The 288,358-nt window shown below is 38.9% G+C and overlaps 2 protein-coding genes across 2 annotated transcripts; both read right to left on the bottom strand.

The window, feature by feature from the left end:
- Positions 1-95,736: 95,736 nt before the first annotated feature.
- LOC149237649 (uncharacterized) lies at positions 95,737-271,289 on the bottom strand. Its single transcript, XM_089372735.1, has 15 exons — positions 270,281-271,289; positions 240,164-240,242; positions 239,961-240,050; positions 239,680-239,724; positions 239,168-239,203; positions 238,873-238,917; positions 238,536-238,580; positions 238,193-238,364; positions 237,994-238,061; positions 209,358-209,468; positions 209,056-209,207; positions 208,855-208,894; positions 141,393-141,455; positions 140,993-141,195; positions 95,737-96,578 (listed from the first exon to the last, which is right to left on the bottom strand). The coding sequence occupies exons 1-15, from the start codon at positions 270,985-270,987 to the stop codon at positions 95,948-95,950; spliced, it is 2,487 nt and encodes an 828-aa protein (XP_089228861.1). The 5' UTR covers positions 270,988-271,289; the 3' UTR covers positions 95,737-95,947.
- LOC149237650 (uncharacterized) lies at positions 176,090-199,691 on the bottom strand. Its single transcript, XM_089461001.1, has 3 exons — positions 199,449-199,691; positions 176,742-176,869; positions 176,090-176,626 (listed from the first exon to the last, which is right to left on the bottom strand). The coding sequence occupies exons 1-3, from the start codon at positions 199,689-199,691 to the stop codon at positions 176,176-176,178; spliced, it is 822 nt and encodes a 273-aa protein (XP_089317127.1). The 3' UTR covers positions 176,090-176,175.
- Positions 271,290-288,358: the final 17,069 nt, after the last annotated feature.

Here is a 288,358-nt window from a genome sequence, read left to right as displayed (position 1 = left end):
TAAAATCGAACTGCATAAACAAACTGGTGAAATGGTGTATGCCTCCTTGGCAGATGAAACATTGGAAAATTACAAATTGAAAAGCAGCCTTGATAATACAGCCTCTCAGCTGGAATTGGAGAGAGCATCATCACAAGCCAAGGACAACAGAATCAAGTCCTTGGAAGATGTAATCATAGAAATGGGACATGATCCTAAAGATGTTAAAGGTATCCAAGAACTGTTGAAGCTAAGGGATGCAGACATGGCGGCCTTAAGAAAGAAAATCAAGCTCCCAGCTACCATCCATCCGCAAACAGATGAGGTTGCCCAGCAAAGGCTGGAAAAGGATGCCACAGATCTAATGATATCTCTGTACAAGGAGCTGGTTCGGACTCAAGACAAACTAGGAGAATCAGAAGCTGCAAAGGCAGCACTACAGACAGCATTAAAGCAAAAAGAAGAGGGCCAAACCTCCCAGCCTCCTCCTGAAATACTCAATCTTGAGGAAGCCCCTCCAACAACTACTCCTCCTCCTCAACAGACAGGGCCTACAACACCAACTACAGCAACAGCTACACCAACAACAGAGCAAACTCCTAGTCTGGATATGCAGAAGCTGCAAGCCGAAATCCAAGTTCTTGAGGCTCAAATGAAAGAGCTTGATGAAGTCAAAAAATCTTTGACTAAAGTAAATGAAAGATTGGATAAGAGCAAGCAGAGTGAGGCTGCAAAGGAACGAGAAGTAAAAGCTCTAAAGAAGAGGATAACTGAACTTGAAAAGGAGCTCACACTAGAAAAGGTAACAGCAGAGTTAAAAGCAGTCCTCTGGGGTAACATTGGTCGGTCCATCACCAATCAGTGGCAGTATATTGAGACTATGGATGAGCAAATAGTACTCATTACAAAGGCAAACAGGGAAATACATAGAGCTAGAGCAAGCCTTGGCCACATGCCAGATGCTGCCAGCAGAATGATCAATATTTTAAATAACAAAACCAGCTCTCAACTAGCTACCATGGGAATTGCTAACAGGACTGAGACAATCTCAGTAGTTAAAAGAGTCCTGACACTACGAAGCCTAGTTGGGACGCTGGAGAGGAGAACATAGGATATGCAGACCGAAATCAAGAAATTCCTGGACAGATTCCTGGCATTACAGAACAGAGGCCTCCCCACCATATTAAGCAGTGTAGGAAGACTGCTTACCCTGGAAAACTACATCAAAAGGGTTGATGCCCATGCTGCAGCACAAATTGCAAAACAACCCAGTACCTCAGCAGAAACAGGGCCAGCATCAGGGCAGAATTTGTATGATAGGGTGGACAACCTGTTTTTTATTATGAATGAAATTGATCACCTGTTTGATGCACCACCAAATTTCTTTAAGTATACAGAAGCAGATGAAACTATGGAGGCAATCATGAAGCACCAATTGCCCACACAGGAAGTCTGGAGGAATTTGACACAGATAATCTTATCAAGCCAGAACCTGTAGCGTTAATTTTCTCCAGTTTATGAGCAGTCATGCACAGGCAGAATTTTGGTGGATAAATCTACAAGGAAAAGACAGATGCTGAGCCAACTCAGCAGGGCTATTTAGTCACCACAGCAGCAATCACAATCACAGGTGGCAGACCCAAAAATACAGCGCACGAGCTATAAAGTCGAGTTCTCCAGCATCTGATCAAAATATCCCAACCGACTCAGCAGCTCCCAAAGGCCAAAATATCTTCTGACAGAACAGCAAGACGCCTTTATTTTGTATTCAATGCTGTAATAAATTTATCATAATAATATCTCAAAAGTTGGTGAGAATATTAAGTCTGAGATAACTTAGAACTCAGATATTTTTGTAAAAATCGTAAGTATATATTCGCCCCGCACATAAGCTTAAGGGGTTGTTGTTATTTTCATTTTGGGGATCTCACTTGCTGTAAAATTCTCAGAGAAATAATACAAAGGGTGAATGGAATTTCCGAAGCTTGGCGTACCTTGATGCATTGTGATGAATGGTGAATGTTGCAGGATTCCAGAGTGTTTCATAAAACAATAAGTCTTTCTTAAATCTCTGTATTGCATGTTTTTCGAGTCTTTTGTTCTCTTTTATTGTTTAAATGTTTTACACTTAATAGCAAAGTAGAAGAATAGTTCCAGGATTTAATCACTGATTACCCTGAACTCAATCTAAGCTATTATCCATGTTTTCTTCAGATACAGTGAATGAAGTGTAATTCTTAATTGATGCATTTTAAAACTATATCTTTTGCAGTGATAGACATTCCCAGGGATTCAAGTTTGCTCCTGAGACATCTATCCGTTTCTCATACCTAGTTTGGTGGAAATACTTAAATACTTTAGTGAAAATTCTTAAATGCTTTCACTGGTTTTTTCACCTGTTCATGTTATAAATCAAAAATTTTGTTGTATGAAGTATCCAAATGGCCCTGTAAGTTTCACCAATTCACCTCAAGGTTTCTAGACACCTGCAGCCATAGACTCCATTGCCCAATGATATTTGACTCTTTGAACACTACATCACAAGACCTGAAAGAAACTCTTCAACCAAAACATAAACAAAACCTGCGCATAATACCTAGCCTAAAACACTATCATAACAGATACAAATCATAAAGAGAGAGCCCTCTCTGATCACAGTTTGGCTAGAAACAGTGATCCAAAGATTGGTTAGTGGTTACCCCGGCCGTATTCCCTTGGTAGTCATAGGGAACAACCTGGGTGTTAACAAGAGGATCGTGAAAAACATGAAGTTTTGTCATTGCCACCTCGTGCTGAAAGATCAAGGTGTCCTTTGCTTCAAATTCTGATCTGCCTTCATCATGTGCTTCGGTAAAAGTATGCTCATGGGCTTCAAAAAACTCTGAACAAATGGATGGGCAAATCTCTTCTTGGAAAAACATTTCAGCACATGAAACATATGAAGAATCTGAAAGGTAATCCTTGATGCTATGATCTTCTGTAGTCTGACAATATGGTAGGTCATCTTCAAATGATATGATAGCTGGATTATCATCTTTGTGAAGGAAAACATTATCTATTTGCTGATCTACAAGACAGTCATCTTTTTCAACAGAGGAAGAAGCTTCCCCAACACTTTCCTGACTATGTGTGCATTGCAAATATGCTATAGCTTGACCTTTCAAAAGCTGATCTATCTCCTCTTCAGACAAAGGAGATAAGACTTTCTGTTTCCCTTTGCTCAAACAAGTCTTGTCTTCTTGAAATAACATGAAAAACATGAAAAATCTGAATGACAGTCCTGATCTTCTGAAACTTGGAAACATTTCTGATCATATTCATATGACATGGCAATCAAACTATCCAAATTATGATTGAAAGAAGAGTTTTCACTTACTTGAACAAAGATCTCATCTTGCTGTTCATGAGCTGGCTGAATTACCTCCTCATGCAGGCTCTGTTCTGATGGCATAAGGACATTTGGATCAAGAACTTTGTCTATGATCTCAACAACAAAACTCTCCTTTTCAGGATTCGGCACAAGGTATGCTTGGTTATCACAATCTGAATGTAGTTCTGAAGTAGCTGACTGGACATTATCACACTCCACAATTAGCACTGGACTTACTTGCATGCTGCTGTCTTCTGTGGGCAAATCTGAAACAACATTTTCTCTTTCCTCATTTTCAGCCATATGGAAATCTTCAGCCTGCTGATCTTGACAAATATCCTCTAAGATTTCTGTGTGCTGCTGAAATGGATTCTCATACAAAGCCTCCATGATCTCAACATCCATAAAATTATCATCTTCATAATATTTTTCAAGGCTTTCAATAAAACTATAGGCATGCTTGCAACAGTCTTGAACTAAATTCAATGATGGATAAGAGTCCTTATATCTTTCAATAAACATAGCATGAAAATCCTTTAAACAGTAAATACAAGCAGGCGGCAAACTTTCATACCATGATTGAGCTGTACCTTCCAGAGTGGCCAAGAATATCTTCATCAAGCAATCTTCAGGAAAATCGACCTTGAATTTAAGAATATGCATGTGAAATCTAACCAGATGTAGAGCAGCATCCTTCCTACCATCATCGTTAAATATAGGCAGATTCCTTGACCAATCTACCTTCGGAATTTTATTCGGAAAACCGGGGATGTGATCTCGGCTCAAGGGAGCATATCTTCTTGCGATCCGATCTATCTTGAAAATCTCAAAGCTACTGATCTCTCTGCAGTGAAGTCACCATGAAGCATTGATCTCTGGATTTTTCAGTGAAGGAGTCGCCAGTGAATGATTTCAGCCTTTCAAGTGTCTGATCGTTGTCCACTATCAACAATCAGATCTGAACTTGATACATGTACTGGGGTAAAATGCAATCAAAGTGTTGTTTTCACAAGCTCACGGAGATTGACTGAAGCAGCGTTTATCTACTAACGCTGATGTAAAACAAGAGCGTTTTCGAAGGCTACCTGGCGTATCTTCAGGCTCCGTCTAAGACTTATGAAACAAACACATCAATCCACAAACAAGTTTGTTCTTCCCCAGTATGGTCGCCAGTATGTTAGCGCTTGAAATTTCACTTCAGGCTGAGAAAGGTAAACCTCAAGGCTACATCAAACCATTCAGCCTCGTAGCTAGCCCTACGGGGCAGGAGAAGGCTCTCTCCAGTCAATCTCGGTAGATCTTCAATGGGATGAGATGACCAACAAGGTAACACTGATATTAGGCTAGTAAACTGATTATAAAGGTTGATTTGGGGGTTTTTGGGGTTTTTGGTGGCAAATTGAGGAGCTGCAATTTAGGGTGCGGGGATTTGACATAGTTTCTGCAGGGAGGTCTTTGGGGCGAGGTAGGAGCCTGTATTGATGCCTTTAACTGAAATGAATGGTCAGGAATGAAAGATGAGGAGCTAAAGAGATCAAACAATCACTTTGAATTCTCTTTAGACAGAAGAAAACATTGAAATTAAACAAATTTAAAAGCAGAGCATGGCTAGCATGAATTCATACTTTATCACTTCATTTGTTTAATGTGCAGCAGTAAAGAAAGGAAATGAATCACATAAAAAAGCTTACAAGAACATGAAGAGACACACCATCAACACATGAGTCCATAAGAATCCCAAAGATGACTGCAAAACCCTGGTCTTCCTTAGCCAAAAATTGCAGAGATACAAGTGATAATACAATAATAGCTTCTCCCTCTAGAGTCCAACCATGAAAATGAGCAAGAAAGTACATAATATAGATGATCTAACCTCTTTCCCTGCCTCCATGGGTCGAGATCACTATTCTAGGAGCTGTTTGAACCACTTCTAAACTAAGCACTAGAAAATAGGCAGTCAAAACAACTTGCCTCTATAAACTTGGAAACCAGTTCATACATTCAATTTTTACCCTTTACATGAAAGAAACTTCTAGAAGAGTTAAACAAGAGTGAAAGTATCCAAAAAGTGTCATAATTACATCCAAGAGGACCACCATCCTCCTCAAAAAGTCAAACTGGAGCCAAACTGCGTTTTCTGGGCTGAACTGGTCAAATCTGGCACAATTTCCTCAACGGGTCGCGCACATTTCCTCAACAGGTCGCGCACTTTGGAGCTCTGTTTGGAGGCCTTCCCGGTGTCAGAATGAGGTGTAGAATAGCTCGTTGGAAAGTTCTCTGAGTCTACTTTCCAACCCAACTAGAAATTTTGGATTTGAAGGTCATTTGCCCAGTCAAAAGTCAATTCTCCCAAGACTGCTTCTGCAACTCAAAAAAGGGGCAGAAAGTCAAATTTTGCCTGTATTTTGACCTTTTGGAGGCCCAAAACTCCATAAAAACTCAAGTCCATCCATAGGCATGTGTAACTTTGCATGAAAAATCTAGAAATGTTGAGTTTTTGCAAAACGGAGCTACGATGACAAAGGGTCTCACCGGGGGTGAGACCCGTTGAGAAGTCAAAACCTGTAAATTTCCAAAAAATTCCAAAATTACCCAAAATTCTCAAAAAAATTTGGGATTTGTGCTGTAGCTGATGCTAGTGAGTGCCATGATCTCTGAGGGATGCCTCAGCCAAGATACGGAGTGGATTGGTCTTCTTCCTCCTTTTTTGTGCCTTGGCCAACCGCCTTGGATCCGGCGATTGTAATTTTGACATTTCTATAAAACCATGACACCTGTAGAAAAAGTGAAGGAGGTTTTTCTTCTTTGGCATGTTTTGGGCAAAAACCTCTCTCAGTTTTCCAAAATTCATCTTTTATTGCTCTGGAACATCATTTGAGTGCGACTTGTCCTGATGTGTGAAACAAGGAATTTTGTCGAAATGGAACGAAATGAAGGGGATAGGGGGCTTCTAAATTCTTGGGGAAATTTTTGGGAGTGGGGAGGGATGTTAGGAAGCAGGGGAAAGTGGAATCTCAGAGATTGAGTGAGGGGAAGGGGTCCAAAAGGGCAAAACACAGGCCCAACCTAGAAAATTGCCAGGTTGTAGCTAGAAACTAGGGTTTGTGCAAAAATGAGGAATTTGGCGGATCTAAGGGATAGGAAGAATTTGATAAGGTAATTTAAGGATATGGGAAGGTGTATGAACATCTGGAAACAAGTTTTGCTGATGATTTGACCGTCCAAGAGAAATTGCCTTCAAAACCCTAGGAGAAGGAAATGATCTTGCCTGGGTGCAACTGAAGCATGAACAAGGTGTAAAATGACTCATTAGACACTGATATGATAATGAAAACCCTATGAATGATGATAGACTCAGCGGAATAGTGACATAGATTGGAATTTTGGCAACTTTGCAAAGAGTGAAAGCAAACCCTAGACCTAATGCCTAGTGACCAAATTTTGCTTGAAAACTCTTTGAAATGACAAAATTTGACCTTGACACTCTGAGACCACTTTGTAAGAGCATATTTGATCACTGGAGGAAGGCTGGAAAGACTGACACTAACAGAACCTACAACATGGTTTAGATGAGGAGATATTCTAGTCCACGCAAGTCAATCTTTACTTCTACAGTTGCAGCTTCAGTTTCAACAGCTTCCGGCTTCACATGTGTGAGGGAGAGACCCTTTTTTGCGCAGTGGAGAAGAGACTCTTTTCTGCTCAATAGAGAGAGAGAGATGTGATGAGATGAGTGAGTCTAAATGAGGAAAAGTCCTCCTGTATTTATACACAATGTTGGTGTTTGAATAGATGCGACTATTGGGCTTCTGAGCCTGCACGAGTTGTAGGTCAGCTTGATAATAATTCCATAATCAAAATAAATTCATATCTCCATGAATACTTATCAGAATCGGATGATATTTATATCAATCCTACACCTCTCAATGAGAGGAATCTAATAAAAATATTATCAGCCATGAATAAGTTGACCCACATGAAGTTTTTCCCTAGTTTCCAATTTTAACACCTTTAGATGTGGCTACCTATTCTTGTAGCATCTCCTGTTTCTCTTGTAGCAACCCATGTTTCTCCTGTAGCAGTCCTTGTTCCTCCTGTAGCAGTCATTGTTCCTCCTATATCAGTCCCTCTTCCTCCTGTAGCTCCTTTTTGTCTCCTGTAATAGGGAGGCTTGTCCTTTGAGCCTCTTAGATGTGACTTCTATAGTGGTGGGCCTCCCTATGGGTGGCACAGGTTGTCTACTTTTGGCTTTGGGAGAGGTAACTTCTTCAATCTTCCCTTCAGTAGGTCCCACTTCTTCCCTTTTACTTATTGATTCCTCAATGGTGATAGGGACCCTTGAAGGAGGTTTTCCCTTGCCTTATCCTGGTGCTCTTCCCTATTTTAAAGTATAAGGGGCCTTGTCTTGGCTACTTCCTTTTGGGCTTGAATGGTTTGCCCAATGTGGCGAATATGGCAGCCACCTCTTGCTTTGTGTTTCCTGGTGAGAAGCTCATTTGTTCCCTATGTCTCTCTATCCCTTGAGGATTGGAGGGCTCCTCAAGGTTCGCTTCCTCTACTTTTTGTTCATCTTCCTCTTTTTCCTTTGTTTTTGATTACTCCTTCTATTCTTCCTTTTATTCTTCTTTCTCTTCCCTACCCCCAGCACTAGAGGCTAGTGTTTCTTCTTATTGTGTGGAGGTAAGGGCTTTTGTTTCAATGAAAATATCTTGTCCATGTCTATGAAGTCAGTCCACAGCACAGGGTTCCTTAGTTGGCTCAAGGCATCCATGACAATTAGCTTGATGAGGCCATGATGGGCATTGTGTTGGTACTTCCCTTCCCTCACTTTTTGGCTCATTTCAATGATGAACTGTAAGAGAAAATGTGGGATACCGATTCTACCTGGAATGGGTAGCCATGTCTGGAACTTTAGCTCATAGAGTAGCCTAAATTGATAGGCATACACAATGCTCAACCTCCCCTCACATAATATGTATTTGAGGATGTGATAGGCCACGTCATCCCAAGGGTAAGGAAGGATCTCTCTTCTTACTCCATTTTTGTCTTTCATAGGCTTCTCTTTATGGAGGAAGAAGTTTTTCCTAGCTGTAACAAGTATTTCCTTATCTTCCTTGTTCCATTGAACTCCTAAGGGTATGGTGGTTACTCTACTTATAATTTTTGTGCTCAAATGGATTGCAAGTCCTCTAAAAATAGTAGTGAAACTATTTTCTCCCTAAGATTTGAGGGCCATGCGAAATTCTTGAGTTATTTCATCATCATATCCCTTTAATTTCTCAAAGGATCCCATCCAATAATGTTGATGGATTCTTTTTTTTTGTGGGTTCTCTTCTGTTGAAACCTACTCCCATTGCTCCTACTGCTCTTTCTCTAGGTTATCTTAGGTGTATTTTTAATATTTTCCTTAGATCAGTCTCGAGTGTAGATGATCTGAAAATGGTGCTCTTAGGCTTCTTTTCTAACTTACAAGAACCTCTCCCACTTCCAAAGCTTTAAATTTTCCCAAGTCTTATTGATTAACCAATGCGGAAATAAGAAAAGCTTGAAAATATAGGTGTATGCTTGTATTTGTTTTAAACTGATTATGTGTTGTAAATTAATGTGCTGAAACTGATATATAAATGCATATAACAGTAAATAAAGCAGCAGAGACAAACACACACATAAGACAGCAATTTAACTAGGATTTCACCCAAAACTCTTGGGCTACGTCTCTGTGAGCTCTAGTCAACTCGACTAGGCTCTTTGGGATTATGGCTGAATTCTTTTACAAGTCTGTGACTCAACTCCATATGGTTTACAAATGAACCAATGGGCTCAGAATACCATCTTACCCCTGGCTGTCCTTTAGCTGCAGACAAATCTAGGCTTCTCTGGACTAATTCCTTCAGTCAATGCTCTGAGCTTCTTGAGCTTCCGGCTTCTCTGACTCCCTCAGAATTGTTTACTGTCTCTGGACTCCTTCTTCTGTCTTCAACTCAAACAACACCAGCAACAGCTAGATCATTTTGGTCTCTCTGTTGTTCTGCAACTTCCTCATAGCTTCATGGCTTGTAGAAGTCAGTTTAGAGCTCTCTGGCTCTGCGGCTCTGCCTTTACCAAGCCTCCAACCTCTGGTGGCTCCTCTTTGTCAAGCACTCTGGCTCTTTGGCTCTGTCTGGCTTTTCGGCTCTCTACGCTCTGCTTCTGAGTCCTCCCGAGTGCTTCACTTACTCTGCAGATAGCCTTCCTTGCTCTGTCAACTGCCCTCCTGGCATAAATCGAGCATTCAAACAGATTCCTCAGCCTTCACAGCCTCTGAGCTTCCTCTACGCATTCTTTGTTTCTTTGTTTTACTCTCGGCATCTGCGCGAATCCCCTGTCAATTCTGCTCTTTGTGTATTTAATACACAACAGTTATAGTTCTCTTGAAGCGTGGGATCGATTGTTTCCTCTCAAGAATCAGTTCACAATTGAAATGAACCGGTGGCACAGGAAACCCGGTCGTTTTGCCTCCTCTCTGCAGAAATCCTAAAAATAGCCATATAATGGCAATACACAAGCAAATGCATGAAAAACACATCATGAGCCATTTAACTGGACTTCAAAATACATTCAATCGCACCTATAAACTTATCGAGTCCACCTTTGATCACATATCACAATCGCAACACGCAGGAGCCCCAGTCCATGGTCTTAACGCAAATAGCGATGCGATATTCCCCGTTAAATCTCCACCGTTCGATCAAACTCGCAATCCAACGGTCCAAATGCAATCGCATTATCTCTCATCGCATGTCACATATGTAAACAGCCCGGGGTCCATGCAACGTTCAATGGAACGTTACAATGCAATCTCGCAACGATCGCATATCGCTTGTGCTTTAGGCTTGCTATCCGCCCTTTATATTATTGCACTGCGATATATATATTTATATATATATAACAAACCCCTATTCTGCATCGTCGATTGGTCTGCTACCTTATTAAGGTTTTCTTGTAAAAGCGTTTATCTCCATGATCCTCCCTTTGGCTTTTTGTGATGCAATAAAGCGGTAATTGCATATCACAATGCTTTAAGGCCTATGGTTAAGTCCTTCCCTTTGGCACATTTGCGATGTGATATTTCCTCTTTGACCAATCAAACAGGGCCACGTGGCCCAATCTCGGCCTGCCATGTGTCAGCTGTGGATTGGCCGATGAGCCTATACTAAACATCAAAAATTTCAATATAGTTCAAAATTCAATGAAATTGCCTCCTTTTCTAAGGACATTGGGCAATTTTCATTTTACAATAACTCCTTCATCCAGAGTCCATTTTGGTCCGTTCAAATTACGTTGGATTCAAAATGAAGAGATCTCTGCAATGAGACTATTTCCAAGAGTAGTCTGCGATTTTCATTTTCCTCTTATTTATAAAGGATTTGTGTCGTTTGGCACCTTTAACCTCTTGCATGAAGTCTTTTAGACTTAGAGGTTTATCCAAGATCCATTTTTGGATCACGTCTTCCCACTAAAAGAAATTTTGGTCTCCAAAAGACTGATATATTGATCTGAACAGTAAATGGGAGTGACTCACCCTCTTCTTTCAGCCTCCCTACACTTGCCTTTGCATGGTGCCTCTAAACCAAAGTTTCTGACCACTTCCCTTCTTTGATGGGCTGGTCTTCCTGAGAAGAACTGTCTTCCTCCTTGCCTTCCTACAGAACTTCTACTGAAATGTTCATAGAAGTTAGTTTGAGCTTCTTTTCCTTGATCATTGATCCAAGGTGGCTCAACAATTGTGAAGTATATCTGCTCCACAAAACTCTCATTTGCACCTGTTTGACAAGCTACCAACAACCACTGTTAACAACAATAGACATACAGACAACAACTAGATGGACTAAACTCTTACTTCAACAAAAGAAACAGATTTCACATCTTGTGAACACCTCCATGTCTTACATCTGCATACAAATGATGGACTAGATAACAAGCCCACAAAACATGTCTTTAAACAGATGACCCTTAAGTCAAGCATGTAGAAAAAGACCATTAAGATTCTTTTCAAAAGATGAAACAATTTCATCACTATCTCCACCAAACCAACTTTACATGCATGTTTACAACAAAGCAATCAACCCTTCAAGTCAATCACACACACATGTTCCCAAAAACAAGGAAAACATCAACATCCCTGTGTTCATGCACATCATCTCATGCATGCATTTCATCCTTCAACTTTCGCTTAAGCACACTGTACTTTTGAAGCTGAAATGAAATATAATGTTGCAGTAACAAAGTGAGTCTCCTACCCAACCTTTTCCCATTCACCTTCTTGGTAGAAACCTGCAACTTGCATTCAATTACCACAGAAATGCAAATAGATGCATCATATCCATAGGCATGCAACTTTTAATTGGATAAGAATTCTAACCATTTCTTACCAATCCATTTCAAAGGTCCTTCCTTTGTCTGTACATCAGCATCAATATGTGAATCATCTTGAGACACATCATTCATGGAATCTTCCTTTCCATTTCTACCATCTTCTCTTTCCACCTTCTCCTTCAGCTTTTGTGGAAGCATTGCTGGATTCAAAGTCCAACACCTTTCAGCAAGATGCCCTTGCTTATGGTAGTAAGTGCACTGCATGTGCATCCTCTTGATAGCATGATTTGCCTTGTCCAATGGACCTTTGGCTGCTTGCTTTCTTTCCTTCAAAAGTTTCCTATATGTGGCCATTCTCTTCCAACATCTAGAAACATGATGGTTATCCAAACCACAAAAGGAACATGCAATTCTTTTCCCATATCTATGTGGAAATTTATCATGCTTTGAAAAATTAAAAGGACTATGGTTGTAACCAGATTTACACCTGCCTCTTTCACCTTTATTGTCTTCATAAGGAGGTGAAGCAAATGAAGAAGTGGCTCCCTTTGGAATCCCATCAATCTCTTCAAGGCTGTTAGAGTTTCCACAACTCTCTGGTTCAAGGGTGTGCTTCTGAACACCTACACCCTGCCGATGTTGTTTCAAGCCATTACATTCCTCCAGAACATAATCTTCACGCTCTTGAGATAGAGGACCTACAATGAAACTCCTTCTTGGAACATTTTCAATGGCCTTCATGGCAGCTTTGGAACTCTCTCCATAAAATTGTCCATAGCCAAGACCCAAATACTTAGGCCTTTCCACAATCATTATTGGTTCAATGATACCTTATGCATGCTTTCCTAAGCCCTTTCCTTCATAGCCATCTTGGGCATTAGCTTGGAACCTATGCCTTTAGTATGATTTTCAAAAGAACCAATACAAGCATTCTCAGAAGAATTTTAAGACAAACTGGAATGGCTTACTTATTCTTCAAGCTGGTACTTGACTAAGGCTTCTTGGGCAACAAAGAGTTGTGACTCCAACTCATGCATCCTTTTCAGGTTCATATTTGCAATATGAAGTTGCCTCTCCATTTCCTACAATTTGTCAGCAAGAAACTGCTTGTCTTCCTTCATGGAATTCAAATGCTTTCTAAGCATGTTGCTCTTCCTTCCATCCTCATACATTTCTCTCACCATATCCATCATGGTGGAAAAAAATTTCTTCATGTCTTCATCAAAGAGTCTTCTGAAGAGAGCAGAATTTGAGGACCCACTTGTAGAAGTTGTCATTATTCCAATGAACAAAAAAACTTCAACAGGATAATTAAAGATCTTATTTAGCAACCTTTTGCAACAAACCTCTTGTGCTCCAAAGATTGCCTTGAGGTCCTAGGATAGAAGAATGCCTTCAGCCCTTATCCTTCTTGTCCTTCTTGGATTGAGCTATCAACAGCTTCCCCTTTACTTCTGCAAACTCAGCAAATAGTCAGTCTGCAAACAAGCATATAATCAGACTCTTGTTGTTCAAACACCTTTCAGACAAGCAATCTTTGCTTTGTCAATCAAGCATTATGATATAACCTTCTTAAAGGTGTGGCTAATCAATCTTAAGCTCTGATACCACCTGATCTGAAAATGGAGCTCTTAGGCTTCTTGTCGAACTTACAAGAACCTCTCCCACTTCCAAAGCTTTAAATTTTCCCATGTATTATTGATTAACCAATGCAGAAATAAGAAAATCTTGAAAATATAGCTGTATGCTTGTATTTGTTTTAAACTAATTATGTGCTGTAAATTAATGTGTTGTGTTATCACTCGGGTTGTTCCCAAAAGTTGCAAGAAATGGAATACGGCCGAGGTAACCATGGACCAATATTTTAGATACATATTCTAGCCAATATGCATCCAGAGAGGGCTCTCTCTTTATGATTTAGCTTTGTTTTTGAAGGTGTTAGGCTAGTTATGAAGTACAAGAGTTTTGTTTGAGTTTGGGTAGTGGGATTCAATAGAACAGTGAGGTAAAACGGAATAGTTCAATCCATTGGGCATGATGGACTCAAAAGAGATGGTTTTCTAGATTTGGTTCCTCAACAGAGGATGGCATCACAGAGCAAGGTAGTCAAACATGGAACAATTAAAGAGCTAAAAACAGATGGAATGGGTTCAAATGGGTGAAGGGCAGTTAAGAATCCTTCAACATATTGAAAGAGGGAAAGTGAATGATTACTGATAAGGAGCAGTTAAGAATTCCTTAGCAAATACTCAATATGAGAGAATCAAGAAATAGGAGCAATTAAGAATTCACTGTTTATTCTAATTCTGAAGAAAACACAGAGAATAATAAAGACTGAAAACAGAGTGCAGTTAAGCAAATTCTGAATTAATCATTTTCTTTACCATTCAGATCATGAAACACAGATGATATAGTAAACATGAAAACTGTAAAACACAAGTTATAAGGGACTTATTGATCTGGAGTTTGATTCAAGAATTATGTGACAAGTCCTCTGCATCAATTCTTCATCTAGTAGGCCAGACAACAGTTTGTTTCCAACAGCTTTTTATTCCAAAGGTTCAATATTACAGCAAAGTCTAAGGAAATCTACACATACCCAACCTCCTCAAAACTCTCATGAAGAGGGGATTTATACAACAAAATATGTACAACAGACATCTCATAAAGATTGTGAGATAATATCTAGATTTTAACCTAATGTAATTTACAAGCAACATAGAAGCAGCTAACTTATGTTGTGCTAGAGGCTGGTTCTTAGGGTTCGGCTTGCAGCTATCCTGTGGTAGCTCTGTGCCAACTATTTGTATTAACTAAGGCATTAATGCTGATGTGATACTCTTTTACTCTTATCTGTTGCCTTTAATTCTGATATGATACACTTCAATGCTCATCTGATACTCTTTGACTTGTTGTGTACCATGTTTTCTTTATTCATATGTGTCTGGCGCTTAGCTCAAAATGTCCATGTATATTTCTGTTTCCTTCTCCCGCAAGCTCGGAAATCCCTCTGTGCTTTCAACTGTGTTTAAAAGGAAGAAAATTGTAAACTGGCAAGCTGGTTGAGGCCGTGAGCTCATTGTTGGAGTTTTCTGGTCGGAGGCGGTTGAAACAGCTGAAAATGCGATCTTGGTCCTGTTTACACCTGGAGCGCACGGGGGCGCTAAATGAAAAAACATAACAAAATGACCTTTTCACCCCTTTACTTGACAAAAATGATTTTTGGCGGGAAATTTTAATTCAAAGGACAGATGACATCAGCATGACATCAACAGTGGGACGAGACAAATGATGTGGCAGGTGACATGGTAGTACGGATGGTGACATGGCGGGTGACATCAGCGAGGGGTGATGTGGCAAGATGATGTCAGCGAAGGATGATGTGGCAGGATGACGTCAGCGAGGGTCAGCAGGGGGGTGGTAAGTTGCTTTGCCCGCATCGCTTTTTGGCTTGGGCGGTTTCGGGCAGAGGGGCAGCGAACACAGCGGGAGCGCGACACTTGGCACCTGTACGGGAGAAATACCACCATTTCCCTACGGCTTAACGTTCGGCGGCAAAGGGGGTCGCAAAATGGTTTTTGACCGTTGGATGTGGAGCGGCTAATCTGACGGTGGACGCACTACGGAGATGGCGGGAGGTTTACTCGCGGGGCCGGTCAAATTAACGTTAATTAATGATATCAGGTGCGTTTTCATTGGCTGCGGGGTGAGTTTAGTTATTAATTATCTAGGGGTTAATTAATCCAATGGTTGCGCGAGGGGAAAGCTATGGTTCTTAACAGGTTTCAAATAGACCTGCCAATCCATATTTAAACAGCAATTTAACAGTTTTATGGTTATAACTAACTGGGGCGGGGGATATTAACAATGCGGGGTTTTTAACATATATACATAATACAGGAAGGGGAACAATTATAAGGGATTTACATAATAAAAGTTAATTGTTAATATGAAAAATGAATGAAAGTGCCAAGTTTAATGTTAGGAAACTTAGGCTTAAAGGGGAAAAAAGGGGTTTTTTGTGATATTTGTACAATTTCCTAAGTAAACGGGGGTTTTACTTAGGCTTTTTATGAAATGATATGGAGTGATTTGGTGATATTAGGCAGATCTCAATATCATTGGGGGAAATTAGTAAGTGATTGGGGAGAAGTGTGAAGGGGAGTTAGTCATGCCTCGCTTGGGTTGCTCCAAAAAATATCTGCCATGGCACTTGTGATAGAGATAAGATTAACACATTTTTAGAGACAAAACCTATCACAAGTCTCATTCTGCAACAGCAATCTACCTACCCAGCCTACTTTGCCTAACATTTTTTTCTTCCTTGCTTTGGGTGCACTTAGACTGGCAAACCCTTTTCAACTTTTCTTTTCTTTACATGGTAAGCCTACCTAAGTCTGCACTTATTTCTTCCAAGGGCTCAGATTAAACTGTTAAGTCCTTTGCTTCTCTACCTATCTACTTATCTGCCAAGATTAAACAGTTTGGACAGATTTTTATTCTCTATCTCTAAAACATGAAATTCAAACATGAACTGGCCAAGATTAAGCTGTTTGGCCATTCATCAATTGTGGCAAAATTTCAACAAGTTGTACATGATGCTTTATTTACAGAAAATGAAATAGTAGTGGCATTTGGACTTGCACACTTTCCTAGTCTTTTTTATTTGGGGTTCATTTCTTTTCATTTTTTCTTTTGACCATTTATTTTTTTCACCCTTTGATTTTTCTTTAGGGTATACCCTCTTTACATTTTTTAATTTTTTGATTTTTTGATAATATGGAAAACCTTTGCAAAAGGGATGAACATATTACAGAGCTCAACCAGTCAATCATGAAATATGACACCTATAACTATAGGAGTATAACACTGGCTCCACTTGGGGATGGCTTTCCCTGGTGGAAAGTCAAGAACAACAGGTCAGATGGCCTTCTGCATAACTTTTGCTCTGCTCTGAAATTTTCCCTTTGCTGGTTGCTTTATTGTATATATGACAGCACACTTTCTGAAGCTTAGGGCATTCTCTTCAGGCTTCAACTGCAGCAAGTTACTATCCAATCCACATTTAAATATACATTTTTTCATTTTTTCTTCCTCCTTGAATCCTACTTGAGCACCTTGTTACTTGGGTAGGAACTTGTAGCCTTGGTCTTTTCATCAAAATCCTCTCAACCTTCTCCTGCACAACTTTGAGATCTGACCTGAAACCAAAAAAGGTGCTGCAACTTTCAAACCAAATTAGTAAATCATCAAAATCTTTAGGGCCTTTTGATTGGATTCAAACATTTAAGGATTTATTTTCTAACTTATTGAAAACTGAATTAAAACAAACTGAAATCCTACCTACTTTACTCTAATCAGCTTTCTGACTGCTGGTTAGGTAAAATGAAACAACCAATGCAACCACTTAAGCATTATATACATTAGTGACCTTTGTTGCTTGTGTTTGATGGTGTTTAAAATTGAGATCTTGCAATCAAATATAGATGTGTTAACCTGTAAGAAGATAAGGAAATTCCTGATCTCCTTTGCTGAATCTAGAAACTGTACAAAAGGGTCTTGTAAAATATATACACTAATCTTGAGCTGATTCAAACAACAACTGTACAAATGTCCTGGATAGCCTACCTACCATGGAATTGAGAAATCACTTTTGTCTTTATCACCATGTATGTTTTCAACTATTCTTTGTGATGATATTTTTACTGACTGTAATGTCTATCTGTTAAAACCATTATCATCTTGTTTTTTACTCTCACAGTCTACTAATGGAGAAGAATTATGGTTACTTTCATCATCCAACCTGTCAGCTAATGGATCATAAAGAACTTGGAAGGATTCTTGCAACTCATTACATATAGGTTGAAATGGAATTTCATGGGTTTCTACAAGCTGCTCCTCCCTTTCTTTAAAAGTTTCACATGATTCAAAACAGAGGGGCAAGGAATCAACTTGGATTTTTTGATCATATGTTGTTGCTTCCAAGTCTTCTTCTGCAACCTGACATTCAATGGCATTTTGGGGCTGCAAATCTAGATATGATAAGTTTTGAACAAAGATTTGATTGCCCTCTAGATGGTTAATATCAAGACTTGTTGACATTTGATTTCTTATTGCCTGATAGTTATCTCTGATAAACTGAAATGAATCAAAACAAAATGGTAAAGTTCCTTCACTGATTTCAAAATTTTCTGCACTTTCCTCCTCATCCACTTTGCTGAAATGAACAAGCTGATCACTTCTTTTAAGCTGTTGAACCTAAGTTTCCTTGTTCCCCAAATTAGCTTTTGATTCCTCTGCAAGGTTAATTTGGATTTGAGAAACATAATCATCATCATTTTGATCATACTTGGGTGAATCATTAAAAGAAGCAATGTTATCAAATGCACACATCAGATCAGGAGATTGCTCCTTCACATATTGCTCTATGAATCTATCATCTGATCTATGGTAGATTGAATTGGTAGAAATTTGTTCATGAATATCAATATTTTCTTTTGGTGAAACAAATGTGTCATGATGATTTTGAACAAAACATTCAACTTTCATTGTGATCTTCTGCATCATTTCCTCTGCTTTCTTTATCAAAATGTCAAGTTTTTCCTCTTTCTCTGTTTTCAACTTCTCTTTTCTAATTTTCAGATTAACCTCTACATCCACTGCCATGTTCTGCATCTATACCATATTGGAGGGGTTTCTTTCTCTCAGATGAAATTCTATCTCTAAATCAAATGCTCTTGGGTAATGCAGTAGAGCTGAATCAGGGGGAGGTTTTACATTTAATGGTATCAAATGATAGATTTGATTGAATCTGTCTGAAAATTGTTGTACTGTTTCATCTGGATGTCTTTTTAACTGATTATATTCTTCTATGATCATGAGGAGATTGACTTTGATTATCCATCTATCAAGGAAGAGTTTGAGAAACTGCTCAAGATTTGAGATGCTTGCCTCAGGCAGGGTTTTGAACCAACTCCTGACTTTTCCTTGCAAAGAAAGAGCAAAAAGCCTAATACTAACATCCTCTTCATCCACTTCAAATAAGTTAAGATAATCTTCAAAAACTTGGATATGTTTTTGGGCAGTGACACCATTCTCTCCATCAAATCTAGGGAGATACTTGGGATAATCGTTAGGGAAAGCAACGAGTGTAGGAGGCAAAATGAGTGGTTTATACCTATCAGGAAATTTATGAGGTACCATAATATGTTCAGGGATTGGATGATTGGTCTTGATTTTTGGATTCTCCTCAATTGAAAAATGATCTTCATAAGAATTAGAAGACTGTTGTTCAAATGTGTAAGGAGAATTTGCATCTACATTTCTCAAAGGAAAATAATAAAAATTTAATCTAAAATCATCTCTAAAATACAATATACATTGAAAAATCTTATCAATGAGAAAGAACATAATGTCTTGGATAAGAATCCAAGTCAAAAGCCTGATCTTTTCATACAGTTCTTTTAGGTTCATTTCTCCAGTGGAGTCTTGATTGTGAAATTGATATGGAGTTGCCAGGTGGATGATTTTAACCTTTGTGTGTCTGATCCTTGTCCACCATCACAGATCAGATCTAAACCTGTAAAATAATTCTGAAGAAAAGGTTCAGTTTCTCCAGGAAACAAAAAATTTTGAGATTTTTATGATTATTTCGATTTTTTTGTGATTTTTCAAACAACTTCTATGATTTCTTTAAGAGGTTTTAGATATGAGATTTAAACTTTCTTAAAGATTTTTTTTGACAAGAGGAACTGATCAAGTATTTTAAACCAACTGTTTCAACACATAAACTAGACCGGAGATAGACTGAAGCAGCATTTATTTACTTCTGCAATTGCAAAGCAAAAGCAATTTCAAAGGCTACCTGGCTAACTTCAAGCTCCATCTGTAGCTTATACAGAAAACAGTAGCAACAAACAGTTATTCAGGTCCCCAGTGGAGTCGCCAATGATGTTATCACTCAGGTTGTTCCCAAAAGTTGTAAGAAATGGAATACGGCCGAGGTAACCACAGACCAATCTTTTAGATACAGATTCTAGCCAATCTGCATCCAGAGAGGGCTCTCTCTTTATGATTTAGCTTTGTTTTTAAAGGTGTTAGGCTAGTTATGAAGTACAAGAGTTTTGTTTGAGTTTGGGTGGTGGGATTCAACAGAACAGTGAGGTAAAACGGAATAGTTTAGTCCATTGGGCATGATGGAGTCAAAAGAGATGGTTTTCTGGATTTGGTTTCTCAACAGAGGATGGCATCATAGAGCAAGGTAGTCAAACATGGAACAATTAAAGAGCTGAAAACAGATGGAATGGGCTCAAATGGGTGAAGGGCAGTTAAGAATCCTTCAACATATTGAAAGAGGGAAAGTGAATGATTACTGATAAGGAGCAGTTAAGAATTCCTTAGCAAATACTCAATATGAGAGAATCAGGAAACAGGAGCAATTAAGAATTCACTGTTTATACTAATTCTGAAGAAAACACAGAGAATAATAAAGACTGAAAACAAAGTGCAGTTAAGCAAATTCTGAATTAATAATTTTCTTTACCATTCAAATCATGAAACACAGATGATATAGTAAACATGAAAACTGTAAAACACAAGTTATAAGGGACTTATTGATCCGGAGTTTGATTCAAGAATTCTGTGACAAGTCCTCTGCATCAATTCTTCATCCAGTAGGCCAGACAATAGTTTGTTTCCAACAACTTTTCATACCAAAGGTTCAATATTACAGCAAAGTCTAAGGAAATCTACACATACCCAACCTCCTAAAAACTCTGATGAAGAGGGGATTTATACAACAAAATATGTACAATAGACATCTCATAAAGACTGTGAGATAATATCTAGATTTTAACCTAACGTAATTTACAAGCAACATAGAAGCGCCTAACCTATGTTGACTTTGGCAGGAAATTTTAATTTAAAGGATGGATGACGTCAGCATGACGTCAGCAGGGGTACGGGACAAATGACGTGGCAGTTGACATGGCAGTACGGATGGTGACGTGGTAGGTGACGTCAGCGAGGGGTGATGTGGTAGGATGACGTCAGCGAAGGATGATGTGGTAGGATGATGTCAGCGATGGTCAGCGGGAGGGTGGTAAGCTGTTTTGCCCGCACCGATTTTGGGCTTGGGCAGTTTCGGGCGGAGGGGCAGCGAACACGGCGAGAGCGCAATGCGTGGCACCTGTACCGGAGAAATACCAACGTTTCCCCGTGGCTTAACGTTCAGCGGCAAAGGGGGTCGCGAAATGGTCGTCGACCATTGGATGTGGAGCGACTGATCTGACGATGGACGCACTGCGGAGATGGCGAGAGGTTAATTCGCGGGGCCGATCAAATTAACGTTAATTAATGATATCAGGCACGTTTTCATTGGTTGCGGGGTGAGTTTAGTTATTAATTAACCAGGGGTTAATTAATCCTATGGTTGCGTGCGGGGAAAGCTATGGTTCTTAACAGGTTTCAAATAAACCTGCTAATCCATATTTAAACAGCGATTTAACACTTTTATGGTTATAACTAAACGAGGCAGGGGATATTAACAATGCGGGGTTTTTAACATATATACATAATACGGGAAGAGGAACAATTATAAGGGATTTACATAATAAAATTTAATAGTTAATATGAAAAATGAATGAAAGCGCCAAGTTTAATGTTAGGAAACTTAGGCTTAAAGGGGAAAAAAGGGGTTTTTTGTGATATTTGAACAATTTCCTAAGTAAACAAGGGTTCTACTTAGGCTTTTTATGAAATGAGATGGAGTGATTTGGTGATATTAAGTAGATCTCAATATCATTGGGGGGAATTAGTAAGTGGTTGGGGAGAAGTGTGGAGGGGAGTTTGTCAAGCCTCTCTTGGGCTGCTCCAAAAAATATATGCCATGGCACTTGTGATAGAGATAAGATTAACATATTTTTAGAGACAAACCTATCACAAGTCTCATTCTGCAACAGCAATCTACTACCCAGCCTACTTTGCCTAACATTTTTTTTCTTCCTTGCTTTGGGTGAGCTTAGACTGGCAAACCCTTTTCAACTTTTCTTTTCTTTACATGGTAAGCCTACCTAAGTCTGCACTTATTTCTTCCAAGGGCTCAGATTAAACTGTTGAGCTCCTTTGCTTCTCTACCTATCTACTTATCTGCCAAGATTAAATAGTTTGGACAAATTTTTATTCTCTATCTCTAAAACATGAAATTCAAACATGAACTGGCCAAGATTAAGCTGTTTGGCCATTCATCAATTGTGGCAAAAGTTCAACAAGTTGTACATGATGCTTTATTTACAGAAAATGAAATAGTAGTGGCATTTGGACTTGCACACTTTCCTGGTCATTTTTATTTGGGGTTCATTTCTTTTCATTTTTTCTTTTGACCATTTATTTTTTTCACCCTTTGATTTTTCTTTTAGGGTATACCCTCTTTATTTTTTTTAATTTTTTGATATTTTGATAATATGGAAAAAAAAAAAAGATGAACATATTACAGAGCTCAACCAGTTAATCATGAAATATGACACCTATAACTATAGTAGTATAACATGTTGAAACTGATATATAAATGCATATAACAATAAATAAAGCAGCAGAGACAAACACCCACATAAGACAACAATTTAACTAGGAGTTCACCCAAAACTCTTGGGCTACGTCTCCATGAGCTCTAGTCAACTCGACTAGTCTCTTTGGGATTATGGTTGAATTCTTTTACAAGTCCGTGACTCAACTCCATATGGTTTACAAATGAACCAATGGGCTCATAATACCATCTTACCCCTAGCTGTCCTTTAGCTGCAGACAAATCTAGGATTATCTGGACTAATTCCTTCAGTCAATGCTCTGAGCTTCTTGAGCTTCCGGCTTCTCTGACTCCCTCAGAATTGTTTACTGTCTCTGGACTCCTTCTGTATTCAACTCAAACAACACTAGCAACAGCTAGATCATTTTGGTCTCTATGTTGTTCTGCAACTTCCTCGTAGCTTCATGGCTTGTAGAAGTCAGTTTAGAGCTCTCTGGCTCTGTGGCTCTGCCTTTACCAAGCCTCCAACCTCTGGTGGCTCCTCTCTGTCAAGTGCTCTGGCTCTTTGGCTCTGTTTGGCTTTTCAACTCTCTACGCTCTGCTTCTGAGTCCTCCCGAGCGCTTGACTTACTCTGCAAACATCCTTCCTTGCTCTGTTGACTACCCTCTTGGCATAAATAGAGCATTCAAACAGATTCCTCAACCTTCACAGCCTCTGAGCTTCCTCTATGCATTCTTTGTTTCTCTGTTTTACTATCAGCATCTGCACGAATCCCCTTTCAATTCTGCTCTTTGTGTATTTAATACACAGCAGTTATAGTTCTCCTGAAGCGTGGGATCGACTGTTTCCTCTCAAGAATAAGTTCACAATTGAAATGAACCGGCAGCACAGGAAACCTGGTCATTTGGCCTCCTCTCTGCAGAAATCTCGAAAAAAGCCATATAACAGCAATACACAGGCAAACGCACGAAAAACACATCATGAGCCGTTTAATTGGACTTCAAAATACATTCAATCACACCTATAAACTTATCAAGTCTGCCTTTGATCGCATATCGTAATCGCAACAGGCAAGAGCCCCGGTCCATGGTCTTAACACAAATAGCGATGCGATATTCCTTGTTAAATCTCCACCGTCCGATCAAACTCGCGATCCAACGGTCCAGATGTGATCGCATTATCGCTCATCGCATGTCACATATGTAAACAGCCCGGGGTCCATTCAACGTTCAATGGAACGTTGCGATGCGATATCGCGGCGATTGCATATTGCAATCACTTGAGGCCTATAGGTCCCCTACACTCCGCTGGCTTTTCTTCGATGTGATAGAGCAGAGATCGCAATCGCATATCACTTGTGCTTCAGGCTTGTTGTCTGCCCTTTATATTATTCCGTTGCAATATATCTATATATATATATATAGATAACGAGCCCCTGTTCCGCACTGTCCATTGGTCCGCTGCCTTATTAAGGTTTGCTTGTAAAAGTGTTTATTTCCATGATCCTCCCTTTGGCTTTTCGCGATGTGATAAAGCAGTAATCGCATATCGCAATGCTTTAAGGCCTATGGTTAAGTCCTTCCCTTTGGCACATTTGCGATGTGATATCTCCTCTTTGACCAATCAAACAATACCATGTGGCCCAATCCCGGCCTGCCATGTGTCAGTTGTGGATTGTCCTGTGAGCCTATACTAAAAATCAAAATTTTCAATATAGTTCAAAATTCAATGAAATTTCCTCCTTTTCTAAGGACATTGGGAAATTTTCATTTTACAATAACTCCTTCATCCGGAGTTAGTTTTGGTTCGTCCAAATTGCATTGGATTCAGAATGAAGAGATCTCTGTAATGAGACTATTTCCAGGAGCATCTTGCGATTTTAATTTTCCTCTGATTTACAAAGGATTTGTGCCATTTGGCACCTTTTACCTCTTGCATGAAGTCTTTTAGACTTAGAGGTTTATCCCGGATCCATTTTTGGATCAACAAAGATAGTGGTTGGTTTTCTTTTTTATAGGGGAGGAGAAGGATGATAATTTTTATTATGAAAAAAATACTTTTCTTTGTCCCTATCTTTCCTTCTTATATGATAAATTTTTGAAGGAAATTATTGCACAATGGTTGCTACAGGGTACCCAATTTAAGCATAATTATTCATGCAGATGTATGGAAATTAGAGAGGGAGAAGGCCACTTACCCTTTTCAAGATGATTATTTCATGTGCATGAGGGTTTGAGGAAAACTTCTGGTGATTTTGGCTCCCTTTCCCCACTTAATTTATCCTTGTAACTTCTTTTATGTGCTCCTATTGAAATTTAGATCCTCATGTAGCCCTTCCTGTAGCACCTGCAACTCGGCCTGTAGCAGCTCGGTGGAACCCTAGGAAGACTCTGGCAGCATCTAGCTCGTCCTTCAGTACCATGGTGGATCGCTCCAACTATTTTCTAGAAATGATCAATTATGCAAATGGAGTCGAGCCTCGTACTTTTATTCTCTTTTTTGGCGTTGGTTCGGAGTGCGTTTGCGTTGGTGACTTGGCTCTTGCATGAATTTCCCTTTTTTAATCATTGTCCCCACTCCTCATAATCATCACCCCACTTTATTTGGTTTTTCCACGTGCATGGGTGGTTGAGTGAACTATAGTTTACTAATCGAAGGTGGTCGGGTTTATTGGCCACCTCCAGCCCATAAAATCTCCATTCTTGGTCATTTAACATATTTTTTTAGCATTATGTGCATAGGAAAGAGGTGAGTGGTGTCATACTTGAGCCTATCTTTGATGTTTAAGTGTTGTAGATGCATGCAGGTTGCTTCTAAGCTGATGATTGATTAACTGACCCCTAGAGGTGTTGTCTTTATTTGTTTGTTTATGCATGGGTCTTCACACATACTAATGTAGTCGACTAATGACATTTGTCTTCCATTCAGGCCTCTTTCGAGTGTTTAATTTGTTGTTGTTGGAGTGGATATATGACCTTATATCCTCCCTTTAGGGATGTTGTGACCTTTATAAGCTTCAAGAATGGCCTATTGATGCCTTAGGGTGGTTGGATCTTCTACTCTAGAGCTGTAAAAAAATTTGGTTCAAGGTCTTGCTGGAACTGTGCAATTTGCTATAGTATTGATCTCCTTGCTATAGAAGACACTTAGTCCCCCCTCAAGATCCCATATTGTATTCAAGGAATAGGATAAATCATAGTGGGTCTAGGGATAGGATTAGAATCATCAGATGGTGGTGAAGGTGGTGAAGGTAGAGTCCTTTTCCCGTGTTATTTTTATGGAAGAAGTGGAATTTTGAGAATAAATGTGGATGAATGGGGTGATGAGTGATGAAGGGACTTTAGTGGGCCCATCCCTACATTTTCCAAGGGAAAACATGACCTTATTGGCTCCTTTTTCAATTGGATCTCCATCCTATAGCATTTGAGGTTGCTCCTGTAGGTTTAGATGTCTGCTAGATGGTGGAGAAAGGTAGGGAGGTGCATGGATGAGGATGAGGATGAGAACGCAGTGGATGGTAGGAAAAAATGGAGGAATGGTCTATGAACTCTGTCCTGTAGCCATTTTCCCTTTGACTGTCTGGAGTCTTGCAGAAAATAAATGTTAGCAGAATTGACGTAAGGACTCCTCCTTGTGTTTTTTCTCTTTTTCTTCTTCTTCTTCTTCTGTTTTTTTTTTTAGACATGCAAACTTCCTCTGGAGAGTTTTTCAACCAGCATGTCTACCATAGGTGCCTCAGAGGAGGTTTTTACTTCCGGATGTTTTTATTTTATATTTTTTTTGTTATATTATTTTTTTTCTCTTGGGCTACCTCATAGAGGTTTTCAACCCAAGAGTTTTCCTCAGATGCCTCATGGAGGTTTTCATCTAGGCCTCTTTATTTTTTCTTTTTTATTTTCAGAATCTTGGTGGATTGAGGGTTGTGAGCCTCCCAATCACATTCAACTCTTTATTGATGGAACTAAAGAACTCTTCATAAGACAGAGGCATTTTGTACAACTTCACCTTGTAACCATTAACCAACAGTGGAATATCTTCTTCATCAATTGTTCTGATTTGGGCAGACCCATTCTCGTGAAATATTTCCACCAGATAATGACCCAACAATTTTATCATTAATTTTCCTTTAAAATCCTTATATCTAGAATCATACAGTAGGGCCAATCACATTCTTGAAAATCCCTATCCCCAATGTGTTTTACATGCCAAATATTTCTCTATAGCTAGATTACCTAAGTGTGTAGGAGAGCTTGCAATCTGAATTCATCTAAACCATTGAGTTGGAGTAGCCTCTCTTGTTGTGTTGCAGTGAGGTCCAAGTATAATTGAGCTTCCATCCTTAAGTTATTGTATTCAAATTCAATGGACAGCAGGCCCTTCTTCCATAGACTAGTTCAAATGGGGTAAATCCAGTGGTGGCCTTCAAAGTGGTGTTGTAGGCCCAAGTGGCTTTTACAAGTCTATTCTCCCAATCCTTTTTGTTGTTGCTAATAACCTTGGTCATAATTTTCTCCAATGCCATGTTTGTGACCTCCACTTGCCCATTTTCCTTAGGGTCATAGGCAGTGGATGTCCTATTCTTGATGTGGTGCTACTTCATGATATCTTCGATAAAATTTGATGTGAAATATATTCCTTAACTAGTGACCAACTCTCTTGGAAAACCAAACTTGTAGAAGATGTTCTCCCTTATAAAATCAGGTACATTCTGCTCAATTGTTGTCTTAACTGCCTTTTTTCAGCCCATTTAATCAAGTAATCAATGCACACAATGATAGACTTCTTCTCTCCTGATGAGGGATCAATGGGCCCAATGAACTCCATGCCCCATTTCTCAAATGGCTCTAGAGTCACCTGAGGTTGTAAAGGTATTTCATCCTTAGGTATAGGTTTACCCATTCTTTGGCACGAATCACACCTGGTGGTGTATCTTCTTGCATCTAGATGTAGAGTGGGCCAATAGTATCCTGCTTGTAGAACCTTGAAGGTTGTTCTTTTAGTAGAAAATTGGCCTCAACAAGGTCCATCGTGTCATGTTGAGAGGATGTCAAATACCTCCTCTTCCCTCACACCTCTCCTCAATATTTGATCTAGCCCTAGATTGAAGAGATTTCCCCCAATTCAAGTGAATGGAGCACTTTTCCTAACAATCTTGCTTTTCTCCTTGGAGGATATATTAGGAGGGAACCTTCCAGTAACCAAGTAGTTGTCTATATCAACAAACCAAGGAGAGAACATTTCTTTCTTTTTTGTAGGCAAGGTTAGTCTTGACAAGAAATATGCAACCACATTCTCTTTTCCTGGTTTGTCAATAATAGTCAAATCAAATTGTTGCAATAACAACAACCATCTAATTATCCTAGCATTGACATCAAGTTTATTCCCTAAAGGCTTAATGGTTGCATGTTCAGTGTGAACAAAAGTCTGATAACTAGTGATGTAATGCCTAAACTTATCCAAAGAATGTACCACATCCAAGAGTTCCTTTTTAGTGACTTTATAATTTAACTCAGCTTTAGAAAGGTTCTTACTAATGAAATAGATAGCATAAGGCAATTTGTCTTCCACTTGTCCTAAGACATCCCCTACAACTTTATCTGAGGCATCTGCATGTATATGGAAAGTTAATGCCCAATTGGGACCCTAAGGATCTTTTAGCCAGTAGTCCAATCAAAGGTGGAGCTAGTTTACTAAAGTCTTTAGTGAACATTCTATAATACCCATCTAATCCAAGGAAGCTCTAGAAATCTCTTTGTTTTTTAGGGGCAGGGACCCTTTTAATGATGGAAATTTTGTTTGGGTCAACCTGTATCCCTTCCTTCGATATGGAATGGCTAAGGACAGTGCTTGCATTCATCAAAAATTCACATTTCTCAGGACTCAATGAAAGATTCATTTCAATGCATTTCTTTAAGACTTTGCATAGGTTAGAAAGACCTTCCTAGAAGTCACATCCATAAGGAGTGAGGTCATCCATGTATATCTCAACAGTGTCATGAACAAGTTCAGCAAAGATACTTAGAACTTCCCTCTGGAAGGTGACAGGGGCATTAAAAAGACTGAATGGAAGGACTCTATAGGAAAAGGTACCCCAAGTCCATGTAAATGTGGTCTTATCTTAGTCTTCAAGGTTGATCTATATTTGGTTTTACCCACTAAATCCATCCAAGAAGGAGAAGAATTTCTTCCCTACAATGCCATCTAAGACTTGGTCAATGAAGGGCAAATGAAAATGGTCCTTCTTTGTAGCCTTGTTAAGTTCTCAGTAGTCAACACAGATCCTCCACTTCCCATTTTTCTTGGGGACTAAAACAAGAGGGGACACCCACTCACTATCTGAAATGGGATATATGAACCTTGCATCTAGTATCCTTTGTAATTCCTCTTTCACAATGTCCTTAAGAGTTGGGATCATCCTTCTCTGGGGTTGGTGCATGGACTTGCGTCCCTCTTTTATGTAGATATGAAGAGTACAAACTAAGAGATGCACACCCTTCATGTCCTTATAATCCCAAGAAAAAGCATCTAGGTGTTGCCTCATCACACTGCATAATTGCTCCTCTTGTTTGACTAAGAGAGATGGGTTGATCTTTAGAGTTCTAGATGGGCTAATTTCCAAACCTTTGGCATGTTCTGGGCCACAGTCAGAAGAGAAAAAATTAATCCAAGGACTACTTTTGGGTTCCTTTATTAGTTCATCAACTATCATGGTAGTGGGAGGTTGATTCTATGAGATATATAAGGTCATCTTCATCAAGTTTCCCTCCCCCTATCACAGTGTCCAATGTGCAGACTGGGTGGAGGGTTGTCTAATAAATTTTTTCCTCTTCCTCATTCTTTAACCACAAGGGAGGGTCATGCTCGACAAAATTTTAAGCAAGAGGATATGACACAAGTTGTTTTGATTGATGCCCATTTCTTATGGTCATGTTTCAGCCCTGAAACTTATGTAAGCATCAACAGTGCCCAAACAAGGTCTTCCTAGGATGAGAGGATATCCATTAAACTTGGGTTTGGGCTGGAGGACAAGGAAATCAGTGGGAAACTCCCAATATTCAATGGAGACCATTACATCCTCAATAACTCCCTCAGGAGCTACTATGGACCTATCTGCAAGTTACAATATTGTAGTGGTCTTCCTTAAGGCCCCTTGGAGGTTGAGTTTGAACATGGTTTTCTTGGCCATCACATTGATTGCAGCCCCAAGGTCAATCAAGGTATTAGGGACCATAGTGTCATCGATGTTCACATCCATTGTTGGGCTACCTGGATCCAAGTACTTTGGCAAGATCACCCTCCCAAGCATCAAATCAGATAGTTGTCCAACAACATTGATAGTGGGGGTATCTCTTCTTCTTCTCCCATGCCTTTTGAAACATTCTTCCTTGATAAGCTTGTTGTAAATGGGAACATCCTTGATGACCTAGATAAGGGATATTTTGACACACAATTTCTTCAATTCTCCTAGAAGTTCAACCTCTTTTGGAGTGTGATGTTTAGGGTGAACCAACCTTTCAGGGTAAGGGGGTGCATTGGCTTGAGGGGAAGTCTCTTCCTTATCCTATTCAATCTCTCAAGGTGGAGAATGTGGGTTATTATCTGGGAGCTCCTTCCCAGACTAAAAGTTGATCCCTTGGATTTCCATAGCTTAAGCAGGATAGGATGTTTCCCCACTATAAACCTATTGTGCCTTCTTATTGTTTGGGTTCGGATTGGGTTGAGCAGGAATTTGAGGTTGCTTAGGTGGAATATGCTGAGGAGGTTGTGGTTAAGGTTGAGGTAGCATTGGATGTGCTCTAGCCATGAAATTTGGTGTTGAGGTTAGGGCACATCATGTCTCTAATACCCAGAAAGGGTTTGGGCATATTCTAAATAGTTAGGGAGATATTAAAATAATTAGTATTTTTAATGGAGTCCCTAAGTCTAAACTTAGGGAAATTAAAATATTAATGTGAATTAATATAAAACTTTGTTAGAATGGTCCAAAAGACATGGATCAAGCCAAATCTAATCTTAGCTGTCGATTAGGGACTTAACCTCGTCCATTGATTGTTCAACAAGAAAAGTATAAGAGGAGGCTTGAGGGTCACTTGGAGAACACACCAGAGTGGTCAGTCATTCTATTCTCTAGAGAGGGATTTGCTAAGAGAGATAGAATCAATGATCAGTTTTAGCGAGGGGCAATGATTGTGAGGCAGAGAGGCAGGGACAGTGCCGAGAGACCAGCGCAGAAGAAAAGAGAGGTATACGTAGAGCCAAAGGGAGCCACGCAGAGGCAACAGAGACTACACAGAGCCAAAAGGGGCCTGTAACATCCATGCAGAGGCTGCAGGAGTGACGTAGAGAGCCAAAGAGGCTGCGTAAAGGCTCAGTAGGCTAACATAGAGGGTTTCAGGTTGACGCAGAGGCCAGCAGGGCTGACGCTGGGCTTCAGATTGTTCTGGAGGGTGATTTCGTGGAGCGGGACTTCAGAATACCTATTTCCGAAGAGAGGTATTATTGCCAGATTTTTTATCTTTGTCAGGTTAGCCAGTTTGGCACCTAGTGTGCTTAGAAAAGAGTTGCTTAATAATAAAACCCTCAGATAACTGCAGTGGTTTTCCCACATTGGGTTTTTCCGGGGACATTAGTCCAAAATTAACGGTGTCATTTGTGTGCTTGTTTTTGTTTCCTTTAGTTGATGATTTGTAATGTGTTGAGCATGCGCTTGTATTTATTTTCAGTATTTTCATGGTAGATAACTTGTTAATTAATAGAACAAGTAGGTAGGAATAAATCAGTAAAGTGCATGGAGGGTTTCTAATTGTTAGACTTAGAAACTTCAACATGGTATCGGAGTGTGGTTGCATATCATAGGAGAATTGAGGACATCAGTAGAGCAGAGCAGCAGCAACAAAAAATAGATGTCATGAGTGACAAAATTTGTTCCTAGCAGCAAAGCAGCAAGGAAGGGGTGATGCAATGCCTGTGTCATCAAGTTTGAGCCAAGAAGAGGTTGCGCAAAGGCTAAAGGAGGCAAGGACAGGCTCACGCAGAGGCCAGGAGAGCTGACGCAATTGGCTGAGAGAGCTAGTTTGTCGGTGTCGGGACTACGCAGAGCCTATGAACTCTCACCTTCAAGTTTCTAGGGTTTAGGAGGTTTTGGGTAAGTTGCAGAGTGGAGTTGGTGGGGTATTGTAGTCAGAACAGTACCTAATAGGGCAAGGCCAAGGAGGAGGGAGTTGCTATCGAGGATTTCTAGCCGAGAAATCTGGATCAGTGGTGCAGTTTCACAAATGATCAGAGTAGGGGCATCTTGACATCGGCAGAAGGGTTTCCAGGAGGGAAATCAAGGCTTAGAGGGAGTCACATCGAGAACTTCCAAGAGGGAAGTAGAAGAGCAGCATGGCACTACATGGAGAAAGAGACCAGGACAGACTAGACGGAGCCTCAAACTTCGTAGTTTGGAAGGCCAGAACCTTATCTGTACTTGACAGAAATCGTGTCAAGCACTTCGCCTTGAGGACGATAGTGATCCCAGTTGACCTAGCTGATAATGAAAAGTATGAGGAGGCAATGGCGAGGGCCAAGAGCATCATCCTTGACAGGGTTAAGGACCATGTAGTACCACACATTACTGAGAAGGAAACAACAAATGAGATGTGGGAGACCCTAAAGAAACTATACCAGCATACTTCTGTGTAGAGAAGGATGTTACTAGAAAATCAGTTGCGGTCATACCAGATGAAGAAGGGAGAACCGATCAACACCTTCCTCGGTCGACGGAATGAGATTCGAGATCATTTGACTTCCATAGGGGCCACGCCGGATCAGGAAAGCAAGAGAAACTGAAGAAGAAGGACCTCTCCAAGATCAAATTCTTCCACTGTGGGGAGCTAGGTCATTATGCGACCTAGTGTCCAAGGAAGAAGAACAAGGGAGAGGCCTCCAAGACTAAGGCAGCACCAACAAGGGCAGAGAAGGAAGTGGAGACAGACGATGATTGTTCCATGAGTGCACACACGCCACTTGAGCGGAAGTAGGGAGACATCGATTTGTAATTAGACGGACTACTGGAAATGAGGGGCAGAACCCTTGAGGTACCCAATCTCTTGGATTATACCTTCCTATGAGAGCCCCAAAGAAGAGTAGCAAGACTACAAGATGTGGGTAGAGATGGATGTGGATGAAGCGACAGAGAGAGCTATAGTGCAGAATTCCCAAGACAACGTGAGGCTAGCAGGTTGCAACAGTGCAAGAGGCACAGAAGTGTTGCACCAATGCAGGATGACATAGAGAGGTGTGCAATGGTGCGAGTTGTATGAAGCTGTTGCAATGGCGCAGAGGTCAGAGAGGGAGCACTTGTCAGCGGCAGAGGGAGCTTCAGCATCAGAAGTACTCTAGCCTGACAGAGAGGTCAAAGTTGGGGAGATCATTTACCTACTTCTCAGTAACTAAGTTGCAGTGCAGCAGTTAGTAGTTGTAGTGTTATGGGTAGCATGATGCAGCATGATGAGAGGAGATGTAGTGCAGATGTAGCAGTGGTAGTGGCAGGGCCATGGGTAGCAACACAAATGTAGACGGAGTTGTCGTACAGATGCAGCAATGACAGTGGCAGAGCTATGGGCAGTAATACAAGATGCAGCAGTGTAAAGGATGTTGGGCAGCAGGCCTAGCATTAGCACATGGACCAATGTCGGATGATTAGGGTAATACTCAGTGAGGAGTATTGCTAGAGCACAGTCCTCACTAAGAGGGAGTGTTGACTTGGGGTAGAATTAGATGTGCTCTAGCCACAAAATTTGGTGGAGAGGTTAGAGCACATTAGATCTCCAATACGCAGAAAGGGTTTGGGTAGATTCTAAACAGTTAGGGAGATATTAAAATAATTAATATTTTTAATGGAGTCCCTAAGTCTAAACTTAGGGAAATTAAAATATTAATGTGAATTAATATAAAACGGTGTTAGAATGGTCCAAAAGACATGGATCAAGCCAGATCTAATCTTAGCCATCGATTAGGGACTTAATCTCGGTCATTGATTTGTCAACGACAAAAGTATAAGAGGAGGCTTGAGGGTCACTTCTAGAACACACCAGAGTGATTAGTCATTCTATTATCTAGAGCGAAGTTTGCAAAGAGAGATAGAATCTGTGATCAATTGCAGTGAGGGACAGTGAGTACAAGGCAGAGAGGTGGGGACAATGCCGACGGACTAGCATAGAAGCAAAGAAAGGCAGACACAGAGCCATAGGGAGCCACACAGAGGTAGCAGAGACTATGCAGAGCTAGAAGGGGTCTACATCATCTACGTAGAGGCTGCAGGAGTGATGCAGAGAGCCAGAGAGGCTGCGCAGAGCCTCAATAGGCTGACGCAGAGGCCAGCAGGGCTGACACTGGGCTTCAGATTGTGCTAGAGAGGGATTTTGTGGAGCAGGCTTTCTGAATATCTGTTTCTGAAGAGAGGTATTATTGCCAAATTTTTTATCTTTGTCGGGTTAGCCAGTTTGGCACCCAGTGTACTCAAAAACAAGTTGCTTAATAATAAAACCCTTAGATAGATGCACTGGTTTTCCGGCATTGGGTTCTTCCGGGGACATTAGTCCAAATTAACGGTGTCATTTGTGTGCTTATTTATGTTTCCTTCAGTTGATGATTTGTAATGTGTTGAGCATGCACTTGTATTTATTTTTAGTATTTACATGGTACAAAACTTGTTAATTAACAGAACAAGTAGGTAGGAATAAATCAGTAAAGTGGATGGAGGGTTTCTAGCTGTTAGAAACTTCAACAAAACCTATTGTGCATGCTTATTGTTTGGGTTCGGATTAGGTTGAGCAGGAATTTGAGGTTGCTTAGGTGGAGTATGGTGAGGAAGTTGTGGTTGAGGTTGAGGTGGAGGAAATAAAGCAGGAGGTTGGGTTGTTTGAGGCCTCCACCCTGGTGAGGGGTTGCCCCATTGGGAAGATTGGGGTGGATATGGCTGAAAAGGAGGGTTGATAGGCTGAGGAGGATATTGAGGAGAATAAGGCCAAGGAGGAGGTGTGGACCATGATGGATGAGTGGAAGGGTACCAAGGATGAAAATGTGCATGTTGATTTGGATTGTAATGAGGATAGTGCACATCTTGCATGTTGGTCGAGGGCCTTGAGGCCTCCTTTTGTTAATGAAGCAGAGTTTCTTTGAACCACTTTCTACGCCTTGGTATACAGCCTTCAATCCTGGCAAAGAGGGACATTTGTTTTTTGCATGGTTTTCTTCACAGACAGTAGATTTCTATGACATTCAGTGGTTGCTCATTCCTTGGGTGTCTCTTACTGCATCTAGGGAAAAATATGGCTAGTGCCCTTTCTCCTTCCTCTTGCTTCCTTTTAATTTGCATAGTATCCATCTGTAGGGAAAACGTATGCAACATTTCACTCTTAAAATCCTCCAACATACTTCCTATCTCATGTTTGAGAGCTGATGTAGAGGGAGATGAACTAACCAAACCTTGGCTATACCTACCTTTTTTCCTAGTAGCCCTAGAGTGATTCTTGAATACTATTTTGATGGCATCATAAGGAAATTCAGAGATGTCTCCTCCAAACAGCATGTTGAGGGTTTCCATTACATCCTCCTTGATCCCTTGGAGAAGAACTGGCTTGAGTGATTCAGGATCAAGGGTACAGTTATCCCTTCCATAATTGAGTTGGAATCTATCCTCAGAGTCCTCTAAGGATTCATCTAGTCCTAAGGTCATTCTAAAGATTTCTTCATTTGTTTCTTTGGACCTACATCAATCTGTGTACTTGTCATTGAAGGCTTGTAACATTTGGGCCAAGGTAGTGATGGTGCCTCCAAGTAAACTCATAAACTAGTGCAAGGTTGCATCTTTGAGGGTTGATGGAAAAAACTTCAGCTTTTGTTCATCAAAGGCATATTCATATGTCCTACAAACAATAGCAAATTCAAACATAAAGGTGTCAAGATCCCCACAGGTTAGGCCATGGAAATTTCAAAGGGCAGCAGATCTTATATTCTTCATTTTGGCCTCCCAATTGGTTTCTTTGATAGGGAAAATCTCATTTTGTCTGTTTTCAACCACGGTTTGGATAGGTGAGATCGGTTATTCCTCCCCTGTGGGTTCCTCAGAAATTTCAAGTTGCTTTCCTAGAGGGTCTTCTAACTCCCCTGTAGTGAGAGAGGGAAGTTCACAGTCACCAAATAATAATGAATGTTGATTTCTTGAAGGGGTGGGGGTTTTTTCATAACAATTTCCCTTGACTATCCCTACTCCTTCGAGGCGTGAAAAAACTAGTTCTGTTTTTTTTCATATTCTTTTTCTCTCTCTTTTATTTTTTTGAAGCTTTCAAATCAATAAGAATGATGCAAAAAAAAAGAAAGTAACTCCTAAGTAGAAACAACACCTACTTGAAAACCTCCCCAGAAATGATGCCAAAAAGTAATGAGCCCTGGTATTGCACCCAGGATGTTGCAATGCCCAAGGTTTGTCAACTTAAATAATCAACCCGGGGTTCGTACAAGCTTAGAGGTCACAGTGCTATGCGCAGCAAGTTAGGTTCTACTCATGTCACCCTTAAATATTTGATCAGATCACGATACTCAGATACCACTCCTTCAAATAACTACAAAAATAATTTCTTATGAAAGCATATCATGACTGCAAGAAGATGAACATGATTCTAACTACAAAAATGAAAATATCATTCATTAAATGTAAATTCTAATTGAAATTGCATGAAAGGAAGAGGCTAGCCTAATTGCAGAAGTAAACCATGCTACTCTATTTGCATACCCAATCAAATCAATAGCCTACTTGCATGAATCATTTATCTAGTGGTAACTTGCTCAAAAATGAGGAACTCAGCCTTCAACACAACTATATAAAAATTGTTAAGTCTAATTCTACGTGTTGTCTTATGTTTGTAGTGACAAGAGGACGAGGTTGGCGTGGTATTGGAGTATTCCATAATCATGAAATCAAATCTTGGGTGCATTATTCAATTTCAAAGTGCAAAGGTCAAAGTCTGGAGCGAATATGGTTGAAGAAAGCAATGCTACAAGATTGCTCAAGAAGTGCTACAAGAGGCCATATTTTGCTACAAGAGGGGGTTTGAACGCTCTTTGAAGACAATAATGGTATCTTGAAGGTGAAGGAGGGTAGATAAAGGTGAATGAATGGTGTGGGATCCCCTTAGCCAAGCTTAGTACCCCTCAGAGGCCTATATGCACCAAATTTTATGCTCACGATGTCCTTCATTTGCCCTGGAAGAGGATCTCAGTGGCAGAGTTGGGAGGCAATGTAAAATGTCCATGAGAGATATGGAATGGTCTAGATGGATGTGGAAAAGTGTGCCCACCCCTGCAAGTCAGTAACAGTCCCTATAGACTAGTCAAACACATGCATCAAATGATCAACATCATAGAAAAATAAATCAACATGGAAAGGATGAGTTGAATTTTATTAAAATCTACTCTACCCTACAATCACAACTCCAATTTCCAATTCAATGCTACTAACTTGTTGCAGAACCCAAGCATGTAGAAGGATTACAATCCAACACTTAACAATTTCCAAGAAATCATAAAAAAAATAAAAAAAATAAAAAAATAAAATAAAAATAAAAAATAAAAAATAAAAATAAAAATTGGGTTGTTGTTGTAGATTCTTCCAACCACTCTTCCCACAAGAGAGGTGATAGGAAAACTTGCAACTACAATTTTGCAATATAATCCTACTTAAGAAGTAAAATAACTTGCATAAGAGAAGAACAAGAATAAAATACAAGAGAGGGACTAAATCCTCTGGGTTGGGCCCAAACCCAAGGGTTTCAGCCCTCCAAAACTAACTCAGATGGAGGCCAACAGTAAACTTTCCATTAACAGAAAATAAGAGTCACATACATGGCATGAAAGATGAAAATAACAAGGTCAAGCACTAGGCTCTCAATAAATATCCTATCTCCCACAAAATTTAGAATCCTGATGAACCCTTAGACTTCTTTATTTATACAAGAAGTAACTGAGGGAAAATCCCTTGAAAAGAGGAGTGATTCCCTCCAAAATATCGAGATTGGTGGATATAATTTCCCTAGATCTTCACATGAAATTGAGTTCCTCTATTTCTACTGAATTCGAGTTCCTCTATTTCTACTGAATTCGAGTTGTTGGTGAGGAATCTTTGATCTAAAGTTGAGTTGGGGAGTTAATGCAGCGAACAAGCGTTAATTTTTAATTAACAATGGTATGTTCTATGCTTAGCACAATTTACTTCAATGTTCCTTAGTAGCCCAATAACAATTTTTCATTTTCCAAAAGCAATCACAATAATCACGTTGATAGTAAAAGCAGACAGAACATGAAACAAAATGCAAAAGACAAGTCAAGGAAAGAGGACACCAGATTTGACAGATGTTAGGGAAAAACCCCAATATGGGAAAACCCTTGGATCAATTCTTCTTATTATTAAATCAAAATTTCAACAGAGGGAGAGAGAGAGTACAAAAATCAAATTGATTTGCCCAATACAAAGTCAAAACAACCCTGTAAATTTTTGTAGTTAACTGTAGTCAAACTTCAGCCCTAACCAAAAAGTCAACACTGGTCGAAATAGTAGCAAATTGTCCTCAAAGCAACTCGATATTCCTTAGTCAAACTTGGCCTTATCAAGAATACAGATTCATTCCAAAATAGCTTGGTCAAACTCAGTCAAAGGAGAGAGTGATATGTTGTAATTTTTTCTACGGTCAAATAGCAGTCAACCCTAAAGTCAATGCAGGTCATGTTACCCACCATTTTGAGGGTGATATCGCCATGAGAATTTTTTCTCCATAATGGACCTCAGTCGGCAGCCAACAACCCCTTTCAACCTTCTTCTAGCTCGTTTTTTCATTTCTCTACCACCTGAGCTAGCCATGTGGCCCCTCACCCACCTATATTGATCGTATGTTTGAAGGTGGGCCTCCCGAATCTAAAGGTATGTCCTGTCATTTGGTAATTAAGTATTGGGTTTACTTCTCATGGATACTTTCGGGTATGGATTTATGGGGGGGTTTGGCGGAAAGGGTGGGCTTAGTTTGTGTTCTTTCCCCCTTGATCTCTTTTGGATGTTACCCTTGGATCTTAGTCCCGTGGGATCTCCTTTATCGACCATTTGGTTCTAGAGTGGTACTACTTAGGAAAACCGAATTTTGGGTGTGTGGTCCTACTCCTTTATCTACATATATTACTCCCTTTCCACTCACTATACCCCCATTCATCATTACTCCCACCTAGGTCCACATAAGGCCAGCCTCCCTATCCTCTTGCCCCCACCTTGGTTCAGCCCTAGAATGATGCCCCAAAGGTTGAAGCAGCTAAAAGAAAAAGTAAAAAGCATAATTGGCCACATTTAACAAGAAATTGTACCACAAAATGCAAAAGATAATCGGGGGAAAATTAATTAGCACGTGGGCAAAAGCCAATACATGAGCTCTACCCCAATCCATGGTCATCACCCTAGTTCCATATGCCCTAGATGAGCCTCCTTTATCATTCAGGAACCCATGATTGTCCCAACCCCTGGAGGGAAATGAACCGCCCTACCTAAAAGGGGGTAGTTATTGTTATATCTTACACATCATGCTCTTGTCCTTTGAGCTCCAAATAGTTAATGAAATAAAAATCATAAAAGGAAAAAATCATATAAATAAGGGTGGAAAAATGAAGGTCGGGGAACCTCATGTACCACGATTTCTCCCTCCTAAACATTACTACCCCTATGCCCCAATATGTGGCCCTGGGTTTTCCCCCTCATTTCCTATTCCATTCCACTTATTTACCACTTGCCACCCCCATTAGAGGGATGCATCTTGGACATACTATCCCCTTTAAGGGTTGAAACCACCTAATAAGGTACTTGATTAAGCCCCTTTCAAGCTTGGAGACACTAGGACATGCCAAATCCCACTACGGAAGGGCATGCCATTATGAAGTGCCCACTTTGTTATCCATGATTTGCAAACTCTTTTACCCAATTATCTTAATGATTGGTTGTACTGGAAGACTAGGGGACGGATTGGATCTTATACAATATTACTGGTGGTTTCCATTTGGGTTTGGTCTCCCTATACAGGATCCTAACCCCGAGAGGTCTACATTAGCACATATATGGTGTGCAGAGAGATCCATTGGCGTCGACAGTATGAGACAAAACTCTAAGGATCTTCATGAATTCTCAGAGACTAATAGAGATCCACTTTTTGGATGACGGTGATATGGTTGGTACATTATGCCCAGTAGGGACCCACAGGAGCCCCACACTTTTCCCAGGTGTCCCAGGACTTGTACGATTTCATGGTAGCATTCATTACACCACTTAGACCCTTGCAAAGGATATACAGGCATCTCTGATTCATATGGATACCTATGGGGTCATTTATGTGCCCTGACACCCACTAGGAGCACCATAGGTCTACTACTTGGAGAACAAGGGGCCAACCCCTTGTCCAGCATATTACGAGGAATTTATTACTCAGTATGGCACTTCAAGAGATTATTAGGCCTTTGGAGGGCCCCACGACATGTACACATTATTATTTGGCCTCTTGTGAGGCTTATTTTTACACTTGTGAGCTATTTTAGTGGGCTCGTCACCAATAGGGGTTTTATTTGCACATTATTTTATCATCAGGGGATAATGTAGGCACATAGGCTAATTCTAACTCCTCAGGAGGCTATATATTGATGTTAGATACATTCATTTGGATCATCACTTGACTTGGGATCTCTCTAATCATAGAGAGCTTCACATTTTTTCCTTGGAGGATATTTTTTGGAGATGGATGACTTTTGATGTAAGGATTTGGGTTATTTTTCTTGTCTTGGAGCTTTGTCTTACAAACGAAATGTTGGTTGGATATATTCTGTAATGTTGTAAGTAAATTTTGATGTTGTTATTCTTGTTGTTGCATACTGCTAAAATTAGGGCTAGTTGTTGCATAATTGAAATGTGGGATTAAGCATGTTTTAACTAGTTTAATGTATGGGCCAATGTTATATGAATGAAATTTCCTAGAGATTATTTGTCTCAATAAGCTTGCATCATTTTCCTTGAAGTATAAATGCTTTAAGGTCACTTTTCTTCTTTTTCTCTCAACATTGGATGAATTTGACTTTCCGAGTCTCGTTGATCAAGAAACTAAGTTCTTACTCATCATCACCCTTGAATACATATCCACAAGTGAATTAGGCACTAATCCCTCAAAAAGGGTAATCATTTTAAACCTCTTTTAACCCTTTTCCCCTTTTTCCCTAGGTCTAGCCCCATTAGGTCACCTAGGGCATCAATTTCTCAGGAATTGACCCAAGGAAAAATTTCGATCTCCTACAAGCTACTGCACTGGTGGGCCCCCCCCTCCTCCAAATTTGAGGCAATTCTAATGGTGGAGTCTTTGGGAATTCCAAGCCCTAGCTCTATGATCAGATTTTTCCTAGGCATCCCCAATGCTAGACCTCAACAAGATAAATTCAACCTTTTGAAGTAAATATTATTGTTTGGTCCTTTCCTTTCACCTTGTCCAGGATAGGAACATCATTGGTTGCTACAATCCATCCATGAACCTGGACTAGGTCCACTTGGCCCCATGTGGTCTCACTTCTCAATAAAGATTATTTGTCAAGGACCATTTAGGAATCCAATTTTCCCAAGGATCATAGGGATTGAGACTAATCCTATTCCTTCTCCCTCAACCCTCCAATTCTCACCCCTTACCCGTTGAGGACCAAGTCTCTTGCTTAAAGAACAAGCAAGTTTCATTCTTCACTCCATCCTTGGGAAATGGTTTCCAAGGTCACTTTCCACCTATCCATTGACATATTCTTTACAAGTGATCCCTACACTACTAGGACTCCTCCCATTGGTGAAAGTCCGTAAAGAGAAAGGAGACTTAGTTGTGGTGACAGTGGGCTAAACCTCCACCGTTTCCCTTAACCTAGCAGTTTCCCACTCAGGAACACCTTTTAGGTCCCCTATTGGTTTGAGTTGTAACATTTCTGGTGCCGTTGTCGAGGACAAGAGACGTGTGTTTTGTTCCCCATATGACATATTGACATATCATTATTGGCGACTCCACTGGAAGATCAAAGCCCTATTTCTTCATTGAGCTTTGAAATTAATGCTTGTAGGGTGAAGCAAGCATCTTTCAAGGCACCTCAATTCACCCTGGTGACTCCATTATAATCTTAATAGGCAAAATCATAGAGGATGGATATTTCTCTTCGCCCTATATTTAAAAAACTCAATAACCAAGAGATTCAAGAGCTATAAATGAAAGTTTTCGAACATGCACAAACTTTTCAAAATATGTTGGAGAGCATGGATGTGGAATTCATGCTCAAGTTTTATAGGTCGCAAGAAGTACAACTCAACATAGTAAGGTGTGCCTATGAAGAGGATCCTACTCAATTCTTGACCTTGCTCCCTTAACTTTTGATGTGAATATTTTGGATAATCTCATTAATATGAAAAGGAATACCCCCTCTGGGGATGACGAAGAGATGGATCCATAGATCCTCCAACGCAAGAAAGAATGGATGAATATGGTGAGTCATGCAGGGAGGTAGTAAGGGAATATAATTCTAATGAAGTTTTCTCTTGCTTATATGATGAATAAGTAAAGCTTCATAAGATGAAATGTGAATATAAGGAGAACCCTTCTAACACTCTCCTCTTGTAAGCATACTACCAAAATCATGTAACAAATGCCTTGGCCATTGTTCTTCAAGAGAAGAGAGAAGAAGAAAGGTCCCGCTTATTGACCAACCAAGATGAAGATGGCCTTGAGGATCTCAGTGATGAGCAGGAAGATGATTCCTCATTGAGGTTGCAAGATGGACAGGATGATTTTGAGAGTACATCTATTGAGGAGAATGAAGTTACGGAAAGTAGGGCCAAGATTGACTTTACCTTTCCCAAGGTTATCACTCCTGATGAATCCCATTTTGAAAACCTTGAGGAAGGTGATCCCTTAAGCTCCTTGGAAAATTACATTGGAGATTATTTCCTCATTAAAAAGGGGAAGTGGGAAATTGTTGGACCACAATTTGATTGTGCTCTAATTTATGATATTGATAGCAAAGATGAGATTGAGATTGGTTCTTCCTTTATCTCGAACATTACTTGCGATGATATATCCATTGATACCTTTGGAAAAGATTATTATTATTTTCCCTTGCATGAAGAAGGACAATTGGAAATGATTAATTCTCCTTTTAATGAAAGCCCAATCTTTGATGCTTATAATGAGGAAAGAAATCAGGCTCCCACTTACCCACCTCATGGCTATGTATTCAAATCACTTGAGCCTGTAAATTGTGGAGAAGGAAATCCCATCAAATATGACACTTTTCTTGTTCATCACCTTGAGTCTCCCTCAAGTAATTTCTTCGTCTATTTTGATATGACCTTCAATGACAATCCCCCATTTCCCCTTTCTAAATATGGTGTCAAGGAGGAACCCTTCATTGAATATATTTTATCCCCTTTGGCCCATCATCAGATTATGATCACTCCGCGACCTCCCCTCTCCGTTGTGACCATCACACTGAGATACCTATTTGTTTCACTCCTTTCTCTCACCCTTCATTCCCCTCTCATCACAACCATGTCACATGCTTGAAGCATGATATTACAAGCAGTGATTGTGATGAGGAGTTCTCGAGAGTAACAATTCATTCCTCCATTTTGTACCTAAAATTGGAACCCTAAACCTCTAGAATGACTAGTATTCTTTCTCCTATGACCTCCTTCAACCTCGAATGGAGATCATATTTTCTCGCCTCCCACCCGCCTCATCCGCCATGTGACTATGACCCCATTTGATTTGGGGGTTTCTACTTGAGTAATCATAGTGGCATGCATATGTATATTGATGTGATGATATGTTGGTTGCACTGCCTTTATGATAACACTTAGTGTTAACATTATTATATACATGTTACAGTAGGATGCTTTCCATGCTGATTTTCCTCATTAAAACTAACCGCATATGATGTTTCTCATGATAGATTAGATTTGGTTATAAAAATAAAGGAATATTTTAGTTCTTGTTGGTTTATGGGCTAAAAATAAGCATGGGTGATCATAAGACACCATGAAAAACATGTTGCCATGTGGCTTTGATCTTTGACATGTGCAGATAACAAGTCTATGGTGACCAAGAGATTTTTGGAGTTCTCATGACCTCTCGTTCAAGCAACCTTGTCTACTTCTTCAAAAGATCACATCCCAATTGGAGCCAGATGTTACCAACCATTTTGTGGGTGATATCCCTAGGAGAATGTTTTCTCCATGATGGACCTTAGCCGATAGCCAACAGCCTCCTGCTAGCTCGTTGTACCATTTCTCTGCCACCTGAGCCAGCCATGTGGTCCCTCACCCACCTGTATTGATCGTATGTATGAAATTGGGCCTCCCGAATCTAAAGGTATGTCACGTCATTTGGTAATTAAACATTGGGTTTACTTCTCATGAATACTTTTGGGTATGGATTGACGGGGGGATTTGGTGGAAATGGTGGGCTTATTTTGTGCTCTTGTCCCCTTGATCTCTTTTGGATGCTACCCTTGGATATTAGTCTCATGGTATCTCCTTTATCGACCATTTGGCTCTAGGGTGGTACTACTTAGGAAAACCTGACTTTGGGTGTGTGGTCCCGCTCCTTTATCCACATATATTACTATGGTTCCACTCGCTATACCCTCATTCATCATTTCTCCCACCTGGGTCCACATTTCCACTCTGGGTCCACATAGGGCCAGCCTCCCTATCCCCTTGCCCCCACCTTGGGTCAGGCCTAGAATGATGCCCCAAAGGTTGAAGTAGCTAAAAGAAAATGAAAAAAACATAATTGGCCACATTTAACAGGAAATTATACCACAAAATGCAAAAGATGGTTGGGGCAAAAATAATTAGCACGTGGGAAAAAGCCAATACATGAGCTCTACCCCAATCCATGGTCATCACCCTAGTTCTATAGGCCCTAGATGATCTAGGTGGTTGTTGGTGGCCACTTACCTATCCCACTTGGACCCCCACAACTGTCTCTGTCAGTTTTTTAGTTTCCTTACTTATAGCACAATTTATTATTTTTAGCAATTTTTCAGGTCTTGAACTTCTGGAGCCGTTTTGAGGCCCTAAACGACGTTTTTTGGGAAAACCCAGAGCAACATGGGCCATCGACCAACATTTCTTTCCCCAAAGTTGTAGTCCTCGGATAGATATTTCCATCGATCTATTGTGCATGTCAAAAGGAGATCGTATGCCCAAGTTACAACCCCGGGAAGTTGATATACCAATTTACCCAAAACGGGGCCCACAGTTTGGAGTTTCATCTTCTAGGGTTAGGTTTTTGGATGTTTAGGCTTTTTCATTGTTTCTCAACAATAAATAGGCCTTTAATCCTCATTGTAACACAGTTTAGAGGCATGTAGCCGCCACATCTCTTCTCAGAGATAAGATACCATCTCCCTAGCTGGTTTATTTCCATTTTTGTTTGTAAGCATATTTCAGTATTTTACATTAATGAAATGAAGTATTATTTCCATTGCATCTTTGTATTTATGGTTATCTTTGTGTTGCATTCCTGCTTAAAATCGGATTAGTGGTAGCAAAGTGGTCTGCTTTTTCTCTGTTTTTCTTTGCATGTCCCCAATGGGGTCAGTATATAAGGAGTTATGGCTTGAACTGGTCGAACCTTTGCAAGACCATCCCCGCAAATCTCGATAGCCTCCCATGGCGAATGAGAAGAAATATGAGGGGGTAGGAGATCCTATCAAAATCTTGCTCGAAGAGGCCCTCAAGCGACAAAGGAACGCAATGCTGGACATTTTTGCCCAAATCCTTCAGCGGCTACCCAGAGGCGATGCATAGACTTCCAACAGCTACTCTGGAAATGCCACAACGTTTAAGGGAAAAGTTAATTTTGAGCTCCCCATATTCGAGGGTCAGATAGACGCAGATGCCGGAGATAAATGGTTAAATATGCTAGAGGGTTATTTTTCTGTTCATGATTTTTCCAGTTGGGAAAAGATTATTTTCGCTCTTCTCAAAGCATCCCTCCACGTCAAGGACTGGTGGGAAACCTACTGAGAACAGAAGGATGAAAGTACGGGCTCACTATTCTCAGCTGCACCCACTTGGAATTCATTCTGGGATGTCGTCAAGGAGCAGTACTACCCTGTCAAAAGCTTTGAGGACAAATACATAAAGTGGACCACGCTGCAGCAGGGAAGGAACCAAGATGTGTTGGAGTTCACCAACATTTTTCATACCCTTCGCACATAGTTGGGTATCAAAATATTCTGAGCTACATCTGGTAATCAAATATTGTGACTTCCTACACAGGTACTCCAGGAATAGATGGAGTTCTTGAACATCTCCTCGCTCGGCACGACGTACCGATACGCTATCAAAATCGAGCAAAATTTTAAACAGAAGAAGCGGACTTTGGATCTGCGAATCCGAAGACCAAAGGATAAATCCAAGGAGGGGTGACCCAAGACAACTCGTCAAAGCCACCAGAAAAGAACAACACCACGAATTAGAAGAAGGACAAAGGAAAGTGGTGTGAGTTCCACAAGAGCCCCACTCACAACACAACTGAGTGTAGGACCAAGCAGTCGCTGGTGGCCGAGTTGAAGGCTTCAGAATCAGATGCATGTTCTGACCCTGAGTTAGAACCCGACAAAGGGAATTGCAAAGGGAAGCAGATCATTGCAGAGCCCAGTGTCATTGTTGCCACCACCAAGATCCAAAAGAATGAGCCCAAAGATCTAGAAGAGGGGGAGCATCTTTTCCACTCACAGATGTGGGTGAAGGATTCGCCGCTACAATTCATTGTCGATAGTGGTAGCCAAAAGAACCTCATTTCAGCAGAGGTTGTGAAGCGGTTGGGCCTACCGACTACACCACACCCGCAGTCATACAGTATCGGGTGGCTTCACCAAGGACGAGATCTCTAAGTTCGCCAATAGTGTTGCCTTCCCTACAGCATCAAACCCTTCACAAACAAGGTATTGTGTGATGTTGCACCTCTGGATGTTTGTGATGTATTATTAGGCCAGCCATACTGGTGGAGGCAACATGTTGTGTATGAGTCAAGGGCTCGCGCTGTCATGATTTCTTTTTGTAATTCATTATACAAGATACCGAAGGTAGCCCCACCTACTACCATATCTCTGCCAAGAAAGGCGGCAAGCTCATCTCCCAAAATAAGAAATATATTTCATGTCTGGTTCGCTCCCAAAGTAAGGGGAAGATTGTCGCCACATCCATGGCTCCCATGAAGGGTTCCTCCACACAGCAGCATTAGCAGCAAAGGGATACGGTCATGAAAAAACACAGGAACAACTTCTCCTCACCCACAGGGGTACCACACAAGTTTCAGGTGGGCAACAAAGTCTGGTTGCCCCACGACATGTACATATTATTATTTGGCCCCTTATGAGGCTTATTTTTACACTTGTGACCTAGTTTGGTGGGCTTGTCACCAATAGGGGTTTTATTTACACATTATTTTAGCATTAGGGGCTAATGTAGGCCCATAGGATAATTCTAACTCCTTAGGAGGCTATATATTGATGTTAGATAAATTTATTTGGATCATCACTTGACATTAGATCTCTCTAATCATAGAGAACTTCACATTTTTTCCTTGGAAGATATTTTTTGGAGATGGATGAATTTTGACGTATGGATTTGGACTATATTTCTTGTCTTGGAGCTTTTTCATGCAAACGAAATGTTGGTTGGATATATTCTATAACATTGTAAGTAAATTTTCCATTGTTATTCTTGTTGTTGCATACTGCTAAAATTAGGGCTAGTTGTTGCATAATTGAAATGTGGAATTAAGCATGTTTTAGCTTTTTTTCCGAAAATTAAGCATGTTTTAGCTAATTTAATGTATGGACCAATTTTATATGAATGAAATTTCCTAGAGATTATTTGTTTTTGATAAGCTTGCATCATTTGCATTGAAGTATAAATGCTTGAAGGTCACTTTTCTTTTCTTTCTCTCAACATTGGATGAAGCTGACTTTTCAAGCCTCCTTGATCAAGAAACCAAGTTCTTACTCATCATCATCCTTGACTCCATATCCCCAAGTGAATTAGGCACTAATCCCTCAAAAAGGTTGATCATTTTAAGCCTCCTTTTACCCTTTTCCCCTTTTTCCTTAGGTCTAGCCCCATTAGGTCACCTAGGGCATCAATTTCTCGAGAATTGACCCAAGGAAAAATTTCAATCTCCTACAGGCTACTGTGCTAGTGGGTCCCCCCTCTCCTCCAAATTTGAGGCAATTTTAACAGTGGAATCTTCGAGAATCCCAAGCCCTAGCTCTAGGATCGAATTTTTCCTGGGCATCCCCAAGGCTAGACCTCAACAAGATCAATTCAACCTTTTGAAGTAAATATTCTTGTTTGGTCCTTTTCTTTCACCTTGTCCAGGATAGTAACATCATTGGTTGCTACATTCCATCCCTGAACCTAGACTGGGTCCATTTGGCCCCGTGTGGTCCCACTTCTCAATTTAGATTATTTGTCAAGGAAAATTGGGAATCCAAGGATTATAGGGATTGAGAACCTTGTCTATAAGCCTATTCCTTCTCCCTCAACCCTCCAATCCTCACCCCTTACCCCTAGAGGACCATGTCCCTTGCTTAAAGAGAAAGAAAGTTCCATTTTTAACTCCATCCTTAGGAAAGGGATTTCACGGTCACTTTCCACCTATCCATTAACATATACTTTACAAGTGATCCCTACACTACCTAGACTCCTCCCATCGGTGAAAGTTTGTAAAGAGCAAGGAGACTTAGCTGTGGTGATAGTGAGCTAAGTCTCCACCATTTCCCTTAACCTAGCAGTTGCCCTCTTCGGAACCCCTTTTAGGTCCCCTGCTAGTTTGAGTGGTAACAGGTCAAATAGCCTAGAATTTCTCGTTTTTTGTGCCCAGAGATGTGGCCCAGAAAAATCAAGCTTTTGACCCCAAATATGCAATTAAACTTGGTCAATAAACCCTTAGTAAGCACTAGTCAAACCTGTCCAAAAAGTCTGGAATTTTGGTCTGCAATTCTACCCAGAAAACTTGTCCTCCTTGCCACACGTGTGAGAGAGAAGTTTCCCAATGTTGTACGAACCAATCAGATGAAGAGACAGAAGTATATGTGAGTGATGAATGTGCCAAATGAGGTGTGAGGTGTCTTGTCTTTATATAATTTGGTATGGGTGAATAGACACATCCATTGGGCTTCTTGAGCCTACACGATGATGAGGTTGGCCTGAACAATTTGTAGATGTGTGGGTGTAAATTCAAAATCACACTTCTTCTTGACTGAATGGGATGATCTTTATATCAATCTTGGACCTCTCGAGAAAAGGAATCCAATGCAATCATCATCTCCATCAAATGAGTTGTCCCAAGGTGGAATTTGGCCCTAGATGCCAATTTTAACAAGCCCCCCTATATTCTCTCTAAATGTCTCCAATAAGCCCCTACATAGTAAATATCTCCAAAAATGCTTCTTTTTCCTGCATATTAATCACATTAGGCCATGAAATACGAAAAGCAACCTTTACCCTTCCTACTAAGCATATTATGATTAAAAATGCAAATTAATTTGAGAAAGGGAGAGTTTTAAGGGTTGGAGGATAAATATACCTATTTATGGGACCCATCAGTACTATATATAGCTTCTTCCACATAATTCCAAGTGATGATACTTGTTTCATAGTTAGGAGGATTTTTTTTGGATGTCTGCCTTAAATTTGTCACAGAGATGACAAGATTCTGAACTTTGCATATAAACTCTTTCTTTTGCATATGTCACATAGTAATGTTCCTTAGAGCTCACATATGATTACAGAGGATGGTGCCATGCATAAGAACAAGAATTATTTTATGGAGAAATTCATCATCAGAAAAATATTGGATGTTTTGTATAGTTCAAATCTAGGCGTCATCTTTGGATTATCGAGGCATGATGCTACAGTAAGTTTGGATGTCACATTGAGCTTGGATGCCTTAGAAAAAAAGTGTGTTTATGTGCTCCAATTATAGTCTTCTTAACAAGTGAATAGGTTCTTCTCTACATGGCTCTTGCAAGGAGAAATTTATCTTCTTACCATACCATAAGAAACAAGATTCAACACACCTTTTCTTGAGCTCAGACTCCAAACAAAGAATAGATCTTGGACTAATATAAAAATAATAACTTAGATCACAAAATATGAGTTTCAAGCCTCCTAAAATGGATGCTACAAATTTTGGATTAATATCACAGACTTAGAACAAGATCAAAGATTTGGAACAATGCTACAGACTTGATCAAGTGTCACAAACTTCGGTCAAGGCTCCACTAAACTCGTATGTATAACCTAGACCTTGTACAAGATGAATTAGACCTCATTAAGAGAGAGATAAAAAGACCCCTTGCTTGAATGGACTTGATGTTTCTCCATGGATATGCTTTCTTCCTTCACCTTAGCTCAGATACCACATTTTAATTCCAATGCAAGGGGGGATTTCTTAACATGATAATTACTTGTGAAGTTGTTTTCTTGTGTTCTTCTTTAGTTTTGTCTTTATTATTCATCAAGAAATTACCATTCAAATACAAGAAAATAGACATCATAGTGCATAAAAGGCAAGAGACACAAGATATTAGGCTCCAGGCCAAGGCAAAATCCACAAGAGGAAAACCCATCAAATCCTCTCCTTATAGTTTTTCATCAACAAGAGAAATCCAAGTCAAAACAAACCAGTGATCCAAGTGCCAAGTCACCCTCCACTAGATGTCGTGATTTTGTCCATTGGAGAGTCCACAAAATTTTCCATATAAAGCCAAATATTTGTCCACAATAGAAGCCTAAATTTCGTCCATTATTTCGACCTAATAACCACATAGATAATTCCATAGTATTCACATGAACATGACCTAGAAATCTCATTCATATGCCACAGAAATCTCATCCATGTGCCTCGAGAATATTGGATGTATATGCCTCAAAACTTCGGATATGTGTCCCTTAGAGTTTCGAATATAATGCCTCAGAACTCGAGTATGTGTGCCTCAGAACTCAAATTGCTATGCCACAAGAGATCATCGAGTTGTTGCCAAAATGATGGAGGATAGGTGCCAATATACAGTTGTTTCCATATGTGAAAAGACACGACTCTTAAGAAAGTTGACTTTTCATCCTAGAGTGCCAACTAGGAAACTTGGAGGAACATATGGCATTTACAAGATTCAATTTTTTCTTCTTTTTATAGGGTCGCAAAGAGCATTCCCTTGATTTTTCCTTTTGACCAAAAAAAAAGGCATGAATGTTTGATATTAAAAATAATAAAAACGATAATAATAAATTGTATTTTTGTTTTTACATGAAATACATATTAATCCAAGTACAATAACTATGAAGATTGAACCTAGTTACAGTTTCAACACTCCCTCTTAACTAGGGAGGTATTCATAATGACTTATCATGATATTCTCAAGTTGAGAACTTCTATAAGAAAGGATCTGGATTGATAAGCATCAAATATGATTCACATCATCATAGCCAACATTGTCAAAATAGCAAGTCCTTGACTAACAAACTTTATTACTCCACTAGATTAGAGCACAATTCTAGGAGGAATAAATTTGGACACCATAGCGTCTCTAGGTACATACCCCACCCTAGTGTTTACAAGGTATGTCCTCACAAGACCATTTCCTAATGCACTGTCACAATATTTGACACCAATAAATGTCGGTCCTCAAGACTATTCTTATTTTGGATTAATGTACTTGACTTACGGCAGTTAGTCCTAGTCAAAGTACAAATCCTCAGAGAATATCAATCTTAGATGCTTATCCAATCCACCATTCTCCATACCAATACCTTTACTAGTCTTATGGTTGTTAGTCCTAGCCATAGTAAATTACATGTGGAGAATATGATGTCCACCCTCACTCCCTCTCAACAAGGGAGGAGATCCACACTCCCTCTCAAACAAGGAAGAAATAACCACAAGCCTAAGCGTGTCTCAAAAATACTCATTCTTGAAAAGGAAGTTCATCAATGCATCAGATATTTGTTCTGTTAAAATTATGCAACTACAGTTAAATTCCACTTTGGACAGCTCATATGATGAAGATAATAATTGTGATAGATTCCTCTTTTCGAGAGTACCAAACTCGACCTAAAGATCACCCCATTTGGACAAGCAGAAGTTGATTTTTGAATTTATTTTATCCACTCATGTATATTGGAATAGGTCGGCCCTATGCACATGTACAATTGGATAGGTCGACCTCAACATCAAGTGGACCCTCGTGGAAGCCTATAAATAGAAGAGACCTCAACCTTATTTAGACACGTTGATCAAGCCATATTCTCTTCCCTTGTATTGTCTTGTTTCGCACAGGTTTGATGGAGAAAGTTCGTACAAGGGTCTGAAACTAGAGGGTTGAAGCTCACATGGATCTAGGGTTTCTGTTTCTCGGATGCACGCACGTAACTGAGTATTTTCGACCCCAGATGCTCGAACAAAGTGGTCAAGGCTGTGACTGGGAAGTCTCAGACGCTCGCGATTAAGCCTGAAGGGAGTGTCTATGGTTTCTGAAGCAGGTCAAGAATTTTCATCCTCATACGCTCGCATAGAGTGGTCAAGGGTGCGACTGGGTAGCCTCAGTCGCTCACATAGTAGCGTAAGCAGGTCAAGAATTTTCATCCTCATACGCTCGCATAGAGTGGTCAAGGGTGCGACTGGGTAGCCTCAGTCACTCACATAGTAGCGTAAAGGGTATGTCTAGGGGTTTGAGGCAGATCTGAGCGTATTTTTCCCTAGACACACGCATACGTTCACCAGGGAGTGTCCAGGATTGTCATAGTCACTTGAACAACTCCTCCTCCATCCGTCCGGGACTAAAAGATAAAATTTCAGTATTCTAAAGATTATTCTCAACGACAGTAGTGTTCAATAGTTGACTATAGATAGTGACAGAACATTACAATCCTCAGAATCAGGGTTTTAAGTATAAGCATGATTAGGTTCATTTCATGGATATCATAATTGTTTTACTAGTTAGTTGCATAGATGAACTCATTGATCATTGTACTCTTTTTTTCTAAATCATTTGATGACGATATAAGAAGAAGAAGAATTTTCAAGGGTTTTCCCCATAGTGGGTTTTGCACTAGTCTCGAACCAATCTTTGTGTCTCTATGTGTTTATGATTTTCTTCTATTGTTCCTTTATGTTCCGTTGCACTGATGATAATGATGTTGTTCTTTCTACATAGTTGCATGTGCTGATGAATAATGATGTAAATATGAATAACGTAATGATGATATGGGGTGTAGTTAATGTGTTAATGAAGAAATGCAATTATCTAAGCAAAGAACAATATATCCCTATGAAAAATTAACGTGGTATCAGGGTTGGGCTGAAGAAAATCCATAGATATCACCCCAATGATGACACCATTGATGGAAGCGTTAAGAGGATGGTAGAGACCTGAAATAATTCTAGGGTTTGAAGAAAACCTTAGACAATTTTTGCATTAGGGTTTGATGGATATTATGAGGATAGGGTTTGAGATAAACCCTAGATTATGGAAAAATATGAGATATGAAATCTAACATGTTCAATGTAAATATGCTCAAGCACTTGTGAAAGATTTTATGAAGCCCTAGATGGGATAATCTATAGTAGGCCTGGTTGGCTGATTAAAGGTAACATTTTTATGTGGACTATGGATGGTGATGGTTGGTTCAAGAGGGAGAGGATCACCTCTCATTGAAGACAAGTATTTCTTGACTTATGATGCCTCTTACTTTTGTTTAGCCTTATGGATCTGATTATTATGGTTATTGTGTATACTTCATGCATATGTTGCATACGTATTTGATTATATGGATGTTTCTAACCTCCTTGATGAGATGTGATGAGTGGATCATTCTTGAGGATCATTTGAAATGCAGGAAAGATGGCTACAGCTGGAAAAGGTAAAGAGGCAATATATGAACAGGTGACACAAGCTTCCTATGTCTAATGAGAAGGTGCACAGGTATTTGAATACCACAAGGTATGATGAGAATGTCTATTTCTTTAATGGCTCATACATGCATGTGAAAGTTCTTTGGATTCATGGTTCTTATGATGAAATGGTTCACTTGATATTGAACATGTATCTTACATTTTAGACATGATGAACTTCTTGGTTCTATGAAGCCACTTAATATTGGTTTGTGATATATTGGTATACTTGATGTTTGGCTAACATCTACGTTTGGATCTCTTGATGCCATAAAGAAGGTTGGCACCTTCACTCTAGTAGATGATGTTGGAAATAATACTGAGAGGGGGGGTGAATCAGTATTATCAGATCAATAATTTAATTTTCAAAACTGATTTGTATACGCTACTTCAACTCAGTGAACTAGCGTGTATACGCAACTATACTTAGTGAAACAAGCGTATATGCAGAGATCTTTTTTATTTACCCAAATTATCATGTAGTGAACTTTAATCAGTATATCAGCAATTCATTAGACAGTGCAGTAAAAGCAAAATAAAGCAACACAAATAAGCAACACACATAAACACCAAGGGGCTTAGCCAGCAAGCCCAAGAAACTGGCTTGGAATTGCAGGGGCTTAGCCAGCAAGCCCAAGAAACTGGCTTTAAGGGAATGGCTTCAAACCTCAAAATCAGACATCCTTTTCCTACAAGAAACCTTGGGGAAAGGTCAAGAGGTGGAAACGGTGCTGAAATCATTGCTGCCAGGTTGGTCCTTCTCTGCTATTGATTCCTCTGGCCACTCGGGGGGCCTAGCCATAGGCTATAGAGAAGGAAAAATAAAGTGTTTAAACATGTGGGGATTGAAGAATGTTATGGGTATGGAAGTAGTTTGCCCAGATTTTCCTACTTCCTTTCAGGTTGTTAATATTTATGGCCCATGTCAAGGGAGGGAACATTTCTGGACAGATTTGTTGTCAAAATCTTTGATGAACGATCCCTTGATGGTTGTGGGTGGGGACCTCAATTTTTCATTGGGCAGAGCAGAGGCATGGGGTCCCTCAGCCAGGGAGGATCCCCTGTCGGACTTCTTCTTTCAAGCCCTTACAGATAATAAACTCATCGATCCATCCCCGATAAATTTAAAGCCTACTTGGAGAAACAGACGAGCCGGGGAGGATAGGATTGCAAAAAGGTTGGATCGGTTTCTGATTTCTGAAGGCCTTATTTCAAGAGTGCCTCTTTTTCGGCAATGGGTTGACGAGATCGGGAACTCTGATCATTTCCCGATTTTTTTGGATCTCTCTTTCCCCCCCCCAAAGCCTCCTGCACCTTTCAAATTTAATTCCTCCTGGCTGCAAGAATCATCTTTCATCAATCTTTTTAAATCCACTTGGATCCATCCTGACAGAAATACCAATGATTGTAAGAGTTTTTTATTTATGGAAAATCTGAAGAGATTAAAGAAAGCAACCATCTCCTGGGCAAAAGAAAGACAGAAAAAGCAAAATGAAGATCTGTTAAAAATCAGGGAGGAATTGAAGTCATTGGAAAGCATTGATGCAGATGGATACTCCACTCAGGCCTCTAAGGACCGAATCCTCTCTCTGGAAAAAGCCCAAAATCAGATTCTCCTAGCAAAGGAAGAGGAATGGAGACTGAAGAGCAGAGCAATATGGCTAAAATCAGGAGATGAAAATACAAGTTTTTTCCATAACTATGCAAAAGGGAGGAAATCTGCTAATACAATTTGGAGCCTAAAAGATGAGGAAGGTAGGGTGGTAAAAACTTTCTCAGAACTTTCGGGATTGGGTCAGAGGCACTTCCAAAGAATCTTTTCTGATTCAGGAGAGGCTACAATAGCTGAGGTTATGAGGACAGCTCAATGTTTTCCTAGTTTCCTGGAGGAGGATGAAGCAGCTGAGCTATCAAGCCCTGTCACCAAGGAGGAGGTTGAGGCGGCAATGAAAAGCATGGGAAAGGACAAAAGTCCTGGTCCGGATGGTTGGACTATTGAACTTTTCCTTCATTTTTTTGATCAGATAGGGTCTGATATCACTGAAGTAGTGGAGGAATCGAGGTTGAAAGGGGAAATATACAAACCTTTTAATTCAACTTTCATCGCTCTGATTCCTAAAAAAGACGAGCCGGAGACCTTTGAAGACTTTAGACCCATATCTCTTTGTAACTGCATCTACAAAATCATCGCCAAAGTGATAGCAACCAGACTTGTTCCAATTCTGTCCAGGAATATCTCAATGGAACAATTTGGCTTCTTGGACGGCAGGCAAATACATGAGGCGATCGGTGTCGCCCAAGAGGTCCTTCATAGCATCAAACAGAAGAAGAAGAAAGGGGTGGTCCTTAAAATAGACCTTTCAAAGGCATATGACCGTATCAACTGGCTATATATCAGATTGCTGCTCACACATTTGGGCTTTAACTACTCTTTCATCAGCTGGATCATGGGATGTATTACAAATGTTAGTTTTGCTGTGCTGATCAACGGAGCGGCATCCCCTTTTTTCAAAAGCCAAAGGGGTCTCAGACAAGGTTGCCCCTTATCCCCTCTCCTATTCCTGCTTGTGGCAGAAGGGCTTAGTAGACTGATCCACAAAGTCAGAAGGACAAACAAGATAAAAGGTATTGAGGTGGCTATAAACCTCTATATCACCCACCTGCTCTTTGTTGATGATATTCTGATTTTCTCTAATGGATCTTATGACGAACTTAAGGAATATAAAATTATTATTGATCTATTTATGAAAGCTACAGGAATGCAGATAAACTATGGAAAATCACAAGTGTGTGTTGCAGGATATAACAGGAGAGAATGCAATACAATGTCCAATCTTTTCCCTTTCCATTTACAGCCCTTGGCCTCTCCTTTTAAATACCTGGGCTTCTGGTTAAAACCGGATGCATACAAAAAAGAGGACTGGAATTGGCTCATAGCAAAGATTGAAGCAAGAATATCCCATTGGAGCTTTAGATGGCTATCGAGAGCAGGAAGAACGACCCTTCTAAAATCTGTCTTATTGGCCATTCCTGTTTATTGGGCTGCTCTTACTTGGATCCCCAAGGGCATAATGGAGAAGATCAGAAGGCTCTGTTGCAGATTTTTATGGGCCGGCTCAAATGAAAAATCAGTTCTCCCTTGGGTGGCATGGGACAAGATTGCTAGACCAAAGGAGTGGGGCGGATGGGGTATCAAGAGACTACCAGAATTCAGCCTTTCATTGGCTGCAAAATCCGGATGGAGACTTATCTCAATGGAAAACCTTTGGACCCGGGTGATCAAAAGAAAATACATTGATCCAACCCCCCTGGAAGATTGGATCAGAAGTCAGGAGAAGAAGTCGAAACAGTCCTCAGTCATATGGAAGGCTACAATTGAAGCTTTCTCAGTGATAGAACAGGGTTTGGCTTGGAAAGTGGGCGATGGGAAAAATGTAAAAATTGGTAGGGATCCTTGGGTTGGATGTAACGAATCTTTTGCCCTCTCCCCTGGCCTCTTGAGACATTTGGGTAGTAGAGGTATTTTCACTCTAAATCAAGTGGAGAAAGTGGGTCAGTCAAACATCTGGGGACAGGCATGGAAAAGTGCAGAGGACCTTGGATTAAATATTAGATGGCACCCTGAATGGTCCTCGTATGTCGACGAACTCCATCGCTCCCATGTTAGAATAAATAATGAACATGACAATCTGATGTGGGCACATGGAAAAACAGGAGTTTATTCTCCAAAAGAGGGTTACTCATTCCTGATGGAGAAGAAAGGATGGTCTGCCCCGGAGTGGTGGTCGAAAAATTTATGGAAACTCAAATGTCCTATGAAATCCAGGATCTTTCTATGGTGTATGCTAAAGAGGAAAATCCCAACATGGGACATTCTTCAGTCCAGATTCTTCATAGGGCCTGGGAGATGTCCTCTTTGCAAGGCGAATGAGGAAACTATTAACCATCTTTTCACATCCTGCGCTGTTTCCTTAAAAATCTGGGGAGAGATAACAGATCTGTTAAAATTAAAAGTCCAATGGGGATCCGCTCCATTAGAAGATGCGTGGAAAAATTGGTGGAATAATCACCCCGATGGAAACCTCAGAAACCTTCCCCCAATTTTTTTCTGGGGTTTATGGCTTGCAAGGAATAACAGCATATTTCAAGACCAGGCCATATCCACATCATCAATTGCGTCAAACTGTGTGGCTATATACTCATCTATCCCTCCTCCTGAACCAAAAAGTGCTCAAAACCGAAACAGTCCTCCAGCTATAAAGGAAGGTTTTCCTTGGGCTTTCTTCGACGGGGCATCCCAAGAAAACAGGGCAGGTGCTGGAATATGTATTCATTTAAACCACGATCAGTCTTTTAAAGCTTCTGTGGGTCTGGGACAAGGATCAAATAACTATGCCGAAATGTCTGCATTACGTCTCCTCATGTGCTGGGCTTTAAAAAAGAATATCTTGTCAATACAAATCTTTGGAGACTCCATGAACGTTGTCAAATGGGTTAATGGCAAATCCATGTGTCAAAACCAGATCTTGAAGACTATCCTAGATGATATAGTTTCTCTAAAATCTCATTTTAACAATTGTTCTATTTGCCATATTTACAGAGAACACAATGCATCAGCAGACCAGCTTTCTAAAACTGGCCTTCAGCAAGCTATGGGGAGTTGGTCTATAGAAGAAACATGTCAGGGGCAGATTTCCACATCACAGCTGCCTCCTTTTGCTCCGCCTCTTTGATGGTTTTTCCAACTACATTTTTCAGCTGCAGCTCGTTTTTGTTTTATGGTCATCCTCTCCCATGGTTTCGTTATCAGGAGGGCCGCGTAAAACTAGCTCTCACACAGGATGCTGAAGCTGACTGTTTTCCTTATTTTCCTGTATCTTTTTCATCCGTAAAATGTTTATATATATTCATGGCTGTTTTCCTTCTCCGAAGGAGGCCACATAGACTTTTTAAATGGATCATGATGATGTTTTATTGTGGTTCCAGAGAACCAGAACAGATAAATTATGCTTCTAGCGGCAGTTCAGATCCTCTGAATGCGCTTTCTTTTGTGTTTGTTATGTGGAGGTCGACAATGGGTCCCTCTTCTCTCTGCTCCCAGTTCTTGAATTGGGAATAGTCCTATCAGTTTGGATACCAATTCCTGGTGGTTCGATGATGATTAACTGAAAAATGTAACTTTTTATACTCTTAATAAAAAGTTTTGATTTTTTTCTCCGGAAAAAACACACATAAACACCAACATATAAGGTGGAAACCCAATGCAGGTGAAAACCACCTGCTGCAATCATCTCTGTCTTCTTTTAATAATAAGAAATTTATGTTTACAATTTTTGTACTGGTGCAGTCTTTTACTAGTACGCAGGCTTCTACCTACAGAAGACTGCAACCTTCTCTCGTTCTCCAGCTTCTACTGGAAGGGAGCTACAACCCCCTAGCTCTTGTACTAGCTTATATGTTTACTAGTACGTAGGTGCCACCCTACAGAAGGCTACAACCTTCTCCTTTCTTCCAGGGACCACGTTTCATAAATTTTCAGACTGGATCCATCAACAACATCATTGAATCATAAAATATAACTACATCAACCAATCTCCTATTGAACCAACCACAACCAAGTCAATCAACCACTTTGACAACCCATCAATCTGATCTCTCAGAATGTTGTCACCAGAATACAGTAACCAGAACCCAAGCCAGAACCCAGAATACTGCAACAACAAACAATAGCAACTAAAACATAGATTATAAGGTATACGCTACTTTCTTGTGCCAAACCTGCATGTATACGCGATTTCCTCAAAGCCAACCAGCATATACATCTGTAAATATTAATTCATAATTCTGCAACTATACCAGACTTCAGTTATACCCAAATCATGTCATTTACAGAATAATATATGCGTCAGTATTCAGATCTAGAATATTCATGAGAAAAAACACATAATGATAGTTCACTTTACGCCTTAAGATCCTGATCCATCATTAGATCTTATCCTCCATAAATTGCTAAGGTTCCTCCTTGGTTCAGATCCAGTAATGCACCATAACTCAATAACCCGCATACTAGATCTCACTCTTCATCAGATATTCAATGCTTGAGTGCCTTGGCCTAATGATCTTCTCCTCCTTTTATATTTTTAAGCCTTTCTCAATACCATGGACCAAAACCACTTAGGACCAATACCTTGGATCAAATACCTAGGATCAATACCCCGGATCAAATACCATGGACCAAATACTTTGGACGAAAACTTAGTTTTCCAAGGTATACGTGCTTTCCTTTCTGTGAAAGTGTGTGTATACGTTATACACTCATTTTGTTTTGTTAACCTGTGTGTATACGTGGCTTGGTCAATGGTGAACCTGCGTATACCTCTCTTTCTTCATTTTGTGAAGACTGGTCTGTCATTCTTTGTTGTTTTCCTGGTATACTGTGATCTTTCATCTGAGTGAGTTGCCTTCTGAACTGATTCCTTGAAGCTACCCTACATTTCATCACATGGGTTGCCATCAAGTACAACACATACATCATAACGCCAACAAATGACAATCTTGATGCTTATCATGCATATGTCATGATGTATTTCACATAGACGGTTAGCTCATTAATTCTTATACATGATATTATTGATAATGCTTGTGATAAGCATGATGAAAGCATATGGAAAGAGATATTGACACTCTTATTGTTTTGGTAAAGTTTTATTGAATGACCTAACTTGATCCTATTGATAATGATAAGCATGGTAACCATGATGATAGAGGTATAACTATGAGATTGATATTCTAGATCTCTTACTAACTATGGTCATGTCTTGATGGCATATGGTAAAACTAAATTCCCTAACTTATGGGATTGACTTCATTGAAAGTATTATTATGTTCATGATCTTTGAAATAAGATGTTACATTTGTATACTTCCTTGAGTATAACCCTTGATGAAATATTGATGTCATGATGTTGATGACCATGATGGATATATGTTTGATTTTATGGTCTAATAGATTAATTGTTGCATGACATTAGTATAGACAGGTTGATGACATGAATGAAGAGGAATGAAATGGATTCCCATTCAAAGGGAGAATCTCTCCTCGAGATTCTTACTCATATTACCATTTCCATTATATAAATTTTATACTATTGAAGTATGGTTGATATGCATCTGACATTGTTGAGCTAAAAATAAAGTTATGATCTAAGATAAGATGAGTTTTCTATGACCAAAGCCTCAGTGGCGCAGAAGAAAGGCTACAGATGTGACTATAGCCTCACAATCGCACGAATACAAGTCAAGGGTGCATCTAGGGCCCTGAGATAAGTTTTGGGCTTATTCGACCATAGTCTCTCGCATAACATCTTGAATAGTGTGATTTTGGGTCCCAATCGCACAGAGGAAGGCCTATGGGTGCGACTATGCCTATAGAGCACATAAAAATGAATTCTTGTGCATGAAATCAGATGTTCACCTAGAGGATGCTAGTACTACAGATGTGTTACAAATAACTGAAAGATCTGAAAGCGGGAAAAGCTTGAATGTTTGCTATAATATGAATATGTAGACAGAACTTATGTTTGCAAATGACCGAGATACAAATATGTCATTATTTTTATAGTTTGTGTTACAAGAGTTTGACTAAATTTGGTTGACTGATATAGATTAGCAATGTTTGGAGTTTTGACTAATGTTTTAAAACTCCGACTAAAACACCGACTCAGTCGAGGGTTGACTCTGACTCAGTATCGACTCAGCCGGCTCGATTTCAATGACTCGGTCGTTGTAAAAAATACACTAAATATTTATTTTTTTTATAAAAAAACATAATTTTAAAGATTTTCATTCATGTTTCCAAACACAGCATTAGAATATAGATGGAAGACAACATATGATCAAAGTAGGCTCATGAATATATCCATTATATCAAAATGGCACCCAGTGCATTGTCCAATACATACATGATCATGAATCATGATATAGAGATCGAAACAAAAACACATAACCAAGGAGGCTAGAAATGGCCTCTACAACAAAAGTAAACTGTGACCAGTACTACTGGCTAGTAGGTACTGCCAGAGGAGCCAAGATCATGTGGATCAATCTTTGGATCATCATCAGAGTCAAACAGGGGGCCCCATGGCTCCTCCTCATCATCCTCTCCAACTGCAACTGTAGAAGTGGTAGCACTAGCAGGTTATGCAGCAGATGCAAGCTGAGATAGAAAAGATATGTGCTTTTGTCGTGGATGAGCAGAGGAAGCACCTGCAACTGGAGGATTTGCTGGCTATGAGGCTAAGACTAGTACAAGTGGATCGGGATCTGCATTCAACTAAACATTATGTTCGAGTGTTGCTATCGTTTGTAATTCAAAATCCATATCCTCATTAGAAGCAAACTCTGTTGGATGACTCTCCACTACCCAGTTTGATGTTGGATCAATGTCTTCCAACACAATGGGATCTAAATCAGGTCTTTTGTTCAACAATTGGTTGCGTGGAGGTTGTATTGGACATAGACTAGATCATTTAACCATTTTCGATCCAAATGGTTTCTCTTCTTTGTGTGAATCCTCTCAAAGACGGACCAATTGCGCTCAAACCCAGTAGCACTGCAAGTTTGACTCAAAATACGAATTGCAAACTCCTGCAATTCAGGACAACGGCTACCAAAAGCCTCCCACCATTGTGCTACAAAAGACATAGGAGTGTAATGAGTTAGCTCAACAAAATTACAAATTATATCCAACTTTCAAATTATAAATGATTTAACAAAAAAACTATTAGGAATTTGAAAATTGAAATTTTTGTTTACCTGGCTCATCTACTTCTCTTGCAATCTTTGCTAGGTTCTTCCCAAAGGTACCCAAGGCATTGGTGAAGGTCATGACTTGTCGATGTATCTCCAGCTGATCACACTCCAATGGGATAATGCTATCAATGCAATCAATCAGTCCATCTCTAACCTCCCCCCTTAAAGCTCCTATCTCCTTAGCTTTTTAATGATACCATGGGTTCAAAAAATACCCAGCTGCATGTATAGGGCGAGGGATTTGATTGTTCCATCTTTCATCAATGATTTCCCAAATGGGCCCATACTTAGCCACTTTATCCTTGTATGCCCTCTTTATTTGCTCCATTGCTTGATCCATAGCCTCATAAATGAAGCCCATGGCCAATCTTTCCCCATCCACCAACCGCAACACCTTAACCAGTAGCTCAGCAAGCTTCACAATCTCTGCTGCCTTTCTCCAAAATATTTCTTCATTAACTTTCTTTTTCAATTCTTTGCCTTGCAGTTTGTGAAACCACTGGCTTAGATTCCATTCTTCACTGGAAAACATCTTTTGCAAGTTTCTATGCTGTGAAAGCATAGATTGCAATGTCAAAAAATGAGTAGCAAATCTAGTAATGGCAGACCTAATAATATCCTTGCCCCTTGTGTGTTTCCTCATGAGGCTCAAAATCCATGAATGATTGTAGATAAATTTTGTTATGCTTTTGGCATGATCTACAGTGTTTTTGACCCAATCTAATTTTCCAATATCCTCAAGCATGAGGTCTATGCAATGTGCAGCACATGGGATCCAAAAGATGGTGTTGTGTTTTTCCTCTAACAGTTTACCAGCAAGAACATAGTTAGAGGCATTATCTGTGATGACTTGAACAACATTAGCCACCCCCACCTCCTCAACAACCTGATGCAATCGTTGAAACAACAATTGCCCATCTTTTACCTTATCAAATGCATCAACTGATTTTAAAAACATGGTTCCCTGTGGGCACAAGATAAGAAAGTTTATGATGGTACGGTTTCTTTGATCAGTCCATCCATCTAACATGATGGTACATCTTGTTCTTGCCCATTAGTCCTTGAAATCTTTCAAATAGTCATTAATGGATAAAATTTCTTTCTGTAAACGATACCCCCTTAGCTCATGCATAGTAGGGCCTTTGAAGCCTTTTCCAGCAGCATGTATGGCATCAAACATAGGCTCATAATATGGTGAACGGGAAGCATTGAAGGGGACATCAACATCATGCCACCATCTAGCTATGTAATCACAAGCAGTCTCCCACAATTATTTCTTCAAATGGTCATCTAAAGTGGGCTGCATTTGACTTCTACTAGCTTGAGGACCATGTGCATCTGATGGAGAGGAGGGAGTGAAATAACTTTTGATATTCATATCACCCTTTTTCATTCTACCCTTTCCCTTTTCTTGAATAGACTCAAAAGAGGGAGGAACATATCGGAAGGGGTTGGATGCATCAATACAAGGGATAGAGGAAGAACCCTCAAAATCAAAATGGGGGTTGGTAGACATCATTTTTTTTATATTCCTCTACCTCCCAATTTCAGCCTCTAACTCTTTTTGCCTAGCCTTATCTTCTTTAAACTTCTCAAAGCTGGCTAACAATTCCTTCCTAATCTCCCCAATTTCTAGTGAGGTAAATGGAGTAATTTTCCCTATAAACCCTGCCAAGTGTTGTTTCAGCCTATTAATGCCCCCAGGACCTTCCTTAATTTTCCTATGGAAAAATTTGCAATGCATTTGACTTTCAACCATTTCAACATATGCCCAGGTAGCATCTTTCACTCTAGGTGCCATTTTTTGAATTGGAAATGAAAGCAAACAATCTGAAAATGAAAAAAAAAAAAAAAACATTGATTCAATGTTCATTTCTTTCACAAAAAACACTCTTCAAGATTTCTAGATTTGCACATAAAATTTAATAAGAAAAAACAGATTTGTACAAGTGAAAAAAAATACATCCAAGCACAAACTGTGTCCTTAAGCTTGCTCCAAGAAACCAACTCCTCAATGCTGCTCCAAATGGCTGCCCAAGAAGCTCCTCACTCCAGCTACAATGCTTGCCCAAGACTCCTCACTGCTGCCCCAAAAACAAACTCAACAACTCCTCACAAACTCTCACTGAAATTCTCACTCAAATGCATGAGATTGTTGTGAGAGAATGAGAGGGGTTGAGTGGGTTAAATAGGGTTTGGGAGAGGGGAATGGACCCCAAAGACCAACTAAACAAAAACTAAAGTGCTTTGGAGTCCCCCACACTAAGCAATTAATTAAAAAAAAAAAAAAAAAATTAAAAACGTTGTTTTTTATGTGCCTGGGCCGTCATATGTAACCCGGCCGGGTTAAGACGGACTCGGCCGAGCCGACCGGGTTAATACCGAGTCGGCCGAGTTGTTAGACAACTCGACCGGCTCGGTATTAACCCGGCCGGCCGAACTGAAAACTTCGTCGGGTTGATATTTTGAGGCCTGGCTCGGACCAACTCGACCGAGTTGGTTCCGAGCCGGCCGTTTTTTAAAACACTAGTTCTGACATGATGCTTGACAATGAATTAGAAATCGGACTTGATGATTAGGATGTGTTTTGGACTACAAATCTCTCTACGATAACAAATTTGCTTTTGATCTGATGATTAATGATTTGATTTGAAGATTGATGATTCTCCTTGATGACAATGATACATGAGCATAATGACTTCCAATGACTTATATGGGTATTTGAAAATGGTTTGGTATTTACCTCCTTGTTCCTTGCACAATTGACAGTATGAAGATGTAACTTGCATATGCCTTTGTATCTAGCGACATAAATGACTTTGTATTATGATTATGAGAATGACTTGGTGAATTTTGGAATGGTATTGCATGATAGATGACAAACTTGTTGGCATGATAATAAATGAATTCAAGACTTGATATGAGCTCTACCTGTCACCTGGTTGAAAGAATTGATACTGTGATATTGATAACTTTGATAACAGTTTTGATCTAGCTTCTAAACTTTCTTGATGTGACAGTACAACATTGATTTATGTAAAGTTGATTATGTTGGCTTAGTAAGGCATTATGTTTGCAGAGAGCATTACATGCAGCAAGTTCCCTGATCCAAATATGTTTATGTTTGACAGTTATCTGATAAAGTCAGGATGATGAGTTCCAAGGTATGGCTTTGGTTTTACATACTTATGGCCTACTCTTGACAAGTGATGAGCCTCTGATGATCTAAGTAAGAGGGAGATGGCTTCTGAAGCTTGAAATGATGTATCATGGCATGATGAATCGATTTCTGGAATTTGGGAAAGAAATTCTATATTGCAAAGCTATTGAAAAATGTTTTTGAATAATGGAAATGCAAATCCTTAGATACCTTGATTGAATTATAATATGTTGTGAAGAGATATTGTTAAACTTGACTTGGCAACCGACAGTTGATTGAAGCATTGATGTTCCTTTTCTTAACATTCGTCCATATATATGATGTGCATAGAAATCGGAGTGTTCAAGGGTGTGACTGGGAAGTCTCAGACGCTCGCACTTAAGCCTGAAGGGAGCGTCTATGGTTTCTGAAGCAGGTCAAGAATTTTCATCCTCATACGCTCGCATAGAGTGGTCAAGGGTGTGACTGGGTAGCCTCAATCGCTCACATAGTAGCCTAAAGGGTACGTCTAGGGGTTTGAGGCAGATCTGAGCGTATCTTTTCCTAGACGCACGAATACATTTCACCAAGGAGTGTCCAGGACTGTCATAGTCGCTTGAACAACTCCTCCTCCATGCGTCCGGACTAAAAGATAAAATTTCAGTATTCTAAAGATTATGCTCAGTGATAGCAGTGTTCAATAGTTGACTATAGATAGTGACAGAACATTACAGTCCTTAGAATCAGGGTTTTCAGTATAAGCATGATTAGGTTCATTTCATGGATGTCATAATTATTTTACTGGTTAGTTGCATAGACAAACTCATTGATCATTGTACTCTTTTTTTCTAAATCATTTGATGACGATATAAGAAGAAGAATTTTGAAGGGTTCTCCCTATAGTGGGTTACTAGTCTCGAACCAATCCTGTTGTCTCTATGTGTTTATGATTTTCTTCTATTGTTCCTTTATGTTATGTTGCCTTGATGATAATGATGTTGTTCTTTCTACATAGTTGCATATGCTGATGAATAATGATGTAAATCTGAATAATGTAATGATGATATGGGGTGAAGTTAAGGTGTTAATGAAGAAATGCAATTATCTAAGCAAAGAACAATATATCCCTATGAAAAATTAACATGGTATCAGGGTTGGGTTGAAGAAAATCCATAGAGATCACCCCAATGATGACACCATTGATGGAAGCAACAAGAGGATGGTGGGGGTTTGAAGAAAACCTTAGACAATTTTTGTATTAAGGTTTGATGGATATTATGAGGATAGGGTTTGAGATAAACCCTGTATTATGGAAAAATATGAGATATGAAATCTAGCATGGTCAATGTCAATATGATCAAGCACTTGTGAAAGATTTGATGAAGCCCTAGATGGGATAATCTGTAGTAGGCCTGGTTGGCTGATTAAAGGTAACATTGTTATGTGGACTATGTATGGTGATGGTTGGTTTAAGAGGGAGAGGATCACCTCTCATTGAAGACAAGTATTTCTTGACTTATGATGCCTCTTACTTTTGTTTAGCCTTATGTTTATTGTGTATACTTCCTACATATGTTGCATATGTATTTGAGTATATGGATGTTTCTAACCTCCTTGATGAGATGTGATGAGTGGATCATTATTGAGGATCATTTGAAATGCAGGAAAGTTGGCTACAGCTGGAAAGGGTAAAGAGGCAATATATGAACAGGTGACACAAGCTTTCTATGTCTAATAATACCACAAGGTATGATGAGAATGTCTATTTCTTTAATGGCTCATACATGCATGTGAAAGTGCTTTGGATTCATGGTTCTTATGATGAAATGGTTCACTTGATATTGAACATGTATCTTACATTTTAGACATGATGAACTTCTTGGTTCTATGAAGCCACTTAATATTGGTTTGTGATATATTAGTATACTTGATGTTTGGTTAACATCTATCTTTTGGATATCTTGATGCCATAAAGAAGGTTGGCACCTTGACTCCAGTAGATGATAATCTTGATGCTTGTCATGCATAAGTCATGATGAATTTCACATAGTTGGTTAGCTCATTAATTCTTATACATGAAACTATTGATAGTGCTTATGATAAGCATGATGAAAGCATATGGAAAGAGAGATTGACGCTCTTATTGTTTTGGTAAAATTTTATTGAATGACCTAACTTGATCCTATTGATAATGATAAGCATGGTAACCATGATGATAGAGGTATAAATATGAGATTGATATTCTAGATCTCTTACTCACTATGGTCATGTCTTGATGGCATATGGTAAAACTGAATTCGCTAACTTATGGGATTGACTTCATAAAAAGTGTTATTATGTTCATGATCTTTAAAATAAGATGTTACATTTGTATATTGCCTTGAGTTTAATCCTTGATGAAAGATTGATGTCATGATGTTGATGACCATGATGGATGTATGTTTGATTTTATGATCTAATAGATTTGTTGTTGCATGACATTAGTATAGACAGGTTGATGACATGAATGAAGAGGAATGAAATGGATTCCCATTCAAAGGGAGAATCTCTCCTCAATATTCTTACTCATATTACCATTTCCATTATATAAATTTTGTACTATTGAAGTATGGTTGATATACATCTGACATTGTTGAGCTAAAATAAAGTTATGATCTGAGATAAGATGAGTTTTCTATGACTCAAAGCCTCGGTCGCACGGAATAAAGGCTACAGGTGTGACTATAGCCTCACAATCGCACGAGTACAAGTTCAAGGGTGCGTCCAGGGCCCTGAGATAAGTATGGGGCTTATTCGACCACAGTCTCTTGCATAACATCATGAACAGTGTGATTGTGGGTCCTAGTTGCACAGAGGAAGGCCTATGGTTGCAAATATGCCTACAGAGCACATAAAAATGAAGTTTTGTGCATGAAATCAGATGTTCACCTAGAGGATGCCAGTGCTAGAGATGTGTTACAAATAACTGAAAGCTCTGAAAGCAGGAAAATCTTGAATGTTTGCTATAATATGAATATGTAGACTGAACTTGTGTTTGCAAGTGACCGAGATACAAATATGTCATTATTTTTATAGTTTGTGTTACAAGAGTTTGACTAGATTTGGTTGACTGATATAGATTAGCAATGTTTGGAGTTCTGACATGATGCTTGACAATGACTTAGAACTTGGACTTGATGATTAAGATATGTTTTGGACTACAAATCTCTCTACGATAACAAATTTGGTTTTGATCTGATGATTAATGATTCGATTTGAAGATTGATGATTCTCCTTGATGACAATGATATATGAGCATAATGACTTCCAATGACTTATATGGGTATTTGCCTCCTTGTTCCTTGCACAATTGACAGTATGAAGATGTAACTTGCATATGCCTTTGTATCTAGTGACATAAATGACTTGTATTATGATTATGAGAATGACTTGATGAAGTTTGGATTGGTATTGCATGATAGATGACAAACTTGTTGGCATGATAATAAATGAAGTCAAGACTTGATATGAGCTCTACCTATCACCTGGTTGAAAGAATTGATACTGTGATATTAATAACTTTGATAACAGTTTTAATTTGGCTTCTAAACTTTCTTGATGTGATAGTACAACATTGATTTATGTAAAGTTGATTATGTTGGCTTAGTAAGGCATTATGTTTGCAGAGAGCATTGCATGCAGCAAGTTCCCCGATCCAAATATGTCTATATTTGACAGTTATCTGATGAAGTCAGGATGATGAGTTCCAAGGTATGGCTTTGATTTTGATTATGGTTTTGGTTTTACATACTTATGGCCTACTCTTGACAAGTGATGAGCCTCTTTTGATCTAAGTAAGAGGGAGATGGCTTCTGAAGCTCGAAATGATGTATCATGGCATGATGAATCGATTTCTAGAATTTGGGAAAGAAATTCTATATTGCAAAGCTATTGAAAAATGTTTTTGAATAATGGAAATGCAAATCCTTGATACTTTGATTGAATTATAATATGTTGTGAAGAGATATTGTTAAATTTGACTTGGAAACTGACAGTTGATTGAAGCATTGATGTTCCTTTTTTTAACATTCATCCATATATATGATGTGCATAGAACCTGAATAAATTCAAGATTGAGTTGCTTCATACACAGAGTTTCCACTGAGCATCCTTTGAAATATTTGCATAAAATGTTCTATTTTTTAGTCTGATATATTTCTCGTATGATATGTGACTGCATGGATGCATTTTTCTTGAGAGAGATTATTTTTTATGAGCACATATGAGTGTTGCCTTAATATGAGATCTTCAATAATATTATTGATGAAAGGTCCATAGCTTTAACACTCGACCGAGGTTGAGTATGATATTGCTAGCATGGCTCGCTGTGAGGATGGATGAGGAAGCTCCTTAGAGATCTGCCTGATCAGGATCCGAATATGACATGGATACATTGCGATGATAGATAATTCCATATATATAGTTGGGACTGAGGGACTTTCATATAATGGGACAGTGCAGCTGTTCGAGACAAGCATAGGCTTGTGATTGACATCTCCTTATGAGGGGGGATTATTATGGTATCCTTTTGTGATTTATATGATTATTTATGATCTAACATGATTTTTGATTTGATTTCCTATATGAACAGGAAACAGTTGCTATTGAGACAAGCAGATACGATATTTGAGTATGATGAGAGCAGCGTTGATCGAGGAAACTGAGCAAACTCTTCCTCCCTTTCTGAGCACCTAGGGTGAGGAATTGAGATAGAGGGCTCCTGGGATTGAGGGAACCCTAGACAATAGGGTATGACCCTATATGTTATCCATAGAGTTGGAGATGTTGCTTCCCTATCCTTGTAGGGTTGGAGAATGTTGCTCCCATGTCTGGTCTTTGCATAGTATACCCCAATTAGCATCATACCCATAAGCAGGACTTGTCGTGAATATTGCTCCCTATTTTGCCAATGGGTTGAGAGTGTACTTAGGGTGTATAACGCAAGTATATTATGATGCAGGTGTTCTACCACATGACTATTCAGGGCCATTTGTGGGAAGATCAGTAGGTAATAGGATGAGTTGAGATAACTCTATGCAGTTCCGAGTTGATATTGAGCTCCCCAATGTGATCCCACAGTTGAGATGTGCTCCCCTGTGTGTTTGGATATCCTACTGCTCGACATGGGGTGAGAGTGTCCTGTAGGGCCTTCCCCACTGTCGTGGACATGAGGTAAGAGTGTCCATTATGACCTTCGTCATTGTCATTGGTTTTCAAGTGGAGACGTGTGCCCTGATGATATGCTCTCTGATGATGATTGATGATGAGCTTCTGGGTAGTAACCCGCAGACAGAGATTTCGGACCAGAGTCCGATGACAAATTATTCTTCTTTTAGATTCAAGAATGTTCAGCATATGAGCAGGAACAATCAAGAGATAAGCATGAATAAGCAAGTGATAGATCAAGATGTACATTGATGATTTGTGATGATGAGATGGTCATGGCATGAAAACTACATGACAGAGATGATCAGTGACGATACGTGATGACACTTGAATGGCATATTAATTGATGAACAAATATCGGCAGGTAGAATTCTCCCTAGTTGAGAGGGAGTGTTAAAATTATGCAACTGTGGTCAAATTCCACTTTGGAAAGATCATATGATGAAGATAATAATTTCAATAGATTCATCTTTTCGAGAGGACCAAAATCGACCTAAAGGTCACCTAATTTGGACAAGCAGAAGTTGGTTTTTGAATTTATTTTATCTACTCATGCATATTGGAATAGGTCGGTCCTATGCACATGTACAATTGGACAGGTCGGCCTCAACATCAAGTGGACCCTCATGGAAGCCTATAAATATAAGAGACCTCACGCTCATTGGACACATTGATCAAGCCATCTTCCCTTCTCTTCTATTGTCTTGTTTCGCACGGGTTCGACGGAGAAAGTTCGCACAAGGGTCTGAAACTACAGGGTTAAAGCTCGCACGGTTCTAGGGTTTCTATTTCTCGGATGCACGAACTGAGTATTTTCGACCCTAGATGCTCACACAAAGTGGTCAAGGGTGCGACTGGAAAGTCTCAGAGACTCGCAAATAAGCCTAAAGGGAGAATCTAGTGTTTCTAAAGCCGATCGTGCATTTTGGTCCCCAGACGCTCGCAAATAAGCCTGAAGGGAGCGTCTAGCATTTCTGAAGCCGATCGAGCATTATGGTCCCCAGACGCTCACACAGAGTGGTCAAGGGTGTGACTGGGAAGCCTCAGTCATTCGCACAGTAGCCTGAAGGGTGCATATGGGAGTGTGAGGCTGATCTAAGCATAGTTTTCCCCCGACAAACGCATACAGTTCACCAGGGAGAATCCAAGACTGTCATAGTCATTTGCACAACTCCTCCTCCATGCGTCTGGGACTAAAAGATGAAATTTTAGTATTCTGAAGACTCCGCTCAGTGACAGCAGTTTTCAACAGTTGACTACAAATAGTGATAGTACATTACAGTGCTTAGAATCAGGGTTTTGAGTATAAGCATGATTAGGTTCATTTCATGGATGTCATAGTTGTTTTACTAGTTAGTTGCATAGACAAAGTCATGGATCATTTTACTCTCTTTTGTTGAATCATTTGATGACGATCTAAGAAGAAGAAGAATTTGCAAGGGTTTTCCCTATAGTGGGTTTTTCCCTGGCCTCATACCAATCCTGGTGTCTCTATGTGTGCATGCTTTTCTTCTATTGTTCCTTTATGTTCGTTGCATTGATGATAATGATGTTCTTTCTACATAGTTGCTTATGTTGATGAATAATGATGTAAATGTGAATAATGTAATGATGATATGGGGTGAAGTTAATGTGTTAATGAAAAAATGCAATTATCTAAGCAAATAACAATATAGCCCTACGAAAAATTAGCATGGTATTAGATTTGGGCTAAAGAAAAGCCATGGAGATCACCTCGATGATGACGCCATTGATCTCGACTCGGGGTCACATCGGGGAGCTCAACATCAACCCAAAATTGCATAGAGTTATCTCAACTCATCCTATTACCTACTGATATTCCCATCGATGACCCTAAAGAGTCATGTGGTTGAACACATGCATCATAATCGACTTAGGTTGTACATCCCAAGAACACTCTCAACCCGTTGGCCAAACGAGGAGTGGTATTCCCAACAAGTGTTTCTTATGGGTATGATGCCAACTGGGGTATACTTTGCAAAGCCCAGATAGGGGAGCAGCATTCTCTGGCCCTATGAAGATAGAGGAGAAACATCTCCAACCCTATGGGTAATAGATATGGGTCATACCTTATTGTCTAGAGTTTCGTCAACCCTAGGAGCCCTCTATCTCAATTCCTCACCCTGGGAGCTCAGACAGGGAGGAAGAGTTGGCTCAGTGTCCTCGATCAACGCTGCTCTCATCATACTCAAATATGGTATAAGCTTGTCTCAATAGCAATTGTTTCTTGTTCATATAGGACATCAAATCAAATATCATGTTAGATCATAAATAATCATATAAATCACAAAAGGATACCATAATCATCCTCCCTCTCAAGGAGTTGTCAATCACAAGCCTAAGCTTGTCTCGAACAGTTGCATTGTCCCAATATATGAAAGTCTCTCAGTCCCAACTATAGAAATTTTCAAGAGAAAGATTACATCAACAAAAGTACTTACAAGATAATCATGCAATATATCCATCCATATTCAAGAAGTAGCTCTAAGACAAGATTAAAAATCACCTCCAACTATCATAGTGCATCCAAGATACTCCTATAGCTTCCAAAGAAAAAGTGAGTTCTTTTACAAGAGAAGAGTCCAAGTGATGATGATGAGTTCTCACAATTGAAACTCACTTCTATATATATCAATCTCTCTAAATCGAATCAAACCAAATGATCCCCCAAAATTATAAAATAATGTGCTAAAAACAAGTCTTGGTCACAAGCCGACCCAGTAGCTATCACAAGTTATGAATTAGTCATCCACATGCAAGTCGCATTGATGAGTCATGATGATGTATGGTTGTTGGAGGACCACGTTGAGTCCTTTAAGTGCCATGATGAGAGAGAGGGTTCTAATAAAGATGAATTAGGGGATGGCCCATAATTTTCCATGTGAGTCATCATGTGGGGCCCAAAAGTGGGTTTGGGTCACAATGGTTGATCTCATGGGTCTCTGAAAGAAAGAAAAGCTTGTACAATGCTCCAAATGATGGCTTTGATGATGGCGCCTTCCCTCCCATGTCTCAACGGTGAGATAAACCTCATTTGGGCCTCGAATCAACTGCCATGATCATGCTAAGTTGGTCGAGACACACAGGTCCAAGTGCATCATCTTGCGAATAATGTTGGGCAATGAAGAAACTGATGAAGGTGTTGAGGGTGCCCATGGCATGAAATGATGCTCAACACATGATGGAGTCCCATGGATCTCAACACATCCCCTAGGAGTGTCAATATGATCCTCTGCTAGGTTTGGGCCCCAGTTAAATTGTCCAACCCAAGATGAAACCACCTTTCGTTACATATAAGATCCAATGTGCTTCCTCGCCATCAAGTACAAGAATTCATTATTGCATCTAAGTGAACCAAGCTTGTTAATCAAGGACACATTGAGCTTCATAATGGGATTCCTTTCCAAATTTGGGGCTTTAAGCTTGTAATAGTGTTACCTCCCTAGGCAGGAGTGGCTAATAAACAACCCCATTAAGTGTTCCCAACCTGTAAGGGGTGAGATGGGTCCAAGGTACATCTGGCAATTAATAGGGGTCATGTGAATAATGATGAGACGGATAGGGACACAGGGGTCTCAAAGCCAAATTCCATGGGTTCAAGGATGGTAATGATGATATATGTCCAAATATTTAGGTATATAGATGTAGGAGGGGGAAATTGTGGAGAAATGAGTTACCCTAGCCCTTGTTTTTCCACCCTTCTTCATTTGTCTTTTATCTTTTCTTGATTTTTATTTGTATTACTACTCAGGGCTCCAAGAGATGAGAGCATGGTGTGTATGATATAAGCAGTTATTGCCCCCTTAAGGTGTGGCAGTTCATCGCCCAACAGGGGTTGGGATGTGCACGGGTTCCTTAATGATGTGTGGGGCACTCAAGTGCCCTAGGAACCAAGGTGATGGCCATGATGTAGGGGTAGAGCTCATGTTTAGATTTTTCCCACGTGCTATATTAAATGTATCGGCCATCTTTTGCATTTCTATAACATTATTTTGTTTTGTTTATTGCTTATGGCCATGATATGTTTTTAACATTCTTTTAGCTACATTGTTGGGTCCCTATAATACTAGTGATTACCCCATTACTATTGTAGTTATACCCCTTATTTATATTGTTGTGCCCCTATTACCCCCATATTGTTATTTCTGTGCCCCATAGAATCCCTCTATTGTTATTTTTGTGGCTTTATATTATTATTGTTAGGTCGGCTGGATTATATTGTGACTCCCAGACTCCTATATATAGAAAGGAGGTTTTGTCATTTGTATCATCCAAGAATTGTTCATTTATGTAATGTAAAGGAGGTTGCCCCCTCGAAGAGGCTGAATTCTAAGGCGTGGATCTCTCTTTTCTATCTTTGTGTGAGCTGGTTTCATAACATTTGGTATCAGAGCTTTGGATTCTAGGGTTTCGCTGCTCCAAACAGGTCATCGTGGCATTTTCGCTATAACTTTTTTTCTGTGACATTTCAGAAGTCGCAAAAAAAAACCCATTTGAGAAGAATTGGCGCTGAACCTTGGGTCCGAATTTCAGAGCTTTTCTCGCGATATTTTCGGAGATATGATCTGAGGAAGTTGGTCTTTTTGCAGACTCCTGAATTACATTCAAAACAGGTGACCTGGGGAAAATCGTCATAACTCTCTCTCTGAGGATCGGATTGAAATTTCGTAAAAAGGTACAGAAAGAGGACGGACTGTAGTTTTTTGTGCGTGTGTTTCAGATTCAAAGGTTGAAACAGTGACTCGTGGCACGTCGTACAAGTTCGCTCTACTGAACCAGTCTAAAAGAAAGTCACTGTGGGAGATTTCACATAACTCTTCCTTGGAGAATCCAATTTGGCTCAGACTTGTGGCATTGGAAAGAGGACGCAGAAGGCTACTACAGGTAGCAATTTCAGAATTGGATGATCCGAAATTACAGAGATACATCAGATTCAATATCAGGCTTCTATAAAGTGAAAAAAGGTGTGTAGTTTTTTTTTAATTTTTGTGTAAGCTTGGTTTAACGGAATTCAAAGGGCATAGTAAAACTTTATTATCGGTAACTGATGCCCCGAGGAAAGAAAATGCAAACACCTAGTAAGGAACCTGAAAGCTCTAGCATGACTCATGAAGAAGAGGAAGAAATGCTACATGATATATCAAAATTACAAGAACAAGTGCAACAAATGTCACGCTCACAAAAGCTAACAGAAGCTAAGATAAGTGGCGTGGAATCTAAGATAAATGGCGTGGAATCTAAGATGGATGGCATGGAAGCTAAGATTGACGCTAAATTTGATGGCATGGATGATAAGATGGATGAATTGAAGAAGTTGCTACAAGAAAGGGTCACTAATGGTGAAAAGGTAGTAAAGGAAACTCATGATGAGAACAAAAGAAATGTTAATCATGATTCCATAGACTCTAATGTTGGATCGAAGACTCACCATGTTCCAAAAATCGATATGAGGAAGTTTGATGGCAAGGATCCCGCCACATGGATATTACAGATGGAGCAATTCTTCGATCTCAATAATGTGCAAAACACACAAAAGGTACGTATGGCAACTTTATATTTGGAACCAAATCAGTTTGTATGGTATCAATGGCTTTGTTCTCGTAAACAATTTATCACTTGGGCAATTTTTACGGAAGAATTGATAGCACATTATGAGGATACAAAAAGCAACACTTTTTTTAGCCAATTGATAAGTCTCAAACAAAAGGGTTCAATAATGGAGCACATTGAGGAGTTCCAAAAATTGAACATAAGGGTAAAAGATATTCCAGAGGAGCATAGGATTGATGTGTTCATAGGGTCTTTAAAGGATAATATCCAACATGATGTGCGCCTTTGGGAACCTGATTCATTAGAGAAGGCATTCAGGTTAGCAAGAAAAATGGAAAGCAAAATTATGGCAACTAGGAAGCATACCATTCACAACTATAAAGACGGAAGTGTTGTTGCCCATAGTCTTCCACAACCTACAAGGTTGACACCACAACAATTGGAAGAAAAAAGAGCAAAAGGGCTTTGTTACAATTGTGATAGCAAATACACAAAAGGTCATAAGTGTGCTGAGAAGAAATTATTCTACATAGATTGTGAAGAGGAAGAAGAAAAGGAGCAAGAAAGGTCAAAAGAAGAGGATATATTCCAGGAACAAAGCCTAGATGAAGAACAAATAAATCCGACCATATCTTGTAATGCATTGGCGGGAATTACCACTCCTCAAACCATCAAGATAGAAGGACAAATCAAGAAGAAAAAGGTAATAGTGTTGATTGATTCAGGAAGCACCCACAATTTTATTCATTGTAGGGTAGCAAAAGAATTGAATTGCTTCCTATATCCAGCACCAGAGTGTCAAGTGATGATTGCAAATGGAGGAACAATAAATTGTTCTGGAAAGTGCCATAATATCAAGCTATCCATGGGAGAATATGTATTGACTAGCCCAATGCTTTCCATTCCAATGGGAGGTGCTGATGTTGTACTAGGAGTCCAATGGCTACAATCCTTGGGTACAATAGCTTTTAATTTTCAAGAACTTTTCATGAAATTTTCTGTGGAAGGAAAGGAAGTTGAATTAAGGGGTATTGCAGGGAAACCAGGAAAGATAATCAGCTCTAATGGCATGACAAAGCTTCTAAAAAAGGAGCAAAGAGGTGTAATTGCACAATTATGTTCGCTAGATGTTTCCACATTGGAATCATCTATTTCTCCAGATCTCCAAAAAGTCCTGGACAATCATTCCAAGGTATTTGAGACTCCCAAAGGTCTCCCACCTATGCGTGATCATGATCATGCTATTCATCTGATTCCAGGAAGTGTTCCTCCAAACATCAGGCCGTACAGATATCCCTATGTCCAAAAAAGTGAAATTGAACGTATGGTTGCAGAAATGCTAGAGGCTGGTATAATTCAACCGAGTCAAAGTTCTTTCTCAGCTCCAGTAGTATTGGTGCACAAGAAGGATGGATCATGGCGCATGTGTCCGGATTATAGGGAGCTCAACAAGCTCACTATTAAAGATAAGTTCCCCATTCCTGTTATTGATGAATTACTGGATGAATTGCATGGATCAATTTACTTCACCAAGTTGGATCTTCGTTCAGGATATCATCAAATCAGAATGAAGATTGAAGACATTCCGAAAACGGCATTTAGAACTCATGAGGGTCATTATGAATTTTTGGTCATGCCTTTTGGCCTTACCAATGCACCTTCAACATTTCAAGGTTTGATGAATTCAATTTTCAAACCATTCCTTAGAAAATTTGTGTTAGTATTTTTTGATGATATACTAATCTACAGCAAGTCTTGGAAGGATCATGTTGAACATGTTGACAGGGTGCTACAACTATTGGAGGAGAAACAATTATATGCAAAAAGATCCAAATGTTTCTTTGGAGTCCAGGAGGTGGAATATTTGGGTCATATTGTATCTCATGAAGGAGTTAAGGTAGACCCTAGCAAAATTAAAGCCATTAAGGAATGGAAAATCCCCACATCCATAAAGCATCTGCGAGGATTTCTTGGGTTGACAGGGTATTATCGCAAGTTTGTTAAGAATTATGGGAGAATAGCAGCACCTCTAACAACATTATTGAAGAAAGATTCATTTTCATGGACTCCGGAAGCAACAAAGGCCTTTGAACATCTTAAAGAGGCAATGTGCCAAGCACCGGTCTTAGCTACACCGGACTTCACAAAAACCTTTATTGTGGAATGTGATGCTTCAGGAAATGGAATTGGTGCTGTTCTAATGCAAGATGAAAGACCCATTGCTTTTGAAAGTCGTCCAATCAAGGGAAAGTTTTTAAGCAAAGCTATTTATGAGAAGGAAATGTTGGCAATACTCCATGCACTTAAGAAATGGCGACCCTACCTAATGGGAAGACACTTCAAGGTAAAAACGGATCATGATAGCCTTAAATACTTTTTAGAACAAAGATTATCCTCTGAAGAGCAACAAAAGTGGGTCACAAAGATGTTGGGTTATGACTTTGAAATCATCTACAAAAAAGGGAAGCAAAATGTGGTGGCAGATGCACTCTCAAGAAAGGATGAGGATGTGGAAGCATTGTTGTGTGCCATTTCTATTATCCAACCAGATTGGATAAACGAAGCAAGGGAGGAATGGAAGAATGACGAAGAAGTGTGGGCACTTATTCGAAAGCTACAACAAGATTCCAGTACTTCTGATACATTTAGCTGGCAAAATGATTCGTTATGGTACAAAGATCGCTTATACCTCTGTAAGAATTCCCAGCTAAAACAAAAGATTCTTATGGAATTGCACACTTCTCCCTTAGGAGGGCACTCAGGATTTTTAAAAACTTACCACAGGGTTAAGAAGGAATTTTTTTGGGATGGCCTTAAATCAGATATTCAAAAGTTTGTGGCGGAATGTTTGGTTTGCCAGCAAAATAAAGTTGAAACAATTAAGACACCGGGTCTATTACAACCTTTATCCATTCCAAGCCAACGTTGGGAGGAGGTTTCAATGGATTTTATCACAGGTTTACCCAAGTCTGAGGGAAAGAGTGTCATCATGGTGGTAGTTGACAGACTTACCAAGTATGCACACTTTTGTGCATTATCACATCCATTTAAAGCCAGTACAGTTTCTACTGCATTTATGGAAACAGTTCAAAAGCTACATGGAAACCCAAAGATTATTGTAAGTGACAGAGATCCCATTTTCACTGGAAATTTTTGGACAGAATTATTTTCTTGTCTTGGTACTCAGTTAGCTCATAGCTCATCTTATCATCCTCAATCTGATGGGCAAACTGAGATAGTAAACAAATGTTTGGAAGGATATCTTCGTTGCTTTGTATCTGATAAACAGACACAATGGGTCAAATGGTTGCCTCTGGCTGAATGGTGGTATAACACTTCCTTCCATACAGCAACAAAAATGACCCCATTTATGGCACTTTATGGGTATCAACCACCATCCATCACATCATATTTAAGAGAAAATTCTAAGGTTCAGGCAGTGGAACATCACATCGAACATCAACAACAAGTCCTCCAACTCTTAAAGGATAACCTCGTGTTGGCACAAAATAGAATGAAACAACAGGCAGATCAACATCGCAGTGAAAGAAGTTTTGATGTAGGTGATTGGGTATTCCTACGGCTACAACCATATAAGCAAATGTCCCTAAAGCAAGCTAAGAAGGATAATAAATTATCACCAAAGTATTATGGTCCGTACAAGGTGTTGCAAAAGATTGGTACTATGGCATACAAATTGGAGCTTCCTGCAGCTTCTCGATTGCACCCAGTTTTCCATGTTTCATGTTTAAAGAAGGTTATAGGTGACAAGCTCCCAATTCAAACAATATTGCCAGAACTTGACGAGGAAGGAAAAATTATATTGGAACCGGAAGCAGTCACAGAAACAAGAACTCGACAGCTACGAAATCGATCAATTTCAGAGTATCTTATCAAGTGGAAGAACTTATCCGCTGAAGATTCCACATGGGAGGATGAGAATTTTATGCAGAAGTATCCAGAACTACTCAAGCGTTGAGGACAACACTTTTTTGAAGGAGAGGGGCATGTTGGGTCCCTATAATACTAGTGATTACCCCATTACTATTGTAGTTATACCCCTTATTTATATTGTTGTGCCCCTATTACCCCCATATTGTTATTTATGTGCCCCATAGAATCCCTCTATTGTTATTTTTGTGGCTTTATATTATTATTGTTAGGTCGGCTGGATTATATTGTGACTCCCTAGACTCCTATATATAGAAAGGAGGTTTTGTCATTTGTATCATCCAAGAATTGTTCATTTATGTAATGTAAAGGAGGTTGCCCCCTCGAAGAGGCTGAATTCTAAGGCGTGGATCTCTCTTTTCTATCTTTGTGTGAGCTGGTTTCATAACATACATTAACCCCCAAGGCAACAGTTCCAGGCCCGACCTAAACATGTGGACAAGGGGAGGGAGTGTACCAATGCCTTTTGGACCCATGGAAGCAAGATGATGAAATAGGATTTGTAATGTGTAGAGGGGAGTGAAAAATGGGAAATGGGAAAATGGGAACACGCTACCAAAATCGGGGCTTCTCAAGTAGTGCCCTTTCTGAAGCCATAAGCCAATAGGGGAGATCCCATGGGACTAGGATTGAGGATTAACCCCCCATTTAAGGTGAAGGAACAAAACTACAGTCAAAACCCTTCATTCTTCCAAGTCACCCAATAATACATGCCCAATATGCCCAAAGAAAGATAAGCATAAGCGCCCGATTGCACAATGAAAAACATACCTTTAGGATTGGATTTCCCACCTTCAAACAGATGCTCTTGAAAAATGGGTGAGGGGACATATGATTAGTTCAGGGAGCATAGATCAAATGGCACAATACAACAACTACATTGGTGGTTGTCAGGGGTTGCCGATTGAAAAGATGTCTAGGAGAAAAATTCTCCTATGGAGTCACCCACTTTTGGTGGGTAACACATCCCATTTTTCATGTCTTCTATTTAGAGAAAGTGGTTCGATCTAATTATTGTGTTCAAACTAGCCTTCCTGGATTGGATGAAGACAACATTTGTTTGCAACTTGATGTTGTCCTTGCCAAACAAATGTCGCCTACAACAATGCACTAACTAGGAAGTCCTAATACAAAGTAAGGATACAAACTAAATGATGCCAAATTGGAACCAACAAGGATTCTTTAACACTTTCCCTGTTTCCAAACTTTTAGACAATGTTTCTTTTTATGGAAGGAGGGCATCTTAGGGTCCTAACCTCTATAACACCCTAAGTAGATAAAAAGGCTACCATGTATTGCTATGTATGGAGCTCATCACTAGTAAATACAACCCATATAATAGTGTGAACACAATAATTGTAAGAAAGCTTATTGGAAAGTACATCCCACCATAAAGTTCATTCTCTAAAATGTTCCTAGGGGGTAGAAAATACCATATAAATATGAAAAGCATTGTAAAAGATGTCTTGCAGAAATCACTTGTAATCTAAGCTCTACTACATTGGAAGAAGAGAAAAGTGAGCATCACTTCTATATAAAGGTATAGTATTATGCTTCATATTGTCGATTATGCCTACAAATCTATTTATTTTTGCAATAGATATGAATATTATTTGTTAACTTTTGCTTTGAATATTTTTAATTAGCACACCATAACCATCAACTTAGATTTCCAAGAAAAACCTTGAAATAGACACTTGAATCAAAATGCAATGTTCTTAGAACCACCTATTTTATGGGGGAAATTAAAATTACAACTTGTTTGTAAATGTGACGTTGACAACCAATACCATTTCAAACAAAAACTTTAAAATTGGCCCTCAAAATAGACATTAATGCTAGTAGTAGCACCCACATTTTTTCGATGATAACTTTACAACTCATTTTAAAATGTGTGCTTAACTAGTATCTTTGTGAACCAAAACCTCAAAATAACCTTCTAAATCAAAACAAGTTGTTACAAGTAGCACATTCATTTTTTGTTTCAAGATTAAAATTATAGCATTTTTCAAATCATGGCCTACAACACGAACACTATTGAAAACAAAGTCATACGAAGCTTAAATTATAACATTTTTCATGTTCATGTGACTAGGTTTAGTCTTCATATTGTCATTATACATGTCAAAGTATACTTATTGTAAATTGTAAAAAGAAGAAAAAAGAAAATTATTTTCAAGCATGGGTTGCATGCTCCTTCTATATGGTCATTTAAGTCAACAATCCATTTTATGCTCTTGGGGTTTGTCAAAGTCAAGAAAATATTTCTAAGTCAAGAAGCTCCAACTAATATGTAAAAGACCCTTCCAGGCAATTTGTAGCCAAAAATAGATTATTATTATTTTTTTTAAAGTGTCTATAGGCCTCCAAGAACAAGTCAGCCCAACTAATCAAAGTCAGCCTAGTTGTGGCCATTCAAACCCCAAAAATGTGTATAAATAGAAGAGCATTTAACCACATTTGAGGAGAGACACACATAAGTTCGATTTGCAATAAGGAGAGAAAAGAAAGCTAGTGAAGGACAAGGAAGGAAATTAAAAAAGGAAGGACGAAATGTCATCTATTGGTGATCTATCTCACCCACACGTGTGAAAAATATGTTTTTTGCTCAAGTTGGAAAGTCGAAATTCTAGAACAAACTCGCAGGACCAAATTACAAAATTGCAGGGCCAAAATATTGAGTTGCAGAAGACCGAAATCCTATTGAAGAAAGGATTTAACCCTCGTTGACTTTGATCTTTTGGAAGGGCTTTGTTGGAAGGTTGGCTTGGTGCTTGGAGGTCTTGGGTCTTGGTCAAGGATCTTGGATGTCTCATTTGATCTGATTTTATAAAAAGAGAAGAATTATTTTTGGGTTTTCCCCCTTGGTGGGGTTTTGCCCTACTATCTATGGTTTATGGTTTGAAACTTGTTTAATGAATGGAACACAATAGGAAGAATAATAATAATAATAATCACAAGCAGTGATCAAAGTAAAGAGAAATAACCCTTATATGTTGCACTAATATATTTCTCAACATGGTATCAGAGCTAAGGTCAAGGTAATAGGCAGTTGGAAGATCACTGTTAAGGATTTCCAAGACAAGAAGGGATTGTTTATGTTCTCCTTGAGGGATGAAGAAGGGTCGAGTTAGAATAGAACAATTTTGGGTCACTAGTATACCTACTACAATAAGTATAAGCCCTTAAGACTAGTATGAATTCCTATATAAGAAATCTTTGGGTTCTAAAACAAAGAAGATCATCATAAGGAGACCATCTCAAGGCTGCGATACAAAGCATGAAGGTTGTGGCTTTTGAAATATTGAAAGAGGTTAAACAATCCAAGAAGAGGCTTAACTGCCTTGTCAAGAAAAGTGAGTTATACAAACTTAAGGTTGGGAGACCAAAAAAAGCATAGAAGTAGCCCTTCAGTCTAGCAAAGTGAAACAACTTGAAGAAGATGCTAGACCACAAATTGGAGAGGCATTTTAAGCCTAGTCTCAAGGTTTTACAATGACTGTGATAAGCCTTAACCAGAGGGTCGAAGTTGCAGAATGATAGCACAAGTATCATTTACATATCTATCATCAAGGATAGCGAAGTAAGGAAGGATTGATAAAGTTCGTTTGAAGCAAGGAGCAGTAGTAGGAGTCTAGTTTGAGGATCTATGGTAACATCTACAGCATACCCTAACCAGAATTCAAGAGAAGCAGCAATTAAGAAGAGCATCTTGTTTCGGCATCTTTGGAAACCTCTCTTGAAGGCGGTTATGAAGGAAGTACAACTTTAACTATGAAATCAAGACAATATCCTTGAAAAGCAGCCTCTTTCTATTAAAGTCAACTAGAGACCAGTCCTTTGCAAGAAAGGATAAGGTAAGGTTGCAGGAAGGTATGTATGATCTCTACATATTATATGTTCATTTATAAGGCTTTACAAAAGGGTCTACATAATGTAATGAAATGCATTACGTACTTGCTAGGGTTTGTAAATTTCTCTTTATTGAAGGCTTTTGGTATCTAGGGATAGTAAACCCTAGATGGGTCTTGAAATAGAAATCCCTAGTTAAGTGAAAAATCATAGTCATATATTCTTTGTTCCCTCATAAAACCCTTAGTTCTTGATATCTAAGGTTTTCACAAAGATTCTATGGTACATGTTAAACCCTAGAATGGGTTCAATTGGACAAACCCTAGGATATGACATCAAAACCCCTAGGGTTGATGTTTCCAAGGGAAATATCATGGAATTTAGGATTTGTATTTAAGAACTCCAGGAGTATACCCTGTGAGAAATCCATGGAAACCCTAGATCATCATAAATGACATCATGATCTTGCATTTGTGCATTTTGCTTGGTTGTACCTGTTTATGAAAATTGCAGGTACATAAAGGAAACAAGATTAGGAGGGGACTTTAATGACCCTAAAGGAAAATGATGCTAACAAGTTCATTGATGATTGTATGAAAAGCAAAGTCTCTAGATGAAAGAAAGGAAGTTAACAATGACAACTCCAAGGAAGATACTATAGCTTGGTAATCAAGCTCGATCCATGGGCATTCTAATTAAAATGAATGGATAAAGAAATACTTCAATTAAGTCTAGATCAATACAAGATCTAAAGGTTGCCATTGTTGTTCACAAAAGATAAGTATTATGTTTCTTTTCTTTTATTGCATTACTTCCTCAGTAAATCTAGCTTTATTATCACTTGACTCTAACCTTTTTCTTCTATGATCTCCCTAAAAAGGATTGCACATAAATGAAGTCAAAAGATTATGGTTAGATACTAAGGGAGCAGTGCAACTCTCAAATCTTAAAGTTAGCAGTTAGAATTGCACATACAGTTGCATCGATAAAAGAAGTTTTTGGCATTTTGTTAGACGCAATCATCCAACAAAGCATGGAATTGCATAAGAAAACTATTTGAGGATTGCAAATAAATGAAGTCAAAAGATTATGGATAAATTCAGAGAGAGTAGTTCTGTTGGACACCTAATCCTCAATGGGTTAGTGTGGAAGTCGAATGTACAACAAAAGCAGTCCAAGAGACCTTGGGATCTGAAACCCAAGAGTCACATAATGTACTATAAATGTATATCTACTGTTAATAAAAAATGTACTCACTGATTTATCTTTCCTATTCTATGTTTTCCATGTGTGTTTAACATGGTATCAGAGCGGGCGATCTCCTGCCCTGCTCCATTGTGAGCCACCTATTTCTGTGAGCCACCTGTTTCAGCGCTGCCATTTCTCTGTTGTGAGCAGTCCTGGCCCTCTGCCATATTCTTTTCAAGCGCTGCCTTATAACGCCTCTGCCCTGAGCACTGCGCTGCTCTGTCCTGCGCTGCTCTGGCTCTGCCTGGGATATGCTAGTAATTGAATATCGCTGCTCTATCCTGCGCTGCTCTGCCTCTGAAATGGTCTGACATTCTCTGCACATCCGTTTTGAACCCTCAACCAACCGTAACCAATGCCTTTGGTATAATCTGTGTGTTACATTTACCTTAGATCGAATCTTGTCGGCTATATTTTAGGTATCTTTTTTGCCCAGTTCTGTAGTACGAATTGCAGCCATTTTATTGTTCTTGACAGAATATTTGAATGTAACCTCCAATTCTGAATACGTTACATCCACCACTCAAGCCATAGGCTATCAATCCAAAGCACAACAGCGCTGCTCTCTCCACGCTGGTCATATGCTCCAAACCGCAACGCATCATTATTCTCCTGCCCTGACGCTTCCACTGGCCTGAAGCCTACTCCATGCAGATGGTGTCAGTATACGTTTTATTCTCTGAATAGGCCGCCCTCCAACCATTATGCTCAGTGAATATCGTTGGTCCGACTTGCCAAATGGTGGTTACTTGCAATGGACAGCCAGCCATGGATGATGGCCTTTCGAGTTTGATTTTGAAGAATTGATTGTTGAAGGTTCTGATAGTGTCGTCGCTGGTTGTGAAAGCAGACTTGTGAAGTCAAATCCCAAGCTCTCTCGGTGAAATTCTGTGCTGGTAGTCCCTGCTTGTTAAACCATTCATTTAGTAGAGACCATGGAATCCGAGTCATAATCCCAGCACCATCCCTTGAATCATTGTCTGCACCACATCCTCCACGATGCTCCATGCAACTCAGCGCTGTGAGAGCATCCTGTATAATGCTATGAGATGGATTATTCCGTAGACTTGCAACAAATCCTACACCACAGGCACCTCTCTCAGCCAATATGTCTTCCAGGTTCACTCTCTCGGATCCCTGGGGCCGGCGGTTCGAATCCGGCGATTTGTTGGTCTGCTGAAGCTCGAGAACAGAGCAAACTTTCGTCCACCTGCAATAAAATCTTCTACCGTGGAAAGGCCTTCCCTCCTGAATTCGAGGAATGCATTTGAATATGAGAAGGCTGCAAACAATGAACAAATCCATCAAATGCAGGCAATGAAAAGAACTTGCTTCCTATCATAAGAGAAGTACAGAAACTATGTGCTCAGTTTGCAATTGCTGACAAAAGAATTCATGGTAATTGTTCCATTTGGAAATGCTATGTTCATGAAGATCATAATATCAAATGATATTGTAGTTTGCACAAATGTATTATTGTTCTAGCTTGAAGCGGTTTCATGGTTATAATAACTACTTCCAGCACTTCAAAGATCGTGCGTGGGAACTTGTGGATTCTATGTGAGCCTGAACTCATTCCGATCGAATCGCGTCCAATTTCAGTAGCTTTTGACCTAGAACCAGCAAAAGATTCGGTTTAAGGTGCGGGCGAATACCCATTTTAAGATTTCCGAGGAGTGTTTCTGTCTTCAGGCTGTGAGGTCCGTTTTCCAAGAGTTTGTTTCGTCATTTTCACAGGTCTATTATCTCTTATTCTATCCTTCTTTGCATGCAAGTAAATAAATCAGATGGAAAGCTAGGCGGATATCGAAAAGCAGGGTAAGATTGCTTCTTTTATTGAAATAGTTGGGGATTCCACAGACAAAGCACGACAGTTTTTGCAGGCAATCCGGGTAATCGGAGTCACATACCCACGCATATATCTAAATTAATAATAAGGACCTCTGGGTGGTTGGTTGCTCATACGGACACTCAACTCTCGCGGACCCTTTAATCTATAAAGGGATTTGTCGCGTCCAAGTGTTTTTTCGAATGTTATAATACAATTTCTGCATCATTCGGATGGGTACAGTATGCTATCTAATTCTTTGATGGTTGTATAGATTGACCCTGATTTTCCACCTGCTCACTTGTAGTTATTTGCAGTTCCCATTTTTTTCATCCACTGAAAATACTGATATCCAGTTGCCGCATCACTGCTGGGTGCTCCATCAACATATATTCTGAGATGTATCTGTCATATATTATGTTATCTTATTTGAGTAAATATACGGTGCTGCTCGATACATGATATGTGACTTCGTAAAAATATAAAATAATTTGTTGAAGTTGGATTGTGGGCACATTTTTAAAGGGTTTTATTTGAAAGTCCGGACGCGTTGTCTTGAATTTTAGTCCCACACCCAGTAAAATTGGTGGTCTGCGTTGAAAACTGAAGATATGCCAATGGTTTGATCGTACGCCAAATGCTTTACTTTGAAGAAGTGGCTTCAATGCATGTCAGAAAAATGAAAACTTTGGATTACCTGCTTGCTTAGACCGAGCCATATTTTCAAATTCAGGCTCCTATATTTACAGTTGTCTAGACAAAGAGGAGCCTATTTCAAGAGGAAAAGTTGGTTTCAAAGCATCTTCAAATCAAGTTCTATCAGTTTGTGTTCAAGTTGGCCTTTGTGGGCAGATTTTATCATTGTCACAGAGTCAAATCTCCTTAATAATTGGCTGCATATACCTCTGAAGCAAGTATTCTCTAATCTCCATCCTCATCCATTCCATCAAAGAACTGAGACATTTTTATTAAAGCTGCCTGAATACGTTTGAGGCTTGAATGGTATGGTGATTTGTTTCAAATACACTTTGAATAGTTTGAATTCCATTTGCAACCAAGATTCTGTGCTTCTGTCCCTATAGTTGGATCTGATTTGATTGCTGGTGCCATTCATATTTTTAAATGCTTTGCCGAGGTTGATCGCTGTAAATTACAGTTCAAAGAATGCCCATGACATGGTGTTATAATTATTGAAGTTTTGATAACCATCATTTCTGAAGAAGTACTTGAAGGATCCAAGCAGTTGCTACTACCCCAGTTGTGGAACTATATTTAAAACTCATTATAGTTTCTATTCCTTGATTCATTTGCTGAACATTTACAAAGGATTTTTCTGTGTCTTTGTACTGTGAGTGGGTGTTACTTTTACTCATTGGGTCATAGTTGTAATCAGTGTTTTAAAGGGGTGTAATTTTGACAATGAAGAATATGCCTCGAATTACTGAAATATTAGAGTTCTTAAAAACTCTGATATATTCCTCTAATCATGAAACATTCCAAATCAGCAAAGGATCTCTCTCAGAAATTCAGACATGTTTACAAAATGCACAAGAAAAGATCGATTTTTTGCAGCTTGAATCACAGCTACAGCAAGAAGAACTACATCAAAATAGACACCACTCTGAACCTGTTTCTGTTTAAAACATTGAGACAACCACCCATCAGCAGCATGTTAATAATGGTACAGTTCATTCATATCCAGCAGCAGTTGTACATGCAGATGCAGAAACTCAGTCTGCACTTCCCAAGCCCATCATTAGACCTTGGGAACAGCTTGTCCACAACAAGCACAAAACTAGTCTTGGATATGACAAGGACTTGTCCTTTCATATTCCAGACTATGCCAAGCCCATTCAGTTTCAGAGTGCTGGATTTATTCATGACAGTTCACCTGCTCCTCATGACAGTGCGCCTACTTCTCATGACAGTTCAGCTTCAGCTGTTCCAGATTCTGCCCCTCTTCTACAGCAACAACAACAACAAAAACAACAGATCGTGAAATGCCAACACTGTGACCGAGTTGGCCATTTGAAAGATCACTGTTTTGATCTTCATCCATGTAAGCACTGTCATAAAACCAGTCATTCTTCACACAGATGCTTCAAAAACAAACGTCCTGCAAGAACAAAGATTCATCTTGGATGGATCGCTTCTTGGCAATGGGCATCCACAGCCAAGAAGATATTCCAAACGCATGTCAGAACTTGTTCCGGAATATTGAACAGTCTTACAGTTGAGTTTTCTCCATCATCTCACCTTGTATTTGACAGGGAGGAAATGATGGTCATCTACAAGCTTCAAAGTCACATCAAGCGAGCCTGAGCCACAACCTGCCACACCAGTTTCAGAGTTGTAGCCAGCGACAAAGATGCCCCTGAACATGCCTTCAGTTGGCAATCTGGGACACTTCCTCTAGCAGAAGATTCCAGCTTCTTGCCAGTTTTGGAAGAGTTCCAGGAATCGCAGAGTTGTTGGTCATCCTTAAACCATCACAGATTAAGAACACTTCCTCTAGCAGAAGACTCCAGCTTCTTGCCAGTTTTGGAAGAGTTTCAGGAATTGCATTAAGCATTCCAGAGTTGTTGGTCATCCTTAAACCATCACAGGTTGAGACTTCCCTTTTCAGGTTGAAGTTTTACCTTTTATGCGGGGTGAGACCTCCCTTTTATGGTTGAAGGTTTCCCTCTTTAAAACAATAGGATCACTTCCTCTAGCAGAAAACTTCAGTTTCTTGCCAGTTTTGGAAGAGTTCCAGGAACTGCACTAAGCGTTCCAGTGTTGGTGGTCATCCTTAAACCACCGCCCTTTATACCAACATTTCATAGAGCACATTCAGCCTAGTGCTGCCATGCATTTTTTGCACATTTTGTATTACAGCGCTCTTCTTGGACTCATACATAACCCTTCGGATTAAGGGGGGGAATGTTGGACACCTAATCCTCAATGGGTTAGTGTGGAAGTCGAATGGACAAAAGCAGTCCAAGAGACCTTGGGATTTGAAACCCAAGAGTCACATAATGTACTATAAATGTATATCTACTGTTAATAAAAAAATGTACTCACTGATTTATCTTTCCTATTCTATGTTTTCCATGTGTGTTTAACAAGTTCAACTCTCATATCTAAAAGTTAACAGTTAGAATTGCACATACGGTTACATCGATAAAATGAGTTTTTGGCATCTTTGTTAGAAGTAATCATCCAACAAAGCATGGAATTGCATAAGAAAATTATTTGAGGTATTTTTTCTAAATTATGTCTTTATGATTATTTGAAAATATGAGGTTTGTGAAGCTATTTTATAGATCTTGAGAATATAGGGTTTGTTGTTATTTAGAGTTTATGGACCCTAGATAGAAGTAAACCCTAGAAAGAAAATCCATAAACCTAATTGTTTGTTACCTTTATGAATCCCTAGTTCTTGATATGACATCTAGGGTTTGCTAGCTGAATGTTTCTTTGATAAGTATCTCAAAACCCTAATAAAGTTGTGTAGGTTTCTAGGGTATGTACTAAACCCTACCTAAGGTTAAGATGAAGATGGATCTTAGGACCCTAGGACCAAATGTTTCCGTTGTAAGCAGAAACCCTAGACTAACAAAATTGACATCATGCTTGGTTGTGCTGAGAATTGAGGTACATAATAAAGGGCTCATGCCTACTGATAACTCTTTGAAAGATGATAAGCATGATAGAAACAGGGAGTTGTAGAATTAGCTTATTCTGTTATAGATTCTTGAAGAATGACAGAAAATACCACTTCCATAGAAAATATACGTATTCCCTCTTGCATCAAGGTACCTTATGCTTGTTGACTAGTTCGTTCCAAGAACATGATGATTGATACATGCGTGATCAAGATCTATAGATAAATGTGAAGTTGAACTCTATAGGAATCTTTGACCTTTGAAGAGGCAAACAACAATAAAGGTGTTAAAATTGGAAACTAGGGCCAAATTCCACTATTGGACAGCTCATTTAATGTAAATGATCATTGCATTGAATTCCTCTTTTCGAGAAGACCAAAATCGACCTAAATATTATCAAATTTGAGCAAGCATAAATGTATTTTTGAATTTATGCCCACACATGTGCAAATTGTCAAGGTCAGCCACATCTTCATGTAGGCTCATGAAGCCCAAGAGACATGTCACTTCACCCTCAACGATTTGTATAAATAAAAGAGACCTCCAACCTCATTTGGCACCTCACTCACTCACACATCCTTCTCTCTCCTCCTCTGATTGGTTCATACAACTTATTGGGCATCTCTTTTCCTCACACATGTGGCAACAGAAAGACGAATTACAGGCCAAAATTTCAAACACTGTTGGAGGTTTGACCAGCGTTGACCAGGGGTGGTTTGACCTCTTTTGACTACAGTTTTTGTACTAGAATTTTGTTTTTGGCAAGTCGCATCTATTGGCTCAGGAACCGAGGATTTTGTTGACTTTGACCGCAAACCAATCGCAAGGTTGACAACAGACCTGACCGCAAAGTTTCACCAAGATTCACTATTGTTTTCATCACTGTTATGGGCTAACTTTGACCACTTCAAAAGATCAAGTTTGATTTTCTTTGATCGAGCTCCATAAAGGACTATTTGTTGTGTTAACCATCAACATAGTTACCGATCAAATGGGAACTATTACCTTAAAATGGGTATGTTAGCCCAAAAAACCAACAAAAAAAAACATGAAAAAACAAGCTGAAAACGAAAAGTGTTGATGCTAGAATAACATTTTTTTCAGGGTACATTTTCAACATTTTTTAAAAATCGCAGTAAAAACCAAATTTTTTCGTGCAAAAGACACCTGAAAACAAAAAGTGTTGATTTTGAAATGACTTTTTTCAAGGTAAATTTTCAACATTTTTTTAATAATGACGTTAAAAATAAAATATCAAGACTCTGAAAAACTTTAAATTTCCAATTATTTTCAAGCATGACATTAAAGATAAAATATCACGTCTTTGAAAAGGCTTAAAATTTTAAGATTTTTAGGCATGACATTAAATTTAAAATATCACGTCTTTGAAAAACTTTAAAATTCCAACAATTTTTAGACATGGTGCTAAACAAAAAATAAGCATAACTATTTTCAACCATATCATTAAATATAAAATATCATGACTTAGTAAAAATTAATATCTCGACAATTTTTCAACCACAAAAATTATGACTACAAAAAAACCTTAAGTTTTCAAAATATTTCAAGCATGACATTATGGAAAAAAAAAATTATGACTAAAAAAACTTTAAAAATGAACACCTAAATGAAAAAGTTATTATACCAAGAGTAATTTATTTTTTAAATGTTAAATGTATAGCGATTTTAAAATCTTAGCCTAAGACAACTTGATACATTGCAACAAAAATTTAAAAATCAACCATCAAATTGACACGCAATGTAGGTGAACTCAACCCATTGTAATGAAAATTTAAAGACCAACCATGAAATAAATACATTGTGGAGGCAGACTCATTCATTATAACGAAAATTTTAAAATCAATTATCAAATTACACATAATGGGATTGAGTAGCTAGACGAATATCGATACGGACACTGTCGAGGCAGACTCGATTCATTATAACAAAAAAATTTAAATCAACTATCAAATTACACATAATGGGATTGGATAACTAGACAAGACACAGACCATGAAAAAAAAAAATAAACAATAAATAAATACAAAAGAAAACAAAAATTCAAATATTGAAAAAAAAAAATAAAAGCAATTAAAAAAAACACAAAAAATAATAAATAAATCAAATAGTGAAAAAAAATAAAAACACAAAAAATAATACAAAAAAAAACATGAGAGAAAAAAAATTTAATAAGATAGAGAAAAAAACTATAAAATGTAAAAAAAATCAAAATTAACACGTAAATTTTTTCAGTTAAAAAAATAAAATTAAATTAAAACCAAATAATTAAGAAAAATACAAAATACAAAAAAAAAATAATAATAATAATAACAAAATAATATATATATATATATATAATAAAAATAATAATAATAACAATTTAAAATAAAAATAAATAAATAGTTAAAAAAAAAATATGAATTTCAAAATCGGGGGATTTTTTGCTAACTCAAAAAACAAGTACTAGATAATTTTCCTATTTGATCAGTAATTGTGTTCATCATTGACTTTCTAGTTAGGGCAAAATTTGACTCTTGTTGACTACAGAATTTTCATGTTTGATTGGTAACTGTGTTCATCATTGACTTTCTAGTTAGGGCAAAATTTGACTCTTGTTGACTACAAATTTGACAGAGTTGTTTTGACTCTGATTTGGTAAGTCAATTTTTACTTTTGTACTACAGATTTGACAGGGTTGTTTTGACTCTGATTTGGCAAGTCAATTTTTACTTTTGTACTCTCTCTGCTGAACATTTGATATAATAATAAGAAGAATTGATCAAAGGGTTTTCCCCATCTTGGGGTTTTTCCCTAGCATCCACCAAATCTGGTGTCCTCTTGTCTTGTCTTGTCTTGTCTTGTCTTCTGATCAGTAACTGTGTTCATCATTGATTTTCTAGTTAGGGCAGAATTTGACTCTTATTGACTGCAGATTTGACAGGGTTGTTTTGACTCTGATTTGGCAAGTCAATTTTGACTTTTGTACTCTCTCTCTCTGTTGAACATTTGATATAATAATAAGAAGAATTGATCAAAGGGTTTTCCCCATCTTGGGGTTTTTCCCTAGCATCCACCAAATCTAGTGTCCTCTTGTCTTGGCTTGTCTTCTGCATTTATGTTTGATGTTCTTTAATTAGTTACTATCATATGATAATGGTTAATGTGGTTGCTAATAGATTAATGGAATTAATAATGGAATAATGGATTAATGAAATAGTTGACCTAAGAAAAGAACATGTTAACTCAAAAATTAACAAGAGACCATCATATTGACATGGCATTGTTGAACAGATGTTGATGGGACATGGTTTTGCTACTTGAAAGGTAATATTTTAGGAATATAAATGACAAAATAATCTCTGAATTGAGTGAATGTGACAGTAGCATGTGGCACAAGAGATAGTTGGACTCAATAAGCTAATGAAGAAGTCCATTCTCCCAGATGAATGGAGAAAGCTTTGGCTAAGTTCTATAATGGTACCTTCGCAGATGGCCTAGATGGCACTAAGATCTGTTAAGGTTAGTATCTTGGCAAGTAGCATAGATGATACCTAAATACCTGTTAGGGATAGTACCTTGGTAGATATCCTAGATGGTACCTAGATCCATATTGGTATCTTAGCAGATAGCCTAGATGATACCTAGATATTTGTTGGGTTAGTACCTTGGCAAGTGGCCTAGATGGTACCTAGATCCTTGTTGGTGCCTTGGCAGGTAGCCTAGATGACACTTGGATCCTTGTTGTATTGTTGTCTTGGCAAGTAGCCCAGATGACACCTAGATCCCTTATGAGTTGGTGTCTTGGCAGATAGCCTATATGACACCTGGATCCTTGTTGAGTTGGTGCCTTGGCAGGAAACCTAGATGACACCTGGATCCCTGTTGAGTTGGTAACTTGGCAGGTAGCCTAGATAGTACCTAGATCTCCTGATGGGTTGATACCTTGGCAGTTAGCCTAGATGGGATCAAGATCTCAAGCAATGTATATGTTGATACTCTTCTTAGCACATTTCAATTTGAGAATATCCTTGTACCAATTGTATGAATATCTCCCTAGTCAAGAAGTGTTGAAGTATGTGACTAGGTTTGGTCTTCATATTGTCATTATACATATGTCATTGTATACTTATTGTAAATTGTAAAAGGAACAAAAAGAAATTTATTTTTAAGCGTGGGTTTTATGCTCCTTTTATATGGTCATCTAGGTCAAGCATCTATTTGATGCTCCTAGGGTTTGTCAAAGTCAAGAAAATATTTCTGAGTCAAGAAGGTCCTAGTCATATGTAAAAGACCCTTCCAAGCAAAATTTGTAACCAAAAGAAATTATTGTTTTTATGTCTTCAAGTGTCTAGAGGCCTCCAAGAACTAGTCCGCCCAACTAGTCAAAGTTGGCCTAATTGCGGCCATTCAAAACCCGAAAATGTGTATAAATAGAAGAGTATTTGACCACATTTGAGAAGAGATACACAGATAAGTTTGATCTGCAATGAGAGAAAAGAAGGGTTAGTGAAGGACAAAGAAAGTAAAAAAAGTAGAATGAAATGTTGCCTCTTGGTGATCTCTCTCACCCACCCGTGCAAAAATTAGGTTTTCTGGGAAAGTTGCAAAGCACAGAGTTGCACAACCGAATTACAAAATTTCAGGGCTGAAATACAGAGTTACAGAAAACCAAAATCCTGCTGAAGAAAGGATTTGACCCTCATTGACTTTGATCTTTTGGAAGGCCTTTGTTGGAAGGCTGGCTTGGTGCTTGGAGAAGGTCTTGGGTCTTGGTCAAGGGTCTTGGATGTCTCATTTGATCTGATTCTATAAGAAGAGAAAAATTATTTCTGGGTTTTCCCACTTGGTGGGGTTTTTCCCTGGCATGGAGCCTGTATCTTGTGTCTATTTGTTCTCTTGTGATCTTCATTATTTATAGTTTGATAATTGTTTGATGAACAGAACATAATAGGAAAAATAATAATAATAATAATCACAAGCAGTTATCAAAGCAAAGAGAAATCGCCCCTATATGTTGCCCTAATAGATTTCTCAACATTTCAAACCAATGTTGGCATCTGTTTGGAACTACATTGAACAAAGAATATTACGAGGATGACAATATCGATGTCTGCTAACCAACTGGCCAGGTTCTACAATGACCAATAACAGCTATTTAGAATAAGAATAGAAACTAATGTAAACAAATTGCAACAAAGCATAACATAAAATAGCATAGATACAATGGGAGCTTTTAAATTAAAAAATGGTAAATGAAAACATCATATTACATTTTAAGAAAACAGCAAGCATGTCAATCACCCACATGACATCAAACTGATCCCAAGCGCACATATAATAGGCAAGATATCTGAAAAATCCATTCTCAAATGGAGTAGAGATATGGTAGAACAAGTGGAATTTTAAAGATGAGAGTACTTACTCTCTTATTTTGAGTAGGCATAAATCTGTAAGGTTTTCTCACTCACACAACCAAGTATATCTTGCCCTTCAATCCGAACATGTTTCACATCTAGAATTGATGTTTCATGTGGCTCAAGACGCTCAGTCACACATGAAGTCTCTGTATCCCAAACTGTCACTGCTCTATTAAGTTCATCCCCACATGCAAATAATGAGTGCTTACAATCCAAACCTCTTCCAGGTACACCTAATGTCAAAACGGCAGATTTTGTTGTTCCCGCTGCACTAACATGTCCAAACATAACCTTCTCAGGATTACAGTTCCAATCAATACCAAGGCTGTTATAACTATCTGCAGTAGAAATCTCACGATGTATCATTCTGTCTCCTGAAGATGAACTTCTGTCACTCTTTCTGAGGATGTAATGAGAACCCTTTCTTGGAGATATTGAAAAGGAGGACGTATCTAGAAATCCTTCAGGAGATACAGACTGGGAACCAAGGAAACCCTCCTGAGAAGGTGAAATGCATGAAGAACCCCCTACCTGTGAAGCTATCTTTGGACGATATGAAGCTACACCAATATCACCAAGACCACAATAAGCAAGTGATATACAAACACCTTGGCTTTCCAAACCAGGAACATAGTATGGTCTGTAACAGAAACATGAACAAATTTTAGAATCAAAATCAAACAATGCATCCATGAAAGCATCATCTACATTATATAAAACGGAAACCAAAGTATGTATTACCAGTCAAAATACATTAGAAAAGCATCTCCCTAGTATGGCAAAATTAGAGTGTTCAAAAAACATATAGGATGTATGCAAAAAATGCGTTGTCTAACTATTATACGTTTTGGAGTTTTTGCTGGAATCTGGCAAAGACGTTTTTGGTCAAATCATGATCTTTGTTTTTTAAAATGGGTTTTTGACTGCATATATATATTCAGTGCCCTGCAAAACCCCTGGGGCACTCAGATTGTGAAGTGTTCACAACTCAAACTTTTGTTTCTAACAAATCCCTGCTAAATTCTGGCCAAATTGAACCAGAAAATATGCCAGAAAACGCTCCAAAACATATAACAGATTAGACTATGGCTGCAAAAAATATATAATGTGCATGATGCACATCAACCATAAAAATGTAAATATGAAATAATCCCATAAATATGACTAACAAATGGAAGGAAATTTGATGTTAGGTATTAATATGATGATATAAAAACCTTATTAAAATTCTAATTTCTAAATAACAGATGTTCGTTTGCCTCATTGTGGTCATAGACTTGGATTTATTAATTCAGGGCAGACAAGAATGTGGAAAAGAGTGAACCTCTTTGGGAAACTGGGAGCATTTTGGCATTAAATGAGAACTGGTGCATCCCAGCCTTTAAACAATGTCAAAACACAGCATGCAAATACATCACTTTATGCTTCAACAATGATCACTGCAATAAAACCATGAACAAATTTTATGACAAACCACCCAACTTTCTCCTTTTACTCCCATCAAAGAGCCAATGGGAGACAACAGAGTCAAAGATGATGTAACAAAGATATGGTACTAAGGGCTAGTTAATTGTTATTACTACATGAAAATTGAACCCTATCCTTAGTTGCACAATACTTGGTTCAGCTGTCTCAAACATTGTGAGCTGCATTATATTTCTACCATTTCCATTACATATGTGAATATCAATCTTATCATTAGAATCAGGATGGACATCTGATAACATGATCCTTTAGGAAATAGTCCACTGATGCGGGAAGCAATCCCACCACCGCCCACTCCTAAAGTGTGCTAGGGATGGAACTTGGAAGCATATCCAAAGTATGCTCCTGAAATGGTTCTGTTTTGGGACCAATTTTGGAATCATGCTTCAACAAAAAATGCTCCATGTATTGTGAAGTTGTTATGTAAAAATTAGTTAGTATTTAATTTTAGGTTAATTAGACGAAAGGGCACCATCATAAGATCATGCCCTTTCCCCAAAGGGTGCCCATGGCGGTATATAAGCCAGGAAACCCCATTGTAAACAGCATCATCTGTCAATTCATTATCAATAAATATATATATATATATATATATATATATATATATATTTCTATTTATCGAGAAGTTTTCACTTCATTGGTATCAGAGCAGTCGAATCCTCTCGCCTGTGTTGGTTTCACGCATCCATCCACTACTATCACTGTACGTATCACTATTATGTCCACTGCCATCACTGTACTTACCTTCCGCTGCCATACTCACTACTGACCACACTCTCGTTGTTCTCCACCTCCGCTTCCCCGCTGCGTCTGTCCTCTGCACACCCTATCCCGTCCATACCTGTCTCCACGAACATCTTTGCTCCCAATCCGCTGCCACTGCAACCCATAGTTACGCCGCTGTCACGATTCCGTTCCCTGTTCTGTCGTCCGCTGTCCGCCGCATTTGCACACTATCTGACCGCTGTTTTCCGTCCACTTCATTACTGTCGTCCTACTACTATTCCCTGTCCCCGCTATCCGCTATCAGCTTCGTTCCAAATCTGTGTCTTTTCCATTGGGTGACCTGTGTCGTTCTTCATCTAGGGTGACCGAGTAAATCCATTGTTTTTTTTATCTGCTGATACACCGAACTCCGAGTCTTTTCCATTGCGGTGCGCTGCGGTGAAGGTTTTTTTTTGTGAACGGTCAAACAACGTGACGGATCAGTCAGACGTAACTGTCCGTACAATATATATAATATATACTATAATTTAATTATAAGTTATATAATATATAACTTTAATTTAGTTATAAGTTATATATATATATATATAAGTTAATTTAATTAATTAAATTTATTTTAATTAATTTAACAAAAAAAAATCTTATGTCATATAATTAATTTAATTTAAAACAATATAAAAAATAAAATAAATAAATAAAATTAAGTTGGCAGATAAATACACGCCCCCACAAACTCGCTCAATGTCGACAATGACAATGGCGGATTTCCAAAAAAAATTGGTGGACGCAGAGCATAAGATAAATAACAACCATGACGAGGTCAATAAAAGATTAGATGATTTCGAGATCAAGCTTAAGGGGCAAGCTGACAATATCAAAAAACTTCAAGATACGACAGATCGAATAGAAATAAAGATGGAAAATAACCGTGTCCAAACAGAAGTAGATCTCAAAGAGTCCTTAACATTGCTGAAACTTCTGTGTAAAAAGATGAATTGTACACCCGCACAACTACTACAAGAAAATGAAGAGAATCAAGAGCACAACTCATCAGATTCAACAAAGTCAACAGACTCTCATGAAAAAGCTGAATCCCCAAAAAAATCAGCGACACCCCACCAAGAAGTGAGTAACGCGACTCTTACAAACAAGCAACTCTGGGATACCTTTACCAATCAACACCTCTTTTTCGCTCAACCATTAGCGACATACCAGCGAAGGGCAAAAGTCGAGATGCCTAAATTCGACGGAAATGAAAAAAACAATGTTGCATGGATAAATAAAGCAGAAGAATACTTTGAGATATATGACATCAATGATGATGACGAAAAGCTCAGGCATGCATCCATGAAAATGGAAGGGGAAGCATATAATTGGTATATGTGGTGGAAACAGACAACACACATCATTAGCTGGAGAAAATTTAAGGATGCATTCTTTAAAAAATTCCAAGGTGTAAAGGAAGAAGAGTTCTTTTCAAAACTCATCAAATTATGACAAAAAGGAAGTGTGGACGAATACACTCAAGAATGGGAGACCTTAGTAACACAAGTACCTGGGTTATCAGAATCTCGTCTAATTCAGTCATACGTCTCCGGACTCAAAACCCATTTACAAGTAGAACTTGAGATGCATGACATTACATCAATAGAAGTAGCAAGACAAAAAGCAAAAACAGCCGAAAAGAAATTCGAACCAATATTTTGGTCAAAAGCGGAAAAAACATATTCAAGACGAAGAATACCCCAGTATGTGGACTCAAATAAATATGTTCCACCACATCGTCGTGAAGATGAAAAATCTAATGTGGAAATGCAAAGGATAAAAGAGGGTAAATGTAAACGTTGTGGTGAGAAGTGGGACCCCAAACATAGATGTGCTAAAGGAAAAGAACCAAAGAACCTATATAATTGTGAAGCAACCAATGATTCAAACAGTGAAGATTATGACATAGAAGAAACAGAAGATGCCCCAAAATTCTCACCAGAATTAGATGACAGAAGTATTCCGCAAGTGTCATTATCAGCTATGACAGGTATATCACAACCTCAGACCTTAAAGTTAAAAGGACACATAAAGAAGAACAATGTAGTGGTTCTCATCAACTCAAGTAGCACACACAATTTTTTACATGCAACCATGGCAAAGAGACTCAATATTTTTTCATTTCCCTTACCAAACATGAAAGTGCTGGTAGCTAACGGTAAGAAGATTGAAAAGGTGGGGAAATGCCATAAGGTCAGTTTGCAGATTCAAGACTTTAATTTAGAGTCTCCGTTCTTCACGGTACCGTTAGGAGGAGTAGATGTAGTCTTAGGTATCCAATGGCTACGAACTTTAGGTACTTATGCCATCAACCATCAAGTACAATTTATAAAATTCAAATGGGGAGGTCAGAAGTACAAACTACACAGATTCCAAGCACCAGATAATCAAGTTGTATCATCATCTCAAATGATGAAGCTAAGTCGAAAAGGAGCACCCGCTTATGTAGTACAATGTCACCAATTAGAAATGTTATCTGCAAATATGACCAGAGAAGAGTCACCAGAGATACAAGATCTGATTCGGAAGCATGAAAAAGTATTTCAAGACCTACCTATGAAGATGCCGCCTAATAGGGAAATTGAGCATACAATAGAATTCAACGCAGGGTCAGACCCTATCAACATCAAGCCATACCGATATCCACATCACCAAAAGACGGAAATTGAGAGATTAATCCAGGACCTTTTAAAGTGTTGGACCTTGATCATCTTGGAATATCTGATCAAGTGGAAGGACTTACCCGAAGAAAACGCTTCTTGGGAGAATGAAGCATTTTGTCAACAACATCCGTCGTCATGTATGCTTTGAAGACAAAGCATTCTTTCGAGAGGAAGGCAATGTTATGTAAAAAATTAGTTAGTATCTAAGTTGCACGAAACGGGGAAACGGAAATGAGTTTCCGAAACAGGAAGCGAAACGAAACGCGACCTCCCCAAATTTTGGAAACGGGGAAACGCGAATATATATAATAATATATATATATATATATTAAAAATATTTAAAAATTATTATTATATATATGTGCAATCATAAAGCATGAATGATACATTTACATTATATGATTATAATTTATTACATTTAAACATTAAGATTAAATTTACATCACATTTACTCATGAGTCATGAATGATCACATAATGAAAATAAAAATATAGGAAAATCCAAAATCAACCTTTATTTATATTAGTATATGAGGCTGCAAGTACAATAAAGACTATAAGGCTGCAAGAACTATAGAGACAAGTCACAAAAGACTAATCCTCATCAAAAATAGAAGCAGCACAATGCTCAACAGTGGATGGTAGTGCTGAAGAAGATGATGCACCAATTCCACTATCAGATTCGGCCTCAATATTCAGGGCAGCAAGAGAGAGATCCAAATCATGATTTTTTGCATCCACATCCCATTCTTTAGAAGGACCACTGTTGTATTCTGGACCCCTACGAGATGCAAGGCGAAGGTTGGAGTGCACATAAACAAGATCCTCTGCTTTCTGTGAGCCCAACCTTTTGCGCTTCACAGAATGAATAAAACCATAAGTGCTTCATGAGACAAACTGCTCTTTTATAACTTTAGAATAGGTTTCTAGAACATCCCGGAAACCTAAAAAAAAATTAAAAACAAATTAAAAAAAAAAAAAAATTTAAAAACAACACATAAATTTGGGGAAACGTGGCTTGTACGGCCTGGAAACGCGTTTCCGGCCGTACTGCCACGTTTCTGTTTCGGGAAACGTGGCAGTACGGCCGGAAACGCGTTTCCAGGCCGTACGGTACGCGTTTCCGGGTTTCATTTTGTTTCCCGGGAGGAAACGACCCCTAGGGCCACATTTCCTGCAACTTAGGTTAGTATTTAATTTTAGGTCTATTATTTAATTTTAGGTTAATTAGAGGAAAGGGCACGATCATAAGATCATGCCCTTTCCCCAAAGGGTGCCCATGGCGGTATCTAAGCCAGGAAACCCCATTGTAAACAGCGTCATCTGTCAATTCATTATTAATATATATATATATATATATATATATATATATATATTTCTGTTTATCAAGAAGTTTTCACTTCAGAAGTACTAAGGGAAATCTACATCCGAGCCACTCCATCTACTCCCAACCACCACCCAAACACCATCCTGTAGTCATAATTTTGTTCTTTTTTCTGCTCATGCGAGACCGAAAGCCCCAATTGGCACCATAAGTTATGGTTAGGGTTTATCGATAAATACAACAACTCCATTTGACATCATTTATCTCATTCTATTAGTGATTTCACTCATTTTAGCTAGTATTTGGACTATGCTTCTTGATAGCATTTCACGAGTATTTTTTGTGACAGTTTAAAGTGGAGAAGAAACGCTACCATAGTCACATTCAACTATTGTTCGAGCATACAAATGGTAACCTCTAGGCCCAGTCTCTTCTTTTTCTCACTTCGTGATGTTTGCCTTAAAAGAGACAATGGTATTTTTCATTAATGTGAACTTGTTATGTTATTACAAACCATGTGTGCATTATTTGCAAACTGCACACGTTATTTTTGAATTCTTGAAATTCAATTGCAAGGTTGAATTTCTAATCATGATAATTACTTGTGACTGATATTTATGTTCACTTTTAGCATTTTCTTCATTCAATTATATAATGAAACAATTATACATTTAATTATGCAAGAAAGTAGAGATCACAGTGCACAAGAGACAAAAGACACCAGAAATTAGGCCAGAGGCCAAGGCAAATCCCACAAGGGGAAAACCCAGCAATCCTTTCCTTATAGAATCAATTCAACGAGAGAGACATCAAAGTCAAGATCATAGGCAAACTGACCAGTAAGATAACAACCTTGTCAATCCTTCAAGAAGCCAAGTCAACCCTCCATAAACTTCAGTCAAAGGTCTGCAGCAAAGTCTGCACTAGGGGCCGAATTTCGGCCTGGCTCTCCCACAGAAATCACATACTTCACCACAGAGAAATTCAGGTCTGACCTCAGGAAGCAATTACAGAAATTTTGGCCGTGTCAAAACACACGTGTGAGCAGCAAAGAGTAGACTTCACATGTTCAAGTTCTTATTCTTTTCTTCCAGCTTTGTCCTCCATTTTCTTGTCCTTCTTTGCATAAGAGAGAGCAGAAAGACCTCGTGGCACCTTCTGCAAGGTTGAATTTTTAAAGTTCTTTCAACTTTCAAGCCAAGCTGGTCATTTTCTCGTCTCGGGTACAAGGAATCTTGGAGATTCAACAGATTCATGTGGTTCATCTGACCCTTCAAGAGGATCTTGTTCCATAGGTTCAGGCTCTTTAGGTTTTGATTCTACATTCTTAGGAGCCACCTGCATCTCATCATCAGAGTCCAAGTTTGATCCTTTGGACTTCCAAAAAGCAGCATCTGTTGATTTTTCCAAGGCAATCAAGAATCTGGTTTGGGTCTTATAATCTCTGACACAGACTCACTCGAACGCCACAACAAACTACTTTGCACATCAAAATAAACAGACATCGAATCAACTAGTGCACATGACCATTTTTAACTTTTCAAACCCTTCTTCGTTATATTATAAACTATAATACAACAGTCTTAGGGCTCCCATACCTTGATCATGGCCTTTACATACAGCCCTGATACAAGGATACAACTAGGGCTTCGTATTCGTCACTTTGATAACCAATCTACCATGAATAAAACAACACTTGACCTACTTGCTGATGGTGGCCATGCTCAACCCTTTCAGTCCACGTGCCCTGAACACATCTGGCGGGTCCTCTTGCCTCCCAATCAGCAGCACCTCAATCTGTCTCTATCAGCGTACGCAGTTCCTTTAGGTCACCGATCTTAGGCTCAACACTATCTGCCATCTAGTTGCTCCTTAGTCCATCAAAGATGCCAACTCATAGGGTCTCCAACCTGCCCACTACTGTCATTATTGTTGCTTCAATAATGATCAGACTTAGGGCTTGGAGGCTGCCCTCTTACCACTAAAGTTGCCCTCCTGCAACTCACTGATCTAGGGCATAGAATCTAGCCCACTTGGTTGCCCTACTTCCTTCAAGGATTAACCCTCAGGGCTTCAAGATATCTGCCCTCTAACAATCTTGTTGTCCTTCTCCAGGGACTGTCCTTAGGGCTTGAAGCAAGCCACTGCAGTCCTCCAACTTTCTGCACTTTGGCTGCTCCACAAATCCGCCTTCTTGCACTGCTTCCTGCATTGCATCCTGCATCTGAGATCCTTTGTTCACAACTTTGTTTGTGAACAGATCTCATCCTTCCAGATTTGCCCACTTGTCATTCTTCTTGTCACTTCAGAAGGCTGATCCTAGGGCCTCCAAAACTGCCCTTCCTCAGTGACATATTAGTTGCTTTTGTCACCCTTCTTAGGGCTTTTAGATCTGCCCACTTACAGTCACTCCTTGACTGATCCAGGGCTCCAAATGCTTTGTTGTTTAACTCATACATTTACCTGTCCCATCACCACATAATCATCTACATGAAAGACAAGTCACCTTACCTTGTACCAATGTCACATGGTTCGAGTTCAAAAGTTCGGGTTCGGCAATGATTAGGTTCTGTTTGAGTTCGAATTTTCGGATGAGGTTCGCCATTGGGTTCGTGTGTGTGTGTGTGTATATATATATATATATATATATCTATATATATATATATATATATATAATGAATTGTAGGATAAAAAAGTAAGAAATCAATATCTATTATCAATAAACATCAAAAATGCTATGACGAACATGGAAACTGCAAGGATAAATTACAAGCTTCAGTTGTGACATGAAGTTATGAGTTTTGATCTATGGACTTGGTCAATGGCTATGAGGTTCGATGAGGTTTGCTGAATCTCAAAAAGAAATTAAGGTTCACCAAAATTCGAACCTCAAGGTTAAAGTTCGCCAAACCTTGTGACATAGCCTTGTACTGAAGTCTGTCCTAGCCTCACAAGATGTCAGCTCTATGAAAATAGATCTGAGTTTTTCGGTCCTCTTTAGGGCATCAGAAACAGCTCCATGTGTGCCCTAATCATAGCCTCAAAACTCCTCCAAATCTGTGCAAACCTCAACTTAAGACTTCACTCTTCTACGATGAATCTTGATCCCTTTACACAGTTGCCAAAGTTGGAGTAACAACCCTCTATCCAGCAACCAACAAGGGATTTGGCTGTTCCTCAAGTTATAGAACATGGCTCTGCCTTATCTCAGATTTCTGCTGATTTTTACGCCCATAACCCTTTACAAACTCGGTAAGCAACCCACCAACTTAGCCTTATTCAAATCATAGGAACTCGACCTTCTCATTCTTTTAATTCGACTCCTTTGGCACTAAATTAACTCAGACTTGACTTTACCTAAGATGATATTCTCCTAGATGAATCTCACTCTCAAACCTCGGCATTCCACTCTTCAGATCTAAGCCTCCTTGCAGCATAATACCATACCTGAACACCCTTGTAATGCTTGGTGTACACCTACAAGTTTGCGGCCTACTTATCTCCACATGTACATGCCTATTTACTTGGCTGAATAGACCATGCTCCCATTTGTTGTGCTCTGAGGATATGTAGACCCCTCTTCTTTGCATTCAAACTGGCCTAAAGGCCTTCTTCCTTTTGCAGACTAGGGTCTCGGCCCTTCCTACTACATCAGAAACTTCGGGGGCATGTCTAGGTCTCTATTCCCCCAAACTTAGGCTACCCACTTCAGATATAAGCCTCCTCCTATCCTCAGCTGCCTAAACAAAGGAAACCTCCTTGAAACGTTAGCAAACTTGGACCTTGCAAACCTCCCTTCTTTTGCAGTAACTCCCTTGAGGTTTCTTCAAACTTGGCCAGATGTATCCTGTAGAGTGACTTGCCATGTTGTGTGTTCCTAGACCTCCTCCTAGGCCAATTGGGGTTTTGTTCACTTAGACCTTAGGAAATTTTAATTTCCTTTTTAGATTTTAAACCCCAACTTGGGTCTAAAACCCCTCTACTTGGGTTCTTTTCCCAAAAACCCTTTTGTGACCAAACTTCACAAACCCAAATCCTGGCTTGTGGAATACATCCCAAGCTACACGATTCAACAGCATCCTCATCAAAACTGACATCCCTGCTAGTTTCAATTGATCATTGTCCTGGTATATAGACTCTGAAAGCTTTTGAATTTTCATTGTAGCCAACAAAATTTCCCGTCTTCCCAGAAGGCTCCAACTTTGTCCTTTTCTTCTTGGGCACATGAATATAAACAAGACAACCAAAAATTCTTAAATGTTCAACATTGGGCTTCTCACCTGTGAAGACTTCTTCAGGAATCTTATATTCCAAGATGTTGAAGGAAATGTAACTCGGTTCGGTCTTCATAAATGTACTTTTGATATTTGTATTTATTCAAGAAAAAGAAATATTATTTTATAATATATGTCAATGAGTTTCATGCTCATTGAAATAGGTCTAGCACTATTTAAAGTGCTATAGGTGAGTCAAATAGTCAAAATAAAAAGGTTGAAGACCTAAGGGCATGTTACACCTTGTATAAATATGTACTAAGTCAAAGAGAGAACCTCCAAGAAAAGTCAAGTCTCCTCCTATGCTAAAGAAGCTCCTTCAAGCATGCAACTCCACCAAAGAACCATCTGAAGTCTACTCTTCAAGTCGGCCTACAAGCAGTCAATCAAGTCGGCCTACAAACAGTCAATCAAGTCAGCCTACAAACAGTCAATCAAGTCTGCCTACAGGTCAACCTACAAGCAGTCAATCAAGTCAGCCTAAGAGGAGGGGCAGTCCTCTATTTATAGAGGTTGTCCACTCCAATACAACGCACTCACTTCACTCTGAAATCAGCGCAGAAAAGAGGCTAACAAAAAGGACGAAAAGAAGTCTTCTAGGGCAGCGAAGGAAGGGAGAAAGAAGTCGAGGTAGAAGGGACTGTTTTTCCAAAGTCAACACAACCACACGTGCAAGAAAGGAAGGGTCTTCCTGCAGTCATTACAGCAGGAAAGCATAGTGACATATCTCTTTGTTTTTGGGCTAGTAAACAAGGCCTATAAGGCCTCCCAATCAAGCGAAGAGGAAGGGCACTCAAGCAAAGAAGGAAAGAGGCTAAAACAGCTGGTAAACCATCACACATGCGAGAATTTGGGGCTGCTGGACAGCCACATCCAGTCTGCACCTGGCTTGTCCTCTAGAGCAAGTATAACAAGACTTACCAACAATTGGAAGAAGAACGAAGAGCCAGAAGGAGGAAGACGAAGTGCTGGAAGAAGTACCGGAAGAAGTGTCGGGGAATAAGGCGCAGAAAGAAGGAAGGACTTGACTTGTGCTTGGAGGATACTCTTGTCAGGGGTCTACGGTTTGGCATTGATCAATAGAAACTTCAATAAGAGAAAATGGCAGAGAGCCAATAACTTGTGTTCTTGTTCTTATGTTTTGGTAGCAGTTTAATGAAGTGCACACACATGCATTAATAAGAAGAAGAAGAAGAAGATTAAGCTAAGAAGAAAAGTGAAAAAAACTCCACAAATTGTTATCAAGTAACGAAGAATCACACTACACCTAATTTGCCCTAGATTCTTAAACATGGTATCAGAGCTAAGGTGACACATCAAGGATAGGGCAACTCAAGAACACTCATCGAGGAGAAGCATCTACAAGGTTGAAGCATCAAGCCTAGAAGTCTCAATCACTTCAAGGTCAAGAAGGGTCTACAATCCATCATTCATCAAGGAGGTCTACATAGCAAGAAGAAGAGCGTTACATAAAGGCACCTACAAAGAAGAGCAGATTGAAGCAGGACCTACAACAAGCTCCAAGTCATCAAGCAAGTCCACCTGAAGAAGGCAACTTGAAGTACATCAATATCCTAGAAAGGCAAGCCATCAAGTCTTCAAGGAGGAAGCAAATCCATCACATCTCAAAAATCTATCAGGTAAGTACATGTCCCCTTCTAAATATACATCAATGTCTTTTTGCAAGGAAAGCAATAAATTGGTAGGAACCAATAACTTTCTTGCATGGAAGAAGAGGACTGATCTATTACTCAAGGAGAATGAGCTCCAAGAGCATGTCAAAGGGAATATCACTATCCCTGCTAAGGAACAAACTCAAGCCTTAGACAAGTACAATAAGGATGAGACAAGAGCTCAAAGAATTCTGATAGAATCAATCAAAGACTTTCTCATTCCTTATGTCTCCAAGTTTGAGACATCGAAAGAAATTTATGATAAGCTAGTAGAGCTATTCTCGATATCTACAACCGGAGAAGTAATATCTCTAACAAATGAATTATACAAGATGAAGATAACAGAGGAAGGAATAGCTCCCTACTTGAAAATCTCTGAAATGAGAGATCAACTTCAAGAGCTTGGGGAAGTCATGTCTGACAGAGAGATGAAAACTGTAGTACTCAATGCTCTACCTGAGGATTGGGGCAACTTCACATCAAGCATATATGCCAAGAAGGAAGCAACCACTCTCAGTGAAATGTGGTCTCTATGCAAAACAGAGGAAACCAGACTTAAGGCAAAGGAAGATGTGGGATCAAAGGAGCAAGAATTTGCTACCATGGCCAAGAGAAAGGGTAAATTTGGCAAGTTTGGTCCACGAAGAACAAACAACAAAGACATGTCCAAAATCCAATGTTTTGGATGCCAAGAATATGGACACTACAAAACGAATTGTCCTAAGCTTAACAAGGACAACAACAACAAAAGGAAGAGAGAAGAAGCTCACATAACTCAAGAGATGAAAGAAGAAGGAAAGAAGCAAAAGAAGGAAGATTATTTGGATCTCTACTATGACTAGGTCAAGCTCTTTACTTCTAGACTTCTTTCAAAGTTTTGAGTAGGATAGGAGCATGTAGGAATAAATTAAAATTGCATGGCTAGAAACATCCTCTAGAATCTAGCAGCATGATGTACATAGAGTTCTAGATACTCATGAAGATGTAGCATTTACGATAAGAACAAAAATGCATGAGTAGAAATATCTTCTAGAATATAGGAGCATGGCAGATATAGCTCAAGACATTCATGTAGAAGAAGCATACCTAGTATAAGACCTCATCCACGATGAAAGAAAAATTGATCATGATTAAGAATCTTAGAAGACCTCCATCATCAAAAGAAAGGAAACATTTGCAAGGCAAGGATCTTTAAGATCCTATGATGGAATCTTCAAAAGAAGGTTCATGGACCAAAGCAAATGTCTCATTGGAATCCCATTCATGGGATTCAAGAAAAGGATGATATGCAGGCAAGCTAAGATGAAGCAAGAAGGGCCACACCAAAGGATGATCAAAGGAGAATCAAGATGAGGTATGTATGCATCAAAGTTTAGTCATGTTATCATTTGTATATTATTGAGTCATGGGAATAGTTCTATAACATGATCAAGTATGAAAGAATCTCTTTCACCAAGGACATGCTCAAAGGCATGTACTACAATGCTATGAAGGTCAACAAAAGAATATGCTCACATAAGGAGTGTAAGATTGCTGACTAAGAAGCAAGAAGAAATGTTGACCAGTCCAGAAAGCAAGCAATGAAGGAATGCTCTCACAAGAAGCATTAGATGGTTGACCTATCTATTTGATAAGAAGCAAATGAAGAAAGAGATCAAGCATGTGGAAGAACACCATGATCACCGAGAATCACTGTCTGACAAGATACTTTGAAGATATCTCCCGAAAGAAGGTAAGACAACTCTGATAAAGGAAGAAAGGACCCTTGACACCTATGAAGGCCTTGGAGATATAAAAGGTGCAAATAACTGATTCTACTCTATAGAGATGTCGTGATGAAGAAGCCATCCAACAAAAGAAAAAGCAATGTTGAAGCAATATCAGGATGAATTCATGATGGGCTACTAGGTCAAAGCATGTAAACATGCAAGTTCAACGAAGCATCCATGTGAAGAATATTCCGAAGCATGGACAAGATGACAAAGGAGTAGCCAAGATGACAAGAAAACCTGATAAATGACAAGAAAGCCACTTTCCACAAAGGAAGCATGACATGACAAACCAAGGACGAAAGTGATCAATGGATAGTGCCCTACCTAGAAGAAGTTCGAACAAAGACTTCATGACATCAAAGAAAGGAAGAAGATCAAGCAGTTGAAGGACACCCAAAAAATAAGTTGTTGATGAATGAAAGAGTCCCTAGTTAAGAGGGAGCTCTGACAGGTCCCTGATCAAGAGGGAGTTTTGGATCGCCCCTGATTACAAAGGAGTGACAATTGTGTTTTCCATTTCATGGGTCATGCACTAGACCAAGACTAGCAGCCATAAGTCTAGATGAAGGCCATGAATGGAAATGTAGACACAAGATAGACACAACATTCTTGTCTTCACTTGGGAAGAAAGAATGGGAGGATTAGGTAATCATCTGGCATCTGATACTCTTTGAGGATGTGTAGGGAATCCAAGACAAGAGTATGCAAGAGAACCAATATTCTTTGAGGGTTGGGAACCCAAGATAAGAATAGTCCTAGAAGGTCATACTCAGAGAACTCCATCTTGCACTATGACAATGCTAATGGATATGATGCTATAACAGATGGATTGCTAATCTAGTTTCTCTTATGTGAATTCTTCAAGATTGATAATAGCCAAACACCTTGTAATGTTGTATGAATACCTCCCTAGTTAAAAGGGAGTGTTGAAGGAAATGTAACTAGGTTCAGTCTTCATAAATGTATTTTTGATATTTGTATTTATTCAAGAAAAAAAAATATTATTTTATAATATATGTCAATGAGTTTCTTGCTCATTGAAATAGGTCATGTTACACCTTGTATAAATATGTACTAAAGTCAAAGAGAGAACCTCCAAGCAAAGTCAAGTCTCCTCCTATGCTAAAGAAGCTCCTTCAAGCATGCAACTCCACTAAAGAACCATCCAAAGTCTACTCTTCAAGTCGGCCTAAGAGGAGGGACAGTCCTCTATTTATAGAGGTTGTCCACTCCAATGCAACGCACTCACTTCACTCTGAAATCAGCATTGAAAAGAGGCTAACAAAAAAGACGAAAAGAAGTCTTCTAGGGCAGTGAAGGAAGGGAAAAGGAAGTCAAGGTAGAAGGGACTATTTTTCTAGAGTCAACAAAGCCACACCTACGAGAAAGGAAGGGTTTGCCTGCGGTCATTACAGCAGGAAAGCACAGTGACATATCTCTCTATTTTTGGGATAGTTAACAAGGCCTATAAGGCCTCCCAATCAAGCAAAGAGGAAGGCCACTCAAGCAAAGAACGAAAGAGGCTAAAACAACAAGTAAACCATCACACGTGCGAGAATTTAGGGCTGATGGATAGTCACATCCAGTCTGCACCTACACTTTGAAGAAGGAGCTCATTTGGTTAAAAAAAGTGAAGGAATCATCATATGGAAAGGTCCTCATCAAAGGCTTGTCCTCTAGAGCAAGTATAACAAGACATACCAACAATTGAAAGAAGAACGAAGTGTTGGATGAAGGAAGACGAAGTGCCGAAGACGAAGTGCCGGAATAAATACTGGAAGAAGTGCCGGGGAATAAGGTGCACAAAGAAGGAAGGACTTGACTTGTGCTTGGAGGATACTCTTGTCAGGGGTCTAGGGTTTGGCATTGATCAATAAAAGCTTCAATAAGAGAAATTCACTAAAGGGTTTTCCTCTCAAGAGAAGAGAGGTTTTAGCCCTGGCAGAGAGCCAATATCTTGTGTTCTCGTTCTTATGTTTTGGTAGTAGTTTGATGAAGTACACACACATGCATTAATAAAAAGAAGAAGAAGATTAAGCTAAGAAGAAAAGTGAAAAAGACTCCACAAATTGTTATCAAGTAACGAAGAATCACACTACACCTAATTTTCCCTAAATTCTTCAACACAAGATTCGGTGTGGACATTTATTTTGAACATAAAGAATTGTCTTTGAAGCTTCTCCCCAGGGAAATATAGGCAGCTCTTGGTCATGAAGCATGGCTTGGGCACCTTCCATAATGGTTATGTTTTTCCTTTCAGTAACACCCATTTGTTAAGGATTATAGGGAACTATCAGCTCCCTCTTAATTCCAGCATCCTTGCAAAAGGAAATGACCTCCTTGGATATGTACTCTCCTCCATTGTCAAATCTTAAAGTCTTAATCCTTCTTCTTGTAGCATTTTCAACTCGTGCCTTGAATTCTCGAGACTTTTCAAACACTTCGTCCTTATATTTCAAGAAATAAATCCATGTTTTACAAAAGTAATCAACAACGAAAGTGACATGGGACAAATTATTGTAAAATGTAACTAGTGTCGATCTTCATAATTGTACTTGAGCCATGATGTAATGTATTTTTTTATTATTAAAGAAATTAACTTATTAAAGCATGGATTTCATGCTTGTGTCAATTGTTTATAGGTCAAAGCCTCCATTGTAGGCTTCTAGGGTTTATGTCAAGTGTCCTTGTCCATGTCATGATGTAAAGAACCCTTTTTGGGATTTGTCAAGAAAAAACATTTTTTTCATGTAAATTAGATCTTCTAGGCCTCTACCAAGTCGGCCTCAAACTGGACAAGTCGGCCTAAATTGGGCACCAAAATCACTATATAAAGGCAGCAACTCGACCTCATTTCACTCATTTCAAGAGAAGAAGAGGAAAAAGGATACTGAAGAAGGAGGTCTCTCACAAGCATAAGAAGTTGAAATTCTCTCTCTTTCTCTCACACGTGTGAAGTTGTGAAGCTGATGGAGGGGCCAAAGTTCTGCAATCGTTGGGAAGGCCAAAATTTTGAAGTTGTTGGTGAAGCTAGGACCGAAATTTCTAGGTTGATGCTGGATTGAAGTTGTTGGACAAGAAGAGACTACTGAAGTGTGCTAAAACATATTGGAAGGCTAACTTGGTGGAGGAGGAAGGTCTGTAGGTCTACGGTCTTGGTCTATCTCATCTTGAATTACTAAAGGAAGAGTTATTGACTGGGTTTTCCCCTACATAGGGGTTTTAGCCTGGCTGAGTGCCTACATGTGGTGTCCTTGATCTTTGTGTATTGTTTTTGGTAATTGTTTAATGAACTAAGATAAAAGAAAAACATAAGAAATATAATAAGAACTCGAAGAAATCACAAGTAATTATTAACAAGAGAATCTTTTCGCTTTTCTGATTTTCTAACATGGTATTAGAGTTAAGGTGAAAAAGGAAGAAAAAAGGCAAGCTGAAGATCTATTGAAGTAAAGGAGATCAAGAAAAGGTCATTAAAGGGGATAATATAAGGAGATAAATGATTAAATCTAACATCTACAGGAACTATGTGAAATGCAATGAAGGGAGAAAACAAATTAGAAGGAGCCTCCAACTACAGGGCCTGGAAAAAAATGATAGACCTCATTCTCTAAAAGAATAAAGTTTTGGATCTCGTTCAAGGAAAAATCAAGAAGCCTACAGAGGAATCAAGTGAAGCAAAAAAACAAAGTTTAGAGAAATCGAAATCTTGGCTATGAACCTTATAGTGGATGGAGTTAAGGATAACCTAATTCCATACATATCCAACATAAATTCCGCTCAAGAAATGTATGAGGCTCTCTCTAAGTTATTCACAATCAAGAACATCTGTCAAATAGCAAGCCTCAAGAATGAACTAAGAACTGTTAAGATGACAAATGATGATATCGTTTCATCATAGTTTATACATATATCTAGAATCAGAGATGAACTCCAAGCAATAGATGAAGTTGACCCAGAAAAGGAGCTCATAATTACTGCCCTTCTAGTACTACTAAAATCTTGGAGTGCCTTTGCATCAAGACTTAACAGTTGGAAGGATACTCCAACATTTGAACAAATGTGGAATGCATGTAGTCAAGAAGAAGCCAGAACATCGTTAGTAAACAAGGAGGAAGAAGAAAACACCTCGAATTGCTATTTTGCTCATCACAAGAAGAAGGGAACCTTCAAGAAGTTCAAAGGACCAAAGAAGAAATTTGACCTATCAAAGATTGAATGCTACAATTACCATAAGATGGGTCATTATAAAAGTCAATGTCCTGAGAATCCAAGGAATAAGAAGAGAGAAAGAGAACATGCGAATGTTGTTGATCAAGGTCCACCAAAGAAGAACAAGATAGAAAAATCCTAAGTCAAAGACTTACTTGCTAAGGACTCTTAGGGACACTATCCCTTGCATATCCTTCTATTTTAATTTTTGCAATGATTTCCTTTATGTTTTGATTTCTAGAACTTGTAGGTCTAACATGTTTTGTTAGAACATTTTTTATTATTTTGATAAGTTGTAGGTTTCCCTCAAGTTTGGGTCAAGAAGGAGCCTCTACCATTTTACCAAAAGATAAGTATTCTATTCTTGGTTTCATCTTTTCATGTTTAGTTTCCTCCCTACATCAAGACTTGTTTGTATTGTATACTAATAACCTTTCTTTTTATATTTTCCTTAGATAGGAAAGCTCGTTGATAGCTCAAGGGTTATGAAGGAGACTTCAAAGGATAGACTTGAAGCATGAAAGAAGTTCTATTGAAGCCCGACAAGGATTGATGTCCTACAAGGTTAGTTAAGGAACAACTCGAGGTATGTCTAAAACTATAAGCTTTGTTATAAAGTTCTCTTCATGCAAAAGGTACATTCATTCTTCTTTTTAAATTTGCTTTACATTACTGACATTGTTATGTCTAGGGTTTTGAATCATAAAGATTCTTGTTAGGGTGATTAATCATTAGATTGAATCTACCCTCATTATACTATTATTCTTGTGGAACCCTAAAAGGGTTCACTATAAAACCCTAACCTAAGGGTGTGTCAATATTGATTATGAAACCCTAGTCTACTTAGGGTTGTTGATGAAATCTAGAATTCCATTCTTTTGATGTTTTGGTATTGTTATGATAAAAACCCTAGCCCTTTAGGGTTTTCTGTTAATGTCTATGCTATGTATTGAAACCCTAGATCTTTAGGGTTTGGTGAATTAGGGTTTGTGAACAAAGCCCTTGTAAGTAAGATTCTAGGAATGAAACCCTAGGTGTATATTAGTCTGATTGAAACCCTAGTCTGAATGAAATTGTTGTATACCTAATTTTGATGTATTGATGTTTGTGTCTTGGGTTTACCTAGTAGATATTGTTGTGATATGCTAGTGCATGATTATGAAATCCTAGATATGTATATCCGAGTATGCTAACCTAATTATTGATGCTCATAGTTTGTGAATTCTAACAAAACTTTAGTAGAAGATCGATATTCTAGGATATAATGATATTGTTTCCAATATGATTTAGTTTCGTTGATCAAATCTAGGGTTTGCAACAAACCCTAGTGGAGTCTAACATATAAATTCTAAACATTGTTGATCCCTTAGATGCATTGCAGAACTAATATCTAAGGCTTTATGTCTCGAAGATGGATTCTAGGATTTGCAATATATCATAAAAGAGTTCGTCATATATCTCCGAAAGTAATATTGAGGTTGTTACAAATATAATTACCTAAAATAAAATGAATATAAATATTGTAAATAATAAATAATCAAATATTGATTATGTTAAATAGTCATTAAGTTAAGTGAAAAGGCACGAAAGGACACCTGCATAGGTATATATATGCAAGTCCTCGTCGTAACATTGATCACTTCTACATTTTTATATATTAATAAATTATTATTACAAATACCTTTTTGTATTTTTACATTCAAGCCAACAAGCTATCAGTTTTGATGCTTTAGTGGTATCATAGCAATGGCGCACAATATAATCATGCAAGTCTTTGAACGTTGTTCACGTCCTGAATGTGTTGAGCAGTTTAGTAAAATTCAAGAAGCATTTCAACGTTTAGAAAAATCATTTGCAAAAGTTAAAGCATGTCGAAAGGAAATTGATAATAAAGATAATAGCGACAGTGAAGAAACGAAACAAGGTGAAGCAGGAAAAGAAGATGTTGATCAGAACAATGATAATGAAAATGAAAATATAATAGATAATGATGAATATAAAAGTGATATCAATCAAGATGACAATTCTGATGAAGCTGATATAGATCAAGAAGATTATAATGTTGAAAATCCAAATGAAGTTGATCTTAATGTGGATGAGAATGATAAAGATCAGGATGATGATCCAGATGAAGATGATGTTGATGAGGTCTATCTTGAAAAACAAGATGAACAATATCATAACTATGAGGAAGATGCAAAAGAAGACATTGATGATGACGAAGAGGAATGTTCGGAAAATCATAGAGCTCGCAATGACTCTATAATTGTTGATTTGTGCCAAGTAACAGTGTTTAGTACGGATGGTACTACCCCACCTAAACCTTATACTGTTATTGTGCCCAAGCAGGGAAAATGCCAGGATCTTGTGAAGGCTGTAAGCATTGTTTGCTCCTTAAGAAATGATGAGAAGATTTTAATGGCAAAGATATATAATCATAAAATAATTCGTTTCTTAGAAGATCCATTTGATCCACTATCTCCTATAAGGGATGATCAACACCTTGCAGCATACAGGCTTTGTCAAGAGGAATCACCCTTGCTGGAATTTATGCATCGTCAAAAGGAGGAAGATTACTTCAGTACTCAAAGTACTGGATATTGGAAACCTTTTGGTACACCTCTAATAACAAGGTTGCAGGATGATGTTCACACTAGAGCTGACCTTCAGGCAAAATTTCAAACATTGCTTCCTCTTTTGCTGCAAACCAAAAGCTTGCCATCCTTCACTCAGATGAACATTGCAAAGGAAAATGGTCATAAAGTAGAGGTTGGTGAAGATGTGCAAATGGAAGATCTTAATGATCAGCTAAGTATAAGAAATGGCACTTTAGGTGATGATTTTGAGAGCTTGTTAAACGATGACGAAAAGACACATTGTGTTTTTCATTCACCTATCCTCATTTTAGTTAATCACCAATCGAGTAAAATTTACTGTAGCATTCGAAGTATCGAAATAGAAGGTCAACAGGAAGGAGGCTCAGAATGGAGTCGAATTGTGGATGATGAGATAGCAGAATGGCTAGGTATTGATTTTCCTCATCTGATTGTTGAAAAATCAGAACGGAAATATATAGAAGAATTATTACGTCATAATATTAAGCTACAAAGGAAGTTAGACGTTGCTACTAAATCCCATTCAGAACTCACTGATGAGCTAATAGCTCTGGCACAAAGACGTAGGATATCCTTAGGCTGGGATACCGAACCAGAGAATAGGAGGGCTATGATACAAGAAGGTATTCAACTCGCTGACGATGAATTATTACGTCGTCATAAGAATGTAATGGATAGGATAGACGTTGTTGCTGAACTCTGGAGGGAAAGTCATTTGGAGGTGCACGCTCTGATTAGTCGACACAGAATCCAAAGAGCATTGCCTACCATATGCATATTAGAGCTTCAACTTCTCGTTGTCCACTGCCAGCCCTATCCGTCTCTCGTGCTCTGGTTTCAAACCCTCCGCCATCAATTCTGTTTCTGTTGCCTTCGTATCGTGCACCAGTGGCAGACCCTCCTTCGACCCTCCACGTCGCGTGTCCACTATAGACCCTCCTTTGACCCTGTTGTTTCATATTTCCGCTAACCATCCACATTTTGGTCCTCCCACCACAACGTTGTTGTGTCTCCGCTGTCTGAAGTCGCCGCCATGAAACCCTGTCGGCCTCTACGTAAACTTGGGAGGGGTCTCAAAATGTCATGTCCCCCTTGACCATCACATGTTTTTTTAAATGATTAAGGGATATATATTCACATGTTAAAGGTTCGATTATGTGAGCGTATAGTGAGTGTACAACAATATTAGTTATTGTGATTATATAAAATTAAATTAAGTTAATTACTTTAATTAATTTTATTATAATCAAATTAAAATATATATATGGAAGATCAGTTAAAAAAATAAAAATAAATAAATAAATATATATATATATATATATTTATATATTAGAGTTATAAAAAAAAAGGGAGGTCAATATAAAAAAACAAGTATTAGAGTTATAAAAAAATAAAAAATAAAAAACTAATTAATGGGAGGTCAAAAAATAAAAATTAGAGTTATTAAAGAAAAAATATATATATTAGAGTTATTAAAAAAAAAATCGATAACCCTACATTCAAGACCGTGTTACCAAGTGAATTATACAAGCAGAGGTGCCAATGGCATCAAGTTACATATATCGAGATGATAAATGCAAACTGAAGGAAGCTACCGATAATAAGCTTTGAAGACAAAGCTTTTGAAGGAAGGGGCAATGTTACAAATATAAATTACCTAAAATAAAATGAATATAAATAATGTAAATAATAAATAAGCAAATATTGATTATGTTAAATAGTCATTAAGTAAAGTGAAAAGGCATGTCTAAAAGACATGCCCAGTCATGAAAGGACACCTGCCTAGGTATATATGCAGGTCGTCATTGTAACATTGATCACTTATACATTTTTATATATTAATAAATTATTATTACAAATACCTTTCTATATATTTACATTCAAGCCAACAAGCTATCAGTTTTGATGCTTCAAAGGCCCTAGATATAATGAGATTGATATCTTGATTGAGTTGCTCGAAGTCTCGATGATGAAGTCTAGGGTTTATGAAAAAACCCTAGCAAGAAGTTGATTGATCCAAAAATAGCAGAATTGACTATTTACTTAATTTCACCCAATATTAACTAAGGTTGCCTTTAAGTCAATAAATGAGGAAAATTGATTTTTAAGAGCCTTCAACCGAAAAACTTGAAATCTAAAAACAACCATGAACGAAAATAAGAAGCAAACATGGCAAATTTGATGACGGAGTTCGTCCCTCCTGGACTACATCTCTAAGTTCGCTTCCAATGGGCATATGATGTATTGAAAATGCTCAAAAAGTATCTTTACATCAAAATTCACCATTCTGGAATCCGCTCACAGGCATCAATGGCTATTATCAACTGATAGGCCTCGGCCTCAGCTTCCTAATACAACTTTCATATTACAAAAAAGCCCAATATGGGCTGAGATATGCCTCAAAAGGCATTTACAGGGATTGTTCAAAACAATTATAAATTCGACTCCTAACTCCCTTCGCCTTGGCACAGTGGTAAAACCTTTTAAATAAACCACAGGAGGTCTCAGGGTCAAACCTGCGAGCCTCCCAGGATTTGATTGGTAATACATAGTACAAGCTTACAACTATATTGTTAATCAAAAGTTCGATTAACCTCCAGGCACTTTTTGTAACATATAGTTTTAGACTTTGGATAAATATAAATCTCCCGCGCCATATGTATTGTGACACATGGTTCATATCCTTGGAGTAGGCGTAACCATATATAATATATGGTATATGATATGGTTTGTATAATAATAAACCGACGGTGTGGCATATATTTTTAACATATGGTTTTAACCAATGTTATCGGAACCGAACCGGTCATCGAACCAAAAAACCTTATGGACCAGGAACCGGTTGGGACCGGAACCGGAAAAAAACAAACGGTTTACCAAAAACACATATAATATTCATATTTTAAAGAAAAAACAGATATATTCATGTGCATCCATATGAATCCAAATCATTTATTCACAAATATGCAAAATTTCTCATTTATATAGCAAGTAATAGTGCATATAACTAAAATAGCACTTAGTTCAAAACATCGTTGAACCAAAAATGTTACAAACATCAAGAAGCAAGCTCTAAAATGCCTTTATAGTCCAAAATAACATGATAGATCATAGTGTTATACTACATCCTACAATACTACAAGCTACAACTACAACAAATCAATGATCAAATCATCAATCATCATCTGATTCCTCATCATCCTCCTGATCCTCATTTGAAGAATGAGTAGCATCTAAGTCTGCAATGGGATTATGGCTTGACTCCCCTGGCCCTGAAGCTGCTACTGGTGCTTCTGATATATCTGCCTTTGCATCCTGTGGAGGTGGGTCCAAATCCAACCAAGAAAGGTCTTCATTGTCAAATGTTAGTGCTTAACTCTCCACAACCCATTCTGATGTTGGATCAAAGTCACCCAAGACAATGTCGCTTGATTTAGGGGTTTTATTCGGCAATTGGTTGCATCTCAACCTAAAGTTGTACTGAACAAAAACCATGTCATTTAATCTCTTTTGCTCCAAACGATTCCTCTTCTTAGTGTGTATACACTCAAACACACTCTCCAACAGCTCTCCAAGACTCCAATCATCTCTTCAAATTTGCAAAAAAATTTCCTCAGAACAACTCTGCAAAAAAGTCTTTGAATTCTCCTCACCGAACTTAGCTCAAGAATTGCAAGAGACTCGAATGAATAGTGTGAGTGAAATAGAAGGGGTGAGGGTGTTTAAATATCTTTAGGGGTGGCTAGAGTAGCATTAGAAACTAGGAAAAGAAATAAAAAAATAAATTTAAAAAAATTAAAAACCTTTTTTTATGCCCAGGCCACGTGGCCACAGGCCTTGTGAACCAATTGAACCAGTATACGAACCGGACCCATACCGAACATGCCGGTTCGGTGACGAAACCGGCCGGTTCAGTACCGAACCAGTCTTTCCCAGTTCGGACCAGTTTTGCCCCCAAACCGGTCGAATCGGTCGGTTCAGATAACACTGGTTTTAACATTAATCCCGCGCCATCTGAGATTCGTTAACCTTGGAATATAGTTATAACAATAGTCTCGTGTGATATGTGGAGACTTTGCACCATAACTGTGGTGCCAGATATATTATCGTTGAAATTTGGTTTGACGGCGCCAAGTCTGGCATTGGCATTTGGTATTGGCGTTAAAACGATCCACGGGATTGGCAGACCGTCGGATATAGCGGGCTTCGCCAACCCTTACCCCACATGTCAAAAATACAAAGTTTAAATATAGCATTCACCCTTTGTATAACAAAGCCAATCTGTGGTCCATTGGTAATGTTTTAAGCCGACTGCCTAGTGATCACGGGTTCGACCCACGCCTCCTCTGCCTGGTTTGACATGTGTGATGCGTTGACCCTGCTGCCACATGCTTGTCTTTGGTGCTGCCACTTGGCCTACTCTGGGACTGCCACTTGGCCTGCTCTGGCCCTTTTTTTTTTGCATGTTTGGGAAAAACTTCAGAACATGTTTTCTCCCTCATACGGAGGCCATTTTGAAAACCAAATATACCACCGGAATCAGTGCGACGAGCCCTTCAACTTGGTGCTAGTTTCATGAGCATCTAAGATTGTTGAATTTTGAGCATTTTGAAGATCCTCCTAGATCATTCCTCTCCACTAAAAGCTTTTGGACCACCAAAAGTTTGGTTTTAAGCAAATATGAGGTGAGGGTATAGCTCCCTCACCCTTTTGATCTCCATCCACCTTGCTTTGCTTGGATTCATGCCTTTGAGTCCCACTCAAAGATACTCAACATCTCCACGCCTGGAAGTGCAGACCTTCCTATCCAAGATGGTATCTTCTTGTAACTCAGTCATACATTCAAGTGCAAAATCATCTACAATAGGAATTTGAGCATTTTCCTCTGGATCCATGATCATAGGAGGTTCATACAACTTCAAATTATCAGCATTTACAACTGAATATATATGCATGTATGGAGGCAAATTTAATTAGAATGCATTGTGCCCAATCTTTTCAACAATTTTAAAAGGACCATACCTTATAGGTTTCAACTTTTTACCTTCACCTTTCATCCTTTCTTTGTTGATGTATAGCCATACTTGATCACCAACTTGGAAGTGATGATCCACCCGATGCTTGTCATGGCGCATTTTGTACTTGGCCTGACTTTTCTCCAATTGATCATGCACTGCTTCATGAATCTTTTGGATTCTTTGAATGAACTTGATTGCTTTGTCAACATCTCCATGTCCATCCTCCTTAGCTTCTTCACCAAACATAAAGTCCATTGGTGATTTTGGCAGGTACCCAAAACATGTTTCAAAAGGAGATCTGCTAGCAGAAGAATGTAAGGCCCGATTGTAAGCATGTTGGACATAATGTAAGGATTCATCCCACAACTTAGGATGTTTGTTGTAATAACCTCTGAGAATATGTACCATTGTTCTGTTCACCACCTCTGTTTGCCCATCGGTTTGTGGATGAAAAGTTGTGCTCTTTTTCAACTTAGTGTCCATGAGTCCCCACAAAGTGGACCAAAACTCCCCCAGAAAGCGAGAGTCTCGATCTGAGATTATAGAAGTAGGCAACCCAAAATGAACCCACACATTTTGAAAGAACATCTGTGCAGTCTGTTCAGCAGTAACTTTCTTTTTACATGGAACAAGAATACACATTTTGCTAAATCTATCAACCACAACATACAAATAATCATGCCCTTTTCTAGACATTGGAAGTCCTCCTACAAAATCCATAGATATACTCTCCCATGGCCGAGAAGGAACTGGAAGTGGCATATACAAACCTAACTTTCTGTTGTTTGGTTTGCTTGTTGAACACATGACACAACCTTTGATGTACTTAGCAATTGTTTCATTCATTCGAGGCCAATAACAAAACCTTTGTAATTGTGCCACTATCTTACCTACACCAAAATGCCCTGAAACACAAGAAGAATGTGCTTCCCTGATCACATGCACTCTTTCTCCCTATGGTATGCACAACTTGCCAAGATGGTACAATAACCTATCATGAACATGATAATTCACTTCTTCCACCTGAGCACCATGAGTTAGTGATTCATAAACATCCTTAAAATCAGTATCTGCAGCATATTGTTCTATATAACTTTCATGTGCTAAAGAACTGTTTTGCAGAATAACTGAAGCATTCAAAGAAGGTCTTGATAACATATCAACTACTTTATTGGTGGTACCTTTCTTATATTTGATTACTAAATGGAATTGTTGCAAAAACCCCATCCATCTATAATGTTGAGACTGTTGCAACTTAGTTTGTGATTGAAGGTATTGAAGTGGTTGATGATCTATATGAATCACTGTTTCTTTGCCCATTAAATAATGTTTCCATTTTTTAACACTTTCCACTAATGCATACAATTCTTTATCATAAGTTGGATAGTTAGCAACTGCTTTAGAAAATGTTTCTGAATGAAAACAAATAGGCTTTCCTTTTTGTAATAATACTGCACCCATTGCATACCCACTAGCATCGGTTTCTATTTCAAATGGTTGTTGAAGGTCTGGTAAAGCCAAGATTGGAGCTGTAACAATTTTTTGCTTTAAAGTATCAAATGTTTTTTGTTGTTTTCCTCCCCACTGGAAGGAGACTTTAGAACTTGTTAAAGCATGAAGTGGTGATGCAATAAAAGAGAAATGAGAAATAAACTTCCTCCAATACTGAACTGCACCCAAGAAACTTCTAACTTCCGTCACATTTTGAGGTCTTGGCCACTTAACAATTACATCAATTTTAGTTGGATCTATTTTTATCTCTCCTCCTCCAACTATGTAACCAAAAAATACTAAGGAAATTTTTCCAAATTCACATTTAGAGAGTTTGAGATACAGTTTCTCTTTTTGCAACACATCAAAAACTTGTTTAACATGCTTTACATGTTCTTCCAAACTTGAACTGAAAATAAGAATATCATCCAGATAGACTATGACAAACTTATCAATAAAAGGACGAAAAACATCATTCATCACTCTCATAAAAGTTGTTGGAGCATTGCATAACCCAAACGGCATAACCAACCATTCATAAAGCCCCTGTCTAGTCTTAAATGCAGTTTTCCATATATCATTCTCTGCAATACGAATCTGATGATAACCACTTCTTAAATCCAGTTTTGTAAAGTAAACAACATTCTTTAACTGATCAAGCAAATCATCGATTCTAGGAAGAGGATACCTGTTCTTGATGGTGATTTTATTTAAGGCTCTAAAATCAACACACATTCTCCAAGTTCCGTCTTTCTTTGGGACTAATATGATCGGTGATCCACATGGAGAAGAACTAGGTCAAATAAAGCCTTTATCAACCAATTCCTGAATTTGTTTCTTAATCTCTTCATTTTCAATGACTGACATACGATACATGCCAATGTTCGGAAGAGGGGCATCAAATTGTAATTGAATCTCATGTTGTATTTCTCGTTTTGGAGGTAAACGTTTTGGTTCTTTAAAGAATTCCTTATAAGAATCTACTATTTCAACCAATTTGTCCTTAAACTGAGAATCACACCCTTGAAAAGCATCATACTTATCTTTAGGTTGTTCTTTAACAATCATGAGAATATACTTTTTACTTGAATTTATTAACCTTTTCATCTGACTGACATTGATTAAATCCAAGTTTGTCTTGATTCTGTGTGCCCTGACAATGTATTCAATTCCATCTTTAAAGAGATGATACTTATTCTCCTTTCTATGAAATATGGCATCTCTATCATAAAGATACGGACTACCCAACACAACTCCACACATATCCAAAGGAATCACATCAAGCTCAACTTCATCAACAAAATTAGTTGTAATTCCAAACCATAAATCGACACTGTTTTGTGACTTGCATCTGAGTATTTTCTTTCAACCATCCTAAAGGCTATGGTTTTGGATGATTTTTAGTTTCCAATCCCAATTTCCTTACTAGTTCCTCAGAAATTAGATTTGCTTGTGATCCACTATCGAATAATGTGTCTATCTTAGTGTGCTTGGATATGATCCTTATGTGAAACAATTCAACTCTCTTCTTTTCTTCAATCACATTATTAGATTTTGAAGAAGATGCAGAACAAGTAGAACTAGAGCTAGTTTCAGAAGGATTACTTATCAGACCCATAGCGGTAATCTTCTTTTCATCACGGAGTCAGATCCCAAATCTTGTTGGACTACAGCATTAGCTTTCAATTTACCCTTCTTCTTAAGGAACTTCTTTGGTTTAAGTTCTGGATGAAGCTTCCAACATTTGGAGTCTTCATGTCCAACCCTCTGACAATGAGTACAAGTAGGCCTTTCTCCTTCCTTCTTTGTTGTTGCCGATTTCTTCCCTTTCAACTTACTCTTTCCCTTGCCTTCTTTGGAATCTTTGTTCTCTGAATGCTTGAATGGTTTCTTTAAAAAGTTTGAATGAAAAGGTCTACCACCTGATTCAACATGAATGGCTTTTACACCCACTTCATCAAAGTCAATTGGATTAAACATCAGCAAAGTATGTTGCAAATAAGAATGCAAACTTCCAATATACTTTAACAAAGTTTCCCGTGTGTTTAATGGAACATCAAGTACTAATGCCTTTTTCCTGAATTCCTGTGTAAACTCTTGCACACTCTGTCCTTTACCTTGCCTTAAATGATGTCAATCCATTACAACTTGTTGCATATACCCTAAAGGATAGAATTGCTTTCTAAGAGTTTTAACAAACTTAGCCCATGAGGGGATAATTTTACCTTTTTGCTTCAAATTTGATTGAGTTTTACTTTCCCACTTGTTGATTTGGGGTAGCATCGGATGTGCTCTAGCCACGAAATTTGGTGGAGAAGTTGGGGCACATGAGATCTCCAATACCCAGAAAGGGTTTGGGCAGATTCTAAACAAATCAGGAGATATTAAAATAATTAATATTTTTAATGGAGTCCCTAAGTCTAAACTTAGGGAAAATAAAATATTAATGTGTATTAATATGAATCTGTGTTAGAGTGGTCCAAAAGACATGGATTAAGCCAGATCTAATCTTAGCGGTTGATTAGGGACTTAATCTCGGCTGTTGAGATGTCAACAGGAGAAGTATAAGAGGAGACTTGAAGGTCACTTGGAGAACACACCAAATGATCAGTGATTCTGTTCTCTAGAGCGGGGTTTGCTAAGAGAGATAGAATTAGTGATTGGGAGAGCAGCTGAGGGGCATTGAGTACAGAGAAACAGAGAAGGCAGAGATTGTGTCGGGAGAGCAGCGCAACAACCAAGGAGGGTGACACCGAGCCAGCAAGGGCTCACGCAGGGCCACACAGAGGTTGCAGAGCACCAGAGGGGCCATCGCAGCTGACACAGAGGCTCCCAGAGCTGACGTAGGCGCTCCTAGGGCTAACGCAGGCCAAGAAAGGCTGACGTAGGGCTAGCGTGAGACAGAGAGGGGCTGACGCAGTCCAGATTAGGCAGACACTGGGGTTGCAGGAGGAGTTTTGTGTTGAAGAGCTGCCAGAAGGAATTTTCGGGGTTTCAGCCAGGAGATTTCTCTCAAACTGTGAGGTATAGCTGCTAAGGAAATTCTCTGTTGGGTAGGCCAGTTTCGACACCCATATTGTACTCTGATATTGCTTAATAAGAAAACCCTCAGATAGTTGCACCGGTTTTCCCGCATTGGGTTTTTCCAGGGACATTGGTCCAAAAATAATGGTGTCATGTGGTGTGTTTGTTCTTGTTTCTTTTAGTTGTTGATCTGTAATATGTTGAGCATGCACTGGTGTTTATTTTCAGTATTTACTTTGTAAATAACTTGTTAAAGAAAAATAACAAGTAGGTAGGAATAAATCAAAAAAAGTGCATGAAGGGTTTCTTAACTAAGTAAACTTAGAAACTTCAACATGGTATCAGATCGTGATTGCAGATCATAGGAGGACTAAAAGACATCAGCCGAGCGGAGCAATAGCAGCAGAAAACAGTTGTCCCGAGGTGACAGAAGTTGTTTCTAGCGGCGTAGAAGCCAAGGAAGTGTGACGCAAAACCAACCAGAGCCACGCAGAAGAAGTCGAGAACTACGCAGAGCCTCAGAGAGGCCAGCATTGTTGACGCAGAGGGCTAGAGGGTTGACGCAGGGCATCCCAGGGCTGACACAGACCCATCTGGGGTGACGCAGAGCTAGCGTGGGGCAGAGAGGGGCTAACACAGTTCATAGAGAGGCAGTTGTTGGAGTCTAGAAGGCTGCAGAAATATTGCAGAGTGGAGCTGGTGAGGCACTGTAGTCAGAACAGTACCTGACAGAGCAGGGCCAGAGGAGTTGTTACCGAGGGTTTCTAGTCGAGGAACCTGGATCAGCAGTGCAGTAGCACAAGACGATCAGAGTACGGGACATCTCGACAAGTGGCAAAAGGATTTCGAGGAGGGAAAACAGGACTCAGAAAGATTCCAGAACAGAACTTCCTGACAAGAAGTGGAGACTCAGAGGAGTCGAACAGAGAACTTCCAGGAGGGAAGTAGAGGAGCGTCATGGCACTACATGGGGTAAGAGACCATGATAGGCTAGACGGAGCATCGAACTTCGTAGTCTGGAAGGCCATAATCTTATCAGTACTTGACAGGAATTGTGTCAAGAACTTCGCCTTGAAGGTTATAGTTGTCCTAGTCAACCCCAATGAAAATGAAAGGTACGAAGAGGCGATGGCGAGGGCCAAGTGCATTATCCTTGACGGGGTCAAGGATCATGTGGTACCACATATAGCCGAGAAGGAAACGGCACATGAGATGTGGGAGGCTCTCAAGAACCTGTACGAGCATACTTCTGTGCAGAGAAGAATGTTGCTCGAGAACCAGATGAGGTCGTATTAGATGAAGAAGGGTCAACAGATTGACACCTTCCTCGGAGGACTGAATGAGATCCGAGACCAGTTGACTGTTATAGGAGCAACACCGGATCAGGAGCTTATGGTGAGGATAGCCCTGAATGCTATCTCAGAAGATTGGGAAGTGTTTGTCCAGAGTATCCTGGGCAGAGGGACTCTCCTACCTTGGGACGAGATGTGGGCAGCTCTTCACCAGGAAGAGATCAGACAGCAGTCAAAGACAGGTAGCAGCAGCAAAGGGATCAAGGTCAAGCAGGAGGAGGATGTGGCCCTAGCATCTGAGGGAAAGCAGGAGAAGCGGAAGAAGAAAGATCTCTCCAAGATCAAGTGCTTCCACTGTGGGGAGATGGGTCATTATGCGACCCAGTGCCCAAGGAAGAAGAGAAAGGGAGAGTCTTCCGAGACTAAGGCAGCGCCAGCACGAGTAGAGAAGGAAGTTTTGACAAACGATGATTGTGCCATGACTGCTGTAATGACCAAACACAGTAACTAGAATCTGAAATACAGAAAGCCTGAAGAATTTAAATTTGTACTTACCTTAACTGCGGCTGATTCTGCTGGTGCTGCTGATTCTGCTGGTGATGTCGTGGCTATTTTGATCCAGTCTCCGGGAGACCAATACCACCCAGCCAGATTGAGCAAACCTAGCTGCTCAATCCAGAAAACTTCACAACAGAAGCTCTCTGTCCCTCCGTGCCCAGAACCTCAAACAGCTTAAAGCTCTTCCAATGGATAATTAACTTCCTCCTGGTTTTCTCCTGGTGAATTTCTGCTCCTGGTTCTTTCTGCTCCTCTCTTGTTTTCCCCCCCTTCTCTCGGTTCAGCCCTCTACTTTTTATCTACGGGCCTGGCGGTGGCCGCCCTCCCACTTGCAGCCACCGCCTTCCACGCATTGATGGCTCTCAGATATTTTCCTACTGTCCTCTGCGCTCTGTAATAAATATTCAGTTGGTTGGACGCGTCCTCATTAATGGATCCTTTAATGATTTAGTTTTTAGGTATGCTAGCATAGGTTGTGTTTCACGCTTAGCATATGTATATAAGTTCAGCCATATATCTTTATAACCTTTAAGTTATATATATATATATATATATATATATATCATAAAGTTCCATTATATAGTATATATAAAATTTATTTATAAAGTACAATTATGTAATTTGTAAATTTAATATATATATATTATAAAGTTTAATTATACATTTTATAAAATTTTAACTTATATATGTTTATAAATTTAAATTTTATTTATAAAGCTTAACACATTTATTGCTTCAATTTCATCACATTTGTTTTATTATAAAGTTTAAAACTTTATATTATGGATCAATTTAGCTGGGTCGTTACATACACCCCCCCTTCTGAGAACTTCGTCCCGAAGTTTAGAGTTTTAGGTTCAAGGTTTTAATGGACATGACCTTTTCTATCCAGGTCCCCAAGCTATTCAAAATCATCCTATCCTTCCTAATCTCTTCCGCTCCCATCCTATCCGTCCTCTACTGGAGTATGCTGTGGCGTCAGTTTCACTGATCTAACCATTCATAACTCTAAGGTGACAGCGTCGGTTATACCGACCTGATTCTCAGTAGGCATCCGACAGTCATCATCACACGTCTAGGGGAGCGTGACTCGCACAGTCCTCCCATGACTCCAGGGTTCGGAGGATAAACGGTGGGTAACACCTCCACCCCTCCCAATAGAATTAGGGCTACTACCCTATCATCGGATCACTTTGAGCTTTAATTGTTCTGAGGTTCTGTCGTCACGTGGTCATCCCGGTAACTGTGTATTACCTGCAATCAGACGCTTATCCATGCATTCGTAAAATGTGCATCAGCATATTCAAAATAACTCACATATTATTCCCTTATGAATTCACCTATGATACTATAATACAACATATTGTGCCATATTCCATGCATGTCTTTTGACGTTCATCTAGAATGTATTCACTTCCTGATCTCTATCCCATTGATCATATTTGACAAAATAAATAAATCCGATCTATAAATAAATGTCTTTACTTTAACAACTATAATTCAGTAAAATGAACCACATATATCATTTTGGTATCCATGTACCAGCAGAAATTTAAACATATATTATGCCATAAAGTTTCATGTTTATCCATAATCATTCAAAATGTTTCTGAGTCTCTGACTGTAGTGAAGTAAATATATACTAAACATAGTGTAAGGTTCTTCAAAATGGACATAAATTAGGGTATCTCTGACATATGTCCTCTGTATCTTCCCAAGTTGCTGATCCAGGACTATACTTGTCCCATTGGACCTTAACTTGGTCCACCAGACGGTTCCTCAGCTGTCGAACTCTACGTTCCAGTATACGTAACGGTTCGACCGTTATGACTCCCTCGTCCGATACCTGCAATTCTTTCCACTGGAGGTTATGATATAGATCAGCTATATAATGTCTTAATACAGAAACATGAAATACATTATGAATTCTATGAGGGTGAGGTGGCAGGGCAAGACGATAGGCAACAGGTCCAACTCTTTCCACGACTTTAAACAGTCCTATAAATCGGGGTGACAACTTTGTCCCTTTTCCGAATCAAATAGTACTTTTATTTGGTTTGATGCGGATGAAGACTTGATCCCCTACTTCATACCTCCTATCAATTCGGTGAGTATCAGCATAACTCTTTTGTCTATCCTGTGCTTCCTTTAATCGCTGCCTAATTTGTCTGACCTGAGCTTCCATTTCATGGATTAATTCTGGTCCTATTATCACTCGATCTTCTAACCTGTCCCAACTTAACGGTGTTCTGCAAGGTCTGCCATATAAAGCTTCAAACGGAGGCATCCCAATCGAACTGTGGTAACTGTTGTTGTATGCGAATTCGACTAAGGGTAAATACTTTTCCCAGTGTGATTGCTGATCCATCACATACATTCGCAACATGTCTTCAAGTACTTGATTTACTCTTTCAGTTTGCCCATCAGTCTCAGGATGGTAAGCAGTGCTTAAATTTAGCTGAGTACCTAAGGTTGTTTGCATGCAAGTCCAGAATCTGGAAGTGAATCGCGAATCTCTGTCAGATATAATCTTCTTAGGTACTCCATGAAATCTGATAATTTCATTTATGAATACTCGAGCTACGTCAGCAACATCGTAAGTATCTCTTACCGGAATGAAATGGGCGCTTTTTGTTAATTTATCCACCACTACCAGAATGGCATTATGTCTTTGAGAAGTAAGAGGTAGTCCAGTGATAAAATCCATAGAAATGGTCTCCCATTTAGACATAGGAATGTCGTGGGGTTGTAAGAGGCCCGCTGGGTGACAATGATCTGCCTTTACTTGCTGACATTCCAAACATTTTGCAACAAATTGAGTGATATCTCGCTTCATGCCTGCCCAAAAGAAGAGTTTCTTGGTATCCGCATACATTCTCCCTACTCCAAGATGAGCACAATATACTGCTTTGTGGGCTTCCCCAAGGATGGTATTACGAAGATCTTTATCATCAGGAATGTACATCCTTCCATGGAATCGTAGGATCCCATCGCTTTCTAATTCATAACCCTCAAATTTAGATTCTTTTGCCTTAATTCCCTCAAGACTTGCCCTCACCTTTAAATACCAGCTGTCTTTTATAAGATGATCCAGTACTTGTTGTCTTAAATCCACTTTAATGGGTATGAGAGAAAATATCCTGGGTCTTCTGCTTAAAGCATCGGCTACTACATTTTCTTTTCCCTTAATATATGATATTCCGAAGTCATATTCACTTAGGAATTCAGTCCATCGCCTTTGCCTGGCATTTAAGTCTCTTTGGGTGAACAAATATTGTAGACTTTGATGGTCGCTTTTAAGTGTAAAATTTCGTCCCACCAGATAGTGTCTCCAAATCTTTAAAGCTAGCATTACAGCGGCCAATTCTAAATCGTGAGTAGCATAGAGTTCTTCATGAGGTTTTAGCTTTCTGGAAGCATAAGCTATCACTCCCTTATCCTGCATCAACACTGCACCCAGCCCTTGCTTGGATGCATCAGTACACACCGTGAAGTCTTTGCCCATATCAGGGACTCTTAGGATTGGTGCACTGGTGAGTAGTCTTTTGAGTTCAGAGAATGCTTTATTACATTCCTCGGTCCACTCATACTTAACACCTTTACGCTGAAGGGTTGTGATTGGCTTTGCGATTTTGGAGAATCCCTCCACAAATCTCCGGTAATAACCAGCTAAACCCATAAAGCTTCGTATCTCATGTGCATTTTTCGGTATTGGCCATTCCATGATCGCTTTTACCTTCTCAGGATCTACTGAAATCCCTTCACCTGATATGATGTCACCCAAATAATGAATCTTTTCCTGAAAAAAAGAACACTTGGATAGTTTTCCATATAACTAACGTTCTCTAAGGCAGGACAATACTAGCCGCAAATGCTCTTCATGTTCTTCATTCTTGGAATAGATGAGAATATCATCTAAAAAGACTTGTACAAATTTATCAAGATACTGACGGAAAACACTGTTCATAAGATTCATGAATACGGCTGGCGCATTTGTTAACCCAAATGGTACCACAGTAAATTCATAGTGCTCAAAACGTGTCCGGAATGCAGTCTTAGAGATTCATTTTCAGAAATCCTTAGCTGATGATACCCTGATCAAAGATCAATTTTTGAAAAGACAGCAGCTCCTTTCATTTGATCGAAAAGATCATCGATTCGCGGCATAGGGTATTGATTCTTTACTGTAGCTCGATTCAGGTCTCGATAGTCTATGCATAATCTTAAGGATCCATCTTTCTTCTTCACAAAAATTACGGGAGCGCCCCAAGGTGAGGTACTGGGCCGAATAAGCCCTATATCGAGTAGTTCCTTCAACTGGATTTGCAATTCCTGAAGTTCTGGAGCTGTCATTCTATAAGGCGTTTTAGAGATCGGTTGGGTACCTGGCTTTAATTCAATAGTGAGATCCAATTCTCTTACCGGGGGTAATCCAGGTAGTTCCTTTGGAAATACATCCGAGAACTCGGCTAACACCGGATATTGTTCTAAGGATGGCCCTTTGAATGAAATACAGAGACGACAGCCTGTAGAGGGTTTTTTTTTTTTTTTAAATCAATTTCATTCTTTATATACCAGAACAGCAAATTGTGGCCTGTAAGGTCGAAAAGGGTTTGAACAACACCCTCTGATACCATCTGTAATGACCAAACACAGTAACTAGAATCTGAAATACAGAAAGCCTGAAGAATTTAAATTTGTACTTACCTTAACTGCGGCTGATTCTGCTGGTGCTGCTGCTGATTCTGCTGGTGATGTCGTGGTTATTTTGATCCAGTCTCCGGGAGACCAATACCACCCAGCCAGATTGAGCAAACCTAGCTGCTCAATCCAGAAAACTTCACAACAGAAGCTCTCTGTCCCTCCGTGCCCAGAACCTCAAACAGCTTAAAGCTCTTCCAATGGATAATTAACTTCTTCCTGGTTTTCTCCTGGTGAGTTTCTGCTCCTGGTTCTTTCTGCTCCTCTCTTGTTTTCCCCCCCTTCTCTCGGTTCAGCCCTCTCCTTTTTATCCATGGGCCTGGCGGTGGCCGCCCTCCTACTTGCAGCCACCGCCTTCCACGCATTGATGGCTCTCAGATATTTTCCTACTGTCCTCTGCGCTCTGTAATAAATATTCAGTTGGTTGGACGCGTCTTCATTAATGGATCCTTTAATGATTTAGTTTTTAGGTATGCTAGCATAGGTTGTGTTTCACGCTTAGCATATGTATATAAGTTCAACCATATATCTTTATAACCTTTAAGTTATATATATATATATATATATATATATATATATATCATAAAGTTCCATTATATAGTATATATAAAATTTATTTATAAAGTACAATTATGTATTTTGTAAATTTAATATATATATATTATAAAGTTTAATTATACATTTTATAAAATTTTAACTTATATATGTTTATAAATTTAAATTTTATTTATAAAGCTTAACACATTTATTGTTTCAATTTCATCACATTTGTTTTATTATAAAGTTTAAAACTTTATACTATGGATCAATTTAGCTGGGTCGTTACAACTGCACATGCACCACTTGAGTGGAAGTGGGGAGACATCGAGCTGTATTCAAGAGGACTACAGGCGATGAGGGGCAGGATCCTTGAGGTACCCAGCCTCTTGGATTAGACCTTGCTACGAGGGCCCCGACGAGGAGTAACAGGACTGACTAAGTGGGTAGAGACGGAAGCAGATGGAGCGGCAGAGAGAGCTACAGTGCAGGAGTCCCGAGACAGCGCAGAGCTAGCAGGCTACAACAGTGCGAGAGGCACAGGAGTGTTGCACCAGTGTAGGAAGTCACAGCGAGGTGTGCAATGGTGCAAGATGCAGGGAGTTGTTGTAGCAGCGCAGAGGCTAGAGGGAGCACTTGTCAGCAGCAGAGGGAGCTTCAGCATCAGTGGGTGTTTCTAGCCCAACAAGGAGGTCAGTTGGGAGATCAATTACTTACCTCTCAGTAACTGAGTTGCAGTGCAGCAATGGGCAGCACGATGCAACATGATGAGAAGAGGTGCAGTGCAGATGCAGCGTTGAGAGGAAGGACCAGCAGCAGCACGGATGCAGAGGGAGTTGTCATACAAATGCAGCAGTGGCAGTGGTAGAACCATGGGCAGCAGTACAAGATGCAGCAGTGCAAAGGATGTTGGGCAGGAAGGCCTAACATCAGCACAGGTACCGATGCCAGATGATCAAAGTAATACTCAGTGAGGAGTATTGCTAGAGCACAGTCCTCGCTAAGAGGGAGTGTTGATTTGGGGTAGCATCGGATGTGCTCTAGCCACGAAATTTGGTGGAGAGGTTGGGGCACGTGAGATCTCCAATACCCAGAAAGTGTTTGGGCAAATTCTAAACAGATCAGGAGATATTAAAATAATTAATATTTTTAATGGAGTCCCTAAGTCTAAACTTAGGGAAAATAAAATATTAATGTGTATTAATATGAATCTGTGTTAGAGTGGTCCAAAAGACATGGATCAAGCCAGATCTAATCTTAGTCGTTGATTAGGGACTTAATCTCGGCCGTTGAGATGTCAACAGGAAAAATATAAGAGGAGGCTTGAGGGTCACTTGGAGAACACCCCAGATGATCAGTCATTCTATTCTCTAGAGCAGGGTTTGCTAAGAGAGATAGAATCAGTGATTGGAAGAGCAGCTGAGGGGCATTGAGTACAGAGAAACAGAGAAGGCAGAGATTGTGCCGGGAGAGCAACGCAGCAGCCAAGGAGGGTGACGCAGAGCCAACAAGGGCTGACGCAGGGCCACGCAGAGGCTGCAGAGCACCAGAGGGGCCAGCGCAGCTAACGTAGAGGCTCCCAGAAATGACGCAGGGCCTCCTGGGGCTGACACAGGCCAAGAAAGGCTGACACAGGGCCAGCATGGGACAGAGAGGGGTCGATGCAATCCAAATTGAGCAGACACTGGGGTTGCAGGAGGAGTTTTGTGTTGAAGAGTTGCCGGAAGGAATTTTCGGGGTTTCAGCTAGGAGATTTCTCTCAAACTATGAGGTATAGCTGCTAAGGAAATTTTCTGTTGGGTAGGCCAGTTTCGGCACCCAGATTGTACTCTGATATTGCTTAATAAGAAAACCCTCAGATAGCTGCATCGATTTTCCCGCATTGGGTTTTTCTGGGGACATTGATCTCTTATCATGTGGTGTGTTTGTTCTTGTTTCTTTTAGTTGTTGATCTGTAATATGTTGAGCATGCACTGGTGTTTATTTTCAGTATTTACTTTGTAAATAACTTGTTAAATAAAAATAACAAGTAGGTAGGAATAAATCAGAAAACGTGCATGAAGGGTTTCTAAACTAAGTAAACTTAGAAACTTCAACACCACCAAATCAAAGTTATTCCTCCCATTCTAAGTGTAGCTAACTGAATTTTTGCAAAATCATCAACAACATTTTGAATTCTACAATACACCTCAATTTGCTTTATCCAGTTATCTAACTTTTCGGGATTCATTTCACCATCATATATTAGCAACTCAAACTTAACATCCAGCTTCAAAAAAAGAGATTTCTTTCGCTTCTTTTGTGAGTCTGAATTTGAACTTGAATGATAAGAGAATAAAGAAGACGACGACGAAGATGGAGGAGAAGGAGGTCCATTACCATCAGCTTTTTCGTTGCCCTTTTTCTCATTCGTGCCTTTAGAAGATGAAGTAGTATCTCTAGTCTTCTTGTCTTCATAAATCTCTACAATCATGCTTTGCATATTAAGAAACATTTGCTGAAATTGCTCCTTGCCAACGACCTTTGTTTCAGGAACTTCTCCTTCATTTGACTCTCCCATCTTCAACTTTTGAGAGACTTTCCTCTTTCCAATCTCTGGATTTATCTTCTCAAGTTTCCCTTCTCCACGTCGCAACCTAGATCTAGTCAACATTCACATTGGAAAATATCCTGCTTATACATGATCAACCTTGCTCTAATACCAAAATATGATCCAAAAACAGCAGAATTGACTATTTGCTCAATTTCACCAAATATTAACTAAGTTTGTCTTTAAGTGATTAAATGAGGAAAATTGATTTTTAAGTGCCTTAAACTCAAAAAATTGAAATCTGAAAACAACCATGAACAACATAAATAAGAAGCAAACACAAAAAATTTGATGACGGAGTTCGTCCCTCCTAGACTACGTCTCTAGGTCCGCTTCTAATGGGTGTTCGATGTATTGAAAATGCTCAAAAAGTCTCTTTACATCAAAATTCACCATTCTGGAATCTGCTCATAGGCATCAATGGCTACTGTCAACTGATAGGCCTCAACCTCAACTTCCCAATGCAACTTTCAGATTACAAAAAGGCCCAATATTGGCCGAGATATGCCTCAAAAGGCATTTACAGGCACTGTTCAAAACAATTACAGATTCAACTCCTTTTAACTGCCTTCGCATCGGCACAGTGGCAAAACCTTTTAAATAACCCACAAGAGGTCCCAGTGTCAAACCCACAGGCCTCCCGGGATTTGATTGGTAATACATAGTATAAGGTTACAACCATATTGTTAATCAAAAGTTCAATTAACCTCCCGGCGCTTTATTTAACATATTGTTTTAGACTTTGGATAAATATAAATCTCCCGCGCCATATGTATTGTGACACATGGTTCATATCTTTGGAGTTGGCATAACCATATATCATATATGGTATATGATATGGTTCATATAATAATAAACCGGTGGTGTGGTATATATTTTCGACATATGGTTTTAACATTAATCCCACGCCATCCAAGATTTGTTAACCTTGGAATATAATTATAACAATAGTCTCGCGTGATATGTGGAAACTTCGCACCATAACTGTGGTGCCAGATATATTACCGTTGACATTTTGTTTGACTGCACCAAGTTTGGCATTGGTGTTTGGTATTGGCGTTAAAACGATCCACGGGTTTGGTGAACCGCCGAATATGGCGGGCTCCGCCAACCCTTCCCCCACATGTCAAAAATATAAAGTTTACATATAACATCCGCCTTTTGTATAACAAAGCCAATCTGTGGTCCATTGGTAATGTTTTGAGCCCACTGCCCAGTGGTCGCGGGTTCGACCCACACCTCCTCCGCCTGGTTTGACTTGTGTGATGCGTTGACCCTACTGCCATGTGCCTGTCTCTAGTGTTGCCACTTGGCCTTCTCTAGGACTACCACTTGGCTTGCTCTGGCCCATTTTTTTGTCTGTTTAGGAAAAACTTCAAAACGTGTTTTCTCCCTCATACGGAGGCCATTTTGAAAACCGAATATACCACTGGAATCAACGCGACAAGCTCTTCTACTTGGCAGTGGTTTCATGAGCAAATGAGACTGTTGAATTTTGAGCATTTTGAAGATCCTCCTGGATCATTGATGTCTAGCATATATGTCTCGTAAGTAGATTCAGGGATTTGATATCAAAAGCTTGAATGTTTTGATGCTTCCATTGTATTGACGTAATTAACTTCATGCTTCTATATATTTTTATTTGGTTGTACTTGCGATTAAAGTTTTGCAGGTACATAATCTTCAAGATGTTGAAGATGTTCGTATAAAACATGATGAAGGAAGTTACATGAATAAGATGACTTTGATGTTATAAGCTGAGGAAGAGACCAGCGAAGGGTGTTTAGGGGTTGTTGTTCAGTGAAGTAGGGTTGTCAAGTTGATATTTGTGAAGGTTGTTCAGTGATGGAGGTTTGAACAAAACGTTTAGAGGTTGATAAGTACAATGAACTGAACAAAATTGTCCATTGTGAGCAATGGAGTGTACAAGGCAATCAAGGAGGCATTTCCCTATGAGTTGAGGAGGCAAAGGATAGCCGATACAGAGGACTAATGGAGTTGATATTCTATGGACAACAATACTGAAAGGGCTGATTGAAAATGGATCTCAACCAACAAGTTGTGAGTTTTGTCTTTGATTTGTTGGGCAGATTGAAGGTCTAAAGGAGGTGACCTCAAGCCCTATTGTATTATAGTTGTATCAGGTTTCATAAAGGGCATGATCCCTAGTAAGGGAATCCTATGATTGTTTATTGAAGGACTAATAAAACAAGTTTGGGGCCACATATATATCTGTGTACTTTATCATTTCACTGTTGTTATATTTCCAACGTGCAAATTTGTTTTGCTTGAACACTACTAGTGTGTTTGTGTCCTAAGTCTAGCCATAGTCTAGACCTAGAGGTGTAAGGGAATTTCAACAGTGGCAAGCAAAGCATTTCACTTTGCTAGCATCGAACTTCTTTTTATTGCCCTTCAAGGTAACTCCTCCAATGGAGCCTTTCTTGGCCTCTCCCTTGCCCTTAGAGGTTAGGGCCAAGTTCTCTTCCTCCTCACAGTTCTTTTGAGCTCCATGCTGAGACCCTTCCTGGATCTCCTCCTTTGTGAATTCATCCCACAGCCTTTCCCAGGTTGGAAGATGCTCTCATCCCACAATGAAATTTACAAATACATCCCATTGCTCTGTAAATCCATCGAAGCCTATATGTACCAATTTAGAATCAGGGACTATGTACCTTACAACTGCCATCTCAACTCACAATTACGTGAGCTTGGTAAGGTAGGAAGCCACTTTCTTTCCCTTGGACATCCTGCTATCGTGGAGCTTATCCTTTAGGACCATCTTCCAATTTTGGTTTTCACAATGGTACAGTTTGGTGAGTGCATCCCACATCTCTTTAGCATTATTTTTCTCAGACAGATGGGGAATCAAGTGATCTTTCAACCCGTCCAAGATGATCCGTTGTGCCCTTGCTTCTTTCACCTCAGTCAATAGGATCTAACACTGCAACAACCAATGTGGAGTTAGCAAAGCTCCACAACTTATTCTCCTTAAAAATAGTTGTGATCCGGACATTCCACTAAATATAGTTTGAGGCTGCTTCTAACCTATCTTCACACCCAACATCGGTTTCCATGGTAAATCAAACCCTTGAATAATTGTTTGCTAAAAACCCTAGAAAGACCATGAACCTCTTTGAGCTTGAACCTGTGCAACACTTGAATTTCTTTCAGAGGCTTAGCTCTAATACCATGTTATTTTTCTCTAAGCCCAACAAAATGATTAACGTGCCAATAAATTTGTATCACCATAATTTTATTTTTTCTTAAAACCTACAAATCTAAAATCTAAAATCTACACACAATTAACACAAATGAACTTCTAACAAATTATGCACAGCAGAAACATGAAATCCAAGCACATACACTTTTTACATCGCTAAATAACAGCAGCAGATCTAGAAAATGTACGGCGAAGAATGGCCACAAAAATCATCACTCTCTCCTCTACAATGGTATGGCCTGAATTACGACATCTCTCTAGCAAAGTACAGCCCCTTTTCTTCAGTAGATCTCAGCACAGGTTCAGCCTCTCCTCCAATAGGAAAGGCTCCAATACTCGGCCTCTCTCTCCTACAAGCATGGCCTAGGGTTTGGCCCCTCTCTCGTTGCTCAGTACGGCCAGGCAACGGCCCCTCTTTCTTTGAACAAGACAGCCCTCTCTCTTAGATACTCAACCTTCCTTCTTCTCACCCAAATCGGCCCTCTTCTCTCTCATTCGATGTGATCTCTTAATGTGTCCTTCACCAACTTCCACAATTTATAACTTCTCTCATAACCCTATTTCCTCCTTGAGATCTTCAAAATCCAAAATTTGATCTTTATCACTTTCTTATTAATTTCCAAAGTTATAAACTTTAGAAATCTGGGATACAATGTCAATAATAACTAATAATTATCATGTTTTTCCTAAGTTAGGACTTGGGAAAAATCAAAGAATGCCAAAATAAGTATATTTTCAAGATATCTTCCACATGCCTGGACACAGCCTATGCAGAGACACCTATCCGAGCTAAAATTTTAACAATATGATACTATATTCTAGTTGCAGCTTCCTGGAAAATAAGTGATGGAAATTATCTCACTGTAAAAACCTTTTCTCAAAGCAATTACCCCAATAGAAACAAGGACACTTGACAATCAGTTCAGCAGAGACGTGGATATGAGACTATGTTCTAGTTGTAGATTCCTGTAAAATAAGTGGTGGAAATTACCCCACCAGAAACATCTTTTCTCAAGGCAGCCTTGTGGATATATCTCCACCATCCATGGCTACATTGCACACGATTGCAAACTAATCCCAGAAGCATGTGCCTAAATAAACAGTCCAGCCAAGGTAATTCCTTGAAGCTTATGTATAAATACTAAATAGACGTCAATGTGAAGCATAATAAACTATTGTATCATAACATATATACATTCTCAAACCATGTAAATTTGGTCAAGTAAATAGAAACAGGTTGTTCATTTGCTAACTGTCTGAATGCTGCTGTGTAGTAAATATAAAGACAATTTCTGAAAGGCTGATAGGCAAGTCTGTTTAACAGCAACAGCCTAGTCTAAATTCAAACAGCCAGCTTGATTGTAACTGGTGAACACCCTGAAATAAAACTGCACATCAGGGTATGTATACACATCTAGTTCTGCTATTACTTATTTTACTGTTCTGTAGATATAATACAAATGAAGTTAACACTCATTCATGCCTTGATGTCAGTACTACAATGCAATGGAGACTCACAAATACAGCAAATAGGTCATTATTGAGCTCAGAAGCGCTTAAGAATCCAAAATGATTGGGATGGGAGATCAGAAAAGAATATGTCATGTAGATCTGTCTAAAGGCCAGAAGTACAATATGTAATAAAGCAGAGGTAGAAGAATGTTTGGAGATATTCTATAGCTGAGCATATAAACTCATTTTCAACATTAAAGTAGTCACTAACATCAGTGTTAAGCTAGCAATACACAACACCTGCTGAAGCACAACATGGGTAAAGAAAGAGTATAGAAACCATTACACAAATCCAAATCAGAAACTACTAGAAATCATACCTGCAAGGCAAAGAATCATCAACCTGCCAGAGTGAAGGCCCGGCAGAAGATGCACTCAGAACTGTCCTTCCACTATACTCACTATTCATGACCCTTGAGCATGCAACTGAGTGCAATGTATGAATTGGCTGCGGGGCCAGACCTTTGATGGAATTTACGGGTGATGATGTCATTCGCAAATCAAAAATTAGGAGCATTCCATTCTGCATTTTATTCATTGGAAAAACCAATTGGTGATATTATCATATAGGCAACTGCTATCTATCATCAAAGTGGACATTTTGTCAAAAAAACAATTACAAAATATGAAGAAATGTCAAACTATATCATCCAATTCATTTATTGTTTGATGATATTCTAACATCTTCAAATAAAATCATAATGGAGCTGTTATACAGACCTGTAAACCAGCATAAACTCTGTTTGGATCATTGGAGTCCCATGCACATGACCATGCCGGATTCTATAAACACCCAATTCATAAAAGAATCTGCAGTTAATACCAAGTTTTGATTGCCAGTTTATTTAAAAATCATTAAGGAATGAAGCATCCTATCAGGGATTCCTGTTATTCAAAACTCTGATAATATATCAAATATGATAAGTTATACCATCACCCCATCCCATCCCACCTACGTCTGTATCATACCAATCCCAACACACACACATGCACATACATACATGCAAGCACCCATCACTGATAAGTTATGCATCTGACATTGCCCAACATTTCCAATCACAAAATTCTCACCATGTTATGACTCTTGCTAATTGGCAATCACAATGAGACAAACCCCAACATTCTAATAATTGGCAATCATGACAAACTAAAGACAAAAAAATCCATGCATAGTTACAGAACTGGGCTAAGTTGAATAGCTAGACTAGACCGCTAAACCAGGTCAGTTTGACTGAACAGATTCAGTTTGGTTCTGGACCAACCAGACTTAGCAAAGTCCAGTCAAACAGATAAGACCTGAGTTTAACCAATTAGTTATAGAAAAACTCAGCTAGGGCTGACAGGTCAACTCCTGGGCCTTATTTATAAAGGACGACAAGGCCATATCTCTTTCATTTTTCACTTATTTCCCCTTCTGTCTTTTGAGCAGGTTTGTGCACTAGCCTACGAGGGTTTTTCAAGTACAATGAGATAGAGACCTATGCTTGGGCCTCAAACAATGATGATATATGTATTATATATGATGTCAACTGACTTCAGAGTTGACATCAGATTTGACAATGGATACTTTGTTTATCTGGTTCCATGCTGAATTTCATCCATGATCACATGATATACTTCGTTATACAAATACAATTTTGGGATTCCAAAAAAGCCAAAAATGCAAGTGTGTTAAAATTGCATTGTATAGTAATATTTCGAAGTCTAACCAGTGTTTTAAAAACCGTTTTTAAAAACCGGTTACCGGTCTAACCGGCCAGTTAGCAAGCCCGCCGGTCCAAACCGGCCAAAAAACCCGGTTTAAATTCTGATTTCTCCATTTTTTTGCCCTAACCGGTGAAAACTGTCCGGTTTAGGACGGAACCGGCCGGTTTGTAACAAACCGGCCGGTTCTGTCCTAAACCGGCCGGTTTGTAACAAACTGGCCGGTTCTGTCCTAAACCGGCCGGTTTTAGGCACACCCACCATAAAGTTAAAAAAAGCATATTTTTGACTGTGTTTGAGGGGTTTTGGGGGGGAACTAAGGGTGTTTCAACCCTAACAATGTTGGCAATTAATGGTAATGTTAAATTCTTAAAGTAAAAGTGACATTTCCTTTAATTTTCATTTTCATCCTTTTACTTAAATTTTTAACATTACCATGAAATGACTCAGGACGTTTGAGAGTGGTTTCGACCTCATTGGATTTCATATGGAGAAACTAGAATTTTAGATTTCACTCAAAATTCAGCAGACTTAATGGTTTTCAGGATTTCATGGTTTGGGGGTAAACAATAAAAGCACTTAGAGCTCCAAATGATGAGAAAAACTCCTGATCTAGATCCCATTGTGTTGGACGATATTGATCCAACATCAGAATGGGTGGAGGAGACTGAAGAACCTGTGTTTGAGGCTAATTTTGATATCGACATGGCTTTGGCAGGGGATGAAGCAGATTATGTGGTGGCATCAGAACCAGGATCAATAGCGGCATCAAGGAAAGGCAAAGAACCAATGGAAGGCACTAGTCATGCAGGTCGACAAACTCGTGCTTCCATTAGGTCCACTTCTATTGTCATTGGTGGCATTGATACTGAGTTTGCAGATCAGGCTGAGGCATCCTCAGACTCTGAACCAGATGATGTCTATGTAGCTCCTGATGATGATCTTGTGTCTAGTAGTGGTGATGAACTTGATGATTGATCATGTGTACACTGTAGACTTGTAGTAGGCCAATGGCCTCATAGCTTGCAGCATTGTTTTTGGACTTTATAGGCCATTTAGAGCCTCATTTCTTATGTATTTTGCTATTTTGTTGATGATATGTATTGCACTCGGTGCCATTTTGATATATTCACCTTTACATGGTATATAAATGAGCAAACTTTGCATATTTTGTCTCTATTGGCTTGGAATCATGGTTTTACATCTTAAAAATAGTTTTGTTTCATTAAAAATTAATTATTTAATGTATTTTTTAAAACCGGTTCGTTTAGACCAAACCAGTCCCGGTTAGACCGGTTCCGGTCGGTAAACCGGTTCATTAAGTGGACCGGTCCGGTCACCGGTTCCGGTTTTAAAAACATTGAGTCTAACCTAGTTTCAATGAACAAAATGTATATTTTTATGGATTCTATATTCTTTGTATTTTTCTGTGTCTAGCTTTTGCCAGGCTGAGTGACACGTTTTACCAAAGTCATGAGTCAAATTTTACCGGTGGGCCAAAACCAATATTGTGCCTAGTTGATTCTGGTGACTCTGATTCCATATTATAGCTCTATTCATACTCACAAGGCTCACCAGAAATTAATGATTTCCATTGACTCAACCCAGCTTGTAGATTTGACAAGAAAAGATGACATTCTTTGAATCAAATTCATCGAGATTCAATTAAGATCACCTAATTTGTAATGTCCTACGGTAATTTTTTTGCCCTAGGGTTCCTCTGTTTGCTAGGGTTACAATAAATCCACAAGTTCATACAACAAAAGTACTCATTTATTCAATAGTAGATAGCATTGAAAATGCACAAAATTTCCACAGTAATAAATATCTCTCGCAGTGATATGATTCTAGCAGTGTTGCACTAATCGTGATTTTATCGCGATAAAATCGTAAAATTGCGATTTTTTAAATTTCGCGATGTAATCGGCCAATTAAAACGAAACTTTTTTTTTCACCGATTTTTATGGTAAAAATCGTGCCCCTTGTGGACAGCGCGATTTATAACTAAAAAACACGATTTTTTTTCTCATTTGGACAGCAGACAAGCGCGCGACGGGGGTTTGGAGTCTTGGAGTGAGCTCTTGGTCATTTGAGAGCTAAATCCGCTAACTGGAGGAGAAAAACGAAGTGTGAGCTAAGGAGGAGACGAATTTTCTCCATAAAAATAGTATGGGCACCAAGTTTTGTGTTTTGTAACTTTGTTTTGGTTTTTTTTCTATGTTTTTGGTTGGGTTTGGAATCTAGATAACCCATTGTTTATCAAAAGAATTCAATGGGTTATCAAATATTTTTTAATTGGTTTGAATCTTGATGGGGTTTTTGACATTTGTCCAATGTCATTTGATTTTTCATTTTGTTTGTTAAAACTTAAAACTTAAAATTTCTTAAATTGTATGTAATTTTTTTTAGTTTTTGTACAATGTAAATTGTAAATTTGTAACTTGTAAATTGTAATCCTTATTTTGCCATAGGTTCACCGAATCACCATTCAAGTTTTCAACTTCAAGTTCAAAGTTCAAAGTCAAACATGCCAAGGAAATTGGACCCTCTGTGGGAAAATGGTGACCCTGATGGAGGGATTGATAGAACGAACTTGTCTTGCAAGTTGTGTGGGCACCATATGTCCGAGGGGGTGTACAAATTGAAGTATCACCTTGCACAAATCCATGGATTTGATGTAAGGCCTTGCACAAATACAAATCCTGAAATCATCCAAAAAGCCATGAGATCATTGTAAAATTTAGACCACAATAGAGAGGCCAAAGCAGAAATGAAGAAGCAACTAACAAAGTCAGCTGACCAAGGAAGTGGTAGTGGTTCTACTGCAGCATCAACCAACCTGGTAGCTGCCTCATCATATTTTGATCCTCGAACCACACCTGGTTCACAACCATCTATCACTTCAATGCTTAAAAAAAACTGAGAAAGAACAAGCTGACAAGTTCTTGGCCATATTTCTCCTTTGGAGTGATATTCCTTTCAGCATTATAAGGAATAATCCATTTTTCCAACCTGCTATTGATACTATTGCAATTGTTGGCCCAGGGTACAAAATCCCTTCTTATCATGACATTAGAGGCCGGATTCTTCAAAATGAAAAGCTTGATTGCACCAAAAGATTGGAGGAGTTTAGGGAATCATGGGCACAAACAGGATGCACTGTGATGTCAGATGGTTGAACTGACCAAAAGGGGAGAACCCTTATAAACTTCTTGGTTAGTTGTCCCAAGGGGACTATGTTTATCAAATCTGTTGATGCATCTGCTCATATCAAAGATGCAAAAACTTTATGTGATTTGTTGGATGTATTTATTTTGGAGGTGGGTGCAGAACATGTTGTCCAAGTCATAACGGACAATGCTGCAAATTATGTTCCTGCTGGCAAGATGCTTATGGAGAGGCATCCTACTTTATTTTAGACACCTTGTGCTGCACATTGTATTGATTTGATGTTGGAGGACATAGGGAAAATTTCCTTTGTCAAAGATATTGTTGAGTCATCAAAAAGCATTACAAAATTTATATATAATCATACATCTGTGCTTAGCTTGATGGGAAAATTCACCAACAACAAAGAGTTGGTGTGCCCCGCCATTACACGGTTTGCCACCAATTTCATATCTCTTCAATCCCTCTTGAATTCTATGTGGGATGTGAAGAGAATGTTTCTTTCAGAGGAGTGGTGTGCTTTGACAATGAGCCACAAACTAGAGGGAGAGGCCATATGCAGACTATTTTCATACCAGGAAGACTTCTGGGCGGGAGTGCAGTAGGTGTGCACCGTTATTGAACCTTTGGTAAAGGTTCATCGATTAGTTGATGGTGAGAAGCCCGCAATGGGCTATTTGTATGAGGCCATGGACAGAGCGAAAGAATCCATTCGGGCCTACTATGATGATAAGGGAGATGAGGGGTTTCAGAGACAACTCCTCCTATGGGAAGTGATTGATGAACGATAGAACAACACACTCCATCATCCCATTCATGCTGCAGGGATCTACCTGAACCCCACATTTTCTTACGCATGTGGGTTCGTATTTGATGCTGAGATCATGGATGGATTCTTAACCTATGTTCAGAGGATGGTGCGATCTCCACCACAACGTACAGAAATCTCTAAAGAAATTGAGACATATAGGATGGCAGGTGGCACATTTGGCTTTGACATGGCTGTGACTAAGGACGATTAAAATGCCAAGTATTTTTTAGTTTGTTTCAAATTTCATTGTCTCTTCAAATTCCATTTTTTTTCTTATGCTTCTTTAAAATTTATTTGTAATTTTGTTGTAGATGCATGGTGGAGAATGTATGGTGCCAAGGTACCCCTTCTGCAAAAGCTTGCCATTCGAATCCTCGGCCAAACATGTAGCTCCTCAGAATGTGAGCGCAACTAGAGTGTATTTGAAAAAATACACAACAAGAAGCGCAACAGGTTAACACTTAAAAATTTAAAATATTGCAAATTTCTAAATATTTTTTTGAATTCATTAAACAATATTTTTTTATAATTATTATTTCATGATCTTTGTACAGGTTGGAGTCCCAGCAACTTAATGACATGGTCTACGTCTACTACAATCTTCGATTGTGGGTGAGGCGACTTGAGAGGACACCTGATATGGAGGCCATCTCATTGGATGGGATTGACACCACTGTTGCATGAAGGGTTGAGGCCGAGAGGCCTCTCATGGAGTCTGCTGATGATTGGCTAGTGTAGGAGGTAGTGGAGGAGGAGGAGGAGGAGGAGGAGGTGACACCACCTGCCCGGGCTACCCCTGCCACCAGTAGAGGACGTGGTCTACCTCCTATAGACCCTAGTTCTTCAGCTTCTAGAGCACAGCAAAGTCCACTGCCAACTCCACCAGCATCTACATCTAGAGGGAAACAGAAAGCTATGGCATTTTCTCGCAAGAGGGGCAGAGGAAATCAATAGTATTAGACTTTAGTTATTTGGTTCATTTCATTGTATATGACATTATGACTCATGAGATACATTATTATATTTTTTGTTGATACTCAAGAGTCAGGACGTACTATTCAGGACATGATTCACTGTTATATGTGATGTAGCACTAGAAATGATATTAAACATCTTATATATTAGTTCTTTTATCTTATTTATGTGTCAATGTATTTATTTTATGTTGTAGATGGTTTAGATATTAAAAATTTGAAAAAAAATGAATATTTTTGTATGTTACGATTTTTTCCCGATTATTACCGATTTTTTCCCGATTTTTTCCCCGCGCCGAATTAATCCCAATAACGATTAGTGCAACATTGGATTCTAGCAATAGATTCCTTCAACCATTAAAACATCATGATTTCAAGATCAATATTTAGTTCTTCAACCAATTTCATTGTGACTATGCTAATTTAACTTGCTATTTAATATCTGGCAGCGAATAATGCACTGTAACAACTTACTGTCCACTTGTTGCTATCAAGGGAGGCATGTAGCAGTCCTGGCCAATTCCACAAATCCAACTGTCCCTTTCTGCCATGCCTGAGTTAGTGTTTGTTGTTCCAAGCTTGCTGCCATCAAGGCCCGACAACCTGTACTTACCCTTACCAGACTGCCACCAGAATTTTAGTCTGTGGCCCTCAGCCCTGTGGCACTGTGCAGTGTGGCCCTGCGGCTGCCTGTGGTTGTTATGAACAAAGTTCATATACACAACAAAATACTCACAAGATCTAAAATATATAAATATCCATGATAGGAAAAATATATTTATATAAGAATGTACAGAAGATATAAAATATGATTGCTACAAATGAAGGCTCGCTTATATACCTAGGCAAGTGCCCCTACACGAATGGTCGTGTCCTTAAAGACATGTCTCTTCTATACTAATCACTAGTTAATTAACCATTATTATAATTATCATTATTATATATATTTATATTATTTTTATATATATTTTATTCATAACATTGTCGTCCTCTTCAGAAAGTTTTGTCCTCAAAGCTTATCATTGTTAAAGTGTGTCATCTGTTTCTTGTCTTGTAATCTGTTCACATCTTTTACGAATTCGTGGAGTTGTCATCGTCATTGATACAATATGACAATATCCTCTGAATGATAAACAAAATTGTCGCACTGAGTGTTGAGAAATCAATGATAGTAGTATTAGGGTTTGATTTCTTTTTCTTGATAATTACTTGTGAATTATGTTGGCTTCTTTTACTTCTTTATTATATTATCTTTCATCAAGCAATTACCAAATTATGTGTGTATGAAGATCACAAGAACAAGAGACACAAGATGTAGGCACTCAGCCAAGGCAAAACCCCTATCTAGGGGAAAACCTAGTCAAACTTCTTCCTTCAGTAGTCAAGACGAGATAATCCAAGACTCTTCGACCTAGACACAGACTTCCTCCAATCACCAAGTCAGCCCTTCCTTCCAGCAACTTCGATCTAGATCTTCAACCCTGCAGCAATAGAACTTCAACCTATCCAACAATAGAACTTTCACCTATGCAGCAACGAAACTTCGACCCAACGACTCCAAAACTTCAACCTCCCCAGAAACAACCCAATAACTTCGTACGAAAGAGAGATAGAGATAGCCCAAAAACTTTGACTTGCTCTTCTTCTACAATTCTTCCTTCTTCTCCTTGAACTTCGCACTATTTTGCACTTCCTTCTTGTGTATCGAACTTGTTGAGTTAGTGAGCAAATAGAAAATTGCACTTGTATATATAGCTTCTTTTGTGGGTCGAATTGTCCTCTTGTAGGCCGACTTCATCAGGCAAGGGTCGACTTGGTGTGGAGGGGACAAATTACATATTTGACTCAATAATAATTATTCTTACATAATTCAAAAGCCCAATAAGGGTCTCACTGAATGGACAATGGCTCTAATGACTCAATATAAAACCTAGAAGTCCTCAATGGGGACTTTGACCTATAAGATGATGACCCAAGCATGAAACTTGTGCTTTAATAAGTCATTGAAATAATAATAAAATTTTATTTTTCATTCTTTGATAAATACATTTCACAATGACCCAAATAAATATGAAGGTCAAACCTAGTTACATTCTTCAACATTGCCTCTTAACTAGAGAGGTATTCATGATTTACACGTGTATATACAAGTACAAGGAAAATCTCAAAACAAAATAACTACAAAGAGTTAGGCACACACTGTGCCACGAACTAGATTCCTGACCGGGGTAATCTATCCGGGTGGGACTAAGATGGACTAAAGCTTTCCGCATCACTAGGTACCTGTGAAAATTTATGAATCTTTACAAACAGAAATCCTACTGCAGTTGCTAGTTTAACATCTCCTACTTGTTATTTCATTCAACAAGTTGTTTAATTAGATAAACAGTGATGTAAACACTATTGTAGACTACACTAACATACAGATCATAAACTAAAATAATAGACGAGACAAACACACAAGGGACACCATTATTTTTGGACAACACATCCCCAAAAAAACCCAGTGTGGGAAAACCGGTGTAGCAAATAGAGGGTTTGTATTATTAAACAAGCAAAATCTGAGTACAATAGGTTTCCTCTTACACTGGCTAACCTTACAAAGAAATCGCAGAAACAAGAAATACATTCGAAGGTTTACCTCGCTCCCCAAGTCACAGCTGATCCAATGAGTGATCTGACACCCTCCCGACAAACACTGTGAAGTCCCTACGCAATCACTGCGTGGGCAAGCATCTTGCCTCTAGAAGGTTGCGTCACCCCTTCTGCTGCATCGATTTGTTGGATGAAGACTGTTATTCAACCCTCCCAGCTCAAAACCTTGCTTCTCCAGCAAAATCTCCAACTACTAACGAATACTTTGCACTGCCACTACAAGAGCCCCTCTGGACTGCGTGAACCCCTCCTGGGCTGCATAGGCCTCTGCGCTGCCTCCGTGATGTTCATGTTGCCTCTCTGCTACGTACTCTTTGGCTCGGAACTTCCTCTCTAATCCAAATTTATGCTTCTGCCTCTCACTGCAACTCAAATCACTAGTTCAATTTTCTCAGTAAACCATGCCCCAGAAAAATTGAACTGATTGATCAACTCGATGTATCTCAAACTGAACCTCAAGCTTCCTCTTATACTTTTCCTATTGATGAATCAACGACCGAGATTAAGTCCCTAATCAACGACTAAGATTAAATTAGACTTGATCTTTGTCACTTAGAAGCTTCTCACCCATATTTCATTAATACCCATTAATATTTTTATTTTCCTAAGATTAGACTTAGGAACCCCATTAAAAATATTAATTATTTTAATAAAACACAATTCGGGTTGAATTTCACCAAACGATTTCTGGATCTTGGAGATCTCATGTGTTCTAGCCCCTCCACAAAATTTCAGAGCTAGAGCACATCCAATGCTACCGAAAATCAACACTCCCTCTTAGCAAGGAATGTGCTCTAGCAATACTTCCCAACAGAAGTATCACATTGATCCATGGCATCGATCCTCTCTGCTCTTCTACAACCTGTACTGCTGCCTATGACACAGCCACTGCTGCATTTGTACTACAACTCCCGCTCAATATGTTGCATCATGTTGCCCATAGCATTGCCACTGCTAATTGTTGCACTGCAACTTAGTTGCTAAGAAGTAAGCAACTCAAAAAGTCACCCAAAAACTGACATGATGGTCAGTCTGGATACCCCCGTGATGTTGAAGCTACCTCTGCTGCTAATTTGTGTTGACCCTCTTATGTTGTTGCACTGTTGTTGTATCTGCTTTATGCCTCCCACACTGCTCAACACTCTACTGCGCTACTTCAAACTTTGGCACTCTAGCTCTGCTCCATCATCCCTCGCACCAATTGACTCCCGTCATACTGCTACTATCATTAAGGACTCCCGTAGCCATATGTGATCCAAGAGTTTGGGTACTTCAAGGATCCTGCCCCTATGTAGTCCTCAAGACTACAACTCAATATCGCCACACATCTTCTCTAGAGGTGCATGAGCACTCATGGCGCAATCTTCATCATCATCATCCTCCTTGTCAGCTTTCGCTAGAGCAGCCTTTGAGTCGGACTTCTCTTCCTTGCCCTTCTTCCGAGGGCACTGAGTGGTGAAATGTCTCAGTTTCCCACATCTAAAGCATCTAAGTTTGGATATGTCTTTCTTTCTCCTCTTATGTTGCCCTCGTTGTCCCGCTGATGCGAGAGTCGCATCCTCCTCTTCCTCCTTCTTGGCTCTGATTCCTTTGCCGCTACTTCCCGCCTTGGTTAACTATCTAATCTCTTCCTATCAAAGAGTTGCCCACATCTCCTCCCAACTGTGAGGAAAGAAGCCCTACCCAAGATGCTTTGGACAAAAGTCTCCCAGTCTTCAATGACTACATTTAGGGCAGTCCTAACATGAATTCAGGATCTAGTGTAGACCCTACGGAAGTTAGTTGGTCTCGGATCCCTTGCAACATGAGAAGGAAGGGATCGATTTCTTCTCCCTTCTGTATCTGATACTGTCTCAGCAGGTTCTCAAGCAACATCTTTCATTGAATGGAAGTTCCCTCATACAAAGTGGTCAAGGCCTCCCACATTTCCCTTGTTGTGTCCTTTTCAGCAATATGTGGGACCACATGATCCTTGACCCTGTCCAAGATCATGCACTTCACCTTTGCTTGAGCCTCCTCATATTTCTTGAGAGGATCAGCATCGACCGGAACAACAACCGTCCTCAAGGCATAATCCTTGATGCAATTTTTGTCCAAGACTGCCAAGATCCTGGCCTTCCAGATGACAAAGTTGGATGCTCCATCCAATCTGTCCTGATCCCTCAGTCCATTTACTGCCATCTATGCTCAAATGATTGTCGAACATGTTCTCTTCTCCTTCTTTCGCTGCTGCCCCAGCAAAACTCGAATCTAGATTTCTTTGGCGCTAGAAATCCTCTAAGGAACAAGTTCCCTCTAGACTCCCTCTGAGTCCTAATTTCCTTCACGGAAATCCTTCCACCAAATAATGTCGAATCACCCCTCTCTGATCCTCCTTTGCTGCTACTCAGCAACCCGAATCTAGATTTCTTTGGCAAGAAATTTGTTAAGGCAGTGACTCCCTCTACCTTGGTTCAGTCTCCTTAGACACTGTTTTGCACCAGCAGCAACAGTGTCCCACCAGCACCTCAGATCTGATCTACACTGCTCCCTCTACCCCAGCAACTGAAGAATCTGAGCTCCTCAAGCTCTGTGTAGTCACTGCGTGAGCTAGATCAACTCCTCCTAGCCACTGCGTCACTCCTTCCTGATCCAGAAAGATGGTGTGGCTCTGCGTAAGCCTAATCTACCCCTCTGCTTCTGCGCTGACCCAGAGAGCTAACGCAGTCACTACGTCGGCTCTTCTCGGCTACTGCGTCACCCTCTCCTGGCTCTGATCGCTGACACAGGAATTGTGTGAGCCTCTGCGTCACTTCTTCTGCACTGTGTCACCCTTCCTCTGCGTTTCAAGCTCTGGAACAGCGTTGTCACTCGGGACAATTGCCTCTCTGTAGCAAATTTGCTGGATCTCCCGGCTGATGGCTTCAGTGTCCTATGATCTGCAATTGCTCTGATACCATGTGAAAATTTCTGAATCTTTACAAACAAAAATCCTACTGCAGTTACTGGTTTAACATCTCCTACTTGTTATTTCATTCAACAAGTTATTTAATTAGATAAACAGTGATGTAAACACTACTGCAGACTACACTGACATACAAATCATAAACTGAAATAATAGACGAGACAAACACACAATGGACACTGTTATTTTTGGACAACACGTCCTCGGAAAAACCCAGTGTGAGAAAACCAGTGCAGCAGATAGACAGTTTGTATTATTAAGCAAGCAGAATCTAAGTACAACAAGTTGCCTCTCACACCAGCTAACCTTACAGAGAAATCACGGCAACAAGAAATGCATTCGAGGGTTTACCTCACTCCCCAAGTCACAGCTGATCCAATGAGTGATCTGACACCCTCCTGGCAAACACTGCGAAGTCCCTACACAACCACTGCATGGGCTAGTGTCTTGCCTCTAGAAGACTGTATCACCCCTTCTGCTGGATCGATTTGCTGGATGAACACTGTTGTTCAGCCCTCCCCGCTCAGAACCTTGCTTCTCTAGCAAAATCTCGGACCACTGATGAATACTCTGCACTGCCACTGCAAGAGCCCCTCTGGACTGCGTCAGCTCTGCATGAGCCTCTCCTGGGCTGTGTAGGCCTCTGTGTTGCCTCCCTAATGTTCAAGTTGCCTCACCGCTATGTACTCTTTGGCTCGAAACTTCCTCTCCAATCCAAATCTCAGCTTTTGCCCCTCTCACTACAACTCAGATCACTAATTCAATTTTCTCAACAAACCACAACCCAGAAAAATCGAACTGACTGATCAACTTGGTGTATCTCCAACTGACCCTCAAGCTTCCTCTTATACTTTTCATGTTGATGAATCAACAGCCGAGATTAAGTCCCTAATCAACAGCTAAGATTAAATTAGACTTGATCTTCGTCACTTAGAAGCTTCTCACCCATATTTTCATTAATACCCATTAGTATTTTTATTTTCCTAAGTTTAGACTTAGGAACCCCATTAAAAATATTAATTATTCTAATAAAACACAATCCAGGTGGAATTTCACCAAACAATTTTTGGGTCTTGGAGATCTCATGTGTTCAAGCCCCTCCACAAAATTTTGAAGCTAGAACACATGCGATGCTACCCAAAATCAACAGTACCATTAGGCTAACTTGCTAACCATCAACCCAGGAAACTAGGCGTGTAACGCAAGGTCAGAGCTCTATCACCAATGCCACCCTCACTAATTCGGGAACTAGACATCAACACATAGGTCGACCAGATGTCCTCCCAAGCATTTTGTATCACACAATATCTCTGCTCAAATCTCTTCCAAACATTTATCATCAACGAGATTAGTAATATCAACCAAACAAAGCATGCTTCTAAGATATTCAAACTTCTTATTAGGAAGAGACTTTGTTAACACATCAGCTACCTGTTCGTCTGTCGGGACATATTGTAGCTTCACAATCCCATCATGTACCAAGCTTCTAATGTAGTGATCCTTATTGTTGATATGCTTTGTCCTTGCATGGAACACAGGATCTTCAAAAATCTCAATGCTTCTTTGATTATCACAATTTATCACAGTAGGACTTAGAGGCTTCTCAAACAAATCTAACAAAAGTTTCCTCTACCATACAACCTCTTTTCCTACTTCACATGCAGCCGCATACTCAGCTTCAGCACTACTCAAAGCAACAGGATCTTGCCTTCTACTCATCCATGTGATCATAGCAGATCCCAAACTAAAACATCCACTAGTAATGCTTCTTCCATCAGCCTCACTACCAACCCAATCAGATTCTATGAAACTTGTCAACTTGACTTCCTTGTTGTTGTACTTTAGGCAGTGATGTATACTGCCACGTAGATATCTTAATATATGCTTGGCAACTATCCAATGATCATGACGAGGCTCCAACTGGAATTGACTAATAATGTTCACAGCAAAACATATATATGGTCTAATATTTACCAGATACATCAAAGAACCCACCAACTTACGATAGGTGGTAGGATCTACGAGACTTGAGTCAGAGCTTCTCAACTTCTTGAGATTGGTGATCATGGGAGTAGTCATGGGCTTGGAATCCATCATACCGAATCTCTGCAACAACTTGATTATATACTTTCCTTGCCCCAGATATATCTCCCCAAGTTTCTACCATACTTCCAGACCTAGGTAATAATGCATCAGTCCCAGATCCTTCATCTCAAACTCAGCTGCCAGCATCTTCTTGCATTCTTGTGTCCTTTGCTCTACACCTATAATAAATAAATCATCCACATATAGTAGAATAAATATTGACTCATTATCCACAACTTTGATATAGAGATTTGGATCAGTAGTACTTTTGATCAACCCAATTCTTAGAAGGTATGCACCCATTCTTACATACCATGCCCTAGGAACTTGCTTCAAACCATATAGGGCCTTCTTGAGTCTACAAACATGAGTGTCTTTGCCATTTATTTCAAAGTCTTAACTTCTTCATCAATGGTTCCATTCAAGAATGTTGTTTTTACATCCATTTGATGGATATTCCATCCCATTGTAGCAGCCAATGAAACCAAGGATCTTATAGTAGTATATCTTGCAGTAGGTGCAAAGGTTTCTTCATAATCTATGCCTTCCTTTTGAGAGAAACCCCTTGCAACGAATCTAGCTTTGTACTTGTCTATGCTTCCATCAACAACGTGCTTGATCTTGCAAATCCATTTAGAAGTGACAACCGATTTGTCACTTGGTCTAGGAACGATTTCCCAAACCCCATTCTTCATGATGGATTGATATTCTTCCAGCGTTGCCTTTTTCCATACTTCTTGATGAGCAACTTCTTCAAATGTAGTTGGTTCAGCTTCTATCAGTTTTCGCATGTATGCAGCATGTCCAGAATATCTTTTTGGTCTATTTCTTTCTCTAAAAGTTCCTTTCGCAGCTCCATGTCCTTTGGCATCGTCAAGAGTAGCTTTTAACCAATTTGGCCTCTTCCTTGTGTTAGAACTTAGGTATGATCACTGTTTGAATAGGCTCACTTGGTCCTTCTTCTTCTTCTTCTTGATTTGTAGTAAGATTGTCATGGTGCTCTTCTTCTTCGAATAGTGGTATGTATTCGTCATTGGAATCAATAAGAATATCATTGGATCTTTTGTAGGCATAATTTTCATCAAATATAACGTCCCTGCTTACTTCAATATGTCTTCCTTCCTTGATGTCGATTCTATATGCCTTTGAAGAAAGACTGTAGCCAACGAAAATCCCTTTAATGCTTGTAGAATCTAGCTTCTTTCGTTTGTCCTTTGGAACGTTGATATAGGCGGGACATTTAAAGATTCAAAGATGGTCCACACATGGCTTTCTTCCTGTGAATGCTTCTTCGGGTGTCATATTATCAAGGATTCTATGAGGACTTCTATTTTGTATATAAATTGCATTCATTGTTGCTTCTCCTCATAGAAATTTTCATATATCTTGATCAAAAACCATTGTTCATATACCTTTCTGCAACTCCATTATGCTTGGGATTGTAGGGAACAATAAGGTCCCTCTTAATCTCTGTTTCTTTGCAATACGCAATTATTTATTTTGAAATGTATTTCCCACCATTATCGGATCTCAAAGTCTTTATTCTTCTTTCGGTTAAGGTCTCTACTTCAAATCTAAATTCCTTGAACTTTTCAAATACTTCGTCCTTTGATTTGAGTAGATAGAGCCATGTCTTTCTAGAGTGATCATCAATGAAGGTTACATAATAAATATGACCTCCAAGTGATTTGTCAGACATAGGCCCACACACATCTGAATGAATGAGGTCCAATATTTCTTTAGACCTTGTTTCACTACTTGTAAAGGGCTTCCTTGTATTCTTTCCCAAGGCACATCCCTTGCATATTCCTTCGCGGTCTTCTTTGATATTGGGGATAACATTTACAATTGATTCAGTGAGGGAGTAACCTTATAATGTAAATGTCCATATCTTCTATGCCATAGCTCAATGGGATTGATTTCCATGTGAACTAGGGCTTGAGGAGATGGTGTTATGACTCTATATAGACTTCCTTCACGTACTCCAATAACCCTAGCTTTATCGATGCTTGAATCTTTTCCCCAAACCATAACTTTTCCATCTACAAAAGCAATTATATCACCTTTATCTTCTAAGCAAGAAATTGAAAGTAAATTCTTTTTCAAACCTAGAACATAGAGTATATTGTTGAGATGTAACTTTGCTCCATTATCCAGCTTCAAAGAAGTTGATCCCAAGCCTCTAACAGCATAACTTTTGTTGTCTCCCAATTCCACTGCATGAGAAGATTGTTCCTTTGATAGAGTGTGAAGTTGTTTGCTTTCTCCTATCATGTGCCTTGATGCTCCACTATCAATAATCCATGCATTGTCATCATTGAGTGAACCTGTGAGTGCAGCCAAGAACCCTTTGCTTTTGACCTTATTGAATAAGTTGTAGATGATTCTTTTGATCCAACTTCTTGCAATATTGAATCCCATTTTCAAGTATCTTATCATAGAGGGAGTAACTTTTCCTTTCAAGCCAACAAAGTGATTTCCAATCTTTCTTGACCTTAGCTCTGATACCATGTTGAGAAATCAGTGATAGTAGTGTTGTGGTTTGATTTCTCCTTCTTGATAATTACTTGTGAATTATGTTGGCTTCTTTTACTTCTTTATTATATTATCTTTCGTCAAGCAATTACCATATTATGTGTGTATGAAGATCACAAGAACAAGAGACACGAGATGTAGGCAGTCAGATAGCACAAAACCCCTATCTCGGGGATCATATATATATATATATATATATAGATATATATATATATATATATATATAGATATATATAACCCAGTCAAACTTCTTCCTTCAGTAGTTAAGACGAGATAATCCAAGACTCTTCGACCTAGACACAGACTTCCTCCAATCACCAAGTCAGCCCTTCCTTCCAGCAACTTCGATCTAGATCTTCGACCCTGCAGCAATAAAACTTTGACCTATCCAGCAACAGAACTTCGACCTATGCAGCAGCAGAACTTCAACCCAGCAACTCCATAACTTCGACCTCCCCAGCAGCAGATCTTCGACCCCAGCAATAGCCCAGTAACTTCATACGAAAGAGAGAGAGAGATAGCCCAAAAACTTTGACTTGTTCTTCTTCTACAATTCTTCCTTCTTCTCCTTGAACATCACACTTTTCTGCACTTTCTTCCTATGTACCGAACTTGTTGAGTTGGTGAGCAAATAGATCAAACTGCGCTTGTATATATAGCCTCTTTTGTGGGTCAAATTGTCCTCTTGTAGGCCGACTTCATCAGGCAAGGACCGACTTGGTGTGGAGGCAACAAATTACATATTTGACTCAATAATAATTCATTTTACATGATTCAAAAGCCTAAGAAGGGTATCATTGAATGGACAATGACTCTAATGACTCAATATAAAACCTAGAAGTCCTCAATGGAGCATTTGACCTACATGATGATGACCCAAGCATGAAACCCATGCTTTAATAAGTCATTGTAATAATAATAAAATTTCCTTTTCCATTCTTTGATAAATACATTTCATAATGACTCAAATAAATATGAAGGTCGAACCTAGTTACATTCTTCAACACTGAGAAGGGATTTGACCATCCTAAATCAATCTTTTGTGGAATCTTGCAATTACTGGATACTTCGTGTGAATTTTTATCACAAGACTGAATTGCACTAACATTAGTAGTCTTCGAAACATAAGTTCGTTGTTTCTGTTCTGAGTGATACATATATGCAAACTGATTGAGTTGTCTGCTCTTGTGATTCGGATGTCAATAAGGAGTTCTTGTAGTTTGATTTTCTCTTATAATGCATGTGACAACTTTCTGATTTACTTCAGGTATTGTTGTTGTTGATTTGGTTACAGAATCTTCATTTGGATTTTTCATCATTTGAACTACAACATCGAAATATGTTTTTACTTCCCTCGATTTGTCATCATATTGAGTTGTGGTAACAACTGGATCAATATTCATTTCTTTTTCTTCAACTTCAACTGTTGCATCTAAATAATTTGATGTTTCTTTCGTGATAAGTTCTTATAATTTGTTTTTCAATGATTTCTTGTCATTTTTAAGTTTCTTAATTTGCGTCAATAATTTCTCACTATGGTACTTGAGCCAACAAACTTCTTCATTTTTGTCAACGGTGATTTTGTCAACACACCTTTGCATATTTTGTATCGTTTTTTTACTTTCTTGAAAAATTACTTTTGAGATATCTTGTATGTCTTTTGGTGTTACTAAATATGGCTTCAATGCAAGGTTGCGGTGGAGCGCCCCCCGCCGCTCTCGCTCCCAATTCGTGCTCCGAGCGGGAGCGGCTCTAGATCGCCTCGGGAGCGCGCTCCTTAAAAAAAATGCTCCCTGCCTTTCCGAGAGCATTTAGTCTTTTCATCCTTTTACTTAAATTTTTAACATTACCATGAAATGACTCAAGATGTTTGAGAGTTGTTCCGACCTCATTGGATTTCATATGGAGAAAGAAAATTTTAGATTTCATTCAAAATCCAGCAGACTTATCAGTTTTTCAGGATTTCAAGATTGGGGGGATTGCAATGTTTCCATTGGATTTTGTCATGTATTAAGGTATGGACCTCATATTTAATCAAAAGCACCAATCCCTCTATGTACCTTGATGTTAGTGACATTGCTTGTCGAACTCCTTTATCATAACCCCCCTAAAAATGTACGCATCACTCAAACAAAATATTGACTTGACATGCTATGTTTTTTCTATCTTATGTTAATGCTTAGAGGGTGATATTAATGACAAAGAACCCTATACAGATCCAGAGGTAATGACAAAGATACCTCTGGATATTAATGCTTAGAGGGTGATATTAATGACAAAGATCCTGATTTTCCAACAAGACTAAAAAATTAGACATTTCTCGTGGTGGCAAGACTCAAGAGGCCCAAGCATTAGCAATAGATGATAGATTTACTCGTCTTTTCTAGTTTCTAGTAGTTTTAATAACTATTGACTCTTTCATATTTATTATGATATTTTTTGTAAACAATATATGACAATTTAAGTTTGAAGTTTGAAGTTGGCAATTATAACTCATTGGTAATGAATTATGAATATGATTCTTCATGAAAGTTGAAAGTTGTTTCATTTCATTTCATTTTATAACATTTCATTTCATGTTAGATATTATTTGTTGTAATGGTTACACTTAGCTTACAAGTACAACTTTGGTGATCAATGATGATAAATGTTATATATTGAATTTTGAAAGCTTGAAACTTTAAGATTGATGAATCATGATTCATGAGACTCAATATGTTGTATGTTACTAACTTGTGGATGTGGTTGATGAAGATTATAACTTCTAGAGATTGTTGTTACATGGTTCAATCTATGTTTTATATGTTTTTTATATCTAATTCATCATTCTACATGTTTTTGTTGACATATCTGCATCAAAATATAAAAAATATATGTATTATATAAAAAACACTCCGGGATTCGCTCCCAAACCGGGAGCTTCTGAAAATCTCCCGTTTTCGCTCCCGCTCCCAAGTAACCTTGCTTCAATGTAATATCCAGTAGCGTTATTTTTTTCTTTTTGTAGGAAAATGTCAAAAGTTTCCTTCTCATATTTACGATAAAGGACCTTAGAGATTCCATCCAAGGCGAACCCAAAATTATATCACTATGTCACAAAATAAGTTTTTAACAGTGAATTGCAAGAGAAAAGTATAATCTCCAATACTTAGTTGTGGATTGCTTATGGCATATTGTTTTTTACTTGTCAAATCTATCGTTTCAATTATATTCGATTCAGATATAGCTAACTGGTTAGCACATTGAATACTAACATAATTATTATTTTCAATAGGATCAATGGAGACTATAATATCCCTTCCTGCAAGTGATCCTTTGATTTTAGGTAGTACACTAACACATTTTCTAAAAGTTTTAGGAAATATTTCATTATTGGTCTCCATTTCAAGATGAGCTTAGGTTTTAAAATTGGAGTTGTCTTTACTGCGACATTTTGGACTTTCCGGTATTGGAATCCGGTGGAAAAAATTGAAGTGAAATCTTGATTTGTGTTATTTAAACTGGTTTTTTGACAGTGTATATGGATTTAGCACCCTTAAAAACCCCTAGGGCACTTGGATTGTGCTGGGGTTACCCATCAAACTTGTGATTTCGATAAATTCCTGTTTAGATAAATTAGACCGGAAAAACCCACCGAAAAAACTTCCGAAAAATCTCACTAAAGACAACTCGTTTAAAATTAACCCCTTTAACATTTTATTAATCCTTCAATCCCCTTTAATTATAACTCCTTTTAGTTATATAATAATGAAATATATTTCAATCTATTTTTTTATAACCTTTTCCTTTCTTAAATCACTTTTTTAATAATTTTCCTTGCGTGATAATTACTCTCCTCTTTATAAGATATGGTTTATAGTAATATAGTAGTGATCCTATTTTAGGATACGGACTTCTTTTATGAGTAGGGGTTGATTTTTAATTTACCTTGGACAAGTGGTTTCCCATGGGTTAGTCTCTACTTAGGGAAAAGTGTCCAAAATAATTCTTTTCCTAAATGTGACTTTATAAAGTGAAAGTGACTTTATAAGTGGTAAAGTCAATGTTAAATTATAAAGTAAAAAGTGATTTTATACATAAAGTACAATACTACAATGTGGGTACTTTATTTAATGGGTCAATTAAAAAATAAAAAATGAGAATTAAATGCACATTTATTCTCATCCCTTGATCTAAATGAATCTAAGCCATTAGATCTTAAAGTTTCCCAAAAGTCATTTAGGGAAACAAAAGGGGGAAAAGAAAAAAGAGACTGCATTCAATTTTCATGAGCAGATTGGAGAAAGGAGGCTAAGAGCTAGAGAAAAGTTATGAAAGAGAAATTTGTTGCAGCAAGCTGAAAGAGTGATTTCTGAGCAAAGTTGGACACGGAAATCGAGGCATAGAAGACAACAAAAGGTACAGTATGAACAACATTTAATGATGTGAGTTGCACATCGTTCGAGAGAAGTTTTTGAGAAAAACAAAAGACAAAAATAAATGAAAAAATCAGTATTGTCCATACAACAGTATGAAAATCTCTATAGTCCATATGGAATCCATACAATATAGTCTGTACAATCTGTATCCATACAGTGCATATTTTCAGCGTCAAGTGGGCAGGGAAATCGAGGCAAAGTGGGCACGGTTTTCAAGGAGTTTTGGGCTGAAGAGATAAGTTGTATTTTGTTGTTTTGTTTTGTCTGCAAATGTATTTTTCCTGAACTTGAAAGATAAATAAATTTGAAGAGCTCTCTAACGGGTTTTCCCCAGAGAAGATTGAAGGGGTTTTACCTGGGTCTAAGTTGACCAAAAACCTGTGTGTATTTTTATGTGTGCCGCTGCTCTGTTTATCTCCATATTTATTTTTAGCATGTGTTGATAGTCCCATGTGTTTTTATCTGAAAATTTCATTTCCAGAATTCTATATGTTGAATGTATGTTTATAGGAAAGGGCATTTAACTGAATGGGAGTGATAAGGTGAAATTAAAACTAGGTTGGGATTGCAGGAAAGTTTTTAGTCATCAAATTTCAACAAGAGGGACTTTGAAATATGGGCGTTGTTATATGGAAAATAGCATACGCTTATGATTTTAATAGATGTACCACCAATTTAATTTCTTGCATGGTTTCAAAGTTGAGTATGTTATGCCAAATAGTTCCTTGTAACCCTATTTTACTAAACCCCCTCTTTTAAATTTAATATTACGAGATTAACCTGCACATTTGTATGGACACATGGAAATGGTGTGTACGAACACAACTATGTGTTTCTACAAAATGCACTTAGTCTTTGAAATGATGCGATTATGCCCCAAAATTTGTTGTGCAACAATCAAAACTTGTTTTGATGACTATAGGGTAAACAGAATTCATCAGTTGTTGGAGTTAGTGGTTGGTATGGTCGGGTACGGCAACAGATAAAACTATCGATAATTAAAATTGCATCCACTATTTTTTTGCACGGCCATCTTTTTAATTTGCTGCCAGTATGGTTCTTTGTTTTCTTGTACAGATAGTTATGTATGTTGATTTTTGGTAGCATTGGATGTGCTCTGGGCATGAAATTTGGTGGACAGGCTAAGGCACATGACATCTCCAAGACCCAAAAATCGTTTGGAGAAATTCCACTTAGATGAAAAGATATTAAAATAATTAATATTTTTAATGGGTCCCTAAGTCTAAACTCAGGAAAATAAAAATATTAATGTGTATCAATATAAAATGGGTTAGAAAGTTCTAAGTGACGAGGATCAAGCCAGTGCTAATCTTAAGCGTTGATTAGGGACTTAATCTTGGTCGCTAAAGTGTCAACAGGAAAAGTATAAAAGGAGGCTTGAGGGTCAATTGGAGACACACCAAGAGAGATCAAGAATTCGATTTTCTGGGGCGAGGTTTGCTGAGGGAATCGTGTTATAGTGATCAATTCCAGCGAGGGGCAGTTTAGCAAGGGATTTTCATCTGAGGCTGAAGAATACATAACAGAGAGGCAGCGCAGTGCAGGAAAGACAACACGGGCCCTGGAAGGGTTGACGCAAAGGCAGTAGGAGCTGACGCAGAGGACGCAGAAGCCCGTAGAGGCTGATGCAAAAGGCCGTAGAAGGCCGTAGAGGCTGACGCAAAAACTGTAGAGGCTGACGCATAAGCTATAGAGACTGATGCAGAAGCAGTAAAGACTGATGCAGGCAGTGCAGAGGGTCGTAGAGGCTGACGCTAGGCTTCAAAGACAGCGTTGGGGAGATTTTGAGGGGCAGACTAAGAGCAGATGAGTCAGGGGAGGGTGACGCAGTTCCAGAGCAGTGCTTGGAGCAGCTTTCGTTATCCAGCACAAGGAACAGTCAAAGTCATTGTGGGTTGACCATCCGGTTGTTGATTTGTCGGAATTTCTGTCTCCGGATAGAGGTACTACTACAGAGGACATTCTCTGTTGGGTGAGCCATTTTTGGCACCGTAGTTGTATTCACGAAATCGGCTTAGTAATAAAACCCTGATATACGCTGCACTGGTTTTCCCGCATTGGGTTTTTCCAGGGACGATTGTCCAAAAAAAACGGTGTCCCTTGTGCTATTGTTTTTGTTTACTTCAGTGCATGATTTGTGTATCTATGAAGGCTGCATTTGTGTTTACTTCGATATTTATGCAATTAAATAGCTTGTTAATGTAAAGAACAAGTAGGAGATAGTAAACCAGAAATTGCAGTAGAAGTTTCTGATTTGTTAGATTTAGGAATTTTCACAATGTACGGTTGAATACTGAATGGAAATGTACAAATTGAACAGTGGTGTTTGGACTGCAATCAGTGTCAGAAAGCAACTATTGTGGTTAGTGAAAGTGGCACCAGTAATCAACAGTCATGTTGCCTGTCAGCGACACTGCAAGACTATGGTTGCAGCTGTGTACTGCGGTTGACAGCCACATGTTGTTTTTCTACCTCTTTTTTTTAATTTTATTTCTTTATATATAACGTTTTTCTTTATAATCTTTTTTCTTTTCTTTTTAAATTTTTTTAACTTTTTTTATTTGTTTTCTTTTTTTCTTTAGATACTCTCTCTCTCTCTCTATATATATATATATAACATTTCTTCTTTTATTCTTTTTTTAAATGGCCAAAGGTCTGATAGCAAAATGGAGAATCTCCAAGACTTGTGTAGTGAAACGTTTGAATCACAACAACAACAAATGACGACAGGTTGATGGATAAAGGTCAAATCAAACTGGCTTTGTGCAGTGGTTGAGCGGCCAGAGAATCAAACAGCTATGATACCAATGTTATGAACAAAGTTCATATACGCAACAGAATACTCAGAAGGTATAAACTATATAAATATCCATCATAGGACAAATGTATTTATATAAGAATGTACAAAAGATATGAAATATGATTATTATAAATGAGGGTCCACTTATATACCTAGGCAGGTGCCCCTACATGAATGGTCATGCCCTTAAAAATATGTCTCTTCTATACTAATCACTACTTAATTAATCATTATTATATATAATTATATTATTTTTATATATATTTTATTCATAACAATGGCATTGGGGATGTTTGTGGCTGCCTCAAAATACCCCAATTCGTCCAATCAACAAGCAGTAAATTTGGCTAGAAATGCCACCAATTTTGCTCATCCAAACAGCCCTATTCAATGCCCATGTCCATGATTTGCCAAAACAAATTATAACAGAATATCAATGAAGAATGATCGACTAACTAGGGTGGAATCTTTCACCACCGAAATTAGTAGAGAAAAAGGGGTCTTAAACCCTCAAAGCCACAGCTCAAGAAAACAAATATAATTGATCCAAATCGTTGATGCCAAGTTGATTCCAACCCTCTTCTATTTATAGATTCCCTCAAGGGGTTTCTCAAATGTGAGGGTGTTAGTTTTCCAGTGTTATATGCTTAGCACAATCACTTATTGCAATTCCAATAAGAAATAGTAGATAGAACAGTAAACCAATGCACAATAGAAGGCAGCCAAGAACAATAGGGGCACAAGATTTGGTCAAAGACCATTGAAGAACCCCACAAGAGGGAAAACCCTTTCCAAATTCTTCTTCTACTAGATTGTCATCAAATGTTCAGCGAAGAAATACAATGTTCCATTACATCAACAATGAGTCAAAGTCAAGCCTTTGACCAACCAATATCTAGTGAAAGATGAGCCCTGTTGACCACTACGTGTCAACGACCCATAGCAATACACCCCCTTTTTCACAAAAGGGATGGCACCTGATCGATGTGTTCCTGCCATCCAGCTATCATCATCAACCTGAGGATCATCTTATAATGTAAACCCAGTCTGCATGTGTATAATGTAAATAATCTTAGTAGATCCGTGTCATGTATGTAATCACCTAGGTCAACATACTTTTCTGGCGACGATATACATTCTGGGAGGTTTTTTGTCTCACCGATCCATTCTCGGATGGTCGACAGAGTTTTCCTTCAGCCTTACCCCAAAGGCGGAATGGATTTTGTCACTGAGATATCAGGGGAGTCCTAGTGTTCTAGATCGAGTCTATGTAAAAGTGATTTAGGAATAATCCAGCTATTTGGTTAGGTTATTTTATTACAAATTGTTTGATCTGCTAGATTATATTTGTGTCGCAGAACTAGGTACTCTATGAGGGTCTTTTGTAAATGGGTTTTTCCCCTTGAGATGTAAAAAATGTAAAAATCATGATGTAAAGTGTCTTGAGGGTTAGAAAAATAATTTATCCCCTCATAGATTAATTAATTAAATTTTTTGGCCAAAATTAATTAAAATCCTAAGCCATAAATTTAATTAATTATAGGTCTTAGGTAAATTTAAATTTTCCAAAGGCAAAATTCGTGGGTCCTTAAAATTCAAATTTTAAAAGGCCCAGGGACTAAGGTAAATTGATTATTTTGCTAAATTTTAGGCCTTTGGTCCCTGGGGTTAAGTCAAAGTCAAAATTTTGAGGAAATTAATTCAAAAATTTAGTTTGTAAATTCATTAAAATACATTTAATTGCAAAAATCGAAATTTTTTCAATAATTAAAATTTCTACGGATGAGATTAAAAGAAATTTTGATCATCATCAACCTTTCACAAGGATCACTCGAACTAGCAGTTGGAAGATTTATCTTTAAATAGAAGGTCAGTTGTCAGTTGAGATCATCCGATCTCTGGATCGTGTACTAAGCTCTTAAGCTCTCTTGTATACTTTTTTGAATTAATGCAAAAGTCTTTGGGGTTTCAACGTGTTGTAGTGTTCCTCTTCATAAATTTATGGTAACATTGTCTTAATTTATGCTTAATATTATGTGAAAACTATCAATCAATAGCTCTCTTAGAATAATCTGAATACATGTATCTTATTCAGTTTGTTGGATCTAGGGTAACATTTTTAATTTTGATTGAAGTAGCAAGTATCTCTATTTCTTCAGAATTTTATTGTTGTTCTATTTCTCTATTCAATTTGATGGTTGATCTAGTGTTTGCAAAAGATCTCTCAAGTTCTCATTGAGCATTTGGGGATAGTTCTCGGTTGGACCAGCCAACTCTCAACACATATTTTTTGAAAAGCCTACTTCATATAAGCCTCAAGATTTATCTAACGATAATCTTTTTTTCTGCACGGTGTTTTTGGGCTAATACCTCTCTAAAATTTCAAAATCTTTTAAATATTTTGTGGAAATTTTGATAGATCTGGCTATTAAGAGCTTTAGATTATCAAATCTGGGAGCTGAGTTGGACTCATACTCCTCAGATGTGACAGATCTGTAAATTATTTGTATAGATCTGTAAATTATTTGTGTAGATCTGAAATTTCGTAACATAACTTTGAATTTTAACACTTGGGTTTTTGGGATTTTCTCTATTTTTGTACATATTGGGTATTGGGTTTTTTTCTTTTCACTTGTGCAGGAATAGATTTGAGAAATCAGTCAAGTAAATCTTTAGATCTGAGATAGATCTAGACCCTGGAGGGCAAGATCTGGGCTCAAAGATTGTTTGCAGGAATAGATCTGAGAAATCAGCCAAGTAAATCTTCAGATCTGAGCTACATCTAAACCCTGGAGGGCGAGATCTGAGCTCAAAGATTGTTTGCAGGAACAGATCTGAGAAATCAACCAAGTAATTCTTTAGATCTGAGATTTTGTAAGCAGATCTGGGGTTTTGAGACAGATCTAGTACCTGGAGGGCAATATCTTATCCCAAATCTTTTTACAAGGCCAGACATTAAAGGTTTTGCAATAGATCTGAAGATCTGAAGCAAAATATTTTTTTTCAGAACAAGGGTTTCAAGTTTTGGGGCTCCTAAGCCCAGATTTGCCTTCTCCTAGCCCAACGCTAATTCTATTGGGCCTAGTGTTAGCTCTCATTGGCCTTATATTCCCTTGCTCGATTTCTAATTTGAATATTTGATTTTCTGAAGCTAATCATTAGTGGGTTTTTGCATAAAATTTGGTAAAAATTTGTGTTTCAGATATTGAAAATTTTTGTGGCAACTTGGGCAAGTGATCTTCAAGGCCTAGGGCCTAAGGGTTTGATATCTAAACCATTTTTTCCTCACTGTTTGCGAAAACAGTCATACCTTTCTAATAGTGGTGAAAAACACATCTAAGTGGTTTGAAATTAACTAAAAAATTGTTAAATACATTAATAAGTCATTTATGTTTGATGTGTATCAAAAATTTGGCCTAAATCTACATTTTGGGTCACTGTTATCTCTGAATAATTATGTTTCTGAAGTCTAAAATATAACAGTGGAAAAATTTCATGTGAGTTAGCCTAAAATCAGTTCCTAAGTTGTCTAATACATTAAGGAATTAATTTCTTGAGTTGGTCATTCATCATTAGAATTATTTCATGTTTTAAATGTTCACTGTGATAACTATATCAGATCTGATACAATTCCAGAAATCACATCACAACAGGCTAAAAATTTTTGATAATTCATGTGGGCAGTAAATTTTTGGCATAAAGATATCATTGATAGCTTACTGTTTTCATTGTCATATTGTTGTTGTCATAAAGTTTTTCTTACTGCTGTCCTAAGAATTAATTAAGTACTCTGTCATGGAATTGTGATAAAATGCATGTCCTTTGTTTCATAAACTGAGTATTTTTTTTTAGCATCTGTTGACATTGATATCGAATTGCAAAGTTGTTTTTGTTCTCTTTGAGCTAAATTGTATCAAGAAGATTTGAAATAAGTTGGTGTTTTAACTATAGTATCTTCAAGAGTTTATTTTCCAAGCCTTCATCTAAAAAACGGCAAGCATTTCATTTGGGTAATTGAGGGCTTTGCGGCATAAGTGTTTTCCCATTCTCAAGTCTAACTTCATCTCATCTTAAGGTGCATTTGCATATAAGTTAACTTTGCATAGATAAAATTTACTTCCAAGCATAAGCTTGGTCGATAGATAGATAGATCTCCATCTGTCTTTTCTTGAGAAGCGAAGGTTGATGCGAAGGTTTTTCCTTGTCGAGGCCGACTTGTACTTTTGTGCACATGTGGGTTTCACATTAAAGAATAATATATTTCCTTGACCAAATTAAATTCTTCCAAGGGCTAGAACAGGGAAAATTTTAAGAACCCCCCCTAAATTTATATATATAATAAATGGGCGAATCTCCATGGTATATAGGAAAAATGGAAGGCGATTTTATCAATAATATAATATGTATATATAATTTTTTGGCGAATCTCTCACTAGGCATGGCGAATATTTTACTCAATTATAAAATCTTGTAAGATCTTGGTATTACCATGGGTCAATACCATGAGTTATCATAAACCTGGAGCTTAAAAATTACTATTAGTAATTTATAAAAAATAATAAAATTAATAGTTGATTTTTATTTTATTTTTTGTTTTAACCAAGCTAAAATGTTTAACATACATTAAATTACAACATCCATTTTTACTCTTGATCCACTCTGAGAGGGATCAAATATTTTTCACTCTATCCTAGTTTTCATATCACGATATTTGATACCTCTCGGGAGTTAGTAGATCTAGAGTAAAGATGGATCTATGTTGGTTTAATTCCCCCATTTAAATAGGCTACATTCCAGGTGAATACCATGGGTCAATACCATGTGCCATTTTGGTGAATACCATGGGTCAATACCATGTGCTATTTTTATTTTTATTAATACTAATATTAGGGTTAATAATGTTTTTTTGTATGTTATTAATAACAATCTAGTCCATGGTATTTGTCCCATAGTATTTTTCCCATAGGTTTCACCTAAATATAACACATTTTTTGAGTGTTCATAAATATAAGGTGACTTATGAAATAAATATAAAAAATGTTTTATTTGTTTACCATACCTCTCGCTTATTTATATTTTTGTTAATTTACCATACCTCTTTTACAAATATGGTATTTGGCCCATAGGATTCACTTAAATAAAACCTCTTTCTTAGCCTTCATAAATAGAATGAGGGTTATGGACTAAATATAAAAAGAGGTTTTATTTATTTACCATATGTCTAGTTTATTTATATTTTTATTTATTTACCATACATTTTGAGTATGTATAAAAAGACGTTTTATTTATTTACCATACCTCCACTTTACTTATATATTTTTATTTGTTTACACCCTTGCATGTATATAAGGTGACTTATGGAGTAAATATAAAAAATGTTTTATTTATTTACCATATCTCTGATTTACTTATATTTTTATTAATTTACTATACCTCTTTTATAAATATGGTATTTGGCCCATAGGATTCACTTAAATAAAACCTATTCTTGAAAATGGGCGAATGGATTCACTTAAATAAAATCTATTCTTGAAAATGGGCGAATGGAAGGTTTTAACTCCTAATTTCAAGGGCTAAATTTACCTTTTTTACCCTCTCGCTTAAAATAAGGTGGGCTATTTGAGGTGATTTGTAAAAATGTACTATGATACAAAATATTCGCCCACTAAAAATTTAGAACCCCTTAATTTCGCCAAAAGGCGAACATTCGCCCCTAAAATTTTCTATGGGCTAGAAGGGTTTTCTATGGATGAGAAAGGCTTCCCAATGGAGGGAATTTCTCCCTGAGATGCCAAATTTCAACACTCCTCAACTAGGGAGGAATTACCAACTGCATCATGAATCTCATCTCAAATGTCCTGCCATCATCATCGTTGTATCATGCCATATCTCGTCTCTGCTCATCCTTGCTCATCTCTGCTCATTTGTTGAACACTCTCAAATCTAAAGAAGAAGAATCATCATAGGGGACCTCCAACTTCTACCCTATATCCAAGGACAATAGGCGAGATACAACATTCAATGAGAGGTAAGGATCACACTATATCCTATTTTCTATTGATCCTTCCCACCTTTACCCTCAAGAGTCAAGTGGTAGAACACTTGCATCCACCGGCTTGGGGGAGATACACACTTACCATAAATGGTAAGGATTACACACACACCAAAGTCCCTCACCCATTGGCTAGATGGGTGGCAATTCCGACAAGCCTAACCTGTGGGTAGGAAACATACTGGGGTATACTCTCTCAAGTCCCAAACTTTATGGTAGGGGGAAATACCCACTTGTCATAAATGACAAAGATCACACACATGCCCTATAGTTACAAGAGGCGAGATACACATATCTAAAGAGTTAAGGATCACACCCCATCCTATTGTCTAGAGTTCCCTCAACCCCAAAGGCTCTCTGTTAATTTTCTAGTGTTCTATGCTTAGCATTGTTGAAGAATGTAACTAGTATCGGTTTTCATAATTGTATTTTGCTCATATTATTATTGTACTTGTCAAAAGAAAGAAAAAGAAAAATGTATTTGTAAAAGAAAAACTACTATTAAAGCATGGGTTTCATGCTCAATGTATTTGGTCCTAGTTCAAAGCACCCATTGAGTGCTCTAGGGTTTGTGTCTTGAATCAAAGTCTAAGTTATGAAGTAAAAGACCCAATTGGGGACATGTAATAGGAAAGAAAATATTATTTTGATTTTTAGAAAGGTCTAAAACACCCATAAGATAAAGTCAGCCTATAGAAGGCAAGATCTAGCCTCCATTCATCCTCTGGCTCAACGTCTAGCATTTTCACAGTGATTTGTGGTGAATTTTGGCATTTGCAGGGGTCCTAAAAATTTTTGAGGCCTCCAGGGCCTAGCTGTCACCTTCTCCAGCCTAGCCGTGCCTTCTTTTCCCTCTGTGTCAACCTTTTCTCCTCATTTGGGTGAGTCGCTGGCCATTTTGGCCTTGTAAACCCTAGTCGCAGCCTTCTTGGAGCCTCGGCCTCCCTTTAGGGGAGCCATCTAGCCTTTTAGAGGCCTCAACCCCCTCTTTCCAACCTAGTCGTGGGCTTAGGCTACCCTTAGGAGCCTTCGGCCCCTTGAAACCCTACCCGCAGGCCCTCTAGGGCCTTTCCTTGCCCAGCGTCAACCTTTAAGGGCTTGACGTCAGCCCTAAGGGGCTTATTTCCCTTTGTCATGTTCCCCCTTGGCATTTTTTCGCCCTTGTTTTCCATTTCCAGCCCTTTGTTGACCCTTCTAGCCCTAGTCTTGGGGTTTTCTAGCCTTCTAGCCTTGCCCTAGTCTTGTATTCAGTCATTTCTGATTTTTGTATGATTTTAGCATGCTAACATTGTGATTTTGCAACAATATTAGAGCTAACTTGGTGATTGCAAGTAGTCAAGTCCATTGGAAACTTCATTATCCATCTACAAGGCCTCAAGGCCTCTTGGTTTGCTCTCTAACCCTCTTGTTTCATCACTGTCCTAAACTTGAATTCTGAAGTATTTTATGACAGCAGCATATTCAGGGCCTAAACATACTCTAAATAAGCCTAAATTTACTAATTGATCACCTAAGGCAATTTATAATTAATCTAAAGTTGAATTTGAGTGCATAGAAGTGGGTTTTTGTGGACTGTTGGGTAAGCTTCAGATTTGATCTGTTTGATACATGCACATAAAATACCTACAGCAGTGATTAAATTTCATAAAAGTGGCATACTAACTTATTTGTAATCATATTTTGTTATTGTATTGTCACTTGCACTCATTGGGCTTATATCTCTATGCATGTTTGATCAATTTTTTGAAGGTTGTAACAATATTTTCAAGGTCTGAAATTTACTGCATAAAGTCTGATATAAAAATTACAGTGGTGGAAAAAAGTGTTAAAAGTTATCTAATCTCATTTGTCTCTTGTTTCTTACATCTTGTGGATCTTGGATAAGTGCTTAATTGAGTAATTTGGTGATTTTCTTATTGCTGCAATCATAGGTTCATTGGCTGCTCCATATTTATTTTCTACATCATTGGCATCTATTTTCACTCTTGCATTAACACACACAAGTGCCCTAATCAAATTGGTGAGTGTTTAATATGATTGGCTAATTGCTCTAAGTGACATTGTGGATAAATGCTCTAAAATTCTTAGTGCCATTATCGTCATTAGATAAGTAGATACATTGGATATCTCTTGTGGATGTTATCTTAAATCTTAGTTGTGATAAGTCATCTATCTAACTGGCATATTGGTGAAGCATTGATCTTGCATTATTTATCTCGAGTAATTGTTTATTGATATCATTGGCAACATTTTCTGGCACCGTTAAGTTTTGAGCACTTCTTCTTGTGGTTGAGATTATTATTCACTTATTTGTTTAAGTACCTTATTGTTCATAATTAAAGATCACCATAACTAAGTACTTAAGAAATTTTGATAATCTCACCTCAAGGGTACTCATACCTTGCACTTGCATCTTAGGATAAGTCTCTTGGATTAATTAATTTATTACCAAGCATAGGCTTAGTCAATAGACACATAGGCCCACCTTTCTCATCTAGCTTTAGGAGTTTAGCACCTCTTTAATTATTACCAAGCATAGGCTTAGTCAATAGACACATAGGCCCACCTTTCTCATCTAGCTTTAGGAGTTTAGCACCTCTTTAGTGGTTGACAAGATGACCTTGCAGTCGCCAAAGCCACGATGTTTGCAGTGTCGGAGGCATCGGGTGGTTAAAACCTAAGGGGAGGTACCGTTAACCAAGCCTTTGTTTGCTTCCCCTTGGCTTCTCTCTCATAACCTATTCTATATACTAACTTCAAAACAATTAAGAGGAAGGACACATTTAGAGTAGGCATCTAACTGAAATAAACCAGAATTTTGCATCTCACTTAGATTGTAGGATTTGCATTTCATATAGGATAGTGAAGCATCCCATAAGCAACAACTGTTCATCCAATAACTTGGTAAATAATATGTCTTAAAGCAAGTAATTGACTCCATTTAAGGCACTGGTCTTTCAAGTCAAATCCAATCTAATCTCTAACTTGCTAAAATTAACCAAGTTGCTAAGCCCTTCAATTGTGTCTCCCAGATTTGTTGGTTGTCAATGAATTCCATCTTCACATTTCATAGGGACTACCCCCATAGCTTGTTGTAGGGAGACAGTTGTTGAAATATGTAACTAGGTTCAGTGTTTATAATGACATATGTAATCATGATTTAATGTATTTAATGTAAAGAGGAAAATAAATTTATTGTTGTTCTTGAGACATGGGTTTCATGTTCAAGAGAAATTTATTTTTAGGTCAACCACCCATTAAGTGCTTCTAGGTTTATCATAAAGTCAATTGAGTCACTGGCATGTATTGAGGACTCATTTGGGCATGTTACATATTGTAAAAAAAAATTATTTGAATCAAAATTTGGTGCAATTCGACCAAGAGGAAGACATGTATAAAGGAGACATTGACCTCACTTGGAAGGGACAAAAATTCACTCACCAATTCATACAAGGAAAAGCAAGAAGTGTGAGGAAGAGGAAGACTAGAAGAAGACAAGAAAAGTGAGTTTTCTTATTTAGTTTTGGGTTATAATCCTCCACACGTGCGAAGGTTAGGGCATCATCTTGCAGCAGTAGAAACCAAGTTGCAGTCACTTCAAGAAGGTCGAGTTTTTGGTCAAAGGAAATCCATCTTGCAAGCCGAGTTGATAAGAAGAAGGTCTCATCTCTAGCGAAGAAGAAAAGAAGGACAAGGTCTCCATTATTCTCTCACATGTGTCACTTAGGGTTTCTGTAGAAGAATTTGTTGGAAGAGCGAAGTTACAGAAGAATTTGCTGGAGGGGTTGAAGTGGTAGAAGAATCTACTAGACAGGTCGTAATTGCAGAAGAATCTACTAGGCAGGAAAATTTGCTGAAGGATAAAATTGCAGGACTTGCTCGAAGGAAAAGCTTAGATTTGACTTGGTCTTGGAGGGTCTTGGTCAAGGATCAAAGGTCTTGGAATTTTTCAATTGAAGATTCTATAAGAAGAACAATTCTTGTGGGTTTTCCTCTCAAGTGGAGAGGTTTTGGCCCTGGATGATCCCCTACATCATGTGTCCTATTGTTGTTTGATTAATAGAACATAATAATAATCAAGGAGAAAAAGAATCTAATCAAGATAAATAAAAAGGCATTACAAGCAATTATCAAAGTAAGAGAAATCACCCAATCTAGCTTCCCTTGATTTCTCAACATGGAATCGAAGCTAAGGTGACTACATCAAGAAAAGGCAGCTTAAAGAAGGATACTTGAGGGCCGAAGCACAAGAGATCATTCGGGAAACATCAAAAGCATCAATCATCAAGAAGGTCTAGCCCTCACATCATCTTGAAGAAAGTAATTAAGAACATCAAAGAAGACCTCAAAACCCTAGCTCATTCAAAGAAGGGTTATTCAATTGAAGCATTCCTAGAAAGTTTACAATCTTCATCTCAAAGCAAAGAATATCTCAAGGACCCTACCTCCACTCAAAGAAGGACTACACATTGAAGCATCTTGAAGTCTCTACATCCAAGGGAAGCAAGAAGAGGCATTATCATCATCATCAAAGAATCAAGGTGATCTCCCTCTCTTTGAAGGATCACCTTTGAAGGAAGACATCTTCCATCATCCACATTATCAAGAAAGGCATCAAGTTGAAGATATCACCATTAGGAAGCATCTTCACTTGACAAGTAAGTATCTCTATATTCATGTCTGAATTTGCTAACAAAATGACTTTGTTTTGCAAGGAAAGTGTTAATTTTAGTTAACAAAGGGAATGTTCTATGCTTAGCACAATTACTTCAATGTATTTTAAGCAGCCCAAAGACAATTTCCAAATTAGTTTCCAGTAGCAATCACATTAACCATAAATCACATTGACAATAACTATAGATAGAACATAAATAAAATGCAGAAGAAAAGCCAAGATGAGGACACCAGATTCGGCGAATGCCAAGGAAAAACCCTAATGTGGGTTAAACCCAATGTTGTGAAAAGCGCGAGCGGGATTAAATCGGCGTCGGGAATGAAGCGGAAAAAATCGGAAAAATCGGGAAAAAAGCGGAAAAAAGCGGGAAAAAAGCGTTTGGTACAAAAATATTCATTTTTTTCAGTTTTTTTAATATCTAAACCATCTACAACATAAAATAAATACATTGACACATAAATATGATAAGAAAACTAATATATAAGATGTTTAATATCATTTCTAGCGCTAAAATCACACATAACATTGAATCATGTCCTGAATAGTAAGTCCTGACTCCTGAGTCCCAGCTCAACCTCAAAATATCAACAAAAAATATGATAATGTATCTCATCATGTCATAATGTCATAGACTCATATACAATAAAATGAAAGTCTAATCCTATTGATTTCCTCTGCCCCTCTTGCGAGAAAATGTCACAGCTTTCTCTTTCCCTCTAGATGTAGATGTTGGTGCCTGTGCTGGTGGAAATGGCAGTGGAGTCTGATGTGCTCTAGAAGCTAAAGAACTAGAAGTATGAGCTACAGGAGGTAGACCACGTCCTCTACTGGTGGTAGTGGTAGCCCGGGTAGGCGGTGTCACCTCCTCCTCCTGCTCCTCCTCCTGCTCCTGCTCCTCCTCCTGCTCCTCCTCCCCCTCCACTACATCCTGCACTAACCAATCATCAGCAGAATCCATGAGAGGCCTCTCGGCCTCAACCCTCCATGCAGCAGTGGTGTCAATCCCATCCAATGAGATGGCATCCACATCAGGTGTCCTCTCAAGTTGCCTCACCCACAATCGAAGATTGTAGTAGACGTAGACCATGTCATTAAGTCGCTGGGACTCCAACCTGTACAAAGATCATGAAATAATAATTAATAATTAATATTATAAAAAAAATATTGTTTAATGAATTCAAAAATTTATTTGGAAATTTGCAATATTTTAAATGTTTTAGTGTTAACCTGTTGCGCTTCTTGTTGTGTATTTTTTCAAATACACTCCAGTTGCGCTCACATCTTGAGGAGCTGCATGTTTGGCTGAGGATGCGTACGGCAAGCTTTTGCAAAAGGGGTACTCTGCCACCATGCATCTACAACAAAATTACAAATAAAATTTTAAATAAACATAAGAAAAAAATGGAATTTGAAGAGACAATGAAATTTGAAACAAAGTTACAAACTAAAAAATGCCTGGCATTTTAATCGTCCTATCAGTGACAGCCATCTCAAAGCCAAATGTGCCACCTGCCATCTTATATGTCTCAATTTGTTTAGAGATCTCTATACGTTGTTCTGGAGATCGCACCATCTTCTGGACACAGGATAAGAATCCATCCATGATCTCAGCATCAAAATCAAACCCACATGCATAAGAAAATGCAGGGTTCAGGAAAAGCCCAGCAGCATGAATGGGACGATGGAGTGTGTTGTTCCATCGCTCATCAATCACTCCCCATAGAAGGAGTTGTTTCTGAAACCCATCATCTCCCTTATCATCATAGTAGGCCCGAATGGCTTCTTTGGCCCTGTCCATGGCTTCATACAAATAGCCCATTGCGGGCTTCTCACCATCAACCAACCGAAGAACCTTTACCAAAGGTTCAGTAACGGTGCACACCTCCTGCACTCCCGCCCAGAAGTCTTCCTGGTATGAAACTAGTCTGCATACGGCCTCTCCTTCTGGTTTGCGCCTCATTGACATAGCACGCCACTCCTTTGAAAGAAACATTCTCTTCACATCCCACATAGAATTCACGAGGGATTGAAGAGATATGAAACTCGTGGCAAACCGTGTAATGGCGGGGCGCACCAACTCTTTGTTGTTGGTGAATCTTCTCATCAAGCTAAGCACAGATGTATGATTATATATAAATTTTGTGATTCTTTTTTATGAGTCAACAATATCTTTGACAAAGGGAATTTTCCCTATGTCCTCTAACATCAAATCAATACAATGGGCAGCACAAGGTGTCCAAAATAAAGTAGGATGCCTGTCCATAAGCATTCTACCAGCAACAACATAATTTGCAGCATTGTCCGTTATGACTTGGACAACATGTTGTTCACCCACCTCCAAAATAAACACATCCAGCAAATCACATAAAGTTCTTGCATCTTTGATTTGATGAGATGCATCAACAGATTTGATAAACATAGTCCCCTTGGGACAACTAACCAAGAAGTTTATAAGGGTTCTCCCCTTTTGGTCAGTCCAACCATCTGACATAACAGTGCATCCTGTTTGTGCCCATGATGCCCTAAAATCCTCCAATCTTTGGGTGCAGTCACGCTTTTCATCTTGAAGAATCCGGCCTCTGAAATCATGATAAGAAGGGATTTTGTACCCCGGACCAACACTGGCAATAGCATCAACAGTAGGTTGGAAAAATGGATTATTCCTTACAATGCTGAAAGGAATATCACTCCAGAGGAGAAATTTTGCCATCAACCTGTCAGCTTGTTCTCTTTCAGTTCTTTTTCGCATTGAACCGATAGATGGTTGTGAACCAGGTGTGGTTCGAGGAACAAAAAATGATGATGCAGCTACCGGATTGACTGATGCTGCAGTAGAACCAGTGCCACTTGACCCACTTCCTTCAGCTGACCTTTTTAGTTGCCTTTTGAGTTCTTCTTTGGCCTCTCTAGTGTGCTCTAATTCTCCCAATGCTCTCATGGCTCTTTGGATAAGTTCAGGATTTGTATTTATACAGGGCCCCACATCATGTCCAGGGATTTGTGCAAGGTGAAACTTCAACCTGTACACCCCCCGCGTATGTCCTTTCCACACAACTTGCAATTCAAGTTTTGTCTATCATTCGGAGCTTTAGGTTCACCATATTCCCAGAAAGGATCCAATTTCCTTGGCATGTTTGTTTTTGAATTTTGAATTTGCAAACCTATGGGAAAACAAGGATTAGGAAATAGGAATTTAGGATTACAATTTAGCATTTACAAAATTACAAGTTACAAATTTCCAGAATCCAAAGTTCCAAACCCAAGTTACCCAACCAAATGGCAAATGCCAAAAACAATGAAAAAACATAAACAATGTTTAAAAAAAATGAAAAATAAAAAATAAAAAATTGGTTCCCATAGTCATACCAATTTACCCATCCCAAATCAATGAAAAAATACAAAAAATTCTTTAAAAACAATGAAAACAAAAGGAAAATGGTGCCCATATGAAGTTTCCCAACCAAAAACAATGAAAAACAATGTTTTTAAACAAGGAAAACAAAAAAAAATTAATCTACATACCGTTTTTATGGAGAAATTGGTGGTCTCCTCTTGAATTTGTCCTACAATCCCTTAGATTTCCTCACAAACCCTCCAGCTCCTCTCTCCAACACCTTCTCCTCCTACGCGCGCCCACAGTGCAAATGAACAAAAAAAAATGAAATTCGGATTATAAAACCCGCTGCCGCCGCCCCCCGCGCTTTTTGGGGAAAAAAATTGCGCTTTTTTTCAAAAAAGCACGCTTTTTTTCAAAAAAGCACGCTTTTTTCGGAAAAAACGCCAAAAAAATGCCGCTTTTTACCCATAAAAAGCGCGATTAAATCGCGCTTTTAACAACACTGGTTAAACCTTTTGATCTATTCTTCTTATTATTATATCAAATGTTTAGCAGAGAGAGTGTACAAAAAGTCAAAATTGACTTGCCAAATCAAAGTAAAAAAAATCAACTGAAGTCAAACTCAACCCTAACTAGAAAGTCAAAGATGGTCAATGCAACAGTCAAACTTCTCCTTTGAAGCTTGGTCAAATGCAGTGAAACTCGACCTCCAACAGTGGTCAAAGTCAACCCAAAACAACCATAAAATTTGCGGTCAAACTCCTACTTTTGCCTCGATTCATGTGCCCAAAAATGCGACATGTTGAGACAGAAATTCACCCTGAAAATCAAAGTCAAAGGATGCCCCAAAAGTCAAAGTCAACATTGGTCAAACAGCAGCAAAGTCTGAAATTTTTGGCCCTATCATTCTGTCCAGAAATTCGTCCTCCTTGCCACACGTAAGAGAGAGAGAGAATGCCCAATAGTTGTACGAACCAATGAGAGGAGAGAAAAGAATGGGTGAGCGATGATGATGCCAAATGAGGTGAGAGATCACTTGTACTTATACAAGTTGTTGAAGGTGAAGTGACATGTCCATTGGGCTTCATGAGCCTACATGGTGATGTGGCCGACCTAAATAATTTGCACATGTGTGGGCATAAATTCAAAAACACATTTCTACTTGTCCAAATTAGATGATCTTTATATCAATTTTGGTCTTTTCGAAAAGCGGAATTTAATGCAATCATCATCTCCGTCAAATGAGTTGTCTAAAGTGGAATTTGGCCATAATTGCCAATTTTAACAGAAAGCAACAAATTGGTTGGGTCAACAAACAATCTTGCATGAAAAAAAGAGGACATATTTAATCCTCATAGAAAATGAAGTCATTGATCATGTTAAGGGTTTAATTGTTGAACCGCCAAAAGAAGAAGCTCAAGCTCTAACAAAATACATGAAGGGGGAAATAAGGGCCTAAAGAATCCTTATAGAATCAATCAAGGATTCTCTCATTCCATATGTAGCAAAATTGGAAAAGTCAAAAGACATCTATGACAAACAATTCGAGTTATTCTCCGTAAGTACTACAGGAGAAGTAATATCATTAAGAACCAAGCTCTACAAAATGAAGATAACAAAGGAAGAAGGAATAGCCTCATACTTTATGAGGTTGTTGTTATCGCACAGAATGTTTAGGCACCGCGACAACGGCTCAGATCGGGGGCTGTCACCCTGATCCCCAATCTCTCCATTTAAGTTGTCTCCCTACAACAGGCTAAGGGGGGTAGACCTATGGAAAAGTGGAAGGAAAAAGAACTAGCTGGGAACCAACCAGTTCGGTAAACACAGTGAAGCGATCAAATACTTGATTAAGATTTAGCAAGACTTATAGGATTTGATTAGATTTTAAACGATTGATACCAGTGCCTTAAAGAGTCAACTATTTTGCTAGGAAATTTAGGACCAAGTAATTGATTTGCAACTGCTGCTTAGATGAATGACTATTTTATATGAAATGCAGATCCTAAAACTAATGTGAGATGCAAGAATCTTGGTTAATTTTAGTTAAATGCCTATTTAAATGCGAACCCTTCAATCATTTCTGTGTTGAGCCTAATTTCGTAGTAATTAGCAGAGAGAAGATCAGAAAAAGCACACTAAGGTGTGATTAACGATACCTCTCCTGAAATTCTAAGAAGATCAGAAAAAACACACTAAGGTGTGATTAACGATACCTCTCCTGAAATTCTAACATACCTGGTGCCTCCGGCATTGCAGAGAACTATGGCTCTGATGACTACAAGGTCACCGTTTTAAGTACTATTAAAACATGCTTTTCAAGAAAAGACAGATGGAGATCTATCTATATATCGACCAAGCTAATGCTAAGAAGTAAATTTTATCTATACAAAGTTAACTTATATGCAAATGCACCGGAAGATGAGATGAAGTTAGACTCGAGAATGGGAAAACACTTATGCTGCAAAAGCCCTCAATTACCCAAATGAAATGCTCGCCTTTTTTTAGATGAAGACTTAGAAAATAAACTCTTGAAGATACTATAGTTAAAACACCAGCTTATTTCAAATCTTCTTGATACAATTTAGCTCAAAGAGAACAAAAACAACTTTGCAATTCGATATCAATGTCAACAAATGCTCAAAAAAAATACTCAGTTTATGAAACATAGGATATGCATTTTATTACAATTCCATGACAGAGTACTTAATTATTTTTTAAGATAGCAGTAAGAAAAACTTTATGATAGCAGCAATATGACAATGAAAACAATAAGCTATCAATGATATCTTTATGCCAAAAATTTACCGAAATTTTTCCAAACTTGTCCACATGAATTATCAAAAATTATCAGCCTATTGTGATGTGATTTCCAGAATTATATCATATATGATATACTTATTATAGCCAACAATTAAAACATGAAATAAGCCTAATGATGAATGTCCAACTCAAGAAATTAATTCCTTAATGTATTAAAAAACTTAGGAACTGATTTTAGGCTAACTCACATGAAATTTTGCCACTATTATATTTCAGACTTCAGAAACATAATTATTCAGAGATAACAGTCACCTAAAATGTAGATCTAGGCCAAATTTTTGATACACATCAAACATAAATGACTTATTAATGTATTTAGCAATTTTTTTAGTTAATTTCAAACCACTTAGATGTGTTTTTCACCACTATTAGAAAGGTATATGACTGTTGTAGCAAACAGTGAGAAAAAAAATGGTTTAGATATCAAACCCTTAAGCCCTAGGCTTTGAAAATCACTTGCCCAAGTTGCCAAAAAATTTCAATACTTGAAACACAAATTTTTACCAAATTTTCTGCAAAACCCACCAATGATTAGCTTCAAAAAATTAAATATTCAAATCAGAAATGGAGCAAGGGGAATCTAGAGCCAATGAGAGCTAGCACAGGGCCAATAGAACTAGCGTTGGGCTAGGAGAAGGTAGATCTGGGCTTAGGAGCTCCAAAACTTGAAACCCTTGTTCTGAAAAAATTATTTCGCTTCAGATCTTCAAATTTATTCCAAAATCTTTAATGGTTGGCCTTGCAAAAATATTTAGGACAAGATATTGCCCTCCAGGGCCTAGATCTGTCTCAAAACCCCAAATCTGCTTGAAAAAATCTCAGATTTGAAAATTTACTTGGCTGATTTCCCAAATCTATTCCTGCAAACAATCTTTGAGCCCAGATCTTACCCTCCAGGGTCTAGAACTAGCTCAGATTTGAAGATTTTCTTGGTTGATTTCTCAAATCCATTCCTGCACAAGTGAAAAGAGAAAAACCCAATACCCAATATGTACAAAAATAAAGAAAATCTCAAAAACCCAAGTGTTAAAATTCCAAATCATGTTACAAAAATTTCAGATCTACACAAGTAAATAACAGATCTATACAAATAATTTACAGATGTATATAAATAAATAACAGATCTATCATATTTAAGGAGTATGAATCCAACTCCGCTCCCAAATCTGATAATCTAAGGCTCTTAATAGCCAGATCTATCAAAATTTCCACAAAATATTTAAAAGATTTTGAAATTTTAGAGAGGTACTAGACTAATAATACCCTGCAGAAAAAAGATTATCGTTAAATAAATCATGAGGCTTATATGAAGTAAGCTCTTCAGAAAATGTGCGTTGAGAGATGACTGGTCCAACCAAGGACTATCCCCAAACGCTCAATGAAAACCTGAGAGATCTTCTGCAAACACTAGATCAACCATTAAATCAAGTAGAGAAATAGAACAACAATAAAATTCTGAAGAAATAGAAATACCTGCTACTTAAATCAAAATTAAAAATGTTACCCTAGATCCAACAAACTAAATAAGATATCTATATTCAGATTATTCTAAGAGAGTTATTGATTGATAGTTTTCACATAATATTAAGCAGAAATTAAAACAATGTTACCATAAATTCATGAAGAGGAACACTACAACACATTAAATCCCAAAGACTTTTGCATTAATTCAAAAAAGTATACAAGAGAACTTGAGTGCTTAGTACACGATCACAAGATCGGATGAACTGACTGACAAATGACCTCCTATTTAAAGATAAATCCTCCAATGGCTAGTTCGAGTAATCCTCGTCAAAGCAATCTCAACCGTTGATGAGGATTAAAATTTATTTTAATCGCATCCGTCGAAATTTTAAATTATTGAGGAAATTTGAATTTTTCAATTAAATGCATTTTAATTAACTCAAAGATAAAAATTGTGAGTTAATTTCCCAAAAAATTTGACTGACTTAAAGCCCATGGACCAAAGGCTTAAAATTTAGCAAAAGAATTAATTTACCTCAGTCCTGGGACCTTTTAAAATTTGAATTTTAAGGACCCACGAATTTTGCCTTCGAAAAATTTAAATTTACCTCAGACCTATAATTAATTAAATTTTTGGCTTAGGATTTTAATTAATTTTTGACCAGGAAATTTAATTAATTAACCTATGAGGAAATAAATTATTTTTCCAACCCTCAAAACACTTTACATCATCATTTTCATATCTTTTACATCGCAAGGGGGAAAACTCATCTGAAATAAACCCTCACAGACTACCCATTTCTGCGACACAAATATAATCCAGTGGACTAAGCAATTTGTAATAAAATAACCTAACCAAATAGTTAGGATTATTCCCAAATCACTTCTACATAGACTCGATCTATAAAACTAGGACTCGCCAAAGATCTCGGTGACAAAATTTATTCCGGCTTTGGGGTAAGACTGGAGGAAAACTTTGCCGACCATCCAAGAATGGATCGGTGAAACAAAAAACCTCCCAAAATGTAATCATCACCAGAAAAGTAGGTTTACCTAGGCAATTACATACATGACACGGATCTGTTGAGATTATTTACATCATATACATGCAAAATGGGTTTACATTATAACATGACAATCAGGTTGATGATGAAAGCTAGACAGCACGAACACATCGATCAGGCGCTATCCCTCTTGTGAAAAAGGGGGGTGTACTGCTATCAATCGTTGATACGTAGTGGTCAACAGGTGTCAAAAATACGAGACCAACTGCAAGAGTTGGGAGAAATAATGTTCAATAAAGAAATGACCATCATGGTGCTCAATGCACTATCTGATGAATGGGGAAACTTCGTATCAAACATCTATGGGAAGAAGGAAGCCACCCCATTCAGTGAACTCTGGTCATTGTGTAAAATTAACGAAACCAGGTTAAAAGAAAAAAGTGATGTGGAACCAAGCGAACAAGTTCAAACATTTTCTGCCATGGCTAAGAGAAAAGGAAAGTTTGGGAAGTTTGGTCCTCAGGAAAAGAAGAAGATCGATATGTCAAAGATCCAATGCTATGGTTGTCATGAATATGGGCACTACAAGAGAAATTTTCCTAAACTCAAGAAGGACAACAACAAAAGAGGAAGGGAAGAAGCCCATGTCACCGAAAAAATGGAAGAACCTGAGAAGAAGAAATCAAAGAAGGAAGAAGTGAGAGATCTCTACTATGACTAAGATAATCTTCACTTATTTCTTTTTAGGATTGTAAAATATAGCTATCATGGTAGGAAACATTATAAGCATGATAGGATGCATCATTTTAGGGGATGGCATCATAATAGCATACGATTGAAGCAAGAGCTCATGACATCATTATAAGAAGCTTGAAAGATAGTTGAAGTAGAAGTCTATAGCAATCATCATAAGAAGGAAGTAGCTCTTGGTAACCTCATTGAAAGCATGAGTACTTATGGGTAGAAGAAATTCAAACTAGCATAGAGTTCATCCTACATCATCGTCGTTAGGAAGGAGCATTTGCAGGATGACGATAATCAAGATCCTCCAATTAGAAGGTTCACCTCTCTTGGAAAAAGCAATTGTCTCGCTGAGAATTCCACCTTGTATGGAATCCATTGTTTAAGAAGGATGATGGTATGGTAACAAAAGAATGCAACATGACAAAATAGTTGAAGTACTCAAGCAAGAGAAGGAAGTTGTTGAAGGAAGCCTAGATGACCAAAAGAAGGAAAGAGGTATGTATGCATATATTTGATTGAGTCATGTTGTCAAGTGGTTGCATGGGTAGATACTCTACTTCATGAGCATAATCGAAGAAAAGGGATCTCTTCCTTTGAAAAGATGCATGAAGACATGATTCGCACATTGAAAAGATTAAATCAACATAATATGTCCTCATATGGAATATGAGGTTCACAAAGTTGAAGGAATTATTGATGGAAATTCCTAGGAAGTAATGTGTGAAGAAAGAAAGAAGAGATCATGAAAGATGCAACTATGGTCACAAAAGAAAACGAAATCAACATTTGATCACTAGAAAGATTAGACATGACATCTCCATAGAAAGTGTTAATTTTAGGCAACAATGGCATGTTCTATGTTTTAGAGCAATTTTACTTCAATTTCGTTATTAGCCCAGTATCAATATTCAAATTAGCAATCACATCAACATGATAGTAAACTGCAGATAGAACATAAACATAAATAGTAGAAGACAAGCCAAGACAAGAGGACACAAGATGTGGCACCATCCAGGGACAAACCCCAATGTGGGGAAACCCTTGATCAAGTCTTCTTTTAGCCTTCAATAGTTTAGCAGAGAGAGACAGTACAATTTACAAATCTGATAATTTATAACAGTAGCAAAAGAGCCCTCACCAAAAGAGTCAACATTGGTCAACTGGAAAGATTTGACCCTCGGCGAATCGATCAACTTCAATCAACTTTGGCCTCCAAATAGCAAGATAAAATAGGCCTCAAAACAGTGAAATTCAGCCCAGTCAAAGTCTGGTCAAACAACCCACTTGCGGTCAACCCTAGTTGCAGTCAATGCTGGTCAAAGTCAACGTTTAGCCTCGATTTATGTGCCCAGAAATGCAGCCTACCCAAACAGAGATAGCCCTCACAAAAACACAATCAAAGGAGGTCAACGCACGCTGGTCAACGCTTGGTCAAATTGTCTAGAAATTCGGTCTCCTAAAATTTCGGCTTGCTGAAATTTCGGATGTGTGGAGAGAGAGAGGCGCAGAAATCCGTACCCAATTAATGAGGGGAGAGAGAGAGAGAAGTGTGAAGATGAGTGTGTCCAAATGAGGCTAAGTCACCTTCTATTTATATGCAACGTTGAGGATGAATAGACGTGACTGTTGGGCTTCTGAGCCTACATAAGCTTGTTGGCCGACCTTAACAATTTGACCATAATCAAAATAAATTCATAACTTCATTTATACTTCAGAATCGGATGATCTTTAGATCAATCCTACACCTCTCAGAAAGAGGAATCCAAGAAAAATATAAGTTGTCATAAATAAGATGACCCATGTGGAGTTTGGCCCTAGTTGCCAATTTTAACACTCCCTCTCAACTAGGGAGAACTCCATCTGCTCATCCATCTACCAATTTGTACTATCTCTGCCATCAATGCACTGCTCTGCTCTGTTAAACTATGAAGAAGAAGATGTGATCCAGAATGTATCATACCATTCTCTACTGACCCGAAGTCAGTCCCAATCAAAAGAGAGTGTGTCATACCACTCGTACTGACCCGAAGTCAGTTCCAATCAAAAGAGAGTGTTTCACACCACTCTTACTGACCCGAAGTCAATTCCAATTGATCCCAGATCAATATCGGTCATCCTAGCATTGGTTGTACGATAGTACACGATGCGTCCATCGGTAGTACTATGGTCCCTATCCTCATTTCCCTACTCATTGGCCAGATGAGAGATACTTCCTATGAGTCCCAGACTACATGGGTAGGATGTCCCAGTAGGAGAAGGATGAACCACTCATCCTTCCTAAATGTTGCCAAGGGGTATCGCAGGGGAAGGTTGAACCACTCACCCTGTACACAGCAAACCACTAGGGGAAGGTTGAACCACTCACCCTATGGTTGCTCATCGCTCCAAGAAGTACCCCAAGCCCCCAGAGCTCCCAAAGCTGAATGTCCATCTCATATAGGACCCTCATAAGAGGGTCTCTCCACGATGCCAAGTTGTGCTCGGAAGGCCAAGAACTTGACCTTCCCCAGGGGCTTTGTCAGAATATCGACGACCTGCTCATCAGTCCCAATGTGATGGAGTCTTATTATTTCTCATTGTACCATATCCTGGATAAAGTGGTACCTGATATCTATATGCTTGGAGTGATCATGAAACACGAGATTCTCTGATAATCGAATCCCACTCTGGTTGTCACAGAGGATCACGATGGTATCCAGCACATGTCCAAACAGCTCACTGAAGAGCTTCCTCAACCAAACAACTTCACAGAAGGCCATACTAGAAACTATGTATTCGGCCTCGATGGTGCTCAAGGCAACCGATTTCTGCTTCCTGCTCATCCAGGATATCGAAAGCGGAACCCAAAGAAAAACAGCATCCAGAACTGCTCTTGCGATCCACCACACTGATAGCCCAATCAGCATCAGAATAACCATGTAGCCTCACATCTCCAGCAGTGTATCTCAGTCCATGAGTGATTTTTCCCCGAAGATATCTCAGAAGATTCTTGGCACCAATCCAATGTATATGATGAGGCTCAACCATATATTGGCTCAATGTGTTAACTGCAAAACATATGTTTTGACAGGGGTTCACCAAGAACATCAGTGCTCCTATGAGTTGACGCTACTCAGAAGCATTTCCCAATTCAGGTCCAGCAGCACTACCACATAACTTCTTAAAGTTAAGTTCCATCAGAGTAGTCAGAGGCTTGCAGTCCACCATCCCAAATCTTTCCAATAACTTCACAACATATTTTCCTTGAGAGAGGAAAAATTTACTTGGATTTTGCCAGACCTCCAACCCTAGGAAATAGTGCATCGGTCCTACGTCCTTCATCTCAAATTCAGAAGCCAACTCCCTCTTACATTTGTGAATGAGAGGGTCTGCACTTCCATCGGCTGCATGCTTGATTTTGTAGAACCACTTAAGGGTGGCAACCGATTTGTCCTAGGGTCTAGGGACCACATCCTAGACATCATTCTTCATAATTAACTTGTATTCTTCATTCATAGCATCCTTCCATACTTGATGCTTCATGGCTTCTTCGAATGATGAAGGCTCATTTTGAATGATAGTGCTCATGGCAATCAAATATCCTTGATACCCGTTTGGCTTCTTGCTTTCACAGAAAGTCCCCCTTGGTGCAATGTGTCTCTTAGCATCTTCGAGAGTCTCCTTAAGCCATGAGGGTCTCCTCTTGGAGGAGGAAGGCTCATGAGGAGGAGGATCTATAGGATCCATAGGTTCATCAACATTAGGCATCGTTTCATCTTTTTGCACCCTGATTTCTAGTGTCAGCTTCTTTGTCCTTCCTTAGGATAGGAAGGTTGTTGATCTTCCTGAGGGCCATATCTTCGTCGAAGGTGACATCATGACTTATCTCAACTTCCTTTTGACCAGCCACATAAGTTCTATATCCCTTGGAATTTTCACTATAACCCACAAAGATTCATTTCTTCCCAGATGCACCCAATTTGCTCTTTTCTCTTTCAGCACATGAAAGTATACAGGTTTCTTACCAGTGAACATTTCTTCGGGAGTCTTGGAGTCCAATGCTTGATGAGGGCATCGGTTTTGAACATACACGGCAGTATTTGCAACTTCAGCCCATAGGAATTTCGGAAGGCCTTGATCATGAAGCATGGCACGAGCTGCTTCTGCAAGAGAGCGATTCTTCCTTTCAGCCACACCTTCTGGTCAAGAGTGTATGGCGTTGTAGTCTCCCTCTTAATGCCAACGTCTCTGCAAAAATCTTGGAATTCATTGGATTCGTACTCAATCCCATTATTAGTCCTCAATATCTTGATTTTCTTCTCGAATTGATTTTCAATCAAGGCTTTGAAATGTCGGAACCAGGTGAACACTTCATCCTTATTCTTCAAGAAGTAGATCCAGGTCTTGCGAGAATAATCGTCCGTAAAGGTGAGATAATAAAGGTATCCTCCCAAAGATTTTATGGGCATCATACCAGATATGTCAGAGTGGATCAATTGCAATATATTTGTGGTCTTGCTATTACTTAAGGGGAATGATCCCCTTGTAAGTTTTCCTTCAGCACATCCCGGACATACACTTTCATGCTCTACTTTGAACTCAGGCATACCTGTCACCATTTGTCTCACATCGGGTAGGGTCTTATAATGAAGATGGGTAAACCTCCAGTGCCATAGTTCAAATTGTAGAGATGTGTCACAAGACATGGCTCTCAATGGACTTCCTCCAACTTGATACAAAGTGTCACCCATGAACCCAAAAGTAAAAGTATCTTTAAAATTTCTTTTCCAAACACGTACCTTTCCATCGATGAATGCCACCTTGAATCCTTTGTCCTCCATGGCTAAAATGGACACTAGGTTCTTCTTGAGATCAGGTACATATAGTACTTCTTGCAAGTGAATAATGTTACCTTGATTCAATTGAAGGGTAACATTCCCTATTCCCTTCACGAGATAGGTGGCATCGTCTCCAAGGATGATCTCCAAATTTGTATCCTTTTCTATCAGATTAGAGAGGCCTTCCTTGTACTTGGTGAAGTGCCTTGAAGCACCACTATCAATCAACCAATTTCCCAAAGTATCCGGAGCAAAGGCAGTGGAGAGGGTCGATATAAGATAGTACTCTTTTTGCTTATTGTTAACAACGTTTGATTCTTCATACCTAGAGTTCCTTGATTTCTTGGAGGGTAAACCATTTCCTTGATGTCCCGCATTCCTTTTTCCTTTAACATTGTTCCTGCCATTCCTTTGATCGTTGTTGTTGAAGTTGCCCCTGGAATGATTGTGATCATCATCATGTGATATGTCCCTTCTATTTGGACACTCCCTTGCACAATGGCCAAACTTATTGCAAACAAAGCACCTGCCCTTCCTTCCTCCCTTAGATCCAGGGTTTCCATGGAAATGACCTTTAGACTCTGCATTATTTCTCCTTTTGGCATGAGCGGAGAATGCAGTGGGGTTGCTTCTATTAGAAGGCATTTCTTGCTCCACCATTCTTGTTTCTTCTTGAATGCACTCGACATCAATTCTTCAAGCTCTGGAATCCGATAATTGTTGAGGACAGTGATTCTAAATACATACCACTCAGGTGGGAATCCTCCAAGGGTGGTGAGAGCAAGTTCCCTATCAGGAATGACTTCTCCAATCGAGAGTAGATCATTCTTGATCTCAGTGATCCTCAAGAAACAGGATTGAATATCCTCGTCCTTGCCCTTCTTAATATCCTTCAACTTATTCTTGACATATAGAATTTGATTAGCATTACTAACCTTGAACATGTCGACCAACCTGTCGAAGATCTCCTTGGAGGTCTTTAATTCAGAGATGTAGGTCACCAGATGCTTGTCAATGGAAACCCTAATAATCTTCTTTGCTTTGACTTCAACCCTATTGTACTTGGCCTTCGCAGCAGTCAGTGCATTTGAACGAGGTTCAAGGATTTTACCCTGCACATAGTGCATCACTTCTGTTTCTTCCAAGGTCAAATCTAGAGACATCTTCCATCCATGATAGTCAGATTTATAATGGAGCTTGTCTTAAGTCGGGAAGTAAGATGAGGAACCCATTGAACCTTTTGTCCTTGTCCAATTGTCTTTGGTGATTGCTCTTTCACTCTTGCTTGGGCTTTGTCTTCACCTCGGCTCTGAGACCATGTTAATTTTAGGCAACAATGGTATGTTCTACGCTTTAGAGCAATTTTACTTCAATTTCTTTACTAGCCCAGTATCAATATGCAAATTAGCAATCACATCAACATGATAGTAAAATGCAAATAGAACATAAACATAAACAATAGAAGACAAGCCAGGACAAGAGGACACAAGATGTGGCACCAGCCAGGGACAAACCCCAATGTGGGGAAACCCTTGATCAAATCTTCTTTTAGTCTTCAATAGTTCAACAGAGAGTACAATTTACAGATCTGATAATTTATAACAGCAGCGAAAGAGACCTAACCAAAAAAGTCAACGTTGGTCAACAGGGTAGCTTTGACCCTCAGCGAATCGGTCAACTTCAACCTCCAAACAACAAGATAAAACAGCCCTCAAAATAGTCAAATTCAACCCAATCAAAGTCTTGTCAAACTGCCCACCTGCAGTTAGCCCTAGCTGCAGTCAACGCTGGTCAAAGTCAATGTTTTGCCTCGATTTCTGTGCCCAAAAATGTGGCCTACCCAAACAGAGATAGCCCTCACAAAAACGCAGTCAAAGGAGGTCAATGCATGCTGGTCAACGCTTGGTCAAACTATCCAGAAATTCAGTCTCCTGAAATTTCGGCCTCCTGAAATTTCGCTCTCTTGAACTTTCGGCATCCGGAAATTTCAGACGTGTGGAGAGAGACAGGCCCAGAAATTTGTACCCAATCAATGAGGAGAGAGAGAAAAGTGTGAAGATGAGTGTGTCCAAATGAGGCTAAGTCATGTTCTATTTATATGCAATGTTGAGGATGAATATACGTGAATGTTGGGCTTCTAAGCCTACATAAGTTTGTCGGCCGACCTTGACAATTTGACCATAATCAAAATAAATTTGTAACTTCATTTGTACATGTCAGAGTCGAATGATCTTTAGATCAATCCTACACCTCTCAGAGAGAGGAATCCAAGAAAAATATCAGCTGTCATAAATAAGATGACCCATGTGGTGTTTGGCCCTAGTTGCCAATTTTAACAGAAAGATATGAAGACCCTGATAAGGTCTGTAAAGAAAGGATACCCTTTATGTTAAAAAGTCTTGGAGATGTGTTTAAAATGTGCAGGATGTTGATGTTGCAAGCCAGCAAGATGAATGATGACAGGGCATCACAAAAGGTAGCTTTGATTTGATGTTCATTGTTTTTTTTGAACATCTAGATGGGATGATACTGGGCTACCGAAAGAGAGTTTTAGATGTCACCTACAACTAGCACTCGTGGTTGGATGAAAGATCCTAAAGGAAACATGACTTGGAAGAGGTAGTTGTATGAGGAAAATCCAGATGTGGACTAGAAGATCACTTTCCGATGAAGAAAAAGATGACATGACTGACATGGTTCGTGAAGGAAAGTGATGGATGGTCGATGCCCTACAAAGAAAAGATAAAGGCTCCATAATGATGAAACTAAAATTCATGACATCGAAAGGAGGAGTGCTACAAGAAGCAGAAGGTCCCATGATCTCCACCAAAGAGCAGAAAGTTGTTGGAAACAAGTTCCTAGATAACAGGGAGCTTGGACGAGTCCCTGGATAAAAGAGTTTGGGTACATTCCTTTATAGGAATGGGTATATCTTCCCTAGTTGAGAGGGAGAGATAGACACATCATTCCTGTCTTCATTGTGTGAAAAAAGAATAGAGGATTGGGTAAGCATCTGGCATCTGATACTCTTTGAGGACGTGGTAGGGGATCCAAGATAAGAGTAGTCATAAAGGATCAATATTCTTTGAGGACTAGAAATCCAAGATAAGAATAGTCTTGGAAGGACATACCCTATAAACACCTAGGTGGGGTATGTGCCTTGAGAGACAATGATGATGGTATCTATTAGTCATTGGTCTGGTTAGCATTGTGCTCAGATCTTGTGGAAAGATAGAACTGTTACTCAAGGCCTTGCTATGTGACAATGTTGGTTGGTATCATGAAAATAGATGGCTTACCAATCTAACTCTTCATATGAGAATTCTTCAGATTAAGAATGTCTACGTACCCTATATGGATTATGAATATCTCCCTAGTTAAGAAAGAGTGTTGAAATATGTAACTAGGTTCAGTCTTCATAATAACATATGTAATCATGATTTCATGTATTTAATGTAAAGATAAAAATAAATTTATTGTTGTTCTTGAGAAATGGATTTCATGCTCAAGGGAAATTTATTTTTAGGTCAAGCAACTTAAAATTGAATAATGCACATCAAACTTACATTGATCAAATTACATATATACATGAAGTGTTGTCTCAAGATAGGTAAACTAACTTGGACACACAATCACTTGGTTGAGAGAATATCTCAACCACACACCAATCTAGGAAACATTTAGATCTTAACAACTCCTAAGGAATAGGAATAGACTCCTTTACATAGAAAGAGTCACAACTGAGACAAGTAGGAATTATATTTCCAAGTCACCCCCTTAATGACTACTTGTCTCAATCTCAATATGCAAAGTCTAGTTGTGGTCAAACATGACAAAATAATATGTCAACGTCCATATAAAGGAACAACCATCCACTGGAATGCATGGGTGCCCAACCGCCAATCTACTAGGATGTCCTTCGCATACATGGTTTTGTCAACCATTATAACTGCATACTTGTACCTGTACCTGCAAATCCCCCTCCATCATCATCATCATGGGTTTTCTCGAGTTACCCATAACCATGCTCTAGGTTTTATCGGCTTACCCTAAACCATGCCCAAGGTTTTCTCGGCTCACCCTCAACCATGCCCAGGGTTTTCTCGGCTAACCCTAAACCATGCCTACAGGAATCCCTATCCACTTCACTCTCACACTTGGTTTCTAGCTTACCACAAATCTACACTGCAAAGTGGTTTATGGCTAACCACAAACCTACAAAGTGGTTTTAAGATTACAATGAACTTCCTGGGGGTTCACATCCCTCATCAGACTTGCATTACACACTCCAACTCTTGGAGTTACCAGGTACATACTTTACAAAGACCACTACAAAACATCATAGACTTACTAATAAATGTATGTGACACATACTACATGATCATGAGTCTATTCTACAAACTCACACAAACTTTCAACTGGTTGTCCATCATCCTTTAATCTCTGATGCTACTCCTTTGATGGCATCTTCGGTGTCATGTCTTCATCATATCCTGCAAATTTGTGTATTGTTGGAATGACTAGTTCCAGCACACTCATAATTGTGACAATAGTTGGTCAGACCAATGTCACTTCAATAACATCCAGAAATACCATCACACTATATACTAATACACACAAAAATGCTTTGCAACTTGCAGAATCCAACGAAACGTTGGCATCAATGGTTTTGCACCAAAATACGACAGCATGCCAGGACATATAACTGCGAAAAAACTCATTTTCCTTCTTCACCCTTTGCACAAATCATTTTGGAGCAATAACACCTGTCTTCTTCTTCTAAGAGTTGATCTGAGTGAAGAGATCTGCCAAGCATGTCAGGAGATTCCCCTTGCCTTATTGTGGCCATGATACTCCAACAAATGCTCTCTAAATGGAGGGCAGAAATAGAGAGCCTGAACAATGTTATTATAGTAGCAGCTATTGCCGAAATTCTCCAGGCCAAAATACCGCTCGCCCTCAGGGAATTGATCGCTTAGGGCCTTCTCCAATTTCGAACCAGAATTAACTATTTATCATAAGCCATCAATGCCACTGTTTCTATGTTTCTCATAAAGTCAATTGAGTCTTTGTCATGTATTGAAGACCCATTTGGGCATGTTACATATTGTAAAGAAAATTTATTTGAGTCAAAATAAGGTCAAAAGACCCTCCAAGACCTCGTCATGGTGCAGAGATGAAGTCGGCCTACACACATGGACAAGTCGGCCTAAAAGGTGCAATTCAACCTAGTGGAAGACCTATATAAAGGAGACTTTGACCTCACTTGGAAGAGACAAATTCACTCACCAATTTGTACAAGGAAGAGCATGAAGTGCAAGGAAGAGGAAGACTAGAAGAAGACAAGAAAAGTGAGTTTTCCGATTTATTTTTGGGCTATAATCCTCCACACATAAGAAGGTTACGGCATCATCTTGCAACAGTAGAAACCAAGTTGTAGTCACTTCAAGAAGGTCGAGTTTTTCGTCAAAGGAAATCCATCTTGCAAGCCGAGTTGATAAGAAGAAGGTCTCATCTCTAGCGAAGAAGAAAAGAAGGACAAGGTCTCCATTATTCTCTCATACGTATTAATTAGGACTTCTGCAGAAGAATTTGCTGGAAGGACGAAGTTGCAGAAGAATCGGCTGGAGGGGTTGAAGTGGCAGAAAAATCTGCTAGTGGAGGGGTTGAAGTGGCAAAAGAATTTGCTGGAAGATAAAATTGCAGGACTTGCTGAAAGGAAAAGCTCAAATTTGACTTGGTCTTGGAGGGTCTTGGTCAAGGGTCATAGGTCTTGGAATTTGTCAATTGAAGATTCTATAAGAAGAAGAATTCTTGTGGGTTTTCCTCTCAAGTGGAGAGGTTTTGGCCCTGGTTGATCGCCTACATCCTGTGTCCTATTGTTTCATTGTTCTTTATGGTTTGGTAGTTTTTTGATGAATAGAACATAATAATAATCAAGGAGACAAAAAATATAATCAAGATAAATCAAAAGACATCACAAGTAGTTATCAAAGTAAGAGAAATCACCCAATCTAGTTGCCCTTGATTTCTCAACAACAGTTAGAACGGAGAGGGCAAGGATCAAAGTGACAACCCCCGCCCTGAGCGTTGTTGCATCTTGCTTGTACAATTTGGGCGACAACACGCAATAGGGTCTTATACAAATGATAAAGACCCTTTTGACTCAAGAAAAGTATTCTTTTGACTTGACAAACCCTAGGAGCATGAAATGCATGCTTGACCTAGTTGACCAACAAAATGGAGCATGAAACCCATGCTTAAAAATAATATTTTTCTTTTTTCTATTTCTTGTAACATAAGATGTACATAATGACATGAGTACAATGACAATTATGAAGACCGAAACTAGTTACATTTTCCAACAGTTGCCTCCTCTCGATTGTTTCCTCCTCCCACCATTACTCTGGGTTGTAACTCCTCTAGTTCATTGTCAAAAACTCTCTCCCTTGCTTTTCTCTTGCCATCATTGGCATCAATGAATGGAGGACATGCATAGGTGGTTGCAGACTAGGACTGTGTTCTCTTCTTGGGTATGCACTTCATTCGCTCTTCTTCTCTAGGTCTCCTTGGTCCTGCTAAGTTTGTTCTTCCTTTGGCCGCCATGACACATCAGCATGCCCGCAGCCGAAGGGTTAGTGGAGGTCATGGAAATCTTGGGGGAACTTGGGCTTCATTACGAGTTGAGTCCTCGACTCATAGCTACCAGACTCATAACACGTCGGAAATCCAACCGGAAATCAATGCAGCTGAAGAAGAAGTATTGAGAAATCAGTATGCATATGTGTTAGGGTTGATTTCTCTTAGCATGGTAACTATTTGTGAATTTGTTGGCTTATTATTTCCTTTAATACGTTATTTTCATCAAACAATTACCGAAAACATAAACATGAACATCACAGGAAAGCAATGAACACAAGATATAGGCTCCAAGCCAAGCCAAGGCAAAACCCCTCCAAGGGGAAAACCCAGAAAAATCTCTTCTTATAGAATCAGATCAAAGTGAGAAATCCAAGACCCAAATCTGTCTTCCAAGAAGTCAAGCCAAGCCCTCCAAAAATCCACAGAAAATTTGCTCTTGTTTCAGTCCTTTTGGTGCCCAAAAAATTCGCACTGTTTAACATCTTTTAGTAGCCCAAGAAGCTCGCACCTTTTCAAATATGTAGCCTCAGAAACTTGTTGACCCTTGTAGAACATACAGCCTCAGAACTCTGCATGTTTCACATTAGAGCCGATCACAAAAAGCATCAAAAATTGCTTGGCCAATTGGAGGAGGACGCCTGCCTATATATAGTTGTTCTCATATGCGAAAAGACACAACTTTTCATTGAGCCAACTTGACATGAGGAGGATTGACTTGACTTCTTGAGATAAATTTACCCAAATTACATTTTTCAAACAAACAAACAAAAATATTTTTCTTTACAATAGTTCCAAATAGGACTTTGGCTTTTTGACTCAACAAATCCTAGAAGCATGAAGACCATGCTTATCTAATAAAATAATAATAATAAAAATATTTTTCTTCTTTTTATTTTTTACATAAAATACATCATGATACAATTAAAATGATAATTACGAAGATCAAACCTAGTTACACATTTCAACAATAAGTGTGCCATGAACGCCACAGTATTTTGGACTCTAAGGTGGTGGATAGCATTGTGGCCTCAATCCCAAATATTGGGAACACCAAAGGCCTTCAAAACCACTATCTACACATCGTTAATCTTTATTGGCCTGTTATATTACAAGACAACTAGATGCACAAGTTGGAGGAGTTGAAGTTGCTATTGATGGATGTAGAAGTCTAGCTCGCCATGAGATGGGCTCGCTTCCAAGCCCGACAATGACAACACACTGCAAGGATGCAGGCCAACCCATCGATATTGACACCTCTTTGTCTTCATGCATCACAGGTATTTCTCAATGGCTTCTTTGTTCACTATATCAAGAATTTTGGCTTTTCCAATTGGGGTTCTATATGTTAGTTTTCCAACTTATGGCACAACATCTTTCCTTTTTACGACTCCATTGTTAGCTCTAGGCATACTTTTTCAAACACTATGTTGATTTGGGGTAGCATCGTATGTGCTTTAACCACGAAAATTGATGGAGAGGCTAAAGCACATGAGATCTCCAATACCCAGAAATAGTTTGGGCAGATTCTAAACAATTTGGGAGATATTAAAATAATTAATATTTTTTATGGAGTCCCTAAGTCTAAACTTAGGGAAAATAAAATATTAATGTTAAAAGGGTCCAAAAGTCATGGATCAAGACAAAGTTAATCTTAGCCATTGATTAGGGACTTAATCTCAATCGTTGATTTGTCAACGAGAAAAGTATAAGAGGAGGCTTGAGGGTCACTTGGAGAACACACTGAGGGAGACTAGTCAGTTCAATTTCTGGAGCGAGGTTAGCTGAGAAATTCGAACTAGTGGTCTGGTGAGCAGTCAGGAGGCAGCAAGTACGGAACAGAGAGAAGGGATCAGCCACTATAGACCAGCGCTAAGGCAGGAAAGGCAAACACAGGGCATTTCAGGCAACCTCAGAGGCAGGAGGAGACTGCGCAGTCACTAGAGGGCCTGCGTGGGTGGCGCAGAGAGGCCCAGGGCTAACGCAGAGTGTCTGGGAGCCACGCAGAGGTCAGCCAAGCTGACGCTGGGACTAGGGGAAGTGCTGGAGAAATTTTCTCTTTGTGGGTAAGCCAGTTTGGCACCCTGTTGAAATGAAGAATTGCTGAATAATAAAATCCACCCTTGTTGCACCGGTTTTCCCACATTGGGTTTTTCAGGGGAATATTGTCCAAAATATCTGTGTCAATGTGTTGATTCTTGTACATGTGTTTGTTTCTGTATTACGGTGTGATATCTATAGCAGAATTTATTTTAATGTTTATTGAAGGAATTTCATAAATAACTTATTGAAGAATAAGCAGGAAAAGTAAATCAGATGTTGCAGTGATAGAATTTTCACACACTATACTCAGTTTTTAGTTTTCTTATGGCTTGTTTTCCCCAAGAGGGGCAGCTAATCTTTATATTCGTTGGCACTCTTTTTGCAACCCATTTTTGGACTCTGAATGACCAGCAATTAATATGTCTTTGGTTTGGTTTCCCATGTGACAGACCAAAAATGAGTAACAACACATGACAGTTTTAATTTTCTGAAATTAACAATAGAAATTTAACTTATATATACGTTTCTGCCTTGTGAACTGCTTAGGTTTTATGCAAGGGTGCGCAAGCAGGCTCAACCATCAGCGATTATATTATCTTGCTATTGAGATTGCTATTGTATGACATCATATAAACAACTTGCCTTTTATTAGAATAATGCTATTTTAGTGTTTAATGCTCATCTGTGATCTTATTTAGCAGTTTCTTATTAGAAACTTATTGTTTCTATTTTCTTAGTAGAAACTTGTTGTTTCTATTTTCTTAGTAGAAACTTGTTGTTTCTGTAAATACAATTGTACTATTTATTGAGCTTCAATGCCCATTGTAAATCAATTCATTCATTGATTATGGTATCAAAGCTCGGGTATTTTTTTTCGAAATAATTTTTTCATTATTTGAAAAAAAAATTGCTTCATTTCGAAATTGCTTGGGCGTCTCTGATTTCTCTCTCTCTACGTTTAGTCATCGAATTGCCTGTTCGATCCGAGGGTACCTGTTTCTCGAATCTAGGACGTCTTCGGCCTTCGTCGTATCAGGCCCTTCATTGTTGCGTCAATAGTCACTCGTTGTGTGGGGTTATATGCCTCCTTGAGCTCGTGGCCATTTTCTTTTTCCTTGGCTAGCGTCACTGTCTTATGCAAGTTCTCTTTCGGCCATTCTTTATCGTCACCCTGGTTCATGGGTGTTGGTTTTGGGGTTTCTGCTAGTTCTCCAGAAAGCTGGCCGAGAACCCCGATATCGATCGAACTGTCCAGAAAAAAGGCCGATCGAGATGACTTCCGAACCCCATGAGCGAGCCTTGGCATTTGGAACCTAAACGTGATGCTGCAGACTGGCCGGAGAACTTAATACTCCACTGCTATTGCCATTGTTTCCTTCTACTAACAAAGGCGCAGTAAATTTATCAGTCCGGTTGTTATTTGCCAGACGGACTTATCGACGTCCAAAATATTTTTTTTTGACACGCGGGTTTCTTCAACCGGTATGTGAAGGCGGTGACGTCGGTTCCATTTTTTTCACCACTTTTACAAGCTGCTGCTGTGAGTTTTATTTCGGCGGTCGATTCAGTATTTCCTGGTCCCGGTGTTAAGCAGAGCAGTGTGAAAGGAACTGGCGAGAAATTGCCAGGTTGTTGCATCGTTATTTGGCGTCAACCTCCTTTAGTGGTCTTGGGGCAGGTCTCTGACCCACCTATTATTCGCTGGGAGTGATACGCATCGTTCCATGTTGAATCGCTACGTTAACCTGTTGTACATGTTCCAAAGTTGTCTCGCTTCTGGGTGCGAGGGTTCTGTTCCGTGGGCGGCTTGTGGTTATTTCGGTGTATTGTTTGGTTTCTTTTGTGCAAGAGTGTCTCTAGGGTGCTGGGTAGTCGAAGGCAGTCTTACAGCGGATAGCAACAGCACCAACATCTGTCAGATTTTGTCTGGATCAGCCGACATCTGCATTGAAATCCATGCCAGACTCCTTTGTTGTTTTCTGTGTCTTGGGAAACGTGCAGATGGCCTCGCTAACCAACCTGATGTTGGAAGGCAGTCAGCGCTTTAATGGCACCAATTATAACATCTGGAAACAGAGAATATTGACCATTTTTTAATATAGGCATCGTGACCAGCTCGTTTTGGGCAAAGAGCTCAGTGCTGGTACACCTGGTGCAGATCAAAATAAGTTTGATGATCGAAATCGAGAGGCTGTTATGCTTCTCAAACTCTCTGTGACTAATGATCAGTTACCACAGATTCCTTCCGACAAGACAGCTGCCGAAATCTAGCAACATTTGAAGGAATTGCATGAGACATCCGACAAGAGCAGAGCTTTCTTTCTAAAGAATCAGTTGTTCTCCATGATGGACGAACGTATGTCTTTACAGGAACATCTAAACAAGATTAAGACATTCGAGATCAGCTCAAAGCCATTGGTCAGACCATGGAAGAAGAAGATATGGTAGTTATCACTCTGAAAAGTCTACCAAAACCTTATGAGCACTTCATAGAAACACTCAACATTACCTCCACTAATGTTGATCTGAAGTTTTCGGAGTTATGCACCAAACTCCTGCAGCAGGATCGTTGGAAACAACAGTTTGGTAGTGGTGCTTCATCAGCCTCCTCAGAAAATGTTTTTGCTGCTAAATATCAGTGCTCTCAATCCTTTCAGCAGAAAGGTTCTTCTCAGCCTTCTGATCTCGCTAAGAAGAAAAATGTGCAGTGTAATTGCTGTCACAAGTTCGGCCACATGAAGAAAGATTGCTGACAGAGGATTGCTTCTAAACAGAAGAAGCAGGGAGGGTCTCATCAGAAAGCGAATGTTGCAGAACATTCCGAGCAGAAGGAATCTGCCTTTTACGCCTTTATGGCTAAGAGGTCCTCAGATCATGCCCCGTCTTCTGCCTGGTACATTGACTCTAGTGCATCACGTCATTTCTCTCACAGGCATGACTGGTTTACTGACTTCTCATCTTTTAGTGATTCCGTGGTATTCGGCGGAGGTGAAGAGTACACAGTGGTTGGCAGAGGTACAATTCAGATCCAGTCTGATGGGCACACACTCATCTTCCTGAATGTGTACTATGTTCCTGGTATGGAAATTAATCTGTTGTCTATCAGCCAAATTATGAGGAACTCTCCTCAGCTCGATGTGGTGTTCAGTGCGCACAAGTGCTCCATTATTGACAGGGAAACTCGTCTTACGGTTACTGTTGGCCTAGAGGATCATGGTCTATACAGGCTTCTTGACACTGGTGATTCTCCAGAAGTGGCTCTAGCAGCTCATGTTTCTCCCATCAGCACCCTGTGGCATCAGAGATATGGCCATCTAACCATTCAGTATCTCTCTCAGCTATCTCGAGAGGGACTTGTGTCAGGGTTACCTGATATGCAGACTCAGCAGTTGGGAGTGTGCGGCACCTGTCAAGATGTCAAGCAACATTGGTCTTCATTCAAGGATGGAGAATCTTGGCGCGCATCTAAGGTACTCCAATTAATTCATGCTGATATTTGTGGTCCTATGAATACATCTTCAGTTACTGGTTGCAAATATTTTTTGCTTATTGTAGATGATTTCAGTAGAAAGATGTGGGTGTACTTTCTAAAACATAAATCTGATGTATTTAGTATCTTTCAGAAGTTTAAGTCCTTAGTTGAAAAAGAGTCTGGTTGTAATATCATAACTCTTAGGACAGATAACGGGGAGGGAATTTTGTTCTTCTGCTTTCTCCAACTTCTGTGATACCCATGGCATCAAACGCCAGTTAACTACACCCTACACTCCTCAGCAGAACAGTGTTGTCGAACGTCGCAACCGTACGGTTGTTGAAATGGCTCGTTCCATGTTACAACACAGGAGTGTTCCGAACAAATTTTGGGCTGAAGCAGTGTTTACTGTTGTCTATCTTCTTAACCGATCACCTACTCAGGCTGTTAAGGGGAAGACTCCAGAAGAGGTTTGGTCTGGCCGTAAGCCTAAGATCAGTCACCTCAAAGTGTTTGGCTCAATTGCATATGTTTGGATTCCAGCTGCTAAGCGCTCTAAGTTGGATTCCAAAAGCCAGAAACTCATGATGACAGGGTACAGTGATCACCACAAGGCCTATAGGCTGATAGATTTAGACACTGATCGTCTTATCTTCAGTCGGGACGTAGTATTTGATGAAGACAGAGGGTTCTTTCAATCCCCTCCTTCTGAGCAGTGTTCTGAGGATCAGCCTCCCAGTGTTCTTCTTCCATTAGGTCCACCTGATGGGAGGGATGATGTAGCATCAGTATTTGATGATGCACTACCTGAGTTCCCTCCGGAAAATAATCCTCCTCTCGCTGCTCCTGTTGTTCCTGAACCTCCTCCACCTACTCCAGATATTGGTTCTTCTACTCTCCAGCCTAAATGGTGGGCTAAAACTATTGGTGATCTCCGGGATAATGAGCTCCTTGAAGGTAGAACTTCCATAAATAAGAGCAAACAGCAACCTACAGTAAATTTTGCTCTTATGGCTAACCTACACAGTATTTTTGAGCCTCAAACCTATTCAGAGGCTAAGGGTATACCTGAGTGGGAACAGGCTATGGAAGCTAAATTCCAGAGTCTTCAGAAGAATCACACTTGGACCCTTTCTGATCTTCCTGCAAGGAAGAAGCCCATTAGCTGCAAATGGGTGTATAAAGTGAAATACAAAGCTGACAGAACCCTAGACAAGTATAAGGCTCGCCTTGTTGCTCGAGGGTTCTCACAGAAGGAAGGCATAGACTATGAGGAGACCTTTGCTCCTACAGCCAAGATGAGTACCATACGGCTCGTCCTTGCCTTAGCAGCTCAGTTCAGTTGGAAAATCCATCGAATGGATGTAAAGAGTGCTTTTTTGAATGGTGACTTACAGGAAGAAGTCTGCATGACGCAGCCTCCAGGATTCAAGGTTGTCGGTCAAGAACAGAAAGTCTGTAGATTAGTTAAAGCACTCTATGGTCTGAAACAAGCCCCTCGGGCTTGGTACATGAAAATTGATAAGTACCTAACAGATCATGGCTTTCAGCGGAGTCCATCTGATGCAAACCTGTATATCAAACACACTGGTGATGATATTCTGTTTGTGGTTGTCTATGTGGATGACCTTATCATTACTGGCAGTTCAACACATTTGATCCATGGGATCAAATAGGATTTGTGCAGCACTTTTGATATGACAGATTTAGGACTTCTTCATTACTGCTTGGGGGTTGAAGTCTGGCAGACTGAGAACAACATCTTTCTCTCTCAGTCCAAGTATGCCAGAAGTCTTGTGGACAGGTTCAAAATGCAAGATTGCAAACCTGCCACGACTCCTATGGAACCAGGGCTCAAACTTTCAACTCAGTCATCCTCACCACTTGTGGATGAATCTTTATTCAGGCAATTAGTGGGAAGCCTCATCTACCTTATTGCCACTAGACCTAATATCAATTTTGTAGTGAGCTACATTTCACGCTTCATGACAGCTCCTAAAGTTGATCATTGGATAGCAGCGAAGCGTGTGCTGCATTATGTGAGTGGCACTCCTGATTATGGACTTTTGTACACTCGGAGTTCAGATCCTACACTCAGTGGTTACACAGATTCCCACTGAGCAAGTTCGGTTGATGACTGTAAATCTACAGTTGGGTATGTGTTTAGTCTGGGATCCGGTGCTGTCACATGGACTAGTAAGAAGCAGCAGGCAGTGGCTCTCTCCTCGACAAAAGCAGAATATCGAGGAGCAGTTAAGGCATCTTGTGAGGCAGTTTGGCTTCGACGTATGCTTGCAGATATGCATGTTTCCCAGGAAAGTCCTACTCCCTTGTTCTGTGATAATTAGGGAGTGCTCAAACTCGCCAAGAATCCAGTCTTCCATGAACGAACAAAGCATGTGGAAACCCATTGTCACTACATTCGACAGCTTGTTGAAGACGGATCCATTCAGTTGTTGTATGTTCCCACCACGGAGCAGCCAGCAGACATCTTCACCAAGCCCCTTGGTCCTGATAAGTTTGTAAAATTCAGAGGGTCTATAGGTGTTGTAAATAGATTGAGCATTAAGGGAGGGTATTAGAATAATGTTATTTTAGTGTTTAATGCTCATCTGTGATCTTATTTAGCAGTTTCTTATTAGAAACTTGTTGTTTCTATTTTCTTAGTAGAAACTTGTTGTTTCTATTTTCTTAGTAGAAACTTGTTGTTTCTGTAAATACAGTTGTACTATTTATTGAGCTTCATTGCTCATTGTAAATCAATTCATTCATTGATTACCTTTCCACCCATAGTCAATGTTGGAATTTGATAATGAAAGGGTTACAATGCTTCCTTCGGAACACTGGACAAATATATCTATGTTAAAGTTGATTAGCTTTCATCACTTGGGGTAAGATAAGATCAGATAGTTTCCAAGGTTACAAAGTAATACTTAACTGATGAATTCCAACTACGTGATAATCCCCCAGAGAATTTGAACAACATGAGAACTCTTGATATATATGGGATACATTTTTTCTCCAACTCATTTCCAGGAGAACAAGGTTATGGCTAATTCCCCATGCCAATGTTTCGAACTACATGATAACACCCTTAACCTTATTGAGGTTCGAACATAGTTAGAATGGGGGGTTTGCTAAGGCGTTTCAACCTACGTTGGCATTCTTCAACCATACCCTAACAATTATTGGGGGTGGTAGGCAACCCTCCCTAGTTTCCTATCTTCTTCAACCCGATCAATATTCTGAAGTAAGGACTCGAAAAGCTCATTCAATAATTGATGACTAGACCCTAGATATATATTAGTGAAACCACTCAATCAAGTATATATATATATATATATATATATATAAAAGAAAGATAAGAAAGATACTAATAATAATGTATACCTATTAATGAATAAAAATAGATATAAGATACTAGGAATGAAATTATAGACTCAAAATATATATACAAAATATAAATAAATAATTAATCAAAAGTAAATATAAATAAAACAAAAGGGAAAGGAAGAATAACTAGATCGGAAAATAAGTAAAAGATCTTAATAGGAAAAAAATGGAGAAGGAGAATAAAGAGATAGGAAAATAAGTAAAAGATCTAAAAAAGTCATTTAATTTTTTTACTTATTTTCCTATCAATTTCTGTTCTTCTTCAACAAAGTTACCAACTTAACAAAAATTGTGATTTCAAAACGATAACTCTAGCCTTAAAAACCCACATTTTTGTGTAAAAACCAGTGTTGATAATATCGGCGATATTCGGAAATATCGCGATATTTTCGGCGAGCCGATATATCGCCGACAAAATATCGCGCGATTTCCGAAATATCGCCGATATTTTGGAAAATATCGCGCGACAATCGAAAATATCGCCCGGTGACTGTAAAAAAATTTGCATGGCCTATAAAAATCCGATTTTGGTTTTTTTTCATATCATTTTCATTTCTGATTGCTGGAGAAGGAAGGGGAGAGCTATGTGGTTGCTGCCAAGGAGGGTTTGAGCATTCTACGCCCTAGTATTGATATGCTATTCATGGTAATGTTAAATTCTTAAAGTAAAAGTAACATTCTCCTTAATCTTCAGTTTCATCCTTTTACTTAAATTTTTAACATTACCATGAAATGACTCAGGATGTTTGAGAGTGGTTCCGGCCTCATTGGATTTCATATGGAGAAAGTAGAATTTTAGATTTCATTCAAAATGCAACAAACTTATCAGTTTTTTAGGATTTCAGGATTGAGAGAAAGTAATGTTTCCAGGTGAAACCACTTGCCCGGGCTACCCCTGCCACCAGTAGAGGACGTGGTCTACCTCCTATAGCTCCTACTTCTAGTTCTTCAGCTTCTAGAGCATAGCAAACTCCACTGCCAACTCCACCAGCACCAGCATCTACATCTAGAGGGAAAGGGAAAGCTGTGACATTTTCTCGCAAGACGGGCAGAGGAAATCAATAGGATTAGACTTTAGTTATTTTCTTATGTGCTTGTAAGTTGTACATGAACAACGAACATTGAATATTCAAGAATCAAGACCAAGCATATCACATTCTAATTTCTAAATAGTAAATTTTGATTCTATTTATTTTTTTTAAGTGAACTATGAACTTTGAGAAGTAATTATATTCTAATTTGATTAGATACGCTGCAACCTGCAATTTAATATGGATAAAAAACTATATTTTGGTATATATATATATATATATATATAAAACGTGTCCCCTGTGTCTTGTTTCCAGGTCGTTGTGTTTCGTATTGAATACTCGTATTTACGTGTCCTCCGTGTCTCGTGTCCTCGTGTCATGTGACTTAGCTTAGACAATATTGATGTATTGTCTCCGTGGAGGGTGGAGTCTGAGGAGCCCCTCTTGGAGGAGTCACCTTCATGGTTAGAGCCAGTGGCAGATGATCCATTAGAGCAGGGGTAGCAAGAGGAGGACTCGGAGTCAGAGGAGCAGCAACACTCAGAGGAGGAGGAGGACACTGCGGGAGCATCAGCATCAACACCATCTGCTATAGATATAGGAGAGCACAGCCCCATACCTAGCACTCATTATTTGACATTAGGCGAAGAGGCAGGGTCAGGGCCTCCTACTACTAGGGGCAGGCCTGGCAAACAGCCCATCATGTTTTCCCGTAAAAGGGGGAGAGGACAGTGATTTCAGATAGATAGCTGCTAGTTTTATTTGTTGTGCTACATATAACTCATGACGATGAGATACTTTTATATATGTGATGTTATTTTGTATTGGTTCTCCACATTTGAGTCATTGAATGGACAATTATCAGGGATCAGCAGGATTTGGTATCGCCTTTGATGTATCATTTATATTTCACATCATATATATCAGTTTTTTCTTCATATTTATGTGCCAATGTGTTTATTTCATGTTGTTATTGCTTTATATGTTTAAAAATCTGAAAAAAAAAATGAATATATTATGCATTTTTTATGCTTGCCGATATTTGCCGATATTTTGCCGATATTTTCGCCAATATTGCCGATAAGATATTTTCTGGACCCTCGCCGATATTTTCCCAATACCGATATTATCAACACTGGTAAAAACTATGAAAGAAACACGCTAAAATGCAAAAGTGATGATGCAGCATCATCCTTTTTTCATTTCAAGGTTAAAATTCCAGCATTTTTCATCCACGTCGTTAAAAGTCAAATATCATGATTACAAAAAAGCATGAAATGAAAAATGGAGTTGGATTGGGTTAAACTTCCACTATCCTATTACCCCAGAAAATTTGTCATGTGATGAAAATCATAAATTTAGCACCCATGCAAATACGAGGGTAACAGATAATATTGACAGTCAGACATCCTGTCTTCTGTGAACAAGAATAAGATGGATCAAGACATGTATTTGTTCCCACTACACTAAACCATCTGAAGCATGGATGAACCATTATTCACAACTCTTAAACAGCATGTCCACGATTGTCAGTCACACTACTATTTCCTACTAAAAAGAAAAGCAACAGAGATTCTACCAGAAAGTTAAAAACAAATGTTTCATAGAAAATGTTTCTATGGTAGGACAGCAAGAACACACCGCCTAGAATCGTAGAGTAAGGGCTAGAGACCTGCTTAAAAGGAATGCCTCTGATAAAAGGAGAAATGCTTATGGATGGGGAAAATTGTGTGGCTACTGATGGCAGTAGTCTATTTTTCAAAGTCAACAACATAAGCGTATGGATGAAAATGATCATGCATATTAAAGAAGGGAAGCTGGAGAAATAGTCTCTGATAACCTCCAAGCAATATGGAATATATGGGAGATCATTAAAAGTCTTGCTTAGGTGAATTCATAGCCCTGTTCAAGAAATGCATTTCACTTTCATTAGTAAAAGAAATGAGAAACACGCTGTACTAGCACATGTAGGTAGTTCCAGCATATGACCAACGAGGAAGTTAAATGTAGTTCCAAAAAGGCTTCTTCATCAATATTTTAATAAGAACTTAGTTGCAGAGGGAGTGCATATTTTCATTAGATGTTGGAAGTTGGTTGTAGGGGCAATGTTAATGATGATAACTGCACATCCAACAATGTTGCAGTCATCATTTTCCTCTAACAGTAAGTGCTCATGACTGTTTGTTTTAGTCTCTTGGGATAGACTAATTGTTTCACTGGCCCAGTTTAATGTGTGAATATTTATGATATATGATATAGTTGTCATTTTCCACTAACAGTAAGTGCTCATGACTGTTTCTTTTAGTCCCTTGGGATAGACTAGTTGTTTCAATGGCCCAGTTTCATGTGTGAATATATATGGCATATACTTTACATTAGTGTGATATCTCTATGATTTATATTAGCGTGATTCCTTTCTGCGACTGTAGTCTATTTCTTAAAAAGTGATGCTTGTCCTAACAGATCCTTCAGAACAAAACTTACATTGAAACTACAACAATTACTTAACCAGAGTCAACAATTAGGAAGGCTTAGATTTCAATTAAATGAGAATATTTAGTAGCAAAATGTACCTGTAAATTATAAGTTAACACAACATTGTTACTGATGTAGCTGCCAAACAAGAAAAACCATGGAAATCAGTGCCGATAAAGGCTAACACACAAAGACCATAACAAGCTATCTTTAGACAAAAATAACTTCCATCCATTCAATGAAATTCTTTTATGAAATTCTGAGACTGTAACAGCCTTCCAAGGTGCTAGAAGGTGTACCTGACAACCGATAGCCTCTTACCCATAGAAGCTACTATTGCTAGTCTGCCTGGATCTTTTGTCCCAACAGGCGCAATATGTATATCACGAATTGCTCCTGTCTCATGGGGAAGATGTATATGTTCACATTCTGATAAAGCCAAAAAGCTCATCTGCATTTTCAAAGGTATGCAATACAAAACAATGAACTAACCATAAGTGTGGAAACATTTTTGACATTAAATTATTTCTGCTATATCCGGGATCAGAATTAAAAGAAATTATTTGATCGACAAAATGCAAAAAAATAAAATAACACTTACTTTTGTGAGAAAGTGCTGACTGCCCAGTTCCGAAGCCTTCTGGCAAACTAAGAGCATTTGACTATGTGCATCCATATCGAAATATCTTGCTCCATGTAACAGAGACTGGCCCTGTCAAAAGATAAAGCTGATTCAAATTAATCCCATAATACCAATTTCTGTGGGTTTGATAGGATAAGAGCAGCGTTCTCCTATACATAGATATTATATAACAAAATACTTTCACTGATTTTAAGAGTTTAAAACATGATGATAAAATGCCTGACCTTGCAAAACCCAAAAAAAACAGTTGACAAAAGATAACACTTTCTGATCAAAAGACCAATCCACATAAATATCGTAAGAAACAAGATGATAGTGTAATGACTCAGGCAAAGGCTACTTAAAAACATTAAGGATTTATCGAAATGTTCTATACTTTCAAAACCATTTGCGCTTTGTTTGGCCTCTTTTTGAACAGTACATTTTGTAGCTTCAAGATCCTAACCAAAATCCTTGGCCCCTGTAAAAGAGCAGACTGAGAGAATCTAAACAACATAGATATCATTCCCTTTGCCCATAATAGGATCTGTTCCTCCCATATTGCATAAGACCTTTTCCATGTTGAAGACCATGCCCAAGCAGGCTGCATTTGGAGAATGTGCATTTTCATGGACATAAACTTGTTGTTCTATACTTTATGAGGGTTTTAACCTTAAGTGTGTTGAAATTGGGTAGCATCAGGAGGTACTCTCACATACCCCTGGTGCTAGGCGTGTATGAGAGAAACACTCATAAAGTGTGATTCTATGTGTGTGAGCTTTGTTACTGCTCAAACTAGCAGGGGTCCTAGGAGGGGATCCTATAGAGCATGTAGGAATTCACAGAGTAAGTTACTCAGACAGAACACCAAAGGACACCGCTCACAAATAGATCACAGATCAATACACCAGTATTGTTGACGTGGTTAAAACCCTCAAAGAGGGAAACAGTCCACGGCCTGAGCCAACGCGGCCACTTCAAGCAATTTATTAATAAAAGAATGAAAATTTACATAAGCTTCTCTCATGAACGGTTACCCTACAAATGACCCTCCATGCTCTTTAAATAGAGATCATGGACCATCGGGTGGTAAGCCACGGATCAAGTGTCGGTAATACCGAGGAGAGAATGAACCATCGGATCACTACATATCGTGATCGTCGGATTGTAAGTTACAAAAGTACATAGTAAAGAAACACACTTTACCTAACTCTACACTAGACCAAGTTATACTTAACTATTTCCTATGTGTCGGAATATCCTAACAAAGCAACTACTAGGTCAAGGAGCAACAATGGAGCGATAGCCCACAGTCACCTCAACTAAGGCTCCCTGCTCTTTACGAACTTTCACCGATGGGAGGAGACTCAGTATGAGGAATCACGGGAATGAATAGGTCAATGAAAGGATGAAGGGTGATTCACAAGGCCCATTCACAGGAGAGACACAATAATATGCTTTTCTTGCTTGGAAAGCAAGGTGATAGGCTTTCTAGGAAAGGCTAGGACGATTCTTAAGGCTAGGGTTTGGGAGCTATGTTGCACGAAACTTCTAGGAACCCAACGTTTCTGGCCATACCCATACCCAAAACTCAACTGAAACTCGGCCAAAACTCGACCATCATGTGATCATTTATGAGTTAATATAGACTTGGTTTTCCCTCTAAATTGTCATCTATGGGTCTTATTCCCTCTTTTCTTGCAAAATAGAGTGTTATTCACTTATTTATAAATTTCTCTTTGTATATATATATATATACATATATGATGTTTCAATCGATGTTTTGACCAACGTTTCCATTTTTTGGAGGTGACGTTTCTAAATGTACCCGTTTAGGAAATTCGGAAATGCTTCGTTGCTTCGTTCAACTTAGTTTGGGAGTATATATTGCCAACAGGTTTCCTAGACCCGAGAATCCTTATGGAGAATTGGTCTTCATGTGATCTTTGTGAAATTAGAGTTGGAAAGTTGCAGGACCACAAAGACCAAGCAGACCCGAACTAAGTCAAGGGTATGGAGTTGATCACTCAAAGAGGGTCTTGACCTAATTGGGGAGGAGAGTAGGATCAATGGACTAATTTTCTTTTGAAATACAAATGCAATGACCCAAGTGAGGGCACCAACCCAAATCAGCTTAGGGCAAGAGATGGTCACGAGGCTAGGACTTGCTATATCTTGGGATTCCGTCGTCAAAATTGCTTGAAATTTGGAGGACCCTTGAGAAAGCTACATCACAGTAGTGGACCAATTTTCAAGGTATTTGGATGGCTACAAAGAGATTCGCTTGATGCCCCAAGTGACCTTGTAGGGTTATGCCAGAAATTGGAAAAGTGAAGGAAAGAGAAGTAAATTTGACCACCAAAGGGATACAAGATTCGGTGCCTTATTGCTTGGGCTTAATGGAGTCAAGATATACACTAAGTCACCAGGTTCGTGTTCGTTTTCGCGTTCGGCGACCTTGAAATTCGAATAAAGTTCGGCACCAAAAATTTTGCCGATAAAGTTCGACATAAAATTCGACATATAGAAATTCGAAAAAAAACATATATATATAAAAAAAATCAATTCAAAGTCAAATTCAATGTCCATAATGCACATTGCAAACACATAAGGTTAAAGCTCAAACATTTAAATCATTTCCACATAATTTTATAAACCATGAAAGCGAGTGCAAAATTCCAATAAAGAACCAACTTCCATACATAGTAAACAAGGTGAAAAAATCATCATAGACATTGGCACCCATATCAAATTCAACAAAACCATGGGCCATATTAGATTTCATATATTGAAAACCAATCTGATAAAAAAGTATTCAAAATATATAAACTCGAAAGTTTAAAGTAGCTTGGCAGTTTTAGAAAATTGTTCATGCAAAAAGTAAACTAGAATCTAAAACAGGAACACAAATTTTATTCTTGATGTTCCTGTGGCCCACTTGTTATATCAAAAAGTTCTATATCATCAAGAGCAGTAGGAGCTGTGAATCCGCTAGATGCTTCAGCATCAGATTCATCAGTCAATTCCCTGTCAATGTCACTATCAATGTAAAAATCAGCGTCATCCATTGATGCATTTGGAACAAGATCAATCCATGGAGTAGAGGAATTGGATGACTCTTTAGCCACATTTTTCAAAGCCAACTGCAAGTTACTACGAACATAAACAAGATCTTCTAATCTTCCAGATAACAATCTATTTCTTTTCTTGGAATGAATGTGGTCAAAGGAACTCCAATTCCTTTCACATGCTGATGCACTTGATCCCTGGCTTAAGATACGAATTGCAAAATTTTGCAATTCTGGTGCCCCTGAACCATAAAATTCCCACCATACTGCTAGATCACTTTTGCTCCTATCATACTTTGTTGATTGTGTTACAAATAAACCTTCTTCTAACCTATATTCCCTCAACTGACTTCTAACCAAACCTGCAATTTCTGGATCTGGATTTAGCTTCTCAATAGCCTGGATAAGTCCATTCATGACTTCTTCGTCCCTATCTCTTGGTAACCCAAACAATATAGGGTCCAAATAGCATGTTGTTGCATGTAATGGACTATGCATCATCTTCCATCTTTGATCAATTAAACCCCATATCTCCTGGTAATCAGCTTCCACATTATTAAAAGCAGTTGCAATGGTCTCTTTGCAACGATCAATGCTTTCATAAACAAAACCCATACAAAGTTTGTCACCATCAACCATGTGAAGCACATTAACAATTGGGCCACATATTTTTAAAACCTTGTTTGCATTTTCCCAAAAGCCATTATTGAGCACTATTTGTTCAACATTTTTCCCCTTAGTTTATTTTGAAAGGGTAGAGCACTCCCACTCAGTGTTGCAAAAAACAGCTCTTAGGCTCGCTTTTTCCTCAACAACTCTTTTCAAAGTAATATAAAAAGTGGCAAACCCTGTATCACAAGGCCTCAACAACTCTTTTGATGCCATCTTCCTATATATGCTCAAAGTGAGACAATGGTTGATGATGAAGTTTGCAATTGTTTTGCCTCTTCGGATTGTCTCATTGACCCAAGGAAATTTGGCTAAGTCATGCAACATTAAATCCAAGCAGTGAGCTGCACAAGGGGTCCAATAAATGTGATTATACTTTTCCATAATCAGCTTCCCTGCACCAACACAATTTGATGCATTATCTGTAATAACATGGACAACATTTTTCTCCCCAACCTCTTGAATCGCTTCATTCAAAATTCCAAAAATAAATTCTAATGTCTTCACTCGATCCATTGCATTTATTGTCTTAAAGAAAAGTACCCCTTGAGGACTATAAACAAGCACATTGATCAATGGGCGATGACACAAATCTGACCAACCATCACTCAAAATTGTGCATCCTGTAAGCTTCCAAGACTCTTTAATCTGAACCAACTTTCCTGTCACTCTGTCTTTTGTTTTCTTTAGCAAAGTTGTCCTTAAAGCTTCAGATCCGGGAGGAACATAGCCCTTCTGAAAATCAGTGACCTTTTTAATTACATTTTTAAAATATGGACTCCTTGCCACATTAAAGGGAATTGCACATGCATAAATGAATTCTGCAACAGCATCATCAACTTCTTGTTTCTCAATAGGTTTCCAGAATTGATTTAATGTTTTGGTTCCACCTGTTTTTACTTGAGTAGAACTTGATCCACCAATGGTTGAGATTGAATTAATGGTGTTGAAGGAAGACATGGCAATCTCCCTCTCAATTCGCTACTTCTTATTTACCCTTTTCTCCTTTTGCATCTTTGAAGTGAAATAGTCTTTCTCCACTGTGGCTTTTTGTTCATCAGAGATCTTAGTGCAGCCTTCAACACCACCTCCACTTCCATTGCTAATACTGAGAAGGTGATCCATTGCTTTAGTTAAAGAGCCAGTGAAATCATGTCCACACAGCTGACATGAAAGATTATTCCCATCTTTTTTGACAAAATTCCAAGCTACAACAGTTGATTTTGGGGGTGCCACTGAAATTTGAAGGTTCTGAACCTCTGATTGTTGAAGACTGAGGTGAAGGATTGAAGCCTGAAATGCCTGCAATTTTTTTTAATTTACATTTTAATTAGTTTTATATTTTTTTTGCAGAATGAAATTATGAAAATTTGAAACTATAATTTATAAAAAAAAATATATCAGTTCAAAATTCAACGCGAGCCTCTTTAAATACTGATAAATTGTATTTAAGTTTTAACTGATAAAAACTAGTAAATTTTATTGAACTGATAAAAAAAAGTGTATTTAAATTTTTGACTTACCTGGAGACTGGAACTTGGAAGTTGGAGTCTGGACAGTCAAACGTGCGGCTTGTTGGAGGGCCAAGGCTGCTTGAAGGCTCACTACTCTCAGGAGTCAAGCTCTGTCAGGACTCTGAAGGCTCACTGCTCTCAAGCTCTGTCAACTTTTAAAGGCAGAGTGCTGGTATCTTAAGAGCTGAATTACAATTTTGTTAAGGACAAATTTCCGGCCTGTTGAAGAGGCTGAGATGCAGCCTTGTTGAGTCCAAGTCTTAGGCCTGTTGATGAGGCCAAGTTGTAGGCTCAAATGATATAAATAAGAAGGAGCTCTCCTCCTATTCGGTCAATTCAATTCAAAAAATAAATTCGACTAAAGAAGGATAAGAAGATACAAACCTGAGGCAGAAGGTTCATAGCTCATGAAACGAGGAGCAGCTTTAGAATTTTTTTGGGTTCTCGGTTAAGATGCTTAGTAAATGGTTTTGTACAAGATTTAAGATATTTTTGGAGCAAATTCCCTGTTCAGAATTCAACCCGTCCTGAAACACATTGACATAAGATCAGCTCTCAGCCCTCGTCTAACTGTTTAACAAGACATATGTTAGAGTGATATTCTGATCATAAGGAAAAGACATATTCAGCGCTCTGTTGATAGCTCTCAAAATTTAATTCAGGGCTGTAAGACATACCTCATTAGCTCTAAATTTCGGCCTCGTACAATTCTAAAACTCGGCCCTCTTATCCACTAATTTTCAGCCTCTTTGAGCCCTGTTGAATCCAAGTTTAGGGACTAATGTTGAGGGCGAGTTCTGGTCAGCACTGTCAGCCTTCAAGATGCTGCCACAAGCCACAGCCTGAGATGAGGTCGGCACTGGCTTCAAATCCCTTCCCTCTCTTGACTCAACCCGGTGACTAAGCTGAGACTTGAATTCGAACAACCCGTCGACGCTGCCACATGCCACGGCCCACAAGCCATTGAAAACCCTACAAACCCGTCGAAAACCCTGAAAACCCGTCGTCGATCAAAAGTTGTAGCCTGTGTATGAGCTCAAGCCTCACGTTGTGGACTGGTCAGTGGTCGATGGTCGCTGCAAACAATGAAACCTAACTTCTAACCCACGAGCCACCACAAACAATGAAACCAAAACAAAACCACGGGGCCAGAAAAATTCATGTTTCATTTCTAATTTTTTTAAAACAAAAAAAAAAATCGAATTTTAACAAATTTAAAAACCAATTTGAACAATTTTTAACGAATTTCAACGATTAAGTTCGCCTTGAAATTCGAATTCGTTTGAAGTTCGAGTTCGCCATTTTGTTCGGCGAACTTGAACGAATAAATTCGAATTCGTTTGAAGTTCGGCGAATTTCGAATTTTTTCGTTCAAATTCGTCGAACCCGGTGACTAAGGATACACATAGATCATGAATTTTCATGAGTTAAGGAGCCCTAATTGATCTTTGCCAGCCTCTCCAAGGGCAGCGACTAGATCAATAGAGATTTATACTTCAAATTTGCAAAGGAGCCAAAGTTTCAAGGTGTTTAACCTAAGAGGTACCTCTAGGAACATTCGCCCAAACCCTCAAAGGCCAACGCATGCATTTAATCACATATTCAAGGTCCCAGAAGAATTTCACATTACATTTAACCCATACAAGGATAAATATAACAACATACATGCAATTAACCAAAAAGATAACAAGAATAGCATCAAAATTTTGACTTACATGAGAGAGAATATATCCATTTATCAACTTCACATTAGAGAAGCTCCAAAAAAATAGCGAAATCCAAACATCATAGTGCATCAAGAAAAGCTCCAAAAATTCATCCCGGTAAAATATGTGAAAATCTCATAAGAGATACTAATCCAATCCAAGTGATGATGAGAGAATGAATAACCTCTCATCTATTTATACAATCCTAATGAGTTCAATTTGCCTAATTTGGCCTAATTGAGTCCCAAATAATAAAATAATGTGCAATAATAACATCCCTTGGTGACAAGTCCACCAAGATAGCTCATTAACATAAGAATAAGCCTCTCAAGAGGGTAGAATGATCAATAAAGTGAGTCGTCGGACCTTTGAAGAGGCCTGATGAAGCCCTGAGTGTACCATGATGCAAGAATGGGCCTCAAACATAGTGGACAAGGGGTTGGCCTCTTATTTTCCAAGCAAATCCCTATGGTGCCTCCAAGTGGGCATGAGGGGCACAAGGACAAATAATGGGTCTCCAAATGGATTGATAACGCCTGTAGACCATCTATAAGGGCTAGGATGATGACATAACCCTCATCTGGACCCCGATCATCCGCCAAGTGTATGGAGCAAGTGTGGAGTCGACTGGGCATGGTGAACCAAGTGCATTATCCTCATCCAAAAGGTGGAACATGAGCAATCAATAAGTGGTGTTGGGGATCCATGAAGTACTCTACTATGGCGGAGGCCCATGGCTCTCAATGCTCACACTACAAGTGTTAATGTGGCCCTCTGGAGGGCCAAGACCCTGTACAAGGAGACCAAGCCCCAAATGGAGACTCGTATGCAATCCTACATAAGATCCAATGCGTCCCCTTGCCCTCCAATACAACAAATCAATAGAATAATCAAATAAAAGAGCTTACAAGTCATGGCACCAATGGGGCACTTCATGGTGGCATGCCATTCCATAGTGGGCTTTGACATGTATAAATGTCTCCAAGCTCAATAACAGGGTTAATCAAGGACCCTATTAGGTGGTTTCAACCTCTAAAGGGGGTGACAAGTCCATGGTACATCTTCCAAGTAGTAGGTGGCAAATGATATAGTAATGGAACGGAGTGGGAATCAGGGGAAACATCCAGACCAAATGTCATGGTACAAGGGTAGCTATAATAAGGGAAACCCACACCTAGGCATATGAGTGTAGGAGGCCAAAAATCGTGGTACAGAGTTACCCCGACCTTTGTTTTTCCACCCTTGTTCATATGCCTTTTGCCTTTGACTGTTTTTTCTTCATAACTGCTCGGGGCTCTAGGGGATGAGAGCATGATGCGTAATATACAGCAGTGGATACTCCCTTAAGGTAGGGCAATTCATTGCCCACCAGGGGTTGGGATAATCATGGGTTCCTTAATGATGGAAGGGGCTCATCTAGGACCCATAGGAACCAAGGTGATGGCCATGGATAAAGGGTAGAGCTAATGTTTGGCTTTTACCCACGTGCTAAATTTGTATGTCTCGGCCATTTTTTGCATTTTGTAGTACATTTCCTGTTGAGTGGCCAAATTAGGGTTTTTCTATTCTTTTAGTTGCATCAACCTCTGGGGCATCGTTCCAGACCCGACCCAAGGTGTGGAGAACGGGAAGGGGAGGCTAACCCTATGTGGACCCAGTGGACACATGTGCACCCGGATGGGAAAAGAGATGAATGGGGCTAAAATGAGTTGAAGGGGCGAATGTATGTCGTGTCAAGGAGTGGGACCACGCAACCAACTTCGGGATTTCCGTGCCAACCTTGAAACTAGGGGCCAGTAAAGGAGATCCCACGGGACTATGATAAAAGGCTAACCATGGAATCAGGCATTGGAGACAAGAGTACAAACCTAGCCCACTCTTTTTGTTGAATCCCCCCACCAATCCATGCCCAAAATGCCCATGACAAGTAAGGAAAATTACTCAACTATACCAATGAAAAGTCATACCTTCAGGGTCAGGAGGCCCAAGTTCAAACATACGATCATAACAAGTGGGTGAGGGACCATATGGTTGGCTCAGGTGGCAGAGTTAATGGCACATCGAGCTATCTGGTGATTGGAAGGGGCTGCTGGTTGTGAGTTGAGGACCATATAGGAGAAAAAAGTTCTCCTATATATACTACCCACAGGTGGTGGGTAACATCTAGCTCCAACTGGGACACGAGCTTTCGGGAAAGTGCGCAAAGCTACTCGAACTGGAGATCATGAGAACACCAACAATCTCTTGGTACCATAGACCTGTTACCTACACATATCAAAGACCAGGCACACGGGGTAAGCATGTTTTTGTGGTGCTTTATGATCACCCATGCTTAAGATTAGGCTGTAAAAATCAACAAGAAAGTAAAAATGCAATTTTAATCTAAATGCAGCTAATCTAGCATGATAATATCATATGATGTTAGTTCTAGTGTGGAAAATGAGAATGCAATGCATCCTACCCTAACATGCATGTTACATTACCCACATACTAAGTGTAATCATAGACCCAATGTAACCAACATATCATCCAATTAATATGAAAGCAACTACCCTTATGCTCACTCACGCAATAGATCCAAAGGCAGGGGTAGGAATGACAACATGGAAGGTCACAAGGGCAGGAGGTGAGAAAATGAAGTGAGCACGCATGGAGTATCACAGGGAAAGAGGGAGCCAAGGGATGCAATCTATTCCACAAGATCCTTTCTTCCAACCAAAATATAGAGATATCAACAATTAAGCTCATAAACCTCTGGTGGATAGCAACCTCAAGCATATCATCGCATATCATCCCCATTATGGTCACGATCATTGATGTCATGCTTTATGACCACCATAGGGTCATGACTAGGACGAAAGGGAGACCGATGACAAGGGGAGACACAAGAAGTAGGTTACTCATGATGATCATATTCAAAATCCTAAGGGTATGAGGGGGGAGGAGGGATACAACTAATGGATGGTTCTTCCTCAACATCATACCTAGGAGGGAGAAAAAGGGTCATCAATGATGGTGCTAATGTGAGAAAGGGCAAGGTGCGGGCTCAGGGGTAATGTGGATATGCTATCAGGATCCTGGGGAAGGTATGGAAAAAAAAGATCTTCGTCAGTGTCATCATTCGTGTCATAAATGGAGCCTACCATTTCCAATAAACCTTCTTCATGTGAGGGAAAAACCAAAATCCTCCCTTTCGATGGTGAGTAGGGATATCATTATGAGTAATGTCCTAGAGAAAAGAAGAATTAATTTCAACCTCATTTTCCATTCCAGTATCATAAAGAGGGTCATCATTAAAATGATGGTTGCCCATATCCCATTTTCCCTCACTAATGCACAAGAAATCAGAAATGTCATCTTCACAGGGAGCTACAATATTCATATCCTCAAGCACCCTTTCTTGAATGAAAGTCCCTGCTTCATTGTGTTCATCCTCACGGGCTTCAATAGGGCTTTCACTCATGCCATGCACATTCTCAATCCTTAAGTTTGCATCCTGAAGGTCCTCATCACTATCTTCTTTAGATCGATTCCACTCTTCCATATATTCTTCACTTTCATGATGATCCTTCACATTTAAACTTTACGACTGATTATAATATTTTTCATTGATTAGGTCAATAAGAATATTAAAAGTATAGGTTAGACCAGCAAAGTCAAAGAGATGACTAGGATCTTTCTCATAGGCACACATCATTATGTAGAGTTGCTTTTGTGTTGACCTATGAAGCTTGAGCAAGGATTCTCCAATAAATCTTCATAAACCTTAGCGTATTTTTCCACATCCTTTTGCAGTTCTTGAAGGTCTTGATCATTGAGTTTTGCAAATGTAGAACCAAGATTGATCTTTTTTTGACAATGGTCTATTTTTCATGATTTTACATATTAAGATTAAAATGGAGTCGCCAGGGTGAATTAAAATGCCTTGATAGATGTTTACTTCACCCTACAAGCATTAACTTTGAAGTTCAATGAAGAACTAGGGCTTTGTTCTTCCAATGCAGTCGCCAACAATGATATGTCAATATGTCGTATGGGGAACAAAACACATGTCTCGTTCCCCAGCAACAACGCCAAAATGTCACCGCTCAAACTAGTAGAGGTCCTAGGAGGGGATCCTATAGAGTAACTACTAGGTCAAGGAGCAAGAATGAAGCGATAGCCCATTGTCACTTTAGCTAACAGTCCATGCTCTTTATGGACTTTCACTGATAGCAGGAGACCCAGTGTGAGGAATCAAGGAAATGAATAGGTAAAAGAAAGGATGAAGGGTGATTCCCAAGGCCCATTCACAGGAGAGACTCAATAATATGGTTTTCTTGCTTGGAAAGCAAAGTGATAAGCTCTCTAGGAAAGGCTAGGAGGATTCTTGAGGCTAGGGTTTGGGAGTATATCTTTCCAAGAGGTTTCCTAGACCCAAGAATCCTTATGGAGAATTGGCCTTTATGTGATCTTTGTGAAATTAGAGTTGTAAAGTTATGGAACCCCAAAGACCAAGTGGACCCGGACTAGGTCAAGAGTATGGAGTTGATCACTCAAAGAGGGGCTTGACATAATTGGGGAGGAGAATAGGATTAATGGACTAATTTTCTTTTGAAATACAAATGCAATGACCCAAGTGAGGACACCAACCCAAATCAGCCTAGGGCAAGAGATGGTCACGAGGCTAGGGCTTGTTATATCTCAAGATTCCCCCATCGGAATTGCTTGAAATTTGGAGGACCCCTTGAGCAAACTACAGCATAGTAGTGGACCAATTTTCAAGGTGTTTGGATGGATACAAAGAGATTCTCTTGATGCCCTAGGCGACCTTCTAGTATTAGGCCTAGAAATTGGAAAAATGAAGGAAAGAGAGGTAAATTTGACCACCAAAGGGATATGAGGATCAGTGCCTTATTGCTTGGGCTTAATGGAGTCAAGATACACATAGATCATGAATTTTCGTGAGCTAAGGAGCCCTAATTGATCTTTGCTAGCCTCTCCAAGGGCAACAACTAGATCAATAGAGATTTATACTTCAAATTTGCGAAGGAGACAAAGTTTCGAGGTCTTTAACCTAAGAGGTGCCTCTAGGAACATTCGCCCAATCCCTCAAAGGTCAACACATGCATTTAATCACTTATTCAAGGTCCCAGAAGAATTTCACATTACATTTAACCCATACAAGAATAAATATAACAACATACATGTAGTTAACCAAAAAGATAACAAGAATAGCATCAAAATTTTGACTTAAATGAGAAAGAGAGTACATCCATTTATTAACTTCACATTAGAGAAGCTCCAAAAAAAAATAGCGAAATCCAAACATCATAGTGCATCAAGAAAAGCTCCAAAAATTCATCCCAACAAAAAGTGCGAAAATCTCATTAGAGATATTAATCCAATCCAAGTGATGGTGAGAGAATGAATCACCTCTCATCTATTTACGCAATCTCTAATGAGCTCAATTTGCCTAATTTGGCCTAATTTAGCCCCAAATAATAAAATAATGTGCAATAATAACATCCCTTGGTGATAAGCCAACCACGATAGCTCAATAACATAAGAATAAGCCTCTCAAGAGGGTAGAATGATCAATACAGTGAGTCATTGGGCCTTAGAGGAGGCCTAGTGAAGTCTTGAGCGTGCCACGATGCAAGAACAGACCTCAAACATAGTGGACAAGGTGTTGGCCCCTTGTTTTCCAAGCAAATCCCTATGGTGACCCCAAGTGGGTGTGAGGGGCACAAGGACACCTCATGGATCTCCAAATGGATCGAAAATGCATGTAGACCATCTGTAAGGGATAGGATGATGACATAACCCTCATCTAGACCCCAAAGCATCTGCCGAGTGTATGGAGCAAGTGTGGAGCCAGTCGGGCATGGTGAACAAGGTGCATCATCCTCATCCAAAAGGTGGAACACAAGCAATCAATAAGTGGTGTTGGAGATCCATGAAGTACTCTCTGCTATAATGGAGGCCCATGGCTCTCAACGCTCACCCTACAAGTGTCAATGTGGACCTCTGGACGGTCAAGACCCCGTATAGGGAGACCAAGCCCCAAATGGAGACCCACCTACAATCCTTTTTAAGATCCAATTTGTCCCCTTGCCCTCCAATACAACAAGTCAATAGAATAATCAAGTAAAAGAGCTTACAAGTCATGGAACCAATGGGGCACTTCATGGTGGCATGCCCTTCAATAGTGGGCTTTGGCATGTACAAATGTCTCCAAGCTCAATAAGGGGGTTAATCAAGGACCCTATTAGGTGGTTTCAACCTCTAAAGGGGGTGACATGTCCATGGTACATCCTCCAAGTGGTATGTGGCAAATGATATAGTAATGGAACGAAGTGGGGATCAGGAGAAACATCCAGACCACATGTCATGGTACAAGGGTATCTATAATAAGGGAAACCCACAAGCGGTATATGAGTGTACGAGGGAGCAAATCGTGGTACATTAGTTTCCCCGACCTTTGTTTTTCAACCCTTATTCATATGCCTTTTGCCTTTGACTGGTTTTTCTTCATAATTGCTCGGAGCTCCAGGGGATGAGAGCATCATGTGTAACATATAGCAATGGATACCCCCTTAAGGTGGGGCAGTTCATCGCCCAACAGCGGTTGGGACAATCTTGGGTTCCTTAATGATGGAGGGGGCTCATCTAGGGCCCATAGGAACTAGGGTGATGGCCATGGATAAGGGGTAGAGCTCATGTTTGATTTTTACCCACGAGCTAAATTTGTATGTCCTGGCCATCTTTTGCATTTTATGGTACATTTCCTGTTGAGAGTGGCCAAATTATACTTTTCCTTTTCCTTTAACTACGTCAACCTATGGAGCATCGTTCCAAGCCAGAACCAAAGTGTGGAGAAGGGGAGGGTGAGGCTAACCCTATGTGGACCCAATGGACACATGTGGACCCAGATGGGAAAGAGATGAATGGGGCTAAAATGAGTTGAAGGGGAGAATGTATGTGGTGTCGGGGAGCAGGACCACGCAACCAAAGTCGGGATTTCCCAAGTAGTGCCAACCCTGAAGCTAGGGGCCAATAAAGGAGATCCCACAGGACTAAGATAAAAGGCTAATCACGGAATTGGGCATTGGAGACAAGAGTACATACCTAGCCCACTCTTTTCACCGAATTCCCCCCACCAATCCATGCTCCAAAGTGCCCATGAAATGTAAGGAAAATTACTCAACTATACCAATGAAAAGTCATACCTTCGGGGTCGGGAGGCCCACCTTCAAACATACGATCATAACAAGTGGGTGAGGGACCACATGACTAGCTCAGGTGGAGGAGGTAATGGCACATTGAGCTATCTAGTGGCTACAAGGAGCTGCTAGCTACCGGTTGAGGACCATCTAGGAGAAAAAAATTCTCCTATATATACTACACAAAGGTGGTGGGTAACATGCTTTGCACCCAAGTTGTGGGCTTTGCACCCAGGTGATGAGGTTTTGTGCCCAAGGAGACCTTTAATATTCTAATTTAATATTGAGTTTGGTGTTGGAGGTTTCTTGATGGACAAGGGGGCTTCCAAAGGGACCTTTTGTCTAGTATAAATAAGAGGCCAATGGAAAGGCAGAAGGAATAACTCTCATGGATAAGAAGTGATGGATTCTTCTTGATTCAGGTCTGAGATTTTCTAAGGAAGTCGCAGACGTGCAAATAGGGCAGCAGGGTGTATTTGTGGAGAATCTTCTTCTATGATGAATTAGGGCTAAGGTTTGTCTTTTGTTTTTGCCGCTTGCAAGGAGGGCTAGACGAAACCTAGCTGCAAGTTGCTAAAGGAGTGCCCTAGCCATAAAAGGGGGATTGGAGGACAGCTGGTTGAGTTTAAGGTCTGTGGACAAACCGAGTTCTGTTTGAGGCATCCACTGGCCTAAGGAAAAATCCAAGCCCTATGGGAAGGGTTGCACTGTGGTTTTAACACAGACCGCAATTGAGGAAGGGCTGGGCCAAGCCTTGTGTCCGTTGCAAAAAGGAAATGTGAGCAGAAAGAGACAGGCTGAGCCTTGTGTCAGGGCTTGTTTCCCTACCCGCAGTTTAAAGGAGGCCTGTCAAGGTTGACCGCAGGTTAGACAAGGAAGATGTAGTCAGAAAAAAGGGTTGATGGCTACAGCAAGGAGATAAGAGTTGACTGCAAGGGAAAGTAGGGAGGTCAAGGGCCTAAGGGAGCAGGACAAGGTCTGGTAATAGCTATAGTAGGCTCGCCATAGAGAGAAAAGGAGAGTTGTCTGCTACAGGAGGGCCAAGTAAGCAGATTGTGTGCCACAAGAGGTAGCTGAAGAATTGCCAAGTAAGCAGATTGTTGTTTGTGTGATTTAAGGAGGGACGGTAAAGCCTTAGTTTGTTATAGCAGTATTGTTAGGGTGAGGTAGGTGTCTATATTTGGGCAGAGAGGGCTTAGAAGACAAAGCCTCAGCCGTAGGTGTTTGGTCAATGGATTTGACATTGCATTTGGGCATTGGCCAGCTGATTGTAAAGAGCCACTTTCCCTGGTATAGGATCACTAGTGTTTCTTATAAATGGAATTATAAGAAATTAGATTTGGGCCTTAATTATTGTGTATTGTACTTTGATCTAATTGCTAGTATGTTATGTTGTGCAAATGTTTTAAAGTTGGACATTTTCAACGTGTTTATGTTTTCTAGCTAGCTCATATGCCAAACCTAGGGTGCATGCATTTCTAGCATGGTATCAGAGCTACTTTGAAGAGCAGTTGGGTTAGAATTGTGCACAGGTGGCAGCTCTAAGAGGGAGCTGAGTTGCTTTGTTGTTGAAGGAGGGACAGCTGGTCTGTTGGATTTCTAGGTAAGAATCCAACAAAGAAAATGGTTTTTGGCTTGAGGTTTAAGGACTAGTTGGAAAGGATATCCAACTACAGTTCGTGGAAGGATAGTGTAACAAACATAATTAATAATTAATCAATAGTTATTAGACATCATGTCTTCTCATATGGCACCCTTGTATAGGTATTTATATCAAGATGCCCTTGTAATTGATATCATTCATTGATTAGTGATATATATATATATATATATATATATATGTTGCACGAAACTTCTAGGAACCTAGCATTTCAGGCCGTACCCATACCCAAAACGCTAAAGCTCAACCAAAACTCGACCATCATGTAATCATGTTTGAGAGTTAATACAGACTTGTTTTTCCTTCTAAATTGTCATATATGGGTCTTGTTCCCTTTTTTGTTGCAAGATAATGTTATATATATATATATTGGGAGGTGTCGTTTATAAACGTACCGATGTGAGTATGGTCCCCAATGAGTCCGAGTGTTGGAATTTCTAAGTCTAACCCGTTAGAAACCCTTCATGTACTTTTCTGATTTATTTCTACCTACTTGTTCTGATTAATTAACAAGTTATTTACCATGTAAATATTGAAAATAAATACAAGTACATGCTCAACACATTACACAACTAAAGGAAACAAAACAAGCACACAAGTGACACCATTGTTTTTGGACCAATGTCTCCAGAAAAACCCAATGCGGGAAAATCGTTGCAGCTATCTGAGGGTTTTATTATTATGCTTTTTTTGAATACAATTTGGGGGACATGTAATAACCAAAACTGGAAAACAGGAACCGTAAAAATTTTGATTTTGTACTTACCTGAACTGCTATCTGATCTGGTGAAGTTGATGATGCTGCTACTGCTCTGCTCCAATTATCGGGAGACCAATTCCACCCAGCCAGACTGAGCAGAGACTGGCTGCTCAATCCAGTAAGCTTCTCACAGAAGCTCACTGTCCCCCGTGCCCAGAACCTCAGACTGATTAAAGCTCTTCCAATGGCAGACCTTCTTCACTGCTGAACTCCTCCTCCTGGTTTTTAACTCAGTCGTTCGACCCCCTTCTCGGTTCAGTTCTCCGGTTTTTAACTGTCGGCTTGGCGGTGGCCGCCCTCCTACCTGCAGCCACCGCCTTCCCTCCTCCCGACACGCCTTGCATGCATTCGAGACCATCAGATATTTGTAATCCCTCACGCTTTATCAACCTGTTATATTGTTTATATTTAATATAAAGTTTAACTTTATATTTATTATACAGTTTGTTTTATATTTATATTTAATACAGAGTTTGATTTTATATTTATTTATTATAGAGTTCTATTTATATTTAATTTAATATAAAGTTTTAGAACTTTATATTATTTAATGATTGATACTAATATTAAATCTTTATTCTATTGTATAAATAGATGGGTCATCACATGCCAAAACCGGCTCACCTAATAAAGAATAATCTCGGTAGTAGTACCTCTCTACTTGGAAGCAAATATTCTAGCTGAAACCATGGATAAACACTCTGACAGCTCCTAGCTCCAATCTGCCCCACAAAAGCCCCAGCGTCGACGTCTAGAGACTGTGTCAGCGCTTTTTGGCCCAGTGTCTGCCCAACGTCACCCTAGCTTGCCCTGCGTCAGCCCGTAGAGCCTCTACATCACCCACGCTGGCTCTTTGAGGCACTGTGAAACTCCTGGCTGCCTCTGCATGAGCCCTGGCTGGCTTTGTGTCAAGCTCTCACTGGCTCTGCGTCCGTCTCTCCCGGCTTCTTCACTGATCCTCCTGGTAATATCTTTGCCCCTCTGCTTCTGTATTCACTGCCCCTCAGCTGCAACTCTCATCACTCCTTCGATTTCCTCAGCAAGCCCAGCCCCAGAAAATCGAATTCTTGATCAACTCAATGTATTCTCCAAGTGACCCTCAAGCCTCCTTTTATACTTTTCTCGTTGACAATTCAACGGCCGAGATTAAGTCCCTTGTCAACTGCTAAGATTAATTCTAGCATGATCCATGACTTTTGGACCATTCTAACACAGTTTTATATTAATACACATTAATATTTTATTTTCCCTAAGTTTAAACTTAGGGACTCCATTAAAAATATTAATTATTTTAATATCTCTCAAATTGTTTAGAATCTGCCCAAACCATTTCTGGGTATTGGAGATCTCATGTGCCTTAGCCTCTCCACCAAGTTTCGAGGCTAGAGCACATTCGATGCTAACCCAAATCAACACTCCCTCTTAGCGAGGATTGTGCTCTAGTGATACTCCTGACTGAGCATCACCCTGATCACCTGGCATTAGTCCTTATGCTGATGCTAGGCCTGCTGCTGAACATCCTCTGAAGCTGTTGCATCATGTATTGCTACCCATGGCCCTGCCACTGCCATTGTTGCATCTATACAGCAACTCCCTCTGCATCTGTGCTGCTACCCATGGCTCTGCCACTGCCACTGTTGCATCTGCACTGCAACCCCTCTCATCATGTTGCATCGTGTTGCCCATAGCACTGCCACTGCTAACTACTGCACTGCAACTCAGTTACTAAGAAGTAAGTAACTGATCTCCCAACTCTAACATCTCTGTCAGGCTAGAGACACCCTCGATGCTGAAACTCCCTCTGTTGCTGACAAGTGCTCCCTCTCTGACCTCTGCGTTGTTACAACAACTCTATGCATCTCGCACTACTGCCTCACGATGCCCTGGGAATCCTGCACTGTAGCTCCCTCTGTCGCTCCATCTGCATTCGTCTCTACTGACATCCGCCAGCACTGATACTCCTCTTCAGGGCTCCTGTAGCCAGGTATAATCCAAAAGGTTGGGTACCTCAAGGATCTTGCCCCTCGTTACCTATAGTCCGTCTGACTATAGCTCGATGTCTCCTCACTACTGCTCAAGTGGCGTGTGAGCACTCATGGCACAATCATCATCTGTCTCCACTTCCTTCTCCTCCCTTGCTGGCGCAGCCTTGGCCTCAAAAGCCTCTCCTTTGCTCTTCTTCCTCGGACACTAGCTCACATTGTGACCCAGTTCCCCACAGTTGAAGCATTTGACCTTGGAGAGGTCCTTCTTCTTCCATTTCTCCTGCTTTCCCTCAGATGCTAGGTCAACATCCTCCTCTTCCTCTTTCTTCATTCTGACCCCCTTGTTGCTGCTTCTCGCCTTGCTTATCCTTCTGATCTCTTCTTGGCGAAGAGTCGCCCACATTTCCTCCCAATCTGGAAGGGTCGCCCTGCCTAGTATGCTCTGGACAAACACCTCCCAGTCTTCTGAGACTGCGTTCAAGGCTATTCTCACCATCAATTCTTGATCCGGCATGGCCACTATGGAAGTCAATTGATCCCGGATCTCCTTTAATCAACCGAGGAAGATGTCAATCTATTCCTCTTTTTGCATCTGGTATGACGCAACTGATTTTCTAGTAGCATCTTCCTCTACACGAAAGTATGCTGATACAACTTCTTTAGGGCCTCCCACATCTCATTTGTAGTATTCTTCTCGACAATGTGTGGTACTACATGGTCCTTGACCTCGTCAAGGATGATGCTCTTGGCCCTCGCCATTGCATCCTCGTACTTATCACTATCAGCTGGGTCAACTGGGACTGTATTATCGTCAAGGCGAAGTGCTTGAGACAGTTCCTGTCTAGAACAAATAAGATTTTGGCCTTCCAGACTACGAAGTTTGAGGTTCCGTCCAGTCTATCCTGGTCTCTTACCCCGTTCACTACCATCTCGTTGCTCCTCTACTTCCCTCCCATAAGTTCTCGGTGTGACTCCCTCTAAGCCTAGATTTCCCTCCTGGAAACCCCTCTGCCAATGTCGAGATGCCCCCACTCTGATCTTTAGTGCAGTTGCACCACTGCTCTGGATTTCTTGGCTAGAAATCCTCGGTAGCAACTCCCTCCTCCTTGGTCTTGCCCTGTTAGGTATTGTTCTGACTACAATACCCCACCAGCTTCACTCTGCAACTTACCCACAGCCTCCTAAGCTCCAGCAAACTGAAGGTTAGAGCTTCTAGGCTCTGCACAATCTTGGCACTAGCAAAATCCGCACCTCCTGGCCACGGGTGTCAATCCTTCCTGACTGAGAAAGATGACCGGGCACTGCGTAGGTCGAATCTGCTCCCCTTTGTAACTGCGATGATCCTCTTCCCGGCTCAAACTTGATGACGCAGGCACTACGTCACACCTTCCTTGCTACTTCTCTACTAGGAACAGCTTCTGTCACTCGGGCCAATTGTTTTGTGTTGCTGTTGCTTTGCTCGGCTGATGTCCTCAGTTGTCTTATGATCTGCAACCACGCTCTGATACCATGTTGGAATTTCTAAGTGTAACCCGTTAGAAACCCTTCATGTACTTTTCTGATTTATTTATGCCTACGTGTTTTGATTAATTAACAAGTTATTTACCATGTAAACACTGAAAATAAATACAAGTACATGCTCAACACATTACAGATCATCAACTGAAGGAAAAAAAACAAGCACACAAGTGACACCGTTGTTTTTGGACCAATGTCCCCAGAAAACCCCAATGCGGGAAAACTGGTGCAGCTATCTGAGGGTTTTATTATTATATAGTTTCTGAATACAATCTAGGTGCCAAAATCAGCTCACCCAATAGAGAATAATCTCCATAGTAGTATCTCTCTACTCAGAAGCAAATATTCCGGCTGAAACCCCGGATAAACACTCCGACAGCTCCCAGCTCCAATCTACCCCACAACAGCCCCAACGTCAGCCTCTAGGGACTGCATCAACTCTTTTTGGCCCAGCATCTGCCCAGTGTCACCCTCTGGAGGCACTGCGTCAGCCCTTAGAGCCTCTATGTCACCCACGCTGACTCTTTGAGGCACTACACAGCTCCTGGCTGCCTTTACGTGAGCCCTGGCTACCTCTACATCCCTCTCTCTCGGCTTCTTCGTTGATCCTCATGGTACTATCTCTGCCTCTCTGCTTTTGTATTCACTGCCCCTCAGCAGCAACTCTGATCACTCCTTTGTTTTCCTCAGCAAGCCCAGCCCCAAAAAATCGAATTCTTGATCAACTCGGTGTATTCTCCAAGTGACCCTCAAGCCTCCTTTTATACTTTTCTCGTTGACAATTCAACAGCCAAGATTAAGTCCCTAATCAACGGCTAAGATTAATTTTGGCTTGATCCATGACTTTTGGACCATTCTAACACAGTTTTATATTAATACACATTAATATTTTATTTTCCCTAAGTTTAGACTTGGGGACTCCATTAAATTTATTTATTATTTTAATATCTCTCAAAGTGTTTAGAATCTGCCCAGACCATTTATGGGTATTGAAGATCTCATGTGCCTTAGCCTCTCCACCAAGTTTCGAGGCTAGAGCACATCCGATGCTACCCCAAATCAACAAACATTCGTGGAAGGATAGTGTAACAAACATAATTAATAATTAATCAATAGTTATTAGACATCATGTCTTCTCATATGGCACCCTCGCATAGGTATTTATATCAAGATTCCCTTGTAATTGATATCATTCATTGATTAGTGATATATATATATATATATATATAGATATGTTGCACGAAACTTCTAGGAACCTAGCATTTCAGGTCGTACCCATACCCAAAACGTCGAAGCTGGACCGAAACTCGACCATCATGTAATCATGTATGAGAGTTAATACAGACTTGTTTTTTCTTCTAAATTGTCATCTATGGGTCTTGTTCCTTTTTTTCTTGCAAGATAATGTTATATATATATATATTGGGAGGTGACGTTTCTAAACATATTGATGTGAGCATGGTCCCCGATGAATCCGAGCAATAAGAAATAAATAGACAAATTAGTGTTTTCGCTAGGACCTCGAGTATCTTTGGCAAAAACCTGGCAAAGAGGGCAAGAGATGTGGATCAACTAGGTAAGCAATACCAATTTGTTCTTTTTTAAGTTTACTTGTTTACAATTCAAACTATAAATACTTGTTTTTTTAGCCAAACATAGAATTTAAATTTATACAATGAACTAACTATAGTCTTTATCTTTGCAGCACATTGGTGGGAGTCATTTGGAAGCCAATGTCCTCAATTGCAAAAGTTTGCAGCTACAGTCCTCAGCCAAACTTGCAATGCTTCTAGTTGTGAGTGCAACTGGTCTGTTTTTAAGTGGATTCAAACAAAAAAAAGAGAAACTATTTGGAGCAAAAACGATTAAATGATCTTGTCTTCGTTCAATACAATTTTCAACTAAGGTGCAACCAATTTATGAACAATCGGTGGACGAGACTAACCAACTGAGTTTGTTCCTAATTTTGATATTTATGCCATGGAGTATGGGGGGTTGATCCCAATGTGTATTTGGTAGTGCCAGTGGAACCAGAACCATTAGTCAAATCAAGCAAAGGCAAACAACCACTGGCAAGCACTAGTCGTGCAGCTTGACCAACTCGTGTTTATATTATGTCTAGTTTTGTTGCCACTATGGCTACCACTGAGGTTGCAGAGGAGTCCAAGGAATCCCCAAACTCTAAGACAGATGATGTTTAAGTAGCTCCCATTGATGACCCCATGTCGAGCAGTAGGCCAATGACCTAGTAGCTTGTAGCATTGTTTTTGGACTCTACAAGCCATTTAGAAATTAGAACCTCATTGATTGTGTATTTTGTTGCTGATATGTATTGCACTCGGTGCCATTTCGATATATTCACCCCTACATGCTATATAGATGTGCAAACTTTGCATATTTTGTCTCTAATGGTTTAGAATCATGGTTTTAAATATTAAAAATTAATTATTTCATGTATTTTTTAAAAATAGATTCATTGAGATCTGACCAATCCATTTTTTCTAGTCCTGGTTCAATAAGCAGTTTGGTAGGTGGATTGGGTCCAATCCAATGCATTAGCTCACGTGATTGACAACTGACAACGTAAATAAGAGGTCTCCAGGCCAGCTATATGTGATATGTTAATACTCGATGTCCCTATTGAGATAGGCATAATATAGTCTACACCAATAATTTACCATGGTTACCACTTACCAATTATGGTGAAGTCTCTAAGGGCTTCCCGTGCATGGATTACATGAAGAGAAAAATGATTCTATATATATATATATGAATATTAACACATGGTCGCTTTTCATGTAAGTTTATTTCTTTACATGATGCACCTTCGAATAGTTATATTAATGTCTTAGGTCATTTTTCTCTTCATGTAATCCATGCACGGGAACAGCCCCAAGGGTTAGCTTAATTGGTCGAGTCCCGTCGTTAAAGCACCTCTGCTATTGAGAAGTCACGGGTTCAATTCTCGCAACACTCTTGCGGTCAAGCTCCGTGGTTGAGTCAGTAGGAAGTGATCCTTTTGGGTAGATTTGCCTGGTACAAATATTCCGTGGAAGTAGCAGTCACCGATATCTAGGCACTATGAACCACATTTTAAAAAACAAAAAAAAAAAAAACAATAAACTACAAATCAGAATACATCATAGTGATCAGCTTGGGGGCCAGGGCTAACAAACCTCTTTTGATTCTTTCTTACAAACGAACCATTGCCAATTCCTTTGAGGCTTTCACACATTTTCCTCCAATCCAGTAAAGTAACTGAGGACAAATTAGCAATCAAGGCATGTCTAAACTTTCTTTTTATTAGTACCAATGAGATTTCTTAAAAGAAGTTTGTAGGATGGGGATGAATCACCACTGTAGTTTCTTAAAAGAAAACTAGGATGAAAATGAACTATGAATATTGCATGAAAAACACAAAAATACAAACTAAATATGAAGTGGTAAACTTCTCGATAAGCAGAAAAAAAATAAATAAATAAATAAATAAATAAATAAATATATATATATAAATGACAGATGATGAATGTTTAGAATGGGGTTCCTGGCTTATATATCGCCAGGGACACCCTTTGGGCAAAGGCCATGAGCTTATGATCATGCCCTTTCATCCAATTTAACCTAAAATTAAATAATAAAACCTAAAACTAACTAATTTTTTACATAACATTGCCTTCCTCTCGAAAGAATGCTTTGTCCTCAAAGCATAAGTAACGACGGATGTTGTTGAAGAATGATTCATTCTCCCAAAAAGCATCTTCTTCGGGTAAGTCCTTCCACTTGATCAGATATTCCAAGATGATCAAGGTCCCACGCTCTAAAAGGTCTTGGATTAACCTCTCAATTTTTGTTTTTTGGTGATGTGGATATCGGTATGGCTTGATGTTGACAAGGTCTGACCCTGCCTTGACTTCTATTGTATGCTCAATTTCCCTATTAGGTGGTATCTTCATAGGTAGGTCTTGAAATACTTTTTCATGCTTTTGAATTAGATCTTGTATCTCTGGTGACTCTTCACTGGTCATATTTGCAGATAACATTTCTAATTGGTGACATTGTACTACATAAGCAGGTGCTCCTTTTCGACTCATCTTCATCATCTGAGATGATGATACAATTTGATTCTCTGGTGCTTGGAATCTGTGTAATTTGTACTTCTGACCTCCCCATTTGAATTTTATAAATTGTACTTTATGGTTGGCGGCATAAGTACCTAAAGTTCGTAGCCATTAGATACCTAAGACTACATCTACTCCTAACGGTACCGTGAAGAACGGAGACTCTAAATTAAAGTCTTGAATCTGCAATTTGACCTTATGGCATTTCCCCACCTTTTCAATCTTCTTACCGTTAGCTACCATCACTTTCATGTTTGGTAAGGGAAATGAAAAAATATTGAGTCTCTTTGCCACGGTTGCATCTAAAAAATTGTGTGTGCTACTAAAGTTGATGAGAACCACTACGTTGTTCTTCTTTATGTGTCCTTTTAACTTTAAGGTCTGAGGTTGTGATATACCTATCATAACTGATAGTGACACTTGCGGAATACTTCCATCATCTAATTCTGGTGAGAATTCTGGGGCATCTTTTGTTTCTTCTATGTCATAATCTTCACTATTTGAATCATTGGTTGCTTCACAATTATATAGGTTCTTTGGTTCTTTTCCTTTAGCACATCTATGTATGGGGTCCCACTTCTCACCACAACATTTGCATTTACTCTCTTTTATCCTTTGTATTTCCACATTAGATTTTTCATCTTCACGACGATGTGGTGGAACATATTTATTTGAGTCCACATACTAGGGTATTCTTCGTCTTGAATATGTTTTTCCCACTTTTGACCAAAATATTGGTTCGAATTTCTTTTCAGCTTTTTTGCTTTTCGTCTTGCTACTTCTATTGTTGTAATGTCATGCATCTCAAGTTCTACTTGTAAATGGGTTTTGAGCCCCAAGACGTATGACTGAATTAGACGAGATTCTAATAACCCAGGTACTTATGTTACTAAGGTCTCCCATTCTTGAGTGTATTCGTCCACACTTCCTTTTTGTCGTAATTTGATGAGTTTTGAAAAGAACTCTTCTTCCTTTACACCTTGGAATCTTTTAAAGAATACATCCTTAAATTTTCTCCAGCTAATGACGTGTGTTGTCTTTTTCCACCACATATACCAATTATATGCTTCCCTTTCCATTTTCATGGATGCGTGCCTAAGCTTTTCGTCATCATCATTAATGTCATATATCTCAAAGTATTCTTCTGCTTTATTTATCCATGCAACATTGTTTTTTCGTTTCCATCGAGTTTAGGCATCTTGACTTTTGCCCTTCGTTGGTATGTCGCTAATGGTTGAGCAAAACAGGGGTGTTGATTGGTAAAGGTATCCCAGAGTTGCTTGTTTGTAAGAGTCGCGTTACTCATTTCTTGGTGGGGTGTCGCTGATTTTTTTGGGGATTCAGCTTTTTCATGAGAGTCTGTTGATTTCGTTGAATCTGATGAATTGTGCTCTTGATTTTCTTCATTTTCTTGTAGTAGTTGTGCGGGTGTACAATCCATCTTTTTACACAGAAGTTTCAGCAATGTTAAGGACTCTCTGAGATCTGATTTTGTTTGGACACGGTTATTTTCCATCTTTATTTCTATTCGATCTGTCGTATCTTGAAGTTTTTTGATATTGTCAGCCTGCTCCTCAAGCTTGATCTGGAAATCATCTAATCTTTTATTGACCTCGTCGTGGTTGCTATTTATCTTATGCTCTGCGTCAGTCAATTTTTTCTGGAAATCAGCCATTGTCATTGACATTGAGCGAGTATGTGGGGGCGTGTATTTATCTGCCAGCTTAAATTTATTTTTTTTAATTATATGACATAAGTTTTTTTTTATTAATTAAATTATATAACATATAGTTTTCAACTATATACTATATGTATATATAAATAAATTATATATAATATATAATTATTTAATATAATTTAGTTATATATATTATAAATATATATAACGAAAACTCAATATCGAATTTAAATTGGAGTGGAACGGCACGACGGTTTGACCGATGCTTGAGCAGATAACACCATCGAGGAGGTTTAAGGAATGAGTCCGACCGTGGAATGCAGTCGCACGGTGTTTAGGGGAAAGCGGAACAAGTGTGGGCAATGCTGGTATAGGAAAATTAACCAGTCAGTCGATTGTAGCGCGCTTAAGTTAAAATATGATCCTGAGGTATCCAAAATATTAATTCTGATACCAATTGTTATTTCGACGTACTGATAGCTATGAATGAATGGAAGCGGTGCGGAGGAAGTCGGCGAGGACAGGGATGGACGGCACGACGGGAAGCGGTAAATGTGGCCTGATAACGAATTTAAAGATTTTTTTTTTAAATAACAACCTTCAGTTTGGTACGGTGTTCGATAAATTCATGAGATCGAACAAAAATGCTTGATTTCGATTAAAACCACCACAATCGATATCAAACTTCGGTTTCAGAATGCCGAAAGTTAAAAATGAGTTCCCTCACGTCCGTTGCAGAGTTTGCAATTTGCAGGCAGAAGGACAGGATTTTGAAGATTGTTGTCTCCGTAAAGTCCTCTCCTTCCCATGTCTTTACTGGAATGGCGTTTTGTGGTTGTGGATAGTCGCAGCGAGAGCAGTCCAGGCAGGAAGGTAGACAGGGTGTCGGTAGTGAGTATGGCAGCAGAAGGTAAGTACAGTGATAGCAGTGGACAGATGCGTGAAACCGGCACAGGCGAGAGGATTCGACCCCTCTGATACCAATGAAGTGGTAAACTTCTCGATACGCAGAAAAGTATATATATAAATATTTATTAATAATTAAATGACAAATGATGAATGTTTACAATGGGGTTCCTGGCTTATATATCGCCATGGACACCCTTTGGGGAAAGGGCATGATCTTATGATCGTGCCCTTTCATCCAATTTAACCTAAAATTAAACAATAAAACCTAAAACTAACTAATTTTTACATAACAAAATAGCATTCCATGTTAGATTTATCCAATGTGAAAATAGGATATTAGTTCTCTTTTTCAGTTTCATGAACTTAAGGATTCTCAAATAACTACAGGTCCAACCCAAAGCAATTTAAGTAATATGATTCCAAGCATAGAAAAGAATAATCTCTGACCCAGTGTCTGTTTCCAACACCCTACAGAAAGTAATAAAAGAACTAAAAAGCATCAGTATGCGACAACAGTTGCTAATTCCCTGAATCTAGACACCCAAGTTGTCATTAGATAATTGGTTCACCGATCCATTTTGAGAATAAAATCGAATATGGTTTCTTGCTGAGTTGCAGGAAATGTTGCCCAGGGGTCCGTTTCCGGCCGGAAACAAAATGGAAACGAGGAAACTCGTACCGTATGGCCTGGAAACTCGTTTCCAGCCGTATTGGCCCGTTTTACACTGGAGAAACGTGGCCAATACGGCCAGAAACGAGTTTCTAGGCCATACGGCGGAGTTTCCAGTTAACACTTGACAGTTTTTTTTCGCTTCTAATTTTTTATTGGGTGAGTAAAATATCTTCTGGATGCTTCTAGATGCCTCTCTCAAGTTATAAAGAAAAGGATTTTTTTGAGTGGGGCAGCCTAATGTTCAAACCTATGGCCCTAGTGTTGATATGCAGTTCATGGTAATGTTAAATTCTTAAAGTAAAAGGAGAATCCTTTACTTAAATTTTTAACATTACCATGAAATGACTCAGGATGTTTGAGAGTGGTTTCGCCCTCATTGGATTTCATATGGAGAAAGTAGAATTTTAAATCTCACTCAAAATCCAGCAGACTTATCTAATTTTCAGGATTTCGGGATTTGGGGGATTGCAATGTTTCCATTGGATTTTGTCATGTACTAGGGTATGGAACTTGTATTTAATCAAGAGAACCAAGCCCTCTATGCAAGGGAGACTCCCAAAAATAAAGAGCACCTAGGGTACTAGGGTATGGAACTTGTATTTAATCAAGAGCACTAAGGTCGTTCAACTATGTAGGAAGAGACTCCCAATCAAGCACGAGACAAGAAATTAGAAATTTCTCGTGGCTGATTTTGGATAATGCTATTTTCATTATGTGATCATTCATGAGTAAATGTGATGTAAATTTAGAGACTTATAGTTTATGCATTGACAATTGACAATTTAATCATAATGTAATAAATTAGAATGTATCATGTGTGCTTTATGATTGCACATATTTCTTAAATGTCCTAATATATATATATATATATATAAAATCATAATCATAATGTAATAAATTAGAATGTATCATGTGTGCTTTATGATTGCACATATTTCTTAAATGTCCTAATATATATATATATATATATTGAGTTTCCCTGTTTCCAAAATTTGGGGTGGGGGGGTGGCGGGGTGGGGGGCACGTTTTGTACCGGTTCCCGTTTTGGAAACTTGTACTCATTTTCCCATATCATGCAACTTAGGTTTCTTGACTATGATTCACTAATCTATTAGGTAATCAACACAATCTAAATGGCAGAAAAGACAAAACCTGTAATTTAAACCGGCATTCAGAGCCTCTGTTGAGGCCAAAAGGAGATCGGGCAGAAACTAATGAACCTGCATGTATGTCAATCTCAAAGTTAGAATACCAACACGTTCGTAAATCTGAAAGCAAATGGTTGTATCATTGTGAATACAAAACAAAATCTTGCCTTTAAAAAAGTACATATTTTTACAACAAAGCTCACCCGGGTTAGCTGGGTGAATGAAGTCATTTGATAAATTAGTGTGCCTTCCACTACAAGAACCATATGGTGCCCTTGACTGCAGATAATATTCTCCGCATTCCTCAGCTACAAATTGTTTCTGAAATCTGATTGGAGTCCCAAATTGTCCTGGCCTAGTTGCTGCCAACAATGCCTGTAATAGCATTAAGCTATAAAGCTTGATGAAACACAATAAAAATGTTCACAAAATAGATATATAAATAATTATCAATCCCTACTGTCCAAACTAGACAACCTTGAAAATTTTAGTAATCAGATTCAAAAATATCATGCAAAGACGGTTAAGGTATTTGTAAAATTAGACCTTTTGTCCACGGAGTGTTTGAATTTCTTCAAGCAGTTTTTGTTTCTGCAAAGTTGTAAACCATAAGAACATGAACTCAGGTGTGGGTTGATAAAAAAGAGTGTTTGACTACTAAGATTATTCTTTCAAGTCCTGCCAACCAACTAAAACAAATTCTGAAATCAGAATAAATTGATTTTGCCTTCAACAAACAACAATCTGTCACTCTCCAACACAGTAAAAAGTTCCAACTAGAAGTAAAAAAAATTCAAATGTCCATCAAATCACCACATAAAAAATGACATCATTAAATGCAATGCTTGCATGTATCTTTGAAGAGATCTGAGAAACAAGCTACCTGCAACTTAAGATGTTCAATTTCCATAAGATGATCCCTTCCCTCCTACATGACGTATATGAGGATCAGAATTTGCATTAACGTGAGCATGTTTATAAAGGAAACAGGAATTGTGACTAGTTATTTGTAAAACAACACATAAATAGAGTTAGAAAAGCTTAGAGCCAAATGACACATACATCACAGATGCATTATCACTCGTTGAAGCATCTACTCTTCAGCCATAAATTTCAAAGAAACCAAAATAAGCAAATTAGACTGCATAGTATGTGCATGAAGTTACATCTCTGAATACCTTCTTTTGGCGCCTTTCATCCTTCAGATTTTTGTTCTGCACAAACAAAGCTAAAGCATTAACATTACACAGCGCACAAAAGCAGAAGAGAATATACCTTGTATATCCAGGAAAATATTAACAGTTGAGTAGGCAAGCAGTTAGCATATATTGGAATGTTGAAACTTGAAACAGAATGCTACTCTCGATGTACCTCAAAAATAACAATACTAAGTAGATAAACTAATCACCTATCATTCTTTGTTGAAAATAATTTCTGTAACATATTAGAAAAAGCATGGGCAACATCTTTAAGTAATTCAGTAACATATGAGCAGAGAAAACAGCATTAACACAACCCTCACACTAGTTAGTAATAAATCAGAATGAGCCCCCTTCCATGGGCAACTCAAACCAGAGTAAGAGCACCATTGTCAAAAGAAAAAACTAATCTAGGATCTTCCTACCATCTTTGAATACAGAAGAAGTTTTAGTACAATAATACTATTGAGCTTTCAAGCTAGTCGTATTACCTCCAACATAAGCTTTTCATTTTCTGTGCGCAGTGATGTCAACTCCTGCTCATGGAACAGGGTGTCTAAATCAGAACATGATAGTGTACAAAATAAGCATTAAGTGGTATAATAATGTCCATAGATCATAAAAATAAGTAATTGGCATAGTGAGTGCAGGCTAACAAACATATATATAAACTAAATACAGTAGAAGAAAGTGAAACCAGTTACCAGTATCTCTATTTTTTATCTACAAGTAATGCCAACCAAAATAAAGGAACATATCTCAAGCAACTAACCTGAAGCATCTCCCCATCAACAACAGCTATACGTGATACATATAGTGTCCTTATATCCTTGAGTTTACACATCTTATTACACTGAGGACACTGCATACAAATATAACAAACATGAAAATCAAATTCAACAGTTTCATGTCTTGCTAATTTAGTGAAAAAGATTTACAAACTGCTTCGGTCAAAGTGTTGAAAATTTAATTTACCTTGCCAATATTCCTACCACTTTGCCGAATCCATTTCCTTATACAGGACCTGCCAAATAAATGTCCACAAGGAAGACAGCTGCATTCCCACAGTTCAAGATGTCTCAGCAACTATTCAGAGCAGTAAAACAGCAGATAATGAAACTAGCAATTTGGATAATTTTGTTCAAGGGATTATTCGATATGGATTAAAAATAATAGAAGAAAAGGAAACTGAAGAATATCGTTTGTGTTTAAGTTCATCTGTCATTTCTACGTGGTGTTTTAATTCTGCTCCATTTTATAAAGTTATCCATGAAATGTGTCGTTACACGTTAGAAATTTTGCAAGATATTTGAAGTAAAAGTACATAGCACTATAACTAATATAGAAAATGCAAGAATTAAAATGATAACTGCATGTAAATATCCAAGGCTACGAATATACAAAGTAGAAATGACAGATGAATTTAAACATGCTATACAAAACAAAGTACAAGTATGGTATAATTGCACGACAATAGATGGATCTGGCTCTGTGATAAGCCTGATCTCACAACTACAGCAGGAACTGGGCATGAAATAATCATGAAGATTCCACAGCTACAACTGCAGGGAGATGCAGAAGAAGAGCGCAAGGTGTGCTGTAATAGCACCAACACCACAAATTATGAATGCCAACAGCCACCTCAAGCGAGACCACTGGAGGAGGAGAATTTTGCAAAATCTATACATTGTTCTTCAAATGTATAGACATACGTCCTTAATTAACCTTGCATGAATTATGATCAAGTATCTTATAAAACTTTGTTGGCTATCCACAGAAGGTTTAGAATTTCAAGTCATTGTACAAATTTTCAGAAGCTCTAACTTATCACTGACATTTTTCACTCCATTGCTTAGTGCAGAATCCAGACAGTAATATTTCAAACTCCACCATATGGAATTAAGAACGTTCATTCATTTTTTGTTGGGACCAATACATACATCTTCATTTCTAAATGGGAAATTATTTCACTGGAGTTCACCTATTCTAATCTGCCCAAATTTCATATCAGATATGTTCCCTCATTTCAGTACTCGCTAAGGAAAAGCATGTTCAGTTTATTTTATGCCATTAGAATTTATATTCTAAAAACAATTGAGTTTCTAAATATGTCTGGAATCATTTTGCTAGACTTCCAACGACACTATTTGTCAACATTTCATAAGAGATATGTACACTGCTGATAAATAACATCAAAACACAAGAAACCCTACACCCTCTTTGGGATTCCCTACATGTTGAAATTATGGACCTTAAAAACAACCAGTAAAAATTTTGCTTCCAAAAGATATTATTCAAACAAGAGACAAAGACTCAGCAGCACCCTCTCAATTCTTGGGGCCATGTTAGAGAGAGGGCACCCTCCCCCCTCCACGCAATTGTGGAGGATAAGGAAGTCAGTCAGACCAAGCTCACAAAGAAGCCTGCCAAGCAGGCTTGGACACTGGATCTTAAGGTAAGGGGATTTCAACAGCAGCACCTTCGACATCTTCCAAGGAACCAATGCAAGCAGATGTTTCCTTTCTTCCATATATTTTAGACCTTCCTAATCTTGACAGAGAGTGCATGGTTTTATCTGAAACCTGTGAATATATATACTTCAAACCCCAGACAATAATGAAGAAGCCCCAAGTCTGTCATCTCAAAAGTTCTGCATAAATCTTGTTTGATCCCATGGATCAAATGTGCAGAGCTACCAGTAATGATAAGATCATCCACATAGACAACCACAAACAAGATATCATCACCAGTATGCTTGATGTACAGGTTTGCATCAGAAGGGCTCCGCTGAAAACCCTGATCTGTCAGGTACTGATCAATTTTCATGTACCAAGCCCGAGGAGCTTGTTTCAATCCATAGATTGCTTTAGCTAACCGACACACTTTCTGTTCTTGACCAGCAACCTTGAATCCTGGAGGCTGCATCATGTAGACTTCTTCTTGGAGATCACCATTTAGGAAAGCACTTTTTACATCCATCTGATGAACTTTCCAATTGAACTGAGCTGCTAGGGCAAGAACAAGCCTTATGGTACTCATCTCGACTATGAAGAGACTTTTGCTCCTACAGCCAAGATGAGTACCATAAGGCTTGTTCTTGCCCTAGCAGCTCAGTTCAATTGGAAAGTTCATCAGATGGATGTAAAAAGTGCTTTCCTAAATGGTGATCTCCAAGAAGAAGTCTACATGATGCAGCCTCAGATCTTTCTCTCTCAGTCCAAGTATGCCAAAAATCTTGTGGACAGATTCAGAATGCAGGATTGCAAACCGGCCACGACTCCTATGGAACCAGGGCTCAAACTTTCAGCTCAGTCATCCTCTCCCCTTGTGGATGAAACTTTATTCAGACAATTAGTGGGCAGTCTCATCTATCTTACTGCTACCAGACCTGACATCAGTTTTGCAGTAAGCTACATTTCTCGCTTCATGTCCGCTCCTAAAGCTGATCATTGGCAAGCAGCAAAGCGTGTGCTACGATATGTGCGTGGCACTTCTGATTATGGCCTCCTATACACTCGAAGTTCCAATCCTATTCTCAGTGGTTACACTGATTCTGACTGGGCAGGTTCGGTTGATGACCGTAAATCTACAGCTGGGTATGTGTTTAATCTAGGATCCGGTGCTGTTACTTGGACTAGTAAGAAGCAACAGGCCGTGGCTCTCTCCTCAACAGAAGCCGAGTATCGGGGAGCAGTTAAGGCATCCTGTGAGGCAGTTTGGCTTCGACGTATGCTGGCAGATATGCATGTTTCCCAGACAGGGCCTACTTCTTTGTTTTGTGATAATCAGGGAGTACTCAAACTTGCCAAGAATCCTGTATTTCATGAACGAACAAAGCATGTGGAAACTCATTGCCACTACATTCGCCAGCTTGTTGAAGACGGCTCAGTTCAGTTACAATATGTTCCCACAACAGAGCAGCCCGCCGACATCTTCACCAAGCCTCTTGGTCCTGATAAATTTGTAAAATTCAGAGGGTCTATTGGTGTTGTAAATAGATTGAGCATTAAGGGAGAGTATTAGAATATATTAGAATACCCCTATTTAGCATTTAATGCTCATTCCTTTTAGCTGTTGCTATTTGTATTCTTTTAGCAGTTTCTTTGATGAAACTGAGTGTTTCTATATTCTACATAGAAACCTGATGTTTCTATTATTGTAAATATCTCTGTATTATGTTTGAGCTGTTTGCTCATTCGAAATTAATTCATTCAACATTCTTTTAGGTTTGGCTTCAATTCAACTCTCTTTCTCCATTTTCGAAGCTTGGAAGACTGATTACAAACACTCTAGGCTAAGCAGAGACTCCTTCTACCTCCCCCACAGGATATTACTAGATGCAGTTCTTATACAATCCCGGGGCACAGAGCTCAATCAGTCCAGGGAATAAGTTGCAGCAATGCATAAGGATGGCAAATGGGCTGTCATTAAGGAGTTCAAAGTGGTTATTCAAGATTCCACCCACAGGACCCCCTCATAGGGATCGACCATCATAGACTTCCCAAATAACAACCACCCTAAGGGGGGGGTGGTGTCTCAGGGATTTCGATTGGGTGTTGGAATAGTAATGGAGCTTTCTAGTCTTCCTCCAGCTCACTTTATGATGCACACATACCATTAGATATTCCGGACACTTCCCAGGTTTTTATTGGTTATCAATTTATAAACAAGAGACCCAAAGCTCAAGCAATATTGGAGGTTTAGGAGGTGTTGTTTGCCTAACATAAGAAGCTGTCCAAGATAGAGTCGCCCTGGTTGCTTTTGACGAATTTGCTAGGTTCATGTGGATTCGTGTTAGGGACATGCCCCAAATTCCCCGATACACCTAAAAGTAATCTACTACTTCCCTCTGAATTCCTCAAACTTTGTCATCCACAACAGCTCAAAAAGGGGAATTTACCAAATTTTGTGTAAATATCATTCAATACTCATCTTTGGAGGGTATCATCCTCATAGCGGACTCCACTAACCATAGCAAAGCTCGATAGACTCCACTTCATAATAGGTCCAAGGAAGCTCTCTACGACCAAGAGGTTAATCTAGGATTAGTGGCTCTCCATAGGAAATTGGATGATGCTTTGGGGCCCCTCACAACATATAACATGTACATAGTACATCTTCACTAATCACGAGTTCTTGCCCCTAAATTGCCTTCCCTACTTCATGGGTTCCTAAAACATCATGTGCTTTACTAACAACAAGGGTGCTAGTGCAGTGTAGTGATTTATGTCCTAGCTCACAACGATTTACTTCCTTAAATCCATCACTTTTTGAATATCACTTCTATGCCCTCCTTGTTGAAGAATCTAGGGCAAGCATAGTTAAGATGATTCTTCGATACATGATAACAATTTGTGAAGTGTCAATGCAATCTTTATGTTAGCTTGATGTTTACTTCATTATTAGCATGTGTAAGTTAACTTCATCAAACTGCTATCAAAACAAAAGAGACAAGAACACAAATATTTGGCTTTCTGCCAGGGCCAAAACCTCTCCCTCTTGGAGAGGAAAACCCGCACGAAAATTCTTCTTATAGAGATTCCAATTGACGAATACCAAGACCATGACCCTTGACACAATCTGCCTCTCCAAGACCAAGCCATCAATCCTCTTCCTCGAGCACTGCTGAGATCATCATCTTGCTGCTCCTTCAGAGGTCATCACCATCGTGATCATTATCACTGCTGCAACACCATGATCTTCATCACTGCTACAACCTCATTGCTGTAACATAAAGGCCTTCACAATAGTATCACCAGGATCATTTGCTAATACATCTCTTGTTGTACTGAGATCCTCTGAGACAATGAGATCACTGATATATATATATATATATATATATATATGATCATGATCTATAATTACTGTGATTTCAATTAAGTCAGGATCAAGACTATGATCCTTGTCACTATTCTTCGAAGCATGTTGCGACCAGTGTTGCACTAATCAAGAAAAAATCGCGATTAAATCATTTAATCGCGATTTTTCAAAAAAACGATTAAACCGGGCAATTTAATCACAAAAAAAAAAAAGATTTAGCCGATTTTTTCGGTAAAAAGCGTGGGCCTGTCGGGCAGCGCATGTTTATTAGGAAAACCGCGATTTTTTTTTCATTTGGACAGCAGAGGGTGCGCTAGGGTTTGGAGACTTGGAGATTGTGGAGCTAAAACAACTAACTGGAGGAGAAAATCGAAGAGTGAGCTAAGGAGGACTAGATGAAACACATTATCTCCATAAAACCGGTATGGGCACCAACATTTTGTGTTTTCATTGTTTTGTAACTTGGTTTTTGTTTTTTTTTTCTATGTTTTTGGTTGGGCTTGGAATGGGGCTTTTGACATTTGTCCAATGTAGTTTTTTTTTAGTTTTTTTGGTTGGGTTTGGAATGGGGTTTTTCACATTTGTCCAATGTATTTTTTTTTTAGTTTTTTTGGTTGGGTTCGGAATGGGGTTTCTTAAATTGTATGTAATTTTTTTTTAGTTTCTGTACAATGTAAATAGTGAAATACTAAATTGTATGTTTGTAACTTGTAAATACTAAATTGTAATCCTTATTTTCCCATAGGTTCACCGAAACACCATTCAAGTTTTCAACTTCAAAGTTCAAAATCAAACATGCCAAGGAAATTGGACCCTTTTTGGGAATTTGGTGAACCTGATGCTCCGAATGATAGAATGAACTTGTCTTGCAAGTTGTGTGGGCACCATATGTCCGGGGAGTGTATACAGATTGAAGTATCACCTTGCACAAATCCCTGGATTTGATGTAGGGCCTTGCACAGAGACAAATCCTGAACTCATCCGAAGAGCCATGAAAGCATTGGAAACTTTAGACCACAATAGAGAGGCCAAAGCAGAAATGAAGAGGCAACTAAAAAAGTCAGCTGAACAAGGAAGTGGCAATGGTTCTACTGCAGCATCAACCAACCCGGTAGCTGCCTCATCATTTTTTGTTCCTCGAACCACACCTGGTTCACAGCCATCTATCAGTTCAATGCTAAAAAAGACTAAGAAAGAACAAGCTGACAAGTTGCTGGCAAAATTTCCCCTTTGGCTGCTGTTGATGCTATTGCAACTGTTGGCCCAAGGTACAAAATCCCTTTTTATCATGACATGAGAGGCCGGATTCTTCAAAATGAAAAGCTTGACTGCACCAAAAGATTGGAGGATTTTAGGGGATCACGGGCACAAACAGGATGCACCGTGATGTCAGATGGTTGGACTGACCAAAAGGGGAGAACCCTTATAAACTTCTTGGTTAGTTGTCCCAAGGGGACTATGTTTATCAAATCTGTTGATGCATCTGCACAAATCAAAGATGCAAGAACTTTATGTGATTTGTTGGATGTGTTTATTTTGGAGGTGGGTGCAGAAAATGTTGTCCAAATCATAACGGACAATGCTGCAAATTATGTTGCTATTGGCAGGATACTTATGGACAAGCATCCTACTTTATTTTGGACACCTTGTGCTGCACATTGTATTGATTTGATGTTGGAGGACATAGGGAAAATTCCCTTTGTCAAAGATATTGTTGAGTCATCCAAAAGCATTACAAAATTTATATATAATCATACATTTGTGCTTAGCTTAATGAAAAGATTCACCAACAACAAAGAGTTGGTGTGCCCCGCAATTACATGGTTTGCCACCAGTTTCATATCTCTTCAATACCTCTTGAATTCTATGTGGGATGTGAAGAGAATGTTTCTTTCAGAGGAGTGGTGTGCTTTGCCAATGAGCCGCAAACCAGAGGGAGAGGCCATATGCAGACTAGTTTCATACCAGGAAGACTTCTGGGCGGGAGTGCAGGAGGTGTGCGTCGTTACTGAACCTTTGGTAAAGGTTCTTCGGTTAGTTGATGGTGAAAAGCCCACAATGAGCTATTTGTATGAAGCCATGGACAGGGCCAAAGAATCCATTCGAGCCTACTATGATGATAAGGGAGATGAGGGGTTTCAGAGACAACTCCTCGTATGGGGAGTGATTGATGAATGATGGAACAACACACTCCATCGTCCCATTCATGCTGTTGGGATTTTCCTGAAACCCGCATTTTCTTACGCATGTGGGTTCGTATTTGATGCTGAGATCATGGATGGATTCTTAACCTGTGTCCAGAGGATGGTGCGATCTCCAACAGAACGTACAGAAATCTCTAAAGAAATTGAGACATATAGGATGGCAGGTGGCACATTTGGCTTTGACATGGCTGTGACTGATAGGACGATTAAAATGCCAGGTATTTTTTAGTTTGTTTCAAATTTCATTGTCTCTTCAAATTCCATTTTTTTCTTATGTTTATTTAAAATTTTATTTGTAATTTTGTTGTAGATGCATGGTGGAGAATATATGGTGCCAGGATACCCCTTCTACAAAAGCTTGCCATTCGAATCCTCAGCCAAACATGTAGCTCCCCAGGATGCGAGCGCAACTGGAGTGTATTTGAAAAAATACACAATAAGAAGCGCAACAGGTTAACACTTAAAAATTTAAAATATTGCAAATTTCCAAATAAATTTTTGAATTCATTAAACAATATTTTTTTTATAATTATTATTTCATGATCTTTGTACAGGTTGGAGTCCCAACGACTTAATGACATGGTCTACGTCTACTACAATCTTCGATTGTGGGTGAGACAACTTGAGAAGACACCTAATATGGAGGCCATCTCATTGGATGGGATTGACACCACTGCTGCATGGAGGGTTGAGGCCGAGAGGCCTCTCATGGAATCTGTTGATTAGTGCAGGATGTAGTGGAGGGGGAAGAGGAGGAGGAGTTGGAGCAACAGGAGGAGGAGGTGACACCACCTGCCCAGGCTACCCCTGCCACCAGTAGAGGACGTGGTCTAACTCCTATAGCTCCTACTTCTAGTTCTTCAGCTTCTAGAGCATAGCAAACTCCACTGCCAACTCCACCAACACCAGCGTCTACATCTAGAGGGAAAGGGAAAGCTATGGCATTTTCTCACAAGAGGGGCAGAGGAAATCAATAGTATTAGACTTTAGTTATTTTGTTCATTTCATTGTATATGACATTATGACTCATGAGATACATTATTATATTTTTTGTTGATATTTTGAGGCTGAGTTGGGACTCAGGAGTCAAGACTTCCTATTCAGGACATGATTCACTGTTATGTGTGATTTCAGCACTAGAAATGATATTAAACATCTTAAATATTAGTTCTTTTATCATATTTATGTGTCAATGTATTTATTTTATGTTGTAGATGGTTTAGATATTAAAAAAATTGAAAAAAATGAATATTTTTGTACCAAACGATTTTTTCCCGATTATTACCGATTTTTCCCCGATTATTACGATTTTTTCCGATTTTTTCCCTGCGCCGAATTAATCCCGATAACAATTAGTGCAACATTGGTTGAGATTGCCTTATACAAGATCTGAATACTGTGATGACTTAGTCTCCTTCTCTATGTATACCGAGGATCTCTTCACTGAACCCTTATTTCATTATCATGGCAAGACTGTAATACATATATAGAAGAGACAGCGTTTGACATACTCTTCATTGAGCCGAGAGAGTAGATCTATCACTATTGTTCAACAACTAGTCTGTTATAGGAGTGCCACCAAGATCTTGATGCCAAGACTGCTCCTTGTTATGCCGAGAATGTCCAGACTTCATGCCACCTCATCCGAGATCTTCTCTGCTTCTTCTATCCGAGTTTCTGCACCTGCAATTGAGGATATATTTAGCCCCAATACTTGCCTCACAGCTGCGTCATTATTGCTCCATATATGCGAGGTCTTGACTGCACCTAAACCCCAACCGAGGTGCAGTCAAGCCCTAACTGCGGCTCTGCTCCTCCATACGAAATTTCAGAGCAATCCAAAATTTTTCCTTGATATTTTTCGCTGACCCTAGATGGGTATTTATAGTGGTTATGTCCATACATTGGAGCCGACATGTACTTATGAACCGACATGTCCTTTTTCAAGCCGACGTGACATCCATTTATATATTTAATTCATTTTGGAGCCGACATAAGATTTCTTTGTTGTTTTGCTTGCAGATTTCGGTGAGCTTGCTTCTGAGGCATTGATCTTGGTCTTGGAGGGTTGTTACACAACTTTGAAGACTTGTACATATTTACATGAACTCATAAAGAGTTTCTACACACATGACATGACTCTTTGATATTTAAATAAATCCTAAAGACATCAAGAAGAAGTCTTTTACCTAGAGACACTTCTTGCTCATGAAACCCATGTAGCAAGATTACAAAAATAAATTATTTCCTTTTATTACATCAAATACAAAGATCATGTCATTATGAAGACCGAACCTAGTTACACTTTCTTCAACGTTCCCTCTTAACTGGGGAGGTATTAATAATGGTACTTGGTCATTCTCAATCTGAAGAATTTCTCATAAGAAGAATCGAATTTTCAATCCATCTGTTATAGCATCATTTCAACCAACATTGTTTCCATTTAGCAAGGCCTTGACTAACAGCTCTATCTCTCACTTAGATCAGACCAATGACTGGTAGACACGCATCATTATTGTCTCTCTTAGGGTCATACCCACAAGGGTGTTCTCCGAGTATGCCCTGCTAGGACTATTCTCATCTTGGGTTCCCAGCCCTCAAGAATATCAGTCCTCTTGTCTTGGATACCCTACCACATCCTCAAAGAGTGTCGGATGCCAGATGATTACACAATCCTCCATTCTTTCTTCCAAACTGAAGACAAGAATGTCGTGTCTAACTCTCCCTCTTAATCAGGGACGAGTTCCAAGTTTCTCTTTTCTCAGAAACTTGCTCGAGTTCCTTTGTTCATAGGAACTTCCCAGAGCTCCCTCTTACCTAGGGACTCTATCATCAGTGCTTTATAGGGTCTTCTAGTTGACTAACGATCCAAGACTTCGATGTCATCAATTTCTTCACATGTAGGGTTCAGCCATCCATCACTTTCCTCTGTCATGTCATTCCTTCTTTCCCGGAAAGTATCCTCCTTGGCTTTACATCTGGGGCTTCCTTCATAAGCTCATCTATCTTCACTTTTCTTCAACAGTGATTGCTCTAGATCACAAGGTACATAGTTGTGACATCCTTCACAACTCTCCTTTCCTTGATCCTGCACACATACCCAGACTTTTCCAAGAGGTCAGACACCAAAAACAAATCACATATTACCTTTTGGTGATGGCCTTCTTCTAGTGACATCTTCTTGTAGGTATCAATCATCCTGCATACATGTTGACACATCTCCCAATGATATCTATTGTCAAGGGTCCTCATCTTTTCAGACTTCCATCAAAGTCTTCACATCATTCCGGGAGGTTTCCTGGTCAAGTCTTCCTGATCCTCTGGATGTTGACTGCCTTCATCATGGTTGCATGTTTCACGATCTCTTTCATCCTCATGTCTTTCATTCCTAGGAGCTCTCAGAGTTCTTCAATTGTACTCAACTACCTCATACTTCATATGAGGACATATTATGTTGATTTCATCTAGTTGGACTTATGTCTTTCTGCATCCTTTCAGAGGAGGAGATCCTTTCCCTTTTGATCATGCTCGATCCATTTTATCTGCAACCATATATCATGACATTACAATATCAAATGCAAATACAAATACAATCATACATACCTCATTTTTCCTTCAGGTATCTTACAGCAGTCTCCTTGATTGAAAAGATTTTCAATCCCTTGGTCTGCTTCATTTTTCATATCATTGAATCATCATCTCATGAGTTCCAAAGGTTGGAATTCCTAACGAGACATTTGTTGCCTTCCCGGACTAGGAGATCCTCTGTTGAGATCTCTATCAAAGATCCTTCAGGATCTAGTATATCCCCATCTGGCAAATGTTTCCTTTGACCTGGATGACTTCTTCCTTTCCTTCAATGTACAACGAGATTCCCAAGAGCTATGTTCTTCATGATTCCATACGAGCTCTTGCTTTCATGATGCCACGATGCATCTTCTTACTATGTTCATATTTGCAGGGACTTCTGATAGAATTCTTTTGAGAGGGACACCATCTCATTCATAATGGAGATCCATTATTCCCTCTTTCTCTGATCTTTCTTTAGCTACCTCCGGCGATATGAGTTCCATAGTACTATTTTGTCTTGTTAACCTTCCTTTACTTATCTGCACTTATTTGAGTCCTATCAACTTGTCTTTCTCTATCTGACATAGAGACCACAAAACTGTTGATCGAGGTGACCTTCTTGTTCATAGACATTTGCCACTTTGCTTATCGATGATGATTGTCTATTCATCATTTTCCCAGATCTCTCAATTGAAATCTCATGAAGATATTTCTTCATTCTTTGGCACCTTTTTGTACTTCATTTCAAGGAGTATATCCTCTAGCATTTCATGTACCCTTCTTGTGTCTCCTTTCTTACTTCATAGAACCTTAAGAGTTCTTATGACTTTAAAGGAGACCTTGATGTGCTGACTTCATTTCTTCATACGGATTCTGTCAATCCTACTGCAAGACCTTTTGATGACCTGTCTAACCCATAGATCTTCTTGCAATGATGAAGTCATTAAACCAAACTTGATTATAAAATAAAAGATACTTACTTGATATGTGAAGATGAGATCTTCACCTTGATCATGTTGGTAGTTGATGAGGTAGATGCATTGATGCTACCTCCGGATAGGATCCTTGCTGAAGCTTATCTTCAAGCCTTCAAAATAATTGGCTTGAACATCTGATCCTTGAGAGACTCATTAGATAGAGTTATTATGGATGTGTCAATGAACACTTTCATTCTTCATCGAGTTCTGTCCATACAACTTGTGACTGAAGTGTAGTGAGACCCATTACTATGTTGTATGTGATTTGATTATGTATGCCCTTGAACATCAAGCTTTTGAAAATCCGAGTTGTCAAGACTATAAAAGTAAGATTAAGATCATTGTGGCATAGATCAAAATTGTGGAAGTCACCAAAGTCATTGCCATGAATGCTTCATCCTTTGACTATTGTCCTTCAAACCCTTTGCTATAGATTTGATGATGTAGACTTGCTACTTGAATCTAAGTCTCGTTCTTTGATTGTAGATCCTTCAGCTAGATTGATGCCTTGACCTCTGAATGTCTCTTTTCTGCCCCTTTCCTTGACTATTGAACCAAACCTCTGATACCATGTTGAAGAATCTAGGGCAAGCATAGTTAAGATGATTCTTCGATACATGATAACAATTTGTAAGTGTTAATGCAATCTTTATCTTAGCTTGATGTTTACTTCATTATTAGCATGTGTAAGTTAACTTCATCAAACTAATATCAAAACAAAAGAGACAAGAACACAAATATTTGGCTTTCTACCAAGGCCAAAACCTCTCCCTCTTGGAGAGGAAAACCCGCACGAAAATTCTTCTTATAGAGATTCCAATTGACGAATACCAAGACCATGAACCTTGACACAATTTGCCTCTCCAAGACCAAGCCATCAATCCTCTTCCTCGAGCACTACTGAGATCTTCATCTCGCTGCTCCTTTAGAGGTCATCACCATCGTGATCATTATCACTACTGCAACACCATGATCTTCATCACTGCTACAACCTCATTATTGTAACATAAAGGCCTTCACAATAGTATCACCAAGATCATGTGCCATGTGCCAATACACCTCTTGTTGTACTGAGATCCTCTGAGACAATGAGATCACTGATATATATATATAGATATGATCATGATCTATAATTACTGTGATTTCAATTAAGTCAGGATCAAGACTATGATCCTTGTCACTGTTCTTCGAAGCATGTTGAGGCTGCCTTATACAAGATCTGAAAACTGTGATGACTTAGTCTCCTTCTCTATGTATGTCGAGGATCTCTTCATTGAACCCTTATTTCATTATCATGGCAACACTATAATATATATAGAAGAGACAGTGTTTGACATACTCTTCAGTGAGTCGAGAGAGTAGATCTATCATTGTTGTTCAACGACTAGTCTGTTATAGGAGTGCCACCAAGATCTTGATGCCAAGACTGTTCCTTGTTATCCCAGATTTCCATGCCGAGAATGTCCAGACTTCATGCCACGTCATTCGAGATCTTCTCTGCTTCTTATATCCGAGTTTCTGCACCTGCAATTGAGGATATATTTAGCCCCAATACTTGCCTCACAGCTACGTCATTATTCCTCCATATATGCGAGGTCTTAACTAAACCTAAACCCCAACCGAGGTGCAGTCAAGCCCTAACTGCGGTTCTGCTCCTCCATACCAAATTTCAGAGCAACCCGAAATTTTCCTTGATATTTTTCGCTGACCCTAGATGGGTATTTATAGTGGTTATGTCCATACATTGGAGCCGACATGTCCTTTTTCAAGCCGACGTGACAACCATTTATATATTTAATTCATTTTGGAGCCGACATAAGATTCCATTGTTGTTTCGCTTGCAGATTTCAGTGAGCTTGCTTCTGAGGCATTGATCTTGGTCTTGGAGGGTTGTTACACAACTTTGAAGACTTGTACATATTTACATGAACTCATAAAGAGTTTATACACACATGACACGACTCTTTGACATTTAAATAAATCCTAAAGAATCAAGAAGAATTCTTTTACCTAGAGACACTTCTTGCTCATGACACCCATGTAGCAAGATTACAAAAATAAATTAATTCCTTTTATTACATCAAATACAAAGATCATGTCATTATGAAGACCGAACCTAGTTACACTTTCTTCAACACTCCTCTCCTCCCCTCAAAACGATCTTAACCCTTGCACCACCACACAAGCCCCAAGGAAAACCTTGCATTGCCATCATCTTCGATGTAAACCTAAAGGCCTACTCATAGCACTTTTACTTGCTGCTTTCTCCTTGTTATCACGCAATCCCATACTCTCCAGATAAAGTTTTGAGAGGAATGTTGGGATTTTGGTGCAAATCGACCTCCTTTCTAAGCAAATCAAGCCTCTCTCAAGGGGATGTCACCTCTTTGGGAGGGTTTTAACCAATGTAAATTCATTTTTTGTAAATGACAAGTAAAGTCCTTTTTGAGCTTTCTTAGACTTTTTCTGAGTAAATGGCGAAGAGATGTAGAAATCCTCTTCCATAAATAGAGATCACTATCTATGTATAAGTGCACCTCATTTTCAGGTGTCCCCTATACTAAGAGACCAAAGGACACTACCATTGCCTATATTGGGATTCGGGAGACTCTATCTTTATCTTCTTCAAGTACTAGGACTAATGATGCTTAGCACTCTTCATTAGGGAGATTTTCAGCTACAAATCTCTGCACCTACATACCATGCCCCGCCCTAGGATGATGAGGACAATCACCGCATACATTCATGTGGATTTGTAACACTAGAGCCACAAGCGACAAGCAGAGGTTCAAAATGGTCCAGATATTAGAAGGCTGAGATCTCAGGTCTAGTCTCGGACTTCCCATCAAGGAGATCAACAAATAATATTAAGACCAGTTCGACAATGTCAAACCATACATCATTTGACAGGTTCTCAAAGCACCATAGGGACCAGATCCACAATGTTCTAGAGCAAAGCTCTCATGACATGTTTGACTACCTCCAAGTCCCATAGGAGTGGCCAAGGACCTATTCAGAGTTTCTTCCTTTCGACCTTGAATGCTAGGAGTATCCCTCGCTCATACATCCACCCTAGGATCATACGATCAAATCCATTGCTTGCCCCAGGGGGCTTCAATAGTGCACCCATACCCAATTCACCTCCCTCACCATCGGTCATCAAACTTAGGAGCCCTTGACATCTCTAGCTCCATTGCCAAACCTTACCATCTCACTCACTCGTTCCTTCTTAAAGAGCCATTACTATTTTGTATCGTACTGCAAACTTTGAGTACTTTGTATTATAATACGATCTCTTATATACGTGTCGCGATAGCAGTACCATTGGTTTCATTCTTTCTATATGTTATTTTTAGCATTTTTTAGGAGATGCGCTTGTGCTCCCACATTGTAGTAATATTGACTATACTCTTCTTTCGTCTCATTGACCTACTTTTGCGGTCATCAATTACACATTAATAAATTTATTTACTCTCCTGCCAAATCATTGTGAATTGTTGAGATCATTTTTGCCATAATGTAATATTTTCATGCAGCTTTGGTGTCAACATTGAAGTCTCTTTTTTGTGGTTATTCCACACATTTTTCAAAGGTAATTTTGTGTTAATTAAAGACTACTACAAGGATATCAACATTGATCCATTGAAGGGCAACTTTGTCACTTGGAGGGAGACATCTAGGGTCAATTGTCTCACTTCCATAATTCTCCTTATTGGGCCATATCCTAAAGGTTCCTCAACAAGGGTTTTGATTTTATTTCATTCCGCAATTGATTTAATGGTTGAAGGCTTCCCCTTGGAGGGATACCTTCTAATAGGGTTTGCTTTCATAACCTGTCTTAATTAGACAAAAAGGTAATTTAACTTCTAGGGTTCGACCTCTTTGTCTTAATCCACAAGCATTGAATAACCAATTTAAGAGGGGCATCCATCTCGACCCCAATAGCCCTAGTGGAGATAAGACAGTTAATCCATAAACAAACAACCAACCCTTTTTTCAAAATCCAAGTTCTTGTCTTTTATTATTGGAAAATCGATAAAAATACAAAAATCGAAAAATAGAAAATCTAACCATCAAAAACTAAAAGTAAATATCATCTAATCAAATATTGTCTAAGAGCATTTTGAAGGTTTTGAAGATCTCTTCACGATTTTGAAATTTGGTTACACCGATATTTTCTCAAGAATTGGTAAGGCTACTTGCTTAGAGTTTCATGAGAGAGGTTGTTTAACCCCTTAAAGCCCTAGTTTTATTTTTGAAGTAATTTAACTGCACATTATCAATATTTGGACCCCCTTTTAATGCAACTTTGAATCAAATCGTTGTAGCTTACCATCTACTTGTGTTCTTATCATTACCATGCTATATTTTCACTCTTATTTCAATGCCCAAGGTTGCTTCAAAAAAACTCCAAATCTCATATTTCTACGTTTTTTGTTTATTTTGTGTGAAATTTCCTTGACTGCACCAAACTAGAGTTTATTCTTCTAATTGTTAGCATTTTATTTGTTTATGACAAATAACGAATAAATTATTGATGCATTCTTCACAATAAAAATATGTTGCGGAAGTAAAATAAAGAATTGAGAAATCCATGCACACACAATAAAAATGACACCAAAATTTTGCACTTAACGTCCCTGGAGAGATGCCGAACGGAAAACTGGTGCAGCAGATGAGGGTTTATTTTACTATGCAGCAATTTGGAAATTATTACAATTGGATGCCCAGTTGGCTCTCCTTCGGAAAATATACTAGCCAAATAACCTGGAGATCAAGGATATCCTCTACTAAACAACTCGGCCTCCATTGGCCCGCTAAAACCCCAAACTAGTTACTGGCACTACACCCTGGAACTCGCGTTGTTGGCTCTAGATATAACTCACACTGCTTGGAAATTGGCTCTAACTGAGTCGTCTGCCTCCCTTTGCCTCTAGAAGTGACTCACTCTGCCTCCTGGAAGTTGATCCGACCTCCAACAACTCGCTTAAGGGTTTCTGGCTATTCACACTGCTATACAGCCTCCCTAAAAATGAATTTTGGCCTCCCTTTTCCTGCCACTCCAACACTGGAAAATCACTGGGAAACTCTCTGGAATCCTGCTCCCAAAATTATCTGTTGCTCCCTCTCTCTGATGATCTCTCTCTGGCTCGAAATGCGCGCTCATTGAATTTGCGCACTGGGTAGCTTGATCTACCAAGATAATCGATGCTCGATGTATCTCTCTCCATCCCTTCGAGCTACTCTTATAATCTCTTGTTGAGTCTTCAACGGCCATGATTAAATCTTCATCAATGACTAGGATCAATTACACTTCATCAATAGAAGTCTCTAGAGAAATCTCGAACATCCTTAATTAATTAACTTTAATTTACCACTTTTCCTATGTTAGACTTGGGAATAATTTAATTATGGCAAATTAATTTAATTAAGGTGTTTCCCAGGATTATCTCGCGTAACCTTTTCTAGGTTTTGGAGATCTCATGTTCCTTAGCCTCTTAACATCCTCTAAGACTAGAACACCTGTCTGATGCTACCATAAACTAACATTTTGCATATCTGGAAGTGTAGGACAGCAGCAATCTTGCAAATTAAGTGACAATCTAGGCACTTAGTGTTTCTGGGCACTAATCTTTTATACTTCTTGATGAAGTGTGCATATAATGGTATACCCCTCATGACGTTGCAGGAGTTGGCATTAAGTGAGAGGAGATTGCACTAAGGTGATAGTGGGTGCATCTTCTGTGCTTACCGCTTAGCGCATTGGTCGAACCTTGCTAACAGTACTGATTCAAGTTGTGATATTTTTTGGTGTCATTGCCAAGGAGATCTTTCACCCAAGTTATACAAAAACATTTGTCGAGTAAGTTTTTCTTTGGTATTATACCTCGGCGAGACTTATACAATTAACTTAACAGGATTCTTCTGGCAAATCCACAACATCAAATTACACAAAGAGGTACTCTACAAGAAGGAACCCCCAAGGTAATCTTATTCAAGTCCCCCAACCTGAACTTGTCTATCAAATAATAAAGTACAAAACATAGGTCAAGGAAGAAAATAATAGATCAAGCTTTGAGCTTTAAGTGATATAAGAACATTATTTGAAAGTTATTTACTTGCTCAAGATATAATGGTTGCTCCATGGCTAACAGACTAGTTCAAAACTTTTGATTTCACTACCGTTGCAAGTCAACCCCATGCCATGCCAACCTCATTGAAGGAAATGCCCACCTTTAATGGGAACAATGTCATTGGGGTTAGAGAACATTGGGAAACATTCATAGAGCATATAACCACATTGGAAATTTGTCATTTAGATGTCTTCTTTAAATGTTTTGCTTTGTCATTAAAGAAAGATGTTAGGAAGTAGTTCCCAAGTTTCCTGGTAATACCATTGATTTGTTTGATGCTTGTTGTAACATTTACTTTGATAATTGAGCTAAGAAAAAGGATGTTTGTTTCCTTCTAAATGCTTCGACTAATATTCAAAGAAATGAGAATAAACCCATTGATGAATTTAACACAAGACTTGATAAGGTTGTGTAGGAGATCCCACAGACACACCAAACTATTCCAGTAACCATCTTAATGTATTACATGAATGCATTCAAAGATCACTTTAGTTTCTTCCTCAACGAAGCCAAGCACAACATGTTGGCCAAAGCTAAGGCAAAGACAAAGAGCATGGACAAAAGTCGGGTACTCTTGAGCAAGCCACATATTCTAGCATCCTCAAGAGTGCAAATTGAACACAAGAAGAAGGCTCCATGTTTAGCACCTCCTCCATCTACTCCAAATCATCATTCTTGCTCAAAAAATTCAAGAGATGGAGCTTTATTCTCACCAATAATCAAACTTCTACGCAAGAAAGGATATTGTAGCTAGATAAGATAAGATAAGATAATTATATTTATGTCCAAATAATAACCACAAAGTAGGTCAAAGGGATTGTTGAGTACAATGATGTACATACAAAGCGGGAGAACCAAACAGTCTCCTATAAAAGATACAATGCATGAAGTAAATCAACATCTTGCCCTAGCAAGGAAGATCCAAGAGCTAATAGGTATGAGGATTAGACCCATCTCTCCTAACATCCAAGGGTGAATGAAGAACACTGAAGAGACTCAACAAAGTTTGTTGGTCCGATGAAGAGCCGATGGAAAGTGCGGATCGTCCACTAAATCGTTGCCTGGGAGAGTTCGCGCATTGTTGAGGTCTAGAGGACCTACTCCATCTCCTGGGAACGGATCTAAGACTGATCTACTGCTAAGATCTCGTGTGGCGGGGTGAGGTCCCACGGATCCTCACTGATCTAGATTCTGGATATGTACTGGTATCAATCAGTCTCTTGGTGCCCCTGTCTGAAGGTAGTAACCTGAAAAATGTCGTGATCCTCTGTGTGGGGTCTGGTCTGATGGGAGGCTAAAGAATATGTGCTCGGAACTTGAGAGTCTCCTGCATACATAGGGCCAAACATCTCTGATCGGGATACCTCTAAAAGTCGACGAGGGTCCAAGAATCTCTAAACAAGCAATGGAACCTGTTGACCACTACGTGTCAACAACCCATAGCAGTACACCCCCTTTTTTCGCAAAAGGGATAGCGCCTGATCGATGTGTTCGTGCCGTCCAGCTATCATCATCAGCCTGAGGATCATGTTATAATGTAAACCCATTCTGCATGTATATGATGTAAATAATCTCAGCAGATCTGTGTCATGTATGTAATTGCCTAGGTAAACCTACTTTTCTGGTGACAATCTACATTCCGGGAGGTTTTTTGTCTCACCGATCCATTCTCGAATGGTCGGCAGAGTTTTCCTTCAGTCTTACCCCAAAGCCGGAATGTATTTTATCACTAGGATCTTAGGCGAGTCCTAGTGTTCTAGATCGAGTCTATGTAAAAGTGATTTGGAATAATCCTAACTATTTGGTTAGGTTATTTTATTACAAATTGCTTAGTCTGTTGGATTATATTTGTGTCGCAGAAATGGGTAGTCTGTGAGGGTCTTTTACAGATGGGTTTTCCCCCTTAAGTTGTAAAAAATATGAAAATTATGATGTAAAGTGTCTTGAGGGTTGGAAAAATAATTTATCCCCTCATAGGTTAATTAATTAAATTTTTTCGCCAAAAATTAATTAAAATCCTAAGCTAGAAATTTAATTAATTCTAAGTCCTAGGTAAATTTAAATTCTCCGAAGGCAAAATTTGTCGGTCCTTAAAAATTAGATTTTAAGAGGTCCCAAGACTAAGGTAAATTGATTATTTCGCTAAATTTTAAGCCTTTGGTCCCTAGGGTTAAGTCAAAGTCAAAATTTTGAGGAAATTAATTCAAAAAATTAATTTTTGAATTAATTAACATGCATTTAATTAAAAATTCAAATTTCCTCAAGAATTTAAAATTTCAACAAAGGAGATTAAAATAATTTTGATCCTCATCAATGGTCGAGATTGTTTTGACAAGGATCACTCGAACTAGTCGTTGGAGAGTTTATCTTTAAATAGGAGGTCATTTGTCAGTCAATCCATCCGACCTTTAAGTCGTGCGCTAAGCGAAAAACTCTCATGTAATCTTTTTTGGATAATAAAGAAAGTCTTTGGGGTTAATTTTCGTCGGTGTTACTCTTCATGGAAATACTATAAGATGTGTTGTTTTTCATGCGTAAATTTTTTTTAGCCGTTGATAATAGCTTCTGAAGAGTGATTCGAGTACAGGTATCTTACTCAGTCGTTGGGGTTTGAATAATAATCTAAATTCTGAACGTAATAGCAAGTATCTCTATTTGTCTGAGTTTTATTATTGTCTTCTCGCTCTATTTTGATCGTTGAATTGAGTTTTGCAGTAAAATCTTGATTTTTAGATCATTGGGCGTTCCGGGAAGTTTTCAGTTGGACCAGCCAACTCCCAATCCGTGTTTTCTAAAAATCCCAGCTTAATTTGATCCCGGACTTATCATAAGATTTTTTTATTGGTGATGCATAAAGGGTTTTGAGCTAAGCAACTCCTTTAAAATTTAAAAATTTAATTTTTTATGTGCAAAATTGATAAATCTGGCTATTGAGGGCCTCAAATTATTAGATCTGGGAACAGAGTCGGACTCACACTTCTTAAATCTGATAGATCTGCCATTCTTGTACACAGATCTGTAAATTATTTTTGGTTTTCTGACTTGGGTTTTTCTGGGTTTTAGTTTTTATCATTGTATATATTGTTTGGGTGTTTCTTGTTGTCTTGCAGCTACAGATCTGAGGAAGAAATCTGTGTAGAGTCCAAATCTAGGCCCTGGAGGGTAAGATCTGGATCTCTGGGGTTCATCAACATCATTTTTGCAGGGATTATATCCAGATTTTTGTAGTCCAAGGATTTAAATTTAAATTTTTTATTTTTGATCTGGAAATTTCGTGAGGGTTTTAGGGTTAAATCTGAAGCAAGTGGATTCAAAATTTTAAATTAAGATTTCTGGAAATTTTTTAAAGAGGTTCTGGTGGATTTAAAGAGGTTTTGGGCTACCATTTTTTGTAGATTGATTTTTTGCCTGGTTTTAGCGTTTACTGTGCTAATTTCGATTTTTTTTTACAACCCTCCATACCCATCTCGCTCTACCCTCGGCGTCCATTTTCATGTTGCTTAAACTCCAAACATTCCTCACCTACAATCTACCCTCGAAATTCTGTCCAACTTGCAGTTGTTCCCTTCCTATCCACAGCTCCGTTTACCCTCATCCATCGATCTGCGTCCCTCTTCTTACACGCTGCCATTCGAGCTCCATTCATGTCCATCCATCCCTGCTCTATCCCCCTCGAGCCATCGCAACTATTTTCCCCTCGAGCCCTCCTCCACGCATTTCTGTCTGCAGCCCTTAATCCCATGTCCATTCCTCAGGCTTCAACCTCCCTCGTTACGCTGTCGTCGCACTGCTGCCACTGCCATCGAGCTCCACCTGCACACAACAGTAAAGCACATCCAATTTTTCTATTTTTTCACATTTCATTTGTATTTTATGCATAGGTTAGGGTTAGTATAGCTTTTATCTATTCGACTTTTTATTTTTGTTATGTATGGCATTAGTTTAGGGTTAGTATAGTTTTCTTTTATTTACTTTTGCATTTTTACATTTTTTATTTTTCATTTTTTTATATCACCCCATTCAAGAAAGTTGTCTTAACATCCATCTGGTCAATCTGCCATCCCATCTGCACCGCTAATGAGATTACAACCTTGATAGAAGTGTATCTAACCACTAGAGCAAACGTCTCCTCGTAGTTGATGCCTTCCTTTTGCGCATAACCCTTGGCCACGAACCTAAATTGTATTTCTCCACACTGCCATATGTATAGCATACTTGATCTTATAGATCCATCGAGAGTTACATGTCCACTAGTCTAGGCACGACCTTCCATACATCGTTGATCATGATGGAGTTATACTCCTCCACCATGGCATCCTGCGACCTCTGATGTTGTGCAACCTCCTGATAGCTGGAAGGCTCCCTATAAATGACCTCTGTCACCAACGCCTTAAACCTATCTGTGCTCTCTGTTGTTTACCCTAGGAGCTCCCACGAACTCTTGTGCATCCTTCAATGTCTAAAGCACCTCTCTACTTCTTCTTCTATTAGAGATGGTTAAAGCTTCATGCTCCTCATCTTGCCCCTGTTGTGAACTCACTGGACCACCTGCAGAGCTAGTGCTCGTAATAATAACTACAATTGTGCTTTGTTGTCCCTGCAGTTGTTGCTCAACCCTTGGAGCTTTTGTTGGCCCACTCAAATCATTTGTTGGCAACTCGCGAGATCTCTTGAAGGCTTTCTCCTCTTAGAACTTCACATCTCGTCTCACAATGATCCTCCTGCTACCAGGAATGTAAATCATGTATGCCTTGAACGTTTCGTTGTATCCAACGAAATAACCCTTCTCTGCAATCTGATCCAATTTGGTGCGTTTGTCATCTGACATGTGACAATAAGCGATACTACCAAAGACCTTGAAGTGCCTGACCTCTAGCTTCTTCCCTATAAATGCCTCTTCTAGTGTAATCTTCCCCAAAGCATTGTGAAGAACCCTATTCTAAATATACATTGTTGTGCTACATGCCACCACCCATAGAAACTTAGGCATATCCTGGTCATATAACATTGGCCTTGTTGCCCTAACTATCTTCCTATTCTTCCACTTAGCGACCCCATTCTGTTGTGGGTTGTATGGAGTTGTCAGCTCTCTTTTGATACCCTCTTCACACAAAACCCCGTGAAGGCCTTATACGTATACTTGCCTCCATTGCTTGTCCAAAGCACCTTCATCTTTTTGCCTATCATATTCTCCACAAGAGCCTTAAACTCTTGGAAGCTACTGAAGACCTCATCCTTCGTCTTCGTGAAGAAGATCCAGGTTTTCCTAGAGTAGTCATCGATGAAAGTTACAAAGTACTCTTAACCCCTGAGAGATCTAGTAGACAACGGGCCACAAATATCTGAGTGTATTAACTAAAGCACACCACTGGCTCTATTGATACTCCTTGGGAATGTTTCCTTCATGAATTTCCCAAGCACACACCCTTTGCACACATCGTTATGTTCTGTGCTCAATTCTGGAACTCCTGTCACGGTCTCCCTGAGCAATCTAAGTGCTCCATGGTGAATGTGTCCCATCCTCCTATGCCATAGCTCCCCCAAATCTCTGCTATTGTTGTTGCTAATCAGCGCCTTTAGGGAATCAAACTGCAACTTGTACAACTTGTTGCTTCAAACCCCAATCTATTTGACCTTCTTCCAACTCTAGTGCTTGATGTACACCTTTTGTCCCACAAAGTAAACATCAAAACCCTCATCCTGTAGTGCAAAAATTAAAATCAGGTTCATGCCTAAACCTGGTACATACAGCAGATCTATGACACTGTTGCTCTTTCTTGACTCCCTCTAAATCTTGATGATACCTCTCCCAAGTATTGTTTTTTGGTAGCATCGGATGTTCTCTAAGTCTCAAATTTTGCAGAGACGCTTGGGCACATGTATTCCAAAGAACCCAAAAAACGTTTTGGAAAATTCCATCTGGAGACAGTTTTATTAAAATAATTAATTATTTTTAAAGGGTCCCTAAGTCTAAACTTAGGAAATGAAAATAATTAATGGGTATTAATCTAATTGTGGGTGTTTCTAGAAGAAGACAAGGATCAAGCAAAAATGATCTTAGCCATTGATTAGATTCTTATCTAGGCTGTTGAATGTCAACAAGAAGATTATTTAAGGAGGCATGAGAGTCATTTGGAAAACACACAAAGAGTTGATCAATCAGATCAAATTGCTAAAGCTAGAGGCAGTGCAGTGATTTGTAGTGATCACACAGAGAGGGGCAGAGAGAGTTTTGGTTGGAGGATCTTCTCCTGAGCCAAGAATACTCAGCAGAGAGGCAGCGAGACACACAAAGGAGGCAATGCAGAGGCCAGAGAGGGTGATGTAGAGCCAGGAAGGGATCACGCAAGCCCCACGCAAAGCAGCGTAGAGCCTTCACACAGAAGTCTGAGATTTGTTGGGAAACTGACGTTCTGAGCCGAGAGGGCTGGAATCAGCTCCTGAGAAGCAAATCGATTCCCAACAGAGGTGACGCAGGGCCTTAGAGGTTGACGCAGGGGTGGCGCCGAAGTAGCCGGGGACTCCTTGGTTCGGTTGTCGGATTAGTCGGGACTTGCAATGTAGAGTGAGGTAATCTCACTAATCTCTTCTGCCGAGTGATATTCTTTGTACCGGATTGCCAGCAAGGCATCCAAAGGTTGTATTCAAAAATACTTCTGCTTTATTATAAAAACCCTCAGATCTGTTGCACCGATTTTCCCCCATTAGGTTTTTCCGGGGACGTTTGTCCAAAAAAAACTGTCATTTGTGTTGTATGTTTCTCTTGTTCAGTTTCTTGTTTCGGCATACAATTTTAAATGGTGTAGGCTGCAGTGTATGTATTTCGATGTTTGTTGTAGGACACTGCAAATAACTTGTTCATGTAAATCTAACAAGTAGGAGAAATATCATCAACTACTGCAGTAGGGATTCCAGGTTTTAGGAATTTTCACACCAACTGGAGTACATTTAGTCTTATTTCAAATCTGTATCTAGAAGTCCATCTCCTCTTCCTTATAACTGGAGAAATATTCTCTAACTCTCGTCATATGTGTCAATGCTCCACTGTCAATATACCAGACACCTGTGGATGTAGAGCTAGAGAGACAAGCTATGGAAGCGAATTCGTCCTCCATCCTAGAAGACAATTACTCAATGTTCGTTGAAGTTGTTGTCTGCTTCCCCTTCTTTTCCTTCTTCCAGTTAGGACATTGGTTGACATAGTGTCCTAACTGACCACAACCAAAGCATTATATTTTACTCAAGTCCTTCTTCTTATCTCCTTTCTAGCCTAATCCCTTATTGGAACCCTTCTTCGCCTTCCCTTTTCTTGCTAGGGCTACATTCTCCTGCTTCTCAACCTTCGGTGTTTTACTATTGTTTTTGCTACTTCCATTGACTAAGTTGAGCCTAAACTCCTCCTGTGTGAAGTCACTCCATAGGCAATCCCAACCCGGTAGTGTATCTCACCCATTGATCACTTGGACGAACACAATCCACTCCTTGGAAAACCCATTCAATGTTATTCACACCAACTCATCATCGCTTGGCTTATCTCCAACTGTAGCCAATTCATCTCTAGCAAGTTGAACCCTGGTGAGATAGGATACTACATCTTCACCCTTCTGCATATTGATGGTCCTCAACTTCTCTCAGAGAATTAATTTCCTATTCTCTGTAGGATTCTAGTACAAATTGACAATCACATCCCACATTTGCTTCATTGTGTCCTTCTCTGTGATATGCAGAACAATATGGTCCTTGACTCCATCAAGGATAATCCTCTTAGCTTTGGCATTCTCCTTTTTATAGGTTGTCAGTTAAAGGTTGTCAATTGTTGTAGATTTGTCGCTACTACAATAGTATTTTCCGCATACTCCTTCATTCCATACTCATCCAATACGAATGTCATTATGGCCTTCCACAAGCCAAAGTTCGAGACTCCATCCAATTTATCTTAATCTCTCAAACTTGTTGCAGCCATCTCTGGTAATCTGAAAATATAGCGAAACCAAAAATAAGAAAATAAATCGGGTTATAAACCCTCGGTATTTCTCTTCCTGTGCCCTACATTGATTTACTCCTGCAAACTCTCTGTGTTGATTTGCTCTGATACCATGTGAAATTTCCTTAATTGCAGCAACTGGAATTTAATCTTCTATCTACTGGAGATTATTTGTCTTCAGAAATTAGTTACGGCAAATAACGATTAAATCACTACTGCAATCTTCAAAAATAATTATAGGAACTGAGAAATAATGCACACACACAAAATAGATGACACCAATATTTTTGGACAAATGTCCTTGGAAAAACCCCAATGTGGGGAAAAGCAATTTTGCAAATGAGGGTTTTAATATTAATTCTTCGACAAAAATTGAGAATTACAATTTGCTTGCCTCACATTGGCAAAGCTCTAGCAAAAATTTTTCTCTTTCACAAAAGTCTCCCTCTGCAGGTGTATTCGGCCTCCTCTTCAGTTGATGAAATCAATCTCCTTCCTCAATGGAAATTGGAAATCACTGAGAAAATTCCTCCGAAAATCTCCTCTGTTGAAACCCTTCTACCAGTGTCTCCCTTGCTCAAGCTACACCCTTGCTAATCACTTCAACAAGGTAATTTTAACTCCTTGATGTATCTCCAACTGACCCATCAATTTGCTCTTAAAATCTCTCATTGATGAATCAATGGCCATAATCTACTCATAATCGATAGCTAAAATCATCTTGACCCCATCAAGTGACTTTTCCGTAAGTCTCTAGAGCAATATCGATTTACTTCAATTAATTTTATTTAATTAACCAATTTTCCTTAGTTAGACTTAGGAAAATATTTAATAATTGGATAATTAATCTAATTAAGGCATTGCTAATGGAGAGTTGGTCAGATCAGCCTTGTGTGGTTTTCCTCCAGAATGAGATGTCTTTGTTGATGGGATCATTACACAGGAAAATATGCACAATTGGATAGACTGCGGATGACTTCATACAGGAAGAGACAAGGAGACGTTCCAAAACTACAAGCCAACGTGATGGAAAGATGATGAGGAGAATTTTGCCATTGTTGTAAAGGAAAAAAGTAAAGTAAAGGGAAATGGGGGGTCTCCTTACATGAAAGACATGAGCAAAGTGAAATGCTTTGTGTGTCACAAGACTGGTCACGATGCAAGTCAGTGTCCATACAAGGAGGAGGAGGAGGAGGATCAGGAGGTTATATCAGCATCAACTGAGATTGATGACTTGACAAAAAAAAATGAGAAGGAATTTTCTCTAGTTGCCTGTGCTTCTGACAATAGTAGTATTGTGTATTAGGACAATGGGTTATGGCTAGTGGACAATAAAGCGTCTAGTCACATGACGTGGATGAGGTGATTGTTCTGCAGTATTTTAGAAGACAAGCTCAAACTGCAGTGTGTTTAGTGGGACTAGAACCATGCATGCAGTAAAGGGGGTTGGATGTATTAGATTCCAACTAGAGTCAGGAGGATTTCTAGAGGTAAGAGGGATGTTGTTTGTTCCACGGTTGATGGTACATGTGCTCTCAGTGTCAACCTTAGAGGATGTTGTATACAGAGTTTTGTTCTGGGATGGACAAGTGCTTCTATATTCAGAGGGAGTGACCTTGGATGCAGTCGTAGTGCTTGGCATCAAACAAGGGAAATCATACATGTTGCTAGGACAACCTATGGGTATATATGAGGGGATCTTGGATACATGAACAGTGTCAGTTGTTGAGAGGGAGCAGGTGGCGAGGAAGAGTAATTCTTCAAGTAGTATCAGAAGCCTCAGCTAGTATGATATATGGATGCTCAAGAGCAAGATCTTCAAAGCATGGTTGGATATGACAGGTTCTCAGCTCAGGTTTCAGATCAGGTAGCAGGACAAGCTTCAGTGTTAGAGGGAGCAGCTACAAAGACTAAGATGGGTTTGGAGATAAATCCAGGTGGAGGAGGTTTTTCCAGAAGTACCTCCCTTGCTAAGAGGAAGTGTTGAAGTTTGTAGCTCAAGCAAGTACTTTTGCATAGGACTTGTGTCTAGGCATGTAGAAGTCGCCCATATTTCACCTTAGAATATTCACTAATGTAACTTAGCTAAATTAGACTTAGGAAAAATCACATAATTATATGTTAGCTTATTGAGTTAAAATAAAAATTTAGATAAAGTAAATTATTTACTCTAGTGATTAAGTTTTACTCTTAGCCGTTGATCTCAAGTGAGGCGAGATCTAATCTCGATCATCCATCACTTTGAGATTACGGTTAGCGTTAGGATTAGGGTTTTGGCTCAATGTAAAGTTATAAAGTTAAGGCTAAGGTAAGAAGACACAACAACAACACAAGATTGAGAGTAGTGAGCATGTGCTAGGTCTAAGATAGTGCAGTGAGGTTGGTGATTAGTTTTGTATTTTCTCAATTGGGCCATTATGCCTGGTACGAGAGCCCAAGTAAGTTCTGTGATTAATTTATTAATGAAGAATTGTTGATTGCGCAAAAATCTAATTCATATCAAATATTTTTTTTTTGCTTTCACCATATTTTTTGTGTTAGGAACTAGCCATGTATCAGTTCAGTAGTTAATTGCTGGGAACCGAATACCAGGTGTTGGGTTCAGGCTAACATTGGGCATATTCATTACTATCATCTTGCATTGTAAAATGGATAGCATATCCCTTGTCTATATTTTCCTTGCTTGAAAATATTTATGTTATTAGTGTTTGATGTTGAAGAATGTAACTAGGTTCGGTCTTCATAAAATGTACTTGAGTCACAATGAAATGTATTTATCAAAAGAATGAAAAAAAATATATTATTATTGATATGACTTATTAAAGCATGGGTTTCATGCTTGGGTCATCATGTTTTAGGTCAAAGTCCCCATTGAGGACTTCTACGATTTACACTGAGTCATTAGAGTCATTGTCCATTTAAAAAGACCCTTCTTAGACTTTTGAATCATGTAAAAAGATTTATTATTGAGTCAAATAAGTCATTTCTCACCTCCACACCAAGTTGGCCTCAAACAGGGTAATTCGACCTCACCAAAAGCCTATATATACAAGCAGTTCGAATTCATTTGGAGCACACTCACTCACAAGTTCAATATTTAAGAGAAAAAGAGCAAAAAAAGTGCAAAGTTATTGGAAGAAGGAAGATCGAAGATTTTGGGTTTGTCTCTCACTCGTGTGGATTTACTGGGATATTTGTTGGAAGGACGAAGATATTGTTGGGTCGAAGTTGTTGCTGGGCTAACGAGATACTGTTGGGTTGAAGTTGTTGCTGGGCTAACTAGATACTGTTGGGTCGAAGTTGTTGTTGGGCTAATTGTTGGATCGAAGTTATTGTTGGGCTAACTGTTGGGTCGAAGTTCTGTTGTTGCTACAAGTTGTTGCTGCTGGTCAAAGTTATTGTTGAAAGGGTTATCATCTACAGAAGGAAGAAAAGGCTGACTTGGTGTGGAGGAAGTCTGTGTCGAGGTCAAGAGTCTTGAATCATCTCGTGAAGTTATTAAGGAAGAGTTGTTGACTGGGTTTTCCCCTCGATAGGGGTTTTGCCTTGGCTGTCCACCTACATCTGGTGTTTGTGATCTTTGTGCTATAGTTTTGGTAATTACTTGATGAACTAAAAGATAAAAGAGGAACATAAGAAAAACATAAGAATATCACAAGTAATTATCTATATAAAGAAAATATTTCTGCCTTTTCTGATTTTCTAACATTTGATAACTAGAGTAGGAGGCCTGAAGGGAGTGACGTATTTGTCTTCTTAAGTCTTGATAGTATATTAATATCATATCTGAACTATGCAATGTATAGAAATAATTATTCAATGGAAGATTGTCTTTCTACTTCATACATTCAGCTTCTATGTTATATCTTGAGGCAAGTACTTAATGCAAATGTTGTAGTATCTTTCTGAGTTCAGCAAGTTGGTTGAAAGTGCAATTTGCAAATCTGTTATAGCTGGAAATACTGTTGTTTATGTCACGTTTGTTGATTTAATATGCTTCATAATCAAGTTTCCATTCACCAGAGTTATCTTGGAGTCCTTTGGCCAATGGGTACGACACTAATCTAATTGAATCCACCATCACCTATTTATTTCATATATTAGAGTTTTATTTGACCAAATCTGCTATTAGAAAAACCTCTCTTGTGCTGAAACAAAACCAGCCTTAAGTGAGGGAAGTGTCCACCAAAGTGACAATGGGTGGAACTTCTAAGTTGCCCTAGAATTTGTGCTTGGTGATTGAATTTATATGTGTGCGGATCATGAATATGGTATGAGAAGGATTCCAAAGGCCACCATTGGAAGCTTCATCATGCCATCATGTGATTCGCAGACAGCGGACATTTTTTCTAAATCCAAAAAAAATAATAAAAAATAATGCACTGAGAGGCCTCTGAACAGACCTGATGCGATGATTTCCACCTGAGGTCCATGGTTCCATACAAATCGAGCAGCTTGAAGTCGCCTCTGTGTCAAGTGCATCAACTAATTGAGTTTCCACAACTCCTTTCCCTTCGCTTCCACTCTTGCCTTTATCTCTTTTCCCCCTGTCCGTTGCATTCCCCGGCGATGAAACCACCATAAACTCCTCTTCCAAATTGCCGTCCTCAACTGCGTACACAAAATCTCCTTCAGAAACCTCAATTGCAGCAACAGGAGCCTCCAGACGCCCCGAAGAAAACACAATCTCAGGGTTTGGCATGGTTTCGTCGACAACCTCCATATGAGCCAACTGGGGTTCCCTTAAATTGGATGTTTGGGCATCCGCAAAGCTATAATTTTGATCATTCACCTCAATAGCTGGAATTCCGGGGTTTACTGCGGCACCTCCAACTTCTAAACCCAGCACAGGAAGGATATTTGGAGAAGGGCTCATTGGGACGTAGTTGCTGCATCCTGCTAGAGAGCTGGAGTTAATGGTAGATGAGGACCCAGCTTCCATAATAGACTTCCCTCTTGAATTATCGAGCAAAAATCTTGCCGAAAGCCTTCGGTATTGGGTAGGTTCGCCATCTGACGAATCGGAAGCACTGTCTGGGACTTCCGCTGGTGCTGGAGGTTCCTGTGCCGAAGAAGAGAGCCTCGAAATGGATTGATCCCGGGATGACATCGTCTATCTGTGGATACTCGTTTCAACTTCCATACTCGGAGCCTGCAAATAGATTTTAAAATTGAATGTTGGCAGAGGCGTCGATTTGATTTTGAGGTGGGAACGATGGGTAGTTGTGGTAACGGCGGGGAGAAAAGTTGCGCATAATTTTAATTTTTGTCTGCTGCTCTGCAATAAATAACACTACTGTGATGTTATCAATTTCTACTCGTTCGTTTGAATCATTTTAATTTTTGTCTGCTGCTCTGCAATAAATAACACTACTGTGATGTTATCAATTTCTACTCGTTCGTTTGAATCATTGCGAACTGATTAATGGTTTTTGTGGGGTTTTATTTTTTTATTAATTTAAATATTATAGTTGGGATTGGCTGCCAGATTTGTAGGATAACAATTTCTGCATTTAGCCTTCCCTGATCCATTTTATGATTAATAACATCTCATAATTGGGCAATTTTCTTCCATTTAATATTGGAGTTACTCACCTTATATTTAATTTAATTATATATATATATATATATATATATTTTGGGAATGTTTTGTTGTAAAAATTTTCCTTAATAAACCCAAAAAAAAAAAAAAAATATTAACCCAATTTAATTTGATTATTCTGATTAAATAATTATGTATAGTGTATCTATTTTATCAAATTTATTTATTATTTGTTTTTTTTAATTATTGTAATTAGATTTTGGTATTGCAAAGGATTTATTAATATGGGTATTTAAGAAAGAAATTATTTTAACGTTCACTAGGCTAAAGATAGTCTATGGGACAGATTGCTTTTTCATCTACTTGATGTATTCAGCACTTTTTCTGTGAAGCTTCACAATAAATGCTCCCAGCTTCTCGACAAACCCATCGCTAAATAGATTATCCCAAGAGCTAGTTGCCAGCATATTTACATAACTTTCCATGTTGTCTTTGAAGGCCTCGCATTCTAAAATGAAATGCTTTTCTGATTCCACTTTTCCGAGAGAACAAAAAATTGATACTTTTTCCTCCCACACTTCTTTTGGCATTTTCCAGTGCCCTGTTTCACAACGAAGTTGATGAGAATTAGTCCTTAACTGAGCAATAAGAATTTTGGCTCTCCAAGAGATATTGGGCTTTATGTATGCTTTTGTTTGATGACTATGAGTGGGATTAAACACTTCAATATAGTACTTTTTCTTTTTTCCTAACTCCTTATCCCAAGTATGGTTGTGGAACTTATCCATAACAAAAGCTTTTATCTCTTTACTGTTTATGGGACACATGTTCAAGCAAATACCCCATTTACTAAACCATTTGTTATGTCGCTGCATCCAAGGGATTTTTCCTGTTGCACAACATGTAATTAAAGACAATCTTAGGCCATCTACCCTCTTCCATTGGGTCAATTTTTTTTAAATACCTTATGACTTGCACCATAGCAATTGCTTCAATAGGAGCAGCCCCTGTTTCACTTAACAAGATAGCACAAGGAACTGCACTTTTAATCTTGAATTTGTTTGTAATCAAACGCTTCTGAATTTTGTCAATTTGTCTCCATTGACTGTCGGATGTACAACTGGCCCGTAGTTCACAACCATAGAGAATCATCGGAATCACTAGAAGACCAAAAAGAGTTTGAGTGGTTTTCCAGTCCCATAACACTACCTCTCTACACCTATTTTGAAAGCATAAAATGATTTCCAACCCCCCAAAGTTCTTTTCTTTCTACAACCATCCCAACTTAGTTTTTTGTTGAAGTCAATTCCGAGGTATTTGTAATCTGCAACTTCTTTCAGAATGTTGCCTTCAAAGTAGAACTTATGCTAGTTATGTTTTCTTTTTTTAGAGAAAAATATTACTTTTGTTTTGATGATATTGACTTGCATCCCCGCACTTCTACAAAAATGCTCAAGGGATAGTAAGTGCTCTTACAAACCAAGAGTCAATTTAGCAATCAGAAAAAGGTCACCTGCATATAGAATAAGCCTTATAACAAACTTACCCAAATAAATACCATCACCCCCTTGCGAATTTAACTACTCTTCAAGCTTATCAATATATAAACCAAAAAGGGTAGAGACAGTGGGCAACCTTGCTTGACCTCGATATCGCTTCTAAACTTTCAGAAATGCCTGCTGAAGTTCTAATTTTGACTTTCACCTCTTCATACAGCCTATGCTCAGCTGCTCTAAAATGTTTAGGAACCCCAAGTTCCTCCATTCTGTGCCAAAGCTTATCCCTAGGAATTGTGTTAAAAGCTTTTCTAAAATCAACAAAGCAACAAAAGACTTCTTCCTTTTTCTCCCAAACTGTTTCAATGATGTGCCTTAAAGTTATACAATGATCAACTATGGAATGTTTAGGCCTAAAACCTACTTACCCTTTAGCATGCTTATCTCTTTCATCTGCCCACTTGCTAATTTTATTTTCTAGCATGCTTCCAAATAGCTTTGCAAACAAAGGGTTTATCATGATGGTCCTGTGATTGGAGGGATTATTGATGTCACCGCTCTTGAAAAGAGGTATTGCCAGACTAGTTGTCCAATCTGTGGGGAGACCCTTTTGTATGATGTTGTTGAAAATTTTTGTAATGTGAGGTGCAAGGATCTTTGAGCCCCACTTTAGATATTCTGCTTGGAATTCAACTAAGTATTTTTCTTTTCCAACACCCAACTTCTTGATACCAATCTCTACCTCTTGCACCGTGAAGAGTTCAGTATTAGTGTTGACCAAGGGGGGAGGGTCAGCCTTGGGATCTTGCTCATAGAGTTGTCTTGCATAGTCAAACCATTTAGAAGTTGTAATACTATTTCCAGTTTGTATCTTTCTCGATTGGAGCTCCTTCCAAAATAATTTGGGATTATTTTTCCAAAGGAAGATTAGTTATTCCCTCCTTGAAACCATGAAATCGACCTTTTTCTTGCTTAATAACTACTTGTAAGCTTTGAGCTTTATGTTACCATTGTTTGACTATTTCGACATTCTCATTGCCTTTTTGCATTCCTCGTCAAACCAAGCATTAATCGGAAAGAAATTTGTTTCAGACTTCTTAATTTTTGCTCTTTTTCACTCTGCAAGTGCGCATTGAATTAAATGTGTTAATTCATGACTATGAAGGTCGTGAATTGTGATTTTCTCCTTCTCGAAGAGCCTCTCTAGTATCATTTTGAAGGTATTACAATTTTCTGGAGTCAAAAGAATTCTGCCCTGTGGGAGATTTTGTTGGACATGCTGAATTTTTTACTCTAATTGTTTCTTTTTAGTCCAAGATAAACTTACATAAATTGGCTTGTGATGTGATTTTAATTCCCACAACTGATCTCCAATCAAAACTTCCTCCATTTTTTCACACAAATCATGCGAGAAAATTACATAATCTACTACAGTTGCTCCATTGTAAGTATTGCAAGTGAAATTACCAGACTTTGCCCATCTAGTCAAGCCATTACAAATGACTAAATCAAAGACCCCACATAGAGTAAGCAATTGTTCACCAAAGGGATTGCAACCCTTGTCCTCTGAAATTCTTTCCCACTAATGATTACTCTCTCTAGTAAGCCAAATAGGGTCACAATCTTCTTTACAACAAAGAATGTTGCTTGCTCACTTGCAGTTGTAGCATTGAAATCACCCACTATAAGGACTTCACCTAGTTGAGAATATGTTGCAATATCCTGTTTTAAGGCTGCAAATGGATCTTTGTGGTCAAGCCCTCTACCTTTGTAGATTTTTGAGCCTTGCAGCACAAAATAGCATGCTACAATTCTGATGTGGTTTCCATTTTTTGATATTTTAAACCAAATGAATTGCTTATTTTAGTCTTCTTTTTCTAACTAAATGAGATGACCTTCTTTTTCCCTCACCAAAACCATGATACCCCCGTGGCTTTTTCCACACTGCCATCTTCCAGTATCCTTCAAACAAAGGTGTCTTGCACCCTTCATGCTTATGTGTTTCTATGAGGCAAATTATGTCTCTATCTTCTGCAATAGGCCCTCACCCATGTCCCCGTCTCCATGGGTAACCTTTGCAGTTCCAACAAACTAATCTTAAGGAAACCTAGGTATGGCTTGATTGCTATTTATTTTGACATGCAAGATTCACATTTGAGTCTTTGTCCCTGCTTTCCCACATTGAGCTTGCTTCCTAATTTCCTATTGAAGAGTTTGTTGCCTCTTCTTTATTACCATCTTGTTGCTCCATTTTTTAAGGAGGTCCAAATCACGCTATCACAACTTTGCCTTTATAAATCCATGATCTCTTTCCTTCATCTCTTGCTACCCTAACCTTTAACATTTCATCCCTCCTTTCCTCCTGTTGTCTTATAGTTAAATCTTCTTCTAGGAAAAAGTGAGAACCCCTCAAGAGATGCTTCTTGCTTAGAATGATATATTTATCACGCAGGCTAGGCATGATGACTTTTATGGGCCTGGCTCTCTCACAATGAAATTTACCCACCCTCCATGCTTGGCATATTTGTCCTTTCCATAACACTTGTCTTTCAAGAAGTCTCTTGCAAGGTCAAGAGTACATTCATTTTTTCCATAGCCTTTCACCTCTTTAATAATTATGTTTGTTGTTCTATTTTGTCTTTCCTTGCCTTCTCTGTCTCGCATGTTGTCAACCTAAATGTTTGTTTCTCCTTCCTTATTAGCAGAATTGCCAATAACTTGAGTCCAACTTTTGGAAATTTTGGTGGAATATCCTCTCCTTTCTTCTCTTGCTTTCTCCTCGTAGTTGTCTATTTGGGTAATCATTTCCCCTTTATCCTGGGATGATTTCGCAGTCACCACCTCTATACTTTCCACTACATATTTCTTTGTGTTTTGCACATCCGCCTTCATGCATTGCCATTCTGTCTTCCCCATCACGAGAGCTTCCTGTAGCAATGCCACTTGTTCTTTCAAAACTTTGTTGCTTTCTGCTAAAGCCTTGTTCTCAGTTGTTATTATATGAATTTTATGATCTCTTTCCTGCCCTTTAGCTTCTAGAACCTCCAACCTTTGTTTTGCATTTAACAATTCTTTCACATAAAGATCAGATGACCAGGTGAGAGGTGTGGATGTGGGACTATATAAGGCAGAATCATCAATGACTTTTCCTATGGACTTCTTGTTTCCACGTGCTTGTAGAGGGGATTTGTTTGAGTGCTTATTGCGAAGGGCTCGAGTACTTTCCTTTTAAGACCCTTTTTTCCTTGTCTCCTCATATTTTAGACGGGCTAGTCTTCATTTTAAAATGCCCCGATATTGTTTGTCATTGACCCAAATCCCCTTCCCAGCTTTGGCGGATGAGGCAATTTTCACTTGTCCTAAAACATTTGTCTCCACATGTTCTGAAATGTCTTGTCCTGTTGTCATGTTTGAATGCATTTGTCGTCCAACCTGTTCTGAGAAAGATGTAGGTCTATAAAATGCCAAGATTACTTCTCACTGCTCCCCATTGTTTAGTTTATCGTTGCTCCCTGCTTGGGCTACAGGCTGCTCCCTGCTCCGTGCTTGATACTTTTGCTGCATAAAAGCTCCCTGCTCTCACACTACTCATTGTTCACTACTCGCTGCTCTCACTACTAACCATGCTGCTCACATTGTTGTCCATGTTGCTCGTTAATAGAAAACTTCAAAGATAAAAGTCTGGCATTGATTTCCCATGAATTACTGAAGTAGGTGCAGATAAATTCACCGATAAAAAAAGTCTGAAAAAAGGCCCTAGATTTATGAATAAGCAAATTGAAATGCGTTTGCTATCTCCATAGACCTAGGTGCAGATAAGTTTGCCGATAAACAAACTCTGAAAGAAGGCCCTAGATTTCTGAATAAGCAAATCGTAACTCTTATTGCATATGAATGATAGCCTCACGATTCCCCGTCTGACTGTTTTAACTGTGAATTGCAGAGTCTGTTATTCAAATTTCTGAAAGCAATGAGAAAATCAAAAAACAATGCAGTTCAGTGATTCAGGCTAATGGTTTTCTCTTTCCTTCTTTGTACACCACTAAATCACTCTCGTTTTCACAGGAAGAGGCCTCACTACTACAAGAAGAGAGCTTGTTGCCCTCTATCATTGTTCCTATACCAATACAGACGTCGTTGATCCTTGATTCATTGTATTTTAGCCTTTGTTGCCTTACTCATGTGCCTTGAAGCCCTCATTATGCCACAGGACTGCCTTAATCAGGATCCGGTCTCACAAAATAAATCCTTACTGCTCCTCGTTGTTACAGAATGAACTCGCATCCACTCACTACCATAAAATGGAGACCCAGGAATAGCCTTGTTGTTATAGGGGCTAAAAAAGAACTTCACTACCATAGGAAAATTTTCTTGGAAAACTTGCTGCTTTAAGAACTGCTCTTAGAATGATCCTTAGAGACTCGCTGCCCAAGATAAGAAACTCGTTGCTTTAGAAAGATGATCTAAAACGTTTAGAAAAGTTTTGTTACAAAGCCAAATAGCCCAAAACTTTATTTCCCAACCAGAAACCCTTGCCAAGAATAGGAAGAAGAGAAAAGAGAGGTGTCAGCTAGGGTGGAATCTTTCACAACCAAAATTGTCAAGGAAAAAGGGGTCTAAACCCTCAACCATTATTGAGATGAAAAAAATGTGGCACATTAATTTCCCCTTATTGAAATTTTGGTAATCATGGAGGTGTTGTATTAGGTGTCATTATTTTATGTTAAATGGCATTGTGTGAGTTGGGTAGTTAGAATTCTCATCACAGTGATGGTTATATATGTTTGTGTTCATATAAAGAAGTTTTGTTTTACCTGGCATGGTTTACAATCTCTCTTTTTATATTTGTAAATAGTTATGTTCTTTTATATAAAGTTATAAAACCAACACAAAAATAGCATTTAACAAATTACATTTAGCATTAGTGTGTAAACATATCCTCCATGGGCTTTAAACATGTGTATATTTACCTTCACCATTATACATTATTCGTATTAACACGCATGGTTTTGATATGCACAAAGTAAAGAATGAAGAGACAAATACAATAATTCATTACCAGAAGCTTGTCATGTCTATGTTTTTTATTAGCTAGCATCAATAGAATTACAATAATGAGCATACTCATTTGATGGATAAGGTTATGCACATGCAAATTTCTTGGTATGGGCATGAAAGTATATTTTACACATAATTAGTGAACAATACATGCCTATTAAGAGAATGTATTTAACAATGTTGATAATGACTCTCATTAGTAAAGAGGAAGTTGTTCCCAAGTACGAGCATGCAAAGAGGATATATTTTACACGTAATTAATGAACAATACATGCCTATTAAGAGGATGTAATTAATAATGTCAAGAATTACTCTCATCATTTCCTCCCTACAAAAAGAAGGTCATTTGAGCTTTCATCATGGAATCATAAACCTTTCAACAAAAGCTAAGTCAAAGAATTATTTTCCCTAACATGACATAGTGTTTTTGCAACTAACCAAATAAACAAGGTGTGTTATTGTTAATTTGACTCGTGACACCAAGTAATGTGTTCTTGAACAAAAGAGTTCAAAAATTTGAGATAAAATCACGAGAGGATAGATGATTTATATCTCTTCCTCCACGTGAAAGGGCTCATATAGCTTGAGTCACTACCACATGAGTCGATTCTTCTGACCTTAGTTTTGACAAGATTTATGTATTCATTTGTTTAGGTTGTAATTTTATCATCATTTTGACCTTTTTTTCAATCTTAAATATCTTTTACCATATTTGAAAAATGCATATGATTTAAATTTCAAAATGATATCGAAATAAAGTTGTCCAATATGTCTATACAAAGTCGTTATAAAGATCAACCATTAGATCATTATGTAGGTAACTGGCAATTATAATAATTGTGTCTAGAAAAGGTCAAAAATATGTTGCTTGTTTTTTAAAAATCTTATAAAATCATAATATTTTAGGCAAATATGTTTTTAAAAATGTGCATTAGATCTAATAAATTTGTTACCTTCGGCCCACCTTCCAGTGGTGTTGCTCATAAAATTCAAATATTCTATTCAGTCCCATGGAACTTTCTCTTAACAATAAACATTCATTATACAAATTTAACCAATTTGTCGGTGTCTTGTTAAGAGGAAGTGGTCGATGTTCCTCCTCTCGATTTACAAAATCCCTCTTTGTTGATCAACAAAACATATGATTTTAAGAAACTTCCTATGTCCTTTATAGACCATTTTGTTCAAATATTTTGAATGTCTTGCGTGCAATTGGTCACCGCAACATGCATGCATGATAACCCTTACATGTCTTGAGCCCTACAAATAAAATGTTGCAAAACTATTCTTATTGCAATAAATATATAATAATCATGCAATGAATAATATTCAATTTAAAAATTAACAATGTTTATATGTTGTGAATCTAGTATTTCTCATTAGATATCTTTCCTCAAAGCACTCTTCTTACTTGAGCATGTTGTACATAATGAAAAAGCATTAATGCACTAACATTATATCCCATAAAGTGTAAATTCAATATCCTTTGAATTCAATAGCCCAGAGGAATCATTCCTTTTAATCTTGTTCCATAAAAGTTATAATTCATCTATAATGTGTGTTGAGCATGTATCCATTTTCTTGACTTAATGATTTCTATGTACTAGTAAACCCAACATTAGGTGCTCCTTCGTGACTAACATTGAATGTCAATTATTGTAGTTGATTAGAATCACATGACATTTGTTCCATACGTAGAATGTTAAAAGTAGGGATTATCCTTGTCTATTGCACAGCAAAATCTTATGCTTCACTTCTCATTGACAAATTATTTTGGCCCAGTAGATTCTATATGTTTCATTAGCATTGAATCTACTGGAATTCTCATCTCTCCATCATTTGCTTCCACTAAATGGATGACATTCTATTAATTGGGCCAATGACTTACATCTAAACAATTGCATTAACTTTGGGATTATCAGCATGTGGTGTCCCACTTTCTTAGGTGTTTTTTATCAAATGGCATTGGTGCAATAATGATATTTTTTACATTTTGGACACTTATCTTCTTCTTCATATTTATCTCTACAACCAATGCAATTTATAAGACATGAATGAGTGGAATCATAGAAGATCCTTGAACCCTTGATTATTATTTGTTCCTCCTTGGTCATCCTTGGAATATTATTGTCATTTAGCGACAACTTCTCATATAATGCATCGTTGATGGCAAAACATATGGTTGTGCACATTTATTATATTTCCAATTAATAGGAATTGTTTTGTATATAAAGAGAATTTAGTCAAGTGGGTGTAGCTCTTGTGGTTGTGAAAAAAGTTGTGACCCTCTCCACTTAGGGTTAAACCCCACATTGTGACATGTTTGCTCTCAGTGAGACAATGATTAATGAGCTATATATAATTTATTCATTAGTTGTTGACCTAACCTTGTGCCAAAGAGAATCTAGGTACCGTCCTTGGAAGAAAGGAAACTGTCTAGGTGGTTTCCCTTTAGATATATTAATGACAAAATAATAATAATAATAAATAAATAATAAAGTTATAAAGCAAATGTTGATAAACTTGGATAAAAACTGTATATAAATATATATAATGCCTTTACAATGTTGAAAATTTATTGTGTGACCAACCAAATTTTGCTTTGATGTTGCAATGGAGGAGAATAAATGTTAATGGATAACACTACACCTTTCCTCTTCAAATAAGGGTGGTGTTCCAACATGATTTATTACATCCTCGTATATAATATCATCATCTTCATAGATGCATTGGTTTATGCCCCATGTACTTATTGTTTGTCTCTCGAATGATTGTTTAGCATTTTTTATAAGATTTATGCAATGTGAATAAGATTGCATCCATGTCTACATCGCCATCATTGATGGTGTTCCATCATGCTTCTTATTTTTCTTGTTGCACTGAGAGGTGCTTTACAACCCAATATGGGGCAAAGGTTGTAGTGACGTATCAGATGAGATGTTGTAATAAAGTGTTAAATCAAATAATAATAATAATAACACTTAATCTCGGCTCTATTGAAAAGGTGGTAAAAAGTAAGAAGTAATAATAGTGTAAAAGTAATAAAAGTATTAATAAAAATAATAAATCGATTCAATTTAACTTGTTATATTGTAATTTTTTAAATCAAAATGAGAATTTATAGCATGAAAGTTTGTGTTTGGAACACATTCATTACATGAAGCATAATAAAACATATTGTTGGTTGGTTTGAACCAAAAAAAGAGTGACCTGTGTCAAACCTATTGCTACTACGTGCCAGCTATGTATAATCATTGTATTAGGCCACCAGAAAGTAGACACATTCCAAAAGACTTCCAAAATTTGACATACTTTAAATTCCATATGACTCAAACATTATGAGAAGAAACTAAATCATCTCGAGTAGAGCCCATATCAGAATCCTGCACTGGGTCATTTAGATTGGGTATTAAGGTTGAGGAGAATTGGATGAGGCACAAATCAAAGAGAATTTTGAGTGTCGTTGTCCTATATTAGCCTAAATATTCTCCACTTTTTAACAAAATTCCATTTATCTCATCCTCCTATTTTTTATTCAAAGTTTTGAGGATGTTTATTGTAACAGCCCTGGTGAAATTTCCATGTAATAAAAGTTAATAAAGGCAAAATAATAACCACAGTTGATGTGACACTTATTCCAAATTGAATGTTGGGCAAGACATCCTAGTGTGGGTGTTCATTTGGTTATTAATGGTTAACGAAATTGGCAAAGGCAATGGCTAAGGGTTTGGAAAGGAAAATGACATGTTTGGCACATTTATTTATGAAATAATGGAAATTAGGAGAAAGAGGAGGTGAAAGGTCACAGGTTGCATGTGAGGAGGAAAATGAAGGAAAATAATGGAAAATGAAGAAAATAAAGGCCCCATTCATAAAAAGACTTATGAGGATTAGTATACAGACTTTTGTCAGTTCAGTTTTGGATCTCTCTCATTATTATCTTTCTCTCATACTCTATGATACTTAGAGTTTTCGTGGAGCAGCCTTGGGGAGTGTGGCATAGTTGGAGTTTTGGAGCAAGAAGGCAAAGTAAGAGCATGAAAGTGCAGGAGGACATCGGGATCAATAGCTACAACAGGTTTTGCTTGTAGGTATCGAGTTAGTTTTGACATGCATGGCATATGCATGTGGATTATTGGTCATGATTTGTCACTAGCATGGAGGATTGCCTAGCCTTGCCATTTCTTGGATCGCCATGGAGATTGTGGGTTTATTTCCTTGTTTTGTTTTAGTTGGTTCTCATGTTTCCTTTAGCTTGGGTTGAGTTATTAGTTCTTAGAAGCCTTGGTTCGAAAAACGCTCTGGAAGCCTTGTAACAGCTTGAGTTGATTTACTAGTCTTGGAAGCCTTGGTTAGACAAATGCTCTCGATGCCCTTGGTGGGTTGAGTTACAAGTCTTGGAAGCCCTAGTTGGACAAATGCTCTGGAAGCCCGGTGACAACTGTGGGTTGAGTTACTAGTCCTAGAAGCCATGGTTGGAACAAACACTATGGAGCCCTGGAAGGCTTGGGTAGAGACCAATCTAATGATGGTTTTGTGATGTCCGGCCATGAGGTGGAATCACTGTTTGATGGGTTGAGGTGGTTTGGCCTTTGGAAGCCCTGGATGGTTTTGGATTGATGTGTTTTATGAGATCCCACATTCATGCTTGGAATATGGCACAGGGGTGAATGGATGAAGAGAGATTTGGCTCAGCCATTCTACGGTCGGGTGGAACGTGGAAGTCCCATCCCGGGTTTGGCTTTTGCATCATTAATATGAGGTTATTTCTCCTTGTTATCTCATGAGTATTATATTGGTTTATATGTGGCTTATATGGCTATGATTTCCTTGGTATTTTTGTTGCTATTATGCTTATTATGTATATGTTTTATGACAATAGTTATGTATGGCTCTCATCATGTTTTTATTTGTAAATGAATGAGCAATGTATCTATGACCTAATGGATGAAATTGTAGCTAATGTGTTGAGGCATCAATGCTTCTTAATGATTCTCAGCTAAGTATGAGACCCCTATGCTTAGATCTGTCAGTTACACCTATAGATTACATATTCGTGATATGTTTGACGAAATGCCTGTCATGGCTAGCAGGGGTCCAGTCAAGGGCTTGTTCCAGTATTTGCATTTGCCTCATTATTTCCTTGTTATCTTTCTGTTTTGAAGGTGTCATTCAATTCTAGGCAGTGACATGGCCTCTAGGCCTGAAAAATTGGCTCAAATCCTAGGGACGCTGGCACAACATTGAGAAAAATAGTCCCTGGATGTTGGCATGCCTTGTCACGAGAGCGTCCAGAGCCTCCTGGACGTTGGAAGGCCTATAGCATGGGAGTGTCTGGGTGTCAAGTGGTCTAAAATCTTACTGGGACCCAGGGACTAATTGGCAGAAAGGTTGGGATGGTTCCTGAGGGTCCTAATGCTGATGTTGAAGGTTTGTATGGTGTGTTTCTGTCGATTCCACTTCCTTAAAGTGACTGAGGATTTCGAATCATATCATAGTGGCCCCTCATCGCATGTTTACCTTGGTTGGTCGGTTACTTGGGTAGATGTGGGAGGAGGGTGTTTCATTAAATTGGAGACCATCTAATTATGATTCAATTGTAAAGTAAGAACCTCTTCCTACAATTTTACAACTATGCCCATAATGAGGCATCCATTACATTGGGAAATCTTAATGGCACCCACACTCAATAAGATGCAACCAACCTTTACATTGCAATCCTCAATATTCACGTTATCCTCAATACAATCAAATACAACATTTCACCTTTCCTAAAGCACATACAAACAAACATAGACTATGCAAAACAAGCAATCCTTTAATTGAACTTTGGTGATATCAAAGCCCAAAATGATATTTAATATAATGCACTGCGTAAAACCCCCATACTTAAATTCAAAAAGAGTGAATGTATCTCTACTTGAATGGTTCATGAGGCACAATACTTGCTAAGGTTTTGCAAATGGGGTAGCAAGCTAAGTGGGCTTGATTGTGGGGAAAACTCCACAGTTAAGCACGCTTGAGCCAGAGGCAATTTGGGATGGGTGACCTCCTGGGAAGTCCTGGTTACCGGATGCAAGCCCCGGAAGTGATGATTGACGCTATGTGATTCATTTCACTAGTTTCAATCCCACTTCTTCACCCCTGTGAGCATCACCCGATGCAATGAGTGCTAAGTGAACTATTCAAAAATCATGAGAAATTAGTCAGTTACGACTACCTCTCATGGAAATGGTCATACGTGAATGACTTACTTAACGCAGTGGAATCCCAAAATGATATTTAATATAATGCACTGCGTAAACCCCCATACTTAAAAAGAAAATTGAAGTTAAACAAGAACCAAGAGCATATGCATAATGGTCATTTGTCTCATACTTTTTTATATAAAGCATAAATCATACTCTAGAGAGCAGAGAAAACCATACCTTAGAATAATGGCATGAAAACCATGGAGACAAGAGAAGGTCAAGAGTGAATCCATATTTAGATCACATAAGGACCTCAAAGCGAAAATTGATCGGTTAACTACAATAGAACAAGACATTAGCGTCGGAATCTAGTGTTTCTGAGCATGCAAATTGGCTTGAAGTGGTGACGCAATATTTGGCGAAAGAAGGCATGTCCACATTAGTGCCTTGATTTGCATCGGGAATATCACCGGGAGTATCGCTAGGAATAGTGCTAGAAACTGTTTCTTCCATTGTTGCATCCATTTGTACTTCTAGTTTTGCTGCCAGTTGTGCTTCTTGTTTTGCTTCTAGCATGGCATTGAAAATAGCTTATTTTTTGGCTTCGTAATTGATGCCAAACTATGCTTCCACCGTAACACCAAGTATTGCTTCCAATATGGTGTCGCTTGCTACATCTAGCTATGTTTCCATTATGGAATCTTCTTTAGCTTCTAATATGGTTTCCATTATAGTGTCGTTTGTTGCTTCTAATATTACTTCCATTATTGCTTCTTGATTGGCTACCTAAAAGGCTTATTTGTTTGCTTGTTTGGGAATGCCAAGTTTGCCTTCTAATATTGCTTCCATTATTACTTCTTTGTTTGCTACCTAAATTGCTTATGTTTTTTCTTCTTACATAATTCCAAGTTTTGCTTGCATAATTAGTTCTTTTTTGGCTACCTAAATTGCTTCTATTTTTACTTCTTAGATAACTCCCAATTGGGCTGCTAGGATTGTTTCTATTATAGCAAATATATGCGGTGTATTACATGCTGATCGAGGTACTGCTCTACGATTTTAAAGTATACCTGAAGCCTTAAATTTATGCGGTGTATTACATGCTGATCGAGGTACTGAATGCGTGTTTGCATTTTCCGTAACTGTTTACATGCTGAATGCGTGTTTGCATTTTCCGTAACTGTGTTTTCACTTTTGGCCTGCTCCGATTATTCTAAAAATTCCCCAAACAGCAAGCTACCTAAGGTTGTTGTGAACCGCATAAAATCCGGTGTTCACAATTTTCATAAAAATATTGAACCACAAGGTTTAGTCTTTGTCTCAATATTCTGGACTGCCAGGGGCTCTCTCTGGGTTGACATTAGTGCACGCATATCATTGGAAAATTTTGGAATGTCAAGATTCATTTATTATTATGATATCATGTAAAGTAATTCGCCGGAATTTGCGTTTGCCATATATATATATATATATATATATATATATATATTATATATATATATATATATATATATATATAATATATATATATATATATATATATATAAAGTGGCTTGGCGTGGTAGGTAAGGAGTTGGCATGAGAGGGCGTACTCTGTGCGGGTGGCTTCTTGGTATAGCGAAATTTGTGTTGCCTGCGTTTAATAAAAGAATGCGCGCAGAGGAGAGCAGTGTGATGCATATTTTATAATCATGCAATCTGGATTTATGCTGCACAGTGGCAGTAAAAGAAAAATTTTGTTTTTTATTTAAAGCATAGGCAGATATATGTATGTGAAGTACAAAGGGCAGATAGGCATAGGCAGTTTTGTTCATTGCTGGTATTTAAACACAAACTTCATTTATTGAAAGTTGTTATTTTTTTGGAGATTATTGTGTTTGTTTTTTGTTGAAACAAATGGCGAAAACTCAAAGTGCCCGGTTCGAAATCGAGAAATTTAATGGGAAAAATAATTTCGAGATCTGGAAGGTAAAAATGCATGATCTGCTGGTACAGCAGGGCGTGGCAAAGGCATTGTTGGGCAGTGCAAACTGCCTTCCCCCGTGATAGATGATGAGTGGAATGAATTGGATGGAAGAGCCTTGAGCGGAATTCGGTTGTGTTTGGCTGATGATGTTTTATTTAACATCGTGTCAGAGAAGACTGCAGCTGGTTTGTGGACGAAGTTGGAGAAGCTGTATATGACGAAATCCTTGACAAACCGGATTCTCCTGAAACGACAGCTTTACGGTTTGCGAATGAAAGAAGGTACCTCGATTACTGATCACCTGAATGTTTTTAATACCTTACTGGTGCAATTAGACAGTCTACATGTGAAATTTGTTTCAGAGGATAAGGCAATAACTCTATTGTGTTCATTTACCGAATCCTGGGATCACTTTGTTACTTCCATAAGCTTTAGTACAGCAGGCATTCTTGAATTTGACGATGTTGTTGGAGCCTTGTTGTCTGAGGAGACGAGGAAGAGGTCGAATACAGACACCTCTACGTCAGAGGTAATGATGGCCAGAGGTCGCTCAAGAGAGAGACACTCCAGGGAAAAGCATAGCGACTCTCGTTCAAAGTCCAAAGGAAAGAAGACAAAGGTGAAGTGCTGGCATTGTGGCAAGGCTGGACATCTTAAAAAGGATTGCTGGAAGTGAAAGCAGGCTGCTAAAGAAGGCTCTTCGACAGAAAAGAAGGAAGCCAACACCACAGATACAGGTTCAGTATCTGGTTCAGGTATGAGTGATGAGGTATTATCTGTTAATGTTTCAAAACATGATCAACATTGGTTGTTAAATTCCGGGGCATCTAACCACATGTGTATTCATAAAGATTGGTTTAAGACATATAGATCAGTTGATGATGGAGTCGTGTACATGGGTAATGATGTCACTTGCAGTATTGTTGGAATAGGAAGTATACAACTGCAAATGTTAGATGGCACAACCAAATTGTTAACTGATGTGAGACATGTACCAGATCTAAGAAAAAATCTAATTTCATTAGGAGCACTGGATACGAATGGATATAAAACTGTAATTCAAGGTGGAGTTATGAAAATCTATAAAGGTATTTTACTAGTGATGAAGGCTAAGAAGGTAGGAAATCTTTTTCAATTAGAAGGTAGAACTGGGTCAGATCATGTGTCGGTGTCTGAACAGGACAGTAGTTCCATTCGCCTATGGCATCAAAGGTTGGGCCATATGAGCGAACGAGGGTTGAAAATTTTGGCTGACCGCAAGTTACTTCCTAATCTAAGATCTGGAAAGTTAGATTTCTGTAAACATTGTTTGTTTGGTAAACAAAGTAAGCAAAAGTTTAAAACAGGCAAACATACTAGTAAAGGCATACTTGATTATATCCATTCAGATGTTTGGGGTCCAGCCCCTACAGCGTCATATGGTGGCTCGTCATATTTTGTATCGTTTATTGATGACTTTTCTAGAAAAGTGTGGGTCTACATGTTGAAAAGGAAGTCTGATGTTTTTACAGTTTTCAAGCAGTTTAGAGCATTGGTAGAAAACAGCACTGGTAGAACTATAAAATGTTTAAGAACTGACAATGGTGGTGAGTTTTCCTCCAAGGAGTTTGACAGCTATTGCAAGGATGCAGGCATCGAGAGACATAAGACCGCGGTTTATACTCCTCAGCAGAATGGAGTTGCTGAACGCATGAACAGGACTCTTCTAGAGAGAGCAAGGTGTATGCTGAGTAACGTCGGGTTGCAAAAGGAGTTGTGGACGGATGCAGTGGCAACAGCTTGTTATGTGATAAACCGATCTCCATCAACGGCGATAGGCTGCAAGGTTCCGCAAGAGGTATGGAAAGGACACCCTTGTGATTATTCTAAACTCAGAGTGTTTGGTTGTGAAGCATATGCTCTAGTGCCTAAACATCAGCGAACTAAATTAGATCCAAAGTCTAAAAGGTATATCTTTGTTGGGTATGGTGATGGAACAAAGGGATATAGATTGTGGGATCCTACTACCCGCAAAATCATCATCAATAGAGATGTAAAGTTTAATGAATCCTCTCTTGTACAGTTAGATGTAGATAGAAGATTGAAACAGGATGATGTATTTGATTTCCAGCACATTCAGTTTGACAACATTTCTAATGATAGTCATAACGACCATAGTTCAGATTCTAGTCATGAACAGGTTTCAGAATCAGATTATGAATAGGGTTCATATGGAGGTCATGAACAGG

This window comes from Pinus tabuliformis, chromosome 8 (genome assembly GCF_031772625.1).
Source record: "Pinus tabuliformis cultivar Carrire ecotype Pingquan chromosome 8, CPIR1, whole genome shotgun sequence".
Taxonomy (NCBI): Eukaryota; Viridiplantae; Streptophyta; class Pinopsida; order Pinales; family Pinaceae; genus Pinus; species Pinus tabuliformis.
The sequence above is the reverse complement of the archived record's forward strand: the minus strand, read 5'-3'. Positions and strand labels throughout refer to the sequence as shown.

Bases quoted from the DNA above. Each gene is read 5' to 3' on its own strand.
- LOC149237650 (XM_089461001.1), bottom strand. From the start codon at position 199,691: ATGCCAAGGCTCGCTCATGGGGTTCGGAAGTCATCTCGATCGGCCTTT. The intron at 176,870-199,448 runs GTGACTATTGAC...ATTTTGTTGTAG, and splicing joins CATATAACCCCACACAACGA to ATGCATGGTGGCAGAGTACC. The intron at 176,627-176,741 runs GTTAACACTAAA...ATCTTTGTACAG, and splicing joins CACAACAAGAAGCGCAACAG to GTTGGAGTCCCAGCGACTTA.
- LOC149237649 (XM_089372735.1), bottom strand. From the start codon at position 270,987: ATGTCATCCCGGGATCAATCCATTTCGAGGCTCTCTTCTTCGGCACAG. The intron at 240,243-270,280 runs GTCTGTTCAGAG...GTGGGAATGCAG, and splicing joins GGTGGAAATCATCGCATCAG to CTGTCTTCCTTGTGGACATT. The intron at 239,204-239,679 runs GTAATACGACTA...TTGTTTGTGCAG, and splicing joins ATGAAAAGCTTATGTTGGAG to AACAAAAATCTGAAGGATGA.